Source organism: Phacochoerus africanus, chromosome 16 (assembly GCF_016906955.1).
Source record: "Phacochoerus africanus isolate WHEZ1 chromosome 16, ROS_Pafr_v1, whole genome shotgun sequence".
NCBI lineage: Eukaryota > Metazoa > Chordata > Mammalia > Artiodactyla > Suidae > Phacochoerus > Phacochoerus africanus.
The window spans coordinates 54,151,113-54,394,905 of record NC_062559.1 but is presented as its reverse complement, the minus strand read 5'-3'; the positions used below and the strand labels follow the sequence as shown (position 1 = coordinate 54,394,905).

The following is a 243,793-nucleotide window of genomic DNA, read 5'->3' as shown; positions in this document are numbered from 1 at the left end:
TGACTTGTAAATTAAAGGTTTTCTCATTTTGTGGAGTTTGAACCCTGTTAATTATTAGCATTTCAATGCACGTGGGCTGGTTATCTCTGGGAGCTCTAATGCTTCACTTCTTCCATTTCTCCCCATTCCCCTCACTCCCAAGATAGAATCTTTGCAGAAACACACTGGGGTGGCAGAAGCTCACTAAAAATATTTTAGTGCATGTTTTCTGTTTGCAACCTGGACTGCAAGCTATATATTTACTATGGAACGAGTTTTCTTTTCAAGTATGGAAGATGATATTCTTACGTGGAATTGGTCACAGATAGGAGGAATTCTAGACAAACCTCTTATTTTAGGCTTTCCTTGTTCTGTTATTCCAGGCCTTTCAAAGTAGGATGACAGGGCAGGTTGATAGAGTTTTGCTGTTGTTGTTGTAGTTGGAAAAATCCACTTCCTAACTGGTTTGGCTTTAGGACTTTCATTCAACAATACTGCTAAGGAGAAACTTTTTAAGGCATCCTGCCTCTTACTTTTCTATTCAGTTTCCCAATGCACTTAGCACATCCTCCTGACTGCATGGTAGCTTGCACCGAGTGGGCCACACGGAGCCTATCCTTGTGGGACCTGAACCGACTTCCAATATCCCTTTGCCTCCTCCTTTATCCTTCAGAAAACGCCCTTTGTATTCATTCTTTCAGTGAAGTCTGAGTTTAGCTTAGATCAGTCCAGACAGAGGTACAGACAGTATTAGTGGATATCAAGTCAATTACAATTAGTTATCTTAAGGCAGGAATGACGGATGGGTACTAAGTATTTCAGAAGCAAGAACCAACTGAGCAGACCTAACAAACTTGAAAAGGGTCATGCAGCACTGCTCAGCTTTCCTTCGCAACCATACTAAAAACTCAAAGGAGCCACTTGAGTTTCAACCTAATTGTTCCCAAAGCCCAGTCTGTAACTGAAAGGCATACCTGGTAATGCCAGCAATGAGACGTGAGGTCACCAAATGGTTATACTTTGCAGCCCCAAAGGTTTAGCTAAGGTGAAAGTGGGTGAAGTGCCAAGAGGGCATTTCTCACTTGAGGAAGACGTTTTGACTTCAAGGCCGCCGGTAATAATTCTGGGGTTTTCTGTACTCCCTTCTAACGTTGCATCATTCCTCGTGTTACTATAACTTTTTACACACTTGAGTGGTTATGAAAGCTCCAGACTGTGATTTCTGTGTTTTTAGGTTAAGACGGGGCCTGGAACTTGGGTGTACCGGATAGTTTACGCTAACGCCACCTCCGCCCTCTTTTACGGGGTGCTCTCTTTCCCTCTGGCAGCTGTTCCAACCCCCAGGCTTGGCTGAGGGTGGACGCTGTGGTGAATACCCAGCCCAGAAGGCCATTAAAGGCATTACTCCTCAGTCTCCAGATTCTTTCTCCAGCCGTGACCTTTCGACAGGCAGGCGGTGCGGCGCCTGCGGAGATCCGGGGCCGGCACGGCGCGCCGGACGCAAGCAACAGGCACGACCCGCGTGCCATCACTGCGAGACGCTCCAGCGACAGCAGTGGGCGGCGCATGCATCCTCTCCTTTCTTTAACCCTTCTTCACACAGAGTCCCACCCTCGCCGGAAGTGGAGCGCTCTCCAGTACGTCACTTCCGGTCAGAACACCCGTCGCTTGGCGGGAGCGAGCACGCCGGTGCGCGGCAACTTTGTTCCCGCCTCCTTTGCCCCTGACGCCACTCACCTTTGGTTTTCTCGGAGCGCGACGTGCGTGCGCGCCCCCGGCCTTGCGTCAGGGCCGAGAGGGGGGAAAGGCCGAAAGAGCGAGGCGAGAAGGAGGGGTTGTGGAGGTTAGGGCCCAACCAGCGAGTCCCATCACCCTCCCTCCTCCTGACGAGGAGCGGAGAGGGAAGGGGAGGAGCAAGCCGGGCCCGGCCGCGCACACCCGGAGCCTCCTCGTGGAGGGGGGGGGGGGAGCGGAGAAAAGGGGCAGCACCGCCACCTCTGCCGGCGGTGGCGAAGGAAGAAAGTCAGGGCCCAAACCCACCGCTCCAGACTCAGAAACGCCCCCCCGCCCCCTTCTCCCCGGAAACAGCCCCCCGCCCAGCCCCGCACACTCGCCGCCCCAACCGCGAGCCGCAGCCGGGTCGCCCCCGCCTCGCCCCGCCCCGCCGCCCGTCCCTGCGGGCCGCCGAGTGCGCGAGGCCCTAGGCCGGGAGTTGTTGTCAGGCCCAGGCCACTTCCGAGGCGCCCGCCGTGTGTCGCCGCCGCCACAGGAGGACGACGTCGACGCGGAGGAGGAGGGGGAGGCGGCGGAGGCGTGTTGTTGTCTCGCCCACTCCCTCCCCTGAACTCGCACCCAACGTCAGGGCGCGATGGAGTGAAGCGGCGACGAAGGTGGTACTTCCGCGTTGCGCTGCCCGAGCCGAGAGCGCGGCCGAGGCCGCTCCCCCACCCCCGGGGGCACTTGGAGGACTCCGGACTCCCCCGCGGGTCGGCGCCCGGCGCCTCCGGTGTTTTTGCTGCGGAGGGTAGGACGGCGAGCACGATCGGGAGCTCCTCCGCCCGGATTCCGGCTTCCCTCGGGCCCGGAGGCCGCTGCGTACCCCACCGTGACCTGGAGCCCGGGGACCGGAGTCCCGACCCGGATTATCGTGGCGCGTCTGCCGGCCCGCCCCGGTGCTCGGTGTCCCTCCGCCGCCGTTCCCGTTTCCGGCGGGGGAGATGGCCAGGATCTGACCCGCGAGGAGGCCGCACCCGCGCCGCGCTCTGCGGCGGGCCCTAGGCGATGCCGAGCAGCTCGGACACGGCGCTGGGGGGAGGCGGGGGCTTGAGCTGGGCGGAGAAGAAGTTGGAGGAACGCCGCAAGCGGAGGCGATTCCTGTCCCCTCAGCAGCCGCCGCTGCTGTTGCCGCTCCTGCAGCCGCAGCTCCTGCAACCGCCGCCGCCCCCGCCGCCTCTGCTCTTCCTGGCTGCTCCCGGCACGGCCGCCGCCGCAGCCGCCGCCGCCGCGGCCTCCTCCTCTTGCTTCAGCCCGGGCCCCCCTCTGGAGGTCAAGCGGCTGGCGAGAGGCAAGAGGCGCGCAGGAGGGCGGCAGAAGCGGCGCCGCGGGCCCCGCGCCGGGCAGGAGGCGGAGAAGCGTCGGGTCTTCTCGCTGCCCCAGCCGCAGCAGGACGGCGGTGGCGGTGCGAGTAGCGGCGGGGGTGTGACCCCGCTGGTGGAGTACGAGGATGTGAGCTCCCAGTCCGAGCAGGGGCTGCTGCTGGGGGGGGCCAGCGCGGCAACGGCGGCGACGGCTGCCGGGGGAACCGGGGGCAGCGGCGGGAGTCCGGCCTCCTCCTCCGGCACCCAGCGGCGCGGGGAGGGGTCGGAGCGCAGGCCCCGCCGGGACCGCCGCAGCAGCAGCGGTCGCAGCAAGGAGCGCCACCGCGAGCACCGGCGGCGGGACGGGCAGCGGGGCGGCGGCGAGGCCTCCAAGTCCCGCAGCCGCCACGGCCACGGCGGCGAGGAGCGGGCCGAGGCCGGCAAGAGCGGCAGCAGCAGCAGCAGCGGCGGCCGCCGGAAAAGCGCCTCGGCCACGTCCAGCAGCAGCAGCAGCCGCAAGGACCGAGACCTGAAGGCCCATCGCAGCCGGACTAAGTCGTCCAAGGAGCCGCCCTCGGCCTACAAGGAGCCGCCCAAGGCCTACCGCGAGGACAAGACCGAGCCCAAGGCCTACAGGCGGCGGCAGCGGTCCCTGAGCCCGCTGGGAGGCCGGGACGACAGCCCGGTGTCCCACAGGGCCTCGCAGAGCCTGCGAAGCCGCAAGTCCCCCAGCCCGGCCGGAGGTGGCAGCAGCCCCTACTCTCGGCGGCTGCCCCGCTCCCCGAGCCCCTACAGCCGCCGCCGCTCCCCCAGCTACAGCCGCCACAGCTCCTACGAGCGGGGCGGCGACGTGTCCCCCAGCCCCTACAGCAGCAGCAGCTGGCGCCGCTCCCGGAGCCCCTACAGCCCCGTGATCAGGTGAGTGCGGCGTCGCGGGTGGCGGGCTTGGGCTGGGCTGGCCGGGTCCCCAGAGGCCGCGGGAGAGGGGCGAGGCTCGGCCAAACGCCCGTCCGCCCGCGCGGCCAGAAAACCGCACCTCGGCCGGGGCTCTCGGTGGGGAGGGCCGTTTTCGCGCGCCCGGGACCCCTTGTCGGGGTTGGAGGGACAAAGCAACAGGTCCCGCAAAGTTTGCCGCTTTGCTCGGGCAGGGCAGGGTTGGGAGGGGGAGGTGAGCGTTTTCGGCTCGTCGCGGGAGTGCATCAGCGGGCTGCTCCGCGCTGCTCCTTGCTTTCCCAGCGCGGTGGCTTGGGGTAGAGCTGGAGGTGGCTTGACTTGTACTCTCGAAAGCTCTCTGAGGAGGTTTCGGTGCTGGAGACTCAAGACTGGGTGATTGCAGCGTGGGGACTAAATGTCCTACGGAGAGAGTCGGCATCCGGTGCTGATGTCAGCGTTCGATGCGGATTGCAAGTGTTTCCTATGATTAATACAGCGATGGGAAAAGCAGCCTTTCCGAATATGTGCAAAAGTTTATGTGGAAGCTTGTAGTTCTGAGTTCTGAAGAGAAGATACTCATGATTTTCGTGTCTGAAATAGTTTTTTGTAACCTGCTCTTTAAAAGTCGTGATTTAAAACAAACAAACAAACAAACAAACAAGAAGGCAAGGTGGTTTCTGTGTTCGTTTGTGATGACGCTCAGTTGCTAATAACCTGGTAAATGTAATCTAGTTGGTGTATCCCGTGTAGCGACCAAGTGAGCGGCTTGGAACTGGACATTTCTTACACTGTTATACTACTTACAGTAGTTAGTTACTACTTTAAATGACTATTCACACTTACTTTGAAGTTAACTAGACCTTTAAATAGCAGGATTTTTTTTTTCCAAATGTCGTTGAAAGGTATAATTTAATCTAGTGGAATTGGAGTAAATCTTTTATGTAGCTGTGATGCCTTGGTATATAATGCTTTCTCCAGAAAAAGTGTGTGCATTGGTGTATATTTATCTATTAGGGGCAATGAATTCAAAGGAACTTGTGAGTATTTTGCAGATCCTTATGTTCCGTGAGATGTATAGACCTTCTGGGTGTTATAATTTAGGGTATTGACCAAATGTTTTTTGTACCCGTTTTTGTCCTCTTGGTCTTAGTTTTCAGTAGTGCCAAGCAACTGCTGTGTATCTATCGCTAAGTACGAGTTCTGCCAAATCTCAGTACTGTCTGTGTACCTGTAAAATTAGGTCTCCTCGAAGCACCAGCCTGGTATGTTTGTAAAGATGCGATGCACGTAGAGATCTTTGTGTTTGTCTTTAACCCAAAACAGCTGTAGAAATCTTCATTCTTGCAGGGTTCAAGCAAACTTACAAGGCTAGTTGATGCCGTAATCAAAGAATATCGGTGTTAAAAAGTGATTTCACTAAATCCAGCTTCTGTGTCTTGCAGGAGTTTATATTTTAACTTAATGCCAAAAGATTTGCTTTTTTCTTTTGCAGTTGAATTTGTTTTTGGAAACTGATTAGGTTAAGTTTCAGCACTTTCGATAGCAATTTTAAGTGTACGATGAGATGTTAAGAATGGATTTTGTGTTTATCAGGCTTTTTAGTTGCTGGATGCTTTAGCATGGTCCTTTATTATCTAATAGTGCTGTGTGTTTTGTAGTTACTACGGAACAGTAGTGTGTTTGTTGAGGATTACTTGTATTTAGTAAATATTTATTGAGCATATATTATATGCCAGACACTCTTGCAGGGACTGGAATTACAGGAATGAATGAGGCTTGCGTTCCAGTGGACCATTTGTTACTGAATCTCTTCAGGGCGTTTATATTGACCACCAGTATTTCTGAGTGGTTGGATTCGGAGGAAGCTTCAGAATATTTTGGTCAACATTCTTGACAGCCGGCCTTTTGGTTGTGTGCCTGTATAAATCTAGAGGTGGGAAACTTTGAGACAGCCTATTCCATTAGACTTGGGACCTGTAGGTTCGCCCAGTGTCTTAGCAAAACCCTGGGAGACAGTTTCCTGAACTGTTACGGAGAATTACTTGGGTGTTTTTTTTGTTTGTTTGTTTTTGTAAATTCCAAAGATTAGATGAAAATCTGTGTTTTGTATAAAAATATTATAGATTATTACAGAAATGTAACATGGTGAACTTTTTGTTGAATGACTTGAATTGTTAGAATTCTTCATGTTGAAACAGAAATCTGCCTCCATGTTAACTTTTAGCAATTGCTTCAAGTTTAACTTTTTGGAACGGTACAGAACAAACCTGTATGCTACCTCTTTACCACGTAAAGACAATTGATGTGTCTTCTGAGTATTTTCCTCTCTGGGCCAAAAAACTCATTTTTCATACAGTTTTTAGATTTCACATTATATTATACCTAGTGTGTCAAACGCCCTGCTTAAACTATGGCGCCTAGAATTTATAGTTAAAGTAATTAATTGAAGAACTCAATTTTTAAGTATAGCAGATGTTTTACTACTGTTTTGGAGCAGTTAATTAAACTCTTGTCCAGCCTAATGTAAAAAGTTGTATTTAAGTAATTGCAGTAGGTGGCCCCATGTTGTTTATGAATAGATTGTAGGGTTGTGAGCTCGGTGAAGGCAATGGGCCTGTGTTGCTTACCCTTGTATTCGTTCTAGTGCTCAGCATAGTATCTGGTACAAGTACTTAATTATTGAATGGCTAAAGGAATACACACTGAGCGTATGAAATAGCGTAGGCCTGGATATATAAGTATTTAATAGGGACCGTATTTAATAGAGACCATGTGTTTTGCTGTAGGGAATAGCAGCATGATCTTTTTTTTTTTTTGGTCTTTTTAGGGTCACACCTGAGAGATATGGAAGTTCCCAGGCTAGGGGTCAGATTGGAACTGTAGCTACTGGCCTATATCACAGCCACAGCAACACCAGATCCAAGCTGCAGGATCCTTAAGCCACTGAGTGAGGCCAGGGATCAAACCCAAGTCATTGTGGACACTAGTCGGGTTTGTTACCACTGAGCTACAATGGGAACTCTGCAGAATGACCTTTTTCCAGCCCACATGGAGCTTATATGTTAATGAATTGTCAGTACAGATATTTATAAGGGAATGCATACACATTCCAAATTGTACTGAAACTGGAATGAAGGTTTTTTTCTGTTAGTTCCTAGAGTAAATCCTCTCTGTTCTATTGATTTCTACTTCACAACCTGCCCTTTGCCTTCATCTGATTCGCTAGCCCTCTGCTGCTCACGTCAAGTCCTTTCTTAGCTTTACCTTTTCCCTGCGTAATAACCTGGTTACTGTATTTTCTTTACTACTTGACTGTTGGCCTTATAACAAGTGTGCGTTTGGACTGAAGAGAGGGGCTGTTCGGAATGAGAGGGAGTGATACTGACATTTGGTTTTACTGAGTTCCAGGCATTGATAAGTTCTGAACATACTTTGACCCCCAAAACTCATGTTATGGTTAGAACATTCTTATTGATAGATTGGAAAATGTAAACTAAAAAGTTAAGTGATTTGTTCCGATGTCAGCTTGGAGTTAAACCTGGGGTTGATTAAGAAGCACTAGCTCTTGATATTGTGCTGTAGTAAATCTCACATGAGGTTCAAGGGAGCGGGCCACCTCACTGAATGATCTGTTTTGATAAAATTCACCTTCTCTTTGTGTATTTATACAGTAATTTCTGTTTCCTGGACATCTGTGCAGCATTTTGAAGATTTCTTTAAAACTCTAGGATTTCCCATTGTGGCTCGGTGGTAACGAACTCATGTACTAGTATACATGAGGACTCGGGTTCGATCCCTGGCCTCGATCAGATCAGTGGGTTTAGGATCCAGTGTTGTCTTGAGTTTCAGTGTCGATGGAAGATACAGCCTGGATCCCACTTTCCTGTGGCTGCAGTGTAGGCTGGCAGCTGCAGCTCCAGTTTGACGCCTAGCCTGGGAACTTTCGTATGTCCCCATGCAGCCCTGAAAACCAAAAAACCCCCCAAAACCAAAAAACACCCCTAATTCTTCTAAAGATTTTTTTTCGGCTCGTTTTTTTCTTTTAGTTTGTAAGTTTCATGAATAGGAGCCTAAAAACATCTCTTGAAGACACTAATTACACTCAGGTATTGACCGTTGTTTTGCCTCGGGATGTCGTGGTCTGCCTCTGAGCGAGTTCTGTTCCCTTAAGAAGCAGCAGAAGCCTCTGCTGTGGACTAACATTGAGACCTTGCGAACCTAAAGATGGGCACACCTTCGATGGAAATTTAAATGACTTCATTAGTGTTCACTTGCATATGATATGGGATACTTTTGTCATGGATTATTATTTTTTTTTGTCTTTTTTGCTATTTCTTGGGCCACTCCCGTGGCATATGGAAGTTCCCAGGCTAGGGGTCGAATCGGAGCCTACGCCAGAGCCACAGCAACGCGGGATCCGAGCCACGTCTGCAACCTACACCACAGCTCACGGCAACGCCGGATCCTTAACCCACTGAGCGAGGCTAGGGACCGAACCCGCAACCTCATGGTTCCCAGTCGGATTCGTTAACCACTGCGCCATGACAGGAACTCCTGTCATGGATTATTTAGTATTTTGTCCTGAGAACTGTGTTCAGAAATCTATGAAACGAAGACATTCCAGAATTTTTAAAGTTATCACAAAATACTGCGGTTTGATCTGTTCTTACTAAAATAAGTCATGAATATCCTTAGATAAATCGAATTCTTAAAATGCTTTTAGGGAGTTCCCGTCCTGGCACAGTGGTTAACGAATCCCGACTAGGAACCATGAGGTTGCAGGTTCGATCCCTGGCCTTGCTCAGTGGGTTAAGGATCTGGTGTTGCCGTGAGCTGTGGTGTAGGTCGTAGACACGCCTCGGATCCTGCATTGCCGTGAGCTGTGGCGTAGGCCGGCGGCTACAGCCCCGGTTAGACCCCCAGCCTGGGAACTTCCATATGCTGCGGGTGCGGCCCTAGAAAAAGGAAAAAAGACACCCCCCCCCAAAAAAAATGCTTTTAAAAAGTTAAAAAAAAAAAATAGGATAGTAGAATAAATGCAGAAACACTCCGAAGGCATGGCAGACTGTCTGAAGTCTTCAAACGTGTAATCATCCCTTCATTTCCAAGATGGCCTTGTGTTTTGTTCTTTCCTGACCAAAACTTGCCTGCCATATATTCCTTCCCTATCCCATTTTGGTTCTAGCCCTAACGTTTATCCTCCTTCCATTTCCAGCACTAGTTCAGGTCCTCATTTGTAGTCAGACTTCCTGTTACTCTTTTCTTCTCTGTTCATCCATTCTTTTCTTCCCAGTTCATTCTTTATCAGAAGAATTTTCTGAAAATTTTGGCTAGATTATGTCACATACATTGTATAGAATTAAGCCCAAACTTTCTAAGGCATTATCAGGTAATGCCTTTTATGATCTGGCCCCATTCTATCAGAATTCTATTTTTAGAGGCACTTACATTTCTCTACATTTTTACTTTTGCTGTTCTCTTAGCTTGAAAGGCCTTTTTTTCTCTTCCTTGCCTCCAGCTTTGCATTCAAAACCTAGGTTATATTCCACCCTCTTGAGACCTTTCTCCATTCATGTAGAAAAAGTTAATTCGTTTTCTTATATTCCTACAGGACTTTGCTATAGAGCTTTTAAAAATTCTGTTTAATATTCGAATTGTTTGGCTGACCACATTTCTGTTTTTCTTACTAGATTGTAAGCTCCTAGAGGACAGATTCCAAAGTGTATTTATTAGTGGTTGAATTAATTTAAGTATTTTTCTCCTCAGATTAATGCAGACCAACTTTTGCACAGATGCCAGATGTGTCTTTAAACTTACTTGGTATTTTGGTTCACATATACTCTAGGTTGGGGGAAGTAATTGTTTTAATTTATAAGGAGAGAATTTAAGAACCTCCCCCTTCTAGCGTCTCCTTTACTGGAATGAGTCAAGGATGCTGGGAGTCACTTCCAGTGTGAATAGAATAAATTGAGGCTTAGTGTTTATATTTGTACTCTGTTGTATGATCAAGATGCATGATCTGTTTTTCTTGGTGAAAATTTTCTGAGCAGACTGTGTCAAGCTTTTATTTCCTAACTGAAAAATTATAGTTATTTCTGAAAAGCCAGTTGAAAACTAATGTTGCTTAATGTTCATATTTTAGGTTTTTAAAATTTTTTATTCTATATTTTCAATGATTATCACTGAAGTTTTTGTTGTTATTTTTGGTTTTGGTTGGCTTCGTTTCATGTGTAGATATTTATAAACTTTAAAGTGGGTGTTGGAAGCAAAAGTGTCAAAAGCTAGAGTCAGATGTCACTTATTTGCATGATTCTTGTTCCTTGAATTTCTGCACCTGTAAATTGTGGGAGAATCTAGTGTTCTTAAGCTATTTGGAAAATAAAATGTACATTAGAGTATAAGTCTAGGTTAAAAACTGGAATTTACATAAAATGGAAATGAAACAGGTAGTGAGAGGAACTGAAAATTGAAAGCAGTTAATGGGTTGCATGCCTCCCCTCTTTTCTGTTTCTGCATTTTCACTTTGCATAGGGATACTTTCACTGAGGTGTTTTATTGACACTTCAGTCTTAATTTCTCCAACATTAAATTATTTCACCTCTCTTGGGGTCATTTCTTTTTCTGATACTGCTCTTCGCTCTTTTTCACATATTTACAAAGATAAGAGGCTCATGGTAGAAATTTTGTCAGTACAGAAAAGGGTAAGAGATGAAAATTCCCCCTGAATGCAACTACCTGAGATGATTATCCCATGATGTGTGGGTGAACATTGTTCTAGACCGCTGTGCATGTATATGCATAAAAGCATGAGAGTTTACATAAATGGGAACATACTACGATGCTATTTTGTGCACTGTGCTCCACAGCATATTCTCTACATTGGCTTCTAGTATTCTGTTGTGTGGATGCACCATAACTTATTTTGCCAAGTGCTTTTTGCTAGATTCTTAATTTTTTTAGTTGTTGTTTCTTGCTGTGTGTATGCATCTATTGCAGAATTTTTTGTGTGCATTTATCCACTATCTCCTCTAGATTGAACTTCCTAGGGATAAAACTTTTGGGGTCAGAAATGGTATGGTATGCATGGTTATAATTTTGATAACCATCGCAGTGCCCTTCAGAACACTTTAGAACCAACCTGTATTTCCCAACAGTGTGAGTGCCTATTTCTTTAGTCCCACTTTGTCACTTGAAATTGTCAAATATTGTTATTATTTTCATTTGCATTTCTTTAATATTTAATAAGCCTGCCTTATTTTTGTTCATATTGGATGTTCTAATTTCTTGATTCATTACTTTGTTGTTTTTCTAATTTATAAGCGCTCTGTGTGTTAGAGATAATTAACTTTCTTGTTGTATTAGTATTTTTGTGAGTCTTTTGATTTTGTTTATGTAATGTTTTGTTGTAAGAAGTGTTTTTTTTTTTTTTTTTGTCTTTTCCAGGGCCACTTCCTGTGGCATATGGAGGTTCCCAGGCTAGGGGTCTAATCAGAGCTGTAGCCACCAGCCTACGCCAGAACCACAGCAATGTGGGGATCCGAGCTGCGTCTGCGACCTACACCACAGCTCACGGCAACGCCGGATCCTTAACCCACTGAGCAAGGCCAGGGATCGAACCCGCAACCTCATGGTTCCTAGTGGGATTCGTTAACCACCGCGCCACGACGGGAACTCTGAGAAGTTTTTGATTAGTGTGTGTGCACATGTGTTTTAAGTGGCAGTAATTTCTCCCAAGCATCCAGTGCCAAAACCTTGGTGATACTTAGCTCTTCTCCCTCCCCAGTTCTAATTTCTAATCGCTTCTTTAATATAGTCTTTAGTCTACACTTACTTAGTTTGAAATTGCCTAGCTTATGTCCCTTTTGTTGATTCTGCTTGCTTTTGGGCTTTTCCTCTTCGAGCCTGTCCTGTTTTCTGCATTCAAATTAATCTTAAGAGACCACTTTGAGTCTGTCAGTTTTCTGTAAAACATGTTTACAAATTCTTGAACTGGGCATTTAAGATTCTCCATCCTAGACTGACCCCAAATACCCTTATTTTTTACTGTGTATTCTGATAACAATAAAAACTAGGCTCCTTACTGTTTTAAAAACATGTAATTATAAGCCCCTTGTGTCTTAGTTGATGCCATACCCTCAGTTGGCCAATCCTGCTTGTCCATTCTTCCACTGTAGTTCAGGTGTCATCTTATCTATGAAGCCTTCATTAATCTCATCCCCAAGTCATTTCTCTTAATGCTCTTTGCCCCAAGATCACTTTTATGAATAGTTATTACATCTAAGCCTGCAACAATTAAAGAGTTTTTTTTAATCAATGAATTTTATTACATCTGTAGTTGTACAATGATCATCACAACCCAATTTTATAGGATTTCCACCCCAAACCCCCAGCCCATCCCCCCACCCCCCAGCCTGTCTCATTTGGAAACCATAAGTTTTTCAAAGTCTGTGAGTCAGTATCTGTTCTGCCAAGCAGTTTGTTGTGTCCTTTTTTCAGATTCCACATGTAAGTGATAGCATTTGATGTTGGTGTCTCATTGTATGGCTGCCTTCACTTAGCATGATAATTTCTAGGTCCATCCATGTTGCTAAAAATGCTGGTATTTCATTCCTTTTAATGGCTGAGTAATATTCCATTGTGTACATGTACCACCTCTTCTTTATCCACTCCTCTGTCGATGGGCATTTAGGTTGTTTCCATGTCTTGGCTATTGTATATGGTACTGCAGTGAATATTGGAGTACATGTGTCTTTGCAAGTCATGGTTTTCTCTGGATAGATGGCCAGGAGTGGGATTGCTGGATCAAATGGGAGTTCTATGTTTAGTTTTCTGAGGCATCTCCATACTGTTTTCCACAGTGGTTGCACCAATTTACGGTCCCACCCACAGTATAATAGGGTTCCCTTTTCTCCACACCCTCTCCAGCACTTATTGTTTGTAGACTTTTTTTTTTTTTTTTTGTCTTTTTGCTATTTCTTTGGGCTGCTCCCGCGGCATATGGAGGTTCCCAGGCTAGGGGTCGAATCGGAGCTGTGGCCACTGGCCTACGCCAGGGCCACAGCAACACGGGATCCGAGCCGCGTCTGCAACCTACACCACAGCTCACGGCAACGCCGGATCCTCAACCCACTGAGCAAGGGCAGGGATCGAACCCTCAACCTTATGGTTCCTAGTTGGATTCGTTAACCACTGCGCCACGACGGGAACTCCGTTTGTAGACTTTCTGATGAAGGCCATTCTGGCTGGTGTGAGGTGGTACCTCAGCATGGTTTTGATTTGCATTTCTCTGATGATGAGTGATGTTGAACATCTTTTCATGTGTTTTTTGGCCATCCGTGTGTCTTCTTTGGAGAATTGTCTGTTAAGATCTTCTGCCCATTTTTTGATTGGGTTGTTTTTTTGGTATTGAGCTGCAGAAGGTGTTTATAAATCTTGGAGATTAATCCTTTGTCAGTTGATGAGCGTTGTTTTTTTATCCTCTTCTAGGTATTGGACATGTTTCATTTGCTCATTAAAAAAAATCAGTTTTATTGAAGTATGATTTTATATATAGTATAATTCACCAATTTTAAGTGTACAATTAAATAGATTTTGACAAGTAGATATATTCGTGTAACCATCATCACCATCATGATAACTGGAACATTCCTATTGCCCCCAAAATTTCCTCTGCCCCTTTGTCCCCTAGTCATACCTGTGGTCCTTGGCAACCACTAATTTACTTTCTGTCATATTAGTTGTACCTTTCTTGGTGTCAAAAATGGAATTACATAGTATGTAATCCTTGATGTCTAGCTTTCACTCAGCCTACTTTTGAGATTCGTTGATTTTCATGCATGTTCAAGTGGTTTGTTCTTTTCTATTGCTGAGTAATATTCACTCATGGATATACCATGATTTGCTTATCCCACTACCCAATTGATAAGCAATGAAGTGCTTCCAGTTTGTACAGTTATGAACAAAGGTTCTGAGGACATATGAACATAGGTCTTTTGTTTTTATTACTTAAACAGACTGGGAGTGGGACTCTGTTATATGGTTAAGTGACTTTATGAGAAAAATGCCAGCCTATTTTCCAAAATGGCTGTACGTTTTGCGTTCTAGTCAGCAGTATGTGAGTATTCTAGCTACTTCACATTCTCACTGAGACTTCAGTTTTTGTCATTCTTTGATTTTAGCCTTTCTAGTAGATATATATTGGCATATTGTGGTTTTATTTGCAGTTGCCTAATGACTAATCATGTTGAGCATCTTTCTGTGTGCTTGTTTGCTCTTCATATCTTTTGTGAAGGGTCTTAAAATGTTTAGTCCATATACTTTATGAATTGGGCTGTTTGTCTTAATTGAGTTGTTTAAGTTCTGTACATATTCTGGATGCAAACTCTATTAGATACATGTTTTACAAATGTTTTTCTCAATCTGGCTCATCTTTCCTTAACAGTAATTTCAAAGAGCAAATTTTATATTTTGACGAAATCCCATTTGGCAAATTTTTCTTTTATGATTTGCGTTCTTCCACCCTGCCTCCAGCCCTCCAAACTTTGGCTAACTCACGATAACAGACTTACTCCTTGTTTTGTTTTTTTTTTACTTAATTTTTTTAGAAATTGAAGTATAGTCGATTTGCAGTGTTGTTAGTTTCTGGTGTATAGCAAAGGGATTCAGTTACACACACACACACACACACACACACACACACGTATTTCATATTCCCTTTTTTTTTTTTTTGGTTTTTTAGGGTATCACTTTCGGCACATGGAGGTTCCCAGGCTAGGGGTCGAATCAGAGCTGTAGCTGCTGGCCTACACCGCAGCCACAGCAATGCAGGATCTGAGCCCCCTCTGCGACCTGCACCACAGTTCACAGCAATGCCAGATCTTTAACCCACTGAGCAAGGCCAGGGATCGAACCTGCGTCCTCATGGATGCTAGTCAGATTCGTTTCCGCTGAGCCACAATGGGAACGCCCATATTCTTTTTCACTATAGGTTATTATAGGACATTGAGTACAGTTCCCTGTGCTATATATCCTTGGTTTGGTAATATATATCTTTAATTTATCACAGTTTACCTTCATATGTAACATTTTCATCTCATTTTTTGTACTGTTCTTGTCATGTTTTATTTTTACATATGTATAAATTACATATGTTATACATAGACATGAAATTTAACAAATGAGAAAAGTCACATACCTATTTTTATATATACTTTTTCAAACATCTCATTCCTTTGTGTAGACCTAAATTTTGATGTAATATTTTTCTCTAGCCAAAGGAATGCCTTTGGACTTTCTTCTTTTTCTTTTCTTTTCTTTTTTCTTTTTTTCTTTTTTTTTGGTCTTTTTAGGGCTGCACCTGTGGCATATGGAGGTTCCCAGGCTAGGGGTCGAATTGGAGCTGTAGCTGCCAGCCTAAATCACAGCCATAGCAACTTGGGAACTGAGCTGTGTCTTCGGCCTTACACCACAGCCACAGCAACGCTCGATCCTTAACCCACTGAGTGAGGCCAGGGACCAAACCCACATCCCCATGAAGACTAGTCACGTTTGTTACCACTGAGCCACAACGGGAACTCCTGAACTTTTCTTTTAATGCAGGTCTGCGTTTTGTTTGTCTAAAAAAGCCTCATTGTGAATGATATTTTTTCTAGGTATGGAATTCTGTATATGCCTCTCCCCCCCCCACCGGGTGCTTTGACTTAGCCCACTTTTGGCTTGCATGGTTTGATGAGATTTTCCGTAATAGTTTGTTTTTGTTTCAGCCGCTAGATTTTAAGTTCCATGAAGTTCTTTTTTTTTTGTCTTTTTAGGGCCGCACCCAGGCATGTGGAGGTTCCCAGGCTAGGGGTCGAATTGGAGCTGTAGCCGCCGGCCTACACCACAGCCACAGCAACACCAGATCCGAGCCGAGTCCTACACCACAGCTCACCGCAGCACCGGATCCTTAACCCACTGAGCGAGGCCAGGGACCAAACCCACATCCTCACGAAGCTAGTCAGGTCTGTTTCCACTGAGCCAGGATGGGAACTCCCCATGAAGTTCTTTTTTTTTTTTTTTTGGTCTTTTTTGCTATTTCTTTGGGCCGCTCCCGCAGCATATGGAGGTTCCCAGGCTAGGGGTCAAATCGGAGCTGTAGCCACTGGCCTACGCCAGAGCCACAGCAACGCGGGATCCGAGCCACGTCTGCAACCTACACCACAGCTCACGGCAACGCCGGATCCTCACCCAATGAGCAAGGGCAGGGACCAAACCCGCAACCTCATGGTTCCTAGTTGGATTCGTTAACCACTGCGCCACGACGGGAACTCCCCATGAAGTTCTTTTTGATCTTAGTGTCTCTTAAGCATCACGGCAACGCCAGATCCTTAACCCACTGAGCAGGGCAGGGGATCCAACCTGCATCCTCAGGGATATCAGTCAGGTTCGTTAACCACTGAGCCACGACAGGAACTCCTGTGTGACTGTTCTTAACCTACACTCTCCTGATACTCAAAACGAATGAAATGCTTGAAAACAGTACAGAGGCCTAGCAAGATATGAAAGCAAACCTTTGTTCCTTTTCAGCCCCACTCCCTTCCAAATACCTAACCACGTATGTGTGCTGAGTGGTGTGTATCCTTTTTCTGTGTGTATACTTACATACAAACATATGTACCTGTAAATATTGTCATTATGGCTATAAATGTTTTTTACATTTTTTTGTTGTTGTTTAACAGTATGATTTGAAGATCTTTCTAAATGGCTACATAGAATTCCACAGTGAAATTTATCAGGCTTTATTTAAACATCAATTGTTGTGCACTAAGCTATATTTTTTTCTTTTCTTTTTTTTTTGTTTTTTTTGTCTTTTGTAGGGCTGCACCTGTGGCATATGGAGGTTCCCAGCTAGGGGTCTACTCGGAGCTACCGCTGCAGGCCTACGCCAGAGTCACAGCAACACCAGATCCGAGCCACGTCTGCAGCCTACACCACAGCTCATGGCAACATGGATCCTTAACCCGCTGAGCGAGGCCAGGGATTGAACCCACAACCTCATTGTTCCTAGTCAGATTCATTTCCGCTATGCCACGAATGGGAGCTCCCTCTTTCATTTTTTTGATGTTATAAACAAGCATCCAAAGGATATCTTTAAAGGGCTGTCTGTGTAATTTTTGACACATTTGGAAATGTTTTTGTAGGATATGTTCTTATGGGTGAAATTGCAGATCAGAACCATTTGATAGATACTACTGACTTGCCTTTTTAAAAAAGGCTTTTAAGTTATAGCAACTTTATATTTCCTCTGATAATTTGAGTGTCCTCTGCATTCTTGTGAATATTTGATAGTTTCAGAATTTCTTCTACTTTGGCCATTCTGATTGATGTTCATTTATTACCAACATTTTATTTATTTATTGTCTTTTTGCCATTTTCTTGGGCTGCTCCCGCAGCATATGAAGGTTCCCAGGCTAGGGATCAAATCGGAGCTGTAGCCGCCAGCCTACACCAGAGCCACAGCAATGCAGGATCCAAGCCGAGTCCTACACCACAGCTCACCGCAGCACCGGATCCTTAACCCACTGAGCAAGGCCAGGGATCGAACCCGAAACCTCATGGTTCCTAGTCGGATTCGTTAACCACTGAGCCACGACGGGAACTCCGACTACCAACATTTTATATTGCCTTTTCTGGTTCCCAGAGAGAAGAGAGCATTTAAATTTCTTAAATGGCCATTTGTATTTCTTAGGTGACTGAATCATCTCCTTTCCTTCCTCCCTTCCTTCCTGCTTTCCTTTCTCTCTTCTTCTTTTTAAATTAGTTTGCTGTGCCTGTGACATGTGGAAGTTCCCCGGCCAGAACCTGGAAGATGAATAGGATTTCAGTAGAAGACCAAGGGAAGAGGATAATCTCAGTCGGTCAGTCTGTGGGTAAAGGCTTGGAGGTATTAGGCCATTCAGAACTTGATAAGGAAAGATAGGTCGAGACCAGACAGATCGGGTAGCACCTTGATATGAAGTTAAGGGAGGGGAATTCTCTGCTGTAGGAATACTATCAGCAGTGTACTCGATTCTGCAAGTACTTCCTGAGCATCTGCCATTGCCAGGTCTGCCTAGTCAGCGCTATGGAAATTCAGTTATCTCAGTTGAGTTGGAGAAGACAGATGATTATGTTATTTTATTTTTTAGGGCTGCAGGTGCGCCGAATGGAAGTTCCCAGGCTAGGGGTTGAATCAGAGCTACGGCTGCCGGCCTACACCACAGCCACAATTGTGCTGCGTCTGCAACCCACACCGCAGCTTGCGGCAATGCTGGATCCTTAACCCACTGAGCTGGGCCAGGGATGGAACCTGCATCCTCACGGTACCAGTCAGGTTCGTTTACTCTGAGCCACGATGGGAACCCCTTAATTATTATTTTAATGAGAAATGAATAAAGTGTTGTAGGACCATGGTTTAAGGAACATCCCCAACTACCTGGCGTAATAAAGTAAGGCTTTAAAGAGGTGTGGTAGAAATTGTGCTTTGATATGAAGTATCCCTTTGCTTAGCAGATAAAGTAGGTAAAAAGGAGCATGAGAGAAGCAGTCTAGGCAGAACACCTTCTGTGTTTTGAGATGGCTAGATAAGGTCTTTGTGAGCAGGGCAAGGCTGTGAAGAGCTTTGGTAGAGGGTAACTGAAAGATTTGGGAGGCAGTATGAAGAGTACATTGGAAGAGTAGAGACTCGAGGTGGCCAGACTGGTAAGGAGACTCTTAGGCTTGGTCAGGGACCTAAAGTGAGATAGTAGCTAAGGACATAAGGAGCCTGGAAAACTGGAGAGAGGCTTAAGATGCGGAATTGGCAGGATATGAGGAAATCAGTTGGATATGAGGAAAGGGACCAAGTGGAATATAGATTGACCTCTGGATTTCTGCTATTTTAGTGGATTCTGTTGCCTGAAGATAGGGTGTGTTGTATTCAAGGAGAAAGGAGTGAGTTTGTAGAGAAAGAGGAAGTGTATGTAGGATGGTTGGAAGGGGGAAGGATGACTTGGGGGTAATCAATGCTTAGGTGATGATTTAAGCCAGAGGTAGGTATAAATTAAGTAATTGCGGGAGAATGAGTATAGTGCAGAGGAGGCACCTTAAAGAGCACTGAGAAGCGGCCAAAGAAGTAAAAAAATAATCAGGAAAAAAAGTGGTGGAAATGATTATAAAGTGTTTTTAAGGGTGTAGGTAACATTGTCCTCATAGACACTGCTGTTTTCCGTGATGCTTTGATGGGTCATTGGCCACCTCCATGATTTCAGTGAGGGTATATGAACCAGATTATAGTAGTTTGAGGGGGATGAAAATTTGGCTGTAATTGGAAGGAAAGATAAAGGTACAGTATCGAGGTCCTATTATTTGCTTGTTTTGTTCTGTCTGCTTTTAAAGACCTTAGAGTCCTGAGTTAGTTATTTCTCAAGGGGAAAAGTGAATGGACAGCAAAGGGTTGAAATTGCCGGTGATGCGGTGATGGAGCAGCCGTAAAGAGCTAGCATCGTCTTAAACTCTCGTGGGGTCCTGTTACAGTGCAGATGTTGAATCACAGGGTTTGGGGTGGGGCCTGAGCGACAGCTTATCTGGTAAGCTCCTCGAAGAGGCTGTTGCTTCTGCTTTCTGGACCACTCTTTTTGAGGTAGGGATCTAGAAACTATGGGATTGATAGCATTATAGGGGACTTGGTCTTGAGTAGGAAGGGGAACACTTCTGCTCGTCAGATCAGGTGGAATATAAGGTGGATAGAGTTGCAGGCAGGAAACATGCCTGGTAACCTTTGCTTTTTCCTGTGAAATAGAGGTAAAGTAAGAAAAGACTTTGGGAACAGTGTGAACTTGAAGAAAGATGTGGAAGTTTAGAATAGTTACTAAAAAGAGAAAGAAAATGTGTAAATTTTGAGACAGTTAGTTTGGTTCTGGTGTCTAGAAATAATTGGAGCAAGGAGAGACTAGATATGAAGAGGCAAGTTGTCTGTCTGTCTGTCTTTTTTTTTTTTTTTTTTTTAAACCTGCAGCATTTGGAAGTTCCTGGGCCAGGGATTGAATCTGAGCCACAGCTGTGACCTATGCTGCAGCAACACTGGATCCTTTAACCCACTGTGCCTGGCTGGGGATTGAACCTGCCCCTCCGCAGTGACTTGAGCCACTGCAGTCAGATTCTTAACTCACTGTGCCACAGCAGAAGCTCCGAGATCAGTTATTTTTAAGATGATAAGGTAACCTGGAGGAGAGGTATTGAGGTCTGAACTAGGACAGTGGCCTTGAGAAAAAAAGAGGAAGATGTGAATAATGGCCTCCTCAAAGATGTCCTTATGGACCTAGGGTGCGTTGCTTTCTGTGGCAGGAGGGACTGTGTGGATTAAAATAGGGACTTGGAGGAGTTCCCATGGTGGTGCAGCAGAAAGGAATCCAACTCGTAACCATGACGTTGCAGGTTCGATCCCTGGCCTCGCTCAGTGGGTTAAGGACCCTGGCCCTGCTCAGTAGGTTGAGGACCCCGTGTTGCTGTGAGCTGCATGTAGGATGCAGACGTGGTTCAGATCCTATGTTGCTGGGGCTGTGGTGTAGGCTGGCAGCTGTAGCTCCAATTGGACCCCTAGCCTGGGAACCTCCATATGCCATGGGTGCGGCCCTAAAAAGCAAAAACATAAAAAATAAAAAAAAAACAAAATGGGGATCTTGAGATGTGGAGATAATCCTGGATTGTAGGTCTTATGTAAATACAAGGATCTTTATCAAAGGACAAAGCTCTGGTGACATGTTGATTTTAGCCCATCAAGACTGATAGTGGACTTGTGGCCTCTGGAACTATAATATCGTGCGTTCCTGTTGTTTAAGCCACTAAAATCTGTGGGTAATGTGTTACAGTAGCATTAGGAAACGTGCAGGAAAATACGGATGTAAGGGAATGTGGGGTTAGAATTAAAAAAATAAGACAGTGAATGGCATGTAGTATGGGCAGCAGAAAACTGGGAAGATGTCTAATCTGCATAAATGGGTGGAGGAGAGTGATGAAACTGAGAAAGAGAGAATGGCAAGGAACAATGGTAGAAGAGGGTATTCATTTTGCATTTAAGTATGGCTTAGACATGGATTGGTTTTGAAACAAAGAAATTTAAGAGGCTGCCATAGTACTATTACAGTTAATAGAGCTGTTATGACACTAATCCATGACAGATTTTATAGTAATATGTAGAATTTGAGAGAGTTACAAGAGGAATGATTGAGAAAGACCCGTGTTTGAAAAGTAATACCAGGAGTTCCCGTCGTGGCTCAGTGAAAACAAATCTGACTAGTATCTGTGAGGATGCACGTTCAATCCCTGGCCTCTCTGAGTGGATTAAGGATCCGGTGTTGCTGTGAGCTGTGGTTGTGGTTCGAAGACATGGCTTGGATGCTGCATTGCTGTGGCTGTGATGTAGGCTGGCGGCTGTAGCTCTAATTCAACCCCTAGCCTGGGAACCTCCGTGCGTCAAGGGTGCAGCCCTAAAAAGCCAAAAAAGAAAGAAAAGTAATACCACATTATGTTCATATTGTGCTTTTTTTTTTACTTTGGGAAACATTTCCCCCCAGTTTATTGAGATATAATTGACAAATAAAATTGTATTATATTTAAAGTGTCAACAGTGGTGATTTGATATATGTATGCATTGCAAAAGGATTCCCACAGTCAAGTTAATACATTCAATTCACATATTTACCTTTTATTTTCTTTTGCTGAGGAAACTTAAGTTCGACTTTCTTAGCAAGTTAATTTTAATTATACAACACTGTATTATCAACTACAGTCACCATGTGATACACTAGATTCTCAGAGCTTATAATCTTATAACTGAAATTTGTACCCTTTTGCAAACCTCTTCCCATTTCCCCCACTCTCTAGCCCCTGGCAGTCAGCTCTTTTCTTGTAATGAGTTTGACTTTTTTTTTGTTCGTTTGTTTTTTTTAGGGCCATGCTTACGGCATATGGAAGTTCCCAGGCTAGGGGTCTAATCGGAGCTGCAGCTGGCGGCCCACGCCTCCTCAGCCACAGCCACACCAGATCCTAGCTGCGTCCTCGGCCAATGCCAACGCCAGATTTTTTTTTTTTTTTTTTTTTGTCTTTTGCTATTTCTTGGGCTGCTGCTGCGGCATATGGAGGTTCCCAGGCTAGGGGTCCAATCAGAGCTGTAGCTGCCAGCCTATGCCAGAGCCACAGCAATGCAGGATCCTAGCTGCATCTGCAACCTACACCACAGCTCACGCTGGACCCTTAACCCACTGAGCAAGGGCAGGGACCGAACCCGCAACCTCATGGTTCCTAGTGGGATTCGTTAACGCCACGATGGGAACTCACCAACGCCAGATTTTTAACCCACTGAGCAAAGCCAGGGGTCGAACCTGCATCCTCATGGATTCTAGTCGGATTCATTTCCAGTGCACCACGACGGGAACTCCCTGTATAGATATCTTGAGTAGTGATTTAAATTCCTCTGGATATATACCCCAAAGTGGGAGTGCTGGTAGTTTTTTTGTTTGTTTTGTTTTTTTGGTCTTTCTGTCTTTTCTAGGGCCGCACTGAGGCATATGGAGGTTCCCAGGCTAGGGGTCTAATCGGAGCTGTAGCCACCAGCCTATGCCACAGCCACAGCAACTCGGGATCCCAGCCGTGTTGGCGACCCACACCACAGCTCACGGCAACACCAGATCCTTAACCCGCTGAGCAAGGCCAGGGACTGAACCCGCAACCTCATGGTTCCTAGTCGGATTCACTAACCACTGAGCCAGGAGGGGAACTCCTGCTTTTGACTTCTAAAGGAACTTCCGTATGGTTTTCTTGTGGTGCCTTCATCAGTTTACTTTCTGAGCAGCAGTGGGCAATGATCTCCTTTTCTCTACTCCTCACCAGCATTTGTTATCTCTTGTCTTTTTTCGAGCAGGGGTGTGGTGCTGTCTCATTGTGGCTTTAAATTGCATTTCCCTGATGAGTAGTGATATTGAGCACCTTTTCAGATATGTTAGCCATTTGGATGTGTTGCAAAAGGGCTGTTCAGGTCCTTTACTCACTTTTAAATTGGGTTATTTATTTTTATTTTTCTTTGAATAGTATGCATTTTTTTTTTGTCTTTTTGGGGCCACACCCATGACATATGGAGGTTCCCAGGCCGGGGGTCGAACCAGAGCTGTAGCTGCCAGCCTACACCACAGCCACAGCAATGCAGGATCCGAGCCGTGTCTGCGACCTACACCACAGCTCATGGCAACGTCAGATCCTTAACCCACTGGGCAAGGCCAGGGATCTAACCTGGGTCCTCATGGATGCTAGCCAGGTTCATTAACTGCTGAGCCACGATGAGAACTCCATATATTTTGGATATGAACACCTTATCAAAAATATTTTCTCCCATTCTGCAGGTTGACTTTTTGTTTTGTTGGTGGTTATCTTTGCTGTGTGCAAGTTTATTAGTTTGTTGTAGTCCCACTTGTTTATTTTTGCTTTTGATAAGTCATTGCCAAGACCAGTATCAAGGCGCTTACCCCCTATTTTTAATTCTAGGAGTTAGGTGATTTCAGATCTTCAAGTCTTTAATCCATTTTGAGTTGATTTTTGTGTGTGTGTGTGTGTGTGTGTTTTTTGCCTTTTCTAGGGCCGCTCCTGCGGCATATGGAGGTTCCCAGGCTAGGGGTCCAATCTGAGCTGTAGCCGCCGGCCTACACCACAGCCACAGCAATGCAGGATCCTTAACCCACTGAGCAAGGCCAGGGATCAAACCCTCAACCTCATGCTTCCTAGTTGGATTCATTTCCACTATGCTATGATGGGAACTCCCATTTTGAGTTGATTTTTTTATATGATATAAAATAGGGGTCTTTCATGTGGTTATCCAGTTTTCCCAGCACCATTTATTAAAGAGATTATATTCATTGTGTGTTTTTGGCTCTTTTGTAGAATATTAATTGGCCATATATGCATGGGTTTATTTCTAGACTCTCTATTTTGTTCCATTGATCAATGTCTCTGTTTTTATGCCAGTACCATATTGTTTTGATTACTGTAGCTTTGTAATATAGTTTGAAACCAGAAAGTTGATGCCTCCAGCTTTGTTCTTCTTTTTCAATATTGCTCTGGCTATTCAGGGTCTTTTGTGGTTCTATATGAATTTTAGGACTTTTTCCCTATTTTTGTGAAAAATGACATTGGAATTTTTGATGGAGATTGCTTTGAATCTGTAGCTTACTTTGGTAGTACGGACATTTTAACAATTCTTCCAACCCATGAGCACAGAATATCCCTCCATATATCTGTCTTCTTCAATTTCTTTCACCTCCTTGATTAGATTTATTACTAAGTGCTTTATTTTTTGTGATACCATTGTAAATGGGACTGGTTTCTTACTTTTTCTCTCCAGTAATTCGTTGTTAGTGTATGGAAACACAACTTATTTTTTAGTACTAATTTGGTATCCTTCATTTTTACTGAATATGTTTATTCTAATGGATTTTTGGTGGAGTCTTCAAAGGTTTCTGTCTGTAAGATCATAGTAGCATCGGCAAACAAAGACGATTTGATTTTTCCTGTTCCGATTTTGATGGGTTTTATTTCTTAATTGCTCTGGCTAGGACTTCCAAAACTGTGTTTGATAAAAGTGGTGAGAATGGGCATTATTATCTAATTCCTGATCTTAAGAAAAAGATTTTAGCTTTTCACTGTTGAGTATAATACTAGCTGTGGACTTGTCGTATATGGCCTTTTTGTGTGGAGGTATATTCCTTCTGTGTCCAGTTTATTTAATATTTATCAGGAAAGGATATTGAATGTTGTTAAATCCTTTTTCTGCATCTATTGGGATAATCATATGATTTTTTTATCCTTCATTTTGTTACTATGGTGTATCACATCTATTGATTTGCATATGGTGAACCAACCTTGCATGGGAAGCATTTTCATACCTTTTTTGGGGGTTAGCAACAAGTTTTTGAAATGGACATAGCTCCTGTTAGTGTGAAATAAGCAAGGTGGAAAAATTAGGCCAAAAAGATAGTGTTAGTAGATTCTACTGCATTAGACATCGCATGTATAGAACACTTCTACCATACCAGAAAGTTCTTTTGGATCCTGCCATTCTGTTTTGTTTTATATAGTGAGGGATTGACTGTTACAGTAAAAATTTTAAGAATTTGCTAGTTAGGTACAATTAGCAAATCAGTATTTGCTAACTAGGTACAATTTCAGAAGACCTGGACCCTTGAAGCGATTGTGTGATATAGTTGAGTGAATAGTACACCATGCTTTCTCTAAGGAATGCTAACCTAACTAACAGTGAGCGATAACTTGTTGGGTTTTTTTGTTTTTTTTTGTTTTTATCTTTTTTTTTGCCTTTTCTTGAGCCGCTCCCGCGGCATATGGAGGTTCCCAGGCTAGGGGTCTAATTGGAGCTGTGGCTGCCGGCCTGCGCCAGAGCCACAGCAACACAGGATCCGAGCCACATCTGCGACCCACACCACAGCTCATGGCAATGCCAGATCCTTAACCCACTGAGCAAGGCCAGGGATTGAACCGGCAACTTCATGGTTCTTAGTCAGATTTGTTAACCACTGCACCACGATGGGAACTCCTCGTTGAGTTTTTGATACTGAATCTTTATCTTGGTTCTGCTTTGTGTTATATAAATTTGGGAGACCTTCTTAGGCCTCTTAACCTCTTAAAGAGATTCTCTAATTTCTTACAAACGTTAAAAACAAACAAGAAACAGGTAATATAAGCCTACTGTAGCTTCTACAGTACAGAAATACTAGAAAAATACAGAATACATTTTTTAAAAGAAATATGAAAAACAAAGACTTGGTATCTACCATCTATTTAAGTTCTTTTAGTAAGACATATAATTCATTATATAGTCATAGAGATTCACTTCTCTCTTTTACTGCCATAATTTTGTTACTGCTGAAGTATTAGATCATTAGTAAAAATGATCTAAACTTGAGTTTTGTTTTGTTTATTTTGGCTGCACCTGCATCATATGGAAGTTCCCGGGCCAGGAGTCATATCTGAGCCTTAGCTGTGACCAGTGCCACAGCTGTGGCAGTGCTGGATCCTTTAACCCACTGCCCCAGGCCGGGGGTCGAACCTGGGCTGCTGCAGAGACAATGCTGGATCCTTAACCCTGCTGCACCACAGTGGGAACTATGAGTTTTAAATTTTTATTTAACTTTAGATTCCCCAAATCTTTGTTATAAATGTATTTATATATGGTGTGTGTGTGTATATATCTATATATATGTAATTGAAATTGATTAGCAAATGTGCAACATCTGAGAGAATACAGTTTACTAGGACAGGACATTTGAAAAGTTAAGGAATTTAACTTAAGAGAAATAAAATTGGAAAAGAATGGAGGGCGTGTCTAGAAGAATTTGGTGTAGAGATCAAATACCATAAAAATGCCATTTCTGAAATATCCTTTTAATCAAAAATTTTTGTCTTGGAGTTCCCTTCGTGGCTCAGCAGTTAAAGAACCTGACTAGGATCCATGAGGATGTGGGTTCGATCCCTTGCCTTGCTCAGTGGGTTAAGAATATGGCCTTGTAGTGGCTGTGGCATAGGCCAGGGGCATCGGCTCCGATTTGACCCCTAGCCTGGGAATCTCCATATGCCGCTGGTGGGGCCTAAAATAGCCCCCCAAAAAGAAAGAAAAATTTCTTTATCCAGATTCTGTGCAGAAAATGATAGGCCAGAGGCCTTAAAATTGTGTTGGGATTTAACTTTGTTTTCTTAGTAAAGTTTACTGATTATAAATTTCTTAGGTAATTATGATGTGTGTGTCTGTGTTAAACTGATGAGCGGAATCTTGCTCGGGTAGGAAAGTTAACTTAAGAAAAGTTCCGTGCTGTTACCTCTGAGATGACAGTCTCTTTTCTTTCTTCTGCTGTGTGGCTTTCTGTTGCTCTGTAATATCTGATCAGCAGATGGACACATGACATCGCAGACTTGTTTTGAGGTCCAGAAGTCTGAAGGGAGAGGAAATTAAAAGTGTGGCTGAGTGTTTCATATCATGATGCTTTTGGTTTCTGTATTAAAGGAAGATATTTTATATTTTATAACCAACTTATTACTTTCTGTTTAGCCAAACATTTCCTCTATTTCCATGGAAAATTTGTAAGCTCATTGGAAATTTTAGTGATTGATGTATATGAATCAATATATAAAATAATGCTTCAGTGATTTACATATTGAATCAATACATAAAATAATGTTACATTAATGCTTTATGTAAAGTATGAGATTTGTATGAAATACTAACTCAGTGCTCAACATTAGTTGGCCCTATATACCTTTTGAAATGTTTTTGAAAGAATGAGGGAGAAGTTGAATTTGTATTTGAGTTTTTCCTAAATCGAACCATTATTTGACTTCCTACTAGAATTGTAAAATGTATGACATAATATATGTGTTTATTACATAATATATTACTGCCAGATATAAACAAAAATTTCCAGTTCTTCCTTTTTTCTTCCAATTTAAATTGTGGGTTTCTAGGAGTTCCTTTTCTTCATTTATCCTCTCCAAATAACTTCTATAAAATTTCAGTAAGAGTTTTATCTCCATGTTAATGTGTTACTGGTTTTTTATTTTTTATTTTTTTTGAGGGGGTGGTCTTTTTAGGGCCAGGGCTGTGGCGTATGAGGTTCCCAGGCTAGGGGTCGAATCAGAGCTATAGCCACCGGCCTACACTGCAGTCACAACAATGCCAGATTTGAGCCGTGTTTGCAACCCACACAGTACATGGCAACGCCAGATCCTTAACCTACTGAGCAAGGACAGGGATCGAACCTTTGTCCTCATGGATACTAGTCAGATTCATTTCTGCTGAGCCACTGACGGGAACTCCAGTGTATTACTGTTTTGAATGTGACTCTACCTACTTTAGAATCCAAAGATCTGGGTTAGATCAGGCAAGGTTCTAGAAGGAAACAGAATCCAACTTAGATGGTTTAAGAGACTGTCATGGAGGAGCGCAGAGACAGGGGTGGATTGGGGGAGGTTTTCACGGGTTATAGAGGGGCGTTTGAAGGGACAAGGAGATGACAGTGTCACTGGAGACACCAGTGAGAGCAGAGAAAAAAGAGGTGTCTGACAGGAGCCGTGGTGGTGGAAGGACACAGCTTCTGTCACAAAATGAGGCCAAGAGAAGGAGGAAGCTGGGGAGAAATAATCTAGCCTTTCTCTGCCTTCTGATGCACCAGTGATGGACAGCATTGGAACCCAGAAGATGCATCTATCGAGATCCGCCTCTGGGCACAGAAAAGGGCCGAAGAGGTTTGGAAGGATAGGGTAGTGGCCATAAGATAACAGCCAGTACAGCCAACAAATGTGGGATTGACTTCAGGTAATATTTTAGATTGAACTTCTTATCTGTAGACCGTAGATACTTTACTGGGTTTGATGAGGCTTCTAAAAGAGCCATATCAGACATGTGAAAGTACTACAGTAGTGCCTCTGTCTTGTGTTTTTTTAAAGTTTTGGTAAGGTGTAGGCTTGATGAAAAGCTCAACTTCATTTCTCGTGATGCTGTGTTGCATTTGTTACCACCATACTTTTGAATATATATGTTTTTGTGTTTTCCAATATTTGAGAAGTGAATTGAGCATCATTAAGTAGTTAAGATTTAGAGACTTTTTTTTTTTTTAACATATTTAATGACAGGTTTTGTCTTTTTCACTCTTGGTGTAGACAGAGCACTGTTTACTCCTAAACGTACACTTTTGGGATGTAGAGTTGTTTCCCTGGTAAGAAGATTGTCAGACGTCACTGTGCTATGTCTGCCATTGGTGTATCCTTGTCACCTACTTCTGTTTTCCTGAGACAGCAATGATGCCTCCTCATACTTTTTCCTCCTGATTCTTAATACTATTTCTTTTCACAAAGATATACGTTCATGCAGCCTCACCTTTGAGCATTCATAGGCCAGACTAAGATCAACCAGTCTATTTTCAGGAAAAGTATAGTCACCAGATAATATAATACTAATGCACTTTTTTTTTTTTAAAAACAAATCCTCCCATAAAAACTATATTATGATTTTGAAATTAAGTAATTCTATTTCATTTCATAGGCTCACGTTAGCGGTTTGTGTACATTTCAAAGTGAACTTTCTTGAATTACTGACTCAATCTTAATTATTTTCCACCAGACGGTCTGCCAAATCCCGAAGCAGAAGCCCATATTCATCTAGGCATTCAAGATCTCGTAGCAGGCACAGATTATCCAGATCCAGAAGTCGTCATTCTAGCATTTCTCCTAGCACACTAACTCTGAAGAGTAGCCTGGCAGCTGAATTGAACAAGAATAAAAAAGCACGAGCTGCAGAAGCGGCAAGAGCTGCAGAAGCAGCAAAAGCTGCAGAAGCAGCTAAGGCTGCAGAGGCTGCTGCCAAGGCTGCCAAAGCTTCAAACACTTCTACACCTACCAAGGGGAACACAGAGACTGGTGCCAGTGCATCACAAACAAACCATGTGAAGGATGCGAAGAAACTTAAAATTGAGCACGCACCTTCTCCCTCAAGCAGTGGAACTTTGAAAAATGACAAGGCGAAAACAAAGCCACCTCTTCAGGTAACAAAGGTGGATAATAATTTGATTGTAGATAAAGCCACCAAGAAAGCAGTTGTCGTTGGGAAGGAGAGTAAATCTGCTGCTACGAAGGAGGAGCCAGTGTCTCTTAAAGAGAAAACGAAACCACTTACACCAAGCGTAGGAGCCAAGGAGAAGGAGCAGCATGTGGCTTTAGTGACCTCTACTTTGCCGCCCTTGCCTTTGCCGCCCATGCTGCCTGAAGATAAAGATGCTGATAGGTAAGTGCAAAAAATTTTGTTAGTGAATGACGAGAAAAAATAGAGGTTTGAAATGAGAAATTATTTGACCTTTCCCCTCACCAAAAAAAAAACCCCAAAACAAAAACTTTATAAAAAAAGGACTGCAAGTTAATTAATTCTCTTTACTGTGTACATCTTAAATGAAGCACTTAACTTGTAGGATGGCAGCCTTATGCTTTATGCTCAGAACCCCAGGTAAAACTTGCCGTCGCCATGGAATGCAGTGCATGTGTCAGTTTGAGTTTGGGAATTAGAAGTGCCAGGCTTCTCTTTGGCTGGGTATTCCGTGATCCTACTATCAGAGACAGTGCATTTTATCAGACAGTCTGTCCTGGGTGAGAAAAGCATGTATCTTTGTTATTTCTAAGTGTTTTCATTGGCCTTAATTGCTTTAGGTGGCTTTATGAGTATATCAAGTTTTGGTCTTTTATTGACTCAACTTTTTGCAATTAGAGATTAATTACATATTACAGAAAATTCATAATGTGTTGTACTTTGCTTTAAGATGTTTACAAATTTCTACTGTGAATATTTGGGGGTATGGATTGTACCTTTTTTTTTTGTCTTTTGTCTTTTTAGGGCTGCACCTGTGGCATATGGAGGTTCCAGGCTAGGGATTGAATTGGAGATACAGCTGCCGGCCTGCACCACAGCCACAGCAACGCCAGATCTGAGCCACATCTGAGACCTACACCACAGCTCACGGCCACTCCGGATCCCTAACCCTCATGATTCCTAGTCAGGTTCGTTAACCACTGAGCCACGGCGGGAACTCTGGATTGTACTTGTATTTTGAAACATTTTTAAGAGGCAGGTAAGAGTAAAGTAGAATAAAGTAAATATGGTTCTAAGAGTGTTTCTCAAATGTTTGCTAGGATAAAAGCTTTATGCTGTTGTTTGATATTTGCCTGTTGACTTAACCATTTTGGTTTTTATTTTTATGAAAAAATTATAGCTACCCCCCCCCCCCATTTTCTGTTAAAAAGCAACTATATGGGCAGTTTTCCTGGCTGACATTTTTAGAGATTTAAAAACAAGTGGATAAAAGGGCCATGTGGGTAGGTCTTTCAAGTGCTCATTTTAGCTAGCATTATGAAAATTTTGTAATTTAAAACAAACACAAAATAAATTACAATTTGTGTTTCATGCCCTCTAAGGTGTCTTTTTTTCTACAGTCAAAAATGTTGCTGAGGGACCCCATCCAATTTAATGGGTGTTACTCAGTTATACTACTTTAATTGTAGTATTTGCAGGTTTGTCTGTCTTCCAGGAACACTGAAGGTTCATAACAGTGATTTGTAATTTGGATGAGTGTTGGAATGGGCTGTCCAGCAGAGATGCATGAGTGCAGAACTGAGTCACTTCGTTAGTGAGAGAATAACCCTTCTGCTGAGAATCTAGTGATCCTGGACCAGTGGGACTGATTGTTCTCTATTCATATTTGCTTTAAGGGTAAAGGGGTGAATTTTTACTTGTGATGTTTTTAAGAACTCAGAATTTACCCAGGTGACTGCTTATTAAGGATATTCTTTTTGCATATGTTTTTAATAAGATGGTGGCACATCGTATACTTGGTCATTAAATTTTTTTTTTTGACCCACCTTCTTATCTGTCTTTTCTTCTTTGTTGTTGTGTCTCTGCTCTTTTTGCTTTGAATGTGTTTGTATGTTTCAAGGATACAGAGGTTTTTTAAGACTTCTGAGTACTACTCCTGTCCTGTGTGGCCAGAGATTGAGTCAACACTAGTTAATAGCTATTCTTCTGGTCAGTGCTGCAAGTCTGATTGTCTGAAATTGGGTCTGTGGGAACTCCTATAAGCAAACTCCTTTGTTCTTTGGATTTGACCCCCCCCCCTTTTTTTTTTTTTTGCCTTTTAGGATCACATCTGCAGCGTACGGAGGTTCCCAGTTAGGGGTCCTGTCAGAGCGACAGCTGCTGGCCTCTGCCACAGCCGCAGCAGTGTGCTCTCCGGGCTGTGACTGCGATGTGCACCGCAGCTCACAGCAGCGCCAGATCCTTCACCCACTGAGTGAGGCCGGGGACCCAACCTGCATCTTTACGGGTATCAGTCAGGCTTGTTACAGCTGAGTCACAACGGGAACTCCGGGCCCTGTTTATTTTTAAGTGCTTCCTAGCCAAACAACATCCTTTAGGCTCACTTTGAACTTTGCTTTTCTCCCAGATCTGGAATTCATTATTCTCCAAAAATTATCAGACAGACTGTAATAAGTCAGTATTATAGACTGTAATAAATCATTGCGTGGAATCATTTTCTTTATAAAAAATTAGGATCATGCCATGCATAATATTCCTTAATTTTTTTCTTTTAATTTTTAGTATGTTGGAGACCTTTCCATGTTGGTAGAGATGGGTTCAGTATTCCTATCCATGGGAGTGGATGCATCACTTTCTTATGAACTAGTCTGCTGTTGAGTAATGGGTACTCAGATTTATAATTGTTTGCTATTAAACTCTCCTTATGCATTAATATTATATGTACATGTGAGCAATTTTTGTAGGATAGTTGTGAGAACAAAGTATTCACATGTAAAAGTTTAATGCAAAATGCCAGATTATATCTAAATAAAACTGTGTCCCAGTTTATGCACCCAAATGTATGAAATTGCTTCAGCAACACTAAGTGTTGCCAGTTTTGAAATGTTGACAGTTTTTAAAATATGTAATTCATTTTGCATTTTTCTGATTATTGAGACATCTTTTTGAACATTTGTTGGCTCTTTTTTTTTTTTCCCCTAGTGAATTGCTGGTTCATGTCTTTTTTTCTTTTTTCTTTCTTGCTTTTTAGGGCCACCCCCACGGCACATGGAGGTTCCCAGGCTAGGGGTCCAATCGGAGCTATAGCTGCAGGCTTACACCACAGCCACAGCAACTCAAGATCTGAGCCGTGTCTTTGACCTATACCACAGCAACTCGGGATCCTTTAACCCACTGAGTGAGGCCAGGGATTGAACTTGCGTCCTCATGAATGCTAGTCAGATTCGTTAACCGCTGAGCCATGACAGGAACTCCTGCTGGCTCATATCTTATACTGGCTTTTCCTTAAGATTAGGATGACCCCCCTCCCCCCTTTTTTCATCCATGGTATGTAGAAGTTCCCAGGCCAGGGTTGAACCCGCACCACAGCAGTGACAGTACTGGATCCTGCACCGCAGGAGAACTCCTGTTGCCCTTTTTCTAACTGACTTGTAGGTACTCCCTATGTGAGGAATCTTGCCCTGGGCCTCTCAGAGTCCGTTGCTTGTCTTTGACACTTCATTTATTTTGTTTTTGGCTATGTGGTTGTTTTCCCATTTAACATAATCACTGTCTGTCATTTTTCCTTGAAACGTAACGGGTTTATAAAGTTTTCAAAGGTTAACTCACACCTCACAGAAGTTTGTTTGGGTCGTTATACGAAGAAGAAAGACGTGGCTGAGTGTGCGCTCTCCCCATCACCCTGGGGACTGACCACATTTATTGAATCCTCTAGCTCCTTTTGTTCAGGCCCTCACCTTTGGCACATGGAGGTTCCCAGGCCGGGGGCCGTGGCTCCTGGCCTCCCCCGCAGCCACAGCAACGCAGGATCCGAGCCGCGTCTGCGACCTACACCACAGCTCTCAGCAACGCTGGATCCTTAACCCACTGCGGGGGGCCCAGGATTGACTCTGTGTCCTCCTGGATACCAGTCCTGTTCGTTTCCACTGAGCCGGGACGAGGAACTCCGTAGTAATTTGGCTCATTGATTTGTGGTACCATATAGAAAAGTCTTACTGATATCTCCGTTTCTGGATCTTCCTTTCTGTGAGCATGTTTTGCTATTTCTTTGCCAGTGCCCTTTTGATTTTTCTTTAGATGATGGTGTATCGGTTCTCAAACCCACATTTCTCCTATAGGGATAGGCAGGTATGTGAAGGTATAGGGATGGAATCAATTGCTTATTAGTGAATAGCTTGACCATTCAGCCTCACCTTCAGTGTGGCTGTAAATGGGCCCAGTGTTGGCATTTTTTGTTTCTATTCCTAGGCAAATTTTATAATTATTCACTTTGTCTAGTTGTAGTTTATTTTATTTTTATTTATTTATTTTTTTGGTCTTTTTGCCATTTCTTGGGCCTCTCCTGCCGCATATGGAGGTTCCCAGGCTAGGGGTCCAATTGGAGCTGCAGCCTCCAGCCTACGCCACAGCCACAGCAACGTGGGATCTGAGCCATGCCTGTGACCTACACCACAGCTCACGGCAATGCCAGATCCTTAACCCACTGAGCGAGGCCAGGGATGGAACCCACAACCTCATGGTTCCTAGTCGGATTCGTTAACCACTGAGCCACGACAGGAACTCCTGTCTAGTTGTATTTTAAAACCTCTTGCTTGATTTTTGTTCAGGACTTGATTCAATGCAGTGATTAATTTGGAGACTGACAGCTTCACAGTAGCACAGTTCCCCATATGAAAACTTGGCTTCTTGTCATTCATTCTGGTCTAGCTTTATGTTCATCCGTCACATGGGTCTTGTGCATTTCTTTCTTTATTTATTTATTTATTTTTTTTTTTTTGTCTTTTTGCTATTTCCTTGGGCCGCTCCCACGGCATATGGAGGTTCCTGGGCTAGGGGTCGAATCGGAGCTGTAGCCACCGGCCTACGCCAGAGCCACAGCAACGCGGGATCTGAGCCGCGTCTGCAACCTACACCACAGCTCATGGCAGCGCCGGATCGTTAACCCACTGAGCAAGGGCAGGGACCGAACCCGCAACCTCATGGTTCCTAGTCGGGTTCGTTAACCACTGCGCCACGACGGGAACTCCTCTTGTGCATTTCTTATTAAGGCATTTTATTGTTTTTGGTTGCCATAGTTTATGGAAGCTTTATAAAAATCATATCACATTTCCTATTTAGCTGTTGCAAGTATTAAGTGAAAATATAGTGTTTTTATTTATATAATATTATTCTTGGAAAGTAGTATTTCATTTCTACTTTTTTTTTTTTTGGCTGTACCCAATGGCATACAATATTTCACTTCTTTTAAATCTGGGATTCTTGCTAAATTTGATAGTTGATGTAATAGTGATTTGAATAAGGCAGTCTTAAATTTTAAATCATAAGCAAAATTAAGATTTCTAACCTCTCCTCCCCCATGTTGATTTGAATTGTTGGACAAATGCAAATTTTTGGCTGCAGCCTACTTATAAGTTAGAGACTACATTTTTCTGAATAAATTATTTTAAATAGACTTATTTTCAGAGTTCAAGTGATACCTTTCTAGAAAGAATCTTTTACTGTCTTTCAGTCCTGAGTTAGCTGTCCTTGAATACCCTCTTACTCTGGAAATCAGTCTGTTTATTCCTTCATCCTGCCCCGCACACGAGTATGTCCTCCAAAAGACTCTAGTAGGCTCCTTTCTGAGAGGAACTGTATCTTAGTGTATTTGTTAATTGTTTTTGTCGTTAAACTCCAGTGCCTTATGCAATACTTAGCATGTGGCCACATACAGCGAATATTTGTTGAATGGAGGGACATTAAAATTGAAAAGTGGGCTATATGATACCATTACTTTAAAAATAAAACTGCAGACTGTTTCCTTTGAGCTTATTTTCCCTGTTAAGTATTACCTTCTAGTGAGTAACATGGATTACAAAGAAAAGTCACAACTTTATTGATAAATAGGTTTTGGGATAGTATTAAAGCATCCATATGTTGTGCACTAATATTAATGTTCAGCTGGAGAAGTTAGCGTTGAAATGATTTACGCTGATATAGCATCATTAGTAATTTTTGATCACAGCAGTGTAGCCTCACTAAACTTGTAAATTATGGGACTCGTAACTGCTATGAAAGTATGTGAAGTCTAAAGTTTATTATCATTGTAAGAGTCTCTTTCAACATGTCGTAAGTTCTTTCTGTGTGGTATATGTGTTTTTTTTTAAAACTCAGTGAATTTCATTATATTTATAGGCGCACAGCCATCATCACAACCCAATTTTACGACGTTTCTATCCCAAGTCCCCAGACCATCCCTCCCCCTTTGGAAACCATAGGTTTTTCAAAATCTTTGAGTCAGTTTGTGTTCTGCAAATAAGTTCATTGTGTCCTTTTTTTAGATGCCACTTATAAGTGATAGCATATGATGTTTGTGTCTGTTTGACTAACTTCACTTAGCATGAGAATTTCTAGGTCCATCCATGTTGCTGTAAATGTCATTCTTTCATTCCTTCTTATGGCCAAGTAATATTCCATTGTGTATGTATCACATCTTCTTGATCCACTTCTCTGTCAGTGGACATTTAGGTTGCTGCCATGTCTTGGCTATTGTATACAGTGCTGCAGTGAACACTGGGGTGCATGTATCTTTTGAGTCGTAGTTTTCTCTGTATAGATGCCCAGGAGTCAGATTGCTGGATCAAATGGTAGTTCTATTTTTAGTATTTTGAGGAACCTCCATACTGTTTTCCATAATGGGTTGCACCAATTTACAATCTCATCAACCGTATAAGAGGGTTCTTTTTTCTCCACACCCTTTACAGTATTTATTGTTTGTAGACTTTTTGATGATGGCCACTCTGGCTGGTGTAAGGTGGTCAGATTTCCTTAGTTTTTGTCTAGTTCTGTATCATTTTTGGGGGCCCAAATTTTGTATTTTATTTTTACCTGGAAAGTAAAGAAACTCAGTCTTCTGCCATTGCATGCTACTTAAATGTAAGACACGATTGCATTTTTATTTCTCAAATAAGTTTTTGTGTTTTGTTTATTCATCTGACTCCTTTCTTTTTAGCTTACGGGGAAATATTTCAGTAAAAGCGGTTAAAAAAGAAGTGGAAAAGAAACTACGATGTCTGCTTGCTGATTTACCACTGCCCCCCGAGCTGCCAGGAGGGGATGATCTCTCAACGAGTCCAGAGGAAAAGAAAACAGCCACGCAGTTACATAGTAAAAGGAGGCCTAAGTATGTGCTTGCTTTCTACCTGCTCCTAAATTGGCCAGAGATGATTCTGGATCATCATTAAATCATAAAACACAAAACTAAGATTTAAAATAATAAAAAGTGTACTTATTCTTTCAACTTATAAGTATATGAATAAATTTTATTGGAGCTTTGAGAAATTTTTTTTCGTAATTGCCTGAGTACCTATTCAAAATGACTAATAAAACCAAATTTAATTTTCTCTCTCAGTTTGTAATGTATTAATTTCTTGGGAATTGTATGTGTTGAAGGAAATTTCTATATATGAGATACTTAAAGAATACAGAAATATTGAAGTTGGGCAAGGCGAGAGTTAGCCTTCAGTGAGCCCAGACAAAATTGGTAATGGACCAGCTGCCATGCTTGTCTTTGCTTTTGGCTCCATTTGCCCCCATAACTACGGGCATTGTTCATTTTGCAAGAGGTGGAGTGGAGGAAGTTTTGAACTCTGTATCCTAAATTAGCTTCAAGTAAGTGTTTAGAAGTAACTCTTTCTCTTGAAACCTGTTCATCACTTAAGGGAGGATGATGATTCTGTTTTTACTTTTACTTAACCAAGGGAAAGTGCATGACTTTGAGTTAGATCTGATTTCAGAATTGTTCAGGGAGTGTCTAGTATAAGAACAGGTGATTTTTTCTCGTGTGGAGTAGAGAGCTAGAATTACAAATTCCTCCTTTAGTAGTATTATAGTTTTTTTTTTTTTTACATAAATTTCTGTTACCTACCAGAATATTGAAATATTCTAAAATTATACACCTTTTTGAAGAGTATCAAATATCTGTCATATATAATACACCCATACTGTAATGTGTGAATTCCTAAGGCTTGATTATATTCATATTTTTATTCTCTCTTTGACTGAAAAATCTTTCTGGTGCTTCCAGAAAGATTTTATCTAGTATAAACCTAAATTTGTCAATAAGCTTTATAGTTAGATTTTTTTGGTCATGTTCGTTATTGAACTTGGTTTTTGAAAGCAGGTAAATGCATATGTATTATCAGTGAATGGAGTTGTTTGAGGTTGGTTAGGAAGCTCTGACTCTTTGAAGTGGTGTTGGTTTTATCCACTCCCTGGAAGATTCCATCGTGTGTCTGAGAGTCCTTCATACAAGCTTTACTTCTTCTCTTTCCCACTTTAAGTGTTAGTCTGCAGAAGCAGAGTCCGTAGGGAGAAACGATACCTTGACTTTCGTGATCATTGTAATATGCCAGCTTGAGTGTTCCTGGCCTTAGATGATCACAGATATGCAAGGGTGAGGGAAGTAAAGGGTTTAAGTTTGGGCGGAGGGTGGGTATTGAGTATTAACAGTTTATTCAGTTTGCTTGATTGTATATCAAAACTTCAGAACTATATTTGATAGAATATGTGGGCCTCGCTATGGTGAAATCAAAGAAAAAGATATTGACTGGGGAAAACGCTGCGTGGATAAATTTGATATCATCGGAATTATTGGAGAAGGTACCTATGGACAAGTTTACAAGGCCAGGGATAAAGACACTGGTAAGAATGCCAAATGCTTTGGATCTTTGTGCCTGTGGAACATACTTAACTTGCGTTTCTCTTCTAATGTATAACTTGGGGAGTTTTTTTTTAAAAAAGTGAAATATGAGTGTATCATGCTGTTGTTTCATCTCGTGTTTTATTTCATTTTATATATGCACTTGTGTAAGATATGAGTACATGTAACAGGGTGTATATACAAATATACGTAAGTTTTTTTTTTTTTTGGTCTTTTTAGGGCCGCACCCACAGCATATGGAGTTTCCCAGGCTAGGGCTTAGCCTGCCTACACCACAGCCACAGCAACGCCAGATCCCCAGATCCGAGCCACGTCTGTGGCCTGCACCGCAGCTGATGGCAACACCGGATCCTTAACCCACTGAGAGAGGCCAAGGATTGAACCTTCGTCCTCAAGGGTACTAGTCAGATTTGTTTCCACTGAGCCACAACAGGAGCTCCCCTACATGTAGTTTTTAAAAGTGATTCTTCAGTATTTGCGACATGTATAGGGTGGGGTCAGGTTTCTTTTGTGGTGAGTAAATCTTTACCTTGTTAGTAATTGGGGGAAATAGCTTCACCTTATTAATACGTAAATTTTATTGTATGAAGACTCATGTGACGCTTGTAATTTTGGCCCTTCAATTTTTCTTTTCCTGTAGAAATCACTCTTTATGTGGAGGGCAGATTTAGCAGCTTAATCTTTGCGATCATAGTCCGTCACCTGAGAGAAAGTTTTAAAGGTCTTGGTGCAAAGGAAAAAGTAACTCTGTTAGAGGCCATATATGTTACTAAATAGTGCGTAGCGCCAGTGCTTAATCTCTATTTATACCTCCTGGTTGAAATAAACCAATAGATTAAAATGGCATAGCTGTTTAAGGGAGTGTAGTAAAAGGGGGACCACTTTATGCTTAGAAACTCCTGAAGGCAATTAATTACAGCATACGAGAGTAGCATTTACAATGATGACCTTGCATTATCAAAAAGAGATTAAACTGTAAAACAAGGAATCAGGCATTTTACATTTCTACTAAAAAGAACCAGATTAATTTTAATCATTTAAAGGAAAAATGTCCTACTTTTGGAATATTTGTAAGTACAGCATTCCTTTATTTCTCCAAAGAAGTGGAATGAACAAAGCTTTATTGTAGTAAATTTTTTAATAGGGTTTGTATGTGTGTCTCAGTATTTAAATTATCTGATGCAAAACTCATTCATATATAAATTATGAGGCCATTTAGTATAGTGTGAAGAAGAGCACATAATTTTGAGACAGATACACCAGATTCTGAATCCCAGTTTTATTGCTAGGTAACTGGGCGTCTTTGGACAAGTTAATCTATCTGAGCATATTTTCTCACTTGCATAAGATCTGGAGTTTTCTCATCTGTTTAGAGAGATTTTATGCATATATAAGGATACTAAGTATATTTATCCTTGCTCTTCACTTTTTTTTTTTTGTTTTTTGTCTTTTCAGGGGCCACACCCACAGCATATGGAGGTTCCCAGGCTAGGGGTCTAATTGGAGCTGTAGCTGCCGGCCTACACCACAGCCACAGCAATGTGGGATCCAAGCCGCAGCTTCAATCTACACCACAGCTCACGGCCATGCCGGATCGTTAACCCACTGAGTAAGGCCAGGGATCGAACTCGCATCCTCATGGTTCCTAGTCGGATTCGTTTCCGCTGTGCCACGGTGGGAACTCCTTCACTTTTTAAAAAAAGGCATAGTATAAAATATCTTCTCTCCATTATCTTACTTTTTACATTTAATTTTTCTTAGCATAAAATAGCAATACATATAGACCTCCTTTTTCCTTTTTAACAGGTGTAATATATTTTGAGGGTTATAATTTCAAGAGGTAGCAGCAAATTATGAATTAAAATAAATTTAAAATGTTATACTTGATTTTGTCAGCTGGTAACCTGATTTTATTTAATTTTCTAATAGGAGAAATGGTAGCCTTAAAAAAAGTACGTCTAGATAACGAAAAAGAAGGATTTCCCATTACAGCAATCCGAGAAATTAAAATTCTTCGGCAGCTTACCCACCAGAGTATTATCAATATGAAGGAAATAGTGACTGATAAAGAAGATGCTTTGGATTTTAAGAAAGATAAAGGTATGTGTGCCTGTTTACACAATCAGTTCTGCGTATTCATAAAGTTACTGACGTACAGATTTCCATATTGATCATTTGAGTCATTACTAGGACCTTAAACCATTGCCTTCGTATTGGACTATTTTTAAATGTAATTGAGTCAAAGAATTATTTTAACATGTTTTATTTTACTGGTTTTTGAGTCACCTAAGTAAATATCAAAGTGTACTTATCAGTATTACACAAAAGTATTCACTAGTAAATATAAGTTTTTTTGGCATCAATATATAATTTGTAGTGTTCATTTTTTAGTCACTGAGGAACAATTGATAGTAATATTAGAATGTATCTGCCTTACGTTTTTCATATTATAATGCCTTCATATAGAAGGAAACTTATGGTAGGCATATGTGTTATTTCTTAAAGTGTAGAAGCAAAAATCTTAACCTGAAATTACCCTTAACATAGTGCTATGGTTGGCTTTGAGCCAGAAAAGCTGCAAAGAAACGAGCAGGCCTTTCAAAGTAGTTGTCACAGGGTTTGTGGGGGGTGAAAGAAATGCTCTACCTTCCCTGGGTTTCAGATCTTCAGAGTAAGATTTTGTAACCAAGGTCGACTCCTTTAAATCAGTCGTTGTCAACAGAATCTAACTAAATGTGGTATAAAACGATTAAAGTAGCCCTGTTCCGATTGAACGTGCCTCTTGGCCCCTCCCATCCCCACCTCACTCACCCACCCGGGAACACAGTAGAAGAAATGGTTGGTATTATATGTGGTACCCATTTTGTGTGAAGAAAGCTCGGTTTACAAATACTCGGTATGACCTACGCAGATCATCAGAAGTTTTTTTTTTATGGCCGAACCCATAACATGTGGAAGTTCCTGAGCCAAGGATCAAACCGTGCAACAGCAGTGACTTGAGCCGCATCGATGGCAATGCCAGATCCTTAACCTACTGAGCCACTAGAGAACTCCTCAGAATCATCTTTTTTGTTTGTTTGTTTTTTTAGGGCCTCACCTGCATATGGAGGTTCCCAGGCTAGGGGTTGAATTGGAGTTGTAGCCACTGGCCTGCATACACACAGCCACAGCTAGGCCAGATCTGAGCTGCGTCTGTGACCTTCACCACATCTCATGGCAACACCGGACGGATCCTTAACCCGCTGAGCGAGGCCAGGGATCGAACCTGCGTCCTCATGGATACTAGTCAGATTCATTTCTGCCGAGCCATGAGAAGAACTCTGGAATCATCTTTTTAATTGACATCAGTGCCATTAGTTTTTTTAATCCATGATAAAGTCCGTATTCCTTAGCCGGACTTTCAACCTGGTTTGTCTTTTTTATGTTGTATATTACTTACTGTGTAGTCGGAAGAGATTCTGGTTTGACTTGGATTAGAATGTCTGTGACTTGTGACCTATCAGTGAGGTCTTTAACCCTTCTCAACCTGTTACACCTTCATCAGTTAAAGGGAAACATTATTTCTCTTACTGTGTAGTGACAGTTAAATTAAGATTTTGTAACGAGAGAAGTGTGCAAATATTGTTTTTCATAAATCTTGCACTATTGCCAAGTTAATATTGTTGCTTTTCCTCCAGCATACCCTGGACCTCTGCTTTTCTGCTGTGTGGGATCACATCACTGCCTGTTTCTCCAATCCCAACCCAAGTCATTTTTCCTGATTGCTCACTAATCTCAAGTTACATTTGTTTTTTGCCAGTGCACGTTGCTGCTATAAACTCTTCCTTTACACTGGGCTCAAATCTCTTCACCTCCAGCACACACACGCACAATTTGAAAGGCCAATTTCTCATTCTCTGGTCTTAGTCTGAATCTTGCTTTTATTCACTAGTAAGGCCTTACCTGGCCAACCTTCCATGTTTACACTACAGTACCCTTAAAACAGAGTTAGGTAGTGTTACCACATCCTGGATGTATTTTTGTGCAGAAACTTAAGAAATGCTAAAAAAACTTTTTCTGAAATAATCGAGGGAAAGGAGGAGAGATAAACTACTTATAAATTTTTCCCCTAATGTTTTTCTCATCTTCAGCCCATCCCATCTCTTTTTAATATCTTCGAGGAGATCTTCGAACCTTTTCGTCTGTTCTTCAGACTTTTTATTGTTAGTGTGGGGAATTTTTTTGTTTCAAAGAAAACATTTCCTATACCTCTAGATGTTTAGTTTCTGCGGTGGGATGCAGTCAGTTGTGTTAATTTCAGTACTCTTGTGTTCATACTTGCCCTGTTCATAAAGTCTTTTTTTTTTTTCTTCTTTCTTTTTAGGCTGCACCTGTGGTATATGGAAGTTCCCAGGCCAGGGTCAAATCAGACCTACAGCTGCCAGCCTGCACCACAGCCACAGCAACACCAGATCTGAGCTGCATCTGCGACCTGCAGTGCTGGATCCTTTAACCCACTGATCCGGGTCAAGGAGGGAACCCACATCCTCATGGATACTAGTCGGGTTCTTAACCTACTGAGCCACAGTGGGAACTCCCATAAAGTTTTGAGCTAGCCTAGGAATTATTTTGCAACATAAGCTTTGCTTTGTTATTTTCTTCTTCCCACTAAGGATTATGAATTTACAGAAAGATACTCTCTGTATGAGTGTAGTAATCTTCAGTTAAAAATTTTAATGAGGTTTATAATTCTCTGGGTAGAGGAGACATTTTGTTTTGTAATTAGTGCAGTTTAAAATAAAACTCCAGTCGTTTATCTCCATATCATGATATAAGTATTTAATGTTCAGATTAAAAACAAACTCTGGAAAATGTTGCCATTCCAGCAAAATAGTCTTTTGGTCCTTGACATCAGCATGATGTCCTGGGGACCAAAACCCACATTCAGATTACTGTGTACAAGTTAGCGTAACTGCAACACCGTCAGTACTAGCGTTCGTTCAATGAGGACATTTGAGTGCTCTTTTAACTTGGAATTTTCCTTAAAAAATCAAGAAAACAGTATTCTGGAGTAAATGCTTATGGCACAGTGTCCCGCCAAGTGTCACTTCCTCTGTAGTCTCTTGATTCCCACACTGTGCTCTCCTGCATTTGCATTCCATTTCAGATACGTCCCCTAAGAGAATTGTATATTTCAACCTTGTCATTATGTTTTTTTATCTTACTGAGGTGCCTGTGGACAGAGACTGAACTTTATTCTGCTTTGTATTCATAGTGTGCAGCAGACAGTAGGCCATCACTCAGTTCTGAGTAACTCAATAAATGAAGGAAACACAGAGTTGAGAAGGTTCTGTGGAATAGGCAGCGTGTTAATGATGGGTGCTGTTTGCATAGGGAGAGAGGAGGTCTGTCGCATGCATAACTCTCATAAGATGTTGTAAGAGACAGTGAAAAATTGGCATGTCCCCTAAGAAAATCTTGCATCTAAGTTATCTTCCTGTCTCATTTTTTAAAAAATCTGAACTCATTCCCATTATGCAGAATTGCTAATATCTTGTAAGTTTTGAGAAGAGAGCGTTATTGATGGATTTGTTCATTCCTTTACTCCACAAATGTGTATTGTGCCGGTTGTAGCTTGGGCTTGCCAGTGCAGTAGCCGCTAGGCAGTGTAGTTGTTTCAGTTTAAATTAATTAAAATTAGATAAAATTAGAAGTTGTTCCTTAGTTGCATTAGCTACATTTCAAGTGCTCTATAGTTTGTATGTGGATACTGGCTGCATTTGGGAAAGTGAAAAGACAACTCAGAATGGGAGAAAATATTTATAAATCATATATCTGATAAGGGACTTGTATCTCAGATATATAAACAACTCTTACAACTAGGAGCTCCTGTCATGGTTCAGCAGTAATGTACCCAACTAGCATCCGTGAGGACCCAGGTTTGATCCCTGGGGTTGCTCAGTGGGATAAGCATCCATCGTTGCCATGAGCTGTGGTGTAGGTCGCAGATGTGACTTGGATCTGGTGTTGCTGTGGTGCAGGCCAGCAGCTCCAGCTCCAGTTCACCTCCTAGCCTGGGAGCTTCCATATGCCACTGGTGCAGCCCTAAAATAGGTAAAAAAAAGAAAATCCCCCGAAACAACAAAAAAAAGTATTGCAGCTACCTAAAAAAAGACAGCCTGTTTAAAACGTAAGCAAAGGATCTAAAGAGACATTTCTCCAAAGGAGGTTTGCAAATTGCCAATAAGCATTTGAAAAAATGTTCTGAATCATAGCCATTAGGCAGATCAGAACCACAGCGAGATGCTGCTTCGTCTGGACTATAGGACGGCCATAATACGGAGATGAGGAGTAAGTGTTAGGGAAGATGTGGGCAGATCGGAAGACTCACACGTTACTGGCAGGACTGTAAAATGGTACAGCTCCTTTGGAAAACAGTGGCATTTCTTCAGAACATTATGTTAGGTACCAAGTGACCTAGAACTTTAACTTACCCTGGGAATCTACCCAAGAGAAATAAAAACAAATGTCAACACAGAAACTTCAGCATCATTCATGATAGCCGCCCAAACAACTCATATGTCTGTCAGTTGATGGACTAGATAAACAAAATCTGGTCTCTCCATAAAGTTGAATGTTATGCTGCCATTGAAAGGAATGCAGTACTTACACCAACAAATTGGACAACCTAAATGAAATGGACATATTCATAGAAACAGACAACCTACCAAGAATCATGAGAAAAACAGAAAATTTGAACAGACCTATAACTTATAAAGAGATGAAGCTGAAATAAAAAACCTCCAACAAAACAAAGCCCAGGACCAGATGGCTTCACTGGTGAATCTTCCAGACATTTAAGGAAGAATTAATACTAGTTCTCTCCAGACTCTTCCAAAAAATGACATGGGAAGAAACACTTCCAAACTCATTCTGTAAAGCGAGCATTACTCTGGTACCAAACCTCGGCAGAGACTACAAGAGAAGAAAATTAGAGACCAGTGTTTCTGAGGAATATTCAGCAGACTGAATTCAGCAGCGTATTAAAAGGAGTATGGGGAGTTCCCGTCGTGGCGCAGTGGTTAACGAATCCAACTAGGAACCATGAGGTTTCGGGTTCGGTCCCTGCCCTTGTTCAGTGGGTTAACGATCCAGCGTTGCGGTGAGCTGTGGTGTAGGTTGCAGACGCGGCTCGGATCCCGCGTTGCTGTGGCTCTGGCGTAGGTTAGGCCGGTGGCTATAGGTCCAATTTGACCCCTAGCCTGGGAACCTCCATATGCCGAGGGAGCGGCCCAAGAAATAGCAAAAAGACAAAAAAAAAAAAAAAGTATGCAGTGGGATCCTGCTGTATAGCACTGGGATGTCTGGTCACATGTGTTGGAGCATAGTAAATGTAAGAAAAAAGATTGTATACACGTATGTGTGACTGGGTCACCTTGCCGTGCAGTAGAAAATTGACACAACACGGTAAACCAGCTATAGTGGAAAAAATGAAAAACATTATTAAAAAAAAGAAAACAAGTTTTCAGATTGCCCCCCCCCCAAAAAAAAACCAAAATAAAAGGAGTATACACTGTGACCACATGAGATTTATTCCTGGAACGCAAAGGTGATTCAACATATGACAATCAGTCAGTGTAATACACTGTATTATCAGAATGGAGGGAAAAAAATCACATGATGATCTGAACAGAAACAAAAGGCATTTGACAAACTTTAACCGGCTGTCCCGGCAAAAACACTCAACAGACCAGAAATAGAAGGAAACTGCGTCCATATATGAAAAGCCACATGTGAAAAGTTCACAGCTAACAAACATAACAGTGAAAGACTGAAAGCTTTCCTGGAATCAGAAGACAAAGACGCGGTTTCCTGTGCTATCCAGAATAGAGTGTTCCTGCGGAGCCATTCGTGAGCTCCGATGGCATAAAGCGAAGAAGCAGCTGGCTTGGGACGCATCTCGCTAATGGCATCACAAGATGAGCCAAGGTAAAGGGCAGGTTCACAGACTCGGTTCAAAGTTGCGACAGCTGGATGCGGAGATGCAAGTGCAGTTGCCGGAGAAAAGAGCTTGGTGGTGCCGCTCTCACTGCTCAGACTGTCTGCTCAGGGTGCGTGCTGCTTCTCACAGCTACTGCAAAACCAACACTGAACGCTATTTTTGGTTTTTACCTTTTTTACAAAAGCAAAAATCTCTGGTTTCTTTCAGTCAGTGAAAATAGGTACTAAGGTCGGTCTTTCGTAGAAGCGTGGTGGCATAAAGTGAACTTTCCAAAATTGAGATATATCTAGAATTGCTTTTGTAGCTTTTATTCAGCGTAGTACTGTGAGCCCTCGTCAGAGCAGATAAGCAAGACAAAGAAATACATGTTCAAATTGAAAAGGAAGAAATAAAAGTATATCTGTTGATAAACAGTATGGTCTTAGGTGTGGAAAACCCTAAAGAGTCCAAAAAACGGGGGCAGGGAGTTAGAACTAAACGATTCAACAAAGCATCAGGGAATAAAATCAACACTGAAAAATCAGCTGTGCTTCAACACACTAATGGTGAAAGAGGAATAAGAGATGAAAAGAGTTCTATTTATAATAGCCTCAAAAAGAATAAAATACGTAGGAATAAATTAATCAAGGAAATAAGAATGTTGTACACTGAAAATTACAAAATGGGAAGTTGAAGAGACACCAGTAAATTAAAGATAGCTGGGCTTATGGATTCGAAAACTCCAGTGTTAAGATAGTCGTTAATACTGCCTAGAGTGATCTACAGATTCATTGTAGTTCTTAGGAAAATGCTAACATTGGCTTTTGCAGAAAAAGACTTAATTTGCTTTATGTATTAAAGTATTATATAAAGCATCAAACACATAAACTTTTTTTCTTTTTATGGCCACACCTGTGGCATATGGAAGTTCCTCAGGCCAGGGGTCAAATTGGAGCTGCAGCTGAGGCCTGTGCCATAGTTGTGGCAACATCAGATCCTTAACCCACTGAGCGAGGCCAGGGATCCAACCGGCATCCTCACAGAGATAATGTCAGGTCCTTAACCTGCTGAGCGGCAGTGGGAGCGCCCCATAAATTTAAAGAACAGTGTCGCGAAATATCACTCCATGCTCCCCCGCCCACCTTTCGCAGTGAGTAACTCATGGCCAGTCTTGTTCATGTATAATCCTGTGTCACAGTGATCCAAACTCCACTCTCAGGAAGCTAGAAAAAGGACAAATTAAATCCAAAGAAAACAAAAACAAGAAAATAAAAGTGGAAAGCAATGAAGTAGGAAACAGATACCATAAACCGTACAACCAATAAACCGTACAACCAATATGTGATTCATTGAAAATGGGAATAGCATTACTGATCCTATAGAAGTTAAAAGAATGAGGACGATGATGAACAGCGTTATTTCCACAACTTCAGTAGCTTAGAGGAAGTGGACAAAGTTCTTGAAGGGGAGAGAAAAATCACAATAGAAAATCTGAGGAGTTCCTGTTGTGGCTCAGTGGTGACAAATCTGACTGGTATCCATGAGGATGGGGGTTCAGTCCCCGGGCTCGCTCAGTGGGTTAAGGATCTGGCACTGCCATGGGCTGTGGTGTAGGTCACAGACATGGCTTGTATCTCACGTTGATGTGGCTGTGATGTAGGCTGGCAGCTGGAGCTGTGATATAACCCCTAGCTGAAAACCTCCATATGTGGCATGTGTGGCCCTAAAAAGACCAAAAAAAAAAAAAAGAAAGAAAATCTGAGTAGCTTCATGAAAAGGTTCCTGGACCCAATTCCAGTGTGTGTGTGGAGGCTTCCCCATACCAATGGTCGATTCTCAGACACCCTCTGGTGTCTCAGTTCTGACACTTATCTGCTGGGAGATAGAATCAGATTCCAGAGGTAAAGGGTTCAGTCTCACAAAACTGCCCTCCACTTCAGATGCCAGTCACATCTGATTACTGTAGATTTGTAGCATAGACTGAAGTCTGGGAGGGATATGCCTCCAGTTTTGTTTTTTGTTTTTCCCTCAGGATTGCTTTGGCAATTCTGGGTCTTTTGAGGTTCTCTGTAAATCTTAGTATTGTTAATTAAATGCAACAGCCCTGGTTGTCAACAGTACTTCTGACCAACAGTTAGAAATCAGAGGTTCCCATGGCCACCTCCTTGGGATCATTTATACTTGGTAAAATAACTCACAGTACTCACTAGGTTATAGATGGATATTAAAGGATATGGATCAGCAGCCAGGTGAAGAGATGCATAGAGCAGAGTCTCCAAAAGGAGAGCTTCTGAACTCTTGGAGCTTGGGATCCAGCACAGTGGACATAGAAGCATACTGGTTCCCTAATGGGAAAGCTCTCAGAACCTCCGGTTTGTTTTTTTGGGCTACACCCATGGCACATGGAGGTTCCCAGGCTAGGGGTCAAATTGGAGCTGCAGCTGCCAGCCTACACCACAGCTCACAGCAACACCAGATCTTCAACCCACCGAGCGAGGCCAGGGATTGAACCCGCAACCTCTTGGTTCCTAGCGCCACGATGGGAACTCCCTCCTTTTTTTTTGTTTTTTGTTTGTTTGTTTGTTTTTTTATGGAGGCTTCATTACGTCACTGTGATTGATTAACTTATTGGCCATTGGTGATTGATTCAACCTCCAGCCCCTCTGTCCTCTCCAGAAATAAGTTTCCTTTTCTTTTTAAATTGACGTATAGTTGATTTACAACATTGCGTTGGTTTCAGATATTCAGCAAAGTGATTCTGGTATATATGTTTCTATGTGTGTGTGTGGATGTGTATATATGTAGATATACAGGTTATTTTCCATTGCAGGTTATTGCAGGATGCTGTGTTATGCAGTAAATCCTTATGCTTATCTTTTTTATGTATAGTAGTTTGCATCTCTTAATCCCATACCCCTAATTTATCCCCCTCCCTTCCTCCTTTGGCAACCAAAAGTTTTTCTATATCTGTGAATCTGTTTCTGCTTTGTAAATAGATTCATTTATATTATTTTTTAGATTACACATATAGGTGATATCATATAATATTTGTCATTCTGTCTCACTTCATTTAGTGTAAAATTCTCTGGGACCTTCCAAGTTACTGCAAATGACAGTATTTCTTTTTCTTTCTTTTTTTTTTTGGTTGAGTACTGATCCATTTTGTGTGTGTGTGTGTGTGTGTGTGTGTGATTTTCTTAAGCCAGTTGTCTGTTGATGGGCAGTGGGGTTATTTTGCTGTCTTGGTTCTTGTAAAAAGTGCTGCTGTGAACGTCGGGTGCATGTATCTTTTCCAGTTAGATTTTTTTTTTGTCTCTTCTGAGTATTTTTCCAGGAGTGGGGTTGCTGGATCATATGCTACCTCTATGTTTCGTTTTTAAGGAACTTTCATCCTGTTTCCTACAGTGGCTGTAGCAGTTTACATTCCCACCAGCAGTGTAGGAGGGTTCCCATTTCTCCACAGCCTCTTTTGATGACGGCCATTCTGACTTGTGTGAGGTGTCACCTCATTGTGGTTTTGATTTGCTTTTCTCTTAACAGTCAGCCATGTTGAGTATCATTTCATGTGCTTGTTGGCCATCTGTATGTCCTCTTTGGAGAAATGTCTGTTTAGGTCTTTTGCCCATTTTCTGATTGGGTTGTTTATTTTTGATATTGAGTTGTATAAGCTGTTTGTGTATTTTGGAAATTAACCCCTTGTTGGTGGCATCAATTGCAGATATTTTCTCCCATTCCATGGGTTGTTTTGTTTGTTTATTTATTTATTTATTTATTTATTTATTTATTTTTGCCTTAAGAGATTTAAGAAAATACTGCTCCGACTTATGTCTGAAAATGTTTTGCCTGCGTTCTCTTCTAGGAGTCTCATGGTGTCAGGTCTTTAATATTTAGGTCTTTAAGCCTTTTTGAGTTTATTTTTGTATATGGTGTGAGGGGATGTTCTAATTTCATTGATTTATATGAGGCTGTCCAACTTTCCCAACACCACCTGCTGAAGAGACTTTTTCTCCGTTGTATATTCTTGCCCCCTTTGTTGTAGATTAATTGACCATAGGTGCGTGGGTTTTATTTCTGGACTCTCTATTCTGTCCCATTGATTTATATATCTCTTTCTGTGCCAATGCAATGCTCTTTTGATTACTGTAGATTTGTAGCATTGTCTGAAGTCTGGGAGGGATATGCCTTCAGTTTTGTTTTTTTTTACCCCCCTCAGGATTGCTTTAGCAATTTGGGGTCTTTTGAGGTTCTCTATAAATTTTAGTATTATTAATTAAATGCAACAGATTTATGCATATTAGTTCTGTGAAAAATGTGGGAATTTTGATAGGGATTGTATTAAATCTGTAGATTGCTTTGGGCAGTAGTGTGGCCATTTTAACCATATTAATTCTTCCAGTCCAAGAGCATGAGCTATCTTTGCATTCCTTTGAATCATCTTCAGTTTCTTTTATCAGTGTTTATAGGTTTCAACCTATAGGTCTTTCAGCTCTTTGGTTAGGTTTATTCCTAAGTTTGGTTTTGTTTTTAACATGCTGTTATTTTTTACTTTTATTTATTTTTTATTTTTTGCTTTTTAGGGCCGCACCCACAGCATATGGAGGGCCCCAGGCTAGGGGTCTAATCAGAGCTGTAGCCACAGCAATGTCAGATCTGATCTGCATCTGCAACCCACACCACAGGTCACAGCAGTGCCGGATCTTTAACCCACTGAGCTAGGCCAAGGATTGAACCTGCAACCTTATGGTTCCTAGTTGAATTTGTTTCTGCTGCGCCACGACGGGGACTCCATGATTTTCTTTTATTTTTTTATTTGATTTTATTATTTTTTTAAATTTTTTTTATTACTCAAATGAATTTATCACATCTCTAGTTGTGTAATGATCATAACAACTTGATTTCACTGGATTTCCATCCCACAGCCCAAGCACATACCCCCACCCCCCAAACTGTCTCCTCCGGAGACCATAAGTTTTTCAATGTCTGTGAGTCAGCATCTGTTCTGCAAAGAAGTTCCGTTTGTCCTTTTTTCAGATTCCACATGTCAGTGAAAGCATTGGATGTTGGTGTCTCATTGTACGGCTGACTTCACTTAGCATGATAGTTTCTAGGTCCATCCATGTGGCTAAAAATGCCGGTATTTTGTTCTTTTTGATGGCTGAGTAATATTCCATTGTGTATATGTACCACATCTTCTGGATCCACTCCTCTGTCGATGGACATTTAGGTTGTTTCCATGTCTTGGCTGTTGTAAATAGTGCTGCAATGAACGCTGGAGTACATGTGTCTTTGCAAGTCGTGGTTTTCTCTGGGTAGATGGCCAGGAGTGGGATTGCTGGATCAAATGGTAGTTCTATATTTAGTTTTCTGAGGCATCTCCATACTGTTTTCCACAAGAGTTGCACCAATTTACAATCCCACCAACAGTGTACTAGGGTTCCTTTTTCTCCACACCCTCTCCAGCACTTATTGTTTGTAGACTTTTGGATGCTGGCCATCCTGGTGGATGTAAGGTGGTACCTCTGAGTGGTTTTGATTTGCATTTCTCTAATAATGAGTGACGCTGAACATCTTTTCATGTGTTTTTGGCCATCTGTGTGTCTTCTTTGGAGAATTGTCTGTTAAGATCTTCTGCCCATTTTTTGATGGGGTTGTTTGCTTTTTTTGGTATAGAGCTGCAGAAGTTGTGTATAAATTTTGGAGATGACTCCCTTGTCAGTCGATTCACTTGCAAAGATTCTGTGGGTTGTCTTTTTGTGTTGTTTAGGGTTTCCTTTGCTGTGCAGAAACTTTGAAGTTTGAGTAGGTCCCATTTGTTTATCTTTCTTTCTATTGTCAATACTCTGATAGGTGGATCTGAGAAGATGTTGCTGTCGTTTATGTCAGAGAGTGTTTGGCCTATGTTTTCCTCTAGGAGTTTGATAGTGTCTGGTCTTATATCTAGGTCTTTAATCCATTTGGAGTTTATTTTTGTGTATGGTGTTAGGGAGTGTTCTAATTTCATTCTTCTCCATGTGACTGTCCAGTTTTCCCAGCACCACTTATTGAACAAGCTGTCCTTTCTCCATTGTATAGTCTTGCTTCCTTTGTCATAGATTAGTTGGCTGTAAGTGCATGGGTTTAATTCTGGGCTTTCTATCCTGTTCCACTGATCTGTATGTCTGTCTTTGTGCCAGTACCATGCAGTTTTGATGACTGTTGCTTTGTAGTATAGTCTGAAGTCCGGGAGCCTGATTCTTCCAGCTCCATTTTCCTTTTTCAGGATGTCTTTGGCTATTCTGGGCCTTTTGTGCTTCCAAACAAACTTTACAGTATTTTGTTCTAGTTCTGTGAAAAATGTCCTTGGTAATTTGATAGGGATTGCATTGAATCTGTAGATTCCCTTAGGTAGTATAGTCATTTTGATAGTATTAACTCTTCCAATCCATGAGCATGGTATATCTTTCCATCTCTTTGTGTCATCTTTGATTTCTTTCATCAGTGTCTTATAGTTTTCAGAGTACAGGTCTTTTGTTTCTTTAGGTAGGTTTACTCCTAGGTATTTTATTCTTTTGGATGCGATGGTAAATGGGATTGCTTCCCTAATTTCCTTTTCTGCTTTTTCATTGTTAGTATATAGAAACGCTGTCGATTTCTGTGTATTGATTTTGTATCCTGCAACTTTGCCAAATTTGTGGATAAGCTCTAACAGTTTTCTAGTAGAGTCTTTAGGATTCTCCAGGTATAGTATCATGTCATCTGCAAATAGCGATAGTTTTACTTCTTCCTTTCCAATTTGGATTCCTTTTATCTCTTTTACTTCTCTGATTGCTGTGGCTAGGACTTCCAGAATTATATTGAAGAGTAGTGGCGAGAGAGGACATCCTTGTCTTGTTCCTGATCTCAGCGGGAATTCTTTCAGCTTTTCACCATTGAAAATGGTGTTTGCTGTGGGTTTGTCGTATATGGCCTTTATCATGTTGAGGTGGGTTCCCGTTATGCCCACTTTCTGAAGGGTTTTTATCAGAAATGGGTGTTGGATTTTGTCAAAGGCTTTTTCCGTGTCTATTGAGAGGAGCATATGGTTTTTATTCTTCAGTTTGTTAATGTGGTGTATCACACTGATGGATTTGCGGATATTGAAGAACCCCTTGCATCCCTGGGATAAAATCCCACTTGATCATGATGTACAATCCTTTTAATGTATTGTTGGATGCGGTTTGCTAGTATTTTGTTGAGGATTTTTGCATCGATGTTCATCAGTGAAGTTGGCCTGTAGTTTTCTTTTTTTTTTGGAGTCTTTGTCTGGTTTTGGTACCAGGGTGATGGTGGCCTCATAGAATGAGTTTGGGAGTATCCCTTCTTCTGCAGTTTTTTGGAATAGTTTCAGAAGGAGAGGTGTTAGCTCTTTTCTAAATGTTTGATAGAATTCGCCTCTGAAGCCATCTGGTCCTGGACTTTTGTTTGTTGGAAGTTTTTAAATCACAGTTTCCATTTCAGTTCTTGTGACGGGTCCATTCGTGTTTTCTATTTCATCTTGGTTTAGTCTTGGAAGATTGTACTTTTCTAAGAATTTGTCCATTTCTTCTAGGTTTTCCATTTTATTGGCATATAGTTGCATATAGTAGTCTCTTAGGATCCTTGTACTTCTGTGATGTCCATTGTTACTTCTCCTTTTTCATTTCTAATTTTATTGATGTGAGTCCTCTCTCTTTTTTGCTTGGTAAGTCTGGCTAGGGGTTTATCAATTTTGTTGATCTTTTCAAAGAACCAGCTTTTCGTTTCATTGATCTTTTCTATGGTTTTCCTTGTTTCTATTTCATTGATTTCTGCACTGATCTTTATGATTTCTTTCCTTCTACTAACTTTAGGTCTTGTCTGTTCTTCTCTCTCAAGCTGCTTTAGATGTAAAGTTAGCTTGTTTATTTGGGCTTTTTCTTGTTTCCTGAGGTGGGCTTGTATTGCTATAAACTTTCCTCTTAGAACGGCTTTTGCTGCATCCCATAGGTTTTAGAGTGTCGTATCTTCCTTGTCATTTGCTGCTAGGTATTTTTTAATTTCCTCTTTGATTTCTTCAGTGATCCATTGGTTGTTTAGTAGCATGTTGTTGAGTCTCCACGTGTTTGTGTTTTTTGCAGGGTTTTTTCCTTGTTGTTGATTTCCAGTCGTATAGCATTGTGGTCGGAAAAGATGCTTGATATGATTTCAATTTTGTTTTCTTTTTTTTTTTTGTCTTTTTGCTGTTTCTTTGGGCCGCTCCCGCGGCATATGGAGGTTCCTAGGCTAGGGGTCGAATCGGAGCTGTAGCCACTGGCCTACACCAGAGACACAACAACGCGGGATCCGAGCCGTGTCTGCAACCTACACCACAGCTCACGGCAACGCCGGATTGTTAACCCACTGAGCAAGGGCAGGGACCGAACCCGCAACCTCATGGTTCCTAGTCGGATTCATTAACCACTGTGCCACGACGGGAACTCCGGATTTCAATTTTCTTAAAGTTACTGAGGTTGGATTTGTAGCCCAGGATGTGATCAATCTTAGAGAATGTTCCATGTGCACTTGAGAAGAATGTGTATTCTGTTGCTTTTGGATGAAATGTCCTATAAATATCTATTAAGTCCATCTGGTTTAATGCTTCATTCAGGGCCTGTGTTTCCTTATTGGTTTTCTGTCTGGTTGATCTGTCCATTGCTGTAAGTGGGGTGTTAAAGTCCCCCACTATGATTGTGTTATTGTCAATTTCTCCTTTTAAGGTTGTTAGCAGTTGCCTTATCTACTGTGGTGAACCTGTGTTGGGTGCATAGATATTTAAAATTGTTATGACGTCTTCTTGGATTGATCCTTTGATCATTATGTAGTGACCTTCCTTGTCTCTTAAAATATTCTTCATTTTAAAGTCTATTTTGTCTGATATGAGTATTGCTACTCCAGCTTTCTTTTGATCCCCGTTTGCAGGAAATATTTTCTTCCATCCTCTCACTTTCCATTTGTGTGTGTCCCTAGAAGTGAAATGGGTCTCTTGAAGACAGCATATATATGGGTCTTGTTTTTGTATCCATTCAGCCTGTCTCTGTCTTTTGGTTGGGGTGTTTAATCCATTCACATTTAAGGTAATTATTGATATGTATGTTCTTATTGCCATTTTATTAATTACTTTGGATTTGTTTTTGCTGCTCTTTTTCCTTTCCTTCTTCTCTTGTTCTTTTCTGCCTATAGAAGTTCCTTTAGTATTTGTTGTTAGGCTGGTTTAGTGTTGCTGAATTCTCTCAGCTTTTGCTTATCTGTGAAGGTTTTGATTTCTCCTTCAAATCTGAACGAGAGCCTTGCTGGGTAGAGTAATCTTGGTGGGAGGTTTTTTTCCTTTCATCACGTTGAGTATATCATGCCACTCCCTTCTGGCCTGCAGAGTTTCTGTTGAAAAATCTGCCGATAGCCTTATCGGGGTCCCCTTGTATGTTATTTGTTTCTTTTCCCTAGCTGCTTTCAAGATTTTCTCTTTGTCTTTAATTTTGGTCAGTTTGATTAGTATGTGTCTCAGGGTGTTCCTCCTTGGGTTTATTTTGTGTGGTACTCGCTGTGCTTCCTGGATTTGAGTGAGTGATTCCTTCCCCATGTTAGGGAAGTTTTCAGCTATTATCCCTTGGAATATTTTTTCTGTCTCCTTCTCTCTCTCTCTTCTCCTTCTGGCACCCCTATAATACGGATGTTGGTGCGTTTCACATTGTCCCAGAGTTCTCTGAGACTCTCTTCATTTGTTTTCAATCTTTTTTCTCTTTTCTGTTCTGCATCCGTAATTTCCACTAATCTGTCCTCCACCTCGCTTATTTGTTCTTCTGCCTCCTGTATTCTGCTGTTAGCTGCTTCTAGTGAATTTTTTATTTCAGTTATTGTATTTTGCATCTCTTCTTATTTAAGTTTTATATCTTGTATCTCTTTGGTCAGTGTTTCCTGTAAGTTATCCATCTTTGCCTCCAGTTTATTTCCAATGTCTTATATCTTCTTCAGCATCAACAGTGTAAAGTCTTTTTTTCCTGGAGGCTGAGAATCTCCTCATGGCTTAGCTGTTTTTCTGGGGTTTTTTCCTTTCTCCCTCATCTGAGTTATAGTTCTCTGTCTTTTCATTTTTATAGGTTTTTGGTGTGGTGACCTTCTTACAGATAATAGAATTGTAGCCTCTCTTACTTCTGATGTCTGCCCCCCTGTGGCTAAAGTCAGTATGGGGGCTTGGTGTAGGCTTCTGATGGGAGGGACTGATGCCTGCCCACTGGTAGGTGGAGCTGATTGTACTCCCTCTGGTGAGTGGGGCTTAGTCTCTGGATGGGTTTAGAGGCAGCTGTGTGCCTGAGGGGTCTTTAGGCAGCCTCTTTACTGAGGGGCAGGGCTGTGATCCCACCTGGGTTGTTGTTTGCCCTGGGGCTTCTCAACAGCTGGCTGATGGGTGGGGCCAGATTTTCCCAAAACGGCCCCCTCCAGAGAAAGGCACTGCTGCTGAATATTCCCGAGAGCTTTGCCTTCAATGTCCTTCCCTCACAACAAGCCATGTTCACCCCTGTTTTCCCAGGATGTCCTCCAAGAACTGCAGTCAGGTTTGACCCAGATTCCCTTGGAGACTTTGCTTTGCCCTGGGACTCAGTGCACGTGAAAGTCTGTGTGCGCCTTTTAAGAACGGAGTCTCTGTTTTCCCCAGTCCCATGGAGCTCCTGTGCACAAGCCCCACTGGCCTTCAATGCTAGATGCTCTGGGGCTCTTTCTCCCTGTGCCAGATCCCCACACGTGGGAGTTTGATGTGGGGCTCAGAACTCTCACTCCTGTAGGTGCGTCTCTGTGAACCAGTTAGTTTCCAGTCTGCGGAGCTTCCCACCCAGGAGGTATGGGGTTGTTTATATCGCGAAATCGCCCCCCTACCTCTTGATGTGGCCTTCTCTTTTTCTTCTGGAGTAGGGTATCTTTTTTAAGGTTTCCAGTCCATTTTGGTGAAGTGTGCTCAGCCTTTAGTTGTGAATTTTGTTGTTTTTAGGAGAGAAGTTGAGCGCCAGTCCTTCTATTCCGCCATCTTAATCCCCCATCCCATGATTTTCTTTTAAATGAAAATTTTTTTTAACTTTCTGGTAATTCATTGTTAGTATAAAGAAATGCAACAGATTTATGCGTATTAGTCTTATATCCTGCCACCTTGCTTAGTTCATTTACTAGTTCTAGTGGTTTTATGGGAGGTTTTAGGATTTTCTCTGTGGAGTATCTTGTCGTCTGCAAATAATGACAACCTTACCTTTTCCAGTTGAGCATATGCAAGTCAATCAATGTGATATGTTAGCAGAAGAAAAGACGACCACATCATCATCTCAGTAGATGCAGAGAAAGGCTTTTTGATAGAATTCAACATCCGCTTATGATAAAAATCATCACCAAAGTGGGTATAGAGGGAACCTATCTCAGTGTAAAAAAGCCGTTTGCGACACACCCACAGCCAACATAATAGTCAGTGGTGAAAAGGTGAAGGCTTTCTCTCTAAACCTGGAACAAGACAAGGATGCCCACCCTCATCACTTGCAGTCAGCATAGTATTGGGAGTCTGAGCCCCATAGTCGGATCAGAAGGGGAAATAAAAGGTAGGCAACGGAATCTTGAAAAAGAACAATGTCGGAGGCCTCCCACGTCTTGATTTCAAAACTTACTACAAAGCTACAGTGATCCGATAGTGTAGTGCTTGCATAAAGAGAGACATACAGACCGATGGGACAGAGTAGGTAGGCCGGAAGCAAACACTCACATATATGGTCAAATGATTTTTGACAAGATTATTAGGATATTCTGTGAGGAAAGGCAGTCTCTTCAACAAATGGTGTTGTGAAATTTGGACACTTTCTTAAAACTGTGTACAAAAATTAACTCCGAGTGAATTGAAGGAGTTCCTATTGTGACTCAGCGGGTTAAGGACCTGGTGTTGTCTCTGTGAGGATATGGGTTTGATCCCTGGCCTGGCTCAGTGGGTTAAGGATCGGGTGTTGCTGCAAGCTGCGGTGTAGGTCACAGATGTGGGTTGGATCTGGTGTTGCTGTGGCTGTGGTGTAGGCTCTCAGTCGCAGCTCCAGTTTGTCCCCTGGTCTGGGAACTTCCATATGCTGTGGGTGTGGCCCTTAAAAAAAAAAAAAAAAGAATTGAAGACCTAAACGTGAGAGCTAAAATTATGAAATTCTTACGAGAAAACATAGGGAGGAAACTTCATGGCCTTGGATTTGGCAGTGGTTTCTTGGATATGACACAGAAAGTGCACATATCAACAACAAAAATTGGATTACGTCAAAATTTAAAATTTTTTATGCATAAGTAAAACATTAGTATGTTTTTTATCAATCAAACATGATCAGTAGAGTGCAAAAGCAATCCATGATACGAGAGAAAGTATTTGCTAATCATATATCTCATAGGGGTTCATATCCAGTATATATAAAGAATTTCTACAATTCAACAACAATAAAAGGGCAAGAGATGGATGGACATTAAGCACCTGAAAAGATCCTCAGCATCATTAACCATTAGGGAAATGCAGAGCAGAACTTCTGCTTCATATGTGCTAAAATTGCTATTATCAAAAAAGTAAAAATAAAAACAACAGAAAAATAACAAGTGATCTGATGTGGAGGAGTTGCCAGTGGGAATCTACGACAGTAAAGCTGCTATGAAAAATGATACGGTGAAACTTAAAAAATTAAAAATAGGATTGTCATTATCCCGTGATTCCACCTCTGGGTTTATACTCAAAAGAATTAAAAGCAATGTCTTTAAGAGATTGTGTACCCCACGTTTATAACAGTATTGTTCGCAGAAGCCACAAGATAAAAGCAACCGAAGTGTCCTTGGGTTAATGAATCGATGAGCAAAATATGGCATTTATATGTGGTGAAGTATCACTCAGTATTAAAAAGGGAGGAGATTCTGACATAAGACGGTGACATGGATGAAACTTGAGGACATTAGGGAGTTCTCCTCGTGGCTCAGTGGAAATGAATCTGACTAGCATCCATGAGGATGTAGGTTTGATCCCTTGCCTTGCCCAGTGGATTAAGGATCCGGCATTGCTATGAGCTGTGGTGTAGGTTGCAGATGCCGCTCGGATCCCATGTTGCTGTGGCTGTGGTGTAGGCCGGCAGCTACAGGTCTGATTTGACCCCTAGCCTGGGAACCTCCATATGCTGCTGGTGCAGCCCTAAAAAAGACCAAAAAAATATAAAAGCTTGAGGACATTATGCTAAGTGACATAAGCCTTTCACAAAAGGGCAAATATTGTATGATTTCACTTAGGTGAGATACTTGAGGTAGTCAGATTCATAGAGACAGGAGGTGGAATGGTGGTTACCAGGGACTAGAGGGAGATGAGATTGGGGAGGCCCTGTTGAATGGTTAGAGAATTTCATTTTTGCAAGATGAATAAAATTCTGAAAATAGATGGTGGTGTTGGTTGTGCAACAATGTGAATAAACTTAATGCCACTAAACTGTATACTTAAACATAGTTACGATGGTAAATTTTACATTTTACCACAATTCTTAAAAATTAGGAAAAGGGAACACATGCGCTGGTATTTGCTGCAGCATGGATGAGCCTTGCAGAAGCCAGTTACAAAAGACTGTGTGTCGTGTGGTCCTTTTTTATATAAGATGTCCAGAAAAGGTAAATCCATAGAGATAGAAGGTGGGTTGGTGGTGGCAAGAGACTGGGAAGGGCTTGGAAATGGGGAGTGACAGCTAGTGCATACCGGAAATTTCCTGAAATTCATTGTGGTGGTGATTGCACAATTCTGAATACAGTAAAGCTGTTATTTAAGACACCCCCCCCAACCAAGCTCCCAAGAATTCTGTGTTCCAAGGAAACACTCCATCAGTTGAGAGAGAGAAAGGTTGTAGAGAGGGACAGGGTCTGTTACAGATGAGGCTGGAAAGGGAGGTTAGGACCAGAAGTGGTGTTTGATCTTTGTGGGGTTTTTTTGCTTTTTAGGGCTGCACCTATGGCATATGGAGGTTCCCAGGCCAGGGGTTGAATCAGAGCTACAGCTGCCAGGCTACTCCACAGCCGCAGCAACTCGGAATCTGAACCGAGTCTGCAGCCTATACCGTGGCTCATGGCAATGCTGGATCTCTGACCTGCTGAGCGAGGGCAGGGATCGAACCCTCATCCTCATGGATACTTGTTGGATTCATTTCCGCTGAGCCACAGCAGGAACTCTCTGGTGTTTGATCTTAAATGCTATGCCAAGGGACTAAAATATTAACTTCCATTTAAAAGAGTAGTGCAGTGTTTATCATGTGTTTTGATCAACATTTATAGAGACTTAATTTGATCTTTGGCAATTTGGTAAGTAAACATAGGATCCTATATATATATATATTTTTTTTCTTTTTGCGTTTCCTATGGCTGCTTCCCTCGGCATGTGGAGGTTCCCAGGCTAGGGGTCTAATCAGAGCTGTGGCCACCGGCCTACACCACAGCTCACAGCAACACTGCATCCTTAACCCACTGAGCAAGGCCAGGGATAGAACCCGAAACATCATGGTTCCTAGACGGATTTGTTGACCACTGAGCCAAGACGGGAACTCCTCAGTGATTTTTTTAATTAATTTTTTTTTTAATTGCTCCACCTGGCATATGGAAGTTTCTGGGCTAGGGATTGACTCTGAGTCTCAGCTGTGATCTACCTTGCAGCTGTGGCAACAGCAGATCCTTTAACCCACTGTACTGGGCTGGGGATTAAACCTCTACCTCTGCAGCAATTGGAGCCTTTGCAGTTGGATTTTTAACCCACTGGACCACTGCAGGGACTCCTTAGTTGATTTTAAATGTATTTTTTACCAAATAAGAATATTTATCTTTTGAGTGATTTACATAAAAGCTATCCAGCCATCTGGTTTTCTTCCTCTCCATGTGTTTTTTATGTTATTACTCAGTAAATGTTTGTTGAGTTGCACTGAGAAAAATATTTGTGAAACAGATTGTAGTCTGTTGCAGAATAACTAAATGAACCTTTCATGATTGTTAACTTTGCAGGATCAGTAAAAGTTATAGGAAGGTGCTTCAGATGTATCAATAAAATAGGGCAAATAATGCTTTTAAAGGCAAAAACTAAAATCTTAAGTAGAAATGACTTTCTTCTTTGGTTCACAAGGAAATTAGAGTTAGCATCTTGCTTTGAAATGTAAAGAACATAGATCAGAAGGTTTAGGTGCCTGTTGGGAGATGATCTGTGGCAAAAGGATTGTCAGGAGTTTAAGGGAAAAGGAATCTGTGGGGAAATAGGGAGGGGGTAGGTGCAAATGGAGGTGGGTCGGGAGTACCTCTTCCCTGCCAGTTTTTCCTGAATAGCTGAACAAGAAATGGTGCTAATTTGGGGAGATGTTGCGAGGTAATAATGATGGGAGATACATGTAATGATTAAGAGCATAGTTTGAATCCTTGCTTCTATTGTTAGGTACTCGGTTTTCCTCATCTGGAAAATGGGATTACGATGCCGAACTCATAGGTTTGTTGTGTCAAATGAAAGACACTGTGAAGCACTTACCCTAAGGATATTGCATGTAGTAAGCTAAAGTGTCTGTTGCTATAGCTTGGTTGTAGATTGATTGTGAGGGCAGAAATCGATTAAGAATGTAATAATAATTGTTTGTAATTAAACAGGATGGATGTTTGGGAGAAATGAATATTTTAGTTTTAGTCCTCTAGTGAAATGTCATTTTGTGGAGGTCAGGTAACAGTGGTTAACGAATCCGACTAGGAACGATGAGGTTGAGGGTTCGATCCTTGCCCTTGCTCAGTGGGTTAAGGATCCGGCGTGGCCTTGAGCTGTGGTGTAGGTCGCAGATGTGGCTCGGATCCCGCGTTGCTGTGGCTCTGGCATAGGCTGGCAGCTATAGCTCCCATTCGACCCCTCACCTGGGAACCTCTGTATGCCGTGAGAGTGGCCCACGAAATAGCAAAAAGACCAAAAAAAAAAAAAACAAAAAACTTCTTTTCTGAAAACTTAGAAATAGTCTTTAATTATTAACAAGAAAAGTTGTCAGGAGTGGAAAACTTATCACATTGGACTAGCTGGATTGATTGATTAACCCACCAGGAGTTAAAAAGTGAGGTCATCGGTTGATCAGACCCAGGCAGGAAAGGAAGTTGGAAGAGTGAGACACAGCAGCAGGCCGTAGGGCAGATGCCAGTTGCAGAAGCTTGGAATGGAACGTAGGGGACAGGAACGGAACAGGTGATCTGATGCCAAGAACACCGTGGCCATCAGCACGCAGGAAGAATTCCGCGGCGGCGGCCAAGGCAGGCGGTGGAGGTGCCGGCGGCGGGGACCGTGCTAGGGATCCTCACCATTGAGGGCAGTGAACCGAAAGACAGCTTCAGCTGCTCCATGATTTTTGAGCTCGCTCAGAAGCAGCTTACAACACCTTTGTCTTCATGGGGAGAAGGAGGGTGGCCCCTCGGGCTGGGGAATTGTTTCCCCTTTGCCGTGTAGTCGTCGTGTGATAGTGGGCAAATTATTTAGTGTCTCTGAGCCTGTGTACGAGGAGATAGTAGTACTTTTTGAGGTATTGTACAGCTTAAATGAGATAATATGTGAAGTATTTTCACGTCTCTAGTGGTTTACCACTCTTTCTTTTTCTATTTCTTTATTTTATTCCTTTTTTTCTTATTTTTGGCTGCAGCAGGGGCATGTAGTAGTTCCGGGGCCTGGGATTGAACCCGTACCACAGTTGTGCCAACACTGGATTCTTAACCCGTGGAGCCGCAAAGGAACTCCTGTCCATTCTTTCCTTATGCTTTCCTTGGAGTCAGTCTACACACTAGGATGTCACTCTTAATGTGTTGTGTTATAGGAGAGACTTAATGTAATAGTCGCTCCATCATGTAGTTACTGCTTAAGGCTTTCAGAGTTCTTATAGTTCGTGTATAGAATTTTGAAAATCAGATGTTGCAATTTGGAGGGTATTATGTCATGTGCCATGTCTTTAAGAGGTATTTCTGATGTTAAAGAAATATGAACTGGTGCGTAAATGTTCTTTTTAACACACAGGCACAGTTCTCCTTCATAGCTCATAAAAGGTCTATTAGAAAAGGAAATTAACAAGGAATAAATAAACAATAATTTCCAGAAAATGTTAGCAAAAAATATTTAGCTTCACTATGATTAAACATAATTTAAATGAAACATATTTTTTACCTATCAAAAACTTGTAGTGTTTTAAAAGGACTTTTCTCACTTGATTCATTTTACAATTATAAAAATAACATCTGCTTAAATTAAAGCACTGGAAAGGTAGAAATAAAGAACATAGACAAGTAGGAGTGAGACGTACGCGTGGATGCGCTGACATCTGGCTGACAGTGATGAGGTGCTGGCAGCTCCCGCTTTTTTACTTGCTTTTCCGACAGTTTTTTGTGGGGAAAAAAGTGTACACGTATTTAATCGTTACCTTTTACAAAACTGAGGACACAGCACGCAGTGTTCTATAACACAGACATGTTTGTGTATCATGCAGCATTAAAACCAAGATGGTGCTCTGCAGTTCTGTGGTTTGGATATATTTTATTTTACTGGTACCAGACTTGCCCTGTAAATGGATATTTAGGTTGTTGCTTTTATTTTTTTATTTTTTACTTTTATTTTTTGTCTTTTTAGGGATATGGAAGTTCCCAGGCTAGGGGTCGAATTGAAGCCATAGCCACTGGCCTGCGCCACAGCCATGGCCGCATCCATGGCCAGAGGCAGCTTGCGGCAATGCCGGATCCTTAACCCACTAAGCAAAACCAGGGATTGAACCTGCATTCTCATGGATACTAGTCAGGCTCATAACCCACCGAGCCACAATGGGAACTCCAGCTTGTAGGTTTTATTATCAGTGTTTGATCAAACATCATTAAATGTAAATCTATATGTATTTGAGTTTTTCTGTAGATACATTCCTAAAAGTGGAATTGTTAGGTTAAATGATACAGTTCTTTTTTTGTTTTGTTTTGGCCAGGCCTGTGGCATGTAGAAGTCCCTGGACCAGGGATCAAATCCACGCCACAGCAGTGACAATGCCAGATCCTTCACCTCGAGGCCACCAGGGAACTCTCAGTTCTCTTTTATGTAATAATAATAGCCAAATTAACTTATAAGAAAGCTTATGCCAGTTTACATTCTCATTAAAATTTTGTGAATCAGTACATTATTGATTTTTTGTTTTTTTTTAATCATTTCCCATAAGAGAAATCACTACTTTTTTATTATTTGTGAGGTTAAAGTTTGTTTTTACATTTTTGCCATTTCTTCTGTGTATTGATTGTTCCTTTGACATTTTATTACCAACTAGAGCGATTTATTAAAATATAGATATTAATGCTTCATGTTTTTCACATATCATAGATAATTTTTCCCATTTCTGTTGCTTGCCCTTAATTTTGATTTTCTATGTTCTTTGTTAATCTGTGGTTATTTCTATGTCAGTTTTGGGGTTTTTTGAGGGAAAATGGTTTGTCTGATGCCTAGGAAAGCTCAGACTTATGGAAAATCATAAGACGGTTTTTCTTTAATTTTTTTCAATTTCCATTTTTGTTAAAAAATTTAGATATTTAAATCAATTTTTATTTTACTCTCTTCTGCTATCTTTAATCAAGTTCCCACACGTTCTGGGCTCTTCTGTTTTACTGATCCTTTTGCAAGTCCTGCTACCATACCACATTGTTCTAAAGTATTGCAACTTTAAATTACATTTTAATTTCTGTAGATAAGGGTCTCTTCTCTCCTTCATAAAAGATCTTGCATGTTTTCCTGCATTTAGATGGAGATGAGGTATGAAAAAATATCAGTGAAGATTTGACTGAAATTACATTGAGGATTATTTGGGGAGAGGCAAGGACTTTTTAAAAACTTGGTGTATGGGATCATAGGTAGGTATATTCATGTGATGCTTGAGAGTGAAAATTGCTGTAACTTTCAGAGTAGTAAAAGGCATGCTAGGGTGTGTGGCACATACCAAATGCGGTATAAATGTTTGCCGTTGATATTTTAGTATAATTATTATTTCTTAAAAGGTAATATGTCCTGTAAATCAGCAATTCTATTTTTAGAAGTATGCAAGGAAGTAGTCCTGACTTTACAAAGATCTAGTGGTGTGTCTGCTCTTCATAACATTGCTTTTAGGAGCAAAATGTTAGAAACCACTTAAATATCTAACAGTGGAGGATTAGCGAATAGAACTATGGCATATTATTACTGTGGAGTTCTACATAGCTATTAAATTATGTGAAATTTAAATGATAAAATCATTTACCCTCTATATTATGAACTGCAACAAGTTTACGAAGGAATACATAAAGTTTAATCCAATTTTTGTATTACAGATATATTCTAGGAGTACAGAGAAACCTATAGAGGTGATGGATGGTTCATTATCTTAATTGTAGCGAGTCTCACAGGTGTATACTTATGTGAAAACTACTTAAATTATACCTCATAAATATGTGCAGTTAATTATTGTCAATATATTAAGGCTGTAAAAATTTTTTGTTCTTTAAAATGTAACTTAAGGAGAACTATTGAGTTTATTACTTCAAGAAGTGAAACCAATAGGATACATACAACTATAGAGAAAGATTGATTTTATGGAATTGGGTCTCATGATTGTAGAGGTGGCCAGCAAGTCTGAAATTTATAAGGCTCACTGGCAAGCTGGAAGTTCTGGCAGGAGTTGATGGTGCAGGCTTTTGAGTTTGCTCAGAGGCAATCTGGAGCAGAGTTCAAATGTTAATTAAATTTCAAAATACCTTTACACCCACTCTAGAATGCTTTTGACCAAGCAGCTGGCACTGTAGCATAACTGAGTTGACGCATAAAATTGACCATCTTACTTGTATCAGAGCGACATCAGCTGAGTAACAGAAGATTCAGTTGAAATGGTTTAAACCGTGTGGGACTGTTAGCTTTCATAGACAAGGCAGACTCTCGGGTTCGTTGATTAATGATGTCATCAAGAACCCAAGTCGTGCCATCGGTGGTGTCTTTCCATTCTCACGGTGGTGTGCCTTGGAGAGGCAGTTGTTCCTGCGTGACGAGAGACATCCTGACTTCACACGAGTCTTTGAAGATGTGCTTGTGTTTGCACATCTGAAACCCAGTCACCAGCAGGAGGGGTACCAGGAACATACCTAGCATAAAAAGTACTCAGATTAGAAATGCAAAGAGGAAAGAAACTGCATACCACTTTGAGAACTCAGGAGCTCATTTGGCGGCAGGAGATAGTCAAGTTATACGGAGTTACTCATTCACTGGCTTTACATAAAATCTGGACACTGGAGTGTCATGTAGGAAGATTAAGAAATACCCGTCCTGCTGAGCAAAGGAAAGATGATGCACACGTTTCGTTTACGTTAGTCTGGATCTCTGGGACGGGTGGAAATTGCCAGCCAGACATGCTGCGTCCTGAAGGTGATGGAGTTGCTGACCATTTTAAATCGAGGATGTGGAAAGTTGTGCTGTTGCTCTTTCTTGTTTTTAATTGTTCTGATTTTATTTTCATTATATGGTGTAACAGTTATCTGCTGACTTGTCTTACGTCACTGGACTCGTTCATAGGGTTTGAGTTCCTTTCACTCTTGAGTTTTCATGTACCAAACTTTCAGTTTAGGAATTTTGGGTCGTTTGTATAATGGGATTTTCTTACAGTTGTGACACACTCATAAAATTTTCCCGTTTTTATAGATACTTCGGATAACAGGAATTGAATGATTTTTGTACTTCAGAAAGCATTGTTATTTGTCTCTGGCTTTACGAGTTTTCTGAAAGTGAACTGGAATTTTGCATTATGTTTTAGATTTAACGTAACTTGAAAAGCTTTCAACTTCATGAGTTAATTTGTTTTATCACCTCATGTTATTTTTTCAGCAACCACTTTGCCAGCCTGGGTTCCCTTCACTGATGCTTTTACACACCTTTACTCTTCATATTTAAAGCCCTCCCAACCCCCATGTATTTCATTGCATAAGAAAGACTGGCGCACTGCTGAATTCAGATAGGAGATCAGGTACACGCCTGTTCTCTCCTGCTCTCAGTTGTGGTGGCGTTAAATGGATTCTTACTCTTTCTGCTCCTGTCACCTTTCATGTAGAGGAGGCACTTGTACTTAGCCGCCTTTCTGTCCCTGTGGCAGCCTGCGAGGCCTGAAAGGAGGAATGGCGATCCTGGGGTGAGTAGCCAGGAGCTCTCAGGTTTTCAGCTTGAAACTTGGAGAGCCAGGGTTTTCTTGGGCCTCTTTTTGGTGTCAGCACCTCTAAAATTGAGGCATTTGGTTTCAGACTGGCATGATCATCAAACCTGTCTGTCCTGTCATTTCAGGAATTGATCTATTTCTCTTTTTGTCGCTTCCACCCTCTAAGCCACAGCTTCTTGTAATGTGTCATGTGCATGTATCCCTTTTAGGTTTTCTACCACTAATACCAATGAGAGAGAGAGGAGGATAGGTTCCTTCCTTCTCTGCCAACACTCACATCCCACCCCTACCCCCAGGCATTTTTTCTGTCTCTTCGACCTGTGGGAAATGCAGTTACGAATGTGACTTTTGGGTAAGTAAAACTGTTGGAATAAGATCCATGAATACTTTTAGAAGTTACTTAAGTATTTGTTGGGCACCTGTTAGATAGGATGCGTTGCTCTAGGTGCTGGGAACAGGTAGTAAATTAGGCAGGGTCCCTGCCCTGTGACACTAACATTGCAGTGAGTGAGGCTCTGGCTGAGAATTGGGCTGGGCTGGGGCAGGGCTCAGGGAATAGGGAAAAGAATAAGTTGCCTTCTCTTTGCTCCAGCTTGAGCAGACGCAGGGTCAGAGGAGAGCGGAGGCCGGCTGTCTCCATTCACCTTCGTGAGACTGCGCGGGTAATTATGTGGCTCACGTCACTTCCTGTTACAGCCGGACGTGTTTTCTATTGATGACAGAGTAAAGGCACAGATGACCACAGGAGTAAATGCTTTTGCTTCCTTTCCATATTTCAGGCAGAAATGTCTTTAAACTTCATATTGGTATGTTGAAAATTTACGTATTGCAAACGTTTAGTCTTTGATTCCTTTACTTATTTTTTCAAGTAAAGAACGATGCAATTTTTGTAGCCCTTACCTTTACACTCAGAGCAGGTATATCATGTTCTTTAGCTTCTCTTCCTTGATTATTTCTGATGTGAAATTTGAGACAACAAAGGTCGAATACAGCTCATACTTTACTTTTGAGGATATGTTTCCATAAAGTAGAGATGTTAAACTGGGAGTTGTAGTGAATGACTTTCTGGGAAACCCATACCTCTTGATATTTGTCCTTCTCTTACACCCACCCTGTAGCTTCAACCTTCGATTGATCGTGTTTTTTAATGCTAAATCTGCTGGAGAAAAATCATACAACTGTGTGGGTGTCTCCCCAGACTTAGGATCTGCAGAGGCGGGACTTCAGGGCTGCCAGACAGCTCCTCCTCCTGTTCTGCAGAGATCCTGTTTTCTTACGAGGAGACATGATGAGAGGTCACCCTCTAACGTCTACCTTCCCATGCATTTACCTACCTCGCTCTCCGCCCGTATCACTCTTCGGCCTCAGAGGAGGCAGTATTTCTTCGTCCTTCTTAAAGCTGATTCTTTCAGGTGCCTATTTTCAACCTCTTCCTTTGCTACTGGCTCCCTGCTTTGAGCACCAAACCTACTCAAATCTCTCCTATCTTAAAATTAAAAAATCTTTCTCTGATTGGAGTCTGCCATGGCTCCATTACTCTGTCTTGTTTGACGACTTTGTTGCCAGACTCTTTGAAAGCGTGATCGTCACTTGGAGTCTCTACTTCTCACTTTTTCATTTACTTATCATCCTGAATTTTCCTTACCATTTCGTAGAAGTAAGGTCCCTAATCTCTTGCCACATCACTAGTCGTGTCTGAGTCTTTTCTTACTTTACGTGGGCAACATTTATTACGGCGACTTGCTACTTGAGTGTCTCCTTTGCTTTTCTGAAAAAGCTCTAGTCAGATTTGCTTTCTCCCTCTCTAGAGTGTGGCCTCTTGGCCTTGTCCTTAAGTGTTGGTGCTCCTCAGAGTTAAGTCTTTGATGGTCTTCTCTCTCTCATTCCCTCTCTTGTTATTATTATTATTATTATTTTGCTTTTTTAGGGCCACACCTGCAGCATATGGAAGTTCCCAGGCTAGGGGTCGAATTGGAGTTGCAGCTGCTGGCTTACGTCACAGCAGCAGCAATGAGGGATCCCACCAGCTCCTGGCAACACCAGATCCTTAGCCCGCTGAGTGAGGCTGGGGATAGAACCCACGTACATTCTTATGGATACTAGTTGCGTTCTTAACCCTCTGAGCTACCACAGCAACTCCCTAGGTTTTTTTCTTTTCCCTGAAACTATTATAGCTCCAAGGTTATCATCCTCATCGGCTCTGTGCCACTACCTCATAAAAATATTTCTAGGCCTGGGCTCTAGATAACTACAGCGATTTGCTGGGTATCTTTATGTTTCCATTTCACAAAGGTATCTCAAACTGGGCGTGCGTCTTGACCCATCAGCCTACTTACTCCCGGCTTTCTTTTAATTTTCTTTTTTAAATTAGTTTTATTTGAGTATAGTTGATGTATGTATAATGTTGCATTAGCTTCAGGTGTGCAGCCGAGTGACTCAGTCCCACATGTAAATATATCCACTCTTTGTTTCTCATATAGGTGATTACAGACTCTTGAGTAGGTTTTCCTGTGCTCTGCAGTAGGTTCTCATTAACCATCTATTTTATCCAGGGTGTGTGTGCTCTTCCCGCCCTCCCAGTTCTTCCCTCCCCCCAGCAGCTTGACCTGTGGTAACCACAAGGTTGGTTTGGAGGTCTGTGAGTTTGTTTGTTTTTTATAAATAAGTTCTTTTGTGTCATTTTTTATTAGATTCTACTGATAAGTAAATCTCAGCTTAAATATCTCTTCCTGATTCTCCAGTCAGGTTTCATTTTTTCAGGATATCACTGTGTTTTTAAGCCTATTGATTAAAATATTATAATACAGTTATTTACTTGTCTGTCTGCAGTGCTACCTTAATGGGCTTCTGATGTCAGCAAGTCTTTTTCTTTATTTAATGATTTTTATTTTTTTCCATTATAGCTGGTTTACAATGTTCTGTCATTTACAGCAAGATGACCCAGTCACACATACGTACATACATTCAGCAACTCTTATTTCTCTTTGCACTTATAAACAGTAAACGTGCATTGACTGTTCCGTTGAAAAAAAGTCTCACAAAGGTAAAATTGTAAAATAATTGATGTAGTATAAGAATTTATGTAAAATATATAATGAAAACATAATTAAAAGTAGGATTTACAAATGGAAACTTTTAGGTTTTGGGTCCCTATTCACTGTCCCTGTTCTTTGTGTCTGCTTATTGATTTATTAGCCTTGGACAGAGTCAGTCAGGCATCCGTCAAGCAGAGACACGGAGTCCAGCAGAAGCACAGTTAGATAGGCCCACAAATAAGGACACAGAAGGAGAGATAAAGACAGAGGTACAGAAAGTCCCACAGAGGACCTGAGAGAAATTCACACGGAATCCTTTCACTTCGTAAAAATCCCGTGTCCCACCTATTCATCACCTCTAGTAGGCAGCATTTCCGATTGGTTTCTTTCTCTTAAATGCTGTGCTGTGGCTTTTCAGAGTTTCATACCTCATTTCCTTTTGGTGCTGATCACTATTCTGTTGCTGGATATACCGCAGTTTATTTATTCGTTCACTTACTGAGGAATATCTTGATTGTATCCAGGTTTTGAAGATTATGAATAAAGTAGCTATAAACATTTATGTGCAAGTTTCTGTGTGATGTAGTTTTTAAACCTTTTTGGGGTTGATACCAAGGGGTGCGGTTGCTGGATTGTATGGTAAGAATATGTTGGGTAAGGAAATTCCAAACTGTCCTTAGAAGTGGCTGTGTGCTTTTGCATTCCTACAAGCAGTGAATGAGTTTCTGTTGCTTTGTGTCTACGCCAGCGTTTGGCATTGTCAGTGTTGTGGATTTCTGTCGTTCTGATGGGTGTGTGTGGTGTCCCCTTGTTGTTTTAATTTGCCGTTCTCTGTCAGATATGATACTGATGATCTTTTCATGTGTTTGTTTACCATCCCTGTCTTGTCCTTGCTGCGGTATCTGTTTAGATCTTTTGCTGATTTTTTAATTGGGCTTTTTGTTTTCTTGATTGTCGAGTTTTAAGTTTTATTTGTATATGTTGCATACCAATCTTTTATTCAATAAGTGTTTTGTAAGTTTTCCTCCAGTCTTTGGTTTATCTTTCATTCTCTTAGTGGTGTTTTTTGCAGGACCAAAGTTTTTAATTTGAATAAAGTCTAGCTTTTTTCACAAGTACACCATTTCTTTTATCCAGATTGTGCTTTTGTTTTTTTGTTTTTTTGGGGGGAGGGGCAGGGGACTAAAAAGTCATTGTCAAGCTCATTATCACCTGGGTTTTCTCCTTTGTCATCGTGTAGGAGTTTTTAGTTTTGTGTTTTACCCTTGTCATTGATCTATTTTGAGTTAATTTTTGTGAAGTGTGTAAAGTTTGTATCTAGATTTGAGAAAAAAAACTGTGTTGGCATTTTTATATCCACTTATGCAGCATTTATTTGTTGAAGACTTCTTTCTCTACCCAACTGCCATTGCTCTGTTGTTGAAGATGAGTTGTCTGGTTTTGGCATTAGAGTACTGCTGGCCTTGTAGAGTGAGTTAGGAAGTAGCTTTCTCTGCAAGAGATTGTAGAGAATTGGGTAGATTCTTCCTTGTATTTTGGTAAATTCACCTGTAGCTCCATCTGGGTCCAGTGCTTTTTGTTTTGGAAGGTTATTGATTCATTTTCTTCACTAGATCTGTTTCTCATTGTGTGAATTTTGGTGGATCGTGTCTTTGAAGCTGTTGATTTATTTCATCTAAAAAAATCACATCTTAAAAAAAAAAAAAAAAAAAGGAGTTCCCGTCGTGGCGCAGTGGTTAACGAATCCCACTAGGAACCATGAGGTTGCGGGTTCGGTCCCTGCCCTTGCTCAGTGGATTAAGGATCCGGCGTTGCCGTGAGCTGTGGTGTAGGTCGCAGACGCAGCTCGGATCCCGAGTTGCTGTGGCTCTGGTGTAGGCCGGTGGCTACAGCTCCGATTCGACCCCTAGCCTGGGAACCTCCATATGCCGCAGGAGCGGCCCAAGAAATAGCAAAAAGCCAAAAAAAAAAAAAAAAAGTCACATCTGTGGGCATATGGAGTTGTTCATATATTCCTTTATGCTTTTAATATTTTGGGAAACAGTAGTGATGTCCCCGCTTGTATTTCTTAGTAATTTTTATTTTCTTTTTTCTTATAGTTAACCTTTCCCGTTATATTGTTCTTTTCAGAGAATCAGCTTTCAGTTTCACTTTTTTCTGTTGATTTGCCATTTTCTTTTTTTTCTTTTGTCTTTTTAGGGCCGCATCCGAGGGATATGGAAATTCCCAGGCTAGGGGTCGAATTGGAGCTGCAGCTGCTGGCGTACACCACAGCCACAGCAACACCAGATCCGAGCCACATCTGCGACCTACATGCTACAGCTTAGGGCAATGCAGAATCCTTAACCCACCAAGCGAGGCCGGGGATTGAACCTACAACCTCACGGTTACTAGTCAGATTTGTTTCTGCTACGCCACAGTGGTAACTCTGGATTTCCTATTTTCACTATCACTGATTTCTGTTGTAAGTTTTATTATTTCTCTTCTGCTTACTTTGAATTTTATTTGCTCTTTTTTTAGTTTCCTAAGGTAGATACTTAGGTTGTTGATTTTACATCTTCTTTTCTGATACATATATCCAGTGCTGTAGTTTTCCCTAAGCAATAGCTTTGCTATTTCCCACATAATTTGGTAAGTTGCTAGTTTATTTTTATTTACTTTAAAATACTTAAAAAGTTATTTTTAGGCTCCTTTAAACCATGTGTTAGATGTTTCTTAAAAAGATATTTTGCAGTTTTCCAGCTGTCTTTCTATTACTGACTTCCAGTTTAATTCCATTGTGGTCTGATAGCATTCTTTATGTGGCTTCTACTCTTTATATTCAAAGTGGAGTTCTTGTAGACAACATACAGTTGGGTTGGGTCTTATTTTTTTCAATTCACTGTAACATTTACTTTGTCTTAATTGGTGTATTTCAGACCATTGGCATTTAACGTACTTGTTGATTAAAGTTAGATTAGTATCTACTGTAGTTATGTTTTCTGTTAGTTGCCCTTCTGTTAGTTGCTTGCTTTTTTCTGTTATCTATTTATTTTTTAAAAATTTTTTTGTCTTTTTTTTGCCGTTTCTTGGGCTGCTCCTGCGGCACATGGAGGTTCCCAGGCTAGGGGTCGAATTGGAGCTGTAGCCACCGGCCTACGCCAGAGCCACAGCAACTCGGGATCCGAGCCGCGTCTGTAACCTACACCCCAGCTCACGGCAACGCCGGATCCTTAACCCACTGAGCAAGGGCAGGGACCGAACCCGCAACCTCATGGTTCCTAGTCGGATTCGTTAACCACTGCGCCACGGCGGGAACTCCTCTTTTTTCTCTTTTTTAGGACTGCACCTGTGGCATACGGAAGTTCTCAGGCTAGGGGTTGAAGCAGAGCTGCAGCTGCCAGCCTACGCCACAGCCACAGAATGCAGCATCTGTGTCTGTGACCCTACACCACAGCTCACAGCAGTGCCAGATCCTTCACCCACTGAGCGAGGCCAGGAATAGAACCCACACCCTTGTGAATACTAGTCAGGTTTGTAATCACTGAGCCACAACGGGAACTCCTCTATTACAGTGTTTTTTAATTTCTAGCATTTTCTGTTGATTCTTTTTTAGAATTTCCATTTTTTTTGCTTACGGTAGCCATCTACTCTTGCAGGATTTGTCTGGTTTCTCCACTAGAGCCCTTAGAATGTTAATCATGTTACTTAAACTCCTGATGCAGTAATTCCAGTTTCTCTGCTATACCTGAATCTCTCTGATGCTTGCTTTTTCTCTTTAGATTGTTTTAGCATGGCTTTTGAAAGGCAGATATGATGTATTAGATAAAAGGAACTGAGAAAAGTCAGCCTTTGGTATAAGGTTTTCTGCTTTTCTGGCTAGACGTTAGGTTGTGTTTACTGTTTGCTAAAGCTGTGTCAGAGGCTAAGATTTCCTTCCCCGCTGTTCTTGGCTCTCCCAGGGGACTTACTCTTAAATAAGGTTTAAGATACGTAGTTATTTCGGATGTAGTACCCTGTTATTATATATGGTGGTAAGTTATGGAAGGAGGGGGGTGTTCTATAGTCTTATGTTTTTTAAAATTTATTTTATTAAAGTAGAGTTGATTTACAATGTTTTTTTTTCAGTTTCTGTTGTACAGCAAAGTGACCCAGTCACACCCAGTTCCCTGTGTTGTATGGTGGGACCCTATTGCCCATCCATTCCAAATTTAACAGTTTGCATCCCCAAACCCCAAACTCCCCGTTCATCCAGCTCCCTTCCCCCTCCCCCAGCGACCACGAGTCTGCTGTCCTTGGCCGTGATCTGTTTCTGCTTTATAGACAGGATCATCTGAGCCATGTTTTAGATTCCACAGATAAGTGATATCATATGGTGTTTGTCTTTTTCTTTCTGGCTTACTTCACTTAGTATGAGAATGTTTAGATCCTAGTCCTGTGATTTGGTTTTAGTTTTTTAGTGAGCCTACATCCTTCAGACATGTTGGTCAGTTTTCTAGGTGTTTTTCCCTCCTAAGTGAGACAGGGGTGCCAAAGGGCGCTGGAGTTCGTGTTTCTTTTCCCTCCATCAAAAGCAGAGTGTTCTGGAGATGAGTGTTTCCTTTCTGCCAGGCTGATGCGGTTCCTGTTGAGCTCCCGATGCTGTGGCTCTGGTTTCTAGAATAGCTTCTCTCGAAGGCAGCCCTTGTTGAAGAAGAGAATGCTTTGTGTCTCTTTCGTCATGCCTGTTTCTCCCCTCCCTTGCTGGAAGCTGATTTGTCTCGCACCTTCAGTGTGATAACCTGATGGGGTTCTTGGTGATAACGCTGGCAGACGGGAGGGGGCCTCCCTAAGATGGGAACTCCTGGAGTTTCAGACGTCTTCACACTGATTCCCCAGCAGTTTGTCAGTTACAGTTTAGCCTTTCCTCCTGGTAATGGTTCTTGTGGAGATTGCTGCTTCTGGGCTTCAGCTTTGGTGAGATGTCATTCTCTGTTTGCCTGTCTCTCTCACCAGTTTTGGGTGGTTTTTTGGTGGCCTCAATTCTCTGATGGATCTAGAGAGAACTGTTGGTTTTTAGTTTGTTTTCCTGTTTTCTCACATTGAGCCTGAGTGTGGAAACGTCCAAACTCCTTAGAGGCAGACCAGAAAACCTAAGTCCCCAGTGTTATGTTTTGTTTGTGTGGTTTTGTTCTTTAACTTTGTATTTCACTTTCCTTATTAAAGAGTACAACATATCTCTCGGTGATAAAACTTTATTTTATGGAGCTGCGTGATATGCCATAGCGCGAGTGTACTGGACTAGTGGACCTATTCAGCCATGTCTTGATGGGCCCTCGGCTCCCCCCGTCTCTTTCCCGTCACGCAGTACTGTTGGAAGTGCTCTCAGGCAGGTGTGCTTGCGTGTCCTGGTGCTGTTACTGCCTTGGGTTGGCCTCCGCAAGTGGGATATCTGAGTCTAGGGGCGTTTCTTTCACCGCTTACTTGTACAAAAAGTTGAAGCAGGGCATGAGTTTCCTTTCATTTGGCCATCACTGGGTATTGTCAACCGGATAGATGAAGATGGTGTCTCATTGTTTCTTTGATTGGTTCTTTCCTGATTATTAGTGAGGTTGAAGCATCTTGCATTTGTTTACCATTTTGATGTCCTGTGTGTATCTTTCATTTTTGTGACGTTGCTGGTTCTTTCATTTGGGTTATTTGATTTTTTCTTATAGATTTATGTTAGGCACAGTTGTTATATATTTAAAAATTATTATTTGTGTTCCTTGTAGAAAAGTCAGAAAATGGCAGCATAAGAAGAAAATAAAAATCACCCACAGAGATAAACTGCTCTTAGAATTTTGATATTGGACATTTTTCTAAGCATATGTATGTATGTAAACTCCTACCAAAATGAAATTTTATTTGGCATGCTATATTATAAAAAACATTATTATGTATGATTTTATTAACATTTAAATACTATGTATAAAAAATATCAAACAATAGAAAAAACTTTTTAGAATGCAGGTCATGATCTACTAAATTGATTCCATGATCCACAGTTTAAAAACATCGCCTAAAACTATGTAAAGGTACAACCGTGATAAAAATAAAAACCAAATTTAAAATATGGGAACAATAAACATATCCTTTAATTCAGGATAATTTGAATACCTTCTAAATTTTTCATTTAATTTTATTTGACATTTTAAAACATTTAATATTTTAAATATACTTAAAAGTAGAGAAAACAGTATAATGAATCCCAGTGTTCTCAACCTCCCATTTCGAAGATATCACACTTTGCTGATCTTGTTTGATTTCTCTCCCTCCCCCCACCACTTGTTTTTATTTTGCTGGCTTATTTTTGAGTGAGTCCAATACATTATATTATAAACATAAATTCTTGGATATCTGTCTACGGTTGATAATGAATTATGATTATGTTAAAAAGACAGAAAGAGGCCTACCTACCAAAATTATCAATAATTTTATAATATTTTCTAACAGTCTAAATTTTTTTTTTTTTGGTCTTTTTGCCTTTTTCTAGGGCTGCTCCTGTGGCATATGGAGGTTCCCAGGCTAGGGGTCTAATTTAATTGGAGCTGTAGCCGCCAGCCTACGCCAGAGCCACAGCAACGCAGGATCCGAGCCGTGTCTGCAACCTACACCACAACTCATGGCAATGCTAGATCCTTAACCCACTGAGCAAGGCCAGGGATCGAACCCGCAACCTCATGGTTCCTAGTCGGATTCATTAACCACTGCGCCACAATGGGAACTCCTCTAACAGTCTAATTTAAATTTACTTGGTTGTCTCAAAAATAGTTTTAATAGTGGCTGTCTTTGAATTTGGATGTAGACAAGAAATCTGCACACTGTATGTGGTTAATTATTATCTTAAGTCCTTTGTAATCTATAGTATCTACTCTTTTTAAAATTTTGTTCATTTGTGTATTGAAGGATAGGCCAGATTGGATTTGACGGATGCTTCCTTTTGGAGATGTTTAGCTTGCTCTTTTAACCCTCATATTTGCTACAGATGGCAGTTAGATCTAGATGATTAATTCAGATAGACGTTTGCTTTCTGGCAGTTGTGCTCCACAGGTATGTTGTACCTCAGAGGTGTATGCTGGAAGCTGTTATCTCTCGGACTTTCTGTGGGCAGGAATTTGGTAGGGTCTTGTCTGGGCAGCTTTGGCTCAAATTCTCTCATGAGATTGCAGTGAGATTTGACTGGGGCTGTAGTCGTTAGAAGGTGTAACCAGGGCTGCAGAATCTGTTTCCAAGGTGACTCGCTCCCACGGCTGGCAAGTTGTCGTTACACTGTTGGTAGGAGGCCTCAGTGTTTCTTCCCATGAGCCTTTCAAAGGTGCTGCTTGACTAGTCTGACAGCTTGGTGACTTCTCTCAGGGTCAGTGATCCAAGGGAGTAAGACGGAGACTGCAGTATCTTTATAACGGAGCTTTAGTGGTCAGGGATGTTATGCCTCTTCTGCGATGTTCTGTTGGCCCCACAGACCACCCCTGCATTTTGTAGAAAGGCTTCGGTACCAGGAGATGGCAGTGACAGGGGCCACCTAAGAGTGATTGTAATTTAAAGTTAGAAGTACCAGATTTACACATTTTTGGTCTTGTACTTGTCTTTTTTCATACCGAAAATCTCAGTTCCTAAGATAGTAACGTTGTTTGTCCTATAATATACATATAATTACGGCAGGATACCAATGTTAATGTTAACCACTAAGAAGATAACTGAACATAGTTTAAGATTTCTTCTTACTGGTTCTTTTTGTCCTTAAAATATACATCCCACTACGGCTGATATAGTCAGAATGCTGTAATATGGACAGGTTGAGGCACATCGAGGTTCATCTGTTTTTAATTTTCAGACCTTTTTTTTTAACCCCTTTGTTTAATGGTGTGTGTGTGTGTATAATATTCTTTTCTTTTTTTTAGGGCTGCACCTGTGGCATTTGGAAGTTCCCAAGCTAGGGGTCCAATCAGAGCTGCAGCTGCCAGCCTGCAGCCACAGACACAGCAACTGAAGATCCGAGCCACATCTGGTCGCAGCAACGCTGGATACCACCGAGCAAGGCCAAGGATCAAACCTGCATCTCATGGTTACTAGTTGGGTTTGCTACAGCTGAGCTACAGTAGAAACTCTTAATGATGTGTACTAAGCATGTAAAACATTCACATGGTCTTAAAACTGTAAAACAGGGTATATGCAGAATAGTCTCACTTCCGTTCCTCTTTTTCCAATTCCCTCCCTCATGCAGGGCCAACTGGTTTTGTTTAGTTCTTGCTTTCAGTTTTTCTTTGGTATGTATTCACTGTCCCCTTTTTATATAAAAGGTATCATATTAATAACTGCTGTATTGTGCCTGGTTCTTTTCATTTAATTATATATCCTGAAAATTACTCTTTATCAGTGAATGGATATGGCTGCACTGTATTCCACCGTGTGGCTGTATCATCATTTTTTTCACTTAGTTGCCTAACAGATGCTTGCATTGTTTTCAGTCTTTTGCTATTAGAAGTAATGCTGCTTTGAATAGCTCTCTGCCTAAATCATCTTATATTTTTGTCACTTAATTTTTGAGACAGTCACCTCGAATTGGGCTGTTAGGTCACAGGGAAGGGAAATGTTAGGTGTGATTAAGCTGGATAGTACCAGATGCCATCTGCGCAGCTTTGCCGTTAGAGTCTTGGGTCATACTTGTGGATTGTTGTCAGTTTGTTATTGTGGTGAAGTTTTCAGTTTAAGAAGTAAATTTTTATTATGAGCAAGGCTAAGCAACTTTCCATTGATTTAAGGGCATTTGGCTGCTACTTGGTGTGTGTGTGAGAGAGAGAGAGTTCTTTCTTTTGCTCACTTTTCTCTACAGTTGTTAATGTTTTTCTTTTCCATTTGGAGAGACTAATTTATATGGAATATGAGTTGCTAATGATTTTTTTGCCATTTTGCTAATTTTTCTGAATTTGCTTACAGTATTTTCAGCTATGCAATGAATTTTATTTTTAAATAGTCACATTATCAAAATCTTACCCCTTCTTCCATCTTGGTTTGATTCCTGGTTAGTAAACTTTTCCCCACTCTGAGGTTATTAAGGAATTCATTAAAAAAATACTTCCGTGGTTTTTATTATTTTTATAGTCGCGCCCTCAGCGTATAGAAGTTCTTTGGCCAGAGATTGAATCCTTTAACCCATTGCACTGGCCTGGGAATCAAACCGTCAGCTCTGCAGCAACCTGAGCCACTGCAGTCAGATTCTTAGTCCACTGGGCCACAGTAGGAACTCCAGTTTAAGGTTTTATACTTAGAGCTGGTTCGTTTGCTTTTTCTGCTGGCATAAACCGTGAGGGACAGACCAGTTTTAACTGTTCTGTCTGGCTGTTCAGTTGCACCAGTGATGTGTCCGTCCTCCCACGAATCGATTTGTCATCTTTATCATCCACTAAAAGTCTCTGTGCGCCTGGCTGTATTCTGGATTTTGCTTTTATTTCATGTTCTTTTGCTACTATCACATTTCTAATTATAGACATTCACTCTTTTGTCTTAAATTATCTAGGGCAGTAGAGTGTAGTGCCCACCCTGCCTTTCTCTTGCAGGTGTTTTCATGGCTAATCTTACTTATTTTCTGTGTGGATATAATAGCTTATCTAAGTGTAGGAAAGAAAGTATTTCTTAAAAATTGAGCTTCATTTTATAAATTACTTGGGGAAAATTGATGTCTTTATCACGTTCGGCCTTACTGCCTAAGAATGTATCCATCTTTTCATGTATAGATTTCTGCCCCCACCCCTGCCCCTTTTAAATTTTTCTGGCTGCGCCTGTGGCATATAGAAGTTTTCAGGCTAGAGGATGAATCTGAGCTGCAGCCGAGGCCTTTACAACAGCCACAGCAAGACTAGATCCGAGCCACATCTGCAGCCTACACTGCAGCTTGCAACAGTGCTGATCCTTAACCCACTGAGTGAGGCCAGGGATCGCATCCTCGCGGACGTTATGTCGGGTTCTTAACCTGCTGAGCCACAGTGGGAACTCCATTTTCTGCATTTTAAGAGTGTTTTATAATTTACCTCTGAAGGATTTTGCACTTATCTTAAATTTAAAAAATGGATTATAAATGGGGCCTTCCAAAATTGTTTGCTTTTAACTGAGTTATGTTAATAACTACTGTATGTTTTATTTCTGCTATTTTTTGAAATCGTGTCACTCTTTTTAGCAGTTTTTTAATTGAATGTGTGTGTATTTTCAGAGCATACATTCATGTCATCTGCATGTAGGATAGTTTTAACTCTCCCATTTGAATTGTTAGATCCCCTAATTCAGCACTTTGTAATAGAAATAGAATATAAGACATTATATTTAAATGTAAAATAGCCTGTTAGGAGTTCACATTGTGGTGCAGTGGCAGTGAACCCGACTAGTATCTGTGAGGACTGCGGGTTCGATCCCTGGCCTCGCTCAGTGGGTTAAGGATCTAGCGTCGCCGCGAGCTGTGGTGTGGGTCGCAGTTGTTGCTGTGGCTCTGGTGCAGGCTGGCAGCTACAGTTCTGATTCAGCCCCTAGCCTGGGAACCTCCATATGCCATGGGGTGCAGCCCTAAAAAGACTAAATAAATAAATAAAATAAAATAGTGTTAGTCTCATTTTTTAAGGTCTGTTAATTTTAATAATATTTAAATATATTGATAGATTATTTCTGTATGTAACCAGTATAATTATTGAAGTATGTTTTGTTTTTAGTTGCTGTTTGAAATCCAGTGTTTTTGTTTTTGTTTGTCTTTTTAGAGCCACACTGGCAGCATATGGAAGTTCCCAGGCTAGGGATCACATCAGAGTGGTAGCTGCTGGCGTTTGTCACGGCCACAGCAATGTGGTATCCGAGCCACGTCTGCAACCTACACCATAGCTCACGGCTATGCTGGATCCTTAATGCACTGAGTGAGGCCAGGGATAGAACCCGTATCCTCATGGAAACTAGTCGGGTTCGTTAGCTCTGAGCCATGGTGGGAATTCCCAGTGTATATGCTTTATACTCAAGGCACATTCGGACTAGCCGTGTTTCAGGTGTTCAGTAGCCACATGTAGCTATAGTAGCTACTCTATTGGGCTATGCAACTCTAGATGCCTCTTGTGTAACTATGTAACTTAATGCCATTAAAAGTAGTGAGATAGAGGTATCAAATACATAATCTTTAGTAATCTACTTTAACTTAATATTAATACATTTCCAAATCAACATTGTACCTCTTTAATATTTTTCAAAGTGTGTGGTATGGTATAGATGTACCTATTATGGTACATTTGTTTGTTTGGTTTGGGTTTTTTTGTCTAATGTGTTTAAGTATTTTATTATATTGATTTTAGTGAATATGCTTTTAGTTAAATATTTTCTGTTTTTATTTCTTTCGGTTAAATATCTATAAAAGCCCTTGTTGCATAAAAGATACATGATTTTTCAAAGCTTCGGGTGCATATTAAAATTATGTTTTGTAAATAGACCGATTTACTCCTGGCACGATATATAACAGTGTTTACGTCACACCTCTGTTAATACTGTATAGTTTTTCTTTTGAAATCTTTTCCCTTTAGTTAAAAGTGGTATATTGCTTCATTTGTGTATTTTGATTAATAGTGAGATTAAATGCTTAGGCATTCTTTTGTGTATCGACAGTTCATTTTATTTTTCATTTTCTCCTATGGTATTTGTCTTTTTTGGTACCATTTGTAAGATGGCTTTATATTAAGAAAATCTGTTCTGTGTTGCAAATATGTTTCTTCAGCTTGTCATTTGCCTTTTACCTCTATTTCATATTTATTATGTATATGATTCTAAGATTTTTATTTAGTGAAATTTGTCATTTTTTTTAATAGTTTTATTTTTGGTATAATTCCCAGTCTCCTTTTGGGGTTATGCATTTGTCCCAGTACTACTCTGCCTTTTTTTTTTTTTTCACTGTTTTAAAATGTTTTCATAATTATTCACTTTGATTTAGAATGTGTTTTCTAGTGAATATTAGGTGTACTTGTCTGTCTGTTCCTACAGTACAAGAGGTCATATTAATGTCTAGAAGGACCAGTGTTTATTTCCAGAAATGTTTAGCTGATACTTTCTTCAAGGTGAATTTTAGAATTATATTGTCATGCGTCCTTTTAGCAAAAGAAAATAAAAATGAGTAATTGGTCCTTTTATTGAAATTGAGTTAAATTCAGTATTTTACAATGTGGTATTTCCATAATAAATTTGTGTAATTGTTGTTAAAGTTTATTCCTAGTCATTTGTAGTCATTTTTTCTGTTGTGGAACCATTTAAAGTTTATTTTCTAATGAATTGTTGCTGGCATCTGTGAAGTCTTTTGCTTTTTGTGTATGATTTTTTTTCTAACACAGCTGCTCCCTTTTTGATTCTTTTGCATCTTCTAGGATAGGCATCTCAGGTACCACTCATCATAGTTTTGTCACTTTTAATGTTTATGCTTTGCTTTTAATGTTACTGACTTCCAGAACAGTTGGTAATAATGATTGCTTTTGTCTTATATACAACTATGTATGAGATGAGTTGTTGGTTTCAGAGTGGCAAACTTTTAGGAAAGAGTCCTTCTGTTGCAAGGTTACGATCAGATCTTTGCTCTACTCTTAATCAGTAACTGACCGTGAACTTTCTTTAGATACCTTTTTTGCTTTTTTATTTTGAAAGAAAAAATATTTCGAATTTTATTAGCTTTTGCATTGTTGAGTTGATAAACTACCTCATTGAGATGTTTGTAGTTCTAGCTTTGGATTCGGTTTGTGCAAGTTTCATTATTAAATCTCAAAAAAAAATTTGGAATCTCTCATATTAAAAATTGCATATATTCTATGTGCTGTTTTAGGTTTTAGTAGCAGGACTAATAAGCTGGTTTTATAAAATAAAGTTGTAATTTATATGCTTTTAAATCCTTTGGGGCTGTATAAACAGAATTAAATTATATGTTTATTGAGGACAATAGAAGTCATCTAAAGTCCAACTGGGCCCCAGACTTTTTTTTTTTATTGAAAGTTGCTCTTGTAGTATCTCGGGAGTTCCCATTGTGGCTCAGTGGAAATGAATCTGACTAGCATCTTTGAGGATGCAGATTTGGTCCCTAGCCTTGCCCAGTGGGTGAAGGATCCGGCATTGCCATGAGCTGTGGTGTAGGTCGCACACGTGGCTCAGGTCTGGTGTTGCTGTGGCTGTGGTGCAGACTGGCGGCTACAGCTCCAATTAGACCCCTAGCCTGAGAACCTCCATGTGCCACGGCTACCGCCCTAAAAAGTCAAAAAAAAAAAAAAAAAGGTATTCTTCTAATATCTTTAAATTTTCTTTGGTGAACTATCCTGATTTTATCCAGCTTTTGCTGAGACAATTTGTTCAATTTGTAAACAGCTAACAGTTTATTTTACAGTAATCATACCCAGAAACTGTGCAGTGTAGAAATCAGAAGTGTTGATTTTATAGAAAACTAATTAGATATTTCCTTCAGATGTTATATTAAATTCAGAGAGAGGGGGATGAACATTATTGTTTTTTGATTTTTTAATTTTTTTTTGTACTTTTGAGGGCCGCACACCAGGCATATAGTGGTTCCCAGGCGAGGGGTCTGATGAGCTACAGCGGCCGGCCTACACCACAGCCACGGCAACACCAGATCCAAGCCCCGTCTGCGACCTACGCCTCAGCTCATGGCAACACCGGATCCTTAACCCACTGAGCAGGGTCAGGGATTGAACCTGCAACCTCCTAGTCAGATTTGTTTCTGCTGTGCCACGACAGGAATTCTGGGATGAACATCAAATGGCAAAGTAGCAGTTTATTTCAAGGATTAATTTTCTCCTTAGCATTTTATTTTTAAAGGAATTTTGAACCTATACAGAAGTTGGAAGAATAAAATCTTTAATGTATTAATTATTCTTATTCGTAGGTGCATTTTATCTAGTGTTTGAATATATGGACCATGATTTGATGGGACTACTGGAATCAGGCTTGGTTCATTTTAATGAAAATCACATAAAGTCATTTATGAGACAGCTCATGGAAGGCCTGGATTATTGTCATAAGAAGAATTTTTTGCACAGAGATATTAAATGTTCAAATATTCTTCTAAATAATAGGTATGATGTGAGTTTGATATATATGTTTAAAATGAGTTATATAACGTATACCTTGAGTCTGTTAAAAAGATTTAAAATTTATTTTGTATTGCTCAGACTAAGAGAGCTTGGGCTATGTCTCAAGTTGTGTTAAATTTATTTTATTAATTAACTTTCAATATTAGTTTGCAATGTACATAAAATAATACCTGGTTGACCTTCTTGTTTGGTGTTCTTCCAAATAGTTCTTCTAATAATTAATAATATTTCAGCTTTAGGTTAAGAATGAATTTTAGAATTTTTTAAATTTGGAATTAAAAAACCAGTTATCACAGTTTTAAAGTGAACTGTTTAATCTGTATATATATATATATATATATATATATATATATATATATATACACACAACCCCCTAGCCTAGGAACCTTCATATGCCATGGATGTGGCCCTAAAAAAAAAAAAGATGTGATTCAGTTCTTGTGCATTATTGGCTGAAATTGAACAAGTAATTTGTCTTCTTACTAGGTAGTAGAAGTTTTCTCATTTTATTTTCATTGAAATGTACTTTTCTAAACAGGAACTGAATAATACTAAAAAACTATTATACGTTGTACTGTTATATATAATAACATATTGTGTATATCGTAATAATATAATAATAGTACTAGTATAATAATAGCTGAAGTTACCTGAAAGAAAGTGCAATTTTTTTTGCCTCTTGTTGTTGTGAGATTCTCTCTTGGCCTTTTCCTGTAGATCCTTGGGTACTGCAGTGTTATGAAGTTACAGTTTATATAAGTGAAATTTTGGTTAGTTCTTGGAATGGAATATGAATGTGTATGATCAGTTTAGAGTATACTAATCCTTTTTGTTCATTTTATCTTACTTCCACCAGAGGGCAGATAAAACTTGCAGATTTTGGACTTGCTCGATTGTATAGCTCAGAAGAAAGGTAAGAATACTTTTAAATGAATATAATAGATGTTAGAGACTAGTTTAAGCAGCTATATATTAAGAATATCTTATTGATAGTTTATTTTTTAAGGAAAGGGAAATTTTCTTTTCATGGTTAAATGCATGAAATAATGAAGTTTTATACCATGTTGGGTTGACTTTTTAAATTACAAAATTTTATATATTAAATCAATTTAAAGCTAATTTTTTTTAATGCTTAGAGGTAAATGTAATTTCTTGTACCATTTTAAATGTTTCCTAAATGAACTCGATTCATACTTAAATTTCTAATGTAGATCCAGACTTTAAGATATTTGTAATTTTTGTGTATAAAGAAAAATCTTAGTAATTTTTTTTTTTTTTTGGTCATTTCTAGGGCCACACCTGCAGCATATGGAGGTTCCCAGGCTAGGGGTCCAGTTGGATGTGTAGCCGCCAGCCTAAGCCAGAGCCATAGCAACTCAGGATCCGAGCCGTGTCTGCAGCCTACACCACAGCTCACGGCAATGCTGAATCCTTAACCCACTGAGCAAGGCCAGGGATCAAACCCACAACCTCATGGTTCCTAGTTGGATTTGTTAACTACTGAGCTATGATGGGAACTCCCAGTAATTTTTTTTTTTTTTTTTATGTTACGTGTTTAAACTTACAAATTTTGTTTAAATTATTATTTTGGACTTCCTTTTTTTAAAAAAACAAAACAAAACAAAAACTATGGTTAGATCTGTGGTTGTGTGTGTGTGTTTTAAACTCCCTAGAACCTTTTATTTGAAGAAACTGTTGTGGGAAGTTCAGTGTGTAACTTCTTTGTGTGAAGCATCTCTGGCTAAAGTTGGGATGTGATGCCTTTTGTGACTGGTAGTAGTGAATGTGACTTGTCTAATTACAGTTATTCTTAGAAAAATAATGCAGAATTTCACAATAAAATGTTTTTGTGAAATAGTGAATTTTATCTAAATAAAATATGGAATTACTTGCATCTCCAGTTTAGCCTATTCTTTTCCTGTCAGCTGTCAGAAAGCATTTATTTTTTGATATTCTTTTTTTAAAACTTTACCAGTATTGTTGACTTACAGTGTTTATGTTGGTTTCACGTGTACAGCAAATCAGTTATGTACATAAATCCACTCTTTTTCAGGTTCTTTTCCCGCACGGGTTGTTACAGAGTATTGATAGACACAGTAGATGCCCCTGTGCTGTATAGTAGGTCCTTGTCGCTTACCTATTGTACTGTATAGTATCGTGCCTATGTTAATCCTAACCCCTAGCTTGCCCCTCCCCTCAGTGTGTCTTCTTTGGTAACCATAAGCTTGATTTCAAAATGTTTGAGTCTGTTTCTGTCTTGGGAGCATATTCTTTTGTATCATTTTTATTAGATTCCACATATAAGTGATATTGTATGATAATTGCCTTTATCTGACTTATTTCATTTGGTATGATCATCTCTAGGTCCATCCATGTTATTGCAAATGGCATTATTTCATTCTTTTTCTTTTTTTTTTTGGTCTTTTGTTCTTTTTAGGGCCGCAACTGCGGCATATGGAAGTTCCCAGACCAGGGGTCTAATTGGAGCTACAGCTGCTGGCCTACACCACAGCCACAGCAATGCCACATCTGAGCCTCGTCTGCGGCCTACACCACAGGTCATGGCAATGCCGGATCCTTAACCCACTGAGCAAGGCCAGGGATGGAACCCGCAACCTCGTGGTTCCTAGTCGGATTCGTTTCCACTGCGCCATGATGGAAACTCCTTCATTCTTCTTTATGGCTAATATGCTGTTGTATGTATGTATCTCATCTTATTTCCCCGTTCCTCTGTTGATGGACACTTAGGTTGCTTCCATGCTTCTTGGCTGTTGTAAAGAGTGCTGCAGTGAACACTGGGGTACATGTATCTTTTCAAACTATGGTTTTCTTTGGATATACCTAGGAGTAGGGTTGCTGGATCATATGGTAATTCTATATTTAGTTGGTTTTTTTGTGTGTGTGTGTGAAATTTTATTTTATTTTTTTTTACAAAATAAAATACATGTATTTAAACACCATTACATTCACGCAGATTATTATATCATGGATCTTAAGAAACAGATTAGGTGACTCCCTCTGGAGAAGTGGAATGGAAAATGTGCTGAGACAAATAGGAAATTTATTCTATACTTTATCCCATTTTGTATGGCTTTCATCTTTACTATTTAGTATTATCTATTACATTTCAATTTTTCTTTAAAAATTAGCATTATATTAAAATTGTGTGTATTATACAACTAAAATTTATAAAGAAGAAAGCCTTATATACCATTACATATTTTATATAGCATAATAAAAAGAGTAACTTAACTGGTAAGAATAACAAAAATAATACACCCTCTGAAAATAAGTAAAATATAAAATGCATAAATTGGTTAAAAAACAGTGTAACTATATAAGTATGTCCTCACAATTTGTTACGTCTTATTGATTCTTCAGTATAGGCGTTATACCATTCTAGGTGATGTGATAAACAAGACATTATAGACCTTACATTGTACCATGGAGAGAAATGGTTATTAATAGTACAACTGTAGAACTGTGTAATTGTACAGTGGCATTATTTAATTATAATTATCATAAATTCTTTGATGGAGAGGAAATCAGAATCAGTTCTAAGAAGACTTCAGCATTCCAAGAATGTCGTCAAATGACCCCCTTCATGGTGGATTATGCACTTATTTATTTACTATGAGATATATTTCTTCTTCAGAGATTCCTTGTTTGTGTATCAATTGTAGATTTTTAGTTTGTAGTTATTCTGAAGTTTTGATGTAAGAGTCTGTATGTATATGAGATTGTTTAAGTTGTTGTTCTCTTAATGGCAAGTGCATCTCCAGTGTCCTGCATTTGTACGCACTTCTTCTCATGATTTCTGATTTTGGTGGCATAATTGTGCATGGATGATTTCCTATCTCTACTGTATATATGCCTTTACTGGTGAGCCTTGTCATGTATGGAATTTTTGTTTCCTGTTGCTGTTTTTTCCTTTCTGCCTAAAGGAACTAGAGAAGTTCCTTTAGTATGTGTTGTAAGGCTGGTTTAGTGTTGCTGAATTCTCTCAGCTTTTGCTTATCTGTGAAGGTTTTGCTTTCTCCTTCAAATCTGAATGAGAGCCTTGCTGGGTAAAGTAATCTTGGTTGGAGGTTTTTTCCTTTCATCACCTTAAGTATATCATGCCACTCCCTTCTGGCCTGCAGAGTTTCTGCTGAAAAATCTGCCGATAACCTTATTGGGGTTCCCTTGTATGTTACCTGTTTCTTTTCCCTAGCTGCTTTCAAGATTTTCTCTTTGTCTTTAATTTTGGTTAGTTAGATTAATATGTGTCTTGGTGTATTCCTCCTTGGGTTTATTTTCAAGATTTTTTTGAAATAAACACAGCGAATGATTTTTATCCATTTCTTTGTTATTATAAGCAGAAAGAAAAGTAAGGTTTTATCAAAATACCCCCAAATCTAAATGTTAAGTCACTTTGAAGTATTTTTCTTTCTTTCTTTCTTTTTTTTTTCCCTGTCTTTTTTTCTTTCAGGGCCACACCTGCAGCATTTGGAGGTTCCCAGGCTAGGGGTCAAATCGGAGCTACAGCTGCTGGCCTACACCACAGCCACAGCAACGTGAGATCTGAGCCTCTTCTGCAACCTACACTACAGCTCTTGGCAACACCAGATCCTTAACCCACTGAGTGAGGCCAGGGATCGAACCCGCAACCTCATGGTTCCTAGTTGGATTCGTTTCTGCTGCACCACGATGGGAGCTCCAGAAGTATTTTCTAAATAATTAGCTGTTATATGTAGAATGACTGAAGTGTTCAAGAAACTGTTGCAGAAGGTTTTTGTTGATTGGTTTGTTTGAAAATAGAGTGGATTTCAACTTATCACTGTAACAGCATCAACTACATCTCTTTCATTTTTTTTTTTTTTGATTTGGTGTATACCTTTTTTGAATCGGTGGAATGCTGGATGGAGTTACGGTTAGTATGTAGAAATTGGACATGGGTGGTGCTGGTGTGTGACCAGTACAGATCTCCTCTGTCATGTGTGCTGCAACAGAAAGAAGGAGGAGACCCACCGGGCTCAAATTGGGGGAAAACGATTCCTTTAAACTGGAAGAGCCATTTTTTTCATATTGAATATAGGTATTCATATTGGAAATACAGAACTTGAGAACAGAGGTTTCTGTCCCATTTCTTCCTTGTTCACTTTTTTAGTAGCTGTTTTAAGTCCAATTTTGCTGAGACTTTCAGCCACAGTGATATACACTCTTCTGAGTTTTTATTTTGCCAAGTCTTTGCTCCTTTACTTTTCCAAATAATAGATCTTTTTCTTTTTATGAGACCGTCTCATGTGAAAAAATATGCGTGTTGCATATACATTGAAATAATTTCACTTTCCAGAGAAGAAACTGTGACTTAACCGCATTCACTGTTTTAGTGTTAGGACCTCAGCCCTTAGGCCTAAATCAGGAAACCTTGGCTCTAGTCCTGGCATTGCCATTTTACCAATTGTGGAATATTGAGCAAGGCACTCAATCTTTCTGTATTTCATTATTTTTAACTTTAAGATGAAGAATTTCAAATCTCTAAAATATTTACAGTGTATTGAAAAACTACCATTCATGGTTCTGAAAGTGAATGACATTGTTTTTAAAACATTTTGAAGGCAGTATCGCCATCTAGTGGCTCTTCATAATATTGCCACTAAAAACAAAACAAATTTCCCAAACCTAGGGGGAGGGAATTAGCTCTTGCTAATTGTCCAAGGACTAGAAGAAGTTATATTCAGGATTAAATTCACTCCTTAGTGCTGGTTTTATTATTGGTATTCTTTTCTTTTCACTAGAGCGAGAATTGTAGTTGTTTTAAGGCACGGAGTTTCTTTGTTTTTGTTTTTTGTCTTTTCTAAGGCTGCACCTGCAGCATGTGGAGGTTCCCGGCTGGGGTCCAATCGGTGCTACAGCTGCCGGCCTACACCAGAGCCATAGCAATGTGGGATCTGAGCCGCGTCTGCGACCTACACCACAGCTCACAGCAACGCTGGATCCTTAACCCACTGAGCGAGGCCAGGGATCGAACCCGCAACCTCATGGTTCCTAGTCGGATTCGTTTCCACTTTGCCACGACAGGAACTCCATGGCTCATATGTTAAACTTGTCTGTTTCATACGCCTTAAAGCATGACACGCCTTCATAGTAGCTGCGGGACTAACTGATGTGGGAGAAGGCCACTCTGATCTGGAGGCGCTGCAGGGAGTTTGGGGGTTGGAGGTCACATGGAGGATCCTCGGGGACCCTGGGTGGGGTCGGAGTCGTGGTCGTGACCACTGCTTCTAGATTCTTACAGTTAGTTTCTAGCCGACCGGCATGTTGGGGTGCTGCTTTGTTTTGTTTTTCTAATTTAATGCTAGAGGGATTTTTTTTTTTCCCCTGTGTTTTGCTAGGTTATAGAAGTCATTGCTTGTCATTTAACTTTAATTTTGAGAATAAATTGGAGTGATTCATTTTCTATTTTTAGGGTTTTCTTTTGACAGTATTAATTTCACTAAGAACCTCAGTATATGTTTTTCACTCCTGTTTCTTTTTCAGTAGGGGTGAATTTGCTCTTTGTAAAAAGACCTGGTAGACATCTCAGGAATGCAATTTTTTTTTTTTTTAGTCCAGAAGGAGAAAATAAAATGTTGTATGTGTGGTATCACATCAGTTTGTGTCTTTCTTTGTGATCTAAACAAGACCATTTCTAGAATGTTGACAATGGGTAGCCAGACCTAGTAGACCAAGTTCGAAATGTTCACTTTTGAGGATTCTGGATTTTCATTTATTTGTCTAACTTTGGATGAGCTGTTTTCAGGTAATGTCAGTACTTTAGTTTTCTTAGGATTTAAATGTCCTAGTTTCTAAAAAGTTTCAGTGTCTTTTCCTTTTGTCTTTGGATTTGTAAACACAAAATCCTAATTATACCATAGAGTATTTTCTTGGTAATGTTGTAAATGGTGATTGAATTGCGTGACTTAAGATTGGCCTTGTTCTCTGTTAACTCACCTACCTTGGAATTTTCTTTTATGGTTAAAGGCCTTCTGTCTGTATATTTTCTCAATATTTGCGTCTTTCTCATTAAACACTAAAGTGGAAAGTGAGGCATGGCATTTGTTTTGCAAAGTTTTTGAGTAAATTATCATGAGTTTTTTTACTTTAATAATTTCACTGTCTTTTGTCAGTGTAAACTTTAAAAAGTTTATTAAAAGCTAGTTTATTAAAAAGGTTATTTAAAATGTTTACTGAAAACATTAAAAACATAATTACAGCACCTCTATCTTCTTGGACGTTTTCTTGGCAGCTCTCTTCTCTCCCTGGCTCTAGAAAATAGGCATTTGCTCAGGCTTCTCAGGGAACTAATAGTCCAGTGTGGCTGGAACAAGAACCAAGTAATCCTTTTACCGGTCTCGTGTGGGTCGTCTCCAGGAGGCAGCAGTATGTATTGAAGGTGTAAACCATTAGCGTTTTATTTTATACTCTTATTTTGACTGCAGTGTATAAAGTAGATTGATCTTGTAAGCCTGGAGGCAAGGGCAGTCAGTCAGAAAGCTGCTGCAGTAGCTGAAGGTGGGTAGGATAGCTGCGGCTGTAACTGCACTGTGAGCATAGGATTTTGGAAAGAGGGGGATGAATGACATCAGAAGAGAGAGAGTTGTTGGAACTTGATGTTTGGCTGCGTGTTGCCATAGACACAGCTCCGCCTCTGTCCCCACAGAAAGGTTTCTGCTTGAGGAAATGGATGAATGACTTAGTAAGGATACGCTCAACAGTTGTAACAGTGAGAACCTCCGAATTCGGTAGCTTAAAGACTAGAGATTTCTATTTCTCACTCAGTAATGAGTTGTTCCCTTACCTTGGTGAACAGCTAAGAGTATTTCACCGTGTCTTTAGATCACATGGTGACTCTGGCTTCATACCGTCGTTCAGGGATCCCAACTGGAAGATGTGCCGTTTGTCTGTCTTCTCCTGGGCTCCGTATCTGTTGGCTAGAAGCTGGAAGAGAGGAGGGAGGGGTGTTAGCAGCCAGACTTAGAAATGGCACCTGTGTCCCCCTCCATTGCTGAGAACTGGGTCCTGAGGCCACATCTACCTGCAGCGCGGTTGGACAGCTGCCGTCGAAGACAGCAAGACCCGCTTAGCCGTCTCTGCCGCAACCCGCACCGCTCTTTGCTGCGACAGGAGGCAGGAGGCGAGACTGTGGCGGGAGACAGAGCTTTCACTCTGGGTCTGTTAAGACGCGGGTGCCTGCAGGCCTCCTCCGTGGGCACGGGCGGGAAGAACGGGCAGGAGGTCCTGCGAGGACGTGGGCGGAAAACAGCAATCTCGTGCCCCAGAATTTAAGTTGTTTTTCTTGGAAAGTATCAAAAGGAGGACGGTGGGATAACATTAGAAGAAAATGGGGAAAGGGCATGAGGGAAAAGATTGTTTATTATTCTGTAGTTTTGGCATATACGTCACTTGGTTCAAAACATTGGTACGTACTTGTTATATGCCAGCCCCTGACCCAGGTCGGACCTGTGGGAGATGCGAAAGACGAACCAGGAGCCTGGTCTTATTTACATGGTGACGAGGGGTGGCAGACAGTGAAGCTGTGGGTTAGAGGAATTTAAAACACGAAGTGCTACAAAGCGAAGATAATAGTGCCAGTAGAGTCACTGTGGGCCTGGGGTGGCTGCTGGGGTGCTTTTAGCGAAGGCAGTTAAATAGAACTCTTTGAGAAAAAGAATGGAGCTAAGACCTGAGTGATGCGAGGAGGGCCGCTTAATGAAGGTCTAAGTGGCTGACATTCCAGGTAGAAGCTGGGGTGTTCTGCTCGGGCAGAGCCCCGGAACACACTTGGAACGTTGAAGGGCTGAGATGTTGCCCAGTGTAAAAATAGGAAGTGAGATGCTCCAGGGTGCGGTCTCAGCACTTAAGGTAAAATTTAAGTTTTATTTAGTTGCAGGGGGAAATCACTGGATAGTTGAAGCAACTCACCTGGTTTTGTGTTTATAAAACTTAGGCTTAAAAATTTCTTGGGATGGTCTAAGGGCAAAGTGTAAGAATCTGTTACTGAGCTGGAGCTGGTCGTTTTTGATGTCTATTCTGTTGATATTTCATTGACTGTAAAGAGAAATGTGGGGATGCTGCTTTATATTTATGTGCATAAAATATAAACATAAAATGTAGGAACCACCAGGGAGCTCCTGTATTAGTGTTTTAAAATGGAACTTCCCGGAATTCTCTTGTGGAGCAGTGGGTTAAGGATCCGGCATTGTTACTGCGGTGGCACGGGTTTGATCCCTGGCCCTGGAACTTCCATGTACTAGGCGTGGCCAAATAAATGAATAAATAAATAAATTAAATTAAATTGAACTTTCTGTGTCAGATTTTTAAAGTTCAATGTTTCCCAGTATTTATATAGTTCTTATTTTTCTTCTGACAGAAACTAAGCCTTTGGATGTATTTGAAAAAGCTGTTAATTGGTTTACATCAAATATTTTTGCTGTATACCTACCAGTATATTTCATCTACTTCTGTGTTTAATCATTTTTGAAAATGTACTAAATATTTTCACTTTTGAATTTTATGAGAGTTAATAAAAAAAAGTCGAATTTTAACTTCTAAAGATGACTAAATTCTAAATGTTGCCTAGGACTTGATGTATGTTAAGATTTGTTAAAAATCAAAATTCAGCTGAGTAAATTTGAAGATCAAATTGTATTTTTTTCCTCTTATTTTTAGGGCCACACCCACAGCATATGGAGTTCCCAGGCTAGGGGTCGAATGGAGCTACAGCTGCCGGCCTACACCACAGCCACAGCCACGCCAGATCCAAGCTGCATCTGTGACCTACATCACAGCTCATGGCAATGCCGGACCCTTAACCCACTGAGCGAGGCCAGGGATTGAACCTCCAGCCTCTTGGATACTAATCAGATTCGTTTCTGCTGAGCCATGACAGGAACTCCAGCATACTTTTATTTTTTATTTTATTTTTCTGTCTTTTTGCCATTTCTTGGGCCACTCCCGTGGCATATGGAGGTTCCCAGGCTAGGGGTCGAATCGGAGCTGTAGCCCCCGGCCTACGCCAGAGCCACAGCAACGTGGGATCCGAGCCGCATCTGCAACCTACAGCACAGCTCACGGCAACGCCGGATCGTTAACCCACTGAGCAAGGGCAGGGACCGAACCCGCAACCTCATGGTTCCTAGTTGGATTCGCTAACCACTGCGCCACGACGGGAACTCCTACTTTTATATTTTAAAAATATATTTAAAAACAGTTTTAAACATAAAAAGATTTAAAAGTTAATGTTTTACCTGTTTATACTAACTTGAACATTTTCTGGAGACTATAGATACCTCGTTGTACTTCAGTTACATTTACGGACCCTTGAAATAGTTTAGAAAACCACTTAACCCAATTTTCTCAGACCTCCTCCCCCCACTCAGCTAATTCATGTATGTCTCCTGAAGTTGCAGGGCCGTATACATTAAAAAGTCTGCTCTGTGCCCAGCATTGTTCTGGGCTTTGTGTGGAGGCTCATAATAAAGAACGGTCTCTGGAGTCTTTTGACTTTTCTGGAAATAGTTCAATATAGTGGTGAGTGTGGTATAAACTTAAGAATGTGAAAATGGATCTTTTTTTTTTTTTTAATTTGTTTTTAATAGAGGTTAGACTTTATGGTGATGATTCTTTAACTCCCATCGTGGCTCAGTGGTTAACAAATCCGACTAGGAACCATGAGGTTGCGGGTTCGATCCCTGGCCTTGCGCTCGGTGGGTTAAGGATCCGGCGTTGCCGTGAGCTGTGGTGTAGGTCGCAGACGCGGCTCGGATCCTGCGTGGCTGTGGCTCTGGCGTAGGCTGGTTCGACCCCTAGCCTGGGAACCTCCATATGCCACGGCAGCGGCTCAAGAGATGGCAGAAAGACCAAAAAAAAAAAAAAAAAGCAGTTATCACTTTGAAGGAATTTCAAATTTAAAAAGAGTTAAGGCATAATGAGGTGGACATCTTTTTAGAAAATGATTAAATCCAGCTTCTTTAAAATAGCAGGAGTTTGAGACCTTTTCATTGTGTGAAGATCAGTGATGCTAATAAACCAAAGAAGAAAACTAATTGGTAAAGTGTTAGGAAGTCCAATCCTAGTTGGCTGTTGGAATACACTTCTTAGACTGTCCTCTGCGTTCGCGCTCGATAGCCAGGCCCAGCGTCATCCTCCCTGGCTCTGGCGCACTGCCACTACAGTCCTATCTGTGGCAGTGCTGTGGTGCCCAGGTGGATGGCTTATCATGCTCATGTTTAAACTATTTGGAGAGTTTTGGCTGTCTGGGAGCAGAGCAAGTCAGGCTACTGAGGTCTTATGCTGCCTGGAACTTCAGACCTACAGTTGGCAAGAGGGAATTGCTTTATAAATTCTCTCCTCCTTTTTGTCTTCCCCAAACTGGTCCAAGCCCAGGTCCATCTCAGGACAGCGTTTCTGGGGAGCGTCCTGTGCTGCTCGCCTTTGTGTCCTTTTGATTTGGAGGATATTTGGACAGAGAGAGGTTACGAACTGACCTAAAGACCTAAGTGACCTCAAGAGGCGCCAGCGGAAGAACCACCTCTGACTTCCGAGACAGCAGGAGCGTTTCCTGAGCGCAAGCACGCACACAGCTCGTTAGATAGTCTCCCCTGCGGCAAGCGAAGTGGTGGCGGAGGGGCTTCTCTCCTCCCGGTTAGAAGGGGATCAAGGCGTGGTCTACCACCTGTTGCTGGTGGTTCTTGGCAGAACAGACCTCAGCTGCTACGCTCTGTCTTTCTGTAGTTTTCTATGCATATGCTAACGTGGGTTCAAATGAGTGAACTGTTGCCACGGATGTGCTCAGTCAGAAACTGTCGTTAGGTAATCCCATTTTGAATTATATCTTGCCACTCACTACTAATTTGCCACATTTGGTCAAAATCGGTCAGTTTCTTTTAAATCAGTTAATCCTTTAAAAAGCTATGGAAAGAAAAAAAATAGTACTAAACAGTTGGGCTGCTCTAAAGACTTTCTTTGACCGTATTGCAGATAAAACAAGTCAAGGACTTTCTATTTTGATGTACCGAGGACATTTTCCAGGTCGTCCCGCCGCTTTCGGATGTATTTGGTGATCCTGTATTAGATGCCGTGGCGTGTATGAAGGCAGATGACAGCAGCTTTCGTTAGAGTTGTAGGATTTCTTTCTTAGCTGACACAGTATTTCCTCAGAGAATTTCTCTGCTGCTGACACATGCCGGCTCTCAAGAGTGCTTTCTTCGTTTCTAGTCGGCCGTATACGAACAAGGTTATCACCTTGTGGTACCGTCCGCCTGAACTGCTGCTGGGAGAAGAAAGATACACACCAGCTATTGACGTGTGGAGCTGCGGGTAAGACAGCCTTGTTGACTGGGTTTCTTTACTTGAAACTTTTGGTGGTGAAGTAAAATCATGCCGTTTGGTAACAATGGGTGTTTTTTCCATTAGATGTATCCTTGGTGAACTCTTCACGAAGAAACCTATATTTCAAGCAAATCAGGAACTTGCACAACTAGAGTTAATAAGGTAAGCTCGTGACTGCAGTACGCGTGATGGAAGGGGTGTGCCAGACTCTTAGGAAACTTAAAAATCTTCAGGCTTGTGTTTCTCAGAGAACAGCCTGGTTCTGTTAGAGGCTGACGGTTGCTGAGTGGAGGAGAAAGTGGACTGTGGCCCTCGTGACACCCCCTCTGGCAAAGTGAGGGGTCGTGAAGTCCCCAGACCTTTTTGATTAAATCAAAGTGCTTGAAGCTGTAAAGATAAGACTAGGAAGCAAGACTGAACAGGAGGGAGCAGAGAAGGAATGGTAGATGGTGTGTTTTTCACGGTGTGCCAGTGTGGGCGAGGAAGCGTGGGGGAAGTGATAAGGACACACTCTGCTGTGTGCAGTGTGCATGCGTGTCTCTCTCTGGGTGTCGGGCACGTACGCGGAAATGCACACGCGCGCACGCCGGTGGAGGTCTTCACCACGTGGAGCCAGTACAGGACTTGGGCCGTAGGCTGTGCATTCATCGTTCTCTTCATCCAGTGTTTTAAATAGATTTCGTTTTTTAAAAAAGAGCTTTGGTTTTCATATATAGGAATATTAATTTGGAACGTGTATGATTTGCACGAATGTTTCAAAATATGGATGAGAAGTTTTAGGAAAGATTGGTATAAGGCACACATATCCTGATATACTGTGAACCTTCCCTTCGGCTGACTTACTGGATTAATTGATGCTCTCCATTCCATCTGTAAATAATACTAGCTTTTTTGTTTGTTTGTTTTTGTTTGTTTGACTTTTTGCCTTTTCTGGGGCCGCTCCCGTGGCATATGGAGGTTCCCAGGCTAGGGGTTGAATCAGAGCTTTAGCTGCCGGCCTACACCAGAGCCACAGCAACGCGGAATCTGAGCCGCGTCTGCGACCTACACCACAGCTCACGGCAACGCCGGATCCTTAACCCGCTGAGCAAGGGCAGGGACCGAACCCGCAACCTCATGGTTCCTAGTCGGATTCGTTAACCACTGCGCCACGACGGGAACTCCTAAATAGTACTAGCTTGATAACATAGCATGCTGAGTATTTGCAGCTAGTAGATCCCACTGTCTAGTAAGGCCACGTATTTAGTCCCTCAGTTGAAGAGTATGATGACCAAGAGGTAGTTGTTTCCAGTTTTGCATACAAAGATTTTGTTTTGTTTAATTAAATATAAATGGATGCAGTGCTTTGCAAGGACTTAAAGTTGCTGTTAAAATAATTAGGGCTGTGCAAGTTAGAAAAGTCATAAAAATTTAGACGAGGAGTTCCCTTTGTGGCTCAGTGGGTTAAGAACCCGACCAGTATCCATGAGGACACAAGCTCAGTCCCTCGCCTCGCTTAGTGGGTGAATGGTCTGGCATTGCTGTGGCTGTGGTGTGGGCTGGAAGCTGCGGCTCCAACTAGACCCCTAGCCTGGGAACTTCCATAGGCTGTGATGCAGCCCTGAAAAGCAAAAAAAAAAAGACAAGAAGAAGAGAAGGCCTTGGCTTTCTGTCAGGAGGTTGGGAAATAAATGCACATTTATACATTTAAATTAAATATCTGTGTATCTTCTTTTTGGGTAATGATTTCCTTTAACCTGTTTTTTCTGTTAGCCAGCTATTGTTCATACTCGTATTAGATAGCAGGGCTTCTGTTAATGATGTTAACATTTATTTAGTTTATACATAGTGCAGGTATTATTCTGAGAATTTCACCTGAATTTCCTCAGTTACGTCCTCGTTTCATAGTTAAGAAAACTGAACCCTGGAGAGGTGAAGAATTTTCTCAGAGTTATACAACCAGGAAATGGCAAAATCGAGATTTGAATCTTGATAGTTCTAAACTTATAACCAATTCTCTCATTATAGAGAGAATAAAACTGTGTAGGAAATAAAACTTCCTGGAATCTTTTCATTAGTATGACACAAATATCAATAATTGACAAAGACAGCATGGGAAATTTCTACAGAATATTAATACAAAAATTCTAAAAGGAGTTAGCAAGTAGTATCTAACATTTCGTTAAAAATTAACTTGCAGAGCCAAGTAGGGGGTCATCCTAAGAATATGAGAAGGTTTCAGCTTTAGGAATTCTATAATTTGTCATTTTAATAGAAGTAAAATAAAATATTTGTCTTGATAGGTGTTGAATAGGCATTTGCTAAAAATAGAAACTTGAAGTATACAGGCATTTTTCTTTTTTTGTTGGGGTGGGTGGGGGATTAGTACATGTTACTGAGTGTCTTCAGGAGCGGGTTGAAGGGCTGGGAAGAGCAGTGAGAGCCCATGTCCCTCTCCCAGCCAGGGTCTTCCAGCTTCACAGTCACTGGGAAGCTGTGTTTCTTTAACATGATAAAAGTATGTAGTATAGAGGAACATAAAGTAATATTTAGTAGTGAAATAAAGAATGAGGAAAAATTGATGCATGGTATCAGTATTTTAAGAGTGTTTTTGAAGCACTGACTAGTTAACTAGTAGCGTTAGAAACGTGAACCCAGTGAGAGATATAAAGAGTGGAAAGATGCAGGCAGTGCTGTCTTAGTTTGTATGCGGTAACATCGCATCGTACAGGAAATCACCTTAAATTCCTTGAAGTACAAGTTGGGTGAAATGACAAGTGTTAGGAGGTGTGTGTATGTGTGGATATATACACAGTATATTAGTGTATTTTACATGCCAACATGTATATTCTAAAAGCAGTAGCTTTTACAGAGCATGTACCAGTAATAACCAGTTAGAAGCAAAGAGAGTGGGGATGCATTTAAGAAAACCACCACCATATATGTACTCCAGGGATATTGAAAACTGTAATGGTTCCCTAAAATTGTAAAGATTTGAATAACCGTTGGAGAGGCATACCTTGTTTTTGCTAGGAACCCTTACTCATTAAGTTGGCAGGTCATCCTGTTATTAATCATTAGAGTCCTAATGAGAATTTCAAAAGATTTTTTTTTTTTTTAAACAACGATTGATTTTACTTTTACTGTTTATCTGGAGGGATAATCCTGAAAATAGCCAGGAAAATTCTTGAAAGAGAAGGACAGTTTGGGATATTGTATGTTAAAACAGAATTTTAGTAACTAAAACCATTTTGGTCCAAGATACATAGATGAATTAGTAGAATCATAGGCAATTCAGAAATAAGGTAAGTTCAGGAGTTGCCGTCGTGGCGCAGTGGTTAACGAATCTGACTAGGAACCATGAGGTCGCGGGTTCGATCCCTGCCCTTGCTCAGTGGGTTAACGATCCGGCGTTGCCATGAGCTGTGGTGTAGGTTGCAGACGCGGCTTGGATCCTGTGTTGCTGTGGCTGTGGTGTAGGCCGGGGGCTGCAGCTCCGATTCGACCCCTAGCCTGGGAACCTCCACATGCCGCGGGAGTAGCCCAAAGAAATAGCAAAAAAGACAAGAAAAAAAAAAAAGAAAGAAAGAAGGTAAGTTCATATGGACCTTAGAATATGATACAGAAGGCATTTCAAATCAGAGAGTTAATGGAACGGTGTTTATTGATTGCTGGTTGTGTGCCAGTACAAGGTACTGAGAATACAATTAGGTACTGAGAACACAGTGGAGATGTGATCCTCAGTGCCTGGCAACTGGCACACAGTTTTCTCTGCTTTCTTGTGGGAGGAGGGAGAAAAAACAGGCGAATAAAATGTATCAGGTGGTGAGAGAAAGTGAGAGGAGGTGGTGTAGGGAGCCAGCAGCCGTCAGGATCATGACGCCTGAGTGTGTCTGGATTATTTTATGAACATGTTAAGTCCGTTAGGGTACCGTATGGGGAGTAAAAAGAAAGCTCATTCCATCCACTTAGTGGCAGATCGGGAGATACTGACATGGAAAGCATCATTGTCACATGAAGAGACGTTTGGTCGCATCCATATGGGCGAGGCCGATTGAACCCATCACAAGAGTCTCAGATTTTTAATCTGAACATGGACTTGTGAGAAGGCCAGGGAGGAGACGATTTTGCTTCTGCTTTGGGGTTGTGGCAAGAGACCAGGTATTTTTAACAGTACAAAAAGATGCTTCAGTTTTGATTTTATAGCATTAATTATTTATAAAACATGAAGAAAAAAAGGAAGCTTCTGGTGAAAGAGATTTGAAGGAGGCAGCAGAATATACAGGACGGGGTGGGCTTTGGAGTCCTACAGGCCTCGGTTCTAATGCCAGCTCAGCTACTTCCTGCTGTCGTGAGTTAGGGTTGGGTCCTTAACGCTGCACGTTTCTTTCTTCACACGTAAAGCTGGACACGGAAAATGCATCGTGTTGTAAACATTGAATCAGTTTAAGTTCCCTAATACCTACTTCTTCCCTTCATTTTATCTGTGGGAATGCTGGCATGTTTCCCCAATCCGAAGCCTCTGGAATGAGGCCGTCGAGGGTGTGCTTGTGCAAATACGTATACATGGCGGTCATGCTGGCCAGAATCTGTCTCAGAGAACTTGACACCACAGGGGTCAAGGTTAGGCAGGTTAGTGATAAGAAGCGGGGATTAAGAAAGCGATGGCAGAGAGAGTGAAAAACACGGGCAGGGACAAAAAGGGATGAATGAGGGCAAAAATGTCACACTTTTAATTCTCAGCCTTCTGGCAGCCAGCGATGTACATTGCTTATGAAAGAAAATACAATCACGGAAGAATTACAGGTGGATTTGGAATGAGAAGGCGCTCTCCTCCCTGCCCTCATACCTGTGCACAACGTCTCAGGCCCAGGAGGTCACACAGGGCAAGTTTTCACAGCCTGAAAGGCGTAGGATTTGGTTGTCGGAGGGTGTAGGCAAGAAGGAAAACTGTCCTAGTGTAAAAAGTGAAGCACGTCTGCCTTTATAAATTAGTCGCGTAGAACACTCTGTAGACAGGTGCGCCTTAACCTCTTTGGTCTCAGAACTTCTTAACACTCTTAAAGATGGTGAAAGATCCCAGGAGCTTGTTTATGTTGCTTGTATCTGTTGATATTTAAAACTGAGGATTAAAAATATTTATTAGTTCATCTAAAAACAGTATGTTAGCAGTTTTAATTGTAAAAAGTTTGTTTTCCAAACTAAAGTAAGTGTTGGTGAAGCGAATAACGTTTTACGTTTTTGCAAATCTTTTCATGTCTGGCTTAATAAACATACGGGTACACATCCGTGATCTGTGATATCTGGATAAACATCCGTGATGCGCTGTTCTCAGCAGTCTTCAGATAATTGTGCACGTTCTTCTAGGAAGTGCGCTAAGTGGCGGTTTTTTAGAGGTTAGTTTAATGTGTGTCTCAAACAGCGTATTCTGTGTTCTAACACAGTGAAATCCATTTGTGCATCTTACACTCTGAGTGGATTTTCTACCTGTGATGATTTTGTAACATGACACACTGGTTATTTGAGCAATTCTGGAGCCCTGAATCGTGTAGATCTGCTAAATGTAACATTTCATTGTATGGCATTTATTATGACCATTAATCTTATCAGAAAAGTAGTTATTTATTTTGAAGCTGTCGGGTTCATGGTATAGGTAGAAGCCTTTTAGTATTTTAATTTTTCTTGAAAGCTCAAATTTTATAATTGATAATAAGTACAGCAGTTGAAGGAACAAGATGACTTTGTTCCTGTTTATAGAAATGTCTAGCAGATACCCAAGTCTGAATGCCCATGGTTTGTTAGTTCTCACAGGTAAAAATGGTGATTTGGGTCTTGAAAAAAGGCAGCTACTCCAGCTTGCAACTCAAATATTGCACAAGTGCTTCTCAGGATAACTGTCGTTTTATTGTGCAGTAGATGTGCTTTATGAGTATCTTCTGTTTCATCACTAAGACTCTTACTCAAGTGTAAGACTTTAGTATCATCAATAATTCTTCGGCTTCAACAAGTACATTCTTTTTTGTTTTTTTTTTAAACATGATGGTTGCTATTTATTTATTTATTTGCTTTTTAGGGCCGCACCCACAGCATATGGAGATTCCCAGGTTAGGGGTCTAATCAGAGCTCTAGCCGCAGGCCTGCACCACAGCTACAGCAGCATCAGATCCGAGCCGCATCTGTGACCTACACCACAGTTCATGGCAACGCTGCATCCTTAACCTACTGAGTGAGGCCAGGGATCGAACCTGCAGCTCATGCTTCCTAGTTGGATTCATTTCCCCTGCGCCACAGCAGGAACTCCTCAACAAGTACCTTCTTAAGTGAAATTACCCCCTACCCCCCAGCCCCCGCCATTAAGATTGTGTTGTAATAAAGAGTATTCACTGTGAATAGTCTTGCCATGACCTCAAATCCTACTAAAGTCCCAGCAGTTTTTCCCACCATTGACCTAATGCCATCAGTGCAAAGTCAACACATTGGAAGGGGTGAATAATGTCCTAATGCTGCCTTTGACCTGCTAGGCCCCAAAGAGCTAGAGGACACCCAGTGGTCTTGGGGTGCCACCGCTGCCAGCTGTTGCTGTGTACCAGTTAAAAGTAGAATACAGTGTCCCACTAAGGTGATGCTCCTTTTGTGAGGCCCAAGAGTTGTTTCTCTTTTGAATGTAAGAATGTCTGGGTATTAGGAAATCTCTTAATATAATTCATGACATTAGTAACCCAGGGAAGACAATGTAGATGATGATTATTTTAATAGAGGTTCTGAAAATCAAATGGATAGAACTAAAGAAGGTATCCTTTTAGGCTGTGAGCTGTGGTGTGGGTCACAGACACGGCTTGGATCTGGTGGTGTTGCTGTGGCTGTGTGTAGGCTGGAGGCTACAGTTCCGGTTGGACCCCTAGCCTGGGAACCTCCATGTGCCGCCAGTGCGGCCCTAGAAAAGACAAAAAAATGAATAAATAAATAAAAATAAAGTATTGTTTTAGAATATAAAGGCCGGAGTTCCATTGTGGCTCAGTGGTAATGAACCCCACTAGTATCCATGAGGAGGTGGGTTGGATCCCTGGCCTTTCTCAGTGGGTAAGGATCTGGCGTTACTATGAGCTGCAGTGTAGGTCACAGACACAGCTTGGATCTGGTGTTGCTGTGGCTGTGGTGGAGGCCAGCAGCTGTAGCTCCAATTCAACCCCTAACCTGGGAACTTACATATGCTGTGGGTATGGTCCTCAAAAGACAAAATTTAAATAAATAAATAAAATTTAAAAGTCACAAAAATGAAACCCATAGTAAGAAGGGACAAATGAATGCTGAACAGGATATATATGTCAACTTGTGTGTGCCCGTGAGTATCTTTACTGTGTGTTTTGGTTCTCAAATCAAACATCATCTTTCCCGGAGGTAAACAGTGAAAGTACCCCCGGAGAGACCAGAAACCAATCAGAATCACCTTGTAGTGTGTGCCAGCATTAGTGTTTTAGTACTGTGTGGAAATTGCCACGTGATGTACTGTACCATGATAAAGGGAATACGTGTTTGAAAACAGGTCAATTCTGATTACAGGTGACGATAATAAACTTGCTGACCTCAGAGAAGCAACTATTAAAATACTGCTGGGAACCCGAGGGTCTCAGAGGGCATATGTCACATTTTGACCATTTTCTATAACAGGGATAGGAACTCACTCAAAAAAGCAAAGCGTAAAACCCATAAAAAGGAGCATGCGATATCTTATTGAAGGAATTTGTGTAAGTAAACCTTAGAGAGATGGAAGGTTTGGTTACAGGCTGCCACAGTAAAGCAAATATCTAAGTAAAGTGAGTCGCCCTTTTTTTGGCTCCCAGTGCATATAGTTATGTTTACGCCGCGCTGTGGTCTACTTGATGTGCAAATAGCACTATGTGTATATGCCCTAATTTTAAAATACTTTATTGCAAAAGATAATAACCATCACTTGAATCTTCAGCGAGTTACAGTCTTTTTGCGGGAGGGTTTGAAATACTGTGAGAATTACTAAGATGTGACACAGAGACACAAAATGAGTAAATGCTGTTGGAAAAATGGCACCAAAAGACTCGCAGGGTCGCCACAAACCTGAAATTCGTTAAAAAAAAACCAAAAACATAATATCTGCAAGGTGCAATAATATGCCTGTATGAAACCAAAGGAAATACAACAATTGAAATATTAAACTTTGTAAAGGTAGCAGTCCTGTCTAAATTTATAAATTCAGAGCAGCAGGTTGAATCCTAATAGGACTCTCTTACTTTTTGAGTGTGACAGTATGGTTCTATAATTCTTCTGTAAGGAAATTCTGAAAAGAATAATTAGGAGTGTGTAGATAGAGGGTTTTATCCTGTAAGTCTTATAAAAATATAAAGCTATGATATGATATATTTTTATACCAGCGTAGATAAATCAGTAGATCAAAATAGATTCCCAAAACAGACCTCAGGTGTTTGGGGATTTAGCGTATGATACATTGCAGAATGTCTTCAGTAAATGATTTGGGGATGGCTGATTAGCCACTGGGCCCTGATTTTGCTGTCACGTCCTAGAATGTCTGTTCCATCTTCTGTGCTGCTACCAGTTAGATGATAACTTCACCACTCCGCTGTCTTCCCAGAACACACACAACTCTTTAGCTAAGAGATAACAAAACTCATTTTTATTATAAGGTTATTAACGAGAACCAGACGCCAGCTCATTTAATTTCACAGCTCCAAAGTAAAATTTATCTCTATTTTACAAAAGAGGAACAGATTCTAAAGCAGTGTAATTTCACCAATGCCACACAGACAGGATTTATTCCTAAAGTTTGTTGTCAGAGCCTCTTCATCATAAGTAGGCAGACTCCCACCTGGAACTGTACTGTCTGAGCCCCGTCTGTGCGTTGGGCCAAGCCTCCCTGAGCCCCGAATTCCGTCTGAGCTGATTCCCGTAGTCTCCCTCCTGAATGTCTGTGCTCGGCTACTTCCATGCCTGGGCACGTCTCTCTGCCACTAGCATTTCTCTTTTTCCTTTTTCTACTGTGTTTACTTACCCTGGAGTTGTAGACAAAATCGTGCACGCCTTCTCTAACTCGAGTACATTTTCTTGTTTCTGTAGTTGAGAGAGTCTCCTTCCTTTTCTAAAGTATGGTTGGGAGCTTCATTTTCTTTGTTCCAGAGTGTATTTTACATGTCTGTTATAGAGCACATCAATCTGCCTGGCTGTAATTGCTTATGTTTGTGCGGTAGATTTATGCAGCCAGTTGGGGACCTGCTCATAGAGAGGCCATGCTTCTGAGTTTGGCCTTTTTTCGGTTGAGGCGGTTGTTAGGAAGAAGAGGCAGGCATGTGCAACGAGTAAGAACTTAATACCTTTTAGAAAACCTGGATTTACAAAAATCTGAAATTATGTTGAAACAAAGTACCATTTCAGTGACGTAGCTTAAAAAACGAGAGGTTGTCTTGCATAAACGTGATTCTCACGTAGCATTCTTAAACTCTGCTGAAGAACGTCTGGCAACTTGAGTCATCACTTGCTTATACACAAGGGTGCATGCATTTATATTTGTGTATGTATAGAATATTTTTACTTTTAGTGATGCATGGACTTTTATTGTATGTGAAGACCAGCTGATAATTTTATGTATAATGTACATTTATTCTTGAGATTCAGTGTACTAAAGCATTTTAAACCAATTTTTCATCTACGTTTTACCAAATAGTTTATAGCATTTTTTTCAGTTTACCAAAACAGGTGCTTACTAATTAATATAAAAATAAGGCTTTCAAGATATGGATAAACAGAGTAAAGCTGCTAAAATTTCTAAATCCCTTGAAGTCAGAGACACTGCTAAAATTGAAGAACTTTTATGTTTCAAGAATGTTGCTTATATGAAAAAAAGAATGTTCCTCCTGTCAATTGAATTTAGCAGTGATTTTTATAATTCAGTTAGTTTCTTTTTTTTTTTAATTTTTTTTAATTAGATCATTTCTTTCTTTCTTTTTTTTCTTTTTGCTATTTCTTTGGGCTGCTCCCGCGGCATGTGGAGGTTCCCAGGCTAGGGGTTGAATCGGAGCTGCAGCCGCCAGCCTACGCCAGAGCCACAGCAACGCGGGATCCGAGCCGCGTCTGCAACCTACACCACAGCTCACGGCAACGCCGGATCGTTAACCCCCTGAGCGAGGGCAGGGACCAAACCCGCAACCTCATGGTTCCTAGTCGGGTTCGTTAACCACTGCGCCACAACAGGAACTCCTATTTTTTTTTTTAATTTTTTTTTATTAGATCATTTCTTTTTTTTTTTTTTTCAGTTAGTTTCTTAAGTGTAGGATATCTTCTCTGCTATAATTGCAAACTTCATTATATTCGTGAGAAAAAGTGATGATAGGTACCTATAAAATCAGAGAAAGATGTATTAAACTATAGTTCCTTAATTTATTGGCATAAAAATTTTAAATTTTGGTACAAAATATGGTCAGCGTATTTTGAATGTTGCCTGTTTTTAAGATTAGGTTTTGCAAATAGAAAGGTTTTCTCTCTAGAAGCTGGGTTGTTTGGAGTGTTAGGAACATTCTCTGAAAATAAATTCTCTTAAAACAAGCGATGAATTGGGACGACTAAAATGTGTAATGAAACTCCTCCTTCAGTGTATCGGGACTTTGGCTTCTTTGTATTTAAAAATGAGTTGATGTTTTGTATGGCTGTTGATGTCTTATTTTTCTCTGTAGTTGGTGCTGATGTACCTTTTTTTGTATGTTGTTTAGCCGTATATGTGGGAGTCCATGTCCTGCAGTGTGGCCAGATGTCATCAAACTACCGTATTTCAACACTATGAAACCAAAGAAGCAGTATCGTCGAAAGTTAAGAGAAGAATTTGTTTTGTAAGAAGGGGATGCTTAAACATCCATATTGCATTGATCTTTTTAAAAAAGTTATTGCTTGAGAATTCTTAAATGTCACTCTAGCCTCTGTTGACCTAAGGTAGACCTATTGCAATTCTTCTGTGTCGTTTAATTTTGAGATTCCCTTTGCTATATGCAAATGACCATTTTACCATCATTATGAAATCAGTGATTTGGAGTTGTGCGTCTGCTTTAGTGTTTACCTGAAAGACCTTTAATAATATCATTTAAATGCTTAATGAAATAGTTGTCAAGTTACTTGGTCTCGTTTATTTTGTTGTAGGAAACTTTTCTGTCCAGTTTTCAATTTATGTTAAAACAGCAAATTGTCAGAGTTCCCTTGTGGTGCATTGGGCTAAGGACCTGGCATTGTCACTGCTGTGGCCTTGGTCGCTGCTGTGGCGCAGATTGGATTCCTGGCCTGGGAACTTCCACATGCCACGGGTGCAGCCAAAAAAACAAAAAGAAACAAACAAAAAAAAACAGCAAATTGCCCCATAGAGTAATAAAATTACTATTGTTTGCCAATGTTCAAGTTATTTAGAATAATAGTTTCAAAATTATGTAAAAATAAATATTTCTTCAAGGGAAGATTCAGAATTTATTGGTATAGGTATCACAAATGTATTATAAAATGCTAATATTTAAAATAAGCTTCTAAAGAAACATTAAACTGTCAAAAACCGTGCATGACCTCTGTAATCCTCTCATGCCAGTATTCCTGCAGCCGCACTAGACTTATTTGATTACATGCTCGCCTTGGACCCCAGTAAGCGCTGTACTGCAGAGCAGGCTCTTCAGTGTGAGTTCCTACGGGATGTGGAACCCTCAAAAATGCCTCCACCCGAGTAAGTGACTTTTTACTGTATTAGATCCCTTACATACAGAATCTAGACCGTTTTAATAACATCTGTTTGTGACTGTCTGAAGCTATTCCATGATGAGTTAGGTCAAAAAAGAAAGAGTAAATGAAAAGCAATAGAATACACTAGCAGAGAGTTCCCACTGTGCTGCAGCAGGTTAAGGGTTCCCGTGTTGTCTCTGTGGTAGCACGGGTTCAGTCCCTGGGCTGATGTAGTGGGTTAAGGATCTGGCATTGCCGCAGCTGTGGCACAGGTCACAGCTGCAGCTTGGATTTCATCCCCGGCCCAAGAACTTTCATTTGCCGTGGGTTCGGCCGTTAGAAAAAAAAATAGCCGTAGTATGCAAGATTTGCGTATCTAGAATGCAGAACCCTGCTCAGTGTTCAGCTACCTATAGGAAAGGTCCAGCAAAAGCAGCCTTCCTCTAGCTAATTTTATTCCTATGTTTCATCTCTAAATGTTACTGCTGCTGCTATTATTGTGGTACTGCTTCTAACACTACTAGTTGCTATAGCTAAAATTTTTGAGTTTTACGCTAAGTATTTTTCATGTATTAATCTTATAATCTTATCAGGTGAGTATTATTATCACCTTTTTTTTTTTTTCTTTTTAGGGCCACACCTGTGGCATATGGAGATTCCCAGGCTAGGGGTCAAATCGGGCTGCAGCTGCCAGCCTACACCACAGCCACAGCAATGCAGGATATGAGCCACATCTGCGACCTACACCACAGCTCACAGCAGCGCCGGATCCTTAAATCCACTGAGGCCAGGAATCGAACCTGCGTCCTCATGAATACTAGTCAGATTCATTTCCGATGAGCTACGATGGGAACTCCTTTATCACCATTTTGCAGAGGAGGAAGCAGGCTCAAAGAGGTTAAGAAACTTGCCCAAGAATACAAATCTAGTCAAGGGTGGAGCCGGCTCTCAAATTCAAGTTATTTAGTTCAGTAACAAAAAGAGGTTCTGAAATACTCCTTAGTATATTATACAATAGAAAATTCTTAGCACTGAGTAAAAGAATATTAGTATCATTAGTATCAAAAGCCTGTTTAGAATGAGTTGTTCGGAAGGGGATGCCTAGAGTTTGGGAGCCAGAATAGCTGGATTCTTGAACCTTTACTCCCTCTGGCTCCTGTAATTTCTCTGGGGTTGATTCAGGGAAGGGGAAGGGGACAGAATAGTCCACTAGTTCTCCTTGGTAGGATCTAGGAAATTTGTAGGGATTTTCTTAGTAATTTTTAAAACGATGATCAGTATCATAACAGCAAGCCTGTCTCTATAATAATAATAATAATAAGTATGTCCCTGTAATAACAGTCAGCATGTTGTGAATGAACAGACCTGGGCTTTTACCAGGTGCTAATTGCAAAATCCTGGTTATTCCACGTAGTTCCTTAGATGGGTCTTACTGTATTTCTAAGAGACCATATCCTATCCATCCTAAGTTTCTACTGTAGAGGAATAGCCTTTGTGGGATTGCTTAAGAAGAAAAAAGGACCTATCATCTGACCTGTTGAGGGACCTGAATCATTTGCTGTTGAAGTGTTTCATAGATATTCTGCTTCTCAGTAGGTAGCAGTAGTCGTGGAACTTGGGCCTACATACCCTCTTAAAGAATTTTTTTAAACTTTTGATTTGGGAAAAACTTCTACTCTAAATAGGAAAATAGGAAGAATAGTATAGCAGCTAGTCACATGTCCTTCACCCAGACTCAGCCCTCACTGATGTATAAATCTGATTTGTTACTCTATGGAATCTTTTGCCTGAACCTATCTGAAAATTATATTGTAGAAGTGACATTTCATTTATAAATAATTCACTGGGCTATCTCTTAGACCTAGGACTGTATTCTGTATAACTACAATATCATTATAAAGCTTAAGAAATTTAATATTGTAATATCTAGTAGTTCATATTCAAATTGGCCCAGTAATTTCCTTGATAGCTTGTGTTTTTTTTTGTTTGGTTGGTTTGGTTTTGGTTTTCTTTGGATGAAGAATTTATTCGAAGCCCATACATTTCATTTAGTTGTCATGTCTCTTTAGTCTCTGGAGAAGACTTTATGACACTGACATTTTTGAAGAGCTGGCTGTTTTGTAAAACATTCTACAGTCTGGCTTTAATTACTTTCTTGTGATCAGAATTAGAGTAACCAGTAATTAGAGTGTTTTTCGTTTGTTTTCTTTGGCAAGAATTTTGCCTAGTGTAGTGATGTGTGCTTCCTGCTGTATCACATCAAGAGGAATATAATGTCATTTTCCTCCCATTATTGGTAGTACTAAGTTAATCTTTTGGCCCACATGGAAGAATTCTGCACATTTTAAATTCCGTCTGCTGCAGCTGTGGCACAGGTCGCAACTGCAACTCTGCACCTCGGGTTTGACCCCTTGGCCCCGAGCACTTCCAACAAAAAATCAAGGGTACAAATAGTTGCAAAAGATGTAATATTCTGTGTATGTTGAGGGTTAACACTTTAATGGAGCAGTTACTTCATCTGTTAAATGTGTCTAGTGGAATCAAAATATCTTGGCATTTGATTCAATCACCTTTATTCACTTAGAAAATGTGTGAACAAACTTTTCAACGATTGGACATTGTTTTTGTTTTTGTTTTGGTGAACTTACATTGCTTCTGCAGGTTTTTAATGTAGCCTGTTTTTATTCTTTTTTTTTTTTTTTTGGTCTTTTGCCTTTCCTAGGGCCGCTTCTCACAGCATATGGAGGTTCCCAGGCTAGGGGTCTAATGAGAGTTGTAGCCGCCAGCCTACGCCAGAGCAACGTGGGATCCAAGCCACATCTGCAACCTACACCACAGCTCACGGCAACTGCCGGATCCTTAACCCACTGAGCAAGGCCAAGGATCGAACCCTCAAGCTCATGGTTCCGAGTCGCATTCGTTAACCACTGTGCCACGATGGGAACTCCAAGCCTATTTTTATTCCTAAAAGTATTTCTTTGATAACCCTGTTGTCCTTATTTAAAGGACAATAAATATATAATATATGAATGGAACTTTAATTTAAAAAATTTCCTCTGACCACAAATTGCTTTTTTCTTCTTGATTAAATTATTGCACCTGCTAGTAGTGCATATTTCAGTTTACAGAAGAAGAAAGAAAAAGTTAATAAATTCGTTGGAGATGCAACCTTAATGGAATAGAGCTGAGATTTTTTCCTCAAGTAATTTGCATATCTATCAATTACAATTACTTATTCTAGAATGAGGCATAGTTCCACATTAATCGTAATTTAAAAATTTTTAGAAGTACCCTTGTAAATAAGCATTTGAGACTGGGTGGGGTTCTGTTAGAGTTAAATCACTGAGGTCTTGGAGCTTCTTCCGCATTATTTCCCCCAAATCATAGTGACCTGTCATCAGAAATTACTGTAGTGACCTTTCAGATATCAGCTTAAGGTTCTTTCTTTAATTTTCGTGACGATACAGAATCGGAAGCCGCAGGACTTAACCAAAAGATTTCTTACCCAGTCATTAATCATTTAGTTTTTCAAGTTTTGAGAAAAAAATAAAGAAGCTTTACCAATACTTATTATGTGATTTCTTCTTACACTTGTTATCTTTTTTTAATCCAGTGTCCTGAGAAGAGGTTTGGAAATAGACATGTACTTTCAGTGCTACTCAACTAAATTTGCTAAATTGTTTTTTATTATATTTAAAAAATACCTGTTTTTGGCAAATTCTTGGAACTGTAGATGTATCCATTTGATTTGTGGGAAACGTTTGCCACATAACCTAATAGGGACTCTGCTCATACTGTCGAAGACGTCACCTGAATTCCCTTAATTTTTGTCAGGACACACCTGACTCCATTTTTCCCGTAGAAATAAACATAGTACATTTTGGTAAACATTCTGTAAACCAGTAATAAATTATGAGATACATCTTTGTTAGTTATATCACTTAAAATAATCAGGTTAAAATTAGCATGACACTGATCTGATGTTTAAATAAAAAGCTGTATAAGCAGTATAACATCTCTAGTTTGTTCTGTGTCATGGGTAGTTACATGAAAGACATGTTTCCTTTGGGAAACACCTGCATGTGTTAAACTGTTGCTCTCTCTCCATTTTTTAGGAATAACCACAAAAAAAAAAAAAAAGGAAGTCATTGTATTAGATGTCCTGTCAAACTTTTTTGATGTATTTTTAAGAGCGTGTGTATTTCTGCAAAGTGGATGAGACCAGCACCTTGTCTATAATTTTATTTCTTCTTTAAAGCAAGTAAAAAGCACTAATTCATAAGTGTGATCAGATGTCATTGGACTCACCATTTCATGTTAGGATTGGATAAAAAGTTGTAAACTACCTGATTGACGAAGCACACGTGGACTGCTTCCTCTTGCGAGGTCCACGTGCCTGCGTCTGTTACTGTGTATGCCTCTCCCCACAGGGTAGATATCCTCCTGTTAACCTCATTTTTAAAGATAAGGAAACTGAGGCACAGAGGTCAAGTTACTTGCCTAATGGGACACAGTGAGTGAGTGGCAGAGCGGCGTTTGAGCCTTTAGGAAAGTGTATTAAAAAATTTGGTTGTCCTGCAGAAGGTTCCTGGTGCATCTAAGAGTGCACGTCACTAACCTGTCCTCTTTAGCTCTTTGTTGGGTGATGTTTCCTAGAATTGAGTGCTGAGATCCTCCATGAAGCACCTCTCACCTTTAACTTGTGGGAGGGGACAGAAGCCCTTTTGGGTGGATTTCCTTGCTTTCCTCTCACGGGACTTCCCCACAAGAGCAGGGCATTCCTGAACATCTCAGGCCGGACGAAACGCAGTCTCTGCAGGACTGCCGGACGTCTGAGTTCAGAATAACCCCAGCAGAGGCCAAGGTTGCAGATCTCACCTCGCTCTCTTTCTCTCTCATACACTCACACTCACACTCACAGGAAAGTCGTTGGCAGGTGTATGATGCCGAAAAGCTTCCCAATATCAATATTTCAAATTGTCCCTTTGTTTGTTACTCCAGGAGGTTTTTACACGCTGAGGCAATGCACCATAGTAAGATGGCTGAGAGGTATGCCTTTGTTCTGTTTTTGGACCTCAGGTGCATAGACTTGGTTTACTCATAATCCTTGTGTCACCCATCATTGGTCCATGCATGGCTCTCTTTCTTTTAGTTACATGATTTAATTAGTTATTTTAAATGATGTTAATAAGCAGCCATGAACCTACCAAATAAAAGCTAGAACTTCGACGGTAGCTTCCTCTACTCATATCATACCCTCTCCCACCACGACCTGTCCCCCTGCCTTCCTCCGCCTGAGGTAACCATCGTCCGTTCTCTTTTGTATATACTTTTTGTTGCCATCTATATGTATCCATAAAACAGTTATATTTTACAATTTTAGTTGCTTTTAATTTTATGAAAGATTGTCATGCTCTTTGTAATCTTTTGGGAATGACTTTTTTTAAGCCTAAGTTTATCTGTTGCTAAGAATTGATCATGTTGTTGCATATGACTTTATAACATGAGATAAGAATAATTGTGCAAGATGAAGTGTGAAAGAGCTTTCTGAACACGCAGGCCCTTTTCAAAGACCAATTTTAGGAAAGAGGACGTGCGGATAAGGCACGTGTCTTAGAGCAGCTGCAGGTGTGCTTCCTGTAAACACAGGCAGGTGGAAGGAAAGGTTGGGGCTGCTTAAGGGAACTTACAGATATTCTGGGCAAGTTTATTAACCTTTCCAAGCCTCAATTTTCTTATCTTTAAAATAGATGTCATAGTAACCTCCCATTGGAATTTGTGGCAGGGTAAGAGGAGACTGTTTATAAATCAAATATTTCTATCTTTCTTTAAGCAAAAGTTACTATGCAGGGTTGTCAGTTTTGTGAAATTCCACAAGGTAGAATGCTTCAGAATTGTGGCTGATTTGGATAGTTGCTAGCGATTCAGAGTCCTCCAGGATGAGGGAAGACCCCGAGTACAGACTCTTTTTGAAACTCTGTAGCATCACTTTAATTCTCAAGCATTTGATCGTGGAAGCAAGAGGGTATTAAGTAGGCAGCTTGCACTAGGAAATTTTCACAAATGTTACATCCTAGCCTTTACTGCTTTTTAGTCCTATGTCTAGTTTCTGCAAGTGACATTTTTTTCACCTTTTTTGTCATGTCTGACTCAATGTATGCTGTACTATGCTAAGAATTAGCTTTAGACGATTGCATCAAGGATGGAAGTAACCTACTGTTGCGACCATGTATTCTTCACTCACCGTGGTAGTAAATTATTAGTCGTTGATCATTCAGAAGCCACAGAAAAATAGATTGCCTGTGAGGTAAAGCCCTGAAGGAGGGGAGGCATCAAGGATGACGTTTATGGAAGGAGTTTGCAAAGCCTGTGTTTGAAATATTTAAGAACAGCTTGTGGGAGCGTGGGGGCGGCAGCCTTGGTGCTGTGCAGTGATTGCTTGCGTTTTGTCGTGGTTGAGAAACGCCACTGACGAATGACTTAATACTTTTTTCTTTTCTAGCCTTCCTTTATGGCAAGATTGTCATGAGTTATGGAGTAAAAAGAGAAGAAGACAGAAGCAGATGGGCATGGCTGATGATGTTTCCACAGTTAAAGCCCCCAGAAAGGACTTGTCTTTGGGCATGGATGACAGCAGAACCAACACACCTCAGGGTGTGCTGCCGTCTTCACAGCTGAAATCTCAGGGCAACTCGAATGTAGCACCTGGTCAGTAATCATTCCGTGGGCTGGTTTTCTCCACATTGTTGGTTGGCTGGCATTGGTTATGCTGCTCTAGTGTTAAAGCCCTTGTGGCTGAAGATTGGTTTATTCCCTGACCTTGCTGCGGCCTTGTTATTTGCTTGGGCCGGTACAGATGTTTCACTGTTACTGGCACCACAGTATTAAGCAATCTCAAGGTAAGATTAATTTATGAAGAAAGCATCAAGTTACATGTGATTAGTGATGGGTCAGATTTCTGTATTTCCTTGTGTTCCCTAGTGTGGGAGCCAGTAGGTCTTTCACTCACACTCTCCTCAGTGAGGCTCGGCATTCGTTGTCTGGATGCTTACGAAGAAGGGGGAGATGTAGGAAACGGCCAAAACCACCGTAGAGGCGCTTTCATAGCCTTTATTACGTTCTCAGGTTATTTTCAACGTGTTTTCCATTATAGTATAGAATCCCAAGTATCGGAATGCGCTATGTGCGCCAAAAATGACTTGAAGGATCATAAAGAAGGCCATTTTGGGGAAACTTAAATTTCTTCCTCTGACTCCCGTCTGTGGGAAGAGTAAGCTGCTTCACGAGAAACCAGCCTCTTCAGTGTTGGCAGAAGTGTTGCTAACTTCATTTTCTCATGTAGTTAACACCTTCTCAAAAAATAGACTCTAACCCCTCATTTTTCCTCAAGGATCCAGAACACATTCCGCTTTAATTTCTTTATGAAGACAGAAACTGATAGGAAGCAGGTACATGTGTGTGTGGAGGCGGCGTTTTATGAAACATGAAAAAGTAGTCCGGCACTTACTGAGAGATGAGGAAATACGGATCTGTTCGTTGAGGGAAACAGGTCTTTGGGTCAGATGGAACTTTTGGTCGTGAAGTACCAAGTAGAGGCGGGACTCGCTGAGCACGTTTGAGGACGATTTCCACGGACGCTTTCCCGTGTAATCTGTAAGCTCATGCCTGACCTTGGTCCGACGACTTGAAGGCGCTGACGCGTGTCACTGTAAAAACCAGCGAGTTGCTAGTGGTCCCTCTGAAGAATACCTCAGTTTCTTGAAACAGTGAGTTCCCCGCAGAGGTTTATGAAACCGCACGATACGTAACTTGGGAGAAAGCACACGTGTGTTGTGTATCGAGTACGTTGTGGTTTCTCTCCATGTTAAAACTGTAAACTTCGGAGAAAGACAGAAGAGACGTGACAAGAAGTTTTCTTAGTTCATGTTTATGTTACCTGAAAAAAGATTTTTTTTAAACCATCTCCTACTGAAAAAGGATGTGAGCTGGTAGGAGCAGGGAGTCTGGGTGGTGGTCCCTTCTCCTTAACGGACCACAGGGCTTTGTTTCTGCTGCTCCTCATGAGCAGGCACTAGCAAACCTGGTGGAATGGAAGGTCGTTCCTTCCCTCTATTCTGACGGACAAAAAATGAATCCTGGGCTCATTTCGTTATTGTTTCTTAGCTCTGCATACTTAGAATTCTGTCAGAGGTGGAGAGTTTCATTTTATTTTTTTGGTTCCTTCTTTCCCCCAAACTGCCCCTCTTAAGAAGTGAGAATTCTGGGTTTTTGAAATAGGGATGAATCATCTTTGATCCATTTTCTTCATCATCAGTGTCTTGGAATAAAAATATCCCTTCTGTAGATGAGACACCAGAGTTACACTGTTCTTCTCGGAGCTTATAAGGAGACCGACTCTACAGGTAGAGAAATGAAAGACAGAATGAGGGGAACTGGCTCTTGGAGTGTAGCAAACACGTCTGGCTGCTGCTTAATACCTGTGGGTCACAGGCAGAACTGCGAGAGTTTGTTTTGAACTAATCTAAAAATCATATTAAGAACTAATGAAAATGATCTCAAAATATATTAAGGTAGAATATAGTTAAAAATGGCATCATTCTTCACTTTCACGTCTTCTTGGAGTTCTAGTAGTCTGTCATCTGTGGTTATGGAAATCGCTTATCAGTATCTGTATTATCAGTTAACATATATGGTAATGTATGCATTTGAGCCTTGTTATATATGACTCAAATAAACTTGCATAAAAACCTGTGTAAACCATCACAAGTCTAAACTGAAAATTACGAAAAGAAAAACAACTTAATACCACCTTATGTGCATATGATAAGCAAGCTTCTGTGGGAGTTCCTCACTTAACCAGAGCTTACCTTTCAACAAAGTAATTTGAATAAAATACATTGTATCAACGATCTACAAATCCCAGTTTGAATTTACTGCAGATATAAGGTTAAGTTCTTAGGTAACAAGCGTTATTTTGGATAAGCGGCATGGTGAGTGGTTACGGGTTCTTGTCTCCGGACTCGATACCCGTGTTCAAATCTCAGCTCTGCTGCTTACAGAGTTTGTAGCCTTGTGCAACTTACTTTTGTGCAGCGAACCTCTCTGGAAGTAAAAAAATAGGGCCGGTAATAATGTTTACCGTCTCAGGTCGTTGTGAGGAATAGAGGCCATAGGATGCTTAGGAGGGATCTGAGGGCATCCCTGTCCCGCCGTCATCACCACCGTTCCGCATCTGCTCACAGGTGCCGTCCCCGGTCCTGTCTGTAGGGTGGGTTCTAGCGGGGGGTCTTGGTTTTCCTTTTGAAGTATTTACCCTTGAAGATAATGTACTCAAAGTGGACTGCAGTTCTTTTTTTAATTTACGTGCAGTTACATCTTAGATGTATGTGAAATTGAACTAGAAGGAGATGCCTTTCTTGCAGTATTTCTTAAGTAGTGTCCTTCCAGTATACATTTTGATATGGTAATGCAGACCCATTTTGCAGGGCGGGCGGGGGGAGCTGTGAATTGTGGCAATTCTAATTAATACACATTTTGTCTCTAGTAAAAACAGGCCCGGGACAGCAGTTAAACCACAGTGAATTGGCAATTCTACTAAACCTACTACAGTCTAAAACAAGTGTTAGTGTGGCTGATTTTGTCCAAGTGTTGAACATTAAGGTAAACTCTGAGACTCAACAGCAGCTAAATAAAATAAACCTTCCTGCTGGAATTTTGGCAACAGGTGAAAAACAGACAGACCCATCAACACCACAGCAGGAGTCTTCGAAACCATTGGGAGGAATTCAGCCTTCTTCTCAGAATGTCCAGCCCAAAGTGGAGGCTGATGCTGCCCAGGCGGCTGTGCAGAGCGCATTTGCGGTTCTGTTGACTCAGTTGATAAAGGCTCAGCAGTCAAAGCAGAAAGATGTGCTTCTAGAGGAGGGGGAAAACGGATCGGGACACGAAGCGGCAGCACACCTCCGGCCCCCTCCAGAGCCTAGCACTCCGGTGTCGGGTGAGTCTGCGCAGAGCAGACCGCTGACCTGCCGCGGTCTCGCCGTCCTCTTGCTCTTGATGGTTGTTTGTCATGTGTGGTGTTTTTTTGTTTTTTGCTTTTTAGGGCTGCACCTGCGGCATATGGAGGTTCCCAGGCTTGGGGGGCAAATCAGAGCTCCAGCTGCCGGCCTCCACCACAGCCACAGCAACCCCAGATCCAAGCCACCTCTGCGACCTACGCCACAGCTCACGGCAATGCCGGACTCCCGACCCACTTAGCAAGGCCAGGGATTGAACCCAAAACCTCATGGATACTAGTCAGATTCGTTTCCACTGCACCGCAACAGGAACTCCCTATAATCTTTTAGTAGCTTTGATAGATGTTCTGAAAATGCTCAGGCCATTGGTTATAGGTTGATTTCTTCCTTGGTTTTTTAATGTCTGTTTTAGACACCCACAGCACATGGAGGTTCCCAGGTTAGGGGTCAGATCTGAGCTGTAGCCTCCAGCCTACGCCACAGCCATAGCCACGCTAGATCTCAGCCGCAGCTTTCAGCAACACCAGATCCTTAACCCACTGAGCAAGGCCAGGGATTGAGCCCACATATCCTCATGGATACCAGTTGGGTTCTTAACCTGCAGAGCTGCGACGGGAACACCTAGGTTGGTTTCTTAGTCTGGGTATTCCTAGGAATTGATTCTTTAAAAATTGTGTGTGATAAGGGAGTTCCCGTTGTGGCGCAGTGGTTAACGAATCCGACCAGGAACCATGAGGTGGCGGGTTCCATCCCTGGCCTCGCTCAGTGAGTTAAGGATCCGGCGTTGCCATGAGCTGTGGTGTGGGTCACAGACGCGGCTCAGATCCCGCGTGTGCTGTGGCTCTGGCGTAGGCCGGTGGCTACAGCTCCAATTAGACCCCTAGCCTGGGAACCTCCATATGCCACAGGAGCGGCCCTAGAAAAGGCAAGAAGACAAAATAAATAAGTAAATAAAAATCGTGTGTGACGAAACTGATTGTGAACGCTATAGATATTTCTTACGTAAACCTGTGGTTAAGAAATAATCTCCTCCGGCTACAGCAGATAATTGACCAAGGCAGTATACAGTATATAATAGCTTTTTTTTCTTCAAGCAATAGGTATATGTGAGATGCCTTTGAAAAGCCAAGTACAAGAAAATTCTAGCAGAAACGAATCCGAGTAGGAACCATGAGGACACAGGTTCGATTCCTGGCCTCGTTGGGTTAAGTGTCCGGCGTTGCCGTGAGCTGTGGCATAGGTCGCAGAGGTGGCTTGGATCTGGCGTGGCTGTGGCTGTGGTAGAGGCCGGCAGCTGGAGCTCTGATTTGCCCCCCAAGCCTGGGAACCTCCATATGCCGCAGGTGCAGCCCTAAAAAGCAAAAACAAAAACAAGGGGGGGGGGGGAGAAGATTCTTCTGTCAGTGTAGACCCAAAGAGTAGCAGGCAGTATGAGCCCTTTTGCTTTTTTATTTAACTTTTTTTTTTCATTTGGCCAGAGAGGAAGACATTGACTCTTTCGAAAACCTTTGGCTTTGCATGGTAACTCCTGACTGTCTTGTTCCGCCTTGTTTCACTCAGGGCAAGATGACCTCGTGCCGCACCAAGACCGGAGGATCCTGGAGCCCGCCCCCGAGCCAGACCGGCCCCGCATTCTGCCCCCTGATCAGCGCCCGCCGGAGCCCCCCGAACCCCCCCCGGCCACCGAAGAGGATCTGGATTATCGGACAGAAAACCAGCACGTACCCACCACTAGTTCTTCGTTGACTGACCCGCATGCTGGCGTGAAAGCAGCCCTGCTGCAGCTCCTCGCTCAGCACCAGCCCCAGGAGGACCCCAAAAGGGAGGGTGGCATTGAGTACCAGGCAGGAGACACTTACGCGGCCCCTTCGGACTACAAGGACAGCTTCGGGGCGGCGTCTTTCTCCGCCGCCGCTTACGCCGGCAGCAGCGACGGGCTGGGAGGCGGCTCCGGCCCCCCCTTGGAACGGCGCAGCTTCCTGGGCGGCTCGGACGTGCAGCCCGTGGACACCTACGGCCCCGCGTCATCTCACTCCGGCGGCCCGCCTCCGCCGCCCGCCTTTTCCGAGTCCTTCCCCAGCTCGGTGGCTGGGTACGGGGACATTTACCTCAGTGCAGGCCCCATGCTCTTCAGCGGAGACAAGGACCATCGGTTCGAATACAGCCACGGCCCCATCGCCGTCCTGGCCAACAGCAGCGACCCGGGCGCGGGGCCCGAGAGCGCGCACCCTCTGCCCGCAAAGATGCACAACTACAGCTACGGAGGCAACTTGCCGGAGAACCCGGGCGGCCCCGGGCTCCTGCACGGACAGACCTGGACTTCCCCTGCGCAGGGGCCTGGGTACGCACAGGGGTACAGGGGACACATCAGCACGTCGGCCGGCAGAGGTCGAGGCAGAGGGTTACCGTACTGAGCATCTGTTTTTCCTCAGGCACATCATTTTTATCTGGAAAGACTTTTCTAGCTGCAGTTTCAGGCAGCAAATCCAAGAGACTTGAATAATATTAATTCAACAACAGCTTTATTTTTATGTGGAAAAGGGTCTTGCATACAATAGTTTAAAAAAAAAAGACAAAAACCCCCACCTTTGCTTAAATTCATGCTGTTCTAAAAACTAGATCTATTGATTGTACATCCTCACCAGTTCTAGTTAACCATTTTATTTTGTATTCTTGCAGTTTTAAGTGGATGCCGACCTTAGGGACATAAAAGTCTTATGGCCCCTCGCGCAGACCTTCTGAACTATGCACATTTGTGCTTTTTTTGTAAGTTTGGACCAACTTTTATGTAACAAACAACCCCTACCCCCCCTCCAGTTTTACAACAATCAGAAAGGGCACTGATTTATTTGGTATTTTTCTTTTTACGAAGCTACCTTTAGTCCAAGGTCACTGTCAGTCTTTGCACCTGCTTTCAGTGTTATTGTGAAAGGTGTACTTTGTGCTCATTTCAGAAAATAAAACACAACCTTTCTCTTGATGCAACAGTTTTATATAAAACAAATGGTCAACGTTATTTTTGTTTTATTTTGCAGATTATCAGAGCAAAATGCATTCAAACGAAATAGTGGGTTTTCTATGAAAAATATGGGCGGGTTGGGGAGGGTAAGTAAGTGCCTTCTTAACAGGTAAAAAAAGCTTATTAAGGTCTGAAAAAACAGTTCACCGCTACACCCACTTGTCCCTGAAGGGAACCAGTGCACTGTGGTGAGAGGCAGGGAGCTCGCCCGTGTTCAGGGGCTGCCCGGTCGCTTCCCGGCAGATCCATTCCCTCCGCCTGCCAGGCTGCCCTCCTGCCCGTCTCTGGGCTGTTCCCGGAAGGGACCCACTGCTGCCCTCGCTGGATCGGGCAGTGAGAGCCGAGAAAGGGAGTCCAGCTCCCGCCAGCACACGTTGCTCTTCAAGCGGTTGAAAGGAACAGCCAGGAGGGTTTTAGAGCACGGTGTTCCGTCAGGCCGCCCCGCTGGCCCTGTGGCCTTTGCTGCGATGGGTAATTGGGGGACAGAAGCAAGAGGCCTGAGGACCGAACGTGCAAGAGCTTCTGTTAGGGTTCCCGGGGGAGGGGTGGCAAACACCCCGGTTGACGTTCCGCAATTGCCACGTCAAGACACAGTTACTCTGTTCACTTGACTCGTTAACCACAGACAGGGCCTCGATCGAGGTTACTGAAGCAAAAAGACGAAGCAGTGCAAGAGAACCTCTTCCCTCCTCTCACCTGCTCTGAGGTTTATCAGGGCTGCTTCTGCCACACCTCGAGTAACTTTGTTTTAGTTCCTTTTTGACGTCTTTTCCCCATGAAAAGCAGCAAAGAATGGTGGACTAACCCCTACTGAAACCATAAAGGTGTCGGGTCTAACTGACTTTCTGTGCACCTCAGACGCAGATTCCGTTGTAATGACCCTAGAAAGGAGCCAAAGGTAAAGAGCCAGTGTTCCCATGAGCACCAAATGGCAAAACAGACTCCGGAGAGGAGAGCTGTGCCAATGAACCGTTTCGTTTTAACTGTTCTCCTGGTAACCTTTTTTTTTTTTTTGATATCATAAATTGGAACAACTATTATCAAATGGAAATCGCTCCAGTTCTAAAGTCAGTCTTTTGATCCTCTGCCCTCTGACTTGCGAACCTTCATTTCAAAACAGTATATGGAAGCATTATAGTTTGGTGACGGTAAAAATATTTTTAAAGTGAATAATTTACCATTTTACTGCTATAAAATGAGTTGATGTCAGTTGACCATTTTATCTTTTGATGGAATCTTTTTGTTGTTGGGGAGAAAAAAATGAATGGAAGAAAAATTACTTTGCTTTTATTTGAATATTGAATACTAACAACGTATAATGAAACTGCATTGCAGGAAGTGAAGAAATATTTTAAAATTTAGCAAAATAGCTACAGTATTCAAGTATCTGAAGTTTTAATATGGTGAGTCTTAGAGCTTTAGACTTTCCTGTAAGCGACAGTATCTAAGTTATTCTTAATAGTCACACTTGATAACTCTGCTGACCATAGCAGCTAACCTACAATCGAAGATATTTATGTGACATGAATAGCCTGTGTTTTAAAAATTAAATATTTTATATAAAATTGAACTGTGTTTGGATAGTTTTTCCTAACATTTCAGTTATGTATTCATGTTGGGAGAGTGGCTGGGAGGACAAGGAAATTGTTGCTTGAAATCAAAAATTGGAAGAGGACAGGTCCTAATATTTCCCCAAGGCCGCACTGACGGTGAGATTTAGCATATTTTATGTTCCAGTTAGGAAATATGTTGCCAGTTAAACCACAACTCAATGCTAAGATTCATCCGTTGTAAAATAATCCCCAAATTCAGAGATGTTATTATATGAAAGGTTATTTCTTAACATTGATGAAATTCAGTATCAAAATCTTAATGCATCCATCCTTCCATACCATTTAATACTTCAGTGAATTTGGCTTAATAAAGAGGGTAGGATTTGAAAATCGCTAATTCTGTATGTCACAATAACTGCAGTAATCCTCGAGCACTGTGGAGTGATGTTTAAGGAACATAACACATGGCTTAAGTTGTTTCGGAAGAAACAGGTAAGTCAGGTTGCAAAAGAAAAGCCAAAGAAAAGAAAAGAGGGACCTAATAAAGAAGCAACCGTTTGCTCTCTCCCATGTGAGATTCCCATTTGTATCTCTGACACAGCAGGTTTTTCTGTATTTAAATCAGTATGTTTCCCAAGTCTTCAAACCATTATTTGTTGCAGAGCTGAAGTCACCCATGAAATTGTAAGACTCGTTTTAAGGGTTTGTTGATTGAAATGTCTTCTGGATGCATTAAGATAACGCTTTAGCTGTGATCCAGAGCTTCACTCTGTCGGGTGCGCCACACATTCCGTAACCACCGAGTGCCAGGTACCATTCTCTGTTCTAGTACTTGGGATTTGTCAGTCCACGTGAAAGGCTTTAAATCATATGAGCAAGAAGATTTTGAAAATGGAGGAGCTGGTAGTATTTGCTACTCTTCAGCTGTATATAAATTACACATAAGTGAATGTAAAAGATAAAAATGTGTCTCTAAAATTTTAAAGTCAAATTTTAATAGAGAAAATTCTGCTTAAATAGAACAGTTGGAAACTCAGTGATGAAAACACAATTTAAGTTGCATCTGGCTGGTTTGCAGTAGGCTAATTTGTAGGAAGTACAAAGATTTCTTGAGAAGAATGGGAGGTAAATGGGCTAAAAGCTTCCACACTAATCCTACTGGTACTTCTCAGTTAAAGTTTTGCTGTGTTTGATGTATAATTAATTTTAGACAGTTTTCCTCCCTAGGAACTTTTTTTGTTTTAAAGGTAAATCTAAAATAGATTTGAATAAAGATCTAGTGATGCCCTGCGAGGCTGATTTTGATACTTTAAAATTCTGAACAGGATGTCCCAATAATCTAAAGTCACCTGGGCCATGTCTTCACAGCTAAGAAAAATGACGTCGAGGTGGCTCACCAGGGTTGTCCCTCTAAGCCGCACATAAATGCTCTAGTACATGCTTAACTTCTTACTGAGAAATTTGTTACAGTCCTTACCAGGGTTACGGTAAAATACAACACTTCCGTTTAGAATATGCTGAACGACTAGTTTAACCCAGTTGGCTTTTAGAGGTCAAAAAAAAAGCCTTCAGAAAAAAAAGAAATGAAATTTTAGAAAACCTAATTAGTTAATAAAACTTGATGAGATCCTGTTTGTTTTACATACGGGTTAGTCTTGAAGAAGGAGATTCCTCAGTTTCTTTTTTTAAGACAGTAGTTACTTTATATTTCTAACAATTAGTAAGACAATCTTTTATTTCAACGTATTTTCTATTTGTAGGAGGAAGATTGATATCGTCAGACCTGCAGACATTGTTTCCAATTCTTTCAAGTTTTTATAATTTCAAGCCGTTTTATGGGGAAAGCAATGGTTTGTCATTTACCAAAGGCCTCTCCAGATAAGTTCTTAAAACTGTTAGCAGTTTAACTAAGAATAAAAGCTATTAAGAGAAAATTAGTTACCAGTTGAAGATGGGAAACAAAATTTTGATTCTATTGGAAAGAATTCGCTCTTCGGATTCAAATATCCCATTCAAATGTGTTTCTAGTTGAAATGCTACATTGAAAATGAGGCTCTGTAGGGAATCGCTCAAGTTTTTTCCACAATTTAGTTAATGTGTTGTATCAGTATACTGTTTTGAGAGAATTTTTACTAAAGTCTCATAACTGGTAACTCTAAATGGGTGTAATAGAACCCATTTGTTTAACAGCAGAAAGACTATTGGATAATCGAAAATAAACCGCCCTAAGACTCCAGGCTGTTGTTAGCCTTGTGTCCTTCTTGCTTGAGAAATAATCTAATCTGAGGAAGAGGGCCACTTGTTATCCACTGTGTCATGCTTTATAGGCAATACTTTAAACCTGGAACCCTGTTTTTTTTTGTTTTTTTTTTTTCATTTTTATGTTTGTACATATTTGAAAGGGTAGGAACACATACAGAGATAACTGTCAGTATTTTGCCTCTGATCGATGTTTTTCTTAAAAACAGGATGATGCTGCCTGTAGCTTTGTAATTAAGAGTTTTTCATTTAATGGTTTGTGAACACCCTTCAGCAATTAAATTCTCTCCTCTTTTTGGTGATTGTAAATTACTCCTTTATAGAAGAACCATAACTTAAAAATTCCTCACTGCTGGACACAAAATATTTCTAACTTTTCTGTTATAGATAACAAAGTGATGAAAATCTGTATGAATACCAATATACAAACCTAATTTCCTGGAGTTGCTGATCTAAAGAGTGCACTTCTAAACTTTTGCTGTGTCCACGTTGCCCTCAGAAGGGATCTGGAAGTTTTACAGACCTACCACTCTCCCTTCTCATTTAGCTCTGCTGCATATTTATAAAATCTTTGGGTCTTTGCCAAGTTGACAGGAGAGGAATCATGAAGTTAGCCAGGTTAGCCAGGTGTCTTTTATTAATTATTCACATTTAGTTATTATGTATGTATGTAGCTTTGAAAAACTTTACGTAAGGAAGATAGCCCTTTGTAAACTATAAAAATACTGTGTGTTGTGTTGTGATAAAGGAAAATGTGTGGTCAAGGCTATTCATCTAACAACTTTTTTTTTTTTTTTTTGTCTCTTTGCTATTTCTTGGGCCACTCCCATGGCACACGGAGGTTCCCAGGCTGGGGGTCCAATCGGAGCTGTAGCCACCTGCCTACGCCAGAGCCACAGCAACGCGGGATCCGAGCCGCGTCTGCGACCTACACCACAGCTCACGGCAACACGGGATCCTTAACCCACTGAGCAAGGGCAGGGACCAAACCCGCAACCTCATGGTTCCTAGTGGGATTTGTTAACCACTGCGCCACAACGGGAACTCCTCTTTTAACTTCTTAGAAAGGTCTCCCCCCAGTGCACGATGGTTTTACCTTTTACGCTATTGTATTTCTCTGGCTTTCTGCTTTTACATTTAGTTCTAAATGGTTCTAGAATTTATTTTGTTAGATGTTGTGAGGTTCTGACCCAACATCATACTTTCTCTGAGTTACTGTGTTCATGATGCCCACAGCTTTGGTTAAACAGTCCGTCCGCTCCCCCGTTTTACACTAGCTGTCTGTCTTGGGGCTCTCTGGGCTTCCAGTTGTGTTCCACCCTCGGTCCTCCTTCTCCTGGCTAGAGGTACACTTGGATTTCTCTTTGTAAACCAGACGTTTGTCACTGTCTTTCTCAGCACTATTGCCGGTCCTACAACAACGTGTATGTAGCACACAGCAGACAACAGGATGGAACAGAATTTAATTTTTAAATACACTGTTTAAATTAGGAATTTGGTTTTGTTTGGTTCAGTTTTTGTGTTTCTCATGAAAAGTTCTGAAATTTTCTTTCTTTTTCTTTTTTTTTTTTGGTCTTTTTAGGGCTGCAACTGTGGCACATGGAGGTTCCTAGGCTAGGGGTCGAATCAGAACTGTAGCTGCCGGCCTCCACCACAGCTCACAGCAACGCCGGATCCTTAACCCACTGAGCTGAAATTTTCTTTACTATAGTTCCGATACGCTGTTTTTTAAGAGTTTCCATTTTTTGTTGTTGTTGCTTCTAGAAATGGGCTCTTCATATTATTACAAATAATATTTTAAACTAGTCTGCTTATATGGGAAAGCTGTTGGCCACATTTTATTTCTAATAGTTTTCATTTGATTGAATATGATAATGGGCCTTCTCATTTCTGATTTTATGATTTTCAGATTTCATTCACGTATGATTTAAACTATAGATTAGAAATAGAATGTTAAGAATGTTCATGAAGCCCATTTATTAGGATCAGGTGTTTTTCAAATGCTTTTTCATTGTACAGCGTTTTCTCCTTTGATCTATTGATGCTATGGGCACAATTCCATTACTAGAATCTAATACTGGACCATTCGTTAGAAATGCTGCTGCATTCTAGAGACTAACCCTGTATTTAGGATTTTGTATTTATGTATATGAGAGAGAAGTCTGGCTTTCATTAACAAGTTTATGTATTTATTTTGGTTTTGTTTTTTCTTTTTTTTAAGGCTGCACCTTCAGCACATGGAAGTTCCCAGGCTTGGAGTTGAATCAGAGCTGCAGCTGCCAGCCTGCACCACAGCCACAGCGACACTGGATCTGAGCCCCATCTGCGACCTACACTTCGGCTTGTGGCAACCCCAGATCCTTAACCCACTGCGAGAGGCCAGGGATCAAACCCACATCCTCAGGGACGCTATGTTGAGTTCTTAACCCGCTGAGTCACAAGGGGAACTAATTAACAGGTTTTGATAGTGTTGCAGAATGAACTGGAAAACTCATTTTTGGGGGGGCGGATTTAGAATAGTTTATGTATCCTGAGAATAATCTTATTGTAGTTAATGCTGCTTTATTTATATCCAGATATACCTGACTCTTCTTGAAGGTAATTCTTTCAACATTCCTCCCTTTCCTCATGTCCTTGATCTGTTCAGGGTTCTGTTTCTTGAGTAAATATGGATAATTTTCCTTTTTCTGGAAATTCATCATGTAGTCCACCTTATATTTAAAATGCTTTTAGTTGCACTTACTAATCTTGGTGTTTTAAATATGTTACCATCTATTATTCCATATCATTTATATGTTTTTTTCTCTTTTCCTTGGTTGGACTCGTTAGGATTTGCCCAGTTCTACCTCTGTGCTCTCACCACCAGGGAAGAAAAATTGATCACTTACTTTCTCATTTATTTTGACTTGGATTCTTTCCTTCTACTTCTCTTATTTATCCCTCCCTCTTGAGTTGAATGATTTGTCCATTTGTTTTCCTTCCTTCCAATTCTAGAAGAAACCCTTTTAATGGTATAATTCTCTCATTATTTTTTTGGCTCTACCCTGTAGGTTAGGAATTTTTTTTGGTTATTGTTTTCTAAATATTTGGTGGCTGTAAGTTTGATTGCTTGTTGGATTCAAGGATTATTTAGAATAGCATTTCAATTCCCAGGTGGTTGGATATATTTTACTTTGGAGATTTTTTGCTAATAAAATGTTTTTTATTACATATTGTCAGTATATATAGTCTGCTGTGGGGCATATATTGTGGATTTTTTTTAGCTTGCCTGGCAAACGAATTTTGTAAATATTTTTCTAGGGTAACTACGTCATTTGGTACAGTTCGTCACAGAAGCATTGCATCAGTAGCCTTAAACACTCGCGGGTCTCCCTCTGACTCTGTAAGAGGCTCACGGAACGCAAAGCACGACATATGACAGAAGCCACCCTTGAAACACATCAAGGTAGTGTCTCAGAATTTTACATTTTATTGGAACTTTAGACTTATTTATATTGAGAAATAACAAAAACATTGTCTGCAAAAGAAAGAGACTGGCGTCAGATCTGTCACCACTAACCCTGGATGCTACAAGTTTCTGTAAGTCTAAGGGAAACAGCTTTGTCCTGAGAATTCCATCCTCGGTGGAAGTTGTGTCCCCTGCTGTCTGCTCTCCCTTGGACGGCTGGGCCTGGAGTCTGGGTAGCTGTCACCTCTGGGGCCCATGTTTACGCTCTGGAATCCGGGCTGTTCCTGCGGCTCCTTAGGCGCCAGCGTTGATCTCAGACTGCCTCACTCGCTCCCCCTGCTGGTTGTTCGCTGGCCTCTGCGTTCTTCCCCTTCACCCTCCCCAGCACCCCCACCCCCACCCACTCGTTGAAGACTGGAATTCCTGGGTCGTGACCACTCTATTTCCATCTCGATTTCCACATCCGTGCGGAGGATTCTTCAACTCTTGGTTTCTTTGTTTCCGGCCCTCTCCTCCAGGGATCCTGTGCTCCACGTCATCCCAGCGACTCCCGCCCTGGGCATGCGTTCCGGACCCCGCCGTCACTGCCCCGGTAAATCTCCGTTCCGGCGCTAATGCCCTGCCGGCAAGCGCCTTCTCTGTAAAGTCACCCCCTTGCCCGCTTATACGCATCTTCAACCGCCTTGTAACCTGCGCGCTTTCCTGTACTCCTTGGAAAAAGCCAAGGCTGTTCAGAGCCAAGCTCCCCAATGTTTAAATCCACTCCATGTTTGCACCCGCGCTAGAAAGGCGCCCGACTGTGCCCACGCGCCCCGCTTGATTTCATGATCACTCGTCTCACGTGGGTCCTTAGGGCCACCTGATGTACACGTTTTCGCACTTAATGTCTCTGAAAAGAGGATGCGCCTTAATGTGTGCCGCTGTGGCACGTCCTATTTTAACTGGCAGGGTTCTCTCTTTTTCAGTGCTCCTTAAAATAATGGTGTGTTTACAATCGGTGGCATCTTTGACAAAACATAATCCTCGCGCTCATTTTCCCACATGATCATTTACCGCTTTTTCTTCGCTACTCAAACCCAGTCCTTCCTTCCTGTATTGCTTGGCGAGAGCCGCCAAGGCAGCGTTCTTGCCGTGTCCTCTGTTGCAGAGCACACGTCTGGTGTCTGTATTCGGATTTCCTCTTAGAGGAAGTGAGTCGCACTGGATTGGGGCCCCCACCAAGGGCTTCATTTTATCCTCGTGACCTCTTCAATAACCTTATCTCCAAAGAGAGTTCCACGCTGCGGTACCTGGGTTGGGACTTCAGCCTGTAAATTTGAGGGCACTCAATTCAGCCCACGGCACTTCCTCCTTGTCCCTTTCAACGGGTGACTTTGTTCGCTATTTTCACGGACTGGCAATAGATGAGAGAATTTCCAAAGTTCCTCTGTACCGCACCCTCCTTTCGCTGTCTTCATTTCATTACCTTTTCTGCTACTATTCCTCAACATTCCTTCTTGCCAAAGAACGTTCTTCCAGCTCGCCTCTCTCGGGTGAGCGGGCAGAAGATCTCTTTTCCGTCTCAGCTCCAAGGAGAGGGGGGGTTTCATTGTTTTGTCTTCGCCTTCTTTACCCCCAGCGTCGAGAGCCATCTCTGGCACACTGTACAGGCTCAGTATGTAGTGAACAAGGACGATGTGGTGTACATACCTCCCTCCATGAAGGGACCCTTCGCTGGAAGTAGAATTACGTATCAAGCAAGAGAATAAAATGGAACAAAGTTACGTCCAACAGTCCATGAAAGGCAGAGTGCCCCACAGGGACGAGAAGTGGGTTGCTTAAGAGATGCAGAAGGAAGGACGCCTCCTCAGGGGTCACGTAAGATGTGGTCGGATAACGGGGACAGCGGGGGAAACGCGGTCGGTCCACACCCTCACCCGACGGCCCAGGCGGGGCGTCCTCGCCGTGCTTTTCAGTGGGCTGTGTTGCGTGTGGATGGTGACACGGCGAGTTCTCGTTTCTCTTCTCTTCCAAAGGAAACTGCTTTTCCTTTTCCCTTCTTTCCTCACTCGTCCCTTCTTCCTTCTCCTTCATCTCCTTTTTATCTTCCTCCCCCTCCTTGGACTATCTCAACTCCTCTTCTTTCTACCACTGTACATTGAGTATGGTGGAATAGGTTAGGTGTGTAATTTGGCCATAGTTTGCCATAAGAAGTTGTGTTATATCTAGAGCTAAAAAGAGAAATACAAAGTTCAAGTTTTTGAACTTCAATATGAATTAAATGAGACTGAGTTTTCTTTATAAGGAGATTTTTGTCATACATATACATAATTACATTTTATGAGGTGTGACAATTTTAAGAAAGTGTATCCACACTAAGTGCCATGTGGAACCCTGGTTTGGAGTCTGGAACAGAAAAACGATCAGTGGTGGAAAGATTGTGAAATCTACATAAAATCTATGGTTTAGTTTTCTTGGTTTTGACAAATGCATTGTGGTTGTGCAAGATGGAAAGATTCCAGGCACAGCTCCTTGGCTGTCTGGGAGCTCTGTACCATCCCCACAACTTTTACGTAAAACAAAGCAACCCAAAAAACCTACGAAAAACTAGGTATACAAAGAAGTCTATTTATGGAACTTGGGCTGCTAGGAGATGGGATGTCCTTTCTCACGTAGCATGCATTCCTCCTCTGTCAGTAATGTTCTGCTTTTCTGTTGGGAAATGATGCGTCCCTCGACTTGAAGCCTTTGGGGTTCTGGGGGCCACTACTAATTTTACCTCTGCCTCCCTGGATGGAAAGCGCTTCGGGCTTGACCCCCTGATCAACACCATTTGCTTGGTCACAGTTACAGATTCAGGGATGGACACGTGACTCAAGCAGTGCCTTTGAGACTCAATCCAGACCTGGGAAACTGTTAAGAAGCTGGAATCTCTTCTTTCCAATGGGTTGCCAGGAGGGGTTGTGCCAGCTTTACTGTCATCATGGGGCAAGTGTTTGCTGCAAGATGGGACCAAGACAGGGAAGAGCAGAACAAACAACAAGAGAACTGAACAAACCTGAGAACTAAAAGCGTTGCCTAAGCTCCTCTGTCCAGCCAGGACCCAGACTTTGTTAATAAAATATGTTTGCTGTCTAAGTCAGTTTAAGGTGGATTTTTCTGAAACTTGCCACTTGAAGGAATCCAGACTAGTACAGAACTTTCTAACCGTAGTGGGGTCATGCAAAACTGTTCATCTAATATGATAACATTTAAATAAGGGTTTGTTGCGCATACAATCTTTGGAACAATTTAATCTGTTGATTGGGGTTACAAGAGACTTTTGCATCCTGCCGCACATACTCCTGGGCCGTGCGATGGGCTTTTCACCAGGACAAACATTATTTCCATCATCAGAGGTAGCAAATGCTGGAAGCTTCCTTGTGGTCAGGGGTTAAAGTTCGGCATTGCTACAGCTGTGGGGCAGGGGCAGCTTCGGAGCAGATTCATCCCTGGCCTGGGAACTTCCACGTGCCACAAGCGCAGGCAAAAAAAGGAAGAAAAAAGAAGAGGCAGCCAGTGTTAAATGGAACCTTGGGTCTTAGGATGAGTCCATGGTAAAGAAAACAAAAGAAAGGCAGTTGAAACTTTACTAATTAATTCACCTTGTTCGGTTAGAGGAGTTAATCCCAGTTACAGACTACGACTCAAAAGTTGTGTTTCGTTTTTTAAATGCATGCCATGCAGCTGGAAGTGATAAACACTTTGCTCATGACAGTATACAGTTTTTCCTGAAAGACAGGCACGAAAACACGTGGCTTTTGAGATAAAACTCTAGCAACGCACAAGCTATTTTATTTCCTTAACATCTTCTCCCTGGAGCTTTGAATTTCGGTCCAGTTCATTTCCTAGGGTTATGAATTTAACACAATTACAGCACAGTGCCAAAATTTGAGAAGAAATCTGTTACTGCTTTAAATTCAGGATGCAGTACGACAGGGTCCTTCGACGGGATGCTCATTCCATGCTCTATAGGCTCATTCTGTGGTGTAAACTCTACACTGAAGGAGAAAACCGTCACTGGTTTATTTTATTCCCAACAAACTCTGCTGAATTTCTAAACGTGCCCCACATGCAGGATGTCCGACAACAGTGGAAACTCCCTTGTATCCGCATATGGCGGGACTCTCGGAAAGTTACTCAGTTGACTCCAACCCCAACTTAAAGAGCAACCCCCCACCCACCCCGAGATCCCTGGTCCAACAGATTTATAAAGAAACATTTACCGAGGGACAACATGAGCGCATTTTCTGGTAATCACTCAAAGGTTTCAAACTGGATCCAGGGCTGCAATGCGGCTTTTGTTTGACTCAGTGCTTAAACATTTAAAAAACTAGTTTAAAACTGGGAGGGTTTATGTAAAAAGTACACATTTCTGCCAGTTGTTTAAAAAATGGGGAAATTCGGCAATACTGCACTTCTGCATTGGGCATTAAGTTAGGACAGACTTAAAACGTGACAAACTTCTCAGCTTCTTTCACATGACCGAGAGGTAGGAAAAATGGGCAATATTTCTTCCTCTTGCCCCTGCAGTCCTCTCTCTGGCAGCTGAATGTTGAAAATGCTTTAATAACACTGGGGCTTCTGACTTTCAAAGGATTAATAACGATTTTAAAGACCAAAGGGAAAGGTAATATGCAATATTTATTTTTTGTTGCTTTGCATCATCAAATTACAGGTCTAATATGTTTAAGGGCCATTTGATAAAATCAGAACAAAACAAATACAAAGCGGGCTGGTACCTACTCTCTTTTGATAAAAGCTTCCCCAATTATAAGGTAAATATAAGGAAATGAAATTTGTGTGGTCATAAAGCCCAACCAAATATATTTATCCCAGATAATGTGCTCACCTAAAGAAAAATAAAACTCTTGACAATTTCCTTTGAACTCCTAACATAATGCCTCGTAAGCCTTGGGTTTGACATTATTTCTTTAATTTCTTACATCTTTATTTTTATTTTTTAATTTCTTTCTTCCTTTTTTTTTTGTCTTTTTGCCATTTCTTGGGCAGCTTCCGCGGCATATGGAGGTTCCCAGGCTAGGGGTCGAATCGGAGCTGTAGCTGCCAGCCTACGCCAGAGCCACAGCAACGCGGGATCCAAGCCGCGTTTGCGACCTACACCACAGCTCTTGGCAACACCGGATCCTTAACCCACTGAGTGAGGCCAGGGATCGAACCCGAAACCTCATGGTTCCTAGTCGGGTTCGTTTCCGCTGAGCCACGACGGGAACTCCAAAATCCACTATAAGTATTAGAGGGAAGGGTTTAACATAGTCATTTAACTTCTTATAAAACCACTGGAAAGCCTGGAGGAGCAGGATCTAAAGTGGGACTGCGATGCTCTGGAAACACAGACCTGGTCCACTAGGGAGGTTGCTGCATCTGAGGCCAGGTGAGAACTGGAAGACACCACCGTTAGGAGTAGCATCTAGACAGCAGGAAGATAAATGAAGCTGCATCCGGGAACTAGAGTTAGACCCCAGGAATCTGGCAAGTGGACCCTGGCATTGCAGGAAAACTGCCATCTTCCTAACCATTGGCGACTGCCTGGAGCCAAGTGAGGATGGCCCCTGACTCAACTGTCCCAACTCTTAAGCCAGTGCATCTACTTGGCAAGCCTGAATTTATATTCGGAACTCTGTGGGTACAAAGGAGTCAGGGCATTAAAAAGATTTTCCCCTAAACTTGCCAAATAGAAGAAAGACAGAATGAACTTGGAGGGCCCGTTTATGTATTTATTACATACATAATTTAAAAAATACTGTTGAATATTTTGTGTTGGACAAGTATACAGAATTAAATTATTATAGTGACAATTCAGTTCTTGGCATTGGCATATACTAATATTTAACACAGATTATACATGAGGTAGTAGCAAGACTGAGAGAAAAACAGAGGTATACTTTCCCTCACACAGAAATACACTGTGGGATTAATACCGTCAACCTTCTCAGGCCTGGAACCGTCCATTTGCAGCCCCACTGTCATGACCTTGAGGCAACGTGTGACCACCTCTGAGCCTACGTCGGGGGTTTCCTAAATGGTCTTTGGGAATCTACTCTGACAACCTTCTAGTTTGTTTTCTACACAGAAGTCAGAGTAAAAAAATTTTTTTTTAAATCAATAGACTTTATTTTCCTGAGTTGTGTTCTCAGGAAAATGAGCAGGAAATACCGAGGGTTCCCTCATACCCTCTCATCCTCCTCCCACCCCGGTCGCCTCTATCATTGGCACCTTGCATCAGTGTGGCACATTTGCTAAAGCGGATGGACCGTTACTGATCACATTATTAAGTAAAGTCACAGAGTAGACTCTGTTGTACGTTCTATGGTTTGGGGCAAATGTATAATGGCGTGTTACCACCCACTGTCATGGTACCATGAGAGAACGGGTTCCCTGGCCCCTGCCACGCTCTGCCTTCTACCCCTCCCTCCAAACTCCTGAAAATCTGATCTTTTTACTGTCCTGAGAGTTTTGCCTTTTCTGGACTGTCAGATGTTGGGATTATTCAGTATGCAGCCTCTTCAGACTGGCTTCTTCGTGTTAGGCTTTTAAGAGCCCTCCATGACTTTTTGTCACTTGGTAACTCATTTCTTTTTATTACCGACTAGCATTCCATTGTATGGATGTACCAGTTTGTTTATCCATTTACCTACTGAAGGACTTGTCTTGCTGGCTGCTTCCAAGTTTTGCAATTATGAACAAAGCTGTCATAAACATTTGTGTGCTGGTTTTTGTGTGGACATAAGTTTTTGACTCATGTGGGTATGTAACAAGGAATCAGACTGCTGGATTGGTGGTGAAAGTATGTTTCGTTTTCCAAGAAACTGCCAAACTATCTTCCAATTTGGCTGAGACATCTTTCATTCCCACCAGCAATGAACATGAAAGTTTATGCTGCTGCACATCTTTGCAAGCATCTGGGGTTGTCACTGTTTTGGACTTTTGCCATTGGATTTAACCATTGTAACAATGGGATCTTATTGTTCTGCAAATATTTTCTTCCCATCTGTGGCTTATCTTCTCATTCTCCTAACAGTATCTTTTGCATAGCACAAGTTTTCAATTTTAATGAAGTCCAACTTTTTTTTTCTTCTATGGATCATGCTTTCAGTGATGTTATCTGAAAAAGTCATCACCAAACTGAAGGTCACCTGAATTTTCTATGTAACTTCTTCATAGATATGTTTTACATTTAGGTCTATGATTCATTTTGAGTTAATTTTGTGAAATAAGATCTGTGTCCAGACTCACTTTTTTTTTCTTTTTTCGCATGTGGATTTCCAGTTGTTCCAGCGCCATTTGTTGAAAAGACTAGTCTTTCTCCACAGAACTGCCGTGACCCTTTGTCGAAGATCCTTCGACTAGTCGAACATGGATTTGTGTGGGTCTATTTCTGGTCTCTGTCGTTTCACTGTCTACACTTTCACTGACACCACGTGATCTTGGCTTCTGTAGCAGTGCAGTAAGTCCCGATACCTGGTAGTGTCAGTCATGTACCTGTAGTCTCCTCTGTGCAGTGTTGGCTAGTTTGGATTTTTTGCCTTTACAATTAAAGTTTAAATTTGGCAATATCCACGAAATAACTTACTGCTGTTTTGAATGAGGTTGTGTTGACTCTAAAAGCAAGTGTGGAAGAACGGCTGTCTGGGCAATACTGGGTCGTCCCATCTATGCACAGACTACTCCATTTATTTAACTTTTAAAAAGCTTCACCAGTTTTGTAGTTGCCCTCATAGGGATCTACTGTATTAAAATTTATACCTAAAGTTTGTTTGTTGCGTGTGCTGATGTAGGTGGTATTGGATTTTAAATTTCAAATGCAAATTGTTCACTGCGCCATAAGAAAGCGATTAACTCTTGCGTATTAACTTTGTATACTGAAACCTTGCTTTAACTGCTAATCGGGCCTCCGGGATTTGTGTGTGAGTATGAGTGATTCTCTACACAGACAATCACGTCATCTGTAAGTAGTTTTATTTCTTCCCTCTCAATCTATATACTTTTCTTTTCTTTTCTTTTCTTTTTTGGTACTAGTGCATTAGCCAGAACTTCCAGTGCGACGCTGAAAAACAGTGGTAAGAGGAGACACTCTTGCCTTGTTCCTGATCATGGTGGAAAAACATGTAGTTTCTCATCATTTAGTATCATAGCAGCTGTAGGTTTTGTAGATGTCTTTATCAAAGTAAGGAAGGTCCCTTCTATTCCTAGTTTGCTGAGAATTTTAATCATGAATGGGCGCTGGATTTTGTCAAATGCTTTTGCTGCGTGTATTGATAAGATCATACGATTTTTCTTCCTTGGTCTGATGTAGATTACACTGACTGATTTCTGAAAGTTGAGCCAGCCCTGCACACTTGGAATCCCACCTGGTTCCTGGTGTATAATTTTTTAAGATACATTGTTGGATTTGAGTTAAATAGAAAAATTAGGTCATGGTCAGCAGGTTATTATAAAGAGCGCGCATGCAAATTCAACCCATCACAACTCTAGTAAATAAACACATTTTATGCACAAATACTTTTTAGTTTCCTTTTCTATAATCTATGTCAACAGGTAATAATACCTGGAGGACAATATTAAATACAAATCTAAGAATTTTATAGGACTCGTCTGTCCTTCTGAGTAAACAAACACTAAATTACACTTAACCTAGATTTTATGGTGACGGCTATGTAAATATTCTCTGACCTTAAAAAAAAAAAAAAAATCTCTAAACATATTTGCATTCCCCAAAGTACTTTTGACAGCCTTGGAAAGTTTTTTCATTACGTCCTATTCTGACTTGTGGCCAATATTTTCAGCTAGAATTTTAGATAAGTCTCAGCTGCATTAATTGGGGTTTATAATGATTCTATTCCACAATACCGAGATGTGGATTTGTTGGGTTTCAGGGCATTAAGCATCTTTAGCTTTACTATATTACCGAATGCTCCCCAAAGGGGATTTACCAGTTTATAATCCCCTGGGCATTTGCAGAGGATGCTCTGCATCATCAGCAGACTTTAAACATTTTCTCTTCTATATGTTTCTTGGCTCATTTGGCTGCTTGCCTTTCTAAATGATTTGTAGAAATTCTTTACTTATTCTAGATATAAATAATTCGGTATGTTTGCTGTAATTTTTTTTTTTTCCTTTTTAGGGCCACACCTGCAGCATATGGAAGTTCCCAGGATAGGGATCAAATTGGAGCTGCAGCTGGCAGCCTACACCACAGCCACAGCAATGCTGAATCCTTAACCAACCGAGCAAGGCCAGGGATCAAAGCCGAGTCCTCATGAATACTAGTCAGATTCCTTTTCATTACACCACAACGGGAACTCCCTGGAGTCCTTTTTTAAAGCATAGTTTGTTTTTTTGGGTTTTTTTTTGGGTGCCATATGGAAGTTGTCAGGCCAGGGCTCTAAAACACATCACAGCTCCTTAACCACTGGGGCACAGGGATCTCCCTTAGACTAGTTCTTGATGTTACACCAAACAGTTACCATTGTTTATATTTTCTTTTTTCCTTTTTCCCCTCAAACTTTATCTACTTTCCTTAAACCAAACATAGGCTTGTTTTTGTTGACATTCTCTATAGTTTTTTCTCTGTTTCATTAACTTATTTTTAGAGGGAGAGTACTTTGTTTTTATTTAAAAAATTTTAAAAAGTGCAGTGATTTACAATGTTTTATCAATTTCTGCTGCACAGCAAAGTGACCTAGTCATACACACACACATATATACTGTCTTCCATCTTGTTTTATCCCAAGTGATTGGATAAAGTTCCCTGTGCTGTACGGTAGGACCTCATTGCTTGTCCATTCTAAATGCAATAGTTTGCATCTACTAACCCCAAACTCCCAGTCCATCCCACTCCCTCCTCCTCCTTGGCAACCACAAGTCTGTTCTCCATGTCTGAATCTGTTTATGTTTCGTAGATAGGTTCATCTGTGCCATATTTTAGATTTCACATAATAAGAGATACTATATTTGTCTTTCTGACTTACTTCACTTAATATAAGTTTCTAATTCCATCCATGTTGCTGCAAATGGCATTATTTCGTCCTTTTTTTTTTTTTTTTTACAGCTGAGTTGTACTCCACCGTGTTTATTTGCCACATCTTCTTAATCCATTCATCTATCAATGGGCATTTAGGTTGTTTCCATGTTGTTGGCATTGTGAATAGTGCAGCTATGAACATACAGGTGCATGCATCTTTTTGAATTGTACGGATCACATGGTAGTTCTATACTGAATTTTCTGAGGAACCTCTGTATTGTTTTCCAGAGTCGTTGTACCAATTTATGTTCCCACCCACAGTGTGGGAGGGTTCCCTTTTCTCCACACCCACTCCAGTCTTTGTTATTTGTAGACTTACTGGTGATAGCCATTCTGACCAGGGTGAGGTGGTACTTCATTGTAGTTTTGATTTGCATTTCTCTAATAATTAGTGATGCTGAGCATTTTTCTATTTGCCTGCTGGCCATCCATATGTATATCTTCTTTGGAGAAATGCTTATTTAGGTCTTCTGCCCATTTTTTGATTGGGTTGTTTGTACTTTTTGCTGTTGAGTTGTATAAGTTGTTTGTATATTTTGGAGATTAAGCCCTTGTCAGTTGCATCATTTGCAACTACTTTCTCACATTCCATAAGTTGTCTGTTTTTGTTGTTGTTGTTTGGTTTCCTTTGCTGTGCAAAAGCTTGTCAGTTTGATTAGGTCTCATTGGTTTATTTTTGTTGTTATTTCTATAGCCTTGGGAGACTGACCCAAGAAAACATTTGCATGGTTGGTGTCAGAGGATGTTTTGCCTATGTTCTCTTCCAGAAGTTTTATGGTGTCTTATGTTTAAGTCTTTAAGCCATTTTGAGTTTATTTTCGTGCATGGTGTGAAGGTGTGTTGTTTCCTTGACTTACATGCCGCTGTCCGGTTCTCCCAGTACCTCTTGCTGAAGAGATTCTTTTCCCCATTTTATGTTCTTGCCTCTTTTGTCGAAGATTAATTGATCATAGGTGTCTGGGTTTATTTCTGGGCTCTCTATTCATTTCCATTGATCCACTGATCTGTATCTTTTTGATTAGTACCACACTGTCTTGATTAATGTTGGATTTTGTCAAATACTTTTTCTGCATCTATTGAGATGATCATGCAGTTTTTGACTTTTCTTTTGTTAATGTGGTGTATGATGTTGATTGATTTGCATATATCAAACCATCCTTATGAACTTGGGATGAATTCCACTTGGTCTTGGTGTATGATGTTTTTCATTTGCTGGATTCTGTTGGCTAAAATTTTGTTGAGAACTTTTGCATCTATATTCATCAAAGATATTGGCCTGTGTTTTCTTTTTTGGGTAGTACCTTTGTCTAGTTTTGGGATTGGAGTGATGGTGGCTTCATAGAACACTTTGGGAGTGTTCTCTCCGGTCTTTTTGAAAAGTTTAAGAAGGATGGGTATAAGTTCTTCTCCTTCTTCCTTTTTTTTTTTTTTTTTGATTTTTAGGGCCACACCTTTGGCATATGGAAGTTCCCAGGCTAGGAGTTGAATCAGAGCTATAGCTGCTGGCCTACGCCACAGCCACAGCAACACTGGATCTGAGCCGCATCTGCAACTTACACCACAGCTCACAGCAATGGCAGATCTCTAACCCACTGAGCCATGGATTGAGCCCCCATCGTCATGGATCCTACTTGAGTTGGTTGACTGCTGAGCCATAAGGGAACTCCCTAAGTTCTTCTTTATATCTTTGTTGGAATTCACCTGTTAAGACACCTGGTCTTGGACTTTTGTTTGCAGGGGGTGTTTTTATTTCATATTCAATTTCATTTCTAGTGATTGGTTTGTTCAAATCATCTATTTCTTCTTCTTCTTTTTGTCTTTTTAAGGCTGCACCTGCGGCATATGGAAGTTCCCAGGCTAGGGGTCGAATCAGAGCTGCAGCCACCAGTCTACACCACAGCCACAGCACTGCCATATCTGAGTCACGTCTGCAACTTACACCACAGCTCATGGCAATACCAGATCCTGAACCCATGGAGCAAGGCCAGGGATCAAACCTGTATACTCATGAATACTAGTTGGGTTCATTACTGCTGAGCCACAATGGGAACTCCAAATCACCTATTTCTTCTTGATTTGGTTTGAGTGGGCTGTACATCTCTAGAAAGTTATCCATTTCTTGTAGGTTGTCAAATTCGTCGGCATATAATTGTTCATAATATTCTCTTTTTTTTTGTATTTCTATAGTATCCACTGAGATTTTTTTCATTTCTTATTTTGCTTATTTTGGTTGTCTCTTCTTGGTAGTCTGGCCAGAGGTTTGTTCAATTTTTTTACCCTTTCAAGGAACCAGCTCTTGGTTTTATTTTTTTTTCCATTGTTCTTTGAATCTCTATTTTTATTGATTTTCTCTCAGATCTTTTTTTTTTCTTTTTTTCTTTTTAGGGCTGCATCTGCAACATATGGAAGTTCATAGGCTAGGGGTAGAATCAGAGCTGCAGTTGCCAGCTTAGGCCACAGCCACAGCAACGCCACATCCAAGCTACTATTATTGTATTCCATCAATTTCTCATTTTATGTCTGTTAGTATCTGCTGTACGTATTTGGGTGCCCTTTATTAGGGCCATATACGTTGATCCTTTTATTATTAAATAGTGTCCTTTTCATGCTTCTTTTTGGCCTTTGTTCTAAAGTCTGTTTTATCTGATATGAGTATTGCAACTCTCACTTTCCTATCATTTCCATTCACATGAAATATCTTTTTCCATCCCCCTACTTTCAATTTGTATGTGTCCTTTGCCCTAATGTCAGTCTCTAGTAGGCTTCTATTTGTTTATGCAGTCTGCCAGTCTATTCCTCTTGATTGGAGCATTCCTCTTGATTGGACATTTAAGTAATTATTGATAAACACGTATTTATTGCCGTTTTATTTTTTATCTTTTCTAGGGCCACACCCACGACATACGGAGGTTCCCAGGCTAGGGGTCTAATCAGAGCTGTAGCCGCCGGCCTACGCCAGAGCCACATCACAGGATCCGAGCTGCGTCTGCAACCTACAGCACAGCTCACGGCAACACCGGATCCTTAACCCACTGAGCGAGGCCAGGGATCCAACCTGCAACCTCATGGCTCCTAGTCGGATTCGTTACCCACTGAGCCATTATGGGAACTCCTTTATTGCCATTTTAAACCTTGTTTTACAGTTGATTCTGTTTCTCCTTTGTTCCTTTCTTTGTTTGGTTGGATTATTTCCTTTTGTGTCTTTTTAGTTTTCCTGAATGTTTCATTTTGATTTGTGGTTGCCCTGTTTCTCAAGTACATTAACCCCTTCCTATATCTGCTTGCTTTAGCCTGGTAGTTATATTGGCTGAAACACATTCTTTTAAAAAAGTCTACATTTTCTTATTCGCCTTCCCCACATTTTATGACTTTGATGTCCTTTTACATTTCCATGTTTATCCTTTTGCTGTTTCTTGTGTTTATGGTGGCTTCACAGATTTTTTTTTTCCTTTTAGATCTGTATACTGGCTTAAGTGGTTACTTTACAACTGTGATTTCCTCCATCCTACATCTTACTTCTTTCCTATTTAGAGTAGACCTTTAAGAATTTCTTTCAGAATGGGTTTAGTGTTGCATCCATTTTCAATGACTCTAAGCCTCAAAGTGCTGAAGACTGTTATTTGGGTTATCATTTCTATTCAAGCCATAAAAACAACACAAATATTGCTAACTACTATAATGAGATATTAATTGTATTGTTTTTAAAGATATAAATCCTGAGAATTAATTTTTACATATAAATAAAAAGGGATTACAATTGTTAGTGATGTCACTTAACTCTTGTATACTTTTTAAGTTGTATGCCAAAAATAAACTGATCATCAGTTATTTTTAATGATCTTTAATTGACAATCTGATTAAGCTTTCTTCAATTTTGTTGAAAATAAAGAACTGAAAACCACCCTCATTGAAGACCTTGTTGTTCAGGCCATTTCCTTTCTCAAGTCCTTGGAAATTTAACCAAAAGACTATGGCTTTTTCAGAGAGTCATCTTGCTTATGGAGCCTAAAATTAAGTCAACCCTGAGAAGGAAACACCCCCATAAAATTGGAAATTGCATATACTTACTGAGGATAATTCTACGCTGAAGTTTTATGTTCGAAAATTAGGGTTTTGGGGGGGGGTCTTTTTTAGGGTCACACCCATGGCATATGGAAGTTCCCAGGCTAGGGGTCAAATCAGAGCTGTAGCTGCTGGCCTAAACCACTGCACAGCAAAGTGGGATCCGAGCTGCGTCTGTCACCTACACAGCTTGTAGCAACGCAGATTCTTAACCAACTGAGTGAAGCCACGGATCAAACCTGTGTCCTCATGGATGCTAGTCAGTTTCATTACTGCTGAGCCACAACAGGAACTCCATAATTAGGCTTTTTAAAGAACTAGAATAGAATATAAAAATCCGAGAGGAAGAATTAATCCTATTTAAATAAAGCTGGTTTTCTGAAGTTAAATGCACTGTCCTAGTCAATGTTTTGTAGACATTTACACCTACATCTATATATAAATACATGTTCTGTTTTTAAGAATATTATTTATGATATTTTCTTAAATTAAGATGCACATCCTGAAGTTGGGATGCATCTTATAACTTATGGCCTATTATAATTTGGCTAGCAGTGTTTTTACTAAGTGGCACGTAGTGGATTATATATAATTGTATAATAATAGCGTCTTAGATTAGATGAAAAACTAGTTCATCTTGTCCAAGCTATATAAGTTCAGGGTTTATACAAGTTATACCTGTGACTATCAAGTGTTTTATTTGCAGTACATTTCACATATATTTGTTAATTTAAAACCTAAACACATAGTGGGAATAAAAAAAACCCCAGGGAAATGGCTCAGAGACAATGAGTATGAGATAAGCTAGGAAAAAATTAATATGGATTTATAGAATTTAATAATGAACTGGCAAAGGATAATAAAAATGTTTTTCCTAAGAATCTGAAAAATGCTCTAGAAAATATAAAAACCATGGACTTACCTCTGAAATATGATCTTTTAACTTGAATATATAAGGTTAATATGTCAGAAATAAGCACAGAAAATTTAATATCCTCCTTGAAATCATGCAAATTATGCTACCGAGACAGGTTTGAGACATAGTCATCACGTTATCATTGAAAACAGGGAAAAGACAGTTTGCTTGACAGCAGATTGACCTAAACTGCTTTTATACCAATCTTGAATATTCTAAGAAGATGAGGCAGGCAACTTGTATCATTTGTCGCCTAAAAATAAGATGTCTTTCCCTTTGTGTTGCGTTCATGCTCTTTGCTTTACTTTCACATGATTCACCCACAGGAAAAATGTTGTTGTTTTTTTTTTTACAGTCAGGAGACAAGGCAAAGTCATTAAACAAAAAGCTGTCACCACCATCCTCCCATTCGACAACACATCCAAGTAGTACCTCCACACGGGCCAATACAACCCATTTCTAAGCCCACACTTCACCCATAATGAAAATAATTAACTTCCCCATACTTCCTTGGGCAGTCAGAAAGGTCTGCTTAGGTTCAAAGGGCAGGGACATAACTCTACATCTTGATGAAGTAGTACAAGGGACCTGAAATATTGTTTGCGTTTTCTGAAAAACACAACCTGCCATATGTTTGTTTTTTCAAGTGGGAGAAAGGAAATCATGAAAATGCAGAAGAGAAAATAGGGAACTGGCATAATCCATTGATCATGGAAATGTTCTTTAGGCAGATCACTTTAACAAAGAGTGCACATTGAACTTGAGGATCTGGATCCCCTTAAAGCTCTATTTGCCTTTACAGTTAAATACTTCCCAGAGGTATAAACACCCTTGTTTGAAGACCAAGTCAGAGATTACACTTCTATTCTTTAATTACATGAATATTTAAGATGCACACTTAACTATAAATTTCCCTAACAAAGTTACTTAGCCTCTCTATGGAGGTAAAAATGTGTATTCTGGAACAATAAAAAAGAATCATTTTCATCCAAAAAATGATCAATTCCTTCCACTCAGCTTAAAAAAAAATAGGCTAGTCATATAAACGAATCCGTATCAACGTTGAAAAAACTCTTATATATACTACCAACCAGAGCAATACAGCAACATGCATTTCCTGAGGACAAAAGTATGTTTCTCTTAAGAAAATCAGAAAGATCAGACCTCTGGCAGTAGATGTTGGTAACTTGGCAGAAAAGAAAATTTTCATTTAGTTAACACTACATTTATAAAGCAATAAAATAAAATGCCCCTAAGTCATTAGACCAGTTACAGTTTGAATGTCTTCCAAATATGAATGGATACATTAGCATAAAATGTATGCCTCTTGACTGCCTATTTTTTGCCAATAATCCATGATCTCTAAGCAATGGCTTATTAATTATTTCCAAATGCCATTTCCTAGAGATATTTCTTACCTATGAAATTCAATAAAAGGTATACAAAAGTATTCCACTTGCTCTAATTTTCTTCATACATCATGACCTCAAATCAACTAGAAAGATAAATCTTAGAAAATAAGGACATTCCCTTTAAAATACTGGGAGAAACTTATTATCGTCTTTATATATAGGAGATAAAGGCAGAGCAGTATCTTAGTTATAATCAGAATGTCTGTATCCATTTACCAGGTATTTATTTAGCACCTACTATTTTTTCAGGCATCATTCTAAGAGCTGAGGATATAGGGGAGAGTGAGAAAGTAAAAGCTACCACTTAGAGTGCTTACTATGTGCCAGGCTGTGGCCTAAGAGTTTTCACACATGTAAACACATTTAATCCTCAAACATAACACCTTTACGACATAGGTACTATTAACTTCTTCATTTCACATACAAGAAAATTGAGGCACAGAGAAGTTAAATAACTCAGCTAGCTAGTAACTGGTCATAGTAGTTCTGGGTCTCATAGAATTTTTATTAATCTAAAATCCTTCCCTTCTTATTTTGTTTTGCTTCACCTAACATTAACCGTTATGACTCAAATAGATGGTGTGGCCATTTCATTTTTAGAGGTTTCTTTCTGGGACTGTTTAAACAAAATTTTAACTAGCTATACTCCCATCATATATTGAGACCCAAAATATCTAAAAAACCTTAACGTTATAAGACTTAATTTAAATAGCTGGGTAAAAGAAAAAAAAAAATCCCTGTATATTTCTCTCCCCATCACTATAGGTATAGGTACACAGCATTCCTTCCTTTGGAAAAAAAAATTTTTTTTTTTTTGTCTTTTTGCCATTTCTTTGGGCCGCTCCCGCGGCACATGGAGGTTCCCAGGCTAGGGGTCGAATCGGAGCTGTAGCCACCGGCCTACGCCAGAGCCACAGCAACTCGGGATCCGAGCCGTGTCTGCAACCTACACCACAGCTCACGGCAACGCCGGATCCTTAATCCACTGAGCAAGGGCAGGGACCGAACCCGCAACCTCATGGTTCCTAGTCGGATTCGTTAACCACTGCGCCATGACGGGAACTCCTGGAAAAATTTTTTTTAAATGGCCGCACTGTAAGTTCCCAGGCCAGGGACTGAATTCAAGCCACAGCTATGGTAACACCAGATCCTTAATCCCACTGTGTGGGGCTGGGGATCGAACCCACCCCTCTGCAGCTGGATTCTTAACCCACTGTGCCACAGTGGTAACTCCACGGATTAAACCTTTCTTTAATCCAGGTAGGCCTAGTGGGGCTGAAGATGATGAGATTCTACTTTATTATAGGGCTGGGTCCATGCTCAAACTAGTTATGCCTCATTATTTTGATCATAGTTACTGGATCAGGACTAGAAAACATGATATAAGCATGGCCCATCTGTCTTCACTGGGATTGACAGAGTTGGAAAATGTTCTCTCACAATGGAAGTGATTTGAGACTGCTGGTAGGCACCTTCCTGGGCCTCAAGAGAAAACGACTCCACAAGACTGAGAGACGTGGAGAAGAGAAATTCAGTTACTGAATTCTTTGACCTAGCTATGCAAGAAACAGGTCTATCCTTGGCTCCTTCCAGTTAAATGAGTATAAAGGGTATAGTTTTATTTAAGCTTCAGTGTGTTTCTGTAACTTTCAAATTTCATTGCATTTTTACAAAAGCATTACATAAAATATGCACGCAAAACAATGGATATAATATGAATAGAAATTTCCTTTATTCTTTCTTTACCCCCTTTCCTTATGAACAAATATAGAACTGTCTACAGCACAAAGGATGGTCTATTTTATTTTCAAAAGTAGTATGCAAAATATATACTTACAAATTCTAACCACATGATTACAAAGCATTACTTTAATAATCCTTCTTTAGCATATGACAAAAGCACAATTAGCTAAAAAGACAAAATGTTTTATTTTAAAACATTGGAAAAACATTAAAAGACAAATGTCCATTATATAACCAAGAATGTTAAGTATTTGGAAACTGTCAATCTTCTAAAATGTGGTAGGCACTTCCAGAGGGCTAAATATTGCAAATTATCTTACCATATGTCTTCTTTAATACCAAAAATACTTGATATGATGAAAGAAGACACAACTAATTACTCAAAGTCACCAAGTTAGGGTTCAACTTAATTACAAGCAAAAGTTTTGTCCAAGATGTTCCTGACACATGAAGCTTCCAGCTGAATTTCAGAAATGTTAACAAAAGTATCTTCCTTTTTTGCCTGTGAATGTTTGAGTACTGCTGTATTGTTGGCTTATATCCACTACAGATACTGGTTCTAGGCCAGCCCAAGGGTCTTCAAGCATTGAAGGCTTGAAATAACTTTCCAACTCATTAGACATTCTCTTTTCTCTACCACGCCCTGATCCAAATGGTGTAGATGTCCTTGGAGAACCCTTTAGGAAAAAAATCACCAGTTAAAAAGACATTTAGAAGAGGTAAATGGTACTTTTTCTTCAGAGACTAGTGGGGATCACATTGCTAGTTAAAAGTTGTATCTTTAATACAAATGTTTAATTGCAAAGTCCATGCTTCCTTTAAATGTCTTTAAAAAGTATTTAGGAGTTCCAGCTATGGCGCCACGGGATTGGCGGCATCTCTGCAGCGCTAGGACCCAGGTTTGATATGAGGACAGGCACAGTGGGTTAAAGGATCCGGTGTTGCTGCAGCCTGGGACTGATCCCCGGTCTGGGAACTCCATAAGCCACCAGGTGGCCAAAAAAGGGGAAAAAAAAAAGTATTTAAAGGCTCACTGTCACCTCAAATACTTTTGTGGAAATTTAAATTGGTGATAACTATTTTTTTTATTAAATTTTTAAAAAGTCTTGTTTTTTAGGAAATCAATTGCAGTTTTCCTTCAATATTTCCCTGTTTTCTTCCTAGAGGCAAATTAAAACGTTTACCTTACAGCTTCAAAATTTCTAGGACCCTCCCATCTCTTTAGCTCCAGACTCAAAAGGGGTGGGTTTAGTTTAGCACTCAGCAAAGCCGGAAAACTACCAGAGAAACCTAGACACGCCACAAGTACTCCCTGTATCCCTGTCACCGAGAGCAATGGGAAACTTCCACTATCACCGACTCTCCCTTGAGAAGACTTTGGAGCAGAAGCCAGTGCAGCTGGAACACAAAGGCGGAAAAACAAAAAGAAAAAGAAAAAAAAAAGGCGCCAGCAGGAGGAAGACGCCCTAAAGCCCCAGAGACGGCGCCGCGCTGGGGAAACCTCCTGGGCAGGCGGGACACTCGTGACAACGCAGGAAGACCCAGAGACAGAGCCCAGCTCTGCCGCCTTCTAGAGGAAGGAAAGTTACACGTAACTTCTCTGAGCCTCAGGTGACGCACCTACCACCAAGGGCTAGCAAGAGTGGCTCACCTCGCAGAGGATGCAGAGTAACCCGCGTAAAGGGATTCTGACACCACGCCTGCCAGACGGCAAGAGCTCGGCAAGCGCTGGCCAGTATTACCTGGGGGTGCGTCTGCTGCGGCCCCGGGGAGTAGCCGAATTGCTGCTGGGACCCCGCGGGGGACCTGGAGTAGGTGCCGGGGTGGCCGCCAGGGGACGGCGACCCGAACCGGCCCCCAGGGAAGCTGCCGCCGTGTCGCGGAGAGTGGCCGCTCCCGTAGGGCCTAGACCGGGGCCCGTACGGCGACGTGTGGTGGGGACTCCCGTACCCGTCCCGCGGGGACGGCGGCCGCGGTCCGCCTCCGCCCGGGGTACCCCGGAAGCCGCTCCCGCTCCCCCAACCTCCTACACCCGGGCCGGGGTAAGGAGGAGTCGGGGGTCGAAAATTCTGTCGGTGCATCGGACGAGACGGAGACGGCGACGAACACAGGACCTCGCAGGCGCGTTCTGCCGCCGGAACTGTCCGGCCCACCCTTCGCAGACACTTGGTGGTCCGTCACCAGAACAGTCCTCCGTCTGCCAGCAGCACCCAGCACAGTGGTTCCGGCCTCACAAGCGTTCCGCTTGGGCGGGTGGCTAAGTGGATGATCGCACTGAGCTGATATAAGTGAAGGACGGAGGAAGAGAAAGGATTAAGGGAGGGCGGGACATTATGCCCCAGCGAGGGCCTTTGACGTCTCGCGGACCTTGGTTGGGACTGCGACTGACGCGAGGCCTGCCCGGCGCCTGGGGGGCGCCCGGAGCGCCGGGCCCAGCCCCGCCCACCCGGCCGGGGGCGGGGCTGAGGTGTCCGCCGGCGCCCCCAGTGGCTGCGGGCGGCGCGCGCGGCGTCCTGGGCTCCGGCGGGGACGGAGACCTTCTGAGCGGCGCGCGATGCTGGCGACGCGGGCGAGGGTCGCGGCTCTGCGGAGAACAGGCCTGCTCTCCCGTCGGGGCGGCGGGAGGGGACTGTGGACCGGCCGCCCGCAGTCAGGTACCCTTCGAGACTCGGGCCGGGCCGCGAAAGGGACCCTAGCCGCAGCCTGCCCGCTCCGGCGACGTCCTGGGGAGAGCGCCTGCGCGTTCCTGAAGGGTCCGCTGGCCCCGCCGCCCGCCCTCTGGCCTTTCGTGTCTCCCCCGCGCCCCGCGCCGCGGCCGCTCGGTGGTCCCCCTGCCCAGCGTCCCGGCCCGGGTCCGGCCCCTGCGCGGCCCGGCTCTCCCCTGGTCCCTCAAGTTGGAGTAACTTCAGACATGCACACCCAGTCGCATTTCAGAAGGACTGCAGACTGCGTCTTTAACGGGGGTGAGGCTGCGCTCGCAGATGCCAGACTTTAGGACTTTACTTCCTTCCTTGAGCTGGTTAAGTGCGAGCGGGTCAGGGAGGGGGTTGGCGAGCAGAGATGCTGATTTTCAAAAGGACGGACATTTGGCCAAAGCTCTTAAAATAGGGATCATTTCACGGGCTTTTACGTTAGAAAAATGTGATAGTTCAGGAATGACCCCCTAATGTATTCAAAAAGAACCCCGCAACAGAACAGGTCTTTGTACTGGACACCTGTCCCAGAATTTTATTTAGAAGATGGAATTTAGATTTACTACAGTTTTATAGCACTTTCTTTACTCCCTGACAATTTGGGACTCACAGTCCACCTGTGACTCTTTTTGAAATCAGCTTTCAGGAAACAGACTCTTTAAGAACTTCAGAACTGATTTAATCATGGCCTGTTGGGTAGCCTGGACCTGTGCTTTTCCGCCTGACCACATTTTTGCAGCTGCCACTCCTCACTGTCCCTTTGTTCTGTGACATGGCCAGCTGAAGAATGTGATGTTTGCTCAGCTTCTCTCCTGGATGAATGGAGATAAACAGTTTTTTAGTTGTTTGTTCGGAGGGAATTCACTTCATCCAGTTTCTCCTTTAGACACAAGTGGTAGATTCAGTCAACCACAGGATAACACCCTTAAGGCTTTGTGATGCAATTAAGGCCTGAGGATCCTAGGTGATCCACTTTATTACATACTTATGGCCTGGCCAAAAGCTCACCTTTCTGGGCATTGTCTTTGGTGCTTAATTTCCTGGTAATTGGCACCCATATGTCTCCCGAATGAATGAGTGGGTCTCCTCGTTGGTCGGTGGTTCTCACCTGTAATGCCACCGTTTATGTCATCAATCAATCTACATTTTGAAGGGAGGGCGCGGGAAAATGAGGGTGACAGGACCAACAGTGCCTTTGTTAATTTTTGAATAACTGGCAAATGATTTGCCGAATGGAGCGAAGTACTGTAAGTTGTCTTTTTATTGGGCTTACGCTTCCAGTGGTGGTAACTTGCTGTCTTCTACACATGAACTTGCATTACAAACAGGGAGGACTGGAGTTCCCTGGTGGCTCAACAGTTTAAGGACCTGGCTTTGTTACTGCTGTTGCTTGGGTTACTGCTGAGGTGTGGGTTGGATCCCTGGCCTGGGAACTTCTGCATACTGGGGGCGCTGCCAGAGAAAAAAGAAATGGAGGAAAAGAGATACAGTGGAAAATTTTTAACGGGTGGTTTGTGCTGACATTGTGCCTTCCTTGTGTTTTCAGGTATATGTGAGAATTGAGAGAATACATTTTTATTCAATGAGAATTGAGAGAATATACTGTTAATAATTAATGAAAACGTCCAGAGTCCACTTGGATCAGTTCTGAGAATAAGCAACCTGCCTTTTTCCAGATGAGCCGTTGTTGTCCCCGAGAAGTAACTTGCTAAAATTCGCATAGCAGACAGAGGTGGGGCCGGAAGTCAGGCTTCTTGAATCCCAGGCCATTGTCTCTTTTCCTGGAGAAAGAAATATGAATTGACGATCAGCGTCTGTCTTTTGAAAAATGCAGTGGATTAAATAAGCATGTAGCATGTAAACTCCGGACCGTGGTACTGTAGCATATTATTTTAGGTTTAGACGTTAGTAGATATATAACCTTAACATTTAACTTTTGTAAATGTAGCTAGAATCTTCCCCGGTGTTAACCTGAGGGTTGCAGTCGACTGCCTGAACTGGTGCATCTGAGGTCCCCAGGCATATATTTGTCTTGCATTTATTTATATGGTGGTTAGTTAAGGGGCAGAGGGATGAGGGGGAGGGTGAAAGTTTTATGTTGGGCTACCCGGAAGTAATGAAGATGGGATGATGGGTATGAGAATGTGGTGGTTGCCCCAAGAACTAAGTCTGAGTCCGGTGGAGAGAAATGGGCACTTATTTTTGTGAGTAATACAGGTGGTGGTCTCACAAAAAGAGAATTCACTCTTTAGGGAGGACCAGCATCAGAAAACAAGATCTCAAATAGAATAGTGCTTTCACTGAGGGTACTATCAGTGGCTAGGTGCTGTCTTCAGGTGGCATTGTACAAGAGGACATCAACAGGCAGAAAGAACCTCGGAACTTTCTGTATGGGGAGCCCCCCAAATAATTGGTCAATGCTGTGGTATGTTTTACAGGTTGTCCATTAATGCAAGTGAGAGTACCAAGCAAAGGAAATTGTAAATGTAAATGGGGCCTTGCCTGTTTCTTTGAGACTCAGAATCTGTGTTTGGGTTACCGAAGATTTTTTGGTGTTTCTTTTTTCAGTAGATTAAAGTTTTTTTGGGGAGGTAGAACCTTCATGATGGGTTTGTGTTTGGAGCAGGAGTTGGGGTCCCAGAGCTGCTTACTCTGACCCCTACTTTAACTCTGTCCCTGAAAAGTCACTTCTGGGGGACCTCTGAGGAATTCCTAGGGGAAAGGGATGAAAGCCAGTATTTTAGGCAGGTGTCGGGTGTTAATGAATGGTGCAAATGTAAATACCTTGATTAGTTTTACTGCTTGTTACCAAGGAGTGAATATTTCTGCATGGTGAGGGCTTTCTAACCCAAGGAAACTACAACCCCAGGTGAAAGGGCAAACCTTGGAAGTTAAAAGATGACTGAACTGCTTGTTAGAGGACTTCCAGGGATTTCATGTTTGTTTTTCAAAGGGTATAAAACGCAGAGCCTTGGAGGCATTCCTAAGATTGAGATTGAAGTTCATCTTTCCATTTGGAGACATGTATTTACGTTCCAAAGGGTTGGGACCCAGGGAGAATTTGCTTACCTTGGGTAGGGACTCTGGCTTTCTCTGCTTTGCTCAGGAAAAGGTGGCTGCTGGGCAGCTCTCCCATACAAACTGAGAAATTTATAATTTTGGAGACCTTCCCTGTGTTTCAGTCCCTGTATGTGCAGGCCTGACCAACCGGGTCTCATTTTGATGCCCGTGGCATATGACATGTGGCAAAAATGGTGTATTTCGTGATGTAAGTGATAGCAGCTCTGATCTGTTTCAAAAACCTCGTGTTTTTGAATAAATACAGACATTAAATCGTATATTTTTGATGTAAAGCACGTATTAGGAGAATGTATTCAACCGTGTCTATAGATAGAAATTCCTGTATGGTCATCCTTCTGTGTCTGCAAGAGTTTGGCTCCAGGACCCTGCCTTGGATACCCAAATCCGAGGATGCTCAAATCCCTTACTATTATAAAATGGTGTACATAGAACACCATAGAACGCACATCCTGTGTATACCCTAAATCATCTCGTTATTACTTATAGTGCCTAATATGATGTAAATGATATGTAAATAGTTGTAAATACAGTGTAACTTCTGTGTAAATATTTGTGGGAGGTACCGCATGTTTAAGCTTGGCTTTTTGGAATTTTCTGGAATTCCCCCCAGTATTTTTGATCCACTGTTCGTTGGAGGACCCGTGGATATGGAGCCCCTGTCTACTTGGAGTGTGACCTTTACCTTAATGTTTCCTGAAAACTTGCAGATGACCTCAGTTTTCCTTGTAGCGGTCCTGCTGTTATCTCTTCCATGTTCAAGGCTGTCAGGAGTAGAAAGGTAAATGCATCTCTAGGATGGGATTAGTTCGTTTGCTGATGGGGTTAGGCCTGCACTAGATGCGGCAGAGACCACGGAACCATCACTTAGGTAATGTTCTAATCGATAAAGCAGGTGTTAGGAGCGACTTGGTTTTGTCTGAGAGCCAAACTACTGTTGACCTTTTCAGTTTCAGGCATTGTCTACATGGTAGTCAAGCACAGGTGAAATGTTTTACACCTACTTATTTTCTTTTAGACGTATATATATATATTTGTCTTTTTAGGGATGCGCCCGTGGCATATGGAGGTTCCAGGCCAGAATGGGAGCTACAGCTGCCAGCCTACACCACAGCTATAGCAACGCTGGATCTGAGCCACATCTGCAACCTGCACGACAGCTCTCGGCAATGCTGGATCCTTAATCCACTGAATGAGGCCAGGGATCAAACCTGCGTCCTCCTGGATGCTGGTCAGGTTCATTTCCTCTGAGCCACGATGGGAACTCCCTCTTTTAGACTAATATTCACTCATGTAATACAAGTGTTAATGCATTTACTCACACTTGTAAAAATTTTCATTGAAAATAATAAAATTGCTGACAGAATACTTAGATGTGAAGAAAAATGTTAAGATATGATTATTCTTTTCTCAGACCCAATATATATATATATACATATTTTTGTGTTTTTGTCTTTTTTTTTTTTTTTTAAACGGCTGCACCTGTGGCACATAGAGGTTCCCAGGCCAGGGGTCCAATCAGAGCTGCAGCCACTGGCCTACGTCTGAGCCACAACAATGGCAGATCCGAGCCGTGTCTGCGACCTACACCACAGCTCACAGCAACGCTGGATCCTTAACCCACTGAGCAAGGCCAGGGATCGAACCCGAAACCTCATGGTTCCTAGTCGGATTCGTTTCTGCTGCGCCACGATGGGAACTCCCTCTCAGACCCAGTTTTTAAAAGAATTTTTTTAAATTAAAAAAGTTTTATTATAGTTGATTTACAGTGTTGTGCCTTTTAAAATTTTTTATTAAAGTATAGCACAAATTGTTATTTTAAAATGAGTACCTAAAATTTTAATGTCAGTAGAATTTGTATCATTGTATTTTTCCAATTATAAAAACAATACATACCTTTTTAGAAAACCTGAAATGTTTAGGAAAATAGAAAGCAAGAAAAAATATTAGTCTTTTATCTAAGAAGCAAATGCTTAATATTTAAACAGAATAATTAAACCTCACATACTTTAAATCTTTAAGTAGTAAAATAAAAGCTTTTTAATAGGGAAAACCAGAATTCCTGTTGTGGCTCAGTAGGTTGAGAACCCGACATAGGGCCTGGGAGGGAGCAATTCGATCCCTGGCTTTACTCAGTGGATTAAGGATCTGGCCTTGACACAAGCTGCAGTGTAGGTATAAGATGCTGCTCGGATCTGGAGTTGCTGTGGCTGTGGTGTAGGCCTGCAGTTACAGATGGGAGTCAACCCTTAGCCAGGGAATGTCCATGTGCCACAGGTGTGGACCTAAAAAGAAAACAAAAAAAAAACAAAAAAAAGAAAAGAAGGGAAAAGCAGCTACACATGGTTTGGAATGGGATAATGTGGGCTTGGTAAAGCCTGACACCTGTGCAGGAAAGCGTTAACATAGCAGCCCTCAGGCTGCTATTTTTAGAAGGACCTTTCTGCAAGTTCGGCACCTGACTGCTTCTTAATTAATTAGGTGCCTAGATGATCTGTACGATCCGTATGATTTACGAGGAGCATCTGCTTCTCTTCTGGGAGTCCAGAATTTTGGTGCATGCTGAGCCAAGAGTACCTATGTGAGTAGCCCTCAGTGAGAACCTTAGATTCTGAGTCTGTAATAGACCGCCCTGAGCAGAAACACTGCACATGTTACTGAATTTTTTTTTGTCGCTGGAGAAGGAAGCAACAAAGAAGCTTGGTGTGGCTCCTCATGGGACATAGAAAACATAAGAAGCCTTGCATGGATTTTTCCAGACTCTTTTTCACTCGCCCATCTGGTCAGATATCATTTTGCTGTAATACACCTTTAGTCGTGAATACGAGGATGTGCTGAGTCCTGTGAATCTTTTTAGCAAATCACTGAAAGTATGGATAGTCCGAAGGGACCCCGAGACAATTGCAAAGGCAGAAAGTAAAAGAGATGATATTTCTGAAAGTGAAATTCCAAAAAAGTCCAAAAACTGAACAGCAGATAAGGAAAATTACTTTTACTAGTTATGACTCATAAGAGGGTAATATTACTGTGCAAAAAATACATAGAGATCAATAAGAAAAAGATAAATGTGCCTGTAGAAATATGGGCCAATAAGAAGAATAGATTCTTGGAGTTCCTGCTGTGGCACAACAGGGTTGGCAGTGTCTTAGGAGCCTGGGATGCAAGTTTGATCCCTGGCCCAGAACAGTGGGTTAAGGATCCGGCGTTGCCACAGCTGTGGCTTAGGTTGCAGCTGTGGCTCAGATCTGATCCCTGGACTGGGAACTCCATGTGCTGAGGGGCCGCCAAAAAAGAAAAAAAGGAAAAGAATAGGTTATTTATAAGATATGATAAAGAGCAAGTGTGAAAAAATTAATTTCAGAGGTGATTAAATAAATGCAAATTAAAATGGCGGTAACATGCAAATTTTTAACTGTTAAATTTGCAACAAACAAACAACCCCCCCCAAAAAAAACCCACCAAGAGATCATATTCAGATCATAGTCACCATTTTCATACACTGCTGGTCCAGTATATATTAATACTGCCTTTCTGGAGGACACGTTGATGATACGTATTAAACGTTTTAAAGACCATCAACACGGCTGGGACACCGCAAGGCCTGGCTTCGTCCTTGGAAACGCGCTCCTCCTCCTCCCATCTCCATCCCCCGCAAACCCTAAAAGCCTTAAGGAGTCATTTTTTTCTCCGTTGCTTGAAGAGAGCTGCCTGGGAGTTCTGTGGCCCTTCACAGAAAGCAGCACCTTCCCTCTAGGTGGCTCCCTCCTCGTCACGGTTACCCTTTGGAAGCTGTTAAAAACCACCCAAGTCATGAAACGTTTTTACTCACACACATATCCCTCCAGACATTTCTTCCGACCTTCCTCTTCTCTTCCCTTCCCTTTTCTTCCCTCCCCTTCCGTTCCTCCTCGTTAAGTATTTGCCCTAAAGTAGGTCCGCAAAGTAGGATCCGCCTTTTTTGGGTCAAAGAGACTCATCCCATTCACTGACACTGCAGCACCTGTCCCCCTCCCCCACATTTTCTCCTTTGCTGGGTAATTGTAATTCCCCTCAAGTGCCAGTGATGCTCTTCTGCCTCTTGTTTCCCTGACCTGCACAGAGGGCTTGCCTTTGCATGGTCTTCTCCTGGAGGAGAGCCACCTCCCCACCACCGAGGGGTTCCAGGGGCCTCTTGGGTTTGTGGGCATTCACAGTCAGTCCTTTGTAGCTATTATTTCCTGTTCACCCACTTAGCTCCTAAGTAGTTCCCTTCAGGCTGGCCCATTACTGAGGCCTGAGCACCAAAAGAAGACTCTACCCGCCCCCCCAATCCCCGGCTTCCTACTTTTGGTCGTGACTCCTTTAACTATAAATTGACTTACAGAGTCTCTAGGTTGGTACCATTTTCCACCCTTCCACATGCCCGTCTATAGCAGCGGTCTTCGAAATGACTTTTGAAAGGCAATCCATTGCATGTATTAAGTTCTTGTTTAAAAGTTTTTCTCCAAGTAAATTTTACAGCATGAACTAAGATGAGGGTAAGAGCTGTAATGTGAGGGATACACTTCCCCTCTGTCTAGTGGAAGAAGTCTTGTTGTTTTGAAGGCTTATTCCTGAGCCTTATTTGATCAGTTTTAGGAAAAAATATGTATGGAAGTGGAAGACCTGGAAATTGATTTATTTAAAATGATTTATTCGTTTCTTAGGAAAGTCCTCACATATTTCAGTTTGAAGACTGCTGCTAACTGTGAAACAAACTACTCCTGAAATGGACTTCCCAGCTGTTGGCTCTGATGCTGCACAGTCACTTAGAGGCTACCATTTTTCCTTCTTGGGTGCTTGGTTTCTTCATTGATCAGGATAGGCCAGACTGGGCTGTGGTACAAACTAGCCCACCATCTCAGGGGCTTAATACGGTAAAACATCTTTCTTGTACATATAGTTACATTATTGGAAAATTGTAGCCTCTAAGGTCACTGCAGCAGGAGGAGAGTGGCCTGGAGGATTTCATGGGATATTTTTAAGGATCAGGCCTGGGATTAGCTTATATTACTTCTGCTTATGTTTCATTGGCCAGACTCTGGGCTTTTGGCCCCAATCTCACTGCACAAGCAGCTGGGAAATGTAGAGGAGGAGAGGGATTTGGGATTAGCATTGATTTGTGCTTTGGTCTTTTTGTACCATTCTTCCTAAATTTTCTCAAATTTTCATTAAAACAGCAGCATCCAGCAGTTTAAAAGCCTGTTTGATTGCAAATCAGTTGCCTCATAACTTTAGCAGCACGTCCACACTACCTTTTTAACAACTCAAAATTTTTAGTTTCCCTGGAATGTTTTGCAGCAAATGCTTGTTTCCCAAGTACTCTCAATTTCTACAATTCCCTGCCAAATTATACTGTCGGGGTCAGAGCTTCTTTCAAGACTCCTAACGTGTTAGAAAGAAAACATTCTGCTAACTGTTCTAAATAAAGCTTCAGCAGATTAAGAGGGCATGCTTTGAAGAGACAACCATCTCCTTTCTCACTGCTAAGTGCTAGTAATTAAGTTCTTTATAAAATATCAAATTGAGAAATCATTTCGTTGTATATCACATGTATTCGATGGTGATATTTGATCAGTTTGTTTTATGACTTGACTTTAAAAAAAAAGTCTGTAGTTGGCTAGTACAGTGGGGGAAGGATATCCTAATTGTTGTTAGACAGATGAGCCACTTGTGATGTCCACACTGGTGCTGCTCAGCTTTATTTGTGCGGTGGAAGCCTAAGGGCCAGATACCAGGGGGAGTCCTGGAGGCAGCTCTGGGAAGCATAGATTTGATGGCAGCTTCATCATGATTATATTTCTTTGCGTGGTAACTCAGCTGTATCATCGTGATAGCTTTCTCTACTAGAGGCCAGATAAGATAGAGTGATATACAAGCTGCTCAATATATCTCAACAAATTAGTTATAATAGATGCCATTTTCAGCTGTATTCCCCCCTATAATCAGCCTATTCTGACCTTTCTAAAACAGGCATTTTTAGGGCTGAATCTGCGGCATGTGGAGGTTCCCCGGCTAGGGGTTGAATTGGAGCTCTAGCTGCTGGCCTACACCACAGTCACAGCAACATGGGATCCAAGCCTCGTCTTCGACCTACACCACAGCTCATAGCAACACCGTATCTTTAACCCACTGAGCAAGGCCAGGGATCGAACCTGCATCCTCATGGATGCTCATCAGATTCATTTCTGCTGAACCACGACAGGAACTCCAAGATGTCTGTTTTAAGTATAGAGTATTGAGAAATATATATATGTAATTTTCTGTTCTTTAAAATAATCATGTGTCCTGTGTTTTTCTTTTGTCTTCAAATCTTGATTAAGTTGTCTGCTTTAACAGGTGTTGTGATGTTATGATAACTTGATGATGGTAACGTGTCCACTTTTAGTGAGCGTTTATGCCAGGAAGTGTACTAACTTTGCATACAGCATTTCATTTAGTCCTTGCAAGCTCTGTGATATTGGTGTTTCAGATGAGGAAACTGAAGCTCAGAGAAGTGAAGTCACTTTGGTGAAAGGTCACTTGAGTAGTAAGTCGTGGAGCAGGGAATTAAATACAGGCAGTCTCCAGGGTCTATGTGCTTACCTGTTTAAAACTCATTAATTGATTTTGACTTAAATGAGCTCTAGAAGTCCTTTCTGTTTATCTTCTCGGATAATAGAAGTAAAATTTTATTGCCTGATGTTAAATAAGTTCATTTTAAAAGTTTTTGCATCATTAAACAATGTTTTACTAGTTTATTATTGTTGTAAAATTACATTGGTAGTGAAATATAGACTTCTCTTTGTAGATTTATAATAGAATGAGATTTGTGGGATGAAGAGACCCCTAAGTGTATTTCCTGCGTCATCTGAATAAAGCAGATGCCCCGAAAGAGATGAGTACAGAAGACCAGTATTTTTGGAGTCTAATGTAACATGAAGAATTACTTGTCCATTCATTCCTAATGATGTCAAAATATCTTCTTATGTTTGAGGTCTTTTCTCTAAAATATCTTATTTTCTCTCTCATTTTATTTATTTTTATGTTTTCACTCTTTGCTTTTTCCTTCTCTTTTTTTTTTTTTTGCTGATTATACACACATAATCACAACTAAGCAAAATTACAAAAATATGTAACTTAGCTAGTGAAAGTTTTCCATAAATTCTTACCCTAGGATTTTGCCATCAATAGAATTTTATGAATGTTCCTACAAACACAACACGTATTTCTAATTTTCTTATTTATGTTTACAAATATAGGATCATATTATTTTCTGTTCTACCACTTTATTTTTTTTTTTTAGGGCTGCACCTACAGCATATGGAAGTTCCCAGGCTAGGAGTTGAATCAGAGCTGCAGCTGCAGGCCTGTGCCACAGCCACAGCAATGCCAGATCCAAGCTGCATCTGCAACCCATACCACAGCTCACGGCAATGCCAGATCATTAACCCACTGAGTGAGGCCAGGAATTGAACCCTCATCCTCATAGGTACTAGTTGGATTCAGTACCACTGAGCCACGACTTGTTTTATTTTTAACTTTAGGAATATATTTTGGTCAACTTTACCTGTCAGGGTATGTAAATATGTCTCATTTAAAAAAAAAAATGGTGTGGTATTTTGTTGTATGAATGTGCTAGTGCTTATTTCATGTTTCACTTGTTGATGGATTTTTGCATTGTTTTGAATATTTTGCTTCAATATTAAAAACGGTAAAGTGATTCGCAATATAAGATACATGAATGGCCAATTATTACATGAAAAGATTTTCAGCAGCATTAGTCTTTAGGGAAATGCAAATTAAAACCACAGAGAAACATCATATACCTGTTAGAATGGCCAGCCTTAAAAAGATTAACAATACCGGAGGAGTTACCGTTGTGGTAATGAATCTAACTGGGAACCATGAGGTTGTGGGTTCAATCCTGGGCCTTGCTCAGTGGGTTAAGGATCCAGCGTTGGCGTGAGCTGTGGTGTAGGTCGAAGACACGGCTTGAATCTGGCATTGCTGTGGCTGTGGTGCAGCTATAGCTCCAATTCGATCCCTAGTCTGTGAACCTCCATGTGCCGTGAGCATGGCCCTAAAAAAGGGATAAAAGAAAAAAAAAAGATTTTAACAATACTTAGTGTTGTGAGAGTGTATAGCTTCTAGAACTCACATACACTGTTTCTTTTTTATTGTTGTTTGTTTTGTTTTGCTGCACCTGTGACCTGTGGAAGTTTCCAGGTCAGGGATTGAACCTGTGCCACAGCAGTGATCTGAGATGCTGCAGCGACAATGCCAGATCCTTAACTGGCTATGCCACAAGGGAATTCCATGCATGCACTGTTGTACAACCACTTTGGAACTCTGTTAGAAAGTTAAGTGTAAACTTACTTGTTACCCACCCATTCCACTAGGTGTTTACACAAGAGAAATGAAAACATGTCCACACAAACGCTTCTGTCTGGGTGTTCGTAGCAGCTTGATTCGCTGTGACGTAAAGTGTCCATCCGCAGCTGACTGGATGAACACGTGTGGTACATCCACGTAGGAGGAAAGCTCCTCCTAAAGATGCAACAGCAGGGATGATTCTTAACCTCATGATGCGGAATGAAAGAAGCCAGACATAATAGAGCAAATGCTGCATGATTTCATTTGTATAAAATTCTAGAAAATGCAAACTAAACTATAGTGACAGAAAGCAGATCAGTGGTTGCATGAGGCTGGGAAGGAGGGAGAAGTGGTTTGTAAAGGGCAGGAGGGAGCTTTCGGTGATGGAGAGCTCCGTTTATTGCTTGTGGGTTTGGACAGTTGTGTGATGGCACGTACTCATCATTGCAGCGTCATGCGGAACACTTGAGTGTCCGAAGAATCCTCTGTGGTCATAGCCCATACATACCTTTCCACTCCCGCTTTTATTGTTCACTAGACAAACCATCTTACGTGTAGCTTTGGACTTTATTAATGGGGAATAATCTAGTATTAGAGGCCTTCATTTAAAAGAAATTGTTAAAGTATAGCTGATTTGCAGTGTTGTGCCAGTTTCTGCTGGACAGCAAGGCGACCCAGTCACACCCACATAATCGTTCTTTTTCTCGTATTATCTTCCATCATGTTTTATCACAAGAGATTGGCTGTAGTTCCCTTTGCTGTATGGTAGGATAGATGCTTTAATTTTTACAGATTGAGGTATTGGATTGGGCCAGGGTTCCTGTGTTATATATAAAGCAGAAATGTGAAGGAAATTTTATTTATTTACTTATTTGGTAGTAATAGAGATTACGTAAAATAGAATATGAAGAATTCTGCATTATTCCTTCTGAAAATTGTTAATCAGCTACCTTCAAGTATTTTCTGTGTTCTTCCAGATGCTGACAATATGAAGCCATTGGCGGGAGTAAAAATTCTAGATCTAACAAGGTTCGTGTTGATTCATCTATGGTTTGGTGATTGAGTTGTCCCTGACTCTAGAAAGACCTTTAGTTTGGGTTGTAGGAGGGTGCTAATGAAATTCTTGGATCCTTAACCCATTGAGCCAGGCCAGGGACCGAACCTGCAACCTCATGGTTCCTAGTTGGATTCAGTAACCACTGAGCCATGACAGGAACTCCTGACATTTAGTTTTTGGGTTGTAAGAGGGTGCTTATGAAGTTCTCCTGTGGTGCCATGGCTTAAGGAGCCGGCACTGTCACCGCGGTGGCTTGGTTTGCTGCTGTGGCACCAGTTCAGTCCCTTGCCCAGGCACTTCCATGTGCCACCAGCGTAGCCAAAAAAAAAGAGGGTGCTTATAAGTGTTTCATTGAAATTTTGGAAAGAAAAAACAAAAGAATATTTCCTGTAATTTCATCATTCTGAGAAACAATTAGTGTAATGTCTGTAAGTTTCTTTCCAATCTGCATATTTATATATAATTATTGAAAAAAAAGAGACCATATTGAAATTACAGGTTTATTCACGTCTTAAACATATGTTGTGTTTTGAATATTTTCCCATGTCTTTCAAAATTCAACTAAAATATAAGATGATATTTTATTGTATAGTTGTCACATCCTCCAGTGTTTCTCTATAATAAACTAGATTTACTTGTACCTAAATCTTTGCCTCAAGAAATCTTTCAGCTTCTTCCTTAGGATAAATTCTGGAAGTGGAATTACTGCATCAAAGGGAATATCCTTTGTAAATCTCTTGATACGTATAGGCAAATCACTTTTTGAATAGTTTAAACAGTTTTAATTCTTATTAACATTGCATGAGCTTGTCTATGTTGATGGACTGTTAAGAAAAGAATTAATGTAAAAATCTTAAAGATGGTAGTGAATTTAATTATTGTTGTTGACATTGTAGGGTGCTGGCAGGACCTTTTGCTACTATGAATTTAGGAGACCTTGGAGCAGAAGTTATAAAAGTGGAAAGACCAGGTAAAACCATTGCTCTCTTTGAAACATGCCGACGAGCTACTAAATGTTTTTAAAATATCCATGTACCTTATGTAAGGTGAGAAGAGCACTGAAGTGAAGTGACTGTTTCCCCTTATCCATTCTTTCTTTCCCTCTGCAGCTGTACTAATACTAGATTTCTGTCTACTCTTGAAACTTGCCAAGGGCTGAGGCCTAAGTCAAGTCCTTCACATGAACCTGAACTTGCAGCGTGTACTAACCGTGATGTAGCAACACTTGGTGCCAGCACAGTTCTAAGCCCTTTGCCTGTATGAATTTATTTGATCTTTACAACAGCCTGTGGGCTGACATTATTATCCCTAGATTATAAATAAGGAGACAGAGAGATAGAGAGATCAGGGACTTTGTCCCTGGTCGCATAGCTCGTAAGGATGTTCAGGCACAAGCTCTGATCCTGGCCCTCTTGAGCCCCACACAAACCTTGCTCTTGAGACTGAGATTAGAGTGGGCCTGGGCGCATCCCCTCCCTGGGGGGTGAAGGGAAGGCTGGGCAAGGGGAAGGCAGAACGGCAGGACTAGGATGTAGATGAAGGAGAGAAGGAATGGAATCAATGTCCTTTCAGAAGAAACCCAAATGCCCCAACCTAAGTCATTCTTTCCTATTTATATTAAAAACAATATTTTCCCATTTTGTAATTTTAAATATTTCAAGGGAAAAAACACCTAGACTAGGATCAACTTTTTTTCTTTTTATGGCCTCACCTGCAGCATATGGAAGTTCCTGGGCTAGGGCTCGAAGTGGAGCTGCAGCTGCTGGTGAGGCAATGTTGGATCCGAGCTTCATCCACAGTCTACACTGCAGCTTGTGGCAACGCTGGATCCTTAACCCACTGAGCAAGTCCAGGGATCCAGCTCGCATCCTCATGGATCCTAGTCGGGTTCTCCAGTGTTCGCTTTTATGTTTTCAGTCTGAGAACTTCCCCTTCCTTTCTTTCTTCCCTCGGTCCCCCAAATAAACCTATGCGGGGTATACAGTTCCCTTTTTTGGTGCATTCTTAGCCGTTGGTATTTAGTTCATGTTGTTATTGATGAAGTTGCTTAGGAAAGTGTCACGTTATGTGCCCTTTCTCTCTCACAAGCGCTTAAAATGCAGAGTCCAGGTTTTTCCATCCTTTATAAATGGCTTGTTTTGGAAGGTTTCAAAAATTTTATTATTTATTCTTAGCTTCTGTTTTGTTCTCTGAAAGGTTGTATCTATTTTTCTTTGTCAGTATCAGTGGGTAAAGTCAGATGGGCTAATAAATTAATTATGTCATTTAAATGAGATTAGAATTTAAACTTTAACCCATCTTCACAAATTCTCCTTTATTAGGGGGGGCTAGTAATACTTACATAGTGATTAGTTTCTAGTATCAATATTTCAATATTTAATCAGAACTTATAAACTCTTAATATAAGTGATACTAATTTGTACCTTAAAATCGTTTTACTTTCTGAGTTCCATCTACGTTGTTTGCCAGTAGCTTTTTGTGCAAAGAAAATTTTTTTGCTATAACTCTATATTGTTATCTTTGAATCAAACACAAATATTTTCCAGAATCATTTGAAGTAGATATCCAGAATAAAATACCCTATTTTTGGAGTTTCCATTGTGGCACAGCGGAAAAGAATCTGACTAGGAACCATGAGGTGGCAGGTTCGATCCCTGGCCTCACTCATGGTGTAGGTTTCAGACGCAGCTTGGATCCTGTGTTGCTGTGGCTGTGGTGTAGGGCAGTGGCTACAGCTCCGATTGGTCCCTTAGCCTTGGAACCTCCATATGCCGTGGCTGTGGTCCTGAAAAGCCTAAAAAAAGCCCCCCCCCCCAAAAAAAATACCCTATTTTTTGGTGGTTTTAAATTTTTTCTTTGACTCAAGACCTTTGAAGACCTAGACAACTAAAATTGTATCAGAAAATACTATTTCTAATTATTGACATTTGCTGTTTAGTAACTTTTTCTGATTGACTGATATAGGTTTTTAAAATAGATTTATTTGTCCTTGTTTTATACCTAGCCTCAGATGCCACTTTATCATACTTGTCATTATTCTGACTTAAATTGTATTTAATGAAAAATTTTTTGGGAGTTCCCGTCCTGGTGCAGTGGTTAATGAATCTGACTAGGAACCATGAAGTTGCAGGTTCGACCCCTGGCCTCGCTCAGTGGGTTAAGGATCTGGCATTGCTGTGAGCTGTGGTGTAGGTTCCAGACTCGGCTTGGATCTGGTATTGCTGTGGCTCTGGCGTAGGCTGGCAGCTACAGCTCCGATTAGACCCCTAGCCTGGGAACCTCCGTATGCCATGGGTGCAACCCTAGAAAAGACAAAAAAAAAAAAATCTTTTGTAGGAGTTCTCGTTGTGCCTTAGCAGGTTAAGAACTGACATAGTGTCGGTGAGGATGTGGGTTTGATCCCTGGCCTTGCTCAGTGGGTTAAGGATATGGCGTTGCTGCAAGCTGCAGCATGTGTAGCAGATGTGGCTCGGATCCAGTGTTGCCGTGGCTGTGGGATAGGCCAGCAGGTACAACTCCAATTTGACCTCTAGCCTGGCAACTTCATATGCCACAGGTGTGGCTGTAAAAAAAAAACCTTCTGTAGACCCAATATTTTATTTGCACATTTAATGCTAAAAATACTGAAACAGCTGACTTGCTTGTCAAAAATCAGAGTAATTTTTTTTCTTCAAATTTGCCATTTATTAAATCTAAGACTGCCAGTAGGCTATTTCCTTCTGAATTTTGACTCTCAAGGGCGGGTTTTAGGGAAAGAAGATATGGAAGAATGTCGTGATTTACGTGAACAGGGAAAGACTTCGGGCTGGCGATTCCACGGAGTCGAGGTGACCTTGTTTAGGCTCCCGCGAATGTGTATGTGAGTGAGCCTGTTGGTTTGAAGTGTCTCATGATGTTGCAGAGTTAATAGCTCATACTGTCATTTTCAGGTGCTGGTGATGACACACGAACTTGGGGGCCACCTTTTGTGGGGACAGAAAGTACTTATTTTCTCAGTGTTAACCGAAACAAAAAAGTAAGACTGTTACCCCCCTTTTCCTTTCTTTCTGTAATTGTCTCATCGTAACAAAGCCTTTGGTAGCCTCATGGCTAGTTGCAATCCTCTTTTTGTAGATGTGAAATTTTAAATAAGGTGAAAGTTTATTTTCTTTTACTTCCCCACTTACCAGATAGAAATGGCAGAGCTTTTTACTAATTTTCCTTCTCCATTAACTTAAAACATTTGATGAGAATTTATAATGGTTTTTCATGGAAATAACTTTATTAAAAGAGAAATGATTTGATTCGTTACATTTGTTATTCTTTTAGAGGTGGCTAATTTGGTATTATTTGAAAAATCCTGACTATAATCCTTGCTATCTTCCTAACATGTCCAAATTGTGAATAAAATCAATGAAGATTTAAAAATTTCTTCATGAGGAAAATACATTTACTTTAAGAGGAGAATCTGCGAAATGAATGACTCTCTTACTGCTCTGTCAGTGATGAGAAAAATCTTTATGATACTACTTTAATGTATGTATGTATTTTAATTTTTAGAGTATAGCCGTTAATATCAAGGATCCGAAAGGGGTGAAGATCATCAAAGAGGTAGAGTATGCTCTGTGGGAGACATCTCGCCACATGGGTTGTAATTAGAGACTTGAATGTCAGAGCGAAAGTGTTTCAAAACGTTATTTTATTGGCGATCTGTAATTTTGCTGTAAAGGCTATTTAGGAGTTTAACTTCGCTTTAGTAGTAAGTGTAATTGGCTCTATAACTTCTCGTGTATGGTGTATGGTGTTCCTCCGCAGTCTCAGAGTGCGCCCTCATGGTGCTGGTGTCTGTTGACGGAGTGCTGCCTCTGCGTCAGACCTTCGCCTGGGCGCTTGACAACACTGTCTTCTCAAAGCTTCACAGTTGCAACAACAACAACAACAACAACAACAACAAAGAGACAAAAGAAAAAAAAAAAAGGAGTTCCCGTCATGGCGCAGTGGTTAACGAATCCGACTAGGAACCATGAGGTCGCGGGTTCGGTCCCTGCCCTTGCTCAGTGGGTTAAGGATCCGGCGTTGCCGTGAGCTGTGGTGTAGGTCGCAGACGCGGCTCGGATCCTGCGTTGCGTAGGCCAGTGGCTACAGCTCCGATTCGACCCCTAGCCTCTGATTCAACCCCATATGCCGCGGGAGCGGCCCAAGAAATAGCAACAACAACAACAACAACAACAACAACAAAAAGACAAAAAAAAAAAAGCTTCACAGTTGACCTTGCCAATGAAGTGTTCAAATCCGCATTTTCACAGGCAGTGGAGTGAGTGAGTCTCAAGGGGCTGGAGTGATTCTCTAAAGGTCACAAGGGAGGAGCTGGAATCAACCCCGGGTCTACACCACTGCAGAGCCCAAGCTCTTTCTAACACGTATTCAGATGGCCAGTGTGTCCAGACCTGACCTGGGCATCTTCCCCTGAGGGCCGCACCCCCTAGTGTTCTTCTGCCGAGATCCGAATGCTGCCTTCTCTGCTTACTGGCCGTGTGACTTCAGACAGATTACTTCTTTATGCCTCAGTTCCCTTGTTACCAAAACGGGGATAATAAACGAACCTATTGAGAGCTGTAAGAATGGAGTTAACACGGTGCGGCCCTAGTCAGCACTCACTCAGCATTAGCCATTAGTGTTGCTCCTGATGTGCATGAAGTGGGATTCATTGTGTGAGATAAAATTTGTTCGCCATCCTTGTTAAAATGTGGAGTCTAGTACAGTGGATATAAATCTATTTTATTAGGGAACCATATCCCCAAATTTGTTTTATATCAAAGTATCCATTTTAGCTCCATTGCTCTGGTGCTGCTTTCCTCATCTGTCCAGCTGAGTGAGAGAGAATGTCTTCTGATTATTAAGCTCGGAATTAATGACCATCCATTTTGGTTCTGTTGGATCAATCCAACAAATTTAGAATTTTACGTGATATGTTTTGAACCCAAAGCTTGGTAGTTGTTCTGATCTTACTGCCCTGTTTTCCCGAATCTTTTCTGTAGCATAACTAACTGAAGTTTACTTGTTTTTATTTTCTTTTTCAGTTGAAACTTAGTTTGCTTTTTCTAAGTTGTTCTCCGTTGTTGTCACCCACCCTGTTTTCCTGGGGTGGCTACCCTCCCCTTGGGCCCAATTCCCACCCTCTTCATTCCGTGGTTATGATGATGATGCTGCTGACGATGAAGCACCTAGGAGACTGCTCTTAATTCTTTCTGTTTTATGTTTCTCAGTTTCTTCAGTGTTCACGTTCCTGCTTCTTTGCTTCCATTTTAAAACATTCCAAAAGTTTATCCTGAATAGTGAAGGTTTTGGATTTGATTTAACAAATGCTTTACAATTTCATTAGAGTTTTTCAGTGGGGCAGTATTAGGTTGAATTCATAACTCTTACTACTAAGGTATATTGGAATATTTTAGGCCTACATCTATAATTCTAACCAAATGAATTTGCTGGGACTTCTTCTTCACTCTCTTTGGTAATGGCTGTGTCCTCCACCAGACTATAACAATTTAAAATTGTTTCATCCTGGACATGATTTCTCTTCATGTCTTATTGATAACAAAAATGTACATTGTAATTTGTATTAAACTTAAATAGATTGTCTGGGGTCATTATTCATATCTATTGCTTTTAGCTAGTTATGCTGTTCCTAAGTTATATATCTTACCTCCTAGAAGAAAAATTACTTTTTGCCTCGTCCTTTTTATTCTTTCTGGCGTGGATTTCTCTTTTGGCCTTAAGAGAAGCAAAGCAACCTTTGCATTCAGAACTTTGTGGCTATGGTTGCTAATATAATGAGTCTAGTTTATAGAAACAGTTCCGAAGTATTGTACAAAGCAGTCAGCCGGATACATGAGAGTTCCAAAAAGGATGACTCTTTTGTCAACCTAACCAAAAACAAGTTGTGTAAAAAACAAAACTCTGTTTAGAAAAGTCTATTTTTGTGGCAACATGATTTGATAACTCCTTAACATGTCACCTATTTCAAATAATTTCAGATTATTTCAAATAACTCTTCATTAATTGACAGTGACAGTATCCACATTGTGGGTAGGAATCATGGCCAATAGCAGTGCTAAGGGCTTTATTTTCCTCCATGTCTTATTATGAAAAATGCAAACATGCAGAAAAGTTTGAAAAACGAGTATAATGAACTCTCATTGACCCTATTCCTAGATGCCTCCGTTTTAACATTTTGTCCTTTTTGTTTATTTACGTATAAATACATGTGGCATGTGTGTGTGAGTGGAAGACATTGTGAAACTTTGCTCTTAAGTCTCCTTCAGAATACATCTCCTATGAGTAATGGCATCCTTTGACATACATGTTAAATTATTTTATGATTTTTTTACTGATAAATGTAGTTAAACGACTGTCATCATGTTCCCTCCAGTTCGGATCTTGCTCACCCATCTTGTTCGTCTGTTTCTAAGTTATATCTAATGAGGACAGCTTAGAGGTAGGTATTCTGTGTTTCAGTTGATTTCAGTTTTTTTGCTTTGTGAGTAAAGGGGAGATTTTTTTTCCCCCAGAAGAAAAGAAAAAGATGGGGGTTTCTCTAACATGAAGAATTGTGCTTGTTTTTTATTGTGGGCAGGATTCTAGAATAGATTGTCAGGGGACCTTTGAGCCCCTGGATGAGGAAGAGGTGATCACCAGTAGTACCAGGGACAGGTCTTCTCCCCCAGCCCCACTTTATTTCCTAGTAGAACCTTGTATCAGGGAAAATTCGGTGAAGCATTGGCCTCCACTGAGGTGGCTGACCTGTATAATCCTTGGAGATGGTGTGGATCCATCAGACTCAGGGAGGCTTCTGATGTCTCTGATTGCAGCACTCCAGTGCTTAGAATTTTAACAAATTTCTGGAGTTCCCGTCGTGGCGCAGTGGTTAATGAACCCGACTAGGAACCATGAGGTTGCGGGTTCGGTCCCTGCCCTTGCTCAGTGGGTTAACGATCCGGCGTTGCCGTGAGCTGTGGTGTAGGTTGCAGAAGCGGCTCGGATCCCGAGTTGCTGTGGCTCTGGCGTAGGCTGGAGACTACAGCTCTGATTCGACCCCTAGCCTGGGAACCTCCATATGCTGCGGGAGCGGCCCAAGAAATGGCAAAAAGACCAAAAAAAAAAAAAAAAGAATTTTAACAAATGATTTAGCTAATGCTTCGGGAACATACATGATGTTGAAACGGGTAAGTATCTCGAAACAGAGAGGGAGAGAGAATATGCTGGATGACGGAGTCACTCAGAATCAATGTCTAGTAAATATGCGGTTGCCTGGGGGAGGGAGGAGGGAGTGGGATGGAGGGGGACTTTGAGGTTAGTAGATGCAGATCGTTGCGTTTGGAATGGATAAACAGTGAGGTCCTACGGTACAGCACAAGGAGCTATACCCAGTCTCCTGGGATAGACCATGATGGAAAAGAATATAAAAAAGGAAAAAAAAGAATGTATACATATGTATGACTGAGTCAATGTGCTGTATAGCAGAAATCAACTATAATAAAAAAATTATAGCTTGTATAATTTATTTAAAATAAATACTTATAAAATAGATAAAAGGATAACTTCTGTGCTATACACCTTTCTAGAGATATTTTATCAATAAATATTATAATGCGTATGTATTGAATTCTTGGGTAATCATAAAAAGCTACTGGGCATCTTCATATCAGTAGTTCTCTTTAGCTCTAAGCTCAGCTTTCCCATATTTTTCTTGTAACATTGAGGAGCCAGACTATATGTTCCTCTGGGCACAGCTTGTTTTAACTTAAAATTTTTTTTTTCTCATTAAGCAAGTAATACCTGTTCATGGGCAAAAAGATTAATATTATAATATGTCATATTAAATCTCTTTATGCCCTTATTACTCGTTTTCCCAATAAACATGAGATAATACCATGTATATTGTTTTTTATCTGTTGTTTACTTTGTACATTTTGAGGAGTTTTCTATTAGCATAACCTATTCATTATATTTATGTTCTTGCCTTATTGAAACAGTGAATTTGTGAGCCACCTGAATACTTTATGTGGATTGGAAATGGGATTTATGGAGTTCCCATTGTGGCTCAGTGGTAATGAACCTGGCTAGTATCCATGAGGATGTGGGTTTGATCCCTGGCGTTGCTCAGTGGGTTGAGGATCCTGCACTGCTGTGGCTGCGGTGTAGGCCAGCATCTGCAGCTCTGGTTCAACCCTGAGCCTGGGAAACTCCATATGTCACAGGTTTGGCCCTAAAAAGCAAAAAAAAAAAAAAAAAAAAGGGAAATGTGATTTATGATTCTATAAAAATCTAAAAATATGAATACCCTACATAATTAAATTTTTTATTGTGGTATAGTATATATAATATAAAGTGTCATTTACATCATTTTTACTGTGCAGTTTTGTCGCACTAATTACTTTCATGATTTTGTGCAACCATCAGTGCTGTGTATTTCCTATATGTTTCATCACCCCAAACTCTGTATCCATCAACCAATCGTTCTCCACCTCCTTCTCCCCTCAGCCTCTGGTAACCTTTCATTTACTTTCTGTCCTTATGAATTTCCCTATTGTAGATCTTTCACGTAGGTAAAATCATATAGTATTTGTGCTTTTTTGTCTGGTTAATTTTATTTAGCGTACTTTTGTTTTGTTTTGTTTTGGTTTTTTTTTTGGCTGCACTTGCAGCTTATGGAAATTCCAGAGCCAGGGATTGAATCTGTGCTGCAGCTGTAGGTCTTCTGACAGATACTGACTCACTGGGTTATGGTTTAGCAGTTTTGTTTTTTTTAAAATGGTTCATTAAATACCTTTAAGACCCACGGGAAAGAAGTCACCTGGAAAGTGCGGAAGTAGTTCAGAATCATGTTTAGGTGTATTGAGTGTCTATATGGACATTTTGGAATGAGGACCTTGATGTAATGAGAATGGAGCATAGTCAGGACACTGTATTTAGTTTTACTGAAGGGGGTTAAAAGGTATTCTTGAATTATTTTATGTACTTTGATTCTGTTTTTCTACCTGAGCTTCTGAGGGTGTGTTCTGCCCAGTCTGCGCAGCCTGGAGATTTCTGTCGTTTACTGTGAGCAGAAGCCATGGGATACCATGGCGTTAACTGGAAATTTTAACAGCCACTGTTTTGGGGCAGTAGTAGCTCAAGTAGTGGACCAGAGCCTTGGTGCTTGTCTAATTATATGTTGTAATTCTACTTTTCCTGTGATTTTTCTGGGCTGTTCCCAAGCGAGAGTCAGTTGTGTTTACTGAAATCAGGATTCTATCATGTGGAGATTTGTTGAAAGCTTGCAAGTCCCTTAAGAAGTTTGACTCATCCTCCCTCTTTCTTCAGCTCGCAGCTGTTTGCGATGTTTTTGTGGAGAACTACGTCCCTGGCAAGCTGTCTGCCCTGGGCCTGGGGTATGAAGACCTCCACGGGGTGGCACCTCACCTTGTCTACTGCTCCATCACAGGTACTCGCCCCGCCCCGGTCAGGGAGGAGGTTTTCCAGTTTCGGGGGTTCTCTCTGGGTATAAGAAACCTCTTGCCATTGCTGGTTTCCTCGGAGTCGCTCTGCTCCCCCTTCCTGCCGAGCCATTTTAGGTTGTTGAAAATTACCCATTAGGAGTTCCCTTGTGACTCAGTGGAAAGAACTCACAAGGATGTGTGTTCAATCCCTGGCCTCACTCGTTGGGTTAAGGATCCGGTGTTGCCGTGAGCTGTGGTGTAGGTTGCAGACGTGGCTTGGATCCGGTGTGACTCTGGCTGTGGTGTAGGCTGGCAGCTGTAGCTCCAATTCGACCTCTAGCTGGGGAAACTCCATATGCCACGGGTGTGGCCCTGAAAAAAAAGAAAATAAAAATAAAAATAAAAAAAAAAAACGGTAAAGAATATTAACCTAAATGAACATTTTTCATGTATTTATCAACTATTTGTGTTTCTTCCGTAAATTGTCTGCCTGTGTTTTTTTTTTTTTCTTCCAATTTTCCTATTGCTATTTTTCAAATAGTGACAGAATACGGTTATTAACTCATATAGTGAATTTCAGGTAAAATATTAATTGGCTTTTAAGATAACACAGGAACTCAACATATCACGTCAGTATATTTACAAGTGCTGAGCTCAGTGAAGGACAAGAGTGCTGTAAAGTCTTCTAGATTGTTCAGCCCTTGATGGTGAACTCTGTGGGTGTGTTTAAGCTAAAGGGAAAAGAAGTCATTGTATTAGTTATCCTTACGTAGTTGATAAGAACTTAGCGGTTAATTAGGGGTACAGTCCTAAAAAAAAACCTGTTAATTAAAATCACATTAATAGCTTTTGTCAGAATAATTCATAACATTTTCAGACTTTTTTTTTTTTTCTTTTTAGGGCCACATGTATGGCATATGGAGGTTCCCAGGCTAGGGATCAAATTGGAGCTACAGCTGCTGGCCTATACCACAGCCACAGCAACACAGGATCAGAGCCAGTCTCTGACCTACACCACAGCTCACCGCAACGTCGGATCCTTCACCCCTGAGGTGGCCAAGGATTGAACCCGTGTCCTCATGGATAGTGGTCAGATTCGCTACCGCTGAGCCACAATAGGAATGCCACATTTTCAGATTTTATTAATTCGTCCATCAAATATTTGCTGCAGGCCTGTGATCTGCCAGGCAGTATTCTAAGGTTCTGGGATACCACAGCAAATAACACATGTTTATGCTCTCAAAAGAGATTTATATTCTAGGTTAGGGAGATAGTAAATACATAAACACATTCTTTTTTTTTTTTTTTTCTGTAATTGAGTCCAGTAGTGACAAGATCTAAAGAGAGAAATTAAACAGGGCAAGAGGGATGAGGTGAGGAGGTCTGTTTGATACTGGGAGCTGAGTCGGTGAGCCAGGGTGTCATTGACAACAGGGACATTTAAGCAGAGACCTGAATGGAGTCAAGGAGTGAGTCATAACGATACTGGCGATGAGGATTTCCCGCAAGGGGAAGTGCCGGTGCAAAGGCCCTGAGGCAGGACTGTGTGGGGCATGGTGCACGTTGAGGACGAGCCAGGATGGCTGGAATGGAGTAAACAAGGAGGGAAACCAGGGAGGTGGTGGCGAGTAAGAGAGTAAAGGGCTCCTGGGCTGCTTTTAAGAAACCGGGCTTCTACTTTGAGTAAGAGTGTAAGCTAGGAGTTCCTGTGGCACAGCAGAAACGAATCCGACTAGGAACCATGAGGACGCAGGTTCGATCCCTGGCCTCACTCAGTGGGTTAAGGATCCGGCATTGCCATGAGCTGTGGTGCAGGCAGGCAGCTGCAGCTCTGATTGGACCCCTAGTCTGGGACCCTCCATATGCCGAGGGTGCGGCCCTAAAAAGACAAAAAAAAAAAAAAGTGTAAGCTAATGGAGAGTTGTAGGCGGAGGAATGGCATGATTTGATGTATTTTTATTTTTATTTATTATTTATTTATTTATTTTTTGTCTTTTTGCCATTTTCTTGGGCCGCTCTCGCGGCATATGGAGGTTCCCAGGCTAGGGGTCGAATCAGAGCTGTAGCCACCAGCCTACACCAGAGCCACAGCAACGCGGGATCCGAGCCGCGTCTGCAACTTACACCACAGCTCACGGCAACGCCGGATCCTTAACCCACTGAGCGAGGGCAGGGACCGAACCCGCAACCTCACGGTTCCTAGTCGGATTCGTTAACCACTGCGCCACGACGGGAACTCCTGATGTATTTTAAAAGGATCGCTCTGGCTGCTGTGTTGCAGACAGGCTTCGGAGGACAAGGGTGGAAGTAAGAGAACAATGATGCAGCTGCTGAAATGGGCCTGGAGAAAGATGATGGGGCTTGAAGTAGGGTAGTCATGGTCGAGGTCGTTCAAGGGCAGTCGAATTCTGAATGTTTGGTGAGACAGGTGGGCAGGATGTGCAGATGGATGCGACGCGAGGCTCAGAGAAAGACTAGCGTTGAGGATGTGACTCTAAGGCTTTGGCCTGAGCGCTCGGGACAACTGCAGTTTTCAGAGTCGTGGAAGGAAGTTCTGGTGGGAGGATGTCAGGAGCTTGGCGTAGTCATGTCTGGAGCCTTGCTTGAGGTCCTGTGAGATAGTCAAGGGGAGATGCAGAGTAAGGGCTTGGCTCTCGGAGTCAGGAGATGTGGAAGTGCAGAGTTATGACAGATACACGGTATTTGAAGCCTGAATTCGGATCATTCGCAGTGTGAACGTCGCGAGAAAAGGGAGAGTCTGAGCGTCTGAGCCTGGTGGGCTCCAGTGACTTGATGTTTATAGATGACTCAGCGGCGGCAGTGGTGGGGGAATTGTCAAGAGGCGGCGGGAGGAGGACCTCCTGGAGGCGAAGTGGAGAAAGTGTTTATTTTCATAGTTTAAGCAGAAAAGCAGATATGAATTCCTTGGATTTCCTAAGTTCGCCACCCTTGCTCTCACAGCACAGGCTTTGCCCAGGATGTTCCCGCTGCTTGGAACACGAATCCCCTGCCTCGCCTGACGGCTCTCTCTTTGCCCTTCATCTCGCCTGGGGTGTCACTGCTTCTGGGCAGACTTTTTTTCTCGATCCCTGAAGATTGGGTTGGGTGCTGTGTCTCTCTCACACTCTGCATTTCCTCTTTGCTCGTCTGTCTCCCTCACTATCCTGCAGGCTCTTGGTCTAGTCCCAGTTCCACCTACAGTGCAGGGGCACGTGGTAGGGAGTTTCTTTTTTCTTTTCTTTTCTTTTCTTTTCTTTTCTTTTCTTTTCTTTTCTTTCTTTTCTTTTCTTTTCTTTCTTTCTTTCTTCTTTCTTTCTTTCTTTCTTCTTTCTTCCTTTTCTTCTTTCTTTCTTTCTTTCTTTCTTCTTTCTCTTTCTTTTCTTTCTTTCTTCTTTCTTTCTCCTTCCTTCCTTCCTTCCTTCCTTCCTTCCTTCCTTCCTTCCTTCCTTCCTTCCTTCCTTCCTTCTTTCTTTCAGCACCACATACACAGCATATGAAGGTTCCCAGGCTAGGGGTTGAATTGGAGCTACAGCTGCCGGCCTACAGCACAGCCACAGCAACTCAGGATTCGAGCTGTGTCTGCGACCTACACCACAGCTCACAGCAACGCCAGATCCTTAACCCACTGAGCAAGGCCAGGGATGGAACCTGAAACCTCATGGTTACAATCTGGATTCGCTTCTGCTGCACCACAACAGGAACTCTGGGAGTTTTTTAAATTAATGGCTAATAGTCAGAACTTGGCTAAAGAGTTCAGTGGCATCTTGGGAGCCCTGGGATGCAGGTTCCATCCCTGGCCTCGCACATTGGGTTGAGGATCTGGTGTTGTGGCAGCAGTGACTTAGGTCACGACTACGGCTTGGATCTGATACCTGGCCCAGGAACTCCTTATGCTGTGGGGCAGCCAAAAAAGAAAAAAAATAGATTTTTGAAAGGAACAAAGCAAAAACTTTACTCCTTATATTTCAGTAAATTTACCTTAAGATAGATATCCGAAATGGCTGTTTTATTATAAAAGCCACAAAAATGTTCTTTTAAAAATATTTATTATTCATAAATTTATAGTAACCCAAATACTTCTATTTCTGTGCATTCAGGTTAATTAAGATATTATAGTTCTTTGACTGTGACATATTACTTTAGTATAAATAATGCTTTCATAGTGTAATTATCAATATGGTGGTATTTTCATATGGAGTGATCTAAAATTGCAGTGTTGGACTGCTCAGTATTATTTTACGTAGGATGAAGAGCCCATGATCTTAACTCCTCTACTGAGTCAGCACAAGAGACAGGTTCTGTACATAGTAGATCTTTGCCACTAGAGCTGACTTTTTTTCAGATGGACTGTTGTATAGATCTGTAATCATACTTTTGTTTTTGTGTCTGTATATCAATATTTGTATGTGTGAGAGAGGGATTTTTTCCTTAGAATCTCACAGTCCAGTGGAAGTGTTGATGTCTAAAATATTAAAATAGGTGGTCTATTATCGTCTGAATTACCCTACTACCATAAAATGCTGCATGACTAATAAATACAGAATCTTACATGACTGTAGGTGTTTATTTTTCATTCCCATGAATGTGAGTCAGCTGGGCTTCAGCTGGTCTAGACATGTCAGGTCTGGCTCCAGGTCTCAGGTTGCTCTGATGTGTCTTACACGCCTTGGACCTGTGGCTCCCAAGTGCATGTCATCCTCATGGTGAAAGGCAAGAGCGCAAGAGAGCAAGCTTGACCTTCCAAGCACACTGAAAGCTCTCCGCTCACATCGCATCTGCCAGTATTCCTTTGGTCAAGGCACGTCATTTGGCCAAGGTTACTGTCAATAGGTGGTTAAACATACTAGCCTGGCAGCAGGAACTACAAGGTCACATTGAAAAGGGCGTGGAATCTGAGAAGGGGGAAGATTGAGAATAATGTATTTATTTCATCATGTCACCCAAATAAATCAAATGCTAATCCATTTGGGAGTCCTCCCACTTCCCAAAGTGTCACGTCTGTGACTAACTGTGGTTAGAATCCAGAGTTCCTCTGGCTCTTCTCTGGTGACTGGAGACTCTGAAGTTCTCTTCCAGCTCTTAGATCTGGCCCTAAGGTTTTCGTGTGGCCCAGGGCCTTGGAGGCAGATCATGTAATTTGTTCTCAGCCAAGGGGAGAAGGGAGATCACGTTCTTTTCGAGAAGAGGTTGGGGAATGAAGGTGATGGGGTGAGTCTGAGTTAGCAGTCCTCCTACTCTGCATCCTTTACAGCCCCACCTCCTGGCAGTCCTTGGAAAAACACTCACACGGCTCACTCTCCTTTCTTTGAGAAGGAAGCAGATCCAGAACAGCTAAGGCATCTAAGATCACACAGCTGTTTAACGGCACAGGGGTTTAAAACTCAGGCTTCTTTACTTAGTATTAAGTGCTTCTGTGCTTCTATGCTTAGACACAGATCCTTGTGAAGTTATGACATGGTCTTGTGACTACAAGACGCTGAAAAGTTCTACTTGAGAATGTGGATTTTTGCTCTTCTCTCTCATTCGCTGTTGATCGTATTTGCAGCAGTAGAAGTCATGAACAGATTTGCTCAGCAGGGAGTCTGACTTTCTGCAGAGTCTTTTGGAAGCAACTGTTGTTTTGTGAGTCATGAGGTGTTTTTTTTTTTTTTTTTTCATAAAACAAGGGCCATTTCTCTCTCTCTCTCTCTCTCTTTTTAAAGAAGTTTGATATTCTTGGTAATCAGTGTTTGTTTTTAATCTTTTCGTACGACTGATTAGATCAGTCTAAAGTTGCACATGTTATTATTGGGATCCTAGACTTTCCGGATGTTTCCCAGGGGTAATGATGTCTTGTCAGTGCTTTCCAAGTGCGGATGGTCTGTTCTCACTCCCAGGTTGGCCTAATTGCTGGTGACTGTCATCTCCGCATGGCTGTGAGATTTGCTTTCGTGCCCTCTGACAGTTGTGTGGTCGAGATTTTGCCTCATCTGTGGAGTTTGGGCTGCAGGACAACAATGCTAGACTGATCACAGGGGAGGTAGGGCCCCATTATCTATGTGACCACAGTTCTCTTATCATTGCAGAAGAAGCTGAGTTTGACCGTTAGGGGGCAGTGTTTAAAAAGCTATACTTCGCTAGGAATTACTTTTTGAGAAAAGATGGTGGTGTTTCCTGTGCACCACTGAATAGAGAGAATCTCTGAAAGGACGTAGTTGTGTTGTTTCAGAAGTACTTTCTTCAAAGAGACTGTTCTCCGCCTCTCTGTACTTTTAGAGGCATAATGGTAATTTCCTTAATTTAATTTTAAGTTGTACCTTCTTTCCTTTGTGTTTTCTGAGCATGTTATTCATTATAAAAAATTAGCAATAAGAATGCTCTCTGCCACATTTTAAAATGTTTTTTCCTTCATATTAACCGCATCACTCTTTCTTTCTACAAAGATAAGCATCGCACATTATGTTATTGACTAGACTAATTTTGTGGTAGGAACATTGGGTATATACCCTTTAGTGAAATTTTCTGATTTTTTTTTTTTTTTTTAAGGAAAGGAGTCTGCAAAGTACCTTTTTGAGTTTCATGAATTCCTCAGTGACACTGTCTTAATCTCTATCCATGTATAGACGTATTGCAGGATTCCACGTGGGGTTAGGGCCTCATGAGTAACCTTAGGACTCAATTTAGAGAGAATAGCCCCGAGAGACCCACTCTCTGGGCTTTTTTCCTCCTTTTTAAAAGGCTGCACATGCAGCATATGGAAGTTCCCAGACTAGGGGAGCTGCAGCTGCTGGCCTACACCACAGCTATAGCAACACCGGATCCTGATCCCACTGAATGAGATCAGGGATTGAACTTGCGTCTTTATGGACCCTATGTCAGGTTCTTAGGGTGACTGAGCTGCAGTGGGAACTCCCCACGCAGAAAAAAAAGCCTGAGAGCTTTACTTATGAAATGAGGAATAGCATGTGTAAAAACTAAGAAACAAGAATAGCCAAGACAGTGTGAAGGACGAACACAGCAGGTAGATTTGCCCTGTTAGATATAAAGCCTTATTATGCAGCCCTAATAATAAGACAGTGTGATATTGGCCCAAAGATAAAGACATGGATCAGTGGAACAGAACAGAGAGCTTAGAAACATACTGGTACATATATGGAAACATGTTTTTTTCAGGGCTTAAAATATAGATCATTAAAGGATAGAATATAAAGTAATCAATGGTAGAACAATTGGTTGTTTTTACAAAGATATAATTGATTTTCAAGTTTATTCTGTACACTAAAATAATTTTCCAAGTGGAATTAAGCCCCAAATATAAAACATAACACTTTCTTTTTGGCCACACCTGCAGCATGCAAAAGTTCCTTGGGTCAGGGATCAAACCCACACAACATAAGTGACCTGAGCCACAGCAGTGACAATGTCACATCCTTAACTGCTAGGCCACCAGGGAACTCATAAAAAGCAAAACTTTAAAACTTTTAGAGAACAATATGAGAAAATATTTTTATGGACTTAGATCAGGGAAGAATTTAATAGAGAACACACATGAACTACAAAGGAAAAGATTGATAAACTTGACGCTGATTAAAATCAAAACCTTTTGTGCAAAAGCTAACCACACACAAAAAAAACAAGAAGACAAGTCACAGACACTTGGAAGATAACACAAAGGATTGATAACTAGAATATATTTAAAAAATTCCTTCAAATCAAATAGGAAAAGAGAATTCAATAGACAAACGACCAGGCTCTAGAAAAGGAACCCTGAATGGTCAGCGAAAAGTTACTCGGTCTCGGTGTACTTTAGACAAACACAAATTGAGACAAAAATAATGTTTTATTTCATGACTCAGAGATTGACAGCCATTCAAAGTCAAACCATACCAGGTGTGGATGTAGCCAGGCAAGCCTTGAACGCCGGGGGAGGACTGTAAATTGATTTCCTATTGGAAGGCCGTTTGGCAGGCCCTTTCGAGACTGTGCGTGAGTCTATCCTGTGGCCCCAAGCTTCCCTTCTAGGTGCGATCAACGTAGATGAATTTTACAAATACAACTTTTAGTGAAAAAAAATGGCAAAAGATGATATACAGAGGAGTTCCTGTGGTGGTGCAGCAGTAACGAATCCGACTAGTATCCCTGAGGACACGGGTTCGATCCCTGGCCTTGCTTAGTGGGCTAAGGATCCAGTGTTGCCCTGAGCTGTGGTGTAGATCACAGATGCAGCTCGGATCTGGCGTGCTGTGGCTGTGGTGGAGGCCGGCAGCTGTAGCTCCGATTCGACCCCTAGCCTGGGAACCTCCATATGCTGTGGGTGCAGCCCTAAAAAGGCAAAAAAAAAAAAAAAAGAGAGAGAATAGAATGACATTATTCATATACAGTTAAAATCATATGAATATTATATATTTTTGGTATTTCACTGATAATGTGACTAAAATATAAACATGTGCATGGTAATGAGACAATACTGAACTCCAGAGAATGACTGCCCCTGGGGAGGGAGGAGGGAGGCTAAGGGACAGGAAGAGAGACACAAGGACTCGGCTGTCTCCGCCCGATGATCCCACGGCGGGCGCGCGTATGTGTTAGTGTTCAGTGCACCCTTTTCTGTTTGGACGGGCAGCAGCGGAATAGTCGGAAATGCCCACGTGATGTCCTCTCTCCTTCTCTTCCTTGCCCGTTTCTTGCCTTGGTCCCCCCCACCCCCCGCCACTGCGACCCCGGGACACATACTTCTTGAGCTTCTGTCGATTCCTGGCTGAGTTGTGTACAGGGCGGATAATGCAGACCCGGGGCCTGCCTTTAAGGAGTTTACAGCCTGGTGTCAGAGACGTTTCACGAACAAATTAAAAATGGAGCGTGGCACGTCCTGACAGGTTGTGCTGTTACGGAAAGAGTAACACCGTGGGGAGGTTAATAGAGGGGCAGATGCGTCAGGAAACGGGAAGGTCAGGGAGGGCCTTTCTGGGGAGGGGACACTTAGCAGAGCCAAAGTGTCCCGAGGAGCCGGCCACGCGCCGAGCCGGGGCGGGGGGGGGGGGCGCCCTTGGGCGGAGGGAGCACCCTCTGCGAAAGTAGAAAGAGGCCTGGGGGAGCCAGCGTCCCTGGAACAGAGTGCTTGCGAGGGCGCGGCGTCGGGGGTCCGGGTGCCGTGCCTGCTGGGAGAGGTTTGAGCCGTAGGGGATGTGGTTGAAATCACGTTAAAAAGAGTCTCGGAGTTCCCGCCGTGGTGCAACGGGATATGCGGTGTCTCTGCGGCACCCGGAGGAAGCTTTCATCCCGGGCCAGGCGCTGTGGGTTGACAGGATCCCGCCTTGTCGCAGCTCCAGCGTGGGTCGCAGCTGCGGGTGGGCTCTGATCCCCGGCCGGGAACGCCACATGCCCAGCGCCGCTGAAAAGGAAAAGAAAAGGCTGGCGTTGCAGGGGGTGAAGGCTCCCATGGTGTCCCTGCTGTGGCACGGGTTCCACCCTGGCCTGGGAGATTTCGTATGTCATGGGGGTAGCCAAAAAAAGAAAAAGAAAAGAAGCCTTTAAAAAGGGGTAGGAATCAAATACTGATTGACTCGTCGAAGAACTTCATTATCATCATTGACCTTGAAAGAAGGTTCATGTTTGAGAGAGTAGTTATGAAGAGAAAATTTCTTTAGATTACTAAAGGCTCCCATGTGCTTCAGAGTCAATAACAGAGAACGATGAGCCCAAATGGATATGGCAAGTCATCTAGCAGTTGCATCCAACGTTTATATCATGGCAACGCTAATACAAAACAAAACACTGCTGCACTTGGATTCTTACGGAGTGAGTTAGTCTTTGTGTGTATGCGTGTGTATATACATATATTCTCATCATTCTCTACATAGTCACCATATGACCATGTTTCTTTTTTTTTTTAAAAAATGATTAGACGTCTGCCTGCATTGTAGACCCATAAACATTTTGAAAAAGAAGAAAGAAAAGGATGGGAGGAGGGAGGGAGGAGGAAGAGATGGGAGGAGGAAGGGAAGGGAGGAGGGAGGGAAGGGAGGAGGGAGGGAAGGGAGGAGGGAGGGAAGGATGGCAGGAAGGAAAGTAAAGAAAGAATCAGAACCGAGTTAAAGGACATAGCAATGGGTATGGTTTTTCTTTTTTAACTTCTAAAAATAGTAGTCCAGTTTAGTTTGTTAAGAATCATTTCTAGAGAGAATAAACAATCCGTGCAGATATGACATTAAAAGGGGTCCTTATAGTCGAAAGAATTGGAAACTACGGATCTAAATTATGAGTGTCTCTGTTGCAGCCCCTTCTAACAGGACATATTCCCCCCTCCCGAGTTTTAGTGTTGTGGCCATCTGTCCAACTTTATGGTCAGTGATCCTTAGCCAAAGTGTGGTTTAACGTATTTACCATTTCATACCAAACTCAGTATTTAAATAAACAATGACACCATCTCTGCAGGGGAGAGAAACGCAGCACTGTCATAAATACAGGATTTCAAAACACAGCCTGTAAAGCTAGGCACTGAGATTATATTTTGTCTGTAGACAAGGACTGACTCCAGAAAGTGACTTTATGCTTTCATTTCATCCCCCAAGGGTACAACCTTTTTATCTTTAAATGCTTCTTTTCACCCTTACGCGTATAACAGATGTGTTATACGAGTTGGACTCAGTAGAGTTAAGCAGAAACTGTATTTTTTCCCACCCTACCTCTGCAAACCTGCATTCTTGACTCATTTTCCTTGCTCATGGGTGAAGTCCCAGGACATCCTACAGACCTTTTTTTCTGGTTGTTTTCTCTCAAGTATTAAGAAGTCCAGTCCCATCTGAAATCAGAATCTCAGACTGACCTCTTGGAAACCTGGAGAGAGAGAGAGAGAGAGAGAGAGAGAGAGAGAGTGTGTGTGTGTGTGTGTGTGTGTGTGTGTGTTGGAAGAGCTAGTTTCTTTTTCCATGATCCATCTCTTCTCCGTTGCAGCTGCTGATTATGATTGCTTCAGAGTCAGGCCCTCTTGGGGAAGAGAGTGAAGTGAGTTAATGGGTACCAAAGAGCTAGTGCTTGATTGAGGTATTTGGGCCCTGCATTGGGACCTGCTGTGTGGCTGAAGCTTAGTTGACGGCTCTTTGTCCTTTGGGAAGCTTTCAGGTTCCTCAGAGACCTCAGGCTGTACTTCTCACTCTTTGGTCTTTTTGTGGAATTCTGTATATAGAGTCCACCTGTTCGGGTCACTTAGAGTTTTTTTTAAAGTGAAGCATCATTTTTTAAATTAAAGTGTAGTTGATTTACAGAGTCGGGCCAGTGTCTGCTGCACAGCACAGTGACCCAGTCACACGAACGCATACATCCTCTCTCTCACGCCATCTTCCGTCCTGTTACAATGTTGTGTTAGTTGAAGGGTGCAGCAAAGGAACTCAGTTATGTAGATGTCTGTTACCTGAAATATATGTATAATTCTTTTTCAGATTCTTTTCCATTATAGGTTAATAAGAGATAGAGCTCCCTGTGCTTTATACGGTAGGTCCTTGGTGGTTATGTGTTTTATGTAGTGTGTATCTGTTAAAAGAGTTCCTTTTAAAATGAACTAGTTCTGTTCTCCTGATTGTCCACTTAGCCCATGGGGAAAACTCCTCCTTCTTCTTCCTCGCCTTTGCCAGGAGTACAGTTTACTCCCAAATCTGTGAGTTCTGCTGCCTTTCCCTGGGGCGACCAGAGCCTCTTGCTTTTGGTAATTTTTTGAGGCACATGTCAAGTCTTTAGGCAGTTTCAAATTCCCAGAATATAGGCCGTTTTTTGGAATGTCCCTCACATGGCTTGAAGTACAGATGACCAGCTTGTCCCTCTCTGTGGCAGGGCGAAATGCACAGCACACTGACAGCTCTTTGTGAGGAAATTCTTTCTTTTATGTCACCCTTTTCTCACATACCTTGAAGTGAACGATAAGCTCAGGCCACAAAACTGGTTTCATAATCTTTTTTTTTTTTCTTTTTTAGGACTGCACCCACGGCATAGGGAGGTTCCCAGGCTAGGGGTCCGGTTGGAGCTACAGCTGCTGGCCTACCCACAGCCACAGCAACATCAGATCTGAACTGTGTCTGCAACCTACACCACAGCTCACGGCAACACCGGATCCTTAACCCACTGAGCAAGGCCAGGGATTGAACCTGCGTCCTCATGGTTCCTAGTCGGATTAGTTTTTGCTGCACCACGACGGCAACTCCTGGTTTCATAATCTTTTAGCATAACTTGCATTGGTGTTTTAGCACTTAGGGTGTCCTCTTTGGGTTTGAAGCTTCGGCTCAAATTGAGACATGAGAGTCCTATTTGAACATTTGAAACTCAAAGTTTGTTGAAGAAATAGGTTTTTCTTCAGATAACAAACCCGAGATAGCTGTCCTCAGAATCTTTAAGTATGAAAAGATAATATTTAGTAAACTAAAAATGTTTTGACTAATTTTGTATACCTTTTAAATTATTTAAATGCAAATGAGGTCAATCATTTCTTGGTACACAATTTCTAAATAAATATCTCTTCCCAATAGCAAATACTACTTTAAATCTGTTACCGAATTGTTACTGGGTATAAGGAACATTAAGACGATTTTCCATGGGAGTTCTTTATGAAACTGTGGGATAAGGAAAATCTGCTGGACTGGAACATGGATAAAATCATCCCCTATTATGCTAAAAGAGACAAAATTGCTCTTGTTAAAAGAGCTCTGCTGGGTGTAATTAGGGGCTCAGTGAATACCAAATCATGACCTATTTTTATACATAAATATGTGTTTAACCTACTTCAGTTCTCAGAGACTTTCATTTTTCTTCTGCCAGTGATCACTAGACGAGAAATCCATGACTTGAGAAGGAACTTGAGGCGTTTTCTCAAGGCTTTAAAATTTCAAAAGCAAAGAGATAGTTGGGCCTAGAAATATTGTATAAATCTGGAATCAGTTGGCTTCACCCATGGTTTCTGGTTTCTAATATATAGGTATATTGGTTTCCAGTTTAAAGAACCTTGTGGACTCAACAAAAGGGAAAAAGATGACATTGTTAGTTAATGTCAAAGCAGTAGTTATTTCAAAACCTTCACAGATCGAATGTTTCGTAGATTGTGCCAGATAAACATGCCAAGACTTAGCCACAATCCAAAAATCCTGTCATCAGAACTAAATTGTTTCCCCTTATGGTAATGGGTCTGGGATATAAATCCACAAATTAAAGAAGCAGTGCCAGATAGGGAGAAATGTTATACTTAAAAGGATAAAAAAATGAATGTTAGATAAAATTTAGATAGCATTTATTTCTTGAATGCTAATGATTTTTTGCGTTCTTTGGATGGCCTTCCAAGCCAGCGTTCGTGCAGGACCGCAACTTTCCACCCTTATTTGCACCGTGGTAGCTTCACAGAGGTCAGAGTATGTGGAGTAAGTTACAGCCATGCACCCTGAAAAATTAGGGGTGTTGATAGACTATCAGATTGTGGAATCAGTGATCTATTTTGTAAATACATAAAGTTCACAAAAGTTGATCAAGTGAAAACTACCAAAGTTTAAAACATTTGGTAAACATTCGGTTATAAGAAAAACTGGTCTAACAAGAAACCTGATTAAAAAGTGAGCCAAGGACGTGAGCAGACACTTCTCTAGGGAGGATAGACACCTGGCCAGTGAACACATGAAAAGGTACACTCAGCACCGCTAATAATAAGGGGAATGCAAATCAAACCCGCAGTGAGATACCACTTCACACCCCGTGGGATGGCAGCTGTCAACAAAGCAAAAGAGAGCAAGTGTTGGTGAGAATGTGGAGAAATTGGAACCCTCGTACACTGTTGGTGAGAATGTGAGATGCTGTACAACAGTGGAGGCGCCTCAGACAATTAACTGTATTATACAGTAAAAGAAGTGTCGTATAATCCAGCAAGTCCACTTTGGATTATATACCCCAAAGAATTGAAACCTGGTACTGGAACAGATATTTGCATTATGTTCCTAACATCCAAAAATTGTCAAAACTTGGAAGCAACCCACGTGTCCATCAGTCGACGAATCGATAAATAAATCCACATGTGGAAGATATACAGTGAGATACTATTTAGCCTTAGAAGGATGGAAATTCTGACACATGGTACATGGTTGAACCTTGAAGACGTTATGCGAAGTGAAGACATAAGCTCGTCACAAAAAGACAAGTACTGCGTGATTCCACTTATGTAAGGTCCCTCGTTGTCAAACTCGTAGAGACAGAAAATAGAATGATGAGTGTTAGGAACTCGGGGGAAGGGAAGATGAGCAGTTACTATTCCATAGACACAGCGTTTCAGTTTGGAAAGATGAAAAAGCTTTAGACGTGAGTAATAGTGATGGTTACACAACAGTGTGACCGCCACTACTCTGTACACTTAGAACATGTTTAAAATGGTAAATTTGATGTGTACTTTATCAGAATTTTAAAAATTAAAATTAAAAAAAAATTTAAAAGTAAAAAAAGGCTAGTCTAAACTACAAAGTATACTGTGGAAGAAATTCTAATTACTAGTCACAGCCACATGAAAATATTATTTTACTCTGTTTTAAATAGTGGCCTACAAATACAGATATTTGGTGGCCAGGTATTGAATATATGAAACACCCCTTTGTTTAATAATAAATTGATTCTTATGTGTATAAACTAAAAGCCCTTTGTCAGGGCTTTGCATTTTATTTCTTTTCAGTCAAATGGGATTAGCACATGTATTTTAGCCTATAGTCATTTGCCTAATACTAAATACTAACCAGACTACCATGGGGTTTTTTTGTTTGTTTGTTTTGGTCAAAATCCTATTCTATATACTAATTTTATGTCTTTAATTTGTATGGCTCTCCACCCTGTATTTATCATTCTGTTGTTAATAATTTAGCATTCCTAACATTGTTTAGGAAATACTCAAAGAGTTAAGGAAGGGGAATTTAAATGAATACTTGGTGGAGAGAATTGCCCGTTAGGATAAGTAGTTATAATCTTGAGAGTTCCATGAAAATTGCTGATATAATGATTGAAACAATTTCAGTCTGAGAAGTGATATTTTATGATCCCAAATATTTCCAGGAGGGCACATTTCTCCTGCTCTAGCTGGAAACTTCAGTCGTGTTTCTTGCAGCTCTCGAAGGAAAGCCGAAACGATATAGTGTGTGGGATGCGCCCTCACCTGAGTTAGATACACCCCTCCCTGCATTTGGAATTGTCTGCCCTTCTTCCCACACAAACCTTGGGCCCTGGCCTTCTGCATGCCCTCAGTTGTGTTTCTAACCCAGTGCACGGGTGCAGTGATCCCACTACTGGGCACACGTCCTCAAAATGCCCTCATGCAGCGCTTTCCCCGTCAGCGTTTGGTTGAAGGTGCACGGTGTCCATGAGGGACAACAGACTCCTCCGTTGTCTTCCGTGATTCTGTGGGTCTTTTAGTTCTTGGAGGGGGCACAGTACGTGCTTCTGCCCGCCGATCCCTGCACCCGTTCAGATCTGATCCGTCTGATCCGTTGTCTGGCCTGGAACTATGCAGTACATCTGGAGCTCCTGGGGATTTCTGGGCGCAAGCTGTTTGGCCCATGATCGTGCCTGCCTTGAGTCGCAATGTGTCTAAAGCAGTCACGTTCTGATTTGAAAAGCACTGAAGGAAGGAGCATGTGGCGTTGAACGCTTCTCAGGTGAAGACAGTTGGGGGGAAGCAGGACAAGGCACAGGAGGAATCTCAGATTGTGAGATGTAGGGGTGGAGAGGCCCTATGTGGAAATACGTTTCTGGGGTCCCCTGGCAGCTCAGCAGGGTAAGGATTGGGCATTGTCCCTGCCGTGGCTCCGGTTCCTGCCGTGGCACGGGTTTGATCCCTGGCCTGGGAAGTTTTTGCAGGCCATGCGTGCGACCGAAACAAAAAGTATGTATATGTTCCCTCTCATGGCCCTACCTCCCCTACCTCTGCACTCACGCCCAGCACTTCACTGGATTCCTTCCAGGGCACCGATTTGGTTATAGAGAACAGGGGCCTGTGGGCCAGATATAACCAGCTGTCTCTTTTAAAGACACTGGGAGCTGGAAAATAATGGACAGCTCTCTTAATCAAGGGGCCGGGAAGTTCCCCTGTCGTGCAGTAGGTTCAGGGGGTCTGGTGCTGCCCCTGCAGTGGCTCGGGTCGCTGCGTGGCCCGGGTTCGACATGCCGTCCGCACAGCCAAAACCAAAGGTCCCGAGAGAAAGTAACTGTTGAAAAGTCTCTAACCACAGACATGCCTTAAAACGACGACAAAGATGCTTTACAGCAGCAACACATGTCTTGTAGCAAAACCCCATCTAAGAAAATTCTGAAGTCTGTTTTTCAGAAGGAAGATAAACGGGTGCGTAAATCTGAATGTCAGCTGTATAAAACATAATGTTACCTGGGTATTAAATATGTATAGATGTATGTATATTTTAATATATACTATGTATAACATACACACATAAGACCAATAGCAAATGAGTCAGGAGTGGACAGAAGGGCTCTAATGCCTGCATCGACCAGGAGGGGGTAGAAGTAAAGATTAGACTGACTGATGATTGGAAGAAGGCATACTGTATTTTCTAGGCTAAAACTAGAAAAATAGAAAAGAGGGCATAATTTCCAAACTAATGCAAAGGATAAAGAATGATAACAGATACGCAACCAACCCAAAAGGAGAAAGAGAGACAAAAAAACAGAACAACTGGAACAACTATAAAGTACCTTAGAAAATGACAGAGGAGTTAAACCCCTATATATCATACAATCGCTTTAAATATAAAAAATATATATAAAAAAGGATGTATTTTTTAAATATAAAAAAGGATTATAAGAGAAATGCAAATCCAAACTACCATGAGATATCACCTCACACCAGTCAGAATGGCCCTCATTAATAAATCCACAAATAACCAGTGCTGGAGAGGGTGTGGAGAAAAGGGAACCCTCCTGCACTGCTGGTGGGAATGTAAACTGGTACAGCCACTATGGAGAACAGTTTGGAGATACCTTAGAAATCTATACATAGAACTTCCACATGACCCCGCAATCCCACTCTTGGGCATCTATCCGGACAAAACTCTACTTAAAAGAGACACGTGCACCCGCATGTTCATTGCAGCACTATTCACAATAGCCAGGACATGGAAACAACCCAAATGTCCATCAGCAGATGACTGGAGTGTATATATACACAATGGAATGCTACTCAGCCATAAAAAAGAATGACATAATGCCATTTGCAGCAACATGGATGGAACTAGAGAATCTCATACTGAGTGAAATGAACCAGAAAGACAAAGACAAATACCACATGATATCACTTATAACTGGAATCTAATATCCAGCACAAATGAACATCTCCTCAGAAAAGAAAATCATGGACTTGGAGAAGAGACTTGTGGCTGCCTGATGGGAGGGGGAGGGAGTGGGAGGGATCGGGAGCTTGGGCTCATCAGACACAACTTAGAATAGATTTACAAGGAGATCCTGCTGAGTAGCATTGAGAACTTTGTCTAGGTACTCATGTTGCAACAGAAGAAAGGGTGGGGGAAAAATGTAATTGTAATGTATACATGTAAGGATAACCTGACCCCCTTGCTGTACAGTGGGAAAATAAAAAAAAATTATGTATAAAAAAAAAGGATGTAAAATTCCCAGTTAAGGAACTCCTGCTATGGTGCAGTGGGTTAAGAATCTGACTGCAGCAGCCTGGGCTGCTGTGGAAATGCAGTTCTGACCCTGGGTCCAGGGCAGTGGGTTAAAGGATCTGGTATTGCCACAGTTGTGGCGTAGATGGCAGCTGTGCCCCTGGATTCAGTCCCTGGGTTGGGAACTTCCCTGTGCCATGGGTGTGGCCATAAAAAAAAACAACAACGAAAAAAACCCATAAAATTTCCAGTTAATATTAAAGACTGTTCGACTAGATAAAAAAAAAACAAAACACAATCCAACTAAATGTTACTTACAAAGCACAACTAAAAATATTTCAGAAAAGTCGAGAACAAAAAGATGGGAGATGATATAACGTGTAAGCATTAACTTAAAAGAAAGCTGGCGAAGCTCTATTAATTCTAAACGATAGATTTTAAAGCAGAAAGCATAATTAAAATAAAGACTACTCGATAACGTTGCGTGGCTCGTGATTTGCAAGCTCATAGTGATCATTAGAAGTTTGGCAATTCTGAAGATATATGCCCCAGATAATACAGCTGCGTAATACATAAAACAAAAATTGGCAAACCTAAAAGGAAAGCATAAATTCACGAGTTTAGTCGAGGGTTTTACTGTGTCTTTCTCAGTAACTGATAGGAATGTGCTCCTAAATCCTTTGCGCCAGTGGTGCTTTTAGAGGAGCTTCTCCACTAAAATGGAATATGTGATGTTATCTTCCCTTTAAAGTTCCCTCTCTTTGTTTCCACTTTCGAACTTGATCGCCTCTCTCCCTGAGTATCTTGATGGGATATCGAGAGGGCCTACGGGTATGACTCTCTGCTGTTAACCCAGAAGTTGGAAGAACCGCTTTTGATACATTCCCTGATATTTCGTCTGGTTCTAACGATATTTTCAGAGTGTTCCAGATATTTATTTACATCTGGTGTGAAGTTGGTGTTAATTACAAGCAAAAAGCTTTGGAACTTGACTGTATCCGGAGGAAGCAGCGTTGGTGCCTGACTCTGTGATAAGTCTGTTACTAAGTACTTTCAGGCTATCAGCCCATCAGGCCAAGTGATAGTCCCCGCGTGATGACGGAGGAATACACTGCTTAATCTAAGATGCATGTGGGGATGACAAAATCTGAGTCTTCAATCGCTTTATCAAGCGCATTTGGTTTAGGGCTGCAACAGTAACTATGCAATAACTTCTCATATAACGTGGGCGGTTTTCTATTCCTGGTGTGGACTCTTGCGTTTATATTTTATTCAGTAAGTTACAATCTTTTATTATCATGATTTATTTTGATGCTCAAATTATCCAGATTTGGTCAGTGGAAACACCCTCAAGAGATCCCCTGTATATTTTGATATGTCCTCCTCATCCTTTGAGCATTTTCTTAATTTTTGGCACGTGATATTCCATGTTTATTTAGGTTCTTTAGGACCCCCCACCCCCCAAAAATCCTGGAATTAACCTTTTCTCCAGAGAACCCTGGTTCCTTTGGTTGGAGAGTGGTATTTAAGAACCAAGGTCTGAGCACTGGATGAGCTGCTCAGAACTGCAGACTTTTAGAATTCATTGGTTTATTTTACGAGTGATTATCTGAACCAGAGCCATTACTTGGTATACTCTTTTTCCTGATTTCATGTTTTTTATTTCTCTCTCTTTGGCTTTGGTGTAACTGTGTATTTATGCTTGCTCAAGAAGCATTGCTTACTCAGAAGTCTGTCCTTTTGGAAAGACTTTAATTGTTCCCAACTTTGGGCTGTTGAAAGATTACTGGATTGTATTGGATGTTTTTCTTACTTGGGTTACTTTTAGTCTTTCGATTCCTTGATCTCTGTTAAATAAAGATGTAGACTGTACTTAATGGGGTACTTTTCTCTTGGCGGTGGAGCAAGGCTAAAGGTGACTCCTGTTAATTTGTTACGCAGTCGAGTTACCCATTTATCTGGACTTGATTTGAGGTGGTGTTTAGTCTCTGTAAAGAGCTCAGTACTGAACATTTTTGTGTTCTTTGCCTAAAATGTCCTTTCACAGGCTGACGTAGCACTGCTATTTGGAGTGTGGGAATCTAGCTATAGGGAATTGGTTTTATGTGAGAGTCTGGCTGGGTTTTTATTTTCTTTTCTACTCATTTTATCTACTCATATTTTATCTACTCATGTTTTACATTTCTGTCATTTAAAACTTGATTTTTCTCCCGAAAATGAAAAATGTGTAACAATTGTAATTGTCTTTGTTCTTTAATAATTTTATGGGACATCTGTCAGAATGTGAGCGACATTCATCTTGTACAAAATGTTGACTCTTGGGCTATAAATATAACTGCTGGTAGTTCCTTTCAAATAGATTCCATGAAAATTTATTTGAATGCTTAATTCAAGAGCAGATGCTATAATTTATTTTCACAACATCAGTGCGGTGTGTAATGGTTTTTCGCTCCTACTTGGATGAGTCTTCTGGGAAATAGGATATCTGTGCGTGTGTGTACCCATGAGCGCGGGTGTGGTTAGAGTCACTTTTAGCAGGATGCATTGCAGTGATCATGCAGCTTTGGCAATCATAGACTCCTTTGGATGATGAGAGTTTTGAAGGCTTTCTTTCTTTTCCTTAAAAAACACAGTGTATATTACAGGCAAGATGATATCTCGATACCTAGTTACCCCTAACTCCTGTCTATCCTATGAAAACATTTATTTTGATAGTTTATGTGAAGAATATCATAGGCATGCATCAAATAGTATAAAATACAGAAAAAATGCATCAGTCAAGTGATGGGTATTTATTAAGTTTCTACTGTCCGCTTAGTGTTATATTAACTAGTTGGGGGAAATGAAACCGTTGCATAAGAAGCAATTACCAAAACAAAATATATTTTTATATATTAGTATCATCAAATTGGATATCATAAAAAAGTGGTAATTATATGGAAAAGGCAGTATAAACTTTTTTTCTTAGTTTGCTTTTTTTTGCTGCATTGTAGAATACTGCTTAACTTACAAACTTATTTGCCTTTTCTGACTAGGAACATACATATTAATACTGTATTTCAGATGTTTTGGGCGCTGTGCTGCCTCTCAGTGATGGAATTTGAGGGACCTAATTTCAAAGGTTATTGAGGTAGCAAGCCATGTTAATCACATCTTTGGCCTTTTAACAATATATGAACTGTTGATGCTGATGGGAGTATTTTGTACAAGTGGGTACATAGCAGTGAGGGTCAACCCTTCAACAGTTACGTATAGAATCACACAGCAAGTAGCTACGTGATCTCAGGTGAGGTACTTACTCTCTCAAAACATTTTTCTCAAGAGTAATTTAAGTAGGAGAATAAAGTTAACTTCATGTGAGACTTTTTGCTTTTGTCTTTGGTCTTTTTAGGGCTGCACCCATGACATCTGGAGGTTCCCAGGGTAGGGGTCGAATTGGAGCTGGAGGCCTATACCGCAGCTCATGCCAGCGCCAGGTCCTTAATCCACTGATGGAGGCCAGGGATCAAACCTGTGCCCTCATGGATCCTAGTCTGGTTGGTGAATCACTGAGCCGCGACGGAGCTCCTCTTGTGAGACTTAAATCAGGTGACACATCAGCACAGTTCCTGGAACGTAGCAAGAGCTCTGGACGTGTTAAGTGGAATTCTTATTGTTATTACCACCGCCCTAAACTACCGCAGTTACTTTACCGAGTCCTTGGCTGAGTATTCATTTTGGTTGCTTAGAATGTTTGCAGGGAGGTCTCTTGCCCTGTTGAAATTTGTAAGAATCTCCACAGACTCCTGCTAAGGTTAGTTTTGTAATCTTGCACGTAGAGAGGTACACATCTTACAGTTAAAAATGCTGTATCTGCGACCTGAGGGAAAAGGAATAAAGTCTCCAAAATGGGATGAGACCGCGAGACTCTGAAACTGTTACGCACGTGACAGCGGACACACCCTATGAAATGGAAGGTCTCACTGTGCTAGGTCTTTCTCATTCATAGGAGGAGTGTCACACTGCCAGTAGAAGAAGTTGAGTGAAAAAAGCCACAAGAATGTGAAACTTTAGCCCGTTTACTAGATGTCTCATTTAATTGTCACAGTGGAGAGAAAGGCAGGATGAGGGCGACATCTGCAAAACAAAGCACACGAACAACAACAACAATAATTACAACAATAATAGCTAATAACGCTAATCAGTAATTAATTAAAATTAAATATTAACATTTAAATATTAAAAATAGTTATTAAAATTAGTATTAAATATAAAACATTAAGAATACTAAAAATATTTAAATTTTATTTGTTAAAATTAAACATTAAATAATAATAATTATTATGACTATAATTATTAGCTTCTCAACAAGGAGAATTTATGTCTCTCAGTTCTGGGGACCGGAAGTCCAAGATCAGGGTGCCAGCATGGTCGGCCCCCTTCCAGGTGGTAGACATCAACTTCCCACTGTGTCCTCATGTGGCGGAAGGGACAAGGGAGCTCTCCCAGGCCTCTTTTGTAGGGTGACTGCTCTCTTCATGAGGGCTCTGCTCTCATGACCTCATCACCTCCCAAAGGACACACCTCCCGATGCCATTGCTTTGATGGTTAGGGTTTCAACATAGGAATTTGTGGGGAACACAAACATTCAATCTATAGCAGCCGCTATAAATGTCATTTAAATCAAGGTGATTGACAATATGCTCAGGTTTTCTATGTCCTTATTGCTCTTATTTATTTATTTACCTTTTAGGGCCGCACTGGCAGCATACGGAAGTTCCTAGGCTAAGGGAGGAATTGGAGCTACAGCTGCTGGCCTGGCCTATGCCACAGCTCACAGCAATGCCGGATCCTTAACCCACTGAGCAAGGTCAGGGATTGAACCTGCATCCTCATGGATACTAGTTGGATTCGTTTCCGCTGAGCCCCGACAGGAACTCCCTTATTGCTCCTATTTAGCTATTCTATCAATTTTCAGAGTTTACAAATAAAAGAAAACAAAACATTTATTGAGATCGGCCCTTGAATCTGTTTCTGAATTAATCTTATAAAGTGAAAAGCGTCTAAGAAGAGTTTTCAGGTGTCCCGTTTTGATGAATGAGAACTGGAATGGGAAACAGAAAACTTTTTGAGTGTTGGTTCCAGTTTTGCTTCTCATTGGCTTTTGACTTTGGACAAGTCGAAACCTCTCTGGGACTCAGTTTTCTCATCTACGGAGCAAGAGTTTTTGCCGCGGGTCCATTCAGCTCTAATACCCCATAGCATATTTTAGACGTACAAAGTGAAATTTTCATGTCATCCTTAAATGTATTTGGGATAAATAAATTTATTTTTAAATTATTTTTTATTTTGTTGTGAAAAAATTTTAAAGTTACGTAAAAGTAGAGAGACTAGCGTGACGGCTCTTGGGGTGCACATCACCCAGCTTAATCATGATCAGTTCATGGCCGACCTTATTCTGTCCACAAGCCCAGCTCTTCTCCCTCCCCCGATTACTGAAAAGCAAATCTCAGACTTCATATCATTTCATTTCTAAATATTTCAGAAGATATCTAAAAGAAAAGGACTCTTTAAACACCCACTATCAACACATGTAAGTTAAAAAAACCCTATAATTCCTTAATATCACCAAATACACAGTTGGTTTTCAGATTTTGCCAGCTCTCTCTCTTTTTACAGTTTGTTAATTTAAATTGGGATCCAAATGTAATCCAGTCATTGCAGTCGATTATGTCTCTTAAATCCTCTTTAATTTATAGTTCCTTCTCAATCTCTTTTTTTTTTTTCTCTTACAGTTAACTTGTGAAAAAACCCAGTTTATTTGTCCTGTTGGGTAGATTGAATCTTGCTGATTACATTCCCATGTTTAATTTTTATTGTTTTTATTATTTTCAAATTGATATATCTATTGGTTTGCTCAGGTTTCGGTTTGATTTTTTTTTGTCAAGAATATTTTATAGAAGTTGTTATGTAGTTCCACTAGGAAGCACATTTGGGCAGCTCTTGCTCTTCTTTTTGTGATATTAGCCATTGATGATGATAACTAAAAGTCTATTTATCCATGAGGAGTTCCGAAATGATAATATCCCAGTGCTCTTTCCTTCCTCGTGTACTGGTTGGAACACTTCTATAATAGGAGCCTATTTTGTGTTGGGTTGGTCAGATAAAGTCTCTTTGAGGAGGATGTTTTTATTTTTATTTTATTAAAAAAATGTTTTGTTGTTGTTTTTATGGCCCCACCCATGGCACATGGAAGTTCCCAGGCTGGAGGTGGAATCGGAGCTACAGCTGCCAGTCTACCCACAGCCACAGGCAAGGTGGGAACCAAGCTGTGTCTGCAGCCTACACCACAGCTCAGGGCAACACTGGATCCTTAACCCACTGAGCAAGGCCAGGGATCGAACCCGCATCCTCAAGGATCCTAGTTGGGTTTGTTAACCGCTGAGCCGTGAAGGGAACTTGAGGAGGATGTTTTTAAGTTCACAGAGTCAGTAGTAGGGAGCCCTGTGCAGAGGCCCTCAGGGTGGGGATAAGCTGCGGATATATTCCGAGAACGGAAAAAGGCCGGTGCGACTCCAGGGAGAGGACAGTGGGAAAACGGGTGAGATGAGGTCTGAGAGCAGGCCGTGACCAAGTCACAAAAGGCTCTCTAAGCCGAGAAAAGGAGTCGACATTTACCCGAGGGCATTGGAAAACCCCTGGGAAGCTTGCGTCAGGAAAGTGGTCCACTCGGATATCCAGTTTGCAAGGATCTCTGTCATCACAGGAGCCCAGAAAAGGAGGCAAAGGAGGTCCCGTCGAGGCGCAGTGACAGTGAATCTGAGCGGGAACCTTGAGGTTTCGGGGTCAATCCCTAGCCTTGCTCAGTGGGCTAAGGATCCTGCGTTGCGCTGGCTGTGGTGTAGGCCGGCGTCTACAGCTCCGATTTCGACCCCTAGCCTGGGACCTCCATAGGCCGTGGGTGCAGCCCTAGAAAAGGCAAAAAGACAAAAAAAAAAAAAAAAGGGAGGCTAATGAAATAGCCTAGATGAGATGGGCTTTATTTTTTTCTCTCTTTTCTTTTTATTATTGGGCCAGAGGCCTATCTGGAAGCTCTTCGTGGCTCGGAAGCCTCAAAGCTGCCCTGTTAGGAGAGGGCCTGTGGGCCAGGAGCTGCTAGATGACCTGCTGAGGGTCCTTGAGCTGCCTTTTGACTGGAAATGCGCGAATGGGATTCCCATAAAGAGAATTAGGATATTATCATTTTGCAACTCTTAAGGGATTAACAGTATAAGCATCTGTTCAGTGTCTTTCTTCTGGGGAGAATTCATAGCTCCTCACCAATGTGTCAGAGGGGTTTTAGGCCTCAACAGGTTCACCTTTGCTAGCGTGTTGAACGCTGCAAGGTGTCACAGGAGTTAACAGCAAACAGAAGCGGCCATGGCGGCTCCTGCTTTCCAAGTGCTCAGAGGATACGAACAACAGAGGCACACAAAGTTAGACACGATTCAGAGGGACGGTGAGTGAAACCAGGAGTGGGCTGGCCAGATCGTCTGATATTCGGGGAAAATATTAACAGATAGGAAATCCTTTTGTTGCCTTTGATTTCCTTTCCTTGCATTTTTACTTGTGTTTGGAAATTCGTTTGGCTTTATGGTAATGTTCCTAACAGCCACAAGATGGCGATATTGGTCCTTAAAATGAAAGTGAGTGGGCAAGGGGGTGGGGGGTGGGGGGGGAGGGAGAGAGGAGGAAGGATGGGGGTGGGAGGTAAGGGGCAGGGATGGAGGAGGAGGGGGACGGGACGGAAGGAAGGATTTGATTTTCCGCAGCCTCCTTAGCGTTCCTTTTTTATTTGAGCATGAAATAGAACGTGCTGAAGTTTTTCCTCTTTAATTCGAATTTGGACCATAGTGATTTTTGAAATTATAAAGCAAAAAATAAAACTCAAAAGAACTATTTGGACTCTAGGCTTACCATTTTTTTAGCTCTTTGTTAAATTATCAATAAATAATTCAGTCTTCACATTGCCAGTAGCGTAATCTGCACAGAATACCATTTTGGTAATGTCAGTTTCCTGTTTAGAATTTTAAACTTATAAATACTTACTGATGGTACTTGTCAGTATTTAGGTAGTTAAGGCAAGTTTAAGGTGAAAGGTGGAATGATTTTTGACTCATGTTACAAAAAATATTTTATTATGTTATTGTCAAGTTTCTTTTCTAAAATGAGCATATTCTAGTTTCTAAGTACAAAAACTTTCAATTTTAATGGATTATTAAACAGCATAATTGCAATGCTTGGAATATTTATTCTCATCATTTCAGCATCTCAAGGCAGTTTTCGTTATTCTCAGTATTTTGGGGAAAGGGCAGGCTATCGTAATATTAGAATATTAATCAATGCATATTTATTAACTAAGTCTCTGTTTAGCTTTCAATGTAAGATATATTTTGCTTATGCTGTTTTACCAAATTAAATCCTCATTTTATATGAGATAAATGTGAATACTGTGGGGCTCAGGGAGATGAAATGAATTGTTGAAGATGTAATAGTTAGCAGAGCTGTAATTTGAACCCAGATTTTTTTCAATCCTAAAACTCATCCTCTTATTCACAATGCCATACTGCCTCCATGAGGGTAACTATTTATATTTCTCTTTAATAGAAACACTTGGAAGCTGTAATTTAAAGTAATTAGGATATTTGTGCCTCCCCCTTGTTGTAAGCTGAACAGGAGAATTTGTATCACAAGGCAAGTATTATGGTGCCCTTTTATTTAGCAAACTGTTTCTCTGAGCATATTTTCTTGCAGGCCTTTATTTAGAAGCTGCTTTTAGAGTTGTGCTGGTGGTGAGGGGCCTCTGTTTGTCCCATTTGAGGCATTTGGGCTCCTGACCGGAAGCCTGAGGCCCTCATTTCCCTACCTAGTAGGGACTGACACTAATTCCTTCTCTTAACTTCCCTTTGAGATAATAGGTGGTTTGCAAGCACTTAGTATTCCTGCCTTATGGTGGAGCTTCTCTCTGCTGCTGGAGACCTGTTTTATGCTGGAGATACCCGTGGTTTAAAAACCATTGTTTTCAAGACTGGAAGTCCAGTCTAGGATGCCCGTTATTGCTGCGAACTAGCTGCCTTGGAATGTAAAGTCTTTTAGTATTTGGTAGAATTTGCCAGTGGAGCAGCTGGTCCTGGATATTTGTTGAGAGGCTTTGGGTTACTGGTTTAATCTCCTTCCCAGCAATTGATTCAGATTTTCTGTTTCTTCATGATTCAGTCTTGGAGTTTCTAGAAGTTTATCCCTTGCTCCTAGGTTGTCCAATCTGCTCGTGTATAATTGCTCATAGTAGTCTCTTATTTGTGTTATCAGTTGTAAAGTCTCCTCTTTCATTTCTGATTGTGTTTTGAGTTCCTGCTTTTTTGTGAGTCTGCCTAACGGTTTGTCAATTTGTTTATCTTTTCAGAGAAGCAGCTCCTAGTTTCATTGGTCTTTTCTAGCGTCTTTTAAGTCTCTATTTTATTTATTTCTTCTTTACTCTTCGATATTTTCTTCCTTCCACTAACTTTGGGTTTCATTTGTTCTTGTTTTTCTGTAACTTGAGGCACAAGGTTAGGTTGTTTATTTGAGATCTTTCTTGTTTCTTGATGTAGGAATTTATTGCGTGAACTTTGCCCTTAGAACTGCTTTTGCTGCATCCCATAGTTTGGGTATGTTATATTTCCATTTTCATTTTTTTAATTAGTGATTTTTATTTTTTCCATTATAGTTGGTTTACAGTGTTCTGTCAATTTTCTACTGTACAGCAAATGACCCGGTCACACATACATATATACATTCTTTTTCTCATATTATCATGCTCCATCACAAGTGACTAGATATAATTCCCGGTTCTGTACAGCAGGATCTCATTGCTTATCCATTCCAAAGGCAATAGTTTGCATCTGTTAACCCCAGACTCCCAGTCCATCCCACTCCCTCCCCCTTGGCAACCACAATGTTCCCCAAGTCCATGAGTTTCTTTTCTGTGGGAAGATTTATTTGTGCCGTATATTAGACTCCAGATATAAGTGATGTCGTATGGTATTTGTCTTTCTCTTTCTGACTTCCCCATTTTCATTATCTCAATTTTTTTTTTTTTTTGCCTTTTCTAGGGCCGTTCCTGTGGCATGTGGAGGTTCCCAGGCTAGGGGTCTAATCGGAGCTATAGCCACTGGCCTACACCACAGCCACAGCAACGTGGGATCTGAGCCACGTCTGTGACCTACACCACAGCTCATGGCAACGCCGGGTCCTTAACCCACTGAGTGAGGCCAGGGATTGAACCTGCAGCCTCATGGTTCTTAGCTTCGTTAACCACTGCGCCATGACGAGAACTCCTCAAATAATTTTTTGATTTCTGTTTTGATTTCTTCTTTGACATATTGGTTGTTCAGTAGCATGTTGTTTAATCTCTACATATTTATGAATTTCTAGTTTTCTTCTTGTAATTGATTTTTAGTTTTATACCATTGTGGTCAGAAAAAAATGCTTGTAATGATTTCACTCCCAAGTTTATTGACTTGTTTTGAAAAAAAGATACTTTTTTGTGGTCTAACATATGATGTATCCTGAGAATGTTCCATGAGTACTTGGAAGAATGTGTTTTGCTGTCGTTGGATGAGTATCGTTACTGTTTGTTAAATCCATCTGGTTTAACGTGCAGTTTACGTCTGTATTTCCTCACTGTTGCCTGTCGAGATGGTCTAGCCGTTGTTGAACTTGGGGTGTTGACGTACCTACTGCTGCTGTGTTGCTGTGTACTTCTCCGCTCAGGTCTGTTAGCATTTGCGTTGTATGTCTAAATGCTTCTGTGTTGGGTGTAGGGTATTTATAAACGTCACATCCTTTGGTTCGACTGACTCCTTTATCATCATGTAATGACCGTCTTCGTCTTTTACCACAGTTTCTGTCCTAAAGTCTGTTTTATCTGATACAGGTATAGGTACCTCTGTTTTCCTTCGATTTCTATTTACATGAAATACCTTTTTCCATGCCTTCACCTTCAGTCTCTCTCTTTAAAGCTGAGGCAAGTCTCTTGTAGGCAGCATATAGTTGGGTCTTATTTATTTTATCCATTCAGCCACTCTGTGTCCTTTGATTGGAAAATTTAGTCCATTAACATTTGAAGTCATTTTCGATAGGGACGGACTTATTGCCATTTTGTTAATTGTTTTCTGGTTGTTTCCTAAGTTCTTTGTTCCCTTCTTTCTCTCTCGTTTCCTTCCTTTGTGATTTGACGATTTTCTGCAGTGGTGTGCGTACATTTCTTTCTCTTTCTCTTCTGTGTATCTACTGTAGGTTTGTGCCTTGCACTGCCGTGAGGCTTACGTAATACATGCTACAACGCTAACAGTCTGTTTCAAACCGATTACAACCTAACTTCAGATGTATAAAAAGTTCTGCATTTTTACACTGTCCTCCAACATTTAATGTTTTTGATGTCACAGTTTATGTCTTTTTACTATTATGTATTCAGTAATTATTCATAGATGTGTATGTTCATAAATTATTGCAGTTATAGGCGGTTTTAATACTTTTACTTTTAATCTTTATGCTAGAGTTATAAGTGAGTTATCTACAACCATTACAGTGTTTGAGTAGTCTGAATGATCCATGTATTTACCTTTACCGAGTTTTATACTTTCATGTTTAAATGTTACTTTACTAATCAGCATTCTTTTCTTTCCGTTTGAAGAAATCCCTTTAACATATCTTGTAAGACCAATCTACTGGTGATAAATTTCTTCAGATTTTCTTTGTCTGGAAACCTCTATCTTTCTTTTAATTCTGAAGGACAACTTTGTTGGGTAGAGTATTCTTGGTCGGCAGTCTTTTTTTTTTTTTTTTTCCTTTGAGCACTCTGAATATCTCATCCCATTGCCTTCTGACCTGCAAGGTTATTGTGAAATCTGCAGATAGTCTTATGAAGGTTGCCTTGTATGTAGCAGGTTGCTTTTCTTTTGCCTCTTTTTAAGGTTCTCTCTTTGTCTTTAGCCTTTGACAATTTTTTTTTTTGTCTTTTTGCCATTTCTTGGGCCGCTCCCACGGCATATGGAAGTTCCCAGGCTAGGGGTCAAATCGGAGCTGTAGCTGCCAGCCTATGTCAGAGCCACAGCAACGTGGGATCTGAGCCGCTTTTGCGGCCTACACCACAGCTCACGGCAATGCTGGATCCTTAACCCACCGAGCAAGGCCAGGGATCGAACCTGAAACCTCATCGTTCCTAGTCGGGTTTGCTAACCACTGAGCCACGATGGGAACTCCTAGCCTTTGACAATTTAATTGTAATGTCTGAGTGTGAATTACTTTAGATTCATCATATTTAGCATTTCGTGGGCTGCCTAGAGTTGATCTTTTTTTTTTTCCCCCTCCAGGTTAGGGAAATTTTTAGCCATTATTTCTTTGAATAAGCTCCCCCCACCACCCCTGTCTTCTCGGATCTTTATAATGTGTATTTGGTCCCTTTTATAGTGCCTTATAAGTCTCTTAAGTGGTCTTCAAAAAAAGCTGGCTTAGTCTTTTTTCTTTTTGCTCCGCTGACTGGATGTCTTCCACTGCCCTGCCTTCTAATTTGCTGATTCTTCCACTTGATCTGCTTTGCTGTTGAAACTTTCTATTGAATTTTTCATTCAGTTATTTTATTTTTTAGCTCTGTGCTTTCTGTTTGGAAGTTTTTAATATTTCCAATCTCTGTTGAAATTTTCACATTTTTCATGCATTGTTTTTCTGGCCTGAGTGGGTATCTTTATGGGCATTATTTTGAACTCTTATTTTATTTTATTTTATTTTATTTTATTTTTTTGGGTCTTTTGTCTTTTTAGGGCTGCACCTGCGGCATATGGAGGTTCCCAGGCTAGGGGTCCAATAAGAGCTGTAGCTGCCGGCCTATGCCACAGGTGCAGCAACACCAGATCTGAGCCATGTCTATGACCTACACCACAGCTTACGGCAGTGCCAAATCCTTAACCCACTCAGCGAGGTCAGGGATCAAACCTGCAACCTCATGGTTCCTAGTCAGATTCGTTTCTGCTGCACCACGACAGGAACTTCTGTTTTGAATTCTTTGTCAGGTGCATCACTTTTTGCTCTTTCATCAAGAGATATATTTTGTTTCTGGGGATTGATTTTGTTTGGAACATACTGCCTTCCTTCTTCGTTTTCCTTGAATACTTAAGTTGGTTTTCGTGCCTTAGCTAAAACAGCATCTCTTTCATTCCCAACAGACTTGTCTTGGTCTTGTGTGGGAGATGCATCTTGTTAGTTAGCCCAGCCTGAACTCTTGGTTGCCTCTCAAACCTATGTGATTATCCAAGCCACTGTCTTTATTCCTCATGCCTTCTAGTAATCAAGGGCATGAGAAGAGCCGTCGGTGTTCCGTAGATACAGGCTGTTTAGACACCAAACCCTCGGCAACAGCTGGGAAAGTATGCTGTCAGGCTCTTTCTGGGCAGAAACTGGGAGGTAGGCATTTTTGTCTTCTCCCTTTGCACTGAGCCTGGGTAGATAGCGGTGCAGGGGTCTTCCTGAACCCATTAAGAAATTGCTCATTGTTGGTCACAGTCCTGCGAGACACGTGACTGTAAGCCCTGTTGGCAGTCAGAGCCAGGTGACTTGGGGTTCCAGTCCCCAGGCAGTAGCTGCCAAATTTGGGGCACTAGACCTGTTTAGACGCTCTTTCCAGTGATGCTGGTGATGTGGTCTTGTTGGAGTGCGCTGGAGGGAGGAGGTGGGCTGAGTGCTCATGGTTCTTTCAGGTTCTAGGTAGGATCGATTAGAGGTGTGTCAATTTGTGTCTAGACCCTCTGACAGCAGCAGTCAAGCCGTTTCCGGAGAGACTGGATGATGGACCTTTTTTACTGGCGGCTTTAGCTCGGAGCCCTTTGGGGGACGGCTCCCGTTCGTGCCTCTGGTCCTATCAGTGACTTCTTTGCCATCGTCCTGTAGTCTCAGCAATGCGGGCTCTGCTGGCTCTCAGAGCCAGTGTTTTAGGGTCTGTCCCTCAGGTGGGAACCTTGAAAGCTGGGACACTAGTTGTGCTGTTCGTACTCTCTGCTCTTTAGGGAGCAGCTGGGAGTTGGGGTTTCATCCTCGTCTGATGGTGCTTGGAGCAAGTTTATGGCGAGAGGATCTCAGCCTTTTCTCCCGGCTTCGATGTGGGCATTTGCTCTGTTGCCCAGTGTGGGGCAGTCATTCAACTGAATGTCTCTCTTTTCTCGGCGTCCAGATTTCTGTCGGCGAGAACTGCTCCGTGTGTAGCTGCACATTCATTGTGTCCACGGGAGGAGGAAAATGGCTTCCTGTGTCATCATTTTGGCCAAAAACAAAACAAAACAGAAAAAAAAAACCTCTTTATTGTTTGTTTTATAAAGATGATTATTTTTATATAACCAGTATTCATTTGTTTATTTATTCAGTAAACGTTACTGAATTCCACTCCAGATGCTGGCAATACAGCAGTGAATTAAATTGAAAAAAATCTCTAGTGCATGCCTTTGAGTATGGAGGATACGGAAAACACACAAAGAAACTGTATCGTCTCTCTGGTGAGGAAAAGAGAGTCACGTGTAACCCGTGAGAGGTGAGAGGATTTCAGGGAGGACTCTGCGCTGAGGAGACACTTGAGCGCAGCTGGAGGATGTGAGGGAGTGAGGCGTGTGGCTGTGCCGAGCGGGACAGGGAGCCCCAGGTCGCTGGAGAGGCCAGCAGGAGACACGGGAATTGGAGCCACATTCCAGTAGCTCCTCACATGACCTTCACTGTTCAACAGTGAGCACCAGGACTGAGGCGCGCAGGAGAAAATATTTTGTGTGTTCTTCTAATTTTTGCTGATGGCAGAAAATATGACACTCTAGCTTTCCTGGCAATGCTAAAAAGCCCTGTCAGATGTGATTATTTTATTCACGTTCAGATTTTATTTATTTTTTTTTCTTTTGGCTGCACCCTTGGCATGTGGAAGTTCCTGGGCCAGGGATCAAATCAGCACCACTTCAATAATCAGAACCACAGCAGTGATAATGCCAGATCCTCAACCCTCTGAGCCACAAGGGAACTCCCACGTTCAAATTTTAAATTATCGTTTATACTTTCTTTGCGCACTTGAGAAAATATGTAACTAGAACCTAGGGAGGCATTGTTTTGTTTTACTTTGTATATTGTTTTGTATGGAGCAAGAGTATCTCTTTACGAAAGAGTCTGGAAGGTAAGTTGAACGAGTGAATCAGGCTGAAGTGTAAAGGATTAAGGAGGGGTGGAGACTGTGGCACCCTGGAGACTTTATGCCCGAGTAAAGGGAAGAGGGTTACTTAACTCTCCTTGATTATTGCCAGGTGAGAATGCAAGCCCAGTTTTAAATTTATTTTCTGGTTTTTCAAAAAAACCCAGAAATTTGCATTTTTTTTTTTGCCATTTCCTGATATCTATCTATCTATCTATCTATCTATCTATCTATCTATCTATCTATCTATCTATCTATCTTTTTGTCTTTTCAGGGCCACACCTGTGGCATATGGCTGTTCCCAGGCTAGGGGTCTAATAGGAGCTGTAGGCGCTGGCCTACACCACAGCAACATGGGGTCCAAGCCGCCTCTGTGACCTACACCACAGCTCATGGCAACGCCAGATCCTTAACCCACTGAGAGAGGCCAGGGATCAAACCTGCATCCTCATGGATGCTAGTTGGGCTTGCTAACTGCTGAGCCACGATGAGAACTCCACTATTTCCTGATCTTTAAATGTTGGAGACTAAGTAAGAATATTGTAAAACACTCTTCAGACCAGACAAAACATTCATGCAAGGGTGATCTGGCCCACAAGTTATCCGTTTGCAGCCTTTCAAGGTATAAGATCATCTTCAAATTTTACTGCCTCCTTCAAGGGCTGATATAGATCTTGCAGTCACAGAGCGCGGCAGGGTTTCTGGCTACAGTGGTTTTAACACCCTGCTGTACTGTTGCTCTCCCTGGGTGGTGCTGCATGTGTCTCTTCTTGTCCTAGGGTACGGGCAGACAGGTCCGCTGTCTCAGCGAGCTGGTTACGATGCTGTGGCCTCTGCTGTTTCTGGTCTAATGCACATCACAGGACCTGAGGTAGGTATCCTTTGTAGCATATTCATAAATTTCCCCCTGTTTATTCCAAACGGATTTTCGTCTTTACTAACCTATAGGCTTTAACTCAAGTTAATTTTGGGAAGAAACCACAAGTAGATGACATTAAAGATGGAAGTGCTCCTTATAAATGTTCTTGAGGCTAAATGTCAATATGGCCCCGGGGCAAACAGCAGCAGTCTTTTTAGCAAGAAGCGGTGGGTCAAGTGGGCAACACGTTTCCCCTCAGGTGGTATGTTGGCCCAGCTTAGGAAGGGTGCCTTTGGGTGAGTTGGGAGCATCCTTCTTGTGAGCAGAGCGGCTGCTAGGCTGTTCATTTCTCCCGGAGTACGTTCATTTGACATTTAGACATAATGGAGGGTTTCTTTTTCCTCTGGAATATTTAAAATTTGTTACCTAATGCCTCAGGTGTAGTTGTGTCTTTTTTTTTTTTTTTTTTTGCATTTAAGGAGTGCACATGGAAGTTCCCAGGCTAGGGGTCAAATTGGAGCTGCAGCTGCCAGCCTACACCACAGCAACAGCAACGAGGGATCCAAGCTGTGTCTGCAACCTACGCCACAGCTCATGGCAACACTGAATCCTTAACCCACTGAGCGAGGCCAGGGAATGAACCTCTGTCCTTACAGATAGATGCTGGTTGGGTTTGTAACTGGCTGGGCCTTAACAGGAACTCCCTAGTTGTGTCTGATTGTTATATGCATTAGATTCTGACAGTGAAAGAAGGACTTGATTTTATAACAATCCTTCTCCACTGATGATGGGTTAAGAAGTTCCTGAAAGTATGTAGATGGCCGAAATGTGGTTTGGTTAGGTCAAAGACTCCTAGAAAGTGGACTCTTTGGGGGAAACCCAAAATGACATTAAATAAAGGAAAAAGGAAGAGCGTGAAAACTTAGTAAGTAAAAATACTAAAAAAAAAAAAAAAAATCCATTTTCAAAATAAATTAGATTGGTAGCCCTAAAAAACTTTTTTCCAGGAGGTATTCCTTCCCTGAATCAATTTCTTCAGTTGATTCTTCAGGAAATCTTGCCACAGTGTCGAAATAAACTGAGGCAGAGTGACCTCAAGTCTTTTTGAAACTTTTTTTTTTAATTTTTTGTTTTTTAGGGCTGCACCTGTGGTATATGCAGACTCCCAAGCTAGCTGTCAAATGGGGGCTTCAGCTGCCCATATACAGCACAGCCACAGCAGTGCCCAGATCTGAGCCACGTCTGTGACCTACACCACAGCTCATGGCAACACTGGATCCTTAACCCACTGAGCGAGGCCAAGGATCGAACCTGCATCCTCATGGATGCTAGTCAGATTCATTAACCACTGAGCCATGATCGGAACTCCCCTCAAGTCTTTTTATAGACTTCTTTTTATTAATTTAAAGTAGGCAGGATTTTGGTAATTAAAATATGTGCTCTTTTGTACTTTATTTCTCTGCTGTTTCATTTTCACTATTCTTAGAAAAAAAGTCTTTTTTTTTTTGTTTTTTGTCTTTTTAGGGCCGTACCCATGGCATATGGAAGTTCCCAGGCTAGAGGTCAAATCAGAGCTGCAGCTGCCAGCCTACACCACAGCCGCAGCCACGCCAGATCCAAACCACATCTGTGACCCACACCACAGCTCATGGCAACGCTGGATCCTTAACCCACTGAGCAAGGCCAGGGATCAAACTCACGTCCTCATGTGTTCTAATTGGATTCGTTACCGCTGAGCCACAACAGGAGCTCCTACTCAGGTGATTTTATTCTGTCTAATGGGCAAAGAACAACATGAATTGAACCCCTGCCATGTGCCAGGCATTATTTTATGTCCTTTACATGTTTTAGGTTAAATAAACTTAACTTCCATGTGCTGTATTTCTTTTACACGGACACATCTCACGTCTCGGCTCATCCTTCCCATGAAGGGTCATTGAACAAATACAGAGGGACTCCTCTGTATGCCAGGAACTGTGGTGGGTCCTGGGGATTAAACAGGAACAGGGCAGGCACAGTCCTTAAGGGGAGGAGACGTTCGTTAAACGGGCGAAAGGAGCTCCAAGGAAGCGTGCAGGATGCCGTGGACTTCCGTAACCGTGCCTCAGGTCACTGTAGTACTTCCAGGGGTCCCTGCGCAATGTGGTTTGACAACAGAGGATACGAGCCGCCTGCAGAGAGTCAGCCCACGCAGGGCGTCCCCATCCAAGGGCTTGTGTCCCCAACAGCAGAAGTGTATGACGGTTTACCGAGACTCTCGGCCGAGGCTGCACGGGAAGGGTCGCTTCTGAGCGCGGGCTGCTCCTTCCCAGCAGCCCCTGCAGCTGCACCACTGCCGGTCATCTCATGCTGCAGAGGAGCTTGTATCTGCCGGCGCAGCTCTGGGTTTGGGCTGAAGCACAACTCCGTGTTTTCAGAGGACGAATCGGAACCCAGGCTTCATCACCTGTTCGGTTCTGTCGCTCAGGGAGGGCTTCTCTGAGGGCGTCTTTTTTAAAGATAAATTTTATTTGGGTCCAGTTAACTTCAAAGCTTGTGTTTGCTTCAGGTGCCTGGCAAAGCAAATCGGTTATACATCTATGCATATCCAATCCTTTTCAGAGTCTTTCCCCATATAGGTTATTTCATAGTATTGAGCGGTTATGCTCTGCTATCCAGTAGGTCCTTGTCACCTGGACATTTTGTGTGGGGTAGTGTGCATACGTCAGTCCCAACGCTCTGATTTACCCCTCCGTCTTTGGTAACCGTACATTTGGTTTCATGACCTTTGGGTCTGTTTCTGTTTTATAAGTTCTTTGATCTGAGGGCCAGCTGTTTAGGGTGGGACGCAATTAGGCATTGACCTTGTGACAAGAGGGCAGTGCCATGCGTGATGTCTAAAGGCTGGAGAATCTGGTACGTTTGAGGAACCAGTCTCATTGGCTATTGAGAGCTAGCAAAGAAGGTGGAAAATGAGGCGGGAGATGTGGTGAACTTAGTGTTTATGGACCTGTTATGTTACTTAATAATTTGAAGAGAAGAAAAGATACATGATCACAGATACATATTTTTAGTGATGATCTAATATACTTTTGCCTGGAAAATGAGTGATGGTCCCACAGTGTGGACTAGTGTGATGATGAGAAAGCTCAAAATGCATTTTTTTTCTGTAATGGAGTCATGTAGTTTTTAGCTCAGTCTGTAACATAGGATACAGTTTATCAAAGCATCTCCTTATGAAGAGGCTTAAGTGCACTAGTTGTCTTCTACTAAATCTAAAAATCTAGCCTTCAAGGTATGCTGTGGTTTTGTCGGATGAGACTCGTATTTGATAAAGGAGAAAAAGCGCACCGGTGCTGGGGTCCCGTACTGGGCTGACCGTGCTTTGTATCTTCCAGGTGCTTGTACGTTTTGATCCTCACCTTGGCCCTTCCAGGTGCAGGTGTTGATAATTCTGTAGCTGAAGCTTAAGGGCTTAGACGACGTGTGCAGAGTGCCCAGAAATGCAAAATACTAAAGCTGGACTTTGAATCCAGGCTGCTTTACATCGTCTGGCTCTAAATAATACATACATTTTTAAAAACCTTAAGAGAATCTTCAAAGTCTAATTTATGGCTTACATGGAATCTGTTGGAAAGAACGTATAAGTAAAATAAAAATGTGGCTCAGGGTCGGATTTCAAGGAAGTGGTAGGATTTGTGTTGAATGGTACCTGGAGAGATGGATAGGATTCAGGTGGATTGAGACATTCCTAGTGGAGGTCGCAGACTGAATAAGGGAGGGAAGCAGGAAGGAATCGGGCACACCTGGAGAAAAGCAGCGGGTCATGTATGTTAGAGCCGGAGTTGAAAGTTTCAGAGTAGCGGGGAAACTTGTTGCAGCCGTGCTTTGAAAGTCTTCAAGGTCAAGTAAAGAAGTTGGGTGTTGTTTGCCAATGGAGAGGTTAGGGAGGTTTTTCAGAAGGGGAGTGATATGATGCAAACTGTGCTTCGTAAGAGTAGTTTGGCCCATACGTGCAGCGTGCATTAAATCAAGTTTACAAGCGATGCTATTTAGATATTCATCTCCCCCTTTGAAAACGAAGGACACACAAATATTTTCACACAAAGAAAATGTTCTTACATTGCTGTCCAAAGGCATTGTATTATATTTAGTTTATATTTTTGAAGAAGTAATACATTCCCCTAATACTACAGCTACAAGAAGCTTAAGTATATTGACTATATATTTCATCATAGAAACCAGGACTCTACGAGTGCAAGAGGGCTCGTCTTTGTCAGATGTGGACTCTGTACCTGAGTCTGCAGTGTCCATCTCCTTCCCGCTGTCCTCAGTCCCCTTCTTCTCCTCAGAGACAGTCAGCGCCATCACTTTTCTTTTGCGTCCTCTCGGAGATGTTCTATTCAAAAACAAGCAAAAGAGTCTTCTGCCTTTTCTTTGGTCTTTTTAGGGCTGCTCCCTCGGTCATGTGGAGGTTCCCAGGCTAGAGGTTGAATCAGAGCTACAGCTGCCGGCCTACGCCACAGTCACAGCCATGCCAGGTCTGAGCTGCATCTGAGACCGACACCACAGCTCATGGCAATGCCAGATCCTCAACCCACTGAGCGAGGCCAGGGCTTGAACCTGTGTCCTCATGGAATCTAGTCAGATTCGTTTCCGCTACACCATGACGGGAACTCCAGTCTTCTCCTATCTTTTATTTTTTTTTAATACTTAGTGAATTTTATTACATCTATAGATGCACAATAATCATCATTCTCCTGTCTTCTAAAAAAACACAACTGGTAGTGTACTTTCTCAATTTCCCCCACTTTTACTGAGATATAATTGACACACAGCACTGGGTAAGTTTAAGATGTACAATGTAATTTAACCTACATGTATTATGAAATGATTACCATAGTAGGTTTCGTGAAACCCATTGTCTCATGTAGACACGTGAAAGAAATAGGAAAAACATTTGTCCCTGTGATGAGGGCTCTTACATTTACTCTCTAACAGTGTTCATACGTAACGCACGTCAGGGTCAGTTATCTTGCTCATGTCATGCCCTACATCGGTGGTGCCTATTTGTCTTATAACTGGAGGTTTTTTCCTTTTGATTGCCTTTATCCAGTCCCCCTCCCCACAAGCCCTGGCTCTGGTAGCCGCAGATCTGATCCCTTTTTCTCGGAGTTTGTTTGCTTTTGAAGTGTAGTTGACCTGCAGTACTGCGTTAATTCCTGGGTCACAACAGAATGATTTGGTATTTCTGTACATTTCGAAATGGTCACCATGATAAATCTAGTTATCTGTCACAATGCAGAGATGTTACGTAATTATTAGCTATATTCTCCACACTGTACATTTCATCCTGTGCCTCACTTATTTCGTAACTTGAAATTTTTACCTTTTAATCTCTTTCACCTGTTCCTCTTCTCCCCAGTGCCCTCCTCACTGGCAAACACCTGTTTGTTCTCTGTATCTATGACTCTGTTTCTGTTTAGTCACGTTTGTTCATTTGTTTTGTTTTTTAGATGCCACATTTGAGTGAAATCTTTTAGGATTATTGGTCCTTCTCTATCTGACGTATTTCACTTAGCATAATACCTTCTAGGTCCAAAACCACTTTCTCACTGATTTTTGAAATTCCGTGAAAGTGAAGTACAGTTTGTACACAATAAAGTGGAAACTCTTACAGGTGTAGTTGGTGGCGTCTTGCAGACACACACACCTGGATGATCGTCCCCCAGCTCACGACGCGGCGTATTCCCATCGCTCCACAGGGTGCGTCTTGGCGTCTCTTGTCATTCCTTGTGAATTGTAATACTATTTGTTCTAGTTCTGTGAAAAACGTCTTGGGTGTCTTCATAGGGATTGCGTTAAATCTGTAGATTGCTTGGGTTGTATGGCCATTTTAACAATATTAATTTTTCCAACCCGTGAACACGAGATATCTTTCCATATCTTTGAGTCACTTTAAAATTCTTTTCATCAGTGTCTTATAGTGTTCACCTCCTTTGTAAACTTCGTTCCTTGGCATTTTATTTTTTATTTTTTGATCTGATTGTAAATGTGATTATTTGCTTAATTTTTCTTCCTGACAATTCATTATTGGTTTCTAGAAAACCAATAGATGTCTATGTATTAATCTTGTCTTGTGCAGCTTTGCTGAATTCATTTATTATTTCAAATAGTTTTTTGATGGAGACTATAGGGTTTTCTACATAGAATATCAAGTCATCTGTAAATAGTGACAGTTCAACTTCTCTTCCAATTTGGATGCCTTTTACTTATTTTTTTCTTGTCTGATCATGGTGGCTGGGACTTCCAATACTGTGTTAGGTAGAAGTGGTGAGAGTGGGCATTCTTGTCTTGTTTCTGACTTTAGAGGCAGAGCTTTCATTGTCGAATACGATGTTAGCTGTGGACCTGTCATAAATGAACGGCCTTTATTATGTTGAGATAAGTTCCCTCTGTACTAATGTTGATGAGATTTTTAAAAAATTAATTAATTATTTTTACAGCCACATCTGCAGCACATGGAAGTTCCTGGGCTAGGGGCAGAATTGGAGGTGTAGCTGTAGGCCTGCACCAGAGCCACAGCAACACCAGATCTGAACTGCATCTGTGACTTGTGTTGCAGCTTATGGCAATGTCAGATCCTTAACCTAGTGAGTGAGGCCAGGGATTGAACCCACATCTTCATTGACACTATGTCAAGTTCTTAACATACTGAGCCACAAGGGGAACCTGTGATGAGATATTTTAAAAAATGAATGAATGTTGAATTTTTTCAAATGCCTTTTCTGTGTCTGTTGAAATGATTGTGTGATTTTATCCTTCCTTTTGGTATTGTGGTATATTGCAGTGATTGATTTGTAAATGTTGATCCATCCTTGCATCCATGGAATAAACCCGACTTGATTATAGTGTATGAGCCTTTTTATGTATTTGATTTGGTTTGCTAATATTTTATTGAGGATTTTTGCATCTATATTCATCAAAGTTATTGACCTGTTAATTTTCTTTTTTTTTGTTAGTGTCTTTGTCTGGTTTTGGTATCAGGGTGATGGTGGCTTCATTGAATGAATTTGGGAGTGTTCTATCCTCTTCAATTTTTGGAATAGTTTGAGAGGGGATGAGTTTTAACTATTTCTTATGTGTTTGATAGACTCCCCTACAAAGCTTTCTAATCTTGAATTTTATTTGCAGGAATTTTTAAAAAATTACAAATTCAGCTTCACTAGTGACCAGACTTTTCACATTGTCTCTTTTTTCTTGATTCCGCCGTCTTGGAAGTTTGTATGTTTCTGGGAATTTGTCCATTTCTTCTCAGTTGTCCATTTGGTTGGCTTATAATTTTAGTATTCTCTTGGGATTTATTGTATCTTTGTAGCGTCAGTTGTTGTTATTTCTCCTTTTTCATTTTTTATTCTTTTATTTCTAGGGCCACACCCATGGCATAGGGAAGTTTCCAGGCTAGGGGTCAAATTGGAGCTACAGCTGCCAGCCTGCATCACAGCCACAGCAACGCCAGATCCAAACCATGTCTGTGACCTACACTGCAGCTCGTGGCATTGCCTGATCCTTAACTCACTGAGTGAGGCCAGGGATTGAACCTGCGTCCTCATGAAGACTGTTTGGGTTCTTAGCCCCCGAGTCACAGTGGGAACTCTGCTAAATTTCTTCTTTCATTTATTTGCATTCCTCCCCAGGGAGAGTCTCAGCCTGTGTAATCTCCCTTTTCTTCTGAGCCCCCTCCCCGGAGCACAGGTCCAGACTGGATTGCTTCTTGATTCTGCTTCCTTCCTGCAGGATTATGTGTGCGCCTTTCTTACAGCTGTGGTGGTGCAGGAGTCTCTCTGCCGGTTTCCAGTGTTCAGTGAGAATTGCTCCACACATAGGTTCTATGGGGTAGGTGAGTTCGTGTCCTCCTGCTTGGCCGTCTTGATTCAGAGTCTGCGTTTCCTTAACGTCCTAGGTGCTTAAGTACCTTTACTTACGTACCTGAAGCCTGATGCTAAGTCTTTGTCAAGTTCCAGAACATTTAAGATCGATACGACAGCAGTGGTTTCCTCAACTTGCTGCTGCCCATTGTTCAGAAATAGAAGTCGGTGAAGCTGAAGAAGAGATGAGGCAGGGGACCCGTCTTCACCGGCCCGAGAACAGTCCTTCCTGGGGCCGAGGTTCATCGTCTTTCTGGAACCCCCACCACTGCCCCTGTCCAGGACCGCTCCACCCAGCCAAGGGGGGTCAAACTCCCGGGGGAACTGACCTGGCACATCCTGGCAACCGACTCTGGGCCTGAGACTTTCTCCTTTAAGGGTGTTTTTGTTAACGTCCCCAGTATTGTTTACTTACCCCTTTCCTGAGCTTCTCGCCTCTTAGAAGATCTTAGATTCTCAGGATTTGGTCAACTAAGCCTGTTTTCCCTCAGGCCTGTCTGGGCCCGGGCAGGGCAGTCCCTCAGCCTTCAGGTTCTTGTCTTGGCTTCTGCCTTTTAGAGTTACAAGCTTCCCCCCAGCCTTGTTTGGTTGTTCATAGGATCGACTTGTGTGACTCGGGAAAAACTACAACAAAAAAGCAGAAGACCAAGGGCACAGGATGATGAGAAAGGTACAAATGGGTTGGTAGAGTTGTGCCGTAGTATGTCTGTTCACTGCCAGAAAACAAGAATTTTCCAAGTGTACTTGCATTTTCCTAATGAAGTGTGTTGTAATATTTGATTTGTTTGTTAAAATTATGCCGTAGGTCATTTAAAGATTTCAAGATAAAAAAATCCTAAGATAAACTATAAATTAAGAAAGTATTGTTTTATTATGATCAAAGTTTTGGATAGCTTCCAAACAATGGAAGAGTCTTGCAAAACACAGATAATTTTTCTAAGAATTTTCCAATGTAGTTACTATAGAGGTTACTGATGGTGATACTCAACATACAGTGTTTTGTTTTTTTCTTCGCTTTTTAGGGTCGAACCCACGGCAGATGGAGGTTCCCAGGCTAGGGGTCGAATCAGAGCTACAGCTGCCAGCCTGCACCACAGCCACAGCAACGCCGGATCCTTAACCCACTGAGCGAGGCCATGGTTAGAACCTACAACCTCATAATTCCTAGTCGTATTTGTTTCTGCTGCACCACGACGGGAACTCCAGTACTGCATTTTTAGAATTAGAAATGTATCATTCTTCTTATTTCCCAATACCTCTCAGAAGTATGGTGTATTGGAGTTCCCGTCGTGGTGCAGCGGAAACAAATCCGACCAGGAACCATGAGGACGCAGATTCGATCCCAGGCCCCACTCAGCGGGTTAAGGATCCGGCGTTGCTGTGAGCTGTGGTGTAGGTCGCAGTCAAGGCTTGGATCCCCCGTTGCTGTGGCTGTGGTGGAGGCCGGCAGCTACAGCCCAGATTAGACCCCTAGCCTCGGAACCTCCATATGCCCTGGGTGCAGCCCTAAAAAGACAAAAAGACAAAAAAAAAGTGTGCTGTATTATGAGGAGTTCCTTTATTAAAACTTACTCAACCTAATGAATAATGTAACTGTGGTAAGTGATGGAGGTTTGGAAATAATGAGACTGTTAAGATTTTTATGAGAGCATTCATGCGATATAGAACAAAGAGCATGGACTCCAGAGTCCCCCAGGGCTGAATCTGCTCCTCTATGTCTTACCTTTGCGACTGGGAGCCGCGAGGTTTTCGTCTGTGCAGTGGCGGGAACTGCTTCTCTTGGTTGTCGTGAAGGTCACCCCTACCGCAGTGCCTGAGTCAGAGGGTGTGCGCAGCGGATGGAACGCAGTCAGCCCTTCGCACCCGTGGCAGCTGCAGCCACTGCTGAGGCGCCCGTGGGTGTGGAGCCCCCGCTGTGCAGCGCAGCCTCGTAGAAGGGAGTTGAGCATCTGCGGATTGTAGTATTCGAGGGGATCCTGGAACCGATTGTCCGTCGATACCGACGGCGGACTGTGCTTGAATTGGCGTCCTGTCCAGATGCGGGTGCAGTCCTGAAGGGGCAGTGTCACTTTTAGGTTGTCCACCCCCCGCCTTTATGTTTCCTTATGGCGCCCACCTCGTGTGCGAAATTGCATTTCATTCTCACGTGCTTATTGTCTTCTCTACGTTTGAAACGTCGACTCTGTGAAGTCAGAGGCTTGTTATTACTATACCTTTCTTTCTTTTTTTTTTGTCTTTTTGCCTTTTCTAGGGCTGCTCCCGCGGCATATGGAGGTTCCCAGGCTAGGGGTCTAATCGGGGCTGTAGCCACCGGCCTACGCCACAGCCACAGCAACGCGGGATCCGAGCCGCGTCTGCAACCTACACCACAGCTCACGGCAACGCCAGATCCTTAACCCACTGAGCGAGGCCAGGGATCGAACCCGCAACTTCATCATTCCTAGTCGGATTCGTTAACCACTCGCCACGACGGGAACTCCGTCTGTGAAATGTACATGAGGCCAAACATTTTCCAGTAGTCCCGAAACCTCTTTTCTGAATCAATGCTCTAGGAAGAGACTTCACACACATGCATCCTTGCACGCGTGCGCACACACACTCACGCTCACAATGCCAGTTTTTTTAAGAAGTGAGCTGTATTTCTTGTGGGAGGAAATAACTGCTCTATTTAGGGAAGTGTCTTCTTTCTGAGAAAGCATTTCATTTCAGAAGTATTATGTCTTACTCTGAATTATCTAATGCTTGCTAAAAATCTGTTTATTCTATAAAGAGTCGTGCAGTTTCCTGTGGTTTAAGACAGTTTCAGTTTTGTTCTCTCTCACTTTCTTTTTTGTACTTCAAATGCCTTTAAAAATATACCTGTTCTTTTTTCTAGAAAACTCTTTTTCAGAAATGTAACACATTTATGTTTAGTGATTCATTAGTTTTCATAGGATAAAAATCAACTAATTGCTTTAAACTTTGAAAGAGAATAGTATTGGGATGCCCTTCCGTTTGAACTGATCTATGAATTGAAAAAGACAGGAGCAGAAGGATTATGTAAGAAGCAATTCCTTTTTTTTTTTTTTTTGTCTTTTTGTCTTTTTGCCATTTCTTGGGCCGCTCTCTCGGCATATGGAGGTTCCCAGGCTAGGGGTCAAATCGGAGCTGTAGCCACCGGCCTACACCAGAGCCACAGCAACTCGGGATCCGAGCCGCGTCTGTGACCTACACCACAGCTCACGGCGATCGTTAACCCACTGAGCGAGGCCAGGGATTGAACCCGCAACCTCACGGTTCCTAGTCGGATTCGTTAACCACTGCGTCACGACGGGAGCTCCCCAAGAAGCAATTCCTTTTTGCTTGGCTCCATGAAAAAGTAAAAATGACCAGGCTGAGTTATCTGTGTACAATCTGTAGGTCTGCGTATTTTCTCTTACTTGCACAATCTGTAGGTTTGCCTGTTTTCTCTTATTTGCAAAATCTCATTTTCCCTCCATGTATCCTTTTGGTCAGGACAGTCTAAGAAGATTTTCTCACCTAAAAAGTTACACGTGGGAATTATGTGGACTGAGGCGCGAGACTGGGTGTTATTCCCGTTTTTAGGGTGGGGGGTCAGCACCTGTGTCGGGTTGGGGTTGAAGCTTTGTAACGGTCAACAGTCCTTGTTATGGAGGCTGTAACCTTTTAAAACTGTACAGTAAATTCAGTCAAAATCAGAATGAATTATTATTGCTATTATTTTTTGGCCATGCCCCCAGCATGTGGAAGTTCCTGGGCCAGGGATCGAACCCTCACCATCGCAGCGACTGGCACGACAGCAGCGAGCAGCTAGACCACCAGGGAACTCTGGCATAAATTATTTTTATTTAGCTTTTTTTAACCAAGTTATTTCTTTCTGTTTCTTCTCCTGGTATTGTCAGTGTGAGTTTGAGCTGTGTCCACTCTTGCCTTTTTACATTTCAGAACAAGAGGATTATTATAGCTCATTTATATATAGCCCTGGTATGCCTGGAGCTATCATACTGAGCTGGTGTATAAGCACCAAAAATGCCGTAGAAATGCCAACAAATTGGAAATATTCCAATGAAATGTGAAGAAAAGAAGGAAAGACAAAAGTAAATTTAAACAATTTATTTAAATGTTGTAGGACCGGAGTTCCCTGGTGGCTTAGCAGGTTAAGGGTCCAGCGTTGTCACTGCTATGGGCTTGGGTCACTGTGTGGTATGGGTTTGGTCCTTGGCCTGGGACCTTCCACATGCCATGGGCACGACCGACTAAAAAAAAAGTGAAAAAAATGCTGTAGGACGAAAAGAACATTTAAGTATGTACCTAAATACCACTGTAGAGAGGGGGAGAGATTGGGCTCACTATTGTGCATGGATAGTATTTACTTCTTTTAAATTCTTTAAGTTGGGAGTTCCCGTCATGTCATGGCTCAGTGGAAGAGAAGCTGTCTAGCATCCATGGGGACACAGGGTCCATCCCTGGTCTCACTCCGTGGGTTAAGGATCTGGCATTGCCGTGAGCTGCGGTGTAGGTCGCAGATGCGGCTCGGATCTGGCGTGCCTGTGGCTCTGGCATAGGCCGGCAGCTAGCTACAGCTCTGATTAGACCCCTCACCTGGGAACCTCCGTATGCCATGGGTGTGGCCCTAAAAAGACAAAAAAAAAAATTCTTTCAGTTGGAGGATGTTTATTCTTGGCTCTCGTCCCCTCTGTAAACCCCAGGGTAGGGATGTGTCACAGGCTTCCTGCTCCCCGTCCCCGCATCTGGACTATGGTTTTACAACCTTAAGTCAACACTCACTCTGCTTCTGAAATCTACGCACAGACTTTCTCTCTTCCACCCTCATAGCTTCAGGCATCCTGCGCTTAACTCTCCTCTGCTGTGTTACCTGGGAACTTTGACTCTCAACTTTTCTCTTTAATTCCAACTCCTGTCATCATCTTGAGTGGTTTTAATATCTGTATTGATGACCTATCTAATGCCTTCATTGATTCTCAGGAATCAGGAAGCCAGGTTTAAAATTACATTCTGTGATTCAGTGCAACATTCGACAAGGTGTCTGACCTCAGTTTTTCCATCTGTAAAACGGGGAAAATATCTTTTTCAGATGGTAGATGTAAAGCTGGCAAGTGATGGTAAAGGTATTGCATGAATTTATATAAAACCGTCTTATTCAAATGCCTGCTGTAGAGCCATCTTTACTTAGCGACAGTTATTCAATCAACTGACTCTATGACTACATATTATATATATAAAATATGTGTGTATATGTGTATGTATATGTGTGTGTGTAATTACAGTATGCCATTATACATACACATATAAAATACGTGTGTGCATAATTATATGTCTATGCATACACACATGTATGTGGAGATGTATCTTACATGCATTATAGTCCATCTTGGGATGCCTCCTCTGGTTGGATCTTCAACATCATAAATTCCTTGACTGTGTTAATTCTCTTCGTCTTTTAAACCCTTCCTCCTATTCGTTTAGTCAGGCACCTCCCTTCTGCTTCACTTGTCCTGCTACCGTCCATCCAATAGAACGAAGCTAGATCCTTGCAAATAATGGGCTCCCAAGTCCCTCTCTTACCTCTTCTAAAGGAAGAAAGTGAACTAAAGCTAGATTTGGAGCTTGAATGACAGGCCGCTCTGCTGGCAGTGGCAAGGCTGGCTGTGGGCATCATAGTAGAGCACCGATAGAGCCTCAGGAGTCGGTGGCCACGGGACGGGGGAGGTTGTGTAGGATGGAGCTCCTCCCTTACAAAGGCAGCCGTGGGTGGCCATCGCTCTGGTAGAGCAACTGTAACTTCATCACGTGAAGATAAGCTTTGTTTATGACAGATCTCACATACATTTAAAAGCTAAGTAACAGTCTGAATCCTAAATATTCAACTGATAAAGAAGCACAGTTCCCTTTGAAGTTTAGGTAACTCGAACTTATTTTAATAGAATGCAGAACTGTGCTTGTAGCAGAAGAAGTTGGCAATGGGTCTCACTGTGTCATTTCTAAGCTCGAGGTATCCTGTGCTCTAGCAGTGGTTTTATCTGGGGGTGGGAGTCTTCACTCCCACTCCAGGGAAGTTTTGCAATGCCATGTGGGATTGTTGGCTGTGATTAGCATTTAGTGCTTGGGGTAGGGAGGAGTGAACATTTTTAAGGTATGGGACTGGTTCATGAATCTAAAATTTCGCCTCCAAAATGCCAGTGGTGCCCCTATTAAAAGCACCAGCTAGATAATACAGGGCTTTTGCTCAGCTTTTATGGACGTGGTTTCTTTCTTAGCTTCTTTAGGGAAAGTTTGCCACTTCTTTTTCTATGCCCCTATTAAATTTTCATTATCTTGCTATTTGTATGTCTGTCTCTCTCTGACTAGAGTACAAGTAGCTTAATTCAGAGAGAGTATCTTTGGGATGCTTACTTCTGTTTGTTTTTTAAATTACTGAATGAATTTATTACTTTTATAGTTGTACAATGATCATCATAATCCAGTTTTATAGTGTTTTCATACCACCCCCCAAACTGTCTCCTTTGGAAACCATAAGTTTTTCCAGGGGTGCTTACTTTTGTATCCCTAGAGTATAACACAGATCCCCTGTGGAGTTGGTGCTCCTTGATTATTTGTGTATGAATTTGGAATCTTTAAGGATTCCACTTTGGTTTGATAAGAGGTTGATGCATGAAGCAACAGTCTTTTCTATAGGATAGGACACTTCATGTCAATCTCATCCTCAGAAATTGTGAGTAGAGAACTTTGGGATCGTGACCAGAAAAACGTGGTAAAAATATTTGAAAAAAAGACTCCGCTTGAAGTAATGATTAAAAAGCACTTAAACAAGTTTCTTCCTAAGGTTTTTGTTCTGAATCTTATGAAAGAAAGACCCTCCTCTTTTTTCCCACATCTCAGCAAATAGTTACTTTTTTTTTTTTTTGTCTTTTTGGTATTTCTTTGGGCCGCACCCGCGGCATATGGAGGTTCCCAGGCTAGGGGTCCAGTCGGAGCTGTAGCCACTGGCCTACGCCAGAGCCACAGCACACGCGGGATCTGAGCCGCGTCTGTGACCCACACCACAGCTCACGGCAACGCTGGATCCTTAACCCTCGGAGCGAGGCCAGGGATCAAACCTGAAACCTCATGGTTCCTAGTCGGATTCGTTAACCACTGCGCCACGACGGGAACTCCGCAAATAGTTACTTTTGAGAGCGTTGTGTCCGTTTTGAGTTCTCATGCTTTGAAAAAGTGTTATAATCAGAGAAAATCCTAGAAAGAATGGCCAACATTACCCAGGGATATAAAATAGTTTCTTCAGTGAGAACGTCTGTAGGGGCTGGATTTGTTTGCCATAGACAAGGCAAACGGATGATGATTCCATCTGAGGGCCGTTTTCATCCGTTTTGAGGAGGGTGTGGAACCGCCGTCTTAACTGTTCACAGGACAGTGAAAGAGACGAGAGGAGGTCACGTCAGAGGTGGAGTTAAACAGGTGCACGAGCAGCGTTTTGACCACTAGGGCGTTGAACACTGTGGTCCCTAAAGAGCAGGTCCTGTGGTTTCTGTCGGCATTTGGCGGAGTGGACGTATCCCGTCCCGGCTTGAAATCCCAGTCCCGCTTAGTGTCTCTGAGCTTTGCGTTTCTGTTTGTTTGTAAAAATGAGAACACTAACATGCATCCTGGAAAATGTACTCAGATTAAATGAGATAATGTGTAGGCATGTACTGGCTACTAATAGTTGTTCCCTTTCTTCTGGAGATCTTCAAGGGGAGCGGGATAACACCTTCCTGGATGACTTAGCAATTTACCTGCCTAAAGGCAGGAAGTGGGAACCAATGATCTTTTGAGAGCTTTTCAGCTTTAGGAGCCTTTATGTCCTGTTTTACTCTGGAAACTAATACAATACAATTTCCCTTTCTCAAAATTTCTCTTTTGTAGGAAAGATTGGCTAGTCAAGGATGCAGTGTTTGATTCATACTGTAATTTTACGCAGTAAAAAGAAAGGCGCAGCGTGTCTTGAATTACTATTTGAACCATAGAGCGTCTCGATTTAAAGTTAATGAGAGCTTAAATTCCGAGTTAGTGTCTCCCCTAGGAGATTGGGCTGGACAGGAAATCATAGTGTGTCCTCTGCCGCCAGCACTTTATCTGAGTAAAATCAGGGTAAAGTGATTATTAAGGAGGAGCTTAAAGAGATCCCTAGAGGGCAATGTGGAGCTTTGAGGAAATAAAGGGAAATAAGGTTTAGCTCAGTAGTCTTGATTCTGAGCCACATCCTTCTTGCCCTCTGGACGGGTTGTCAAGATCCATAACTTTGGTTGTAACTGAGAACGAGTTTCCACATTAACCTTTGAGAAAATAGTTTGATTTCTGTCTTTCACTGAATGTTCAAGGAGGAGGAAACGCACTTTAGGCATGAAAAGTTCTAAAACGTTGGGGGGGTTAGTATTTACATTTAACACTATGTAAAAGCAATGCTCTTAAGTAGAGTCAGATGTGCTTTTGGTCCCTCTAGTCGTTACTTTTATATATCGAGGATAAGCAAGGGTAAAAATAATCCATAGTTGGCCTGCAGACATAGTTGCAGGAGAAGAACTTTGAACTTTTAATAAAGCTCACGTTCGTGTTGGTAAATCCTAATTCCTTCCCGAGGGCTAGGAAGTGTGAGAAACTTTGCAGTCGTGCCCTGGAGGATGCAATCCTGCAAGACTTTTGGAGCCCGACTGAATTAAGGATTTCCAAGTTCAGGAGCACCGATTTTGCTGTAGACCAGGAAAATTGGAACTGCTGGGAGAACTCTAAATAATACATACATTTCCAGATCTTAGACCTAATGAAACAGAAACGTGGGAGGGTGTTACGTGCATATCTCTATTCTTGAAAAGCCTTCTGAATGATTCTGATGATCTGCCTGGTTTTGGAGTCAGTGGTCTAAGTAATGAGATACTGTTGATACTTTGTGAAAAACGGGCATGCACTTTCTGTTTCTTCTTCAGTCCATTGCAGCCTGGCTTCCACAGCCACCTCACCAGTGACGTCACTCCTGAGAAGGTCACCAGTGACTTCTGGATGGGCAGTGTTCCTTTCTCATCTCACTTTTGAGCCAGTAGACGGGATGGCTGTATCTCCTGCTTCTCTCCCGTGATACCAGAACCTTTCCTCGTGTTCCTCCCATCCACCTGTTCTCTGCTTCCCAGTCTTCTTCGCGGCCCCTCCTCCTCAGCCTGCTTTCAGCAGGATTGCACCCAGAATTCTGCTCTGTGACCTCATCTCTTCTTTTCACTTGTTTATACTGTCTCATACTGCAGCCATCAACCACCTGGGGACTATTAAGCACTTGAGAGGTGGCAAGTTGGAACTGAGACGTGCTGTAAAGATAAAAAATACACTGGATTTCAAAGACAAATGAAAAAATCATGTAAAATTTCTCATTAATTGTTAAAAATTGATTACACATTGATATAATATTTTAGATATACTAGGTTAAATGAAGTATATTATTAAAATCTAAATTATGTATTAGGTTATTATGTGCTAATAATAATAGCAAATATTTGCTGTTTGCTTTTTACTTTTTTTAGTGTGGCTAGTAAAATTTTAAAAATTTTATCGTATTACATTTCTATTATGTTCTATTACATGTTACATTACACTATATTTTCTCACATTCTATTTCTATTGGGTAGCACTGTTCTTTGTGTTCTTTCTAGATAGTATCTCAAACCTATTGTGGTCTTAATTACCATGTATAATGTTTTGGTTCTCAAATTTGTATCTTCTACCCAGTTATTTTTCCACTGGGTTTTAGGTTTGTACATTCAACTCTTGATTGGATACACTTTTTCTTCTTTTTTTAAAAATTAAAGTATAGTTGATTTACAATGTTGTGCCAATTTCTGCTGTACAGCAAAATGACTCGGTCATACATATATATGTATATGTGTATACATACATATGTGTATATATGTGTATACATACATATGTGTGTATACATACATATATATGTACATTCTTTTTTTTAGATTATTTTCCATCATGGTCTATCCCAGGGGATTGGATATAGTTCCCTGTGCTGTACAGTTGGACCTCGTTTGTCTGTTCTATATGTGATAGTTTGCATCTACTAACCCCAAACCTGCAGTCCCTCTCACTTCCTCCCCCCACCGCCAGTAACCACAAGTCTGTTCTCTGTGTCTTTCTGACTGACTTAGTATGATAATCTGTAGCTGCATGCATTTTGCTGCGAATGGCATTATTTCATTTTTTTATGGCTGGGTAGCATTCCACTGCATGTGTGTGTGTGTATATATATATATATGCCACATCTTAATCCGTTCAGCTGTTGATGGACAATTAGGTTGTTCCCATGCCTTGGCTATTGTGAATAGTGCTGCTAGAACATAGGGGTGCATGTATCTTTCTGAATTATAGTTTTGTCCAGATATATGCCTAGGAGTGGGATTGCTGGGGCGTATGGTAGTTCTGTTTGTAGTTTTCAGAGGAAACTCCACACTGTCTTCCATAGTACCTGGATACACTTTTGAAGTTGAACAAACAAAGAAAAAAGTATTCATCAGACTTACTTCTCTTTCCCTTTATCCTATCTCAACTGAACTATATTAACTGCAACCCAGAAACTTAAACTTCTGTCCAAATATTTGCTAAGTCTCATTGGTTCTGTGTTCTGACTCTTGTGACCATTTGTCCAGTCTTTTCATTCCTGCTGCTGTTGACTTAGTTTGGCCCCTGATTCTTTTCACAAATAAGTGCAGTAATTTCCTACTTGGTATCCTGCCTTGAATCTTTTTTTTGTCTTTAGGAATGTACCCTCAGCATATTGGAGGTTCCCAGGCTAGGGGTCAAATCAGACCAGTAGCTGCCGGCCTACACCACAGCCACAGCAATGCCAGATCCGAGCTGTGTCTGCAACCTATACTGGCACCGGCAACGCCGGATCCTTAAGCCACTGAGCGAGGCCCGGCATCGAACCTTGGTCCTCATGGGTACTAGTCAGAATTGTTTCTGCTGAGCCACGATGGGAACTCCCTGCCTTGAATCTTAAACCTTACGATTCTCACTCCTGTCTAATCTACAAAATAATACCAGTGATAATTGTGATTTGTATTCAATAAAAGTGACCCCCCCCCCCAAAACCTTTCTGTTATTTTCTGTCATAGTTAGGGAAACAAATAAATAAACCTAACCTTATTAGATGTGATATCAGGCCTTCATGATTTGTCTTCGGTTACTCTCCAGCCTCTTTTCTTATCATACCCTCACATTCATTCTTTGCTTCAAAGAGAGTCGGTCCAAAGTCTTCTCCAAAATAATGAATCAATTTTTAATATATTTTAAAAGAGTCATAGACTTCTTTGAGAATTTGATGAAGTCTCTTCTAGAAAATTAACATCGAATTTTTACATTATAGTTTTGGAGGGATCTTGGAACACCTAAAACTGGGGCAAGAACTGTAGTTTATTTCCTTTACGCCCCCTTAGGTTTTCTTTCTACAGAATATACCAGTTTACTTCTTGGTTTTTTGTAAGCCTTCATCTCTATTCTGCTCACAATTATTGTGTTAGAGATCACCTTGAAACATAGTGACTTACAACAAGAGCCGTTGCTTTATTACTGTAGTTTCCATGGGTCAGGAGTTTGGGAAGGGCTTGGTTGGGTTGTTCTGGCTTGGGGTTCCTCAAGCAGTTGCCATCAAAGCAGGCGCATGGGGGCTGGAATAGCTTGGGGCTCCCAGGCATCTCTTTACGTAATCTCTGGGCTTTTCCATGTCATCTCTCTGCATGGCTAGTTTGGGCTTCCTCAGAGTGTGTGGCCTCAGGACGGCCAGACTGTTTCAATGGGGGTAGGGCTCTACCAACACAAAGGCTGCCGTAAACAAGGCAAAGTCGCCCTTACCTGTGTTTCGTGGCGTAGTCGCGGGAATCACGCTCTAACCCTCTGCAGCGTTGTGCTAGTTATAAGCAGGTCACAAGCCCACCCAGATTCAGGGAGAAAGGAGTTAGCCTGCCCTTGCTCATGGGGGCAGAGACTGTCAAGGTTTTCAAAGGGCATGTGGGATGGGAGAAATGGTAGCCGTCTTTGGGAAATGCAGTCTGTCACAGTGTCGCAGCATATGCCACTGTGCTACATGAAGAGAGGGATTTAAGCACAATCTTCCCACTTTGTGGAGAAATCTCTTAGTAACTATGGACTTTTTGTAGCTTTAATTGGTCTTTTCCTGGCAAAAATTTGCCTGTGGCAAAAAGTGTTTATGGGCTAAGCCTTATGACCTCAGTATAAACATTCTCTCCTAGCAGTGTCTGAACCTAATTATCAAAGAAAAAGTAGAATAAAAGGAACGGAGCAAGCTATCTCTTGATACATTAGATAGCAGTTTTGAGCAGGTAAAAAAAGATATGTTCACCATTTATTTTTCACCTTTTTTTTTTTTGTCTTTTTAGGGCTGTCCTTGTGGCATATGGAAGTTTCCAGGCTACAGGTTGAATTGGAGCTGCAGCTGCCGGCCTACACTGCAGCCACAGCAATGCGGGATCCAAGCCATGTCTGCCACCTACACTGCAGCTCATGGCAATGCCACATGCTTAACCCACTGAGCGAGGCCAGGGTTTGAATCCACATATGAATACTAGTCAGATTTGTTTCCGCTGAGCCGTGATGGGAACTCCCATTATTCTCCACCTTTTAAAACTTGTTATCTTAATGACTTGATAATTGATTTGGATAAAATGAATGTACTGCCACAGATAGCTGAAAGTTTAATGTTCTCCTATGTGCCAATGGCTTATTATCATGGTCCAAGGCTGGCCTTAGTAGGCCACCGGTTCTATCTAATTTTGGTCATTACTGAATTGGAATAAAATAATTTTTTTTTTCTTTTTAGGGCCACACCTGTGGCATATGGAAGCTTCTAGGCTAGGGGTCTAATTGAAGCTACAGCTACTGGCTTACACCATAGCTCACAGCAATGCCGGATCCCTGACTCGCTGGGATCCCTGACTCGCTGATCGAGGCCAGGGATTGAACCCGCATCCTTGTGAATACTAATCGGATTCATTTCCACTGCACCACAGCAGGATCTCCTGGAATAAAATAATTTTTTAAACCAGATTATCTCTTGCATTTATTTGGCTTATTCTAGCAATTCCACGCATGTGGTCACCACAGCTACCTAGAACATTTCTATCCAGTTTATCTTGGAGGGTTCAGGAAAAATTGTATTGGTAATTTGTAACACTGATGTAGAAAGATTTTTCATTCACAAGTAATTGCATTCAAAGTCCATAGCGTGGTTCTTTGAGTTATTTATTGATAAGAAATGTAAACTAAATTAAAGAGGTAAAATTATAGGGTTGGGAAAGTCCTCAAGAGTTCATCTACTTTGCTGCTTCTAGGTACAGCTTACTTATACCAGAAGTAGACCACTCTTGACTAAGGTCTGGAGGAAGGGTTTGGAGCTGCCTTCGGAATACACAAGACTGAATTCAGAGGAGGCCTGCTAGACGTAGAATTGATTATATGCTGATCTTAGTGGATGTGAAAGTTGTTTTGTCTCAGAAATTAGGAACATCGATATTTAGATTTGTTTTGCTTCTCTCTGATCCATCAGCACAGAAAGCTATAGCACCGAAACTACAACCAGGAAACAGTTTCTTGAAGAGGAACATGGAAAGAAGCAAAATGATTTTTCGAATTGTTTCTTAGGCCATCCCTTAGAATATCACAGTTCCCTAACTATCCATTCCATGTTCTCCCTGTCTAACTCTATTTAAACTCCAGAGGACAGCCGGGCTAAGTGCTATTTGGGGCATCTCACTGTGGGAGCTAAGCCCAAGTGTTTAGGCGGTATTTAATCATTGAACAAGAAAATAGTGCGTGGTGTGTTAAGGTATCTTTGAAAATGTGTAGTTCTGTCTAATTTTTAATTGAGCAGGCTTCCAATGACTTGATTCTTCCAGTTGTTTTCTGAACAAGGTTTTGTTTTGTATTTTTCAGAGTAGTGAAAGAGCAGTCAAAGCATGTCTCTCTGTAGGTGCATTAGATTGCTTGGCATTCACTTAGATTGTATAGAGCGAACCATCCCACATCAGGACCGATTGTTCCTTTGAAAAAAGTTTTTAAAATCTGTTTCAAAAAGATTTTTATTTTTTCTGTTATACTTGATTTACAAAGTTCTGTGAATTTCTGCTGTGCTGCAGAGTGACCCAGTCATACATATATATACATTCTTTTTTTTTTTTTCATACCATCTCCCATCGTGCTCTGTCACAGGTAATTGGATATAGTTCCCTGTGCTGTGCAGCAGGACCTCACTGGTTATCCACTCCAAACATAATAGTTTGCATCTACTAACCCCAAGCTCCCAGTCCATTCTTCTCCCTTACCTTCCCCCTTAGCAACCACAAGTCTGTTCTCCAGGCCTGTGAGTCGGTTTCTGTTCTGTATACAGATTCATTGTGCCATATTTTAGATTTCACTTAAAAGTGATATCATATGGTATTTGTCTTTCTTTTTCTGACTTAGTATGAGAAGAATCTCTAGTTGCAAGGACTGGTCATTTAGAGACCAGTCAGCTCACACATTTAAAATGTTTGCTTTGTAGTGATTATCTGAAAAGGAGCGATGATGAATATTAGAATTTTAATAGAATAATATATGGAGGCAAGATGGTAATAAAAAGAAAAGAAGCTGTGGGGTCAGAATTCTTTTTCTATTTTTTTCGTGGGGTCAGAATTCTTGAGTTCTAGTTCTAGTTGTACGTTTTCTCTCTGTGACTTTGACAAGTTAATTTATCATCTGATCTTTGTCTCATAATCTGTAAAATGGGGGTAATACTGGTATTTATAGCGTTCTCATTGAGAGTTAAATGTAGCGGTGAGGGTAAGCATGAAATTGTACATAACATTATGAATATGCAGGAGACCTGGTGATAGCTTCTTACTGGTTTATTAAAATACAAAATAGTTAGGATCCAAACCTGGTCACGAAACCTTAATGAAGGCAATTGAACAGTGTAGTGTGGTGCAGGCAGTGGATTCAGGGTCACGTGATTTGGGGTCTCCTCTCTACTTAGCCACTAAATGCTGGTGACATCTCACGGTATTTACTTAACCTGGCTCTTCCTTAGTTCTTCAGCTATGGCTAGGATTGGTTCTTCCTAAGCATTGTGCAAAAAGTTAGTTAGATACTGGTTTTATTTTATTTATTTGTCTTTTGTCTTTTTAGGGGCGAACCTGGGGCATATGGAGGTTCCCAGGCTAGGAGTCGAACTGAAGCTATAGCTGCCGGCCTACACCACAGCCACAGCAACTTGGGATTCAGGCTGCATCTGTGATCTACACCAGAGCTCAGGGCAACGTTGGATCCTTAATCCAGTGAGCAAGGTCAGGTCCAACCTGCATCCTCACGGATGCTAGTTGGATTCGTTAACCATTGAGCCATGACAGGAACTCCAGATACTGATTTTAAAGTGTGGTGTAGAATGTTACATTCTGCAAGTCTGATCCCTCTAACTTGGAAGGGCAGAAAGTTTTAATCTGGCATTAGAAAGCAATTCTTAGCATTAGGTAAGCAAGCATCTACATGGGGTCCAGGGAATGGCACAGGTCAGTTTGTTCTATTTTCTCTTGAGTTGCATATCTGATGTGGCAGGTGTACCACCTCTCTCTCATTTTCTTAAATTTTTCTTTACTTTCCTCCTCCTGGCATATGCCACTTTGTTGTGTTTTGACTGATGACTTGTGCTTTGCCACAGTTGCAAAGGAGGTGAGTGGGTGAGGGGTGGGCTGGAATTTCGAGCCTGTCAGGATGTGATTAAGAAAAATGATCTTCCTGCTCTAGTCTCTAGGTGAAACATCTAAAGACTTTCTCTTGTTGGTGCGGTCCAACACTAATGGCCTAATTGTAGTGCGTTACAGTGCTAGCATGCTTTTCTCTTAGCATGGCTCTGTGTGCCAGTCCGTAGCTGATGGATCTCCTAACTGCTGTACCTCCACTGATTAGGGATTAACTATAGCATTGTTTCAAGTTCTAGAAAGATGTGGTTTAGCTTGGAGGGCAAATGCTGCGTCCTTAGTGATGAATGATGGGTCCGATGTGTCACTGAGGCTCAGATCCATTCCGTTATGCCTGTGTATAGGTGGAAAAGTGAAGACATCTGTGAATAGAATCTGCAGCTTTGAGTTCAGGGTTTTAGCCATTAAACAAAATTTCCTTCATGTAAGGAAGTGTTACCCTATGAAAATGTAGATGTGCATGCCTCTATAAGCATGTTTTAAACATCAATGAATGGTTCGCGAAGATTCTGCTTTTGGCACAGAAGGTTCAGATACTGTGCGCTTCCAGAGCCCGTGCTCGTGAAGCGTGAAGACGTGACAGGTGACCGTGCCTTCCTGTGCACCCCAATCTCCATTTGACCTGAATATGCCGTTTTTTTCTTCTCCATGCTGCTCTGTTTCTCCTGAAGATACTTTCCCTACCAATTAGGGCTGCAAGTCATACCATGGCTTACATAATCCAAATATTACCTTCATATTAAGAAACTTAATTTCCTGTTGATTTTTCCTCAGATTGATTTAATTGTAACCCCTCCCCACCCAATCAATTATCAAAATCTATGAATTCACATTTTGAAGTATCTCTGGAATGCACCTGTTTCCTCTTTCCTCTGTTCTCGATCGAGGTTCCCATGAGTTACTGTCCAGTCTTTCTGATGGGTCTTCTATCCCACACCAAGTATCTTCTAAGAAGTCACGTTTTTGCAGCTTTTTATGTTCATAAAGTGCCCCCCCTTTTGGCCACATCTGTGGCATGTGGGAGTTCTGGGGCCAGGGATCGAACCAGTACCACAGCAGTGATAATCCTGGATCCCCAACTAAAGTGCTTTTTTGTACATCTTTTCTTATTTAATTCTCATACCAATTGATGAGGTAGATTTTGTTATTACCAGCATTTTACAATTGAGAAAAAAAACTTAACAAAGGCTAAGAACTTTCCAAAGGTTGTGCAGTCAGTGACTGGAAGAAGAGTTCATATTTCAGAAAGCAGATCATTAAAAAATTCATGTGCCCCAGAGTAAAAATGAAATCTTCTGTAGGTTACATTTGTGTAATGAATGACTCATTATGAAATAAAAATGTGACATAGAGACATGGATACATTTAAGAATAACCTTTTATTTTGGAAAGGAAGCCAACTACTTCAAAAAAAGTTTTAACATTTTTGTGTTGTTTTATGAAGTAATTAGGTTGAGTAATATGATTAAGGAGAAAAATGCTTGGTGACTTTTCAAAATTCATGCCTCTTTATTAAACATCTGCCAGAATTGATTTAAAGTTTCTTATGAACTTTTTAACCAGACAAGGTTTTAATAAAACTTAGAAAACCACATCATTTTTCTTTCTCCCTCTCTCCTTTCCTTCCTTCCTTTTAAAAAAATCTATTTCATTTGGCAGACTGAAAGTAGTGGGGATAGATATGGAGAGATGAATGAAATATTTAAAAGTCTTAAATTGTGTGGGAAATAATCTTTAAAAGTTCTTAATTTCATAATTTAGCAGATTGTGATATAAAGGAAACAAATGAACGCCTGTGCAGGTGGTTGCCTATTTTTTACCCCTTCTCTAGATTGCATAATTTTCTGAAAATGAAAACCATTAAAACATTTCTGCCATTTCAGAACTGCCAAATTTTATTTTTTAAAGAAGTAATTCAGGTTCTACTTGTCACCTTTTAAAATTTAAAAGTTTTATACTTGCGGAAGAGTCACGTAGTAGAGGAGGTTCCAGTCCATTCATCCAAGTTTCTCTAATGCTAACGCTCCACAAAATCAGAGTGCAGTGATCACAACTAAGAAAGCAACGTTGGTACCAACGGTTAACTCAAGTCCACACTTACTCAGATTTCACTAGTTTTCTAGTGATGTTCAGGTTTTACTTGTGATGAGTTTTGGATGCACGAATGGATGGGGGATGACCAAGTGTAGGAGAGTAACACTCGAAACCCTGAGAGTGGAGGAATACATGAATGAGTCTGGAAAGTGAGTGACTGGGGAACTCTTAACATTCTTACGTTATACTTTGTCCCTGTTACTGTACGTCTTAACTCTGAAGTAGAATCTTCTTTTTTTGGTGTCTTTGTGGATGAGAGGCACACTCGTTTTTGTTTTATAGGAAAATCATCACAAAGTGTTCTTACAAAAGGATTAAGTGTAATTTATTTAAAGTGCTAAAGACATTTAAAGCGGCTTCTAAGTGAGTATGAAAAAAATCATTTAATGAGCAATTTTTATAATTAAAAGTTGGTAAAATAAAAATGTTTCCTGCTTTCCAAAAGTCTACATGTCAGTCTAAATACTCTCCTTCCAAACAAATTATGATGAGATTCTAGGGGCGTATTGCTTAACAAGGTAAGTTAATTACCCATTTTATCTTAAATATATTTTTACTAAAGATTCTGAATGACGGGGAATTCCCTGATGGCTCAGTGGTTTAAGGATCGGGCATTGTCCCTGCAGCAGCTTGGGTTGCTGCTGTGGCCTTAGGGTTTGATCCCTGGCCTGGGAACTGTGTGCCGTGGGTATAGCCAAAAAAATGCCAAAGATTCTAAGAGATGCATTCCTATACCCATTGACATCAAAAGTACCCCTCCACGTATCCCAGATTTGAGGAGAGGACACATTGCTCTGTGTTGTCATGGCATTAGGGCTCCATGGAGCTCCAGATGTGGAAGGGGAGTTCATTCCATGCACACCCACAGCCTTCCTCTGCCTGATTGCACCCGGGAATATTCGTCACTTCAGTGTGGGGCTCCGTAGGGTTTCCTGCTTACTAAATGGTAATTTATTTTCACTTCCTTATTTCTCTGGCATGCTGATAATTCTTAGATGACAGGAATATGATTATAAGAGATTTCCAAAGTCTGAGTGTAGTTGTCTCTGAGTTATGCTAGAAAACTAGTGGTATGTCTTCTTTAATCATTGCTACCAAAGAGCCTTGGATGAAATATAACTTCTTGAGTTTCCATTAAGTACAAGTTCTTTAGCAGGCCTTTAAAAAGATTTTTAAACTTTATTTTATTTCCCTTTTTCTGTTTTAACTGCAAACATTATAAGGGTATTTTAAAAATAAAACAGGGAGTTCCCATTGTGGCTCAGTGGTACCTAACACAACTTGTAGCCATGAGGAGGCAGGTTCGATCCCTGGCCTCGCTTAGAGGGTTAAGGATCTGGCATTGCCGTGAGGTCACAGATGTGGCTCAGATCCTGCATTGCTGTGGCTGTGGCATAGGCTGGCAGCTGTAACTCCAATTTGACCCCTAGCCTGGGAACTTCCATATGCCATGGGTGCAGCCCTAAAAAGACAAAGCAAAACAAAAAGCCAACAGCTTCATGGAGATGCAATTCATATGCCGTATAATTCACCCATTTAAGGTGTACAATTCAGTGTTTTTTAGTATATTCACAGAATTGTGCAGTCATTTTTAGAACATTTTCATCATCCCGAAAGAAACCCTGGGCCCATTAACAGTACTCTCTATTCCTACTTGCTCCCAGCCCCTGGTTCTACTTTTTCTCTCTATGGATTTGCCTATTCTGGATGTTTCACAAAAATAGTATCTTTTAATGTGTGACCTTTTGTGACTGGTTTCTTTCTCTTAGCATAATGTTTTCAGAATTCTTCCATGTTGAATTGCGTATTCATACTTCATTTCTTTTTTTTTTATCTTTTTTTCTTTTTTTCACTGTACAGCATGGGGACCAAGTTACACATACATGTATACATTCTTTTACTTCATTTCTTCTTACTGCTTAAAACATCCCATCATATGGCTGTACCACACTTTATCAGTCAGTTGCCATTTGGGCTGCCTCCTCTCCTGGCTTATTGTGAATAATGCTGCTGAGAGAACTTGGGCGTCAGTTTCTGGGAGGACATATGTTTTCAGTCTCTTGGGTATATACTTAGACGTGACGTCTCTGGGTCAAGTGACAACTGCCAGTCTTTTTCCACAGTGACCACACTAGTTTACAATCCCACCAGCGGTGTAGGAGTTTTGATTTTTTTTCAATCCTTGCTAACATTTGTTATGATTTCTTTTTTTCGTGATAGCTCTTCAAGTGGGTGTGATGTGTGGTATCTTATTGTGGTTGCTTTGCATTTCCCCAGTGACTAATGATGTTGAGCATCTTTTAATGTTCTTATTGGCCATTGGTATATCTTTGGGAAAATGTGTATTAAAACCCTCTGCTTATTTTAAAATTGGATTATTTGTCTTTTTATTGTTGAATCGTAAGCTCATTGTGGCTTTCATTTGCATTTCCCTGATGGCTGATTATGCTAAGCATCTCTTCATGTACTTGACCACTTGTAGATCTTCTTTGGAGAAATGTCTGTTCAGATTCTTTGCCTGTTTAAAAAATGGTCACTTGTCTTACTGAATTGCAAGTATTCTTTATAAGTCGTTCCCTTATCAGGTATATGATTTCCAAAATCTTTCTCCCATTTTTTGATTATTCATTTTCTTCTTGATGGTTTACTTTGAAACGCACATGGTTTTTTTTTTTTTTTTTTTTTCTTCATGATGTTCCTTTTATCTGCTTTTCTCTTTTGTTGCTATTTGGTGTCATATCTAAGAAGTCAGTGCCAAGTTGAAGATCATAAGGGTTTACTCCTATATTTTCTTTTTGTTTGTAGTTTTAGCTCTTATGTTTAGGTCCAGGGTCATTTAGAGTTATTCTGTATATAGTGTAAGAAGGGAGACCAACTTCATTATTTTGCATTCTTTCACCATTTTTTGAAGACCATTCTTTCCTCATTGAATTATTTTGGTATGCTTGTCAAAAATGATTTGAAGGTACGTCCGAGAATTTCCATTGTCTGTATATCTGCCTTTTGCCAAAACCATGCTGCCTTTTTTTTTTTTTTTGGCGTTTTCTAGAGCCGCTCCCGTGGCATATGGAGGTTCCCAGGCTAGGGGTCTAATCGGAGCTGTAGCCACCGGCCTACGCCAGAGCCTCAGCAATGCAGGATCCGAGCCGGTCTGCAGCCCACACCACAGCTCACGGCAATGGCGGATCCTTAATCCACTGAGCGAGGCCAGGGACTGAACCCGCAACCTCATGGTTCCTAGTCGGATTCGTTAACCACTGCACCACGACGGGAACTCCAAAACCATGCTGCCTTGTTTATAATAGCTTAGTAGTAAGTTTTGAAATTGGGAAGGAACAAAGTCGTCCACCTTTGTTCTTCTTTTTCTTTAATGTTTTGGCTATTCTTTGTCCCTGGAATTTCCACATGAATTTTAGAGTAAGATTTTATTTCTGCAAAAAAGGCACCTAGGATTTGCTAGGTGAAATTGCATCTGTAGATCAATTTGAGGAGTATGGGAATTTTAATGATTTTAAGTCTTTAGATTCATGACAGTGGGGATGTCTTTCCATTTATTTACATCTTCTCTAATTTCTTTCAATAATAATTTGTAGTTTTCAGAGTATAAGTTTGGATTTCTTTTGTTAAATTTATTCTTAAGTATTTTATTCTTCCTGATTCTATTATAAATGAAAATGTTTCTTAATTTCTTTTTTGGCTTATTGTTACTGTGTAGAAATGAAATCGATTTTTGTATAATGCCTTGTATCTTGCAAACTTGCTGAATTCACTTATTCTAAGAGGTTTTTTTTTTTTTTTAGTGGATTCCTTAGGATTTTCTGTATACAAAATTATGTCACCTGCAAATAGAGATAGTTTTACTTCTTTCTTTCTCGTCTAGGTTTCTTTTATTTCTTTTTCTTCTCTAATTGCACTGGCTAAAATGTCCAGTATCATGTTGAATTGAAGTGATGGAGCAGACGTCCTTGTTTTTTTCCTAATGGTAGGCAGAAAGCATTTACTCTTTCATCTTTAAGAGTGATGTTAGCTGTGGTTTTTTTTTCACATATGCCCTTTTTGAGATTGAAGAACTTCACTTCTATTCCTAGCATATTGGTGTTGATTATTTTATCGTAAAAGGGGTTGAATTTTATCAAATGTGTATGTTGATTGATTTTTAGGTGTTAAACTGATCTTGCATTCCTGGGAAAAATCCCAGTTGATGATCATGGGATTGTATAATCATGTATAATCATTTTTATACGTTGCAGGATACAGTTTATTAGTATTTCACTGAAGATATTTTATGTGTTTACATTTATAAGAGATATTGGTTTACAAAATAATTGAAAAGAAAAACAAACAGAGAGATATTGGTTTGTAGTTTTATTTTATTTCGATGTTTTTGTGTGGGTTGACCTTGGGTTGTTTTTTTTTTTTTTTTGGCTGCCCCACAGCATACAGAGCTCCTAGGGCCAGGGGTCAGATCTGAGCCACAGCTGAATCCTTAACCACTGTGCAGGGCTGGGGATCACAGCTGAGTCCTTAACACTGTGCAGGGCTGGGGATCACAGCTGAGTCCTTAACCCACTGTGCAGGGCTGGGGATCACAGCTGAGTCCTTAACCCACTGTGCAGGGCTGGGGATCACAGCTGAGTCCTTAACCCACTGTGCAGGGCTGGGGATCACAGCTGAGTCCTTAACCCACTGTGCAGGGCTGGGGATCACAGCTGAGTCCTTAACCCACTGTGCAGGGCTGGGGATCACAGCTGAGTCCTTAACCCACTGTGCAGGGCTGGGGATCGAACTGAGTCCAAGTGCTCCCAAGATGCTGCAGATCTTGTTGCATCACCGTGGGTGGCCTCAGCTTTTCCTGGACTCATGGAATGAGTGGAGGAATGTTTCCTCCTCTTCCAGGTCTTGGAAGTGCCTTTGTAAAGAGGTAGAATTCACCGTGAAGCTGAAAAAGTCTTGTTGTTGATGTTGGCAGCTTTGGGATTACTAATTTAATTCCTGTAATTGTAATATGCCCATTCAGTTTTTCTATTTATTTTTTGGTTTCAGGCTTTTAAGGAATCTGTCCATTTCATCTAGGTTAATCAAATTTGTTGGTATACGGTTTTCATTGTATTACCATATAATCCTTTTTATTTCTGCAAGATTGTTAAATAAACGTTCCTTTTTTCATTCATGATGCCAGTAATTTGAATCTTTTCTTTTTTTCTTGGACAGTTCAGCTAAAGGTTTGTCAGTTTTAATAGATCTTCTCCAAGAACCAACTTTTAATATTGTTGATTTTCTCTGTTGGACTTCTATATTTTATTATTTTTTGCTCTGTGTTATTTCCTTCTTTTTGCTTACCTTGGGTTTAGTTGACTCTTATTTTTCCAATGCCTTGAGGTGGAGAGCAGGTGATTGCTTAAGATCTTTCTTCTTTTTAAAATAGGTATTTACAAAAACAAACAAAATAACATCATAAAATAGGTATTTACCATTCTAAATTTTCCTCAAATACTGCTTTAGCTGCATCCATATATATGACCATGTTGTGCCTTTAGTTTCAATCATCTTGAAATGTTTTCTAGTTTCTTATGTGATTTTCTTTGTTACTTATTGGTGGTTTGGGAGTATGTTGTTTACTGTCTACGTATTTTTAAATTTCCAAAATGTGCTTGTTACTGATTCTGATTTTATTCCATTGTGATCTGAGAACATATTTTTATGAATTCACTCATTTACAATTTATTTTAGCTTGTTTTTTGGCCGAGGATATGGTTTGTCCAAGAGACTGTTCTGCGTGCACTTGAGAATGTGCACTTTGGTATCTAGTACATATATTTGGTCTATAGCTTTGTTTAAATTTTAAAAATTTCTCTTTTGGTCTTCTGTCTAGTTGTTCTATTCACTCTTCGTATTTGAATACTGACATCCCTGCTATTATTCTCGAAGGGTTTATTTCTCCCTCCAAATTTGTCACTTTCACTTTTTGTATTTTGGTGGCTCTTTTGTTGGGTACATGTATGCTTGTAATTGTTATATCTTTCTGATGCATGATTCTTTTTTCATTATAAAAATTTCTTTTTCTTTAGTAACTTTTTTTTTGTTTTAAGTCTATTTTCGTATGATATGAGAATAGTCATTCCAGTATTCTTATAGCTGCTGTTTGCATGATACATCTTTTCCCATGCTTTGATTTCTAGCCTATTTGTGTCTTTGAATCTCAAGAGTGTTAGAAAGCTTCTTTTTGTATTTCATTTGGCACAAATGGTCATTTTTAATAGTGGCAATGTTGTCTTTAATATATGGATGACAGTGTTTATTTAATGTTCATACATCTCACACTACTATTCTGGATAATGTAATATGTTCTTGGAATATTAGGTATAATCTCCACTTTTCAGGAAATTTAAAATATAAATGTAAAGGATTTATTATGTTATTTATTCTGATTGGTCTGAGAAATATAGCAGAGAAATAGATTATATTAATATTATACTGAGAAGGTGATTCTATAAACTTAAATTTGAATTTGCCTCTCACGTTTTTTTCTTCTTTTTACAGCCACACCTGTGGCAAATGGAAGTTCCCAGACTAGGGTTTGAATTGAAGCTGCAGCTGCCAGACTACTCCACAGCCACAGCGACACTGGATCTGAGCCGCATCTGGGACCTATACCTCACCTTGGGGCAATGCTGGATCCTTAACCCACTGAGTGAAGCTAGGGATCAAACATATATCCTCACAAACACTATGTCGGGTTTTTAATCCACTAAGCTGCAATGGGAACTCCCTGAATTTGCCTCTTATTTTTAATGTGTTAAATAATCTTAAACCCAAGTGACAATATTAATTTTAAATGTATGGATTCATACCACTACAAGTTTTGCCAATAATAATAGAAGCTCTCAGAAGTTTCCTTTTTTTTTTTTTTGGTCTTTTTGCCATTTCTTGGGCCACTCAAGCGGCATATGGAGGTTCCCAGGCTAGGGGTCGAATCGGAGTTACAGCTGCCAGCCTACGCCAGAGCCACAGCAACGTGGGATCCGAGCCACGTCTGCAACCTACACCACAGCTCATGGCAATGCTGGATCCTTAACCCACTAAGCAAGGCCAGGGACCGAACCCACAGCCTCATGGTTCCTAGTCAGATTCGTTAACTACTGCGCCACAACGGGAACTCCCAGTTTCCAATTTTTACGGCAATATCTTCCTTGAAATTGTGTTGAAAAGCAGGGAAAAAAAGTTTAGTTATTACATAGTCTCAATTACTTGCTTCTAACATATTCAGCTATCTTGTAAGATGGTTCACACAGTTTGTGTATGGGCTTCAGAAAAGGCAAAATTAGCTTCTGAAACTGAACAGCAGCTTGAATTCATGAATACGGAAGTGAATGAGTGAATGTATCAACCAAGTGAAATGTGAAATGTAGGTTTTTTAGGTCCTATGTGCAATGAAAGACTTAGCAGAATTCAAGGCAGTGAAAAATAGGGACTGTCTGATACAACAGATTAATAATAATGTTGACAAAAATTTAGATGGGGTATTTATTGTTGGCCTGGTACTGTTCTAATGTCTTTACATATGGGTCAAGGGTTGGATGGTTAAACCAGACCAACATGAATTGGAGATGTTGGCCAGTATTGAGTTTTACCGGTAATTTTAAGGATACATTGAGTCAGAAGAGCCAGAAGGAGCAGAAGGAGCTTCTGGCCATTGAGAGAGGCCCCCAGAACCTTTCTGCTCACAATGACAAAATTCTCAGTCCCAGTGCAGCAGATCAGATCTTAAATGAGGTATGTGGCTTTTGCCTCATATAACACAAAACGGGTGGGCTGTGAAACGTTTCCATTTTATACCCAGAGAGTTGCACAGCTCATGCCTTATGCTCCATAAATCTGTAGATTCTAGGTTTGTTTACTATAGTAATTCTAAACCAGGAGTATCCTGCTAAAAGCCTTTTGTAGATAAATACTCTCCCCCCTTTTTAAAAAGCAAACACCACTAGTATATTTGCCAATTATTAGCATGCTTATAAGGAGATTAGACCAGGTCTTCTGCCTTTTTCCTTTTTTGGGAGGATCTCCTACCCATCAGGCAAAAACTCTGCTGCTTTAACTCATTCCTCGCCAATAGATTAACTCATTTACATCAAAATTCGGTTACGTACTTTTGGGATATAAACATGGTAAAATGTATTAAGAAACTTCAGACGTGTTCCTGAAAGTCTTTCTATTTCATTTGATTTGGTTCGTTTTGGTTGGTAGGAGGTGGGTTGAGGAATACAAATATGCATATATCATCACCACTAACATGTATCTACAATGGCAGTTTATTGCATTTCTTTGTGTGTGTGTGTGTATGTGTGTGCACATCAAATACAATGCTTTCTTCTACTTGATTTTAGAATATTTGAGAAATCGAATGATGGTTTTAATTTTAAGTTTTATTTTATTTTTTCTCACCCCAACCCTCAAATCAGGATGGAGATCCAGTTCGTCCAGGCGTGGCCATGACTGATCTTGCCACTGGCCTTTATGCTTATGGAGCCATTATGGCTGGATTGATACAAAGATATAAAACCGGAAAAGGACTCTTCATTGATTGTAACCTACTGTCATCCCAGGTACTAACCCAAGTAACATTTTTCTTTTCTTCTTCTTCTTTTTTTTTTTTTTGTCTTTTCTAGGGCCACACTCGTGGCATATGGAGGTTCCCAGGCTAGGGGTCGAATCGGAGCTACAGCTGCCAGCCTACACCACAGCCACAGCAACGAGGGATCCCCTTGACCTACTGAGCAAGGCCAGGAATTGAACATACATCCTCATGGGTCCTCGTCGGCTTAGTTTACCACTGAGCCACGAAGGGAACTCCCCAAGTAACGTTTTAGATAATGGTGTAAAAACATGTATCTGGGTCATACTTTTTCATATCAAATTCTGTGGTCACATGTGCAAAACCAAAAAACAAAACAGCAGAAAGAATCTCCCACAAACAACAGCAAAAGCTGTTCTGTATTGGGGTTCTTGATGTTGTCATATTAAAATAAATGGACCATTTTTGTCATAATGTAGACATTGCTGTTGAACCAGAATTTTAAAGAATGTTTTTGTTAAAATAGGTCTGATTTTGAGACTGAAGTACAGTTGTTTCTGTTTTATTGTCTTGTCAACTCTGTAACTTCTTTTTACCAGTTTATTCATCTTTTTTTTGTGCTATGGACCCTTCTACTAGTCTGGCGAAGTCTGTGGACCTTTTTTCAGAATTAGGTTTTTAAATGCTTAGAAAGAGATCCTTAGGATTACAAAGATAGCCAATTATATTGCTATATGGTTATTTCAATGTAAAAACCAGTTTTTTATTATAATAACATATGAGTATTTACTAATACATTAAACCAGAAGATCTATTTAGATTCAATAACTTGCAATTTTGAGGTAGTGTTTTGCACAAATGATGTTTTCAGATACCTACCATAACCATATATGATATGAAAATATGTATAATATTTACTGGTGATCAGGTCATACCTAGGTACTGCTAATACTTCTGTGGTTTGTTGCCTATATTCGTAATGGAAGAAAATGTTAGATTTTAGCTAGTGGTTGATGAAAATAAAGATATTTTTTCCCATTCATGTTAATTACTCCCCAATATTCTTCCTATGGACTCCAGATTAAGAACCCTTGGTTTAGTTAGCGACCAGTTATGTTTTGCTAAATACCGTGCTGGTGGAACAAAAGGGTTATTTAGCCCACTCTCAAATTGACATTTTTCGCCTCCATTTTTATTGGATCAGACTTAGATGCTGTACCATATGTGGAAGTTGATTCTAAATGAGTAATTTTTCAGGGATAGGAAAAAGAGAATATCTGATTTGTGTAAGGAGTTATTCTATGTGGAAAAATTTATTTTATAGGTAGAGATCTCAATTGAAATTTCAGATTTAAATGGCATACATGGGAAAACAATAAACTTTGGAGCCTCGTTCTGGAGATTTTTTTTTTTCCTTTTAGACAAAATTAAGGTGGTGTATAGAGGTAAAAAACATTAATATTGTTGAAGGTGAAATACTATAAATGGATTTTCAACACTAGCTTTGAGCGACAGTCAGAATTTTAATGGCTATATAAAAGGGTAAAAGAACTCTCTCCAAATGAATGATCTAGCTCCTTAAGAGAGAAATAGATGTTAGTTATGGGAAGAAGCTGAGTCTTTTCTTCTCTCCCCTAATTTTGTAGCTATCAGGAACCTGTGGTGGGCGAAGCAGGTAAAAGTTGTACATCCTGTAGATACAAAAGCCACGAGTGTGTGACCTGTGCAGGCACAGAGGACACTGAGCTTAATTTACATGCTCTGCTGTTACTGCCTTGAGATTCTCAGGAGAGGCCCCTCATTTTTCGTTTTGCACTGGTACTCAACAATTACGTAGCCAGTCCTGTATTTGGGACTCTACTTAGGGCTCTTGATCTCTGCCTAGACTGCTTTTCTTATAGTCTGTCAATGATAAATTACTTAGCTTTGGAAGAAATTCTTAGAGTATTATAGAGTTAATTCTCTTCTAGCACCTAACATAGTGATTCACAGACTGGAGGTATATGGCTGCATGGAGGTAGGAGTGGAGGTGAGTAGAATCTTTGGTAGGGCAGTTTCAGTGTGGGAGTACAGAATATGCAAGCTCATGCCTCCTTTGGAGGTGTGTTTATATTTGTTGTCACATTCCACCTTGAAGCTGTAAGTTGCAGGTGTACAGGAATGATGTTTGTTCTTAGTTTTGCAGGATACAGGGGTATCCTCAAAGCCCAGCCCAGTATTTAACAAATAGCAAGTTTACCAGTCTTTTGAGATCAGTCAGAGAACCACTGCTATCAGTGGGTATGCCTCATAACCCTTCAACTTGCTAGGGAAAATTAGAAAAATGTAATAAACCATTGACTTAGGATACCTAGCAAACAACTAATGATGAAATGATTTGCCTTTGGCAAACACAGTAACGGTAATTTAGCCTATTGTACTATAGCTAATCTAGTCAAAGATTGCTAAGATTATTAGGATATTTAAGACTCATTAGCTACCTTTTTACTAATGGGCATTTAACATTATATTAGTTTCAACGTAATGATTTGGTATTTGTGTATGTTGTGGAAAGATCACCACAGTAAATCTAGTTGGCATCTACCACCATGTATAATTACAGAATTTCTTTTTCTTGTGATAACTTTTAAGATCTACTCTTTCAGCAACTTTCCAACGTGCAGTATAGTATCGTTAATCATAGTCACCATGTACATTCCTTTCCTGTGACGTATTTATTTAACTACTGCTGTTTAATGCATTTGACCCTCGTCACCCGTCTTTGCCCATCCTCCATCCCTCACCTCTGGCAACCACCAGACTGTTCTCTGTATCTAGGAGCTTGGTTTATATGATTTTAATAAAAATAAAAACATTTAGATTCCGCATGTAAGCGAGACCACCTGGTGTTTGTTTTTCTC

The 243,793-nt window shown here is 41.4% G+C and overlaps 3 protein-coding genes across 4 annotated transcripts in view; 2 read left to right on the top strand and 1 right to left on the bottom strand.

The window, feature by feature from the left end:
* Positions 1 to 2,760: 2,760 nt before the first annotated feature.
* CDK13 (cyclin dependent kinase 13) lies at positions 2,761 to 121,688 on the top strand. 2 transcript variants are annotated; one of them, XM_047763461.1, is made up of 14 exons: positions 2,761 to 3,974; positions 29,158 to 29,817; positions 36,605 to 36,775; positions 38,156 to 38,295; positions 40,244 to 40,414; positions 84,419 to 84,608; positions 85,483 to 85,539; positions 96,867 to 96,968; positions 97,065 to 97,142; positions 107,711 to 107,827; positions 108,565 to 108,696; positions 115,195 to 115,400; positions 118,417 to 118,689; positions 120,269 to 121,688. In XM_047763461.1, the coding sequence occupies exons 1-14, from the start codon at positions 2,761 to 2,763 to the stop codon at positions 121,120 to 121,122; spliced, it is 4,365 nt and encodes a 1,454-aa protein (XP_047619417.1). In that variant the 3' UTR covers positions 121,123 to 121,688. The 2 variants fall into 2 exon arrangements, with proteins under 2 accessions (XP_047619417.1, XP_047619416.1); XM_047763460.1 differs by having other exon boundaries at positions 118,237 to 118,689.
* Positions 121,689 to 147,150: 25,462 nt separating this feature from the next.
* MPLKIP (M-phase specific PLK1 interacting protein) lies at positions 147,151 to 149,603 on the bottom strand. The gene is made up of 2 exons (XM_047763178.1): positions 148,926 to 149,603; positions 147,151 to 147,860 (listed from the first exon to the last, which is right to left on the bottom strand). Exons 1-2 carry the CDS (start codon positions 149,262 to 149,264, stop codon positions 147,660 to 147,662), a joined length of 540 nt encoding a protein of 179 aa, XP_047619134.1. The 5' UTR covers positions 149,265 to 149,603; the 3' UTR covers positions 147,151 to 147,659.
* A 55-nt stretch (positions 149,604 to 149,658) lies between these two features.
* SUGCT (succinyl-CoA:glutarate-CoA transferase) overlaps positions 149,659 to 243,793 on the top strand; it is a 650,574-nt gene continuing 556,439 nt past the window's right edge. The window contains exons 1-8 of the mRNA XM_047763177.1: positions 149,659 to 149,837; positions 162,305 to 162,356; positions 163,281 to 163,354; positions 166,314 to 166,399; positions 166,924 to 166,974; positions 172,726 to 172,846; positions 206,447 to 206,538; positions 240,781 to 240,924. Of these exons, the coding sequence (XP_047619133.1) occupies positions 149,738 to 149,837; positions 162,305 to 162,356; positions 163,281 to 163,354; positions 166,314 to 166,399; positions 166,924 to 166,974; positions 172,726 to 172,846; positions 206,447 to 206,538; positions 240,781 to 240,924 (720 nt within the window). The 5' untranslated portion in view covers positions 149,659 to 149,737. The remainder of the gene's footprint in view (positions 149,838 to 162,304; positions 162,357 to 163,280; positions 163,355 to 166,313; positions 166,400 to 166,923; positions 166,975 to 172,725; positions 172,847 to 206,446; positions 206,539 to 240,780; positions 240,925 to 243,793) is intronic.

What these genes read in the sequence shown, in the direction of transcription:
- CDK13 (XM_047763460.1), top strand. Translation starts at nt 2,761, where the DNA reads ATGCCGAGCAGCTCGGACACGGCGCTGGGGGGAGGCGGGGGCTTGAGC. An exon ending in GGCCAGGGATAAAGACACTG is followed by an intron (nt 38,296 to 40,243) that starts GTAAGAATGCCA and finishes ATTTTCTAATAG; the next exon opens with GAGAAATGGTAGCCTTAAAA. An exon ending in AATATTCTTCTAAATAATAG is followed by an intron (nt 84,609 to 85,482) that starts GTATGATGTGAG and finishes TACTTCCACCAG; the next exon opens with AGGGCAGATAAAACTTGCAG.
- MPLKIP (XM_047763178.1), bottom strand. Translation starts at nt 149,264, where the DNA reads ATGCACCGACAGAATTTTCGACCCCCGACTCCTCCTTACCCCGGCCCG. An exon ending in CGCAGCAGACGCACCCCCAG is followed by an intron (nt 147,861 to 148,925) that starts GTAATACTGGCC and finishes TTTTTCCTAAAG; the next exon opens with GGTTCTCCAAGGACATCTAC.